Here is a 233382-nt window from a genome sequence, read left to right on the forward strand (position 1 = left end):
TGCACATTTTTTAAGAATTTCTGTAATACATAAATATCATTGGTACTAGGTAAGAATAACCATGTTGTCTCAACACTAGGATTCACTAACAAAGAGAAGCAGGAATTAGGTTTTATTAAGGAAATATTAACTCCTCCACCCCCCATTGCTCACATAAACTTGGCATAATATAAATAATATTAGCCTTCACTGTATGTAAGTCACCTTTTTTTTAATAACTCCTAATCCTACTGTCCTTGACAAAAAAAAAAAAAAAAAAACAAAGCAAAAATCCCAGTAATGCTTGGGGGATGCTTTCCAACCATCAGACTCTAGTCTTCAAAAGCGCACGTGCTTGATCGTGACCTGTAAAGCATGTTGGTTTAGGTAGTTATTTTAAAAGTGATATTGATGAAAATTTGCAGGTTCCCTCTTCTCTAAGCAGCTCCTTAACCATTCATTTTCTAAATGTCTCTACCTCTGCAGCGTATTCGCTCACCTCTCTTCTCCCACAAGGATAAGGTACTGAAATAATCTCCAATGTTACTTTGTCCTGTCCTGACTGAGGGGTGCCCATTATTGGTGCAGACTTTATAGGAACACAAGGTCCTGTAGAAATTCTCTGGCTTGGGAACAATGGGAAGTTGTCTTGAAGGTACTATGATTTTCTTTTCCTCTGGTTTCCAGGACAGGACTTCACTGTGTTACAGATTTACTCGGTGGAAAAGCCAACAACTTCCCATATGTTGATTTTTTTTTTTCAGTGTTGCTTCCTCAAAGCTGAGTTGAATGTGGGAGTCTGATTGCAAAATTGGCTTTCTTCCATGCATTGTAATATGGAGCTGGAAAACTCACTACTTTGTGTTATTCCTTATCACTTCTACTACTAGCCCTGAAAAGTTCTAGAAATGGAGCTACTGGGATGCACCAAGTTTTTCATTTACAGCACTTAATCCACCTTAAACTACACAGCTGAAACTTTAGAAAGCCCAACTCTCAGTAAAATTGGCATGCTAACGATAGAACTATCACAATTCCTCTCAAAGCTGGATGCATCGATTCTATGCAGTTCGACATGTTACATGGGTCTGAGAGATGTGAGCATCACATGGCTAAACAGCTGAAATTATCAGGCAAAAGCTGCTGCTTTTCCTGGTGTTGGCTTTGTGGAATTAAAGCTGTAACACTTTCGGATAATTAAGTTTACAGGCCCTTCTGCAATGAGCTCTGGATAACGGAAACCAGCGTTGTTTTATTAAGGTGTGTGGGAGAGAACGTGGGCTTCCTGGCAGCGTGTGGCTGGCTGAAAGATGCTCTGTGTATGTACGGAGAGAAAATATTTTTTCAATTCCCTCCAAGTTTTTGCACTCTGCCAGGGGCTTGCAATTCCGTGTCCTGGTGTTCCTGAAACCAGTACTGAGCTGGTTTGTTCCTCACTTTTCAGCGGAGCTCCCAACTGGAGGCTGTCTGCACCTCTATCAAACCTGTACTCCATTGTAGTCCTCATAACTGAACTTACTTTTTGTTTTATTTAAAGCTTTTCAATTGAGTATTCTCTATAGAGGTTTTATGGCATCACAATGACTAGGTTTCTGTAAAGGGTAAGAAGGGAAGCCGAGCTGATGGAGCATCCCAATCCATTCTGATGTCAAAGCAGTAAGTTAAAATGAAGTTTTCCTAGCTGTGGAAAAAAAAAAAAAAAATCAAGAAGAAATCTGCAACTATTTAAGGTTCTTATCAGTGAAACTCGGTTATTTTCTCCATTATCATAGATTAACAAAAGGTGGATGCCCACGCCCCAGCAGCCCCGTCCTTCTTTTCCCCGGGCATTTCCCCATCCCCACCAGCCTTTCCTGCAGCTGAACCCTGCTGGGTGGGGCAGGGCCGGGCGCCTGCCTTCCCGATGCTCTTCTCTCCATCCCCCATCACCTCCCTGAAGGTGGTACAGCTCCTTTGGCTTCACCTTTCGCTAATACCCCACGCTGGAAGCTGTCACCCCGTAGCCTTCAACCTGCCCCCACACGCACTGCGGGGGCGCTTCCCCCAGCGGCTCCTGCCCCTGTGCGAGCACCGCTCCGAGCAGCAGCCGCTCTTATCTCTTTATATCTCCTTATCTCCCTCCCTTCCTTCCTCCCCAACCCCTGTGGGGCCCCCCAGTGCTGCGAGGAGCACCCGTGGCGGCGGGGGGGGCTGCCTGGGGACCCCTTTTCCCTTCCCTCCCTTCCCCTCCCTGCCCCGCCGGGCCCGGCCCCGCGGCCGGCCCCGTCCCTCCCTCGCTCCCTCCCGGCGGCTCTGGCGCAGTCTCGCGACACTTCCCGCAGCCCAGCCGAGCCGTGCAGAGCCGTGCCGAGCCGTACCGGGCTGTACCGGGCTGTACCGAGCCCCCCCGGCACCGGCAGCAGCGGGCAGAGCCCCCCCGGGCGAGCCGCCCACCCCCGCGGCTCCCCAGCAGGCGCCCGGGCTCGGCCGCGCTCTGTCCCCGCCTCGCTCCGCCCGGCAGCGGGGGAGCCCAGGTGGCTGAAGGGCTGAGCCCGTTTCGCTCTCTCTCTCCTCGTTTCGTTTTATTTTTATTTTATTTTTATTTATTTTTATTTTATTTTTTTTTGCTTGCCCGCCCTCCCCGCCAACACGCATGCCGAGGGCGGCGGGACGCGGCAGGCAGCCCGGCTGCGGCGGGCGCTGAGCTGCGGGCGAGCAGGGAGGGGGCCGCGCTGTCAGCAGCAGCAGCAGCACCGCCACCACCGCCACCACCACCACCAGCAGCCGCCTCTTCCCCTTTCCGCCGCCCCAAACTTTCGGCCTGCCTCCGGCGCTGCCCGGCTCCACATCAATGGGTGAGTCCGTGTCGGGGACAGGAGCTGCCCCCGCCCGCCTCATGGCTCCCAACTTCTCCCCCTGCCCTCCCCGGGCTGGCTGCTCGGGGTGGGTTGGGGTGTTGGGGTTGGGGTGTTGGGGTTGGGGTTTTGGGGCTGGGCGGGTGCCGGCGGGCGCTGCCCGTGAGGTGGCTCCCGCGGGCTGCGTGAGGCGGCGCCGCCCGGGGCGGGCAGCGGCCGCTACCTGGGCAGCGGCGGGGAAGGGCTGGGTGTGAAGGGTGTGGGCGGACATCTTACAGCCCGACCTGCTGACACGTTTTGGGGACTGATCCCCTCTCCGTGCCTGCCTGGGGGAGGTCAGCCCCACCGCTGCCCCCCCCCCACGCCGCGAGGTGCACCTGCAGGGCGCTGCTTTTTCCTTATCGACCCCCACAGGGTGCTGGGGCCAGGCTGAGGGGCACCCGGGCACACGCAGCCCCATCCAGCCCAGCCACCACCAGGGCTGAGACCGCCACAGTTAGCTGGGTGCACGTCCAAGGCTCTGTCAGGGTTGAGGTAGCGCTGCTCCGAGCTGTGGCAGGGCTTTGGGCACGGCCAGCTGGCTGGTTGCGGCTGAGGGATGGGGAGAAATCTCTCCTCAGTACGGTGTGTCACAGGACATCAAGTTTTGCCGTACCGTTTTTGCTTTCCTGCCCTCCCGGGGCATGTTTTTTGCTTCTTAGCTTCGTATGGTGACGCAGGAAGGCTCTTCAGATTGCTCCTTAATCCATAGTGCAAATATTACCTTTCTGTCTTAATCTTCATGGTACAAAAGATTAGGAAAAGTGATAAAGTAGCAGCATAGTAACTTGCATTGCTAGAGCCCTCGAAAGCTTCTTGAACTTCACAGTGCAGGCCGTCTTTCTTTCCTTATTCCCCTCTTCCTCTCTCCCCCACAGACAGGCCAGGATCCTACACATCTGGCTTCTTCTACACATCTGGCTTCTTTAGAGCTCGTTTCGCTGATGACTTTCCCAACTCAGTGTAATTCAGCCAGAGCTCTCCTCACAGAAACAGAGAGGCGAGAAGGTAGCCTTGCATTGTTCCTATCTGCAGAGCGTGAGTCTCGTAGCTTAAAAAAACGAAGGGAAAAATTGCATGAGGAAGCAAAGATATGAGTAGCAGGAAAGTGAAGGCTTTCTAGGAGCTACCAAGTGAAAACAGAGTTTTATTAAAAACATTTTTAGCATTGTTTGCATTTTTTCAAGGATATTTAGATGTGGAAACGAATAGGTGAATTCTTTATACGTAGGGCACTACTGAGATTCCTAATCTTTTGTTTTTAAATTACTTGCATGCCTCACATTTAAATCATTTATATTTTCTGTGTGGCACTGCATATTGCTGTTACTCCAAGCCTGTGTATGTGTATAGATGTGTACATTACTCATGTATATATTAAAGTTCAGTGTATGGCCCCAAGCTTTTTTGCAGCACGTACCCCGAGCCTTAGAAGAAATATAGATTTACTGATGTTTCATGAGCTCTCTAACGACATTATAGTTGGAATATCTGAATGTAAATGAATTCCCATTTGGAATGGGCTTGTCAGAGGAGAGCTGAGTGAATTAATGGAGGTTGTTCCTGAAACTTAAAAGAGGGTCAGGATAAAGATGTTAAAAGTAATTGTGGCTACAGTGAAGCATGCTCAGTCCCCTTCCTTAAATATCTGAGAATTGAAGAGGTGGTGTTTTGTGGGGATGCACTTGTGGGGTTTTTGTTTGTTTGTTTATAAGAATTACACGTGGTTAGGAAACTCCTCAGTCCCATTTGCAAGAGCTTTGCATGCTTGTGTATCAGACTGCCCTCCTGAAGCTGGAGATCCGGAAAACAAAGTAAGAGCAAGGTATGGTAGTTACACAGGGAAAAAAAGGGTTTGAAACATTCTACTTATTAAATTTAGACAACATAAGGGTACAATATGATTGCAGAAAGCAGTGTTCAGCTGGCGACCTCACCCAACAGCTGATGTGCAGCTCCTGGTGTCAGTCGAGACATACCTTCCAACCCCTGCAGTGAACAAAGATCCTTCTTTCTGCTGTGCTGTCTTTGCTCGTTTTTGAGCCAGCTTCGTGCACTCTGTGGGCTGTGGGTCCTGTGCAATGACACAGCCGTGGGACTGAGCTGAAGCCTTCATCAGAGTGCTTGTGCAAACACCAGGTTACAGATCACTGTCATCATCAAACTTCTGAAGGGTTCACCTTGTAGCTTTTGTGAGTTTTTTTTTCTTTTTGTTAGCATTGCTTCTTTTAATATTTTTCAAGGTATTTTTAAAGTTTTTTTTCTCCAGGAGGAGGTAAGAGAGGATAGGTTGCTTTTGTTTGTGTGAAGTTACCATGGTTAGAGGTTTAGCCCCAGACAGCCTTGCGCCCTTTGAACCAGTTACATTACGAACTGTGCGCGTGGATTGACGCTGTGGTTGAGAAAGATGCTTTGCTGTGAAATACCACAGCTAGTCTGTACACAGCACAGGAATGTTACACCAAAAAATAACGTAATGGGAAAAAAACGGATCTGTTTGAGAGCCTGACTAATCCATACTAGTCACAACACCTGTTCCAGTTGTAAATCTCTTCCTAATTCTGTTTTGCTCCTCTCCAAATTCTCCTCTCTCCCCTGCCCTCAAGTTCTGCCCTGCTTTCCTCATAACCCGCTACCATGGCATATTGTTCCCCTCTGCTTCTTTTCACGCTGTAGACAGGCCACTTCCTCTTTCTCCCTCTCTCTTATCGAAGCATCAATAGAGGGAGCACTCTGAGCACATTTCCTGTGTGGGGGGCCACGCTGACCTCCAGCAAGCAAGAGCTGCTCTTGCAATAAAACTTGCTCCCGGCCCTGTGGTGCGTCCTGGAGAAAGCTCGCTGCGAGGGGAGCACGGGGAGTTCAGCTGGTAACTCCAACAACTCCGCAGTCCTGGGTAGGACGAAGCATTTTTGAGGCTTGAGCTCGGCAGAATTTGTGTTAAGTGGCTCGCAGGAGGTGGGAGGTGTGTCCGTGGTTCTTCACTGCTCCTCAGCAAGTTCTCAGCTTCCTCTTCAAGACGTTGGAGCTTTTGGAGCCTTTCAGCAAAATGGCTATGAGACGTTTCTCACTAGGAGTGGCATGTGTCATTCAGTAGCGTCATCCTGGAGAACAATTGAACAATTCCAGCTGAACAAGGAAAAATCACATGGAAGATGATTAGCATGAGTTTTTTTTTTTCTTTCACTTTGAGGCTTTTATTAATGAGGTTGTAAGCAGCTCTTAAAAGGCTTTCTATGGGAAATGTTGTATGAAAGCCTTATTCAACCTGTAGAAAGTCTCTATTCTTCCCCTGGTATGGGATGTCACTCATTTTAATTCTTTTTTTGGTGGTGGTAGGTTCGTTTCTGACAGTGCTGTTGCTTTGGAGCTGCTCAAGATGGGATTTTCAGTTGTTTGGTTACAACATTTATACTGCCTGTGAATGTCTTCAGGGTCAGAGTTCAAGTGGGGTTTTCATGAACTGATAAAATATTTTTAGTAACCTGCATGAAATTTCGTACAAAAATTGCTGGCATAAAGCTTTTTTTTTTTTTTACCCTAGAAATCAAGAGACTATGGCTTTTAAGTCATAAAAGCTTCTCGGGACTGCCTTCTGAAAGGATCGAGATAGGGCTGTGAAATCAAGGAATATAAAATCCATATACATGTATGTGTATGGGGAGGATTATGGAAATAATTTCGGATTTTACAGGCTTTTATGTACGCTGGTATCTCTTCTGCTTGCCCCTTTCAAGTAGCTTGTCTTTTTGCAGAGTCGCCATCGTAGTTATTCTTAATAAGTGTTGCTTTTAGATCAGAAAGAGCGATAAAGGGGAGCGTACTTCAGATAGTTCCAGTTTCTTAAAAGAGCACAATTCTTGTTCCTCTTGTTGTTAATGAAAGATGCGTATGCAGAGAATTATGGCAAAGCTATTAGAAAACTCATGGTTTTCTGCCCAGGTATAAGGAAATGTATGCTAAAATTAGCACACTTTCTTGATAAGCAGACTTACTTTGCTATTGATGCTGAGCGCGTGCATGTTTCTGTTTAAACAGAATACAATATATAGAATTTAATGTTATTCAGACTTCTTCTTTTGCAGTTGCTGCTCACTGCATGTTATAGGGTATGTTTTTGAGAATGCTGCTGGCTGGTAATCATTCTAGCAGCAGCGTGTCAGAATTCATGTAGCAGATCAGCACTGACCTTGCAGATAATGCGTTGGCTCCTTCCCCACTTGAAGGGAAGGGATGCGTGCGCTGGGAGGAGAGAGGAGAGACCGGGGATGTGAAAGGAGCAGCTGAAATTCCAGCTCTGAAATGTTAGAGGTCACCCAAGTGCTGAAAGCAGGTTAGCCCTGATGGGATCAAAGGAGAGCAAACAGCCACAGAGATGGTGTCTGTTTGGCCTCTGACACCGCTGTTACAGAGCAAACTCTTCAGAAATTATGGTGGATTTTTGTGTGGTTCTTACCCCTTTTTTTTTTTTTTTTAATTATTAAAATCACAGTGTAGAAAATCCTGGACCAAAGAGCGGATGTTTTCCCTGGATGCAAAAGCAGGAGGTAGCTGTAGGGCATATCTACATTCTGCACGCTGAGGAATGATGGAAGAATATATTAGGGGGAGGGGAGTGAGAGGCGAGGTGAGTATCAAGATTCAGTAATTCAGCTAATGTAGAAGTAATTGCTGACAGTCTGCTTCACAGGGAGAGGAAACACGACAAAAGCTGTAAGTCCCTACGTGTGAGAGAATATTCAATGCTGCAGGTCAGCAGCCATGGATTGTATCTGCAAATGGAGTTGGCTTTTCCCCCTTTTTTTATTACTGCTAAGTGAGAAGCATCAGTGGAAACCAAATCTGGAGAGTGCCATGGTAATGCCTACTTAAAAGCTCCAGGGCAAGATGACTGTCGAGGTGTTCAGCCGTGCTTTGTTCCTGGTTTTGCCTTAGAGGAAGGAGTGTCCTGCGTGGTGAGGGGTGGAGGGGGAAAGGGTGGCTTTGTTCTCACTCTGGAAGCAGTTTGTGTTCCGGTGTGGGTGCCACTGAGAATCTGTGCTCTTGTTTTGGGATGAAGACTGGTCTAGAGCCGTGGGTCAGAAATTGCGTCTGTGCTGAAAGAATCCTCTCTAGCACCGAGGATAATGCAATATGGAAAGCTGAGCAGTTACACGTGGAAAATATCCCTAGCCTCTAATTAATCTCCAGGGTCAGCGTAAAGAGGTGCATTTTGAGCTCTGTCATTGAGTTTCATTCAAAGCGTTGCAGAGAAGGAAAAAGTTTCGGCGTGTCTTTATTTCTTCCTTGCTCTTTCATCCCGTGCAGCTTAATCGCTCCTGATGATTGAAACTGGCTCACACCAGACCCAACGTAAGTCTGCTCATTTATAAGGAGACCGAAGGCAGCGCTGGTGTGCAGCTGCCCTGGGGACCAACGCTTTTTCAAAAATGTCCACAGGGATTGGTTGCATGTGTTACAAGTCAAGGCACGACTTGACCTGTCCATATTTAATTGCCTTTCAGTGGCCACCCCACTCTTCTCTAAAAATTAAGCGGTTTGTGTCCCACAAGAAATTTGTAATAAGTGAGTTTGTGACCTGCCTTTTTTAAAAAACAGGAAAATAAAAATCCCTGCAACACATTGTGTCCTCTTCTCGCAGTTTCCAGGAAATTGCGTGTTAATTTACAGAGCAACTTGTTGGCTATTATGGATAATGAGATCTCAAACCAGACGCATACAGAAAGAATATCAGGCTGCTCTGCTGGTTTGGTTTGGTTTGGTGGGAAGGAGGTCTTGGGGGGCAGCACAACTGCTGGTGCTTTTCTGTGCTGTGTCAACGTACCGGTGTCAGCCTGAGCCTCTGCCTTTCCACATAGCTGCATCTATAAAAGCAGAAGTATTAGAATATTACCGCTCACGTCCAGAACTTTGCATTTTGGAGCCAAATGTGAAACCATTCATTGAAAGCCCTCATCTCGGGTTTAAATCGAATATGTCATCTATCTGTGGTTGCTGATTCATCCTCACCGCTGGAGAGAAGCATTTTTAATCCTCTGCTATCTTGGCAGGAGATTTCTTTTTTTTCGGTGATAGGCTTCTGCAGCACTGCAAATTTGCTGTCCTGGTGACGGATATAAAACTGAGTAGCAGTGAAACAGCTTAATTTTTCAGTGTTTTTCTCATTACTGCTGCTCTCTCCGTGAGGTCTCCCGGAGCTGCTGATGCTCATCTGTCTGCTTCCCGGTGTACGAGAGCACACCAGCAATAGTGAAGTGCACTCAGAAAAATATGCCTTTAGTTTAGGATTTTATCATGACAAGATGAAAAAACCTTTCTGGTATCATTGTTTCCAAACGTAAGGATTACTGACTTGTTTCAGAAGAGCGGTGATGATGATTTATAAACAAGGATTTGAAGGCTTTATGGGTGAAGATTGATTTCCTGGATACTTTTATTTTTGTCGGCTATTTCTTGTGAATGTGTCCTGGTGATCATCAACAGTTTTATGGAGGAATACCCCATCAGGACCTCTCACTCTAGGCAGGGCCATGTTAATTTCCTGCTGATCTGGGTGCTCTGTTCCAGCAAGATTGGAGAACCAGTGCTTGTGGAGTAGAAATGTCCAACTTCCCTGCTTAGATAGCAGATTAAAACAATAAACACCCCCCCTCCAAAACAAAACAAAAGCCCTCAGATGCTACCTGCCAAAACAAAACAAACAGCAAAACAAAAGCCCAAACCCCACAAAACTGAAGAAGAACCTAGCTTTGCTCCCATCGGCCTTTAAATGACTGGGCAAAAGGAGGGGAGGGATAAACGTGTACAGAAAGTGATGCCCTCTAGTCAAAGCTCGGCTTGGGAAGCCTCACCTTGAGTGCATGATAAAGCAGTTTGTGTTGACAGATCTCTCTGACCACCTGGGAGTGAGCACCAGCACTTCAGGCAGGAAATGGTCCTACTAACTGGAGAAAAAATTGCACCAGTTCTCTCATCTGAAGTGCAGAGGCTGCCTGCTAGCAAGAAACGTGTGTGACTTCACTGCCGGAGTAATGATATTTTAAATTCCACTTCCAGAAGAGTACAGAAGATGACAGATGAAGTTGTCTGTACGTTTGTGAGCACTCCTGACATTAAATATGCATATATTTTTATTTATAGGCTGGAACACACTGTATTCTTTTCCCCAAGAAAACAAAGCTGCCAACGTTTGTTGAGAGCACCAACTTGGCAGCTTGGAAACTTTGCTTCCTTACACCTGTATATTGAGGTTGATTGTGGGAAAGAAAAGGTTCATCAGTATGGAACCTTGGAATCCAGGGTTGGTTCAGGCTGCAAGCAATTCAGTTTCAATGTCAAAATATTTCACTGGCTCTGACTAGTAGAGTCCAATGGTTTTGACGCATTTCTGTGCTTTTGTTGTGGTTTTGTTTAATGAAACAGGTAACCCGTAATTTTGGTTATGTTTTAAGTTTCTAAGTGATTTGCTATCCCGAGTCGATCAATGAATTAGCTCAGTCACTAATTTTAGTGTGATACTAATTTTTGATTTCACAGCTAGTTGCGCTGTTTTTAATGTTGGAACCCTGCTCTTTGTCATTGCTTTTGTTGATAACAGGTCATTTTTCAAGTGACACTGAACTCAAACTTTCTGAGGACTTTAGCTGCTTAGCTTACACATCACACCAGCTCCTCAGCAGCTTCCTTCTTTTTGCACCCACTGGGGAGTCTTGCTGGTTGCACTGAGCAGTGCTTTCTGTACAGAACTGCTTCAACTTCATAGGGGCAGCATGTATTTAATTCAGGGATTTTGGGGTAAAGTTTACCCAGTTTAGTTAACTGCTGGTTTATTGACAGGAGGTCGTAATGCAGCAGGAAAAAAGTACTTTCTGTGCCTGCTTCCACGCTTGGCTTGGTGCTGCTGAAAGATTGAACTTGATCCTTGTGTGGCAGAGAAAAAGAAGTACTGTTGAAGGGTCTAATTTGGAGGGGTAGGATCAGCTCTTCCAGCTGCAAGAAACAACCTTTGGGCTAGGCAGGACTCTTAGTGCTACTGTTGCTGTCTTCACCAGTTACATTTTTTTATAATATTCATCTGCCCAGACAGCTGCTGTTGGCGGCCACTCTGGCAAATGATCTCTTGCCAAACGGGCAATCCCTGTTTTCTTTGAAACTTTACTACCTCCCTTGTAAGTGCAGATCATTTCATTCATCACATCTTTCCCCATCTACCTGCACTTAAAACCAGCTGAATTGCTTTGTCAGTTCTACTCTAACCACCCGGGTCAACTCCAATGCTCTTTTCTTTTGTCACTCCTGCAGCATTTCAGAACCGCTCGCTTTGATTTGCATTAAGCGTGCTGCTTATTTAGAAGACTCCAATTTTTGTGTGCGAAGCACCTATAAATTAGCTTTTGATTAGCTGACACCTCAACTGACGGTGGTTCATGGCAGATTAAGATAAATGGTTAACAAAGATGCCGTCTAGTTCATGATGAACTACTACCTGCCAATTCAAAGCTGTCTGCACTGATTTTGGCGTTGTGAGAGAGATTTTAATGCCTGCTCCTCCGCAGTGTAATTGAGTTTTCTGCATAAGAAACTTCCTCCCGTGAGTTTGTCGCTCCTTCACCTCATTCTGTCAGAAAGCAGTTTCTCCTCTTCCCATCACTTCCAGAAGTGCATTTATGCTGCTTTGTAAATTTTTAAAATACATTTTTAATAAATCTGCTTCCCTGTTCCCCACCTGTTTCTCAGGAAAGATGCTCTTCATCCATTATCTTCTTTTCAGGTAGCTGATGCTCCCTCATCTTTTCATACCCTCTTCCTTCAAATTCATCTCCCTTTCGAGTGCACTACTTCTCTTTTTAGGAAACTTCCCTAAATACCTGCATAATCTTAAAACTCCCCATATTAAGATGCAAAGATCCTACAGAAGTCTGATGACTATTAGTTGTGAAATGCAGGTAATTGTACTAATCTTATTTCTGAATTAGGAAGACAAGCAACCTTCAGCTGGTTTCCTGTTCATACCTTATCGGGAAGGAGAGGGCCTGGCTATGTGTTGGGACTGTTGCTGCAGTCCACTGAGTTTCTTCAGAGGCAGAAATGGTCCCCTGGAAGGTGAACTCTGTGGTTCCTGTTGCACACTGTGTTTGCCAGCCACCTTTTTGATACTGATTCAGAGGGATTAAGTAAGCTAAGGTAAGCATTGTGCTTTTGTGGTGTGTGGAGAAGAACGTGTCATAGAAATCGGCAAAGCCAAGTGTTGAAGTCCTGAATGTCTGAGTTTGGAGAACTTAAGAGCAGGGTGTTGCTCTTTTAAACAGAATTTCGGTTCCTGTCTGTTTGAGTCTGGCAACGTCTTACTCAAAAAGCAAAAGCAAGGAGTTGAAGTCAGTGCAACCTTACAGGGCAAAGAGATGTGAAACACAAGAAGTGCTCTTTGCTGCTTTAGATCCTCTGAAGTTTAGCGTTGGCTTTAGTGTCCAGTTTCCTTAGCTCCAAGAGCTTGGCTCATTGCAAACCAGGGAAGGTCACGAGCGATTCTTCAAATGGGAGGAACTCGGGAACCTTTTACATAGATGAAGTAGAAGAGAAGTAGACTTTTCTGCTAGCCTTAAAAGAAGTGGTTAAGGTAGGTAATACTCAGTGCTATCTCTGTCTGCTCACGTTCTCTTGGTGGCATGGCTGTAAGCTGCCTGCTGCCTCCTGGGTGCTATGGAAGGATTCGGTGCCAGCATTCAGGGAGGTTTTACTCGTCTTGAGTAGACCTCTTGTTGTAGCTTCCTTGACAGCGTGCTTTGTTTTATTCCAGACAGTACCAGTGCTGGTAACTGGTGGCGGATGGGAGGAGGAGGTTGCCAGCAGAGCAGTTGCTTGTCAGACAATAGGTTTGTTGCCTCTGTTTGTGTTTACTCCAGTTCCACAGAGCTCCATCCTGCGGCTTTCTCCGCTTTGTCCCATCGTCCTGGGCGCGGCGACAGGCTCTTCTGCCTAAATGCTGGCTATTGTTTGTGCTTTCCGTCCATACTCAGCTCCGCTGAGCATTCGTGTTCAACCAGCACGCTGTGGCTTAAATTCCCTGTCGGAGCAATGCTGTCAGCAGGTCACAAGCTGTTCCTGCTCACGATGAAAGTAGATGACAAGCTTTCAGATGTACTTGTTTGGCTTGCATCAATTTTTGCTTTCAGGATTGTTTTTCTAAGGAGGAGCTCTATGTAATATCTGCTCTTTGGGGACTTATGCTAGTCATAAGCTTGCCTTCCTTCACGATACTTCTCAAGCTCAAGGAGATCTCTTAGAATTAATAGCGACTGTTTCTTCAGGTGAAGGAGACTTCTTGAGTGCTTTAACCTGCTTTTATAAGAGACCCGGGGAGTTGTCTTTTACAAGAAGCATAAGATCTGCTTTCTGGAAGAATTTGCCTTGCTCAAAATTCAGAGATTTTTCTCTGTGAGAAAATTAATTTTTAATGGAAGTGCTTACTCACTCAGGCACAATCGATGCATGGGATTTTGCAAAGCACCACTGAAGCAAAACAGAGGAGTTAATGGCTGTGATGTGGGAACATTTTAATTCAGGAGAGAAGAAAAAATAAGCTAGTTTGTGAATTACACTCACTGTGACATTCAGCAGAAATTACCTGCCGGTACTGATTTGAGCTGAGAAAACAGAGGCATTAGCAGTACCATCTAAAACTTACTTCTTCGGATTTGCATCCTGAATTCTAAAATTGAAATTTGAAAGCACAGAGTCAACACATGTTATCTGATATGAAAGTTAGGTTTATTTGCCCAAGAATCATCTGAAACTTGTGAATCCTTATATGCAAGGCATTCGGCTTCATTCAGCCAACTGCATCCTGGGCTGCAAGTGCTCACTGCTGGCTCATGTCAACCTTATTGTCCACCAGAACCCCCAGGTCCTTCTCAGCAGGGCTGCTCTCAGTGAGTTCTTCCCCCAGCCTGTCCTTGTGTCTGGGATTACCCTGACCCAGGTGCAGCACGTTGCGCTTGGCCTTGTTGAACCTCATTAGGCTCACATGGGCCCACTTCTCCAGCCTGTCCAGGTCCCTTTGGATGTCATTCCTTCCTTCTGCTCTATCAGCTGCACCGCTCAGCTGGAGTCATCTGCAAACTTGCTGAGGGTGCCCTCGATCCCATCATCTGTGCCAGTGATGAAGGTATTGAAAAGCACCAATCCCAAGACAAACCACTGAGGTACACCACTCATCACTGGCTCCACCTGGACATGGAGCCATTGGCCACCACTCCATGTGTGCAGCCATCAAGCCAGTTCCTTATCCACTGGATGGTCCACCCATCAAATCCATCTCTCTCCAATGTGGAGACCAGAATGTCATGTGGGACCATGTCAAAGGCCTTGCCTCCATCACAGACGGTCACCAGATTGGTCAGACATGATTTTCCCGTGGTGAAGCCCTGCTGGCTGTCTTGGATCACCTCCTTGTCCTGCATGTGCCTTGACATTGCTTCCAGGAGGATCTATTCTATGATCTTCCCAGGCAGAGAGGTGAGGCTCACAAGTCTGTAGTTCCTCAGGTCTTGTTTTCTACCCTTTTTAAGAATGGGAGTGGTGTTTCCCTTTTTCCTGTCACCAAGGACTTGTTATTTTTTGCATCCCTTGCCAAGCTCAACTCCATTTGTGCCTTGGCTCTCCTGATCCCATCCCTGCACGTCCAGACAACTACGATGCCTTTCATTGTCACTCACATAAGTGAGCAAGTCAGATTTTTTGTTTGATTGGTTATTTTTTAACACCTTAGATTTTTTTTGGTCAGCTGTTTCAGTATAATATAAAGGTTAGTGGAGATGGTTTAGTACTAGCATGTAAACCTTGTATTGGACCATAGTGGTGAGATGCAAATTACCCGTGGTCTGAGAGATCTGTACTTAGAGATATGAGCCCCAGCACACACACACGCACAGCTTTCATAGCTCTTGTAATACCTGACTGTCTTGTATGTGGAGGGACTCGAGTAAGTGTCCTTTCATATGGCTTATAAATTATGAAACTGTTGAGGAGTCACATACACGGCCTGGCCTTTCTCTGAATGCTAAGTTCTGTAGACTGAAGTACTTGGATTTACGTAAAAGAGGGTTAAAAGGGAAAAAAGCTTCTGTTTATTTCTCTTCTACATCAAATCCAGGTCCTCAGTGTTGTGCAATACATCTCTCTGTGACAGTTTATAATGTGTCAGTTAAAACATGTCACTGGTTTGTAATCTTAATATTTTACAGGTCTAATCACAAGAGCTGCTGCTGGGATAAATATTTCGCAACTGCTGCCTTAAAAATAGTAGAATTCCATGAAACTGAGGGAGAACCACATACCTTTGAAAATATTTTGAGACAGTGTTTGCAGCTGGCGTTACATAGTGAAGGGCTGTAACACGGTCCAAGGATTTGGGTTGTATCAAACCGTTGCTGCCAGCAATCTCTTCCTGCAGAAATGTTCACCTCCAACAGCAGAAATACCACAACAGGATGTATTTGTGCACCACTTTACACTCTGGTCACTTAATCTAAACCCATCTTTATCACTACTTCAGGCAAACGTGGATAAGATGCAGAGGAGTACGTTGTATTCTTCCCATCCTCCTCCTGTGCAGAAGGCTTGGCTGCTGTTGGCAAAGATGGGTAACAACAGTAACAGCTTAGGCTTCTGTAGTGAAACGATCCAAGCTCATCTGAGATCATATTCCTCATTGCACACGTGCTTGTAGTCTGGTTTTAATGAGACTGGATAAATATTGCTGTCGCAGAAGTTCTGAAATCTTAACAATTGAAATTTATGCAGTACACAATGTGAAGACTGAACAATCTGTTGACCACAACCTCTTCTCATGTTCCTGAGAGTTAAATGATGCTACATCAAATGACTGAAAAGGTATTTTTTCCTGGCTTTCTAGTAAGTTTTTTTTTTTTTTTTATTTGACCTTCCACCTCAGTGCTTATCCATCGGCATTTACACACATCCAGGCAGCTACGGGCCCAGAATCACAGGACAGTTACACTGGACTAGTATTTTTTAATAATCTTAAACAGCAGTTGTTTTCATGTCATCAACTTTTCTATCCTTCTTATGTTGGCACATTCATTCAGTAGAAATTCTCATGAATTTAGCTAAATGGTAATTTTGTATATAGTTCTAGCTATGTTTATGTAAGTGGAGTAGTCTATCCTCTTTTTGTTCTGAAGAAGTAAATGATGTCTTTCCTAGCGTTTCAATTATCTGAGAAATGTGATTTAGACACCATGAGTAGCATTGCTAACAAGTTTTTATTCATACGTATAATTTCAGTCAAATGGGACTTATTTGTCTCTGTTTGCATGGCTTAACTCACAATTCTCCTCTCGTCTCCTATTGATCCCAACAATGGGTATAAACCGTTGCAGACTTTGAATTATTTTTATTGATATTGGAGGAGCCAGGAACTCATGTTAAGATGATGATGTTAAATGTTTTTCTATGAATTTAATCAGTCTTCATTTCTTCTGGATGGCTCGTTGTATTCATTAGTATCAGAGGTGAAAAAACAAGTTAAAACAAGTGAGCTGACTCTCAAGACAGCTTTACCTCTAAGAAACACCGTTTACTTCAATTACACAAGGTTGATGACAATGTGCATCAAAAGTAAGCTTGTGTGTGGATGCTGTATGTATCCTGGGAGCACCTGCTGCATCTGAGAAATACGCTGGTAGAACCGGTGAGGTAAAGTTAATCACAGAACTGTAGGGGTTGGAAGGGACCTTGAAAGATCATCAGGTCTATCCCCCTGCCAAAGCAGGTTCCTTAGAGCAGGCTGCCCAGGTAGGTGTCCAGATGGGCCTTGAATATCTCCAGAGAAGGAGACTCCACAACCTCCCTGGGCAGCCTGTCCCAGTGCTCCGTTATCCTCACCATGAAGTTCTTTCACGTGTTGGTGTGGAACATCTGGGCTCTGTCTTGTGGCCATTGCCCCTTGTCCTGTCCCCACAAACCACTGAAAAGAGGTTGGCCAAATCCCTCTGTCTCCCACACCTCAGGTATTTATATACATTGATGAGATCCCCTCTCAGTCTTCTCTTCTCCAGGCTGCACAGACCCGGGTCTCTCAGCCTTTCCTCATAGGGAAGATGCTCCAGGCCCCGTATCATCTTTGTGGCCCTCCGCTGGACTCTTTCCAGAAGATCCCTGTCTTCTTTGTATGGGGGATCCCAGAACTGGACACGAGTTAACCTCTTTCAGTGGCAACAGTTGGATGCTAGGAGTTTGTTGTCCAAGGCAGAAGGACCTCTTTCTTTTGTAGGAAAGTATACATTAATTTGTGTGATGTGGGCGCTTCCCAGACTGCCAGGGACCTGAATGTCAGCAATGATCCGTGCAATCTATCTAAAAAAGGTTGAGGAGACTTGGCCCCATTAATCTAACACATATTGGTAGATCTGCTGAGGAAGATAAGGAAGCCTTTCGAAACGTAGATGTGAGAGCTGCCGCTTAGGACAGCCGCATCGATCGTTTCTTTCCTTGCTTACACCTTACTTGCTTGTAGCTCTGATGGTCAGATGTGGTTCGACATGTTGCTGGAAAAGTTTTGTTTCATAGATACGAGTGTGACAGAAATAAGCTCAGTGAGATGCAACTATTGTGATAGGCCTAAATAAGAAAAGCTGAATAAATTCACAACATTTATGACCTGTCTGAAATTGTTTAGCACAGAATTGTGGTGAGATTAATGTGAAAACTCCCCACATATATAGAGAGAAATACCAACATACTGACTTACTGTTGTTCTGTACTTACCTAACTGTAAATGTGCGGCTTTTGGGATGAATTATGGTCATACCAACTGCCTTAACACCACAATACAAGGTATTTCCTGTCCTGCTGAGTGCATTCCATCAGAATAACTTGGTGTTTGTTTTTTCTTAAAAACTGGAACCTAGCATACTCATCCCTCTTTGAAAACAGAGAGCCAGCTCTCCTCTTTTCCTGGAGGAGAGCTAGGGCTGTGTGTAAGCTGGAGAGGCTTTAGCTCAGAGAAGAGACACACCAGGACAGTCCGAACCATGAGTGCACACTCTTCCAAATGAGATTTTGGCTGGGGTTTGCTTTTGCCTTACACCAGCCCTCCATGTAAGGCAAAGGGGTTTTTGGACTGGAAGCCGGTTAATTCCCCATTCTACAAGCTAGTGAAAAGTGCCACTGGTGCCTGTAACATGGAAAGATCCATGTGCAGTGCGACTGGGGTGGCTCCCTTCTGTGATCGCTCTGCCCCTTGCGGCTGAGTGGTTCAGGGAAGATGCCATTCTAGGACTATGACCTTTAGCTCCCCCCCATTGTTCTCAAAGGGTAAATATGAAAATATAATGTGAACTGAAAGCTGTGCCTTAGCGGAGGAGTTGCTGTTTATCAAGTAACATGGTTTTAACCACTGAAAGATTCAATAGTGCAGGTTTTCCTTCTAATCTTGTTTTTTCCTCCTCCTCAAGCTTTTTTTTTCTTTTTTTTTTTTCATGAAGTTGAGTCCTCACAAATAGTTTCAGCACAGATTATTATTGCTATTGCAAAAGGAAATAAAAAAGGACAAAATTTGGAATTGATTTTTCAATAAAATTATGGTTCTTCAATGGCTGCTTGTTGTCAAGCACGTACAAATTTTTTATTGTTTTCTGCCATAAATGCGCTACAAAACATAAGAGCCTAAGCTTAAGATTTTGTAAAACTCCCAGTCGCCATGTACATTTAAACTGTAAAGTTAATGGTATGGTATTACTATTATTTAACTGTTTCTTGTAGAGTGATGCCTCGGAGGAGCTGTTCAGTGTCCCCTTCATCCAGAATTATAGCATGCGTGAGTCTTTGCAAACTACAGATTATTTTGTTCTGCGGTAGGAGAGCCCCATGCAAACCCTGCTTCCATCCCAGATGTTAACAAACATTTAGCAATAATCATCCTCGTCACGGAGAAGTCTGAGCGTGGTGCCTGCAGCAGCTGTGATGGTTTTGCACAGGAAGGACTGTTGGAGCCCAAGATGGGCATTCAGTGGTTATGCCAGCACAGTCCCACTTAATCAGTGCTGTGCCCTCCGTAATAAATCCTGCCAGGCCTTACATAAATCTATCCTCCTCCTCCTCCCTCAGGCACATTTGTACCATAGCATCCTGCATTTGATTGTCCTGCCAACTGCTCGATGTTCCTAGAGCCCAGAAAACAACGGCTTTATAGGTCGCATTTGGTCTTCAGGCCATCTGGCTCTCCGGGCGTGGGTTAGGAGAACAACACTATTGAGTGTAATGTACTTTTAGTCTTTTTTTCCCCACGTGAGTTCTGGATGTCAATTGTACTTTGTCATTTTGTGTAATAAAAGGTACTGATTTTTCCCTTAGTAGTGACTCCTATTATCTTACTAAAGTTTTGTTGCAACCTGTTGTATAGCAAAAAGACCCTTTTTTTTTATTATTATTATTAAAAGTAAGCCTGTAAGCACTAAAAAGCATAATATTTTCACCAGCTCATACTGAGGTTTAGCAAACAGAACAGCACATTTGAAGTAAGACCTTGTCTAGCAAGTTTTGAGGCAGATGGAATCTGATGGCCAGATTGTTAATGGGTTATAAAATGTATTTATAATGAAAATGTTGATAAACTATTAAGTAGTTGCTACCAAATGAGTCTTTGGAACTGGTTTACAAGAGAAATGGCACGTAACAGAAAGAAACCCATTCAAACTTCTCGATTAATAGCTTTTGGTAGTTGATTAATGGTGGGTGGGAGAGAAGTTGAAGCCTTCTGGAGTCCCTGAGACCTTCCTGGAGAGGCTTCTGCTGGAGGGTGGCATAAGAGTGAGAGTGGCATGATTCCTGCTCCTGCCTTTGCTACTTCTGAACAGTTTATGCAAAAGAGGAAGGCTCTGCGGCACCGTCTTCTGAGGAACTGGGCTTTGAATGTTAACTTAAAACTTCAGCGTCGAATGCTTGAAGGTAGTTTGTCTGCTTTCAGTTCTGGCTTTTTTTGGGGTAGGCCAGTGCAACGTGTGTGTTTATCGTTCACTTGAAGCCGAGCGGCTAACGAAAGTTAGTGGAAAGACGTTCAGAGTAGAGGAGCTCTTAACCCTTCAGCTGCTGTGCCTGGCTGCATGCACTAGGCTTAAGGTCGGCAACTGAGTGTGAAGCCACGCTGCTGCGGAAGGTGGTGTTGCCATATGGATGCTGTTACTTGGGTGGAATAGTGCCAGAGACATTAATAACGTTTCCATTGTGCCTACACACTTCAGATGTCACCAGAAGCTGATTTAATAATGTTGGGTTTGTTGTGCGGTAGCAAATCTCTCTTTCTGTTCTTGATTCATTTCTTGCTTGGAAAGACACTGTACCGTAATTGAAAGTAGCATAAACTCAGACATCCCTCTCTTCAAATTTGGTGATATTACTTAAAAAAAATGCTTATTCTGACTAGGTCGGTTTTGAGAGATTAGATTTTCCTTGTTATTTAAAATGTGGCAAGGAAACGAGCCAAGTAAAACTTTTGTCTTTATCAACAAAATCAACAAATCTTTTATTTTAAGCCCAAACCACTAAGCATTAAATTAAATACAAACATACATACATGTATATATTTGTCCCTGACATCGCAGTGATGAATTGGTCTGTGCAGGTCTCCAGCAGAGCTGGTAATAACTAGTTTTGATTCCATTTCATGATTTTTTCCATTCCAATCAGGATTGATGGTAATGTAATGTTAGGAAATAGCTGATTGTGTAGGCATAGGAGTGAGCATTTATTCCCTTTTCAAATCAAAATAACTTTAATAGCTTTTGATATTAGATTGCACATTTGGATTTGGTGAACGAATCCTAACTTGAAAAACGCCTTTTTCCAACAGAAAGGGGTCTTGTAGCTGGAGTTTGCAAGTTGGGGCAGGTTGGACTTGGAGGCATAATGGGGCATGATGTGTTCAAGAAAAATACACCAAAAAGAGAAGCCAGATCTCTCTGCCCCATTTATTATTTTTAATTCTGCTTTTGGCTTAAAAGGGATTGGGTTTTGGCTGTTAACATAACAAGCTGTTTACCTTGGCAGAGCTGGGCCTAAGACCAGCCTTTGTTGGTTCACAAATAAAATTAGTTTGAGCTCTCTGTCCACAGTCTTTGCCTCATAAATCATCGTGCAAAGCGGGATGCTTTGTTAGTCCAGTTCCTGAGGAGCAACCTAGTGCAGCCCTTCAGGAATGAGGTACGATATACTGGCAGATGTGTAGCAAAACTCAGATCAGCTTTTCTCTTATCTTGCCTGGATCAGCATTGCCTCCAGTATCACTCCAGCTTCCACGAAGACCAAATTTCACCTCAAAAGAAACAAAAAAGATTAAATTTGACTGGCAGAATAAATTTTTCAAAAACGCAGTTTGAGAAGCTGGCATGAAGCATGCTTTAGAAAATGAGCTTGATTTAAAAACTGCAACTTTATGGCCCTATAAATTATGAAGCACTTTTAGGCTGTTATATGCTCTGCAAGCTTCAGTAGTGTGATAAATGAGAACTTTGAGTGATCTCCTGAGTACCTTCCCATCAGTTTGTCACAATCTGCACATTTGTTAGGTGTGCTTTCCTTCTCATCTTTCCAAACTATGCTCTTATGCTCTTGGTTTCCTTTGTAGAGTCTATAAACATCGTCATTGTGTGGTCCATTTTGGTGACTCATGTGTCTCTGTCAGCTTACACACACACTTATGTTACAGTAATCAAATCCTCTGAGAGGAGACAGCTTTTACAAATATTTATATGCATTTCTTAAGAAGTGGAAATACTCATAGACATATAAGAGCCTGCATAGTAAAGGGTGGTTTTTTGTTTGTTTGTTTAATTAAACTTCCAGTAAAACAGAAGTGGCCGAACAGCTGTCTGTATGTGAGTTAGTGCAAGGCAGGCAAGCAGATAACTCCAGTGCTTCCAGCCTACCCAAACAGCTGTAGGGTCAAGCCAAGAGCCCTGTTCTACTTTTTGTTCTCTTTTCACAAAAGAGAGAAAATAATTTGTAAAAAAATTAAACCATCAAGAACTGTGTTACTTCTACAGTCTTCTCCAGAAGACGCAGTGCTCAGACCAGGGGAGCACCCAACCTGGCTAGGCCTGAGCCACCAGGAGAAAGCTGCAAGAGATAACAGTGGGGAGATTCCCTGCTGTGGGGAGTGGAGGCTCCCATCTGCTGACCTCAACTGTCATCCATGGAGGTTTGCTGCTTGCCAGCGGCTGGGGTCCAAAATGTTGTGGAAAGACTGCCAAGGCCTGTCTGGCCCTCAGGCTTCTACGCTCTGCTGCTCTTCCACATAGACACCAATGCTGCTGCCAGTCGTGGTCTGCACTGTCGGTTGTGTCTGTGTTGCTCTGGCTGATGGTGAAGGGCTTGGGGGCCTGGGTGGTTTTGTCCTTGATCCTGTTGGTGAGGGGGAAGGATACGGCAAGAAGTGGATGGATCCTGCAGGTAGCAATTGGTTCTGTAGCTGGTGTCAGCAACAGTTTTGGTTTTATGACCATGGGACCTTCTTGGAGGACTGAGGGTGGCTTGAAATAGATGGGATCCACCTAAGTAGGTCAAAACCATCTTTGCTAACAGGCTGGCCAACCAGATGAGGAGAGCTTTAAAATATTAGTGGTGTGGAAGGGGCACGATGACCAACAATCCTGTGAGGAGGTGAAGGACTGCGTTAGCAAGCAAATGTGTGGAGTGATGCAAACAGCAGGGACCTTGTAACCCACAAAACAGGAGTGAAGGGGGGCTACCCCACACACAAAGAGCAGGGAAAGCTCTCATATTCTGTCTGGGAAGTCAGCATGGCTGGGTGCCTCTCTGAAATGTCTGTCTAGATGCACTAATGCATCTAGCATGGGGCACTAATAAGAGGAATGACATGTTTGCATGACGATGCAGAGCTGTGATTTCACTGAGGTCATGGAGATATGGTGGGATAGTTCGCACAACTGGAGCACTGCAATATGTAGGTACAGGCTCTTTGAGAAGGGGAGGCTTGGAAGGTGGGGAAGGAGAGCTGTCCTTTAAGCAACAGAGCAGCCGAAATGTGTGGAGATCTACTGTGAGACGGGTGATGGACTGAGAGCTTGTTGGTTATGGTTAGAGGACAGACCAACACGAGTGATGTTGTTGTGGCTGTCTCTACAGACAGGAAAGAGCGGTAAGTGAGACCTTCTTCAGGCAGCTGGAAGAAGCCTCATGTTAGCAGGCCCCGGCCCTCGTGGGGGATTTCAACCATGCTGGTATGTATTGGAGGGATCCTCCTGAGCAAAGAGCAATGTGAAGTCCCACACCTGAGTGAAATGTCCCCATGCAGCAGTATGGGCTGGGGCTGCCTGGCCAGAAAGCAGCCTTGGTGAGTAGGACCCAGTGGGCACCAAGGATAACCCAAATCAGCAAGGTGTCCTTGTGGCAAAGTAAACTGAGAGCTTCCAGAGCTGCACCAGGCAGATCACTGCCAGCAGGATGAGGGAGGTGACCCTTCTCTGGTACTTCTTTCTGGTGAGAAAACCCAGTGTGCTGTGACTGGTTCTGGGTTCTCCCATACAAGAGAGACATGGACATCCTGGAGCAGAGGGCTATGAAGATGAGTGGTGGACTGGAGCGTCTGGCATAGGAGAGTCTGAGGGAGATGGGACTGGTTAGCCTGGAGAAGAGAAGGCTGAGGGAGATCTTCTCAATGTGTCTGAATACCTGGTGTGGTAGAGTAAAGAAGGGGAGCCCAGCTCCTCTTAGTGGTAGATAGTGAAAGGATAAGAGGCAATGGGTATAAATTGAAATACAGCAACATCCATTTAACCATACAAAAACATTTTTTTACCTTTAAAGGTGACTGAACACTTCAATTTCCATCCTTGGAATTACTCAGAGCCTGACTGCACAAGGCCCTGAGCAATCTGCGCTCCAGTTGTCTCTGCTTTGAGTCAGGAGATTCGAGCTAGATGATCTGCAGAGGTGTCTTCCAACCTCAATCTGAGTGTAAATGTGTTGTACCTGTGTTCTGGTGATAAGTGGAGTAGCAGCAGGAGCTGTACTAGGACCTGCTCTGTTTAATACCTTTATCAGTGACCAGAGCAGGCAGTACAGTGCACTCTCCACAAGACTGCAGGTGATACAACTGGCGCACAAAATAGCGGAGGGATCCGAGGCTTAAGAAACTCCAGTTGTAAAGCCTGACGAAGAGTTAGGAGGTCCTAATAACAACCTTACAACACCTTCAGGGAGGTTATTAAGGAGATGGAGCCAGGACCTTCGCAGCCGTGCATGGCAGGTGGGCTTGTGTCTTTGGAAATTTTCAGGATCCATGTGAACAAATTCCTGGGCAGTCAGGTCTGGCCTCAGAGCTAGCTCTGCTTTGACCAAGAAGTTGAACTAGAGACCCTCAGAGGCACCTCCTAGCCTGAGTCTCTTAAGTTTCAGTGGTAAATTTTTCAAGTCCTATTTGCATGCCGTCTTGTGTTGTGCCACTCTCTTCTCTTTTGCTTTTCATTGTGTAGTTAACAGACCTTTTGTGAACATCACGAGATGCTTGTCTGTGGTTTTAGTATGTTTCTGGGCTTCATAGAAGAAGCAATAGGTAAATATCAGCTGTAGCCTCGTGCCTGGGGTGTAGTTGCGAGTCAGAACACTCTTTTAGCTATGACTTGCAGGCTCTGGGGGAGGAAGGAGGATGTTCACCATTGTCTCTGTGACATTTTGGGGGTGGAAAGGAATAACTCTGCTTTCTTGTCAGCTTAATTCGGTGTACTCCTTGGGGCTTCTGTTATTTAGGCAGAACCTTTTTACTGTCTGTGGTGCAATAGTTAGCTTTGCCTTGTGAGCTGCGTTGCCTCTTTGATGGCCAGGGCTTGCAGGGTTTGCACAGCACAGTCATTCATGTAGAAAGCAGATGCACATTGCTCTCGTTTTACTGTTTCAATGATTGGAGTGTGAAATGTTTGGTGGAACATCCTGGCACATGGTTTTCCACTGAAGGAAACAAGAGGAAGGCATTATGAATATGGCTATCCTTTACCTCACTAGTCAGGCTCCTCCTACTGAATATTTGATGAACCACTAAATATAACCATTGCTACCATCCTTGAATGCTCCTGGTACATTATTTTTGATTCTTCAAAGGATTTTTTTCTGTCTTGATGACTTCCCTAATTTTTTACAGTGACTCTGTGGTATATAATGTGTCGTGTGTATGGTTTCAAGGCTCCTTCCAGGAAAAGACAAGGACACACCATGTAATGGTTGTGAGCTTGTAACGCACCTCTCTTTGTTAGCAGACACTCAGAGCAGCGGGAGTATTTCATCTTCGCATCCTCTGATGCATAATCACAAGTGAAAGTAAATTTTTATCCTATTGGTGAAACCCTGTGAGAACATATTCATGCAGCACAGCTTTGCATTTCTGTATAAATAACAGCGAAACTCAAGAAAAAAAAGTCTTGATAAAATCTCTTTAGGTCAGTAGTGATGTATCTAGCACAGTAGGTGCAGTGGCTTGGAATGCTTCTGGAATCTATTCAGAAAGAAAACGTTTTACAAGTCCCACAAACAAAGGCTAAAACGTTTTCCGAGAAATAAAACTAAACTTGGTAATGCTGCTAGAGTAGATACTGCTGAAGCTGCACAAATTGATTTCTTTTCAACAGTAAAGAAAAAATGTGTGCTGTTCGTGTCCTTTGCTGTGATGGGCATTCCCATGCTTTCTTTTTTTTGGCCTCCCCACGTAGCAGTTATCCACAGAAATGTTAGTGTACATGTTGCCTAGTTAATGTGCTCTCTTGCTTAAAGTGGATATGTTACTTGTGCTGTGAATCTATACTTGGATTTGTTTTCTTATTCCTTCTAAAGGCTTGGAAGCTTAAATGGACAGTCAGTAATTATGCAATATGTGTGTTTCTCTTTTAGTGGAGGCGATCGTGGAATTCGACTACAAAGCTCAGCATGATGATGAGCTGACGATCACTGTAGGTGACATAATCACCAATATCAAGAAGGATGATGGAGGCTGGTGGGAAGGACAGCTCAAAGGCAGAAGAGGTTTGTTCCCTGACAACTTTGTAAGAGTGAGTACAAAGTGGAACTGTTCTCGTGTTGTGTGTATATGTTTTGTGTACTATGCTGTTCAGACTAACTATTGGACTTGATATCCTAACATTTCTTAAATCCCAAACCATATTGTATTGCAATACAATGTACCACTGAGGCTGTGTTAGAAAGAAAAGATTGATTTCTTGTAAAGACAGCATAGTATCGATATCCTGAAAATAAAAGTAGCTACCCCTGCATGTCTGCACTGTTCAGTGGTTGCATTTGGCTGTGTTGTCTGGGAGCAAAGTGATTGTTCTAGAACAACCCACATGTCAAAAGGAATTGAACAGTTAGTCTACAGTCTCTTTCATGGCATTTGCAGTATTTTCTCTTTGTAGCTGTTGATGCTTCTTCTCTAGAGTGCTTTCTTAGGTCTTACAGAAGCTTTATGTGAATACTTACGCATGGCTAAACTAGTTGGGAATAATTAAAGTGGATTTTTTTCTAAATGATTGTCTGAAAAACCTAAAAAATGTACCATTACTTTGTATTTCATGTAATGTGCCAAATAATTTGCAATAATACTGATTTTAGAAAAGCCATTCAAAGTTTTAGAAAAAAATAATATTTTACTGGGCATCTCTGTGTGTTTGTGTCCGTACATGTGAGACTACCTATTAGCACATAAGAGACTAGCTGGTAGTACCTCTGGGGCTCCTTGATCTGTCATTGCAGACCTAGGCTGTTAGGTTCTGCAAACCTCTGTCAACTTAGCTCTGCAGGTACAAAGCAGAGAGGAAGAACTACAATAAATTGCATAAATGTGTTTTATGTTAATCTGTTACTGTAGTTTCAGAGGATCTTTAGGCCTTTTCCCTTTCCAAGGGTATAAATATCATTTTTCTTCTTCTGTGTTTGCCTATTGTGTGTTTGTACACATACATGTAATGAAGTTATTTCATTTTTCTTTAGTAACATTCCCTACATCAAGGTACTTTGTGGAGGTGGTTTGTTGGCAAACTTGTAGACCCTGTAGCAGGGAGGCATGAGAGCCTCAGGGGTTGCAATGGGGACAAACATACTCTCATCCTAACCCCTGTTCTTGTCCTGCCAAGAATAAGGAATGGCTCTGTGTCTGTCAGCCAGCAATGAAAATGAGGAAGTCAGAGGCTCACGGAGATGAAAGGGAGTGGAAGGACAAAACAGATACTCCAGTTCTTGCTAATCTCTGAAAATTCACACTTTGGGACTCACTGTATATTGATAATATTTTTCTGCTTGAACTCTGGTAGACTGTGAAGTTCTCTGGGATAAAACCAGGTTTTCTTTGAGTTTTCTCCTGGCTGATATTTGAAATTTGCTGCTGGTTTTAGGAGGCATTGGATTTAGTGTCCTAAGTAAATGTGGCCTAAGAATTTCTGTTATGAAAATGTCATACTCTTGTGTGTGGTGGTTTGCAAGTTCTCCGCCTAGATACCTAATTTTTAAGGCCAGTTCTTTCCCAAATTACTTCAGGCTGTGGTGTCCAGTCAAATGATTAAAAAATAAATCGATTTTTCTCAGTAGGAAATTCTAAAGCAACAATAAATGTCTTGCATTCTGTGTTCACATACAATATCACTATTTGTTTTCCCAAAGTTTTTTTTTTTTTCTTTCTTAAATTAGCATCTACAGCTCTTTTCTAAGGAAGTAAAAACCACATTAAATTCTTCCTCATTCTGAGATCTTGCTTGAACGCAAAGTTAAATATATTTTTTATAGTTGATCATTCCCTCTCTAAGTTAGGAAATGTGCAGTAGAACATACAGACTTCCTAAAAGTGTAGTTAGTTTGTGACTGTCTTGAGTGGAAAATCGTAATTGTTCTTCAGTTTTTCTCATGGAAATATCCTTATTACGTGGGGAACTATATTTAACCATAACAGTGCTCCCATTAGAAAGTTTGTTGAGTGTAATCATTCCTTTCGTTAAGATTGTGAGTAATTGCAAACTTTCTCTTTTGGTTATTAACATTTTTTAACATGTGCCTGCAGAGTTGGGCTCCCCAGCAGTCAGCTTATGCCCCATTGCAGGGAACCTGGCTGTTCTCTTGGGTCGGGAGGGTAACAGAGAGGCGGACAAAAAAGGGACACTACAGACGAGTGGTGGAGTTGAATGCAACTCCAGCAACTGCAAATTCCCGATACTTATCAGAATTGGTAGCAAGAGTAGTTACTTGAGAAAGTTATTTAGAGGTAAATATCGCTACGGAAATTCTTGAGGTGCTTTGCATTCTTCTTTCAAGTGGAGGGAGTCATTTCTTATGTAATGTAGCTTTTCCTTCCTGTGATTTGATTTTTCTGTTAGAACAAATTCATTGTGACATTCCTCAGGAACTGTTGAGTTTTACAAAAAGTGAATGTTTGGGCTGGATTGAAACCACCGAGTAAAATAGTCATGAGGCCTGAGTGGTCCTGGTTAGCATGTGTTCATTGATTCAAGAAATGCAGTTTGGAAGAAAAGATGTACAAATCAGAAATAACGTTAAAATAAATTAACATGAACTGTTATTTAAGAAAAAAAAAAAACAAACAACTGTTTTTCAAGTGCTACACAACAAGGTGGAAAAGACTTTTGGAGTTGCCTGGAGCAAAAATGGTTTTAAATTCCACAGGAAAAAATGTGAATTAGGAGACCATTGAGGAGGAGACGTCTAAAGACAGATGTGAGAAAGAGGAAAAGGGGAGGTAGCAATGATGTGTATGCAGTACATATGCAGTAATCTTTCTCAGGGGATTTTCACTGTGAAGTTCTGTCAGAGGTGCTTCCTGTTCTTGAATCTGCAAAACAACTGCTCTGAATTTTCAATATTTTTATACACACACACACTCACACATCTACAGCTTTATACTCTTCTTACACTCCGCAATTCAATATGCAAGGTGTAACAGAAAAGGTATTTGGGATTTCTTTTCTCTTTCACTTTTCTCTGCCGATTAGTCTGCAGCTAATCTTTCTCTGTCTTTAAGACTGAATTTCCCACTGTTGGCCTTTGTCGATACCTGTTTTTGTTCGAGATAGTGATGCTGAATTTATCATAAGAAGTGTACGGAATGTGTATCTGGTCATCATCTTTTTCTGTTTCCATTTTTGAGTAGAGAAAGATAAGTATGAATGAGTGGAGAGTTCTGTACTGGTGCTGGTTATCTGCTTTACTTTTTAATTACACAGTCTAAAAGAGGAGGAGGAAGCAGGTGTGATTGCAGGGTTTCATTTATATGGTGTAAAGTTAGCTTTCTGTATCTTTCTGGCTTGAAAACTTCAACAGGAAACCCAAAATCTGTACTTTTGTAACCAGAAAATTAAGCAAATATGAATGACGTTTATTAAATCTTTTTTTTTCTCTTGTATTTGTTTAAGAAATGCCATTAGGAGACAGATGGGGGTCTGTTGTGATTGTTGTTGTTGTTTTTCCTGGTCTTGTTTTAACAAATTCCGTGTGTAAGCTTGCACTGCAGTGTAAAACTGTGTTTGTAGGTACAACAGCAGCTGAGGCAGATTTTGCTGATAGCAGGCGAAGATGTAGAAAGCAGGAAGCTGTGGTGCAGAGCCATCCTTGCCTGTTTTAATTTACAAAGCCCATTGTGTCGGATTAGGCAGTGCTACAGCGGTGAACTGAACAGCTGCATATGACGACCTTCAATCTTGCCCGTACTCCAGGGGACCTGCAAATAGGGCTGGCACAACTGGGGCGGTGGTGAAATTCGTTTTCAAATTAGCCCGAAGTGTAGTTGTTGTTTTTGAACTTGCAGTGCCTGGTTGGTTTTTTAGGATGACTGCACTGTGCTGTTTGTGCAGGGGCTCTGTGCGCCTCTGCGGCTGCTCCAGGTCAGAGCAGCAGCCTGGCTCTGTTGGTTGTACAAGCACAGGATCGTTTTGCACATCAGCTGTAGAATGTCAGGGGCGTTGTTCGTGCTGAATCATAGATACCCAGCGGAGATCCTTATCTGTTGCTTGCTAGCTATTTAATTTTCTTCTCTTCATCTTTTGCTTTTCTTTTTTTCTTTTTAACCTTTTCAACCAGCCAGAGGTTCCAGGGGATCATGAGTGAAGCACAGGGAGACTCCTTGCAGAAATCCGTCTTTTATTTTACCTCCTCTGCCTCCATGCACCCTATTTGTGGAGAAGGTACTGCCAATCCCTGTTAGGCCTTTCCTACAACCTCTCTAAGAGCTTCCTTAAAACTTGTCCTGTGTGCATGCAGGAGCCTGCACATCTGTAGTTTGTCTCTCTGGCTGCTGCTTGGTGCCCATCGGGTCAGAGAATCGTCCTCTTCTCATCATCCTTCCCTCCTGCTTTGCCTCTGGTACCACTGTTCATGCCTTTCCTCTGGGGCTTGCATGTTCTTATCATCTTCGCTGCCCTCCTGAGTACTCTGAATGCTATCAATTCAGCAACATCTTGCTCAGCTTTGCCAGAGCAGCCACTTCTGAAAGTGATGGTAGCTTCTGAGGCACTGGGATGACATACAGACCAGGGAAGACACTATTATTTCTGTCTGTACCTGAAAAGATAGCTGCCTTATGGACCAGTGAATTCCTACAGGTGTTTTTTGTTTGTTTGTTTGTTTTTGTTTATATACTTGGCAGGAATTGGCAATTCAATTACTGTTTGTTTGTTTGTTTGTTTTAAATCTTACCTAGAATGCTGTCTAAGTATTTGTCCATAGGAAACATTTCAGATTATGTTGTCCCAGCTGCTCTGCTCTCTTGTGAGAGCCAGGAGTTTTAGTTTCTTATTCCAAATTCTGGTTATGACCATTAAGCCATCAAGACCATTGTTATCCTCATGGTGAAATAGGGGAGAATAGAACTGGTGAAAGAAACTTTCTGATAGGCTCCACCATGTGAAAATGTTGTACCTTTGAGCCTTTGTTTCTGTCAACAGCAATGAAGACGTCTTGGAGAGAAGCACAGCATCACAGACGCGGTATTTATTATTGCTGCTGTTACTAATTTTGCAGCGGTGAAAGCAAAACTAGTAGAATGAAGCCTTTCTCCCTCTTCCAGCCTCCCCCTTACCCCCACACCTCGAAAGACACAGATCCACCAAGGTGGTCTTGTACCAAGGTGAAACAGTAGAGGACTGACTCGGCAGCGGCAGCGCTCGGTTCTTCAAAGGGAATTCAACAGCAGCGAAAATGCCTCTGGGCCATGCTGGGTGCTGAGGGCATGATACAAATAACGCCACACCTCAACCTGTTCGTCTGGCTTCAGAGGAGGTGGGGATGCTCCCAGAGAGGCAGCTGCCCTAGGTGCTTGGTCTGGACGTGATGTGAGGCTCCCTGGTAGCCACAGAGGCTCCTTCCCATTCCCTGCTGCAGGGAACTGGTGCTGCTCCCAGCTGGGTGGGAAGGCAGCCGTGCTCCTTGCAGAGCTTTTTGACAGTCAGCAGCAGAAGGGGTCCCGTATGTTTCTCCTGGGGGCAGGTGCGGTGTTGGCTGTCCCATGGCGATCAGTTGGTTGGATGTGCTTTGATGCCAGGCTTTGAGGCAGGGAGAAACAGGAGGGGGAGCGGAGAGGAAGGAAGGGTCACTGTTGGAGGCTGTCAGCAGTTGCAGGCTTTGTGGGAAGCAGCTTGAAGATGTTGTGAACGATGCAGAAGGAAGAGCACGTTAAATGTGTGCAGCAGGCATGCAGCGGACACATGGTGACGTGAAGTTTCAGCGCTAATGCTTTTACTAGCTTTTAGTGACCAGTACGTTATTTTGCATTCATTATTAGCAAAAAAATGACCTTCTGAAAAGGCAGTGGCTTAATTTTATTGAATATTGACAGGACGGGTGAAAAATTAAGAATTTGAAAACAAAATGTGTTGCTTTTCATTCTTTTCAGCAGCATTTCTTTAGTCTGTGTTGTAATTGCTAATGTTTAAAAAAAACATAAAAAGAAATGCCCTTATTTAAATACACATCGTAGTGATTCAATGGTAGGATAATTCAGTGTAGGTAGTAGAAATTGATATATTAAGGAAACTCAATTATTCCCTGGTTTTGCTCAGGTTTGTATTTTGTATCCTTAAGAAAACCACAGTAGAGTATTTCTGTTTAAAATGTGCTATTGCTTAAATTGTAAATAAAAACATTATTTCATACTAAAAAGGAAACTAAACACTTCTTTTTTTTAACTCTTGTTCCCCTTCCTGATGCTCCAAGCCATGAGCAGGAGAAAAAGCTAAATCAGAGCTTGAAACAAGGACAAAAACCTGCTTTTTCATGAAGACTTAGAGAATTGGCAGGATTGTAGTGTTGATGGCTTTTCTCCAACTTAGTCCTAAAATGTTGGGAGGCAAAGACGAGGTGTCCTGACCTTCCACTTTCTCTGCAAGCCAGTGCTGTTTATCTGGCAACTTCCCAAGCTCCAGGTGTTTTTATTTTCTCTGTAGCATGTTTATGTGTGGGTGGGTATGTTAGTAATCTATATATTTTGGGCTGATTCATTTTTACATTTGTTTTGGCAATTGCTCTTGCTGATAGAACAGGCTGTTAAAAGAAACTCTTTGTAGGTAAAACCCATGGAGATGCTTAGCAGCATTTGCATACAAGTCTCATTAGACAGCCTTCCACAGTTTTGGGCTTACAGAGAGTACATCTGTCTCTTGGATTTTTCCCAACAGGACCAAAGAACTCTGCTAGAGTTCTCGGAGTAAGAGAAAACACAAGCTCCTAGAAACTGAATTGAAGTTCAGTCCCACTGCTGTTTGAAGCTAGCATGAGAATTCTTGCTGATGCTTCCACATTTTCTTGCAATTTAAACACGTAGCCCTGAGATGGATCGACTCAACTTTAGGAAACGTTATCTGATTTTGACGTTTTTAATGGTTGTTTGCATAAGAGCATAAGAGAAACAATATTCTGGATGCCTGTGGCGTGGCTGCAGCATTTTCTAATCTTAATCAGGAGGCGTTGTGCATGCATTGAAGCTCACCCTGACAAATGTTCCACTTACTCCATGAGAACCATGCCAGCCTGCCTCCTGACTGCATCTTACAATTGTCTTTCATTTTGTATTACTTAAATGTTAAGTAATATTTGCAACAAGTAAGAATGAAGGTGAGAGCAAGAGGGACATGTAGGAAAAAGAAAGTTATCTAGGATTGTAAAACTAACTGTTTTTATAAAGGTTTGGTGATACTTTTTTTCTTCTGAATATGCCTGTCCTGATCAAGAACTGTAATTTCTGAACACTAAGTGTGTGTGATTGGAGGGAGGGCTGATTAGTGCTGTTAGTGGTGCATTTTTTAAAATTATTTTAATTATACATACAGAAGTGCTGTACCTTCCTAGCATCTTTAGGAAGGCACCTGGGAAGCTGATGCTGGAGACCAGGTCCTTAAAGGGTCCCCCATCTCCTGCCATCAGACAGTTATTTAACCTTTATGAAAATTTCACTGCTGCTAGTACTGAAATTATTATGCGAGAGAGTATATTAGAGCTGTTTAGTTTTATGGTCAGCAAATGCTGTTCTCTTCAGAGCTGGAAAGGGTGAGTATATGTGAGTATCTTTATCTTCACTTTTTTGGCTCTGTTACAGCTGTATGAAATGTATCATTGTTTTATATATGGACAGTGTGGTAGTCATTCAGGTAACCTTGGAAAAGACAAAGGTACAAGTAAACTACCATCATGTAACATGATGAGTTATTTACTCTGGCTGCCTGTTCAGTGATGGATACTGAATGTCAGAAAGGTGGCGAGGGAAGGAAGGGCAGAAACAAGTGGAGCACACATTTTGAGACGTGCATACCTTGCACCCAGGGGGGAGGAACAAGGCAAGGCTGCCATTTTTACAGAAGATGGTAATGATGTGTGCCTTTGTTGTTGTTTGGTTGTTGGTGGTGTTGTTTGTTGTGTCGGTGGTATTTGTTTGTTTTGCCTGAGAATATTCAGAGACATAAATGTATCACAAGTCATTCAAGACTGTGCAAGTATCGAGTGTATGCATGGGCTGCTTAGAAGGACTTTGATTTCTGTCTTGTTTGCTGCACTGGGACCTACTGCAGCCTTTGAAAGATTTACTCAATACTCCGGTTCTTCAAGACAGCTTGCATTTGCCTGTCCAGAGGCTATGGGCAATTATTATCAAAAACCCTGATTAGAAACACCCTGCCAGCAGAAAACTTCTCCAGAACAGAGACGTCTTTGATAATTGTCACGATGCCTTACAGTCACAGGTTGTTGCAATTATTTTGGCCGGTCCTTTTGGGACCGGTGTTCATCAGCTTTATGGTTGATTGAAGTTTTTTTTGATTTTGGAAGCTCTCCCTGAGCTTCTTTACCATGCTGGCTCCAGCACCCTGCCAGCATGCGAGCAGGCTACCCATCTTCTCTCATGTTTCTCACATGATCTGCATTTACATGGCCATGGCACTTCAGAGATGTGGCTCTTACAGTGCCAACACCTGTTGCCGAGTCACTGGCCCACTTGAGTGCCTATTACCTACGGTGAGTTAGAAAAAGATAGTATGCAACTCAGTCTTTTCTTTATCCCTCTCTAATGTCCTATGTCTCAATTTTATGTTACTGTCAAGCACAAAGACAAAATTTAACCTATTCCTTATCAAAAAGTCCTTCTAAAAAGAGCTGAGTTATTTGCTTTCCTGGGTTGCATTAAAGAAATATAGGTGAAAAATCATTATCACACAGAACCACCATGTTAACTATCTTGAATTAAAAATAAATAAATCCAAAACCCATCAAAAAACGACATGTACATCGCAATGAAGCTTTCAACAACTTCTTTAATGCTTCACTTTGGTTTTAGAGAGGTTTACTTCTTTAGCTGAAAGTTTTCTGTACAGTTAGTTTCATGGAAAAAAGTACTGACAAGTGCAACCACCTGAAATGTAGTGTTGCACGCATACAGAAGGGCACATGCTTTGTTGTTCTCCTGCGTTCCCACACCACTTCATGTCGCGACCTTGGGTTGATTCTTGTTGCCCTGTGCTGGGTGCACTTTTATGTCTTTGCCTTTCTTTGATTCAGTGGAACCTGCGCTTTCAAATTGAAAGTGACTGAAAGCCTATGGTGGCGTTGATCAGTTCTCATGAACAGATTGTCACAAATAATGATGATAAGTCAAAAACAAGCCTGGTTTGCTGCTGACATTTTCCAAATGTATAAAACGATTAAACTAAAGTCCTGGAAAGAGCAAAGATTTATGCTAGCCTGCTGTGAGGCATCACCTGGATTTTTTCATGAATGAAGACTGTACTTTGAGACCTCCTGAACTGAACGGCTAAGGGCAGATCTTTTAAAAACTCTCGTACAGAAACAGCTTCCCCATACAAGTAGTTTGCTGGAGTTAATGGAATGACTGAGAGGATACAGCCGCTTCCATGCACCAGTTCTGGAGGGACTGAGCGTTGCATTCCACAGCCCTTCATCGCTCTGCTGTGGTGTGTAGAAAACTTCCCAGTTTCTGTACCACCAGGCCATGGGTTTTTTAGTGGGTCACTTGAACTTCCACAGCCTTTCAAACAGTGTGGAAATTTTTAGAGAGTCTAGGTGTACTGCCCAACCCACGTCAGAGGAGAATTTTGAGTAAGGGAGGGGAATGCCTCATTAAACCATTGGACATAACCCTTCTCAAAATGTTTTCAGCAACACATGTGTGCCTATAGTAGACATACACAGTCTGTGTATGCTAGTGGTATGCAGAAACAGACATTAGATCTAAAACATGCAAGTTAAGGTACTGAAATGATTTTTAAACAGGATTTTGTTTTACAAACCAGAAATAAAGAAAGGAAATATATTTTATGATCTCATTCATTAATTCAACCTTTTTTTTCCCCATCCACTGAGCAGTTGAATAATGTTGATCTTTTATATCAGAAACAAACTTTTACAGGGAAGTAGCGTGTATGTTGGTTGCCCACCTGAACCTTGGGGACAGTTGCAGTGACACCCTGTAATACTGATCCCATTTCTTTCTGCTGGGATTTTTATGTTTTCATTGTTTCATTAGTGAGCATTCAGATATTTATAAAAGCATAATTTTTGTTTGGTCTCTTTAAACTGAGTGTACTCTACTCCTGTTGAGTTTCTAACACTGCATGTTTCCATTAGATGCTACCCTTCTCTTCCCACTCCCCCACACAGCAGCTTCTGTGTAGGTTTGATTTGCTCATGAAACTGAGCATTCAAGATACAGGGTTGAAGAACTTTCAGAGCTTCCTTACTTATGCCTTGAGTTATTTGTAATACGTTGGTAACATGCTTCTTCAGTTTCCATACCACTGCTGTCAAATGCTGTCAAATTGCAGCTCCATGATGCTCAGCACAGTAAAGAATTAGAGAAAATATTTATTATAGCTTCATTAGAGAGTGTTGTTTTTTTTTTTTTTTAATTTATTTAAAGACTGGTTATCTCAGTGAAGGATTTCTGGGTCATGCCTTTGAGCCTGTCTTTACTAAAATGAGCTGCTCAGCTACCACTGAAAAATGTATGTGGAGGCACAGACGGGGAGATGGGATTTGAGTTTTAACAACTATCACCTTCAGCTTTTCCTAATGAATGCTAACAAATGTATTTGTTTCCTAGTGATGTTTTCAGACATTCATAAAGTGAAAACAAGATTTGCAGGGAGAGGCTAAATTGCTATCTCCTACTAAATTGTGTTGTTGGCAGAATTGACAAGGTTCTCAGGCTCCCTATCCCTTCATCAGATCTGGCAAAGCAGCAAAATTAAATACTGTTACAAGCACTTATTTTTAGTCAAGGCTAATTAATATTAGCTGGTTAGACTGCTTGAGAGAAGAGGGAAGTTCACATCACTGGAGCATGGTGCGTATTAGCAGGAGGAGGAGATCTGAACCTGAAACAGCATTATCACCACGGTGCTGCCATTAGACTGATACCATCGTGTTACCGAGCTTCACTTCAAAGTGCTAACCTTTTGCATCCCTGATACTCTCTCAGGGAAATGCTTATAGATACATCTTGTAAAAGGCAGCACAAACGATGATTTTGTGAAAATGAGGAATGATTCATAACAAGTGCTTTTCGAGGTGTTCAGAAATACACCAGCGTAATAGTGATTGTCCAGTAAAGACAGGCACACAGGCTTGATTTTCGTGATGTTAGCAGTGGCCGCTGACAATATTTCTTCTTCTGCACTGTGTGTGCCTTTCATGAGAACATGAGTGGTGTAAACATCACCTGCTGCAAAAATACACCGCAGAGGAAAACACAAAAGCATTCTTTGTGAATGTTATGGATGAGGAGATGCAATAGGTTCTTGTGTCTCATTTGCTCTGCATATACTGTTGCTTTCTCATGATAATGAGAGTCTTAGTAAAATGTATTGCCAGGGTGCTGCTGCTCTGAAGCAGCTTTGCTTCACTGTCATTTAGTGAAGCCAGGTACAGCAAGCAAACAGGCTATGCCAGTAAAAGCTCAATCAGTTAAACCAGTTCAGCTCCTTTCATTGTGTCAGGGGTAGGGGCTTCTGCAGCTTCAGTTACAAACCCTGTGTGCCAGTCTCCCAGAGCCAGGCGGAAGTCTGAAAGTAGGTGCAGTTTTAGGAAATCCCCCGTTGTTTGTTTCTAACGTATATGGCCTGTTTTTGCAATACAGTGTCTTTTCTTCCTTTCCCCTTTTGAATCTTCTTTTCCTTTCCCCCAAGGAATCTGTAAAGCCATACCTCTTAGCTAGCTGTAGGTGGGCTTGGATGTAGGTATCAGCCACCTGTCTCCTTACCTGATACATTTTCTCATCTCTTGGAAGAGAAGCTTAAGGTTTGAATCTTGTGAATGGGGAGAAAACAGGATAGTTTGCATCCAGGTTTTATTTTCAAGTGAAAAGGCTAGAAGTACTATGATAATGGCAGGTATGTAAGATACTAGGACGATATCTTTTAGCATCTATTTAACATTCAGTTAACTGTTGCTTTATTATAAAGCACTGTCTTAAACATTCCTTTTGTATTCAAGTGTTCACAGATGAGACACCTGGAAAGCAGTGATTGAACAGTTTCTTAGGGTTTTTAAGTGAAAGAAATACCTACAGTGTATCTGGAAAAGCTTCTTCAAAATTAACCCATAGTAAGTTAGCTCCACTGTACAGACCATTACAGGAAATGTAGCTAGGGCGCCCAACGACACTGCTTAAAATGTTAATGAAGCATTTCCGTGCACTGCAGAACTGTAGCGATGCTAGCACAAAACTGAAATTGTGTTCAGTGGTGTGTTGCTTTGCAGCTCCGCTCTGCTGTGTGTATTGATGTGCAGAGACAAAAGCCGTGCAGCTTGTGTTGCGTTAGGTTGATCTCGTGCGAGATGGGAAGGATGAAGGTGTGACTAAGCAAAGCTGAAGGAGCACAGATTACATCAGGAAAGAAACAGAGCAAATAGAAAAAGACATGGTACAAATTTGGCACAGAACAGACCATGTATATTCAGGTATCTCTGCCCACAATGGGAAAAAACAGCGGTCCAATATTCATTGAATAAATGGTGGATTATATTGGAGTCTTCTCCAAATCGTGATTGAATCCTCAGAGAATCTGGGGAACGCCAGCCTCAAGAGCGACCTCCTGGAAGCCATTTCCAAATGTACAAAGAAGAAGGAAGCAATTGAGAATTGTCATCTTGTAGTTATGAAGTGGAAATCATGTCTGATAGCCTGGATACCTTCTATGATGGGCTCACTGACTTGGTGGCGGAGGGGATAGAAGTGGGCATTGTTTAAGTTGGCTTTAGCGAGGAGTTTGACTGTCTCTCATATTGTGCTCATTGACAAACTAATGAAATGCAGACTAGGTAAATGGTCAGTGAGGTGGATTAAAACCTGACTCAACCCAGGGGCTCAAATGGTTGTGGTCAGCAGCCCGAGGTCCTGCTGAAGGCTGGTCCCTGGCAGTGGTGGTTACTGGTGCCAATACTGGTCACCATCTCGCTAATGACCTGGGTGATAGGACAGAGTGCTCTCAGCAGGTCTGCAGGTGATACAGGCCTGGGAGGAGTGCTTGACAGACAGCTGGCTGTGCTGCCTTTCAGAGAGACCCCAGCAGACTGGACAAAAGCTCTGAGGGGATCCTCCTGAAAAAAGGGCAGTGTGAAGTCCCACACCTGAGAGAAATGTCCCCATGGACCAGTACAGGTGAGAAAACCTGGTGTGCTGTGTCTGGTTCTGGGTTCTCTCGTACAAGAACGACATGGACATCCTGGAGTGAGTCCAGTAGAGGGCCATGAGGATGAGTGGTGGACTGGAGTGTCTGGCATAGGAGAGTCTGAGGGAGATGGGACTGTTTAGCCTGGAGAAGAGAAGGCTGAGGGAGATCTTCTGAATGTGTCTGAATACCTGGTGTGGTGGAGTAAAGAAGAGGAGCCCAGCTTCTCTTAGTGGTACATTGTGAAAGGATGATACGCAATGGGCATAAATTGAAATTCAACAGCATCCATTTAAATGTTAAAAAAAATGTTTTCATGTGAAGCTGATCAAACACTGTAGCAGGTTGCTGGGAGACATTCAGGAGCCTCCCTTCTTGGAGATGATTAAAACCCAACCAGACAGAGCCTTGAGCATCGTGCTGTAATTGACCAAGCCCTGAACCCAGAAGGTTGGACTCGATCGTCTACAGAGGTTCCCTCCTGCCTCAACCAGTCTGTGAATCTGCAAAAACAGTTAGTTCTGTCGCACTGGTTTGGCTCTGCAGAGATAATTTAAGTATGGAGTAGTAGACAGAGCGCTAGCTGAAGTGTGGAGGATAAGACTCTGGGCCCACCTAGAGTCTGTGTCTTGTGAACAAGGGATGCCTTTTCTGTATAATCTAGTGAAGCGCTGGTTTTAGTTTCCACTTCTAATTATAACTATGTATTTTTTTTCTTTCAATGAGCAGCATTTTTCACACTCCAATTAAAAATATGCTGCCTTTCCCACTGCTTACACACACATGCACTTATGCCAAGAATAAAGAAGGAAGGTTTAGCAACATTATGAAATTGTGATTCTAGAAGCATATGAATAGGCTGAATGGACTCCAATGCCTTTGGTTGCTTTTCTTTTATTATTATTACTTTTTCATCCTAGCTTTCTGGGGACTATGCTTTTATGTATATCCCTTGCTCTCTGTCCTTCTTTCTTCCCATATGCTACAACCTTTGAAGTGACCTTTAACTGTGAAAAGGTGGCATGTTAAGTTATTGCAAGTCAAAAGTAACCCATTGTGAAAGCAGGCAGCTACACAGAGAGGAGTTATCTGCGGTGTATGAAAGACAGCAAGATGAATTCTTGAATATAAAGCCTGGTCTGATGTAAAAGAACCAACAGGAGAGTGCTTGGGAAGGACCTGCTAGAAAAGCTTGTATACAGGAACATGTATGTATCAGAACATTAATCAAGTATGAGAGAAGTGCTATTCTAAGTAGCTTCAAATTACAAGAAAAAAATGGTCTGCTAAACATGTTTCTGTGTTTGTATGTATGTGCATGTATTGAATTTCTTATCTTACTTTCTTGCTTTCTCATTCATGAGTTTGGAAAACATCTCTTTGGTCACAGTTCTATTCCTTTTAATCTGGCAGACGCCGTATCATAAATTTATCAAGCTTCATATTTAAAATAGTCATTTTGCTGTTGCTGTGCCCAGCAAATGCTGCTTGAGAATTTCTTTAATCTGTTGGATGGAAATACTCCTTTACACTTTAGCATGAATTTATTAGTGACCACTTATTATCTCTTGCTCTGTGCAAGTGCTCTCCTTGAAATTAGGATGTCTTTTCTTTTTTTCCCATTGGTGTTTCATCAGTCCTGTTTATTCTTAAAAATCCATTTAAGATACTCTCTGCTTTAGATACTGTTGTCAAGTAGGCTCTCATTCCCTTGAGAATACTGGCAACACTTCTCTGCATTTTCTTCACAGCACATGTCCATGTGCTGGGCAGACGTGGCATGGGAAAGAATGATATACAGTATTCCAGGTTAAGCCTCGCTGTTGTATTTATTGTATGTTGACTTTGACTCATCTGGTACCCAACTAACCATTTCCTCTTATTTTCTGTAACCTTTAATTCAATTTATGGTCCAGTATTTATCAAATGGACTCAAAATTACATGAGAAGCAAAATCTGCAAGTTGTTTTGAAACACAGACGGTAATTTTTAATAGCTTTTTCTCCTAACTATTGTGAACGGATATAATGTTCTCTGAAACTTGTCCCATTATAAGATTAATTTCTAAAGCTTTACATTCATGATTCCTTTGGATTTGTCCATGCCATCAAGATTGCTCTTGTCTCATTAGCTACTATATGTATATTTTGGTCTTCTCTCCAATGTAGCTTTTTACTGGCACTGTGTGCGTGTTTGTGGACTGGACCTGTTAGCCAGTGAACCATCTGCATGCTGTATGGTAAGCAGGATGCAGGCTGGAATGAGTTTTGTTGAAGGCATCGTACACAGAAGTAAGCATTAGGTGTTTCATTTACCTGAAATAGCCCCAATTTCGTGGTTCCTGTAGAGCCATCTTTTCTGTACAAACCTCTTTCTTTTTCTGCTAATTATAACCTTTTCTTATGAGACCCTTCATTCCCGCAGTCAGAGAATTCCCCAACTGTAACAAGAGGAAAGAAGGATTTAATAATTTAGAGGAAAATGATTGAGTGAAAGGGGAAAAGAAGAATGATTGTGGAAGACAAAAAGTGCAATGTCTATGGGGCTTTATGTGCTTTTGTGGCGTGATTAGAATAATTCGGCTGCCAAATGAATCACACTCCTCTTTTTGTCATTCATGGAGAGCTCTGCTAAGATAAAAACCTCTGTATGAAGTAGATCTTTTCAGACTGGAACATTTGAGCAGCCTGTTCTGTCTTGAAGTAATGTTTATTTTCAGCAGCCATATTCTGAATGTGTTTTACTTGTGTGGGGGAAGCACAGAAAACAAAAAGTCTTGCAGTAGAATTTTGTCCCTGAGGATGCCTGGCAGAGGCATTGCCAGGATCGACTCTGATCTAGATTACACCTGGAAATGGAATATTTGCCTCTCCAATTTGTAAACCAAGGACAAACTTGCAAGAAATTGGTATTAGATTGTTGTTAGACTTAAGTCTGGATAGAGGAATAGTGAAATTATGGCAGTGCTGTCTAGAAAATACATTGTAATAACTACAACATGCTTGCTGTTCTGAAGAGTCAACAGCAGTGTTAAGGTTTCTGTTGAATTACTAACAAAGGCTGAATTTGAGAAGGGTGATTGAAAGAGATTGGGGAGCAAAGACATGGATTAGGGTTAAAAGACTGGAATAGGGCATCACAGCCCAGGATAATATGATGAAAAATGTCAGTGGTGTTAAAAACAAACAAAAAACCAGCACCAGACCAAACAAATGAACGAACAAACAAAAGACAAACAGCAAGGTGAAAGTAGAGTGGAGGAAGTGTAATGTTCAAACCTGCTGTGCTCCCTTTTAGTTTCTTTCTTTTCTTCTGTGTGTTTTTTCTTGCATCTTCTTCCTCAAATTGTGACCCTTTTTTAATAAGTATGTCCTCATGGCTTTCTCAGCAGATCATAAACATTGCCTGTAAGCCATCTATCTCTACTCCAGCTATTTTACCAAGGGTTAGTAGGAAGGCAGAGTGGCAAGGTGAGTGAGAGTTCGGGGGTGAAGAAGGAAGGAAGTTAAGAAGCAGAGCATGGAGGTTAAGCAGAGCGGCTCTGAGAGGATCCTGTGTCTGTTTGTACAAAGAATGGGAACGGTTGACACAAGCAGTGGAGAGATCTTGAATTAAAAAATTGTATTCTGTGACAACATCTACCGGCAAAGAAAGATACGATTGTAAGGTTTTGTCCTGTAGCCTTTTTGAATGTGCCATGGTGACTTGATATTGATTTCCCCTAGTTAGCCTCCTCTAAAGCTGCAGTTGACGGCCTCATCAAAATCAGTTTGTCTGAGTTTGTTTCTCAGATAGGTTTTCAGGGTTTCACTTGACAAAAATTTCCAACAAATAATTTGTATAGCAGTGTTTTATGGAGTCTTTTATTATTATTGTTTTGTAGGATTAGCTTCATGGACCTGATCCAAAGCTCATGTAGTCAACTGAATGGCTCCCTTTGGGTTGCACTGCATATTGCCATTAATAAGATGTATTTTCTTCAAGTTATGCTTCTGTTTTTGAAATTTTACTGTATAGCTCTGTACATGTGCATGTCTTTTATCCTTCTCCAGGCCATACTCAGAATTTTCTTGGAATCTCTTAGCAGCAGCAGAATTTGCATGCTGCAAACTGCATGGACCGATATTGTCACTTAAAATGGCATATCTGTCGGGTCTGTTCATTTTCATTTTCTTTCTTGAAATCTCCCTCTTTTAAATGATATTAATCACAATCAATTCTTGTTGCCCAAGGACTAAAGTTTTAAGGTTTGATCCGTAAAAATATATTTTATTGTGTTAAGGTGAGATAACAAAATCCTCCTCCAAATTCTCTTTTCCTCTCTGTGGCAACAGTGTTATTTATGTCAGCGTCCTGTAAGGATCAGAGGGGTCCTTACGACTACAGTTTTGGACAGGCGTTTCTACAAATGGTTCCCTGGGAACCTGCTAGACTCAGTTCTTGTTCAAGCTGATGAATCCCTGTATTGGAGCAACACAGCATGCCTTTGTTCCACAGCTAATTATTACGTACTTTGGGCCTTAGGGCTCCAAGCTCTGTGTGCTAAGGACTGAACACCTCTGTTAATGTAACCTCTTTCTCCCAAAATACCTACTTAATAACTAATTAATGAAGGCAGTATTTAAAATTGTTCATGCATTTATGTAACTTTGCCTCTAAAAAGTTTACTGATACATCTGATACTTGCTCGTAGTTAAGTATGTCTAAATGTTCAAGAAGGACAATCACTTAGAGCTTTTGCTGTTTAGTGCCTACCGTAGCGATACGGTTTAGTGCAGGACTCGTTAGTGTTAGGTCAGAGGTTGGACTGGGTGATCTTGGAGGTCTCTTCCAACCTAGACGATTCTGTGATACCATAGTAGCTTCAGCATTTAACCAGTCTGGCATAGTTTGGTTACACTGAGTGTAAAAGATGCTACATAAAGCTTAATGTTCTTCAGTGCAACACTACCAGTGCAGACAGCAAACAGCAACTTCATTCTTTATGAATTGTGTTTGCAAAAATTCAAGCATGATCCAAAGCAAAGAGAAATAAAATCTATTTGTCTTTTTTTTTTTTTTTTTTTTTTTTTTGAGAATAGCATCCCAAAAGCAAAGCCAATTAAAGACAATATGTTTCTGATTGGAGTTTTTTGTTTGTTTGTTTGTTTAAACATGAAAGATTCAAATAACTTGTTTGTGTGAATATAGCGTCCCTAAAATGAGCACGTAAGTAGTGTGATCAGAGGACCTACCCTATTAGCTTTATGAATTTTGTGGGTGAGCTGGAGCTCTTCTGGTAAACAATAATTTGCTACTAGACAGAAGAGACTGTTTTACCAAATTCTGCTGCAATTGAAAAAAAAAAAAAAAAAAAAAAGGTCATCATTCTACTGTTGTCTTTATAACCTTGTAACATGAAGTATTGAAGGAAATCTGACTGCCCTGTTTTTTCGGAAGATGCTGACAAAAGCAACAAGGGTAAGATAAAGGCTGCAGTATTTTATTGCAGAAGCTGTTTGTAGATGAGTTTTATAGGTATTCTGCTGAATGGAAGAGCTTAGTGTCACCACAGTTTACTGTCACAAATGACCTAACCCAGAAGACTTCTACAGCTCAAAGATTACAACATAGTGCAATAAAAGTTGGTAAATCTTGAAGTGATAAAGATTCATCACATAGGTGATGATGATCATTTTGGACAAGTGTCTCATTTTCTGTAGGAAAGCTTAGAAAATATCTTCTGTCAAGAACAAAGTTGGTTTTTTTTTGGTACTCCTTCATTTCTCACACGGGAAAAAGGAGCTTCAGCCTACTCGGGATGACCAGCAGAGTCACAAAGGTGTGTAATTTTAATAATGTTTGTTCAAATATGATAGCGTGTCATCTCAAATACATTTGCTCCACAGTGTGTTTCTTATTTAAAAGATGTTTAGTTAAGTAATCAATTTTATTTTATTTCATTTTTAATAGGAAAGAGTTCACAAAGAAAATGATCTGCTTGCTTTTTTAAAACAGAGTAAAAGTGGAATAGATGAATTGACATCACCAAAGCCTAAGGCACAAATTAAATTAGTTAGCAGTAGTGAAAGCCTTGGTAGTATTATGCAGTACCTACCTCAGGGAATGTTTGTCTCAGTGGATTTATAATGTTTTATGCATCATGAATTTATCTTACCAATGTTAAAGAAATGGGAGGAAGTGTTAGGGGAACTTTTTTCATTAATTTCTAAAATTATGATAAAATTTTTAAACTTGTAATTGTGGCTCATAATCTCTGCACTCTTTTCTTTTTGCAGTTCTGAATCTTTGCAGAGACATTAGGGATTCATTACATTCGTTAAACAAAATCGTTTTCAGATACCAGAGCAGGTGTTGGTCTTCATAGAAAAGATCTGTGTACATATTAGCAGGTACATAGCATGGGTACAGAGCTTAAATATTATTTTTTTTTTGGTTTGGTTTGTTTGTTACTTTTAACAATGAACCTGAATTTTTCACTTCTGAAAAATGTTAGCTTTTATGAAATTTGTCTCCATTGCAGAATGGCAGCAGTTACCCTGTCATTAACTTGCACTTGCTGAGTCTGAATGTCTTTCAGTCTTCTGAGGATGACTGGGAATCTGCTCCAGAAGCAGGTGTAGTGACCTCAACCACAGTAGAGTCCTGAGCACCTGGTAGGTGCAGGCTGTAGTGAGTCTGTCCAGCTGTCTGGGAACTTGTCTGAGACCTTCAGGGGCCTCCTTCTTGCACAGAGTTGCAGGTCACACCTGCATCCTAAGGAAAATAACTTCAAGTTGGGTTGGCATAAAGGAAACTTCTTAACGAGGACTAGGAAGCAGAGAAACTCAGAGAAGCCTGTGGATCTTATTGCACTAGTTAGAAGATGTCAACCAAATAGAGTATTCTCTCTCTTTTGATTTGGTAGAATGAGGAAAAAAAATGCAAATAGTTAGTATGCAGTATTGTGGATATTGTTTTTCCTTGTTTTTAAACTCTTGAAAACCAGCTGTGAAGAAAAGATCTTGAAATACATAGTTTTGGAAACATTATGCTACTTGAGTGGTTTGTGTATTTGCCCTTGACTAATAGTTTAAGAAATGCCTTGAACCCTGGAAGCCACCTGTTTGCCTCTTTCTTTTTTTGGAGGAGGGTTGTCCAAAAGAAGTGGCAAATGTCTGCATGTCCTCTGCTACTCTTAAATCTGCATTTAAAAGAATGTGCCAGAGCACAAAATCTAAGCATAAGGTATGTTATTAACTACATTTACATAGATATAACCATTTCAGGATGTTGAACACCTCAAACAATTTTGTCACGATCTTTTCCCCCAGTCTGGCTGCTTTAATCTGTGATCAAGGAGCTCAAGCAGTTGTTTGTTTCTCTGCCACTCTTTTTCGGGCTCCTGAGTAGCAGCTGAAAAGTTGTCTGTTTCTTGTTTTTAAAATGACTGTTCCCTTGCTCATGTTCAGGCTGAAGCTGATCTTCAGAGATCTGGGAAGAGGCACAGATGAGTCATTCTTCTCCCCCTCTCTGCAGTGCTGCATAAAGTTACTCGGGGCTGATAGCTGAGCTCCTGAGACTTACAGGGAGCAATGGGAGGCAGCTGGAGAGGCTGCGTTTCAGAACTGAGTGGAGCACTTGTGTTTATCGTCAATAAACATGATTCAGGAAAAACTGTATTTTTAATACATTTGATGTTAATACCACATTTTTTGTGTGCTGAGGGGCTAGGAAATAACTGTTGGAGTGTAGGGGTTGGAGAAGAAAGAATCTCTCTTTGGCCTGTGCAATCGTTAAAAAAGCATATTTGACCCTGGAAAACTATTTGATAGGATGGCTGCAATACTGATGCTTTGGGTAGGAGCAAGCCTGTATAGGATGGCTGCAATCCTGATGCTTTGGGTAGGAGCAAGCCTGTATTTCATCAAGCTTTGCAAATGTGCATGATTACATCACTGTGTGAATGGCTGATTGTTTTAAAAATAATTGTCAACAGCCTTGTGACCTCATCCTTTGGTGTGAAAGAAGCAAACAGATATTTTTTTTTATTCAGTGTTTTTCTCCAAATGAAGATTTGATCTTCATTTACATCAAAAACATTTCAATTTAGAGGTGAATAAAGAGATGCTAAAGATTCAGGCAAATGAAGAACACATGGAAGATAAAAGTAGAAATAAACTTGGTCTGGCCTGTTGGGTGGCTTTGAATGCCAATTCTGCCTAATGGCTGCTGTGATGGATGCAAGGGAGAAGAGGAAGGAGAAAGGTAATCTGCAGAAGTGTCAAGAAATCGTCAAAGAATTTGACACCTGTAATTATTATTTAGCCACATTTGTAACAGCTGGTCTTTGGTTACAGTTTACTGTGAGAAATGCCTTTGCGTGGTTTGATTACTTCACATACTAAGAGTAAGCATAACAATTTAAGCTGTGTAAGCATCTTTGTAAAATGGTCACATGGGCTATCTATGACTGGTATGAACGACTCTGCTTGGCTAGCCTTTTATAACCCCTGTAATTTACAGCTAATGAATGCAGTTCCTGCAAGAGGAAGGCATATTCTCCCTTGGATGTAGGGAAATACTACACATTTTAGATTTGTAGGACAGGGATCTGTGGTACGGGCTGATTGGAGGGGCTGGGTCTGAAGTGTTCAGCATACAATCCGAGGTAGGCTTGTGATCAGACTTGAATAAAATTGGTGGTATATTCAGTGAGATAGGAAGGAGAGCATAAACCTGGATTTGTAGGTGAACCTCCAGCTATGAGTGAAGGGTTGCCTTAAGTGAACAGCCCTTTTTCCTCATTTCTGTGTTTTTACTGTAGTATAGAAGCTTACATTTTTGTAGCAAGCTTAGTAATAAAATGTTAAAAGTATTTTTATATCATGACTTAAGTTTTTAATATGATAAATTTACTTCCTCAAGGTACTTTTTTATTGATAGACATGGCCGCTGCTTTCTTTTACCTGGGTAAGATTTTGGCTGACTTAATAAAAAACTGGAAATGAAGGCTGGTGAATGTCTTCATTTATGCAAGCCTGCTTTCCATTAAGCTATGCCTGAAGTGGTTTAGCATGGGTTGTGCACTTTCCGTAATGGTAGGCCTCGGTAAATCTGAAATCGTGTTGGGTGACCTGTGATGTAGACACAGTGAAAGCAGCCATACTCTGTCAAGCCTCATGTTCTGTCTCCAAGACTGGGTGCCTGTACAAAAAATAATAAGTCTTTTTGCTTTCTTTTCTTCCTAATGAACTTTTAAGGTTTCAATTCCCTCCTTTCTGGAAGGGAAACTTCCCAGGAAGCTCTGTCAGCACGTCTGGGTATTGCCACAAGAAATCCAACTTTGACGCTAGTATTTAGATGGACCATGCATGCCTTGGCCCTGGCAGCCTGGCAGCAGTACCCGTGCTGCCACTGTGGCGATGGACAGGCAGGAGGGGTGCCCTGGAGAGACAGGAGGGGTGCCCCAAGCTCTCATCCCTGGTGGCCTCACTTGGAGCAGTAACCCAGGCCTGGGGGCTTCTGGGGCCTACTTCAGGGTGGCCCTCACGGGGCGGTGGTGAGCAGTGACAGTGGCATTTACTTGACCTTTCAGCGTGCTACTTTTGGATATGGCAGTTTCTAAAGCTTCCTCCAAAAGTTTGTAGAAACTCCCTGCGAGCCTTATCGCTGCACTCGCAACCCGTGAGAGTTGCTCGTCTTCGCTTCTTCCTCTTCTCACTTCCTCCTCCTCCCTTTCTGCTTTAGAGAAACCGCTCCGTTGGGCAACTGCCTGCAACCCGCTCGGAGTGGTTACCTGCGGTGAGCTTGTGCTCGGTGCGGGCTGCCTGCCGGGGTAAACGCAGAGCAGCTGGAGACAAACCCATTGCAACAACACGAGAGCAAGGCCCTGCATGTAGCACAGAAGAAATGGAGCCTTTGAACGCTACTTCGTCTTGTTTCAAGCATCCAGGCGAAGACACAACACCTTATTTCCCATAAGAATGCAATATATATATATTTTAACAAGTAATTTACCCAGTTGATATACATTCACTTTTTTTTTCTCAAAATGCATTGCAGCCGTTAAGAGGGCATGGTGATACAGACAGGGATAAATCTACAGTCAGAATTGGAGCATTCAGCAGGTTGTCTTTTAAACTGAACCATGCTTTTAGAAAAGCATGAACGCTTGTTATTTCGTTTTTAAATTTTATTTTTGTCCCATTGCTCATTTCCTTTATGTTGAGAGGTATGTCTTGCTAGTAAGGTTGAGTACATACTTTTCCTGTCATTTACCAGGGAAGGGGCCTTTTGGAATAGAAGAAAGTGTATTAAAACCTGGTTGAGGATACAAAGATGCAGCTGAGAAGTGCTGATTTGTCTGGAGGAAAAAAAAAAAAAAAAATGTTGGGGAAAAAAGCCAACAACCCAGCTGTTGAGGATGGTTTTAGTCAGCCAATTACTTCAGTGTAGGAATGTTTTTACAGCAAGTGAGGAAGGAGAGACAGACAGTAGATGCCAAAGCACTCCTGTTGGGGTATAGGATCATGTGCTGCATTTTAAAGGGTTTTATCTCATTTGGAATGTATGGAGGGCTCAATTTACATAATCTGTTCACTATTCTTATACATTCGCATACTCTGTTATTACAGAGCTCACCTGGCTTCAGCATGCTCATGAAATAGGTAGAAGCAACACAGTCATGGAGGATGTCTTCCGGGTGTACTTCGCCTTGTGTATTCTGCTTCTCCCCTCAGCCTTTGTGGAAGTAATATATTGGAAAGGCTTCTGTATCAGTGAATGTTAATATTAACCTATGACTAAGATGCTTAGGTTCAGAGTAGGCTTGTCAGCATGTCTGTAGAGACAACAGAACAGCAAGAAGTTCTTTGCAGACAGAAGAACTGGTTAGGAGGGTGTGTGTTTTCAAAATCCTCTTTGCAGGAGAAAGAAAGAAATTACCAGGTATAAACAAATACAGATATAGGTGTGAGCAGAGCTGGAGTCCTTTGTTTCAGGGCTGTAGGGCACCTGTAAACAACCTGGCTTTAACTTCAAATATTTTTTCTGTAACACATAAATAGCAATAAAATATTCTGGATGCTAGGGAGTCAAAAATCAGGGCAAAAGGATGATAGGTATGTGGGCATGCTGGAGTCCGCCTGGGTTGGAAAATGGATTAGCTGGAGCTTTCACTCCCATTTAAATATTTATTAGAAGTCTTATAAAGAAGTTTTTGAAAAGAATTATGCAAGCTAGAAGTATTCATTGTGATACTACGCACAAAATGACGTATGTACTTAACAGTGGAGTGGCTTCATGCCCTTTTTCACCAGAAATGAGCCCAATAACTACTGAATGAAACATGCAATCAACCAATTGTTTTGGGTAGGTTCTCTCTTGTGGAGACCTGTGTGCGTTTTCCTCCTAGCAAGCAAATGCTGAATTACTTGTGGTTAATTTCTAAATTATTTTGCATAAGAGAGATGTCTGTTTGTTTTGGAACCACACTGGTGAAATAAAAACGAAATGTTTTCAGTTGTGGTATATTATACCAGCTTTTCTCTTGAATAGAAAAATTGACCAATTGTAAGTACTGCATTCTGTAGTTTTAAGGCAGGTCTTTTGTCTAGAGTAAAATTTTGTCTCCACTCAGAAGATTACAGTCGTTCTTATTGACTTCGCTCTTGAATATGAGTAGATCTTCTCTAAATGTGAGTAGGATGATGATTGAGCAGCAGTTAAAAACAGAACAGATCTTCTTTACAGAGTAGATAATGTACATGCATGTTATTTTTGACTTACATTAGATCCCAGAATAAATCCAGAATTCATATTATTTCAGTTTATAGGTCTTTCAGTAAAGTGTATTTTTGTATTACAAGAATCATTCAGTTAATGCAGCTTTCCGTAGACTGTGGAGCTGTTGTACGCAGAGCTGTCAGAAGAGCAGTATAAATGTTCCCAAGTCAGAGCACAGAGCTTAAGAAAAAGGACAAAGATCACCAAAACAATGTCTTTGTGTGCATGTCTGTTAGTATACTACGGTTTGTTGGTTCCCTGCCTTTGGTTGTAGCCATTGGATATGAAGAGGCCAAAAGCAAAGCTGGCAGAGAGAAGAACCACGTGTGGCTTTTGTCTGGATCATGTTCCTGCCTCCCTGTTATCAGGAATGAGAAATGATGGCAGAGGGCCCCCAGGTTAGGGGCCTGTGGCTCTTCTACACACACCTGAGAGCTCGTCTCATCAGCTCAGCAAGTCCTTTAAAAGATCTGGAGGTGGTGGTTGTGTTTTTTTGTTTTGTTTTTGGTTTTAAGAGGCATTGGCTTATTAGCTTGGTAGGGCTTTGGATATTTTTGTACCTTCAGAAAAAAGTTCTCATTGCTTCTTTTCAGATATTATTTAAGATATTCCTCTCATGATTAAAAAAAAAAAAACCTAAATAAACATCTTGCACTCCTGTTTAGCCTCAAATTACTCCCGGCAAATCTTGGCTTGTTTTGTCTTATTATTTATATTTCTGATTAAACAATCCGTTCCCTTCCTGTTATTTTACCATTTCTTCCCCCCCCCAGTGTATTTATAGAAAGCAATCATATATTTTCAACCTAGCAAACAGGCCAAGCTCTTTTGATTTCCTCTTTCAAATGTCCTCTCCTTTCAACTGATCCTCCTCCTAGCCCCTTGTTTCACCTCCAATAGTGTGATCAGTCCTTTCTTTACAGCAGAACTGCATGCAGTACTACAGGAAAAGTCAGCTTACCCAGGACCTAGTATTTTCTTTAGTCTTTAATTACATGGTAACAGCAGCTATTTCCACAAGGTTCCCTATTTTCACAAGGTTCCTGCCTTACTCTAGGCTTTTTTTTTTTCCCTTTTCTTTTTTTCCTTTTACCCTTTCTATTTCAGACTCCTTATCTTGTCTCAGTTGCTTTCCATCCTTTCCTACTAGCTCTTTCTCCAAGTAACCTTCAGCACGTTTCTGATATTCTCTTCCTTCCAAGTATGACTGACCATTCCCCGCTCCCATTTTGAGGGCTTCTTAAGCTTGTCGTCTTTTTCAGCCTCCTCCTCTTTCCCCCAGGCTCTGTGTTTCCTCCCCCTTTTCCCCTTCTTGCATCCCAGTCATCACCCTGAATTCGCTCTGCTTCACCCTCTGCTCTGCCCCTAGTTTCCTTCCTCAGCAAGTTTGTCAAACAAATCCTTAGTTCAATACATGTGCTTTTCCTCCCTCAGTATTTTAATTTCTCCATATTTATCTGTAATGTCTTCCTCCTGCTGCAGTGCTGGCACTGCAAGGATGAGGCTTAGTCTTGGTGCAAGTTTCTGTGCTGGGCTTCAACCTCGCATGGTACAACAGAGAGCTGTTGTGAAAGGGAAACTCTGCCCTCATTCTTCCAGCCTTGCTGTAAGTGCACTTGAACATCCCAGTGTGTGCAACATGGTTTGCTTTGGGATTGGTTGGAGGCTCCAACTTGCTCAATCTGTAGAAGATTTTAGAAAATCTATAGATTTTAGAAAACCTGAAACCTGTAGAGATTTTAGCAGTTATTCTTAAATCTGCCAGTTGTGAGCATTTTTCTTTTCAAGTGATTATTTTTTTTAAATTATATTGGTAAGATTTTTAGCTCAATACCAAAAAGCATGTTCCTTGTCTAAGTATTACCTACGGTAATAGTTAAAGGCTTGTCATATTAAAACATGCCTTTAAGTGTGAAAACCTTTTCAAAAGTTCAGGATTTTAAGGTAGTTAAAACTACTTTGTCTTAAGCATGTTTTCCAGAAATAGATTCTTATTAGAAATAAGAAAAAATAACGGAAGATTTTTCTCTTTTTAAATCTCAGACATTTTGTTATGTAGAGTTTTCTATAACTTTTTCAAGTTAATAACTAGATCAATAAGGAATTTATAATAGGAAATAATGTGCAGTGTTGTGCAGACCCCATGCAGTTTGTACAAGAATAAGTTACAATTTCAAAGGAGCAAAAGCATTTCAGTTTTGTTGTTGAACTTGTCTTTTGCTTAAAAACAAAGCTTTAGATAAATAAGAACCAAAGAAAATAAGTATTTGTACAAAATAAATGTTTCCCTCTTTTTAATTCTGGCAAGCTTTAGAAAAACATGAAACGTTCACTGCTACATCAGCCAAATTACTTAGCTTTGCTTTAATTCATGATGCATAAACTGAAATACATGCTCTTGGCTGCTGCAAATTAAGTAAAATTTTATTGCTGAAAAATACTATACTACTTGTCCCTGTTCTGGGTGTGATTTTCCCCAGTTTTTACAGCATCACGTATGTGGTAAACTGGTAGTTCTTGAATACTAAGGGGCCACCTTGAAATGCAGATGATTTCAGTACTGGATTATTATTATTATTTTTTTTTTTTCTGGAAGGAGAAGGAATCATGAAACAGCAAAATGTATTTCCTTATATGCCAAAAAAAATAATCTCAAGGTAAGAAATAGCATTGCAGCAGTTAAGAGGTAATGGTGATGCAGACAGGGATAAATCTACAATTAGCTATAGTACTGACAGAAATAGCTAATATCTCCTCACTGCGAGGTGCACACAATGCTGAGCCACCCCTACAAAATTGGTACTGTGCTCCAGAGCCCCCTAAATAGATTTAGAAGCGCGTAGCTATTATGACGGTAGTGATTGCGTTACAAAGCTCCTGCTTCAATGTACTCCTCGGTGCAAGCAGTTTAAAGGTATTACAAACAGCAGAAGTGGTGAAAGGTAAAACAAGGATTGTTTATGTGCTTCAGAGATTCTCTTGCATTACGAAGCCAGACCTTTTTAATTTCATTTAAGTAAATGTGTTAAAGGTAAGCAGGAAAAAAGAGTAAGCATGGTGTCAGGAGCAGACTAAATTCTCCTTTTCACCTGTGGAAGCATTTGAATCCTTTTTTTGTGTCTCATGAGCATAAGGATTCACCCACTTGTGATTTGGGCATCAGGAGTGATGGAGCTACAGAAAGGGGACTTAGGGATCACTCGATTCTTTATGAAGTGCCTTCCCCTTGGGAAAATGAAGGCATTTTCATTTCTGATTTTCTTTCCCGTTCCAGCTGAAGTGCTAAACATTGCAATAGCAAGGTCCTGGACAGCGTCTTCACTCAACCTGTGTTGTTACTGCTGGATCCTTCATTGGACTGAGAGCTAGCTCCCAGTGGGAGCCTGTACACATTTAGTAGAGCAAAATGGTGCAAACTCCAGGGGGAGGGATGGGGAAGAGATGTACTGGCTTTTTGGTGGTGATAATAGGAGGCTTGTTTATCCCTTGAGATGGTGAATGGGTTTGAATCACCATAATAAAGTGCTCCAGGGTTGTTTCACAATCTGTGGTTGCTCTCTCACTGCATATGAAAATAGACATTATTGTTGTTTCCATGTGCTTACAGTTTCTCAGGAGTCTGGGACTGCATTTGTCATCTCCTGTGCTGTTTTCTTCCCATCTTTTTTTTTTTTTTTCTTTTCTTCGAAGCTTGTAAAATACCATGAAAATGTAAGAAGAGCTAAAACAGATTACATTTCTTCAGGCCTTCTGCAGTGGCCTCTGTCAACTTCTTTGCCATTCAACACATGGCACAAAACCCTTCGCAGGGTGCTCAAGATGTGGAATGGAGACTCTGGGTCTGGAGGAGAGAGGAGCTCTCAGCGTAGGCTGGCTGCAGAGCTGAGGGGTTATCTAATGAAATGCCTTCGTAATGAGGGAGCCTGAAATCAGAAGTACTTTGAATCCATACAGAATCTTCACTTACTGGTTTAATTAGCGAGAAAACCAAGGTAGCCGTGTCATCCCTTTCTGTTGTCATCGTTAAAGCAGTATAGGCTGTTGTTACCACCTAGGAGGTTAATTCTGTTAGATGCTACTAGTTACAGGGACGTGCACAGCGTATTTAAAAATAAAACCACCCATAGCCTACTTAAGTTGCAAAATACTAATATAAACTGTTATGTTCCATACACGTAACCAGAAGAATTACTGTGCACTGTGTGCCCAAAAGGCACAATTGTTTCTGTGCACTCGCTAATGGCTCTGGAAGGACAGATAAGGCTGTTCTTTTCCAAATATTTTTAGATGCATGTGCCAAAGTCTAATATGAAGAAAGAAGTGACTAATATTTTAGCTACTCACACATTAGTCACTTGCCTTCGAGTTTCCTCTCCCCTCTTGCTGTAATTTGGGAAGGGGTTGGTGTGTAAAAGGCAGAAGTAGTTCGTCCAGAAACCAGCAGGCTAGTGGGATCACCGGAAGGCCGGTGTCTGCGTGGAGTCAGTGTTACACAAAATTATTTCTGCCCCACACTCACATTCCTGTTCTTGCTGCCACGGCTCGCCCAGATCGCGACATAGGGGCTAAGACGGAGAGACTTTCTCAGAGACCTGGCTGTGTACGTGGGCTGAGGGTGCATGCCAAAATTGCACTGCCACTCATCTAGGCTTATGTGCTAGCCACACCAAGGTGGCTTGGGCACACTAGCGTGTGGTTTTTGTTCTGCTAACCTCTGAGCAAAGGTCCCGTTTGTGGCCAGAGTGCTGTGGGAGCTCTGACACGGCAGGATATGGAGCCAAGGATGAGAGGTGCTATTTAAGCTGCGTAATTGTTCCCTAGATTTTTGTAGTCTAGGACCAGACATGCTACATTCATATCAATTTTTTTTAATTATTAAAAAGGTAATTTGTTTGAAATTTGAATAAAATATAACCCTATTTTCAAATAAAGAAAATGTTATAGTAATCAAATATTCATGTGGGTATCTTACCCAGTCTTAAGAAAACTATTTTCACAATTTTTTCAAACACTTGATCTTTCTAAACATGTGGCCTGTTTACTTAACTAAGATTCATTAGTATGAAGAAAACTAATTTGCCTGTCTTTGAGACAATATAGAAAGAATCCGTGATTCACCTACGAGGCATACCGCTGGCATTTCTGGAAATAATTCAAGAGGAGGAGGAGGCCTACCTGAACAAGCCTACCATTAGCTGCAAAGGTCTCAGAAGTGCTGTAGCTGAGTAGATGTGTCAAAGCTGTGATGAGTTAATAGTGAAGAACATCAGTACTAAAGCAGATTTTCTTTTGGTTGACCTTTTGAATTAGTTGCTATTTCTTTGGCTGTTATTTTTAAATGAGCCTTCCTTCAAAATATGATGCTGGTATCTTATTTCACTCTGTCTCATTCCACCTTCACCTAGACTTAGTTTTAGCTTCCCCTGCCTTTATTTTTTTCTTTTTTTTTCTTCTTTCTTTTTTTTTTTTCCCCTTCAGATGGCTAAATGCTGTCAGGATGGTGAACCAGCAGTAATGAAATGTCTCCTGTCATGCCTCAGAGATTATTCCAAGTACAGCAATAGAGGGGGAAGAAACTGGAGATAATGACCTGAAACACATTTTAAGATCAGCCTTAAAAGGACACCTTGGGCCATAACCTGAGTATCTTCCGTGCTTATATCAGAAGGGTTCGGGGAAGTCCATGTGGCTGAGTTGCCGGTGATTGTGCACGTGAGGTTCCTCTGCCCACGCTACAACTTCTTCCTCTCTCTGTAAATAATGAACTGTGTGGCTGGTTCTATACACCGTGGTGTTTGCAGCCTGCAGAGCTAAAACTCCGTTAGTAACCATGGCAGCTAACAATGATCCCTGGTGTCTGGCAGCCTTTCATGAATTCAGCACATTTTTTAAGCTGTGGGATTGGGTTCCTGGGTCTGTGTTAGCAGTTTGATTGTCCTCGCAGCTCAGTTCCTAGTGCAGTGGGACAGCTTAGCGCGCATTTCCTAGAGGATTGTGGAAATTTCTTTCTGTGGGGAGCCTGAACATTCATCCCTAGTAATGAAAGATTAAAACAAAACAAAGCAACAACAACAAAGAAAACACCACCTCAAAACTGCTGAGTGGACAAGGCGTAAGCCAAAAGTTGTTGCGTGACTTGCTTATGGATACCTTGAAGACCAGCAGAAGAGCATTGGGGTACATTGCTTCCTCCATATTTCTGGTGTGGTACGGAGTATCCTATTGCACAGGCATCGTTATGTTTGAGCCTATTAATCCATCCTGGAAAAGAAAAGGGCAGGGCTTTGCATTTGAAGAGCTTTTCCATGATGGACTCAGAAATTACTCTTCAGCTTTTGAAAAGAAGTTTAAAAATGTACGTGCTGGTTAATGGCTCACATTTAATCTGTTGTGTTGCTTAAGCAGCTGGAGAAAGCAACAGCTATTAAAGCTAAATGCAGAATATGTGGTTAAAAATATGTATTTTTTTTTTCTTTCTCATGCCAATCAAAAATCCTTTCTAAATCCCTTGTATGTTTAATAGAGAGAATCAGATCCCTTCCGTGTAGCACAGAGATCTTAGTTCCAACCTGAGCCATTCTATGATTCTGATTTTCCATTTCCAGTATCCCATTTCAAGTGCTCAGCTTTAAAGGATAGTTGAGTAAGGATGGTCAGTAGGCTTTTCTGGATTAACCTGCCGCTGGGGTGTCTTGGACCTGGTGCTTAGGGACATGGTTTAGTGGGTGACATTGGTGGTAGGGTGATGGTTGGACCAGATGATCTTGAAGATCTTTTCCAACCCTTATGATTCTATGAAATTGGGTAAAAATCCCTTTAAATATTTGTTGTTGTTTAATATATGACAGTGTGTAACCTGCTCCTTCTGGGCTTGATGATTCGAATACTGAAGAAATATTTTGAATATCTCAGTGCCGATCTTGCTATTTGTTAGAAGTTACAATTTTGTTGGATGAATAGATACATGTTGTCTCTTGTTGTTGTGATCTAGTCTCAATGACTCCTTGCTTGGTCTCTTGCAGTCAAGAAAAATCTCTGAATTTTTAAGGAAATAAACTCCAAGTTCCTTTTCTTATTCAGATTATCCATTTTCTTTGTTAAATTTAATTATTAACATTTAATTAAAATAAATTGGATATCACTTATAATTTAAATTGACCAAGAGGAGGAGGATTTGTTGACCACTGGGTTGCATCTGTTTTATTATCTTAAGGGAATATAGGACAGAGCAGCAACCATTCCTATAATATTGATGCAATCCACATGGTTTAGAAGGACAGCATAGCATCACATCTACTTTTTGATTACATCAGGGGAATCACTGAGTTGATGTTGTCCACCACAATATTATGTTAGCAATGTAAGCGTGTGAAGTGCCTCCATTTGGATAATGATTTATTTTCCTGAGCTAGAAGGAAAAAGATAGATATTACAGCTTACAAGTACTATTTTACAAGTCTGTGGAGGAGAGCTACGTTCCTGATATTGAAGGAGAAAAGTGCTATAAAAAGAAACAAATTACATTAGTGATACTGTTTTGAAGGGTGAGAATATGTTACTATTAGTTTTCCTAAGGCAATTTAACTGTTCATAAATAGTTAAAGTCACTCACTTAGTCACAAATAGACCAAGTGTGCAATGAATTAGATGCTATTAGAGAAAAGTACATTAAAAGGAAAAAAAGATTGCCTGTTGAAAACAGTTTTCAAAAAGTGACTCTACAGAGTTGGTAATACTGAGGAGATCTTTGATACCACTTGGCCACCTTAAAAGTAAATTACGCATGCTATACTGCTTAACTCCCTGTACCTTTGTTTTCACAGGTAATCACTTACAGAAATTACCTATACTGTTCGTATTGAGGACAATCTTTATGTTATCCTAGGAAAGAACTGCTGTGAAGATCCCTCTCCTGCAGGGTAAAATACTGTGCTGTAAGGAAGTTGAGTTTTCCTGTGTTTTTACAAATCAGACTCCTCATGTAGAAAGCTACAGAGGCTAATTACTTTTCACAAGAAAATGTTGGTGCTAATTTTGATTTGCTGCTGTCCTTAATGAGTAGGGACTCGGTGTCTCAGCAAAGCAACTGACCAGAGGTAGAGATGGAGCACTTAAAGATTTTGCCCCTAGTAAGATTTTTATCTTTCATTTATTTTATAAAAATCTGCAAATTCACTCCCATCTCTCCCCAGGCTCTTAAGTTTATCAAACTATTGTAGGTGACACAATTAGTCTGCGTCTGCCTGCTGCCTTTGATTGTTGGATTGTGTTGCACTTGGATTGTCTGACTTCTGGCAATGTTAGAACATGTTTTGTGTTCAGCAGCCTGGTCTGTGGACAGACTTGATTTTCAAGGAAGAGAAGGAAGGAGCCTCCCTTTCCTCAGACAGGTCTTTGACTGGAACTGATGCTCAGCTTGCTGGATTAGTAGTCCTCTGCTCAAAGCGTCCAGTTCCCTTTTCATTATTTCTTTTCCCCACTTTCCCTCCTCTGAGGTGTTGGTTATTACAGAAATAGTAAGTTTCGGTGACAAACTCTTCTGCTTTTTCTTCTGAAGCAGCACATGTAATTAAGTGAAACTTGTTAGCAGGACCATTTTCAACACGCCTATTATTGTGAGACTTGTTTTTCTTTCCCTTTCATCAGCACAGCCTCTTATTCTTAAAATGCATGCTTAGTGGCTGGAAAGGGGCTGTTTTAAGGGTGTTTATAGGACTCTCCAGCAATCTAAGGAAATTCCACAAGGCTGCTTTGCAACCTGTCCCAGTCAGCAGCCTTTCTGGAAGCTTCCCTCCGTAGCTACTCCAGCTATGACTTTACAAAATTGTTCCTCAACTCACTAGGGAAAAAAGTGAGCAGGACGCATTGGGTACAAGGTGGATACTGCCTTGCTCAGTTCTTACACTGCTGGAGGGCTTTTTCCTAGTCTGCTAGGCTTGGCTCTCGGCCATTTCCATTAGGTGTTGGATCTAATTAAGTATATGCATTCACTTCCTTTTATAAATGAGCAGGATTGTTGCTGATATTTCTACCAGGTAGGCTCTATAGTTTCAAATGGTGGAAAGCAGAGAGGGCTATTATTGATGGCAGAATACGTTTATATCTAAGGGTTCTTCACCTGCATTGTACATTGCTAAGTTTTTTGTTTTTCTTTTTCTGCTTATGTATTTCTATTTCTCCACCCTGTCCCACCCCCGTTTTGAAGATTCCTCTACTTTTTTTTGTGTCTTAGCCAAAACCTTGCAAACTTTGGTGGCTGTCCATTTAGCCTAGGAGAGCTGATCTGACTCTTCTAGCACTAAAAGAAGAGTTGCTGTTGAAGAGCACAGTGGGCCTTTCTTCTGTCACAAAACAAACCAAACAAACAAACAAAAACATGGGATGGATAGAAAATGAAGTTTGATTGCTTACATGCTTTGGAGCTGGATTGGATCTATCTGACCTCTTAATTTCAAGCTGTTCATAATAAAAATTCTCATTAGAAGTGATCATCAGCTTGATGTGGGTATATTGTGAATAAAAATTTTATCTTCAAAACTGCATCTCAATGTTTGAGGCTTTTTGTTGACAGCCTGTACAAAATAACATAAATAAATAAGTTTTAGTGCTTGCCTTACTGAGATTCAACATCTCAACAGAGTATACATCCAGCATAAAAGGTTATAAAGATAAGGACTTGATGGTCTTGTGCAGATAAAGGTGACATCACTGCAACAGGCAACATTCACATCTGGCTGTGGCCAGACAGATGTGCTCTTGTTTTTTGTTTGTAGTTTTCTCTAACGTTTCTCTAATGTAGTGCAAGTCTGGGCTTACTTCCTTCAAATAATAATAATAATTCATTAATAATAAAAAACAAAAAAAAACAAACAAAAAAACACAGGTCTAATATACTCTTCTGCTGAAAGTTCTTACAAATACATGTTTTTTTTTTTTTTCATATTTAGAATTACAGAATGAGAATAACTGGGTAGTTTTTCTCACTACTGTTAAACCCTGCTTGTACCTTTGTGGCCTGCCCGGTGCATAGAAGACTTCTTGTTGTGGTTTAACCCTGGTCGGCAGCTCAGCCCCACACAGCTCACCCCCTTCAGAGGGACAGGGGAGAGAATGAGAAAGGTAAAAGTGCAAGGACTTATGTCATAGGTTGAGGTAAAGATGGTTTAATAGGTGAAGAAAAAGCTGCATGTGCAAGCAAAGCAATGCAAACCATTCATTCATTCACTGCTCCCCACCAGCAGGCCACTTCCAGGACAGCAGGGCTCATCAAGTGAAAGCCTCCCTCCCTCCCTTTTCTCTCTTTTCCCCCAGTTTTATTGCTGAGCACAGTGCCGTGTGGTATGGGATATCCCTTTGGCAAGCCTGAGCCAGCTGTCCAGGCTGTGTCCTGGCTGGAGTTGAGGTGATGATGCTCTTGATGTCAGCGTTGCTACTTCTTCTGGCTGTATCACACAACCGTGAAGCTGAGTTCAACGTGTTAAAACTTAAACAACCACTTCCATATTTCATAGCACTGAAACAGGATAGCTTTTTCAAGAAGAAAATCTGGGCAACTTCCATGAGTTTCCAGAGTTTCATGACTCGGCTGCACGTCCCAGCTATGTCTTAAAATCCATTTGGAGAGATTTTTTACAGGTCACTTTTAGATTATGGTCATTTTCAATGTATCCAGCAGACATCCATCCAGGCAGTGAATGATGAGTAGGAATGAAAGAATCAAACAGTTCTTTGTTTGAAAAATTCAATTAAAGCATTTACTTAATTTGGAAACATTAGGTTTATGAAATAAGGCTTCCAAAATGAAATGGAGTGTAAATTAGTGATAATTGACTACTGTCTTACATTCTCAAAAAGATTTTGCATATAGTATTGCGATTTATATATTTTTACTATTAATAATGGTTATATTTTACAACAGTTCTGTTTTTCACTTATGCAAAATCATTTTTGAAGAGACTGTTCACTGTAGAACAGTAGAGGCTGGAAAATATTTTGGATCAAAGCAGCCTCCTGGGCATCTTTTCTTTTGGAGATTATCTCATGTTGTTGAAACAGGGAAAGAAGTTTTTATTTTAAAATTGAAACATTTAAAAGTCTTATTTTTTATTATTTTAAAAGTTAAATGGTTAAAGAAACTATTTAGAAGTTGAATGAGGGATAATACGTCTTAGGAAAGATTGGATGTAGAATTTAGCTGTACTCTCCAGGGGGTACTTTAAAAATTGCTGATGTTTAGAAAAGTGCTGTGGAGATTGATTCTAACCAGTTAACCAGGTAACAAAGAAACTCTGTTCTCAGTTAATTCACTTAACATTAATGCTTATGAGATGTGTATGTATAAAAATACACACATATTTAGAAGTGTGTGTCAATTAAGAAGGTAAGGCAAATATAGTTATGATCATCCTTGTGATTTAACGTTATTTCCTCTCTTATTTTGAGTTAGATATTTTGAAGAGCCGGTAAAGTATTTGTCCAAAGATTCCTACTGAAACCAGGTTTAGCAATCTTCTCAAATAAGTATCCTAAAAACTGTAATTTGTGGCCAACTGCCACAAATTTTCAGTGAATGAAAGTAAATGTCCAAAGACAAGGATAGACCTAGGATTTTGTGAAAAAAGGCGTGGTATGCTTTTCTGCTTTTTCTTGTATGCTTCAAAAGCCTGGGTAAATATTTTGAGGTGCCACCGATCTACCAGGAAACCTGAGTACCTATATCAAGACAGTCATATTTTCTGGCCTTAGTGACATCTTTGTATAGAAAATGACTTTTAAATTCTGAAGAGGTAGAACTTCAGGGGTAAACTAAGACAAATAAGTAGATACATAAGAGTTTCCTGAGAGCCGAGTGTGTCTATCTTGTAAATTGATTTAAATAAAAAGTGGAAGTGTGAGAGGGTTATTCACATTGTTGAAAACTGAACTGCCTTATTTTTCATCACTGATTGTACTGAAGACAGTGCTATGAGGTACACGAGGTCCTAGGAGAACAAAATACCACGCCATATGAAAGAGAAAATAGAAAAGCTGAAATACAGTTTTTGCTTGCCTGTGTCTTCACCCTTCATTATCCAAACAGCAAATTATTGAGACTTCCAATTAAATCATCAACGTTGCTCATGTTAAGGTGTGCTAGGTTCTGTTTAGGGATTTGTGTAACCGTGTAAGTAAATGGAGAAGAATCAATTCCTTTCCATATGTATGTGTATTTAATAAATATTTAAAAATTCAGGGAACGTGGAATTTACTTGAATCGGTCTGGCCACAGTGAATGCAAGATAAAGTTTATCTAGCTGGAGAAGTGTGTACTTTTTATATATATATATATATATGTATATGTATGTATTATGTATATATATATATAAAGTACTCATATATATATATATAATATAAAAGTATTAATGATAAACATGATTTTTAAGGATTTACTATGCTCTAAAATTATAACTTAAGAAGCAAAACAAATTGCTTCCTACAAATTACTTCCCTTTCCCAGCTACGGGTGGAGGCCCCTTCCCGCACTTCAGCTCTTCACAGAGCTCACGTGCAGGGACTCTTGTCACTGCTCACAGCCTGTGCAGTACTCCAAGGGAAAAAAAAGAATTGCAGAGCACACAAACTCTTTCCTCACACTTCGTAATCTGTGCCAAATTCAATTTTGTGATAACGTAGGTGGTAGATACTAAAATCTGTGTTGAAACTGCCTGGGTCTGAAAATACTGTCAGTGTTTACCAACTCAGTGAGGTGGTCACTGGCTGTGCAGAACTTGTATGGCAGGGGGACAGAAGACATGAATAGTGACCAGCAGCAAAACGTAGGGTCAGCCAACTCTCTTTAAAGGAGTGAAGGCTGAAGTACTGCCATAGCTGTGTATGAACTTCATCTCGTTAATGCTTACTGGCTACAGCAGTTTGACATTAATGGGTACTGGGTACTGGCTACTGGCATTCACACTCTCTGCTAGAATATCCACAACAGGGATGTTCTGGGCTTCTTCCCAGTCTTATGTTGGGATTAAAAGGGATCACTTCTGCTTTCATGCTTTTCAGGATTGCATGACATATTCATACATGTTTCATTTTCTGATCTCTGTCTCTCTGTACCACAACTCCCATCAGTTCCGAAAGTATCCATCACAGGACTTATCCGGAGTGGTTAATGGCCTTTCTGAAGTAGCCTGTGTTAGCTGGTTTGAGATTAAAAGCATACTGCTAATAAAGCAGAGCATGCATTTTTTTTTTCTTTCTTTCATCTTTTTTTCTTTCTTTACCTTTATCCCACTGATGTTTTTCAGGGCCCTCTTCAACTAATGAGATACTTTTCTCTGTAGTTTCCCGTATAAAAGCAATCGGAATCATACAACTCAAAGTTATGAGTGATATACTTCATAGGAATTGTAATTTGAAGTGGCTATTAAAGCATGTGTATCACAAGTATTTCTCCTTCCTGCCTTCACTTTATCACCTTTGATATCCATTTTGAATTTTGGTTCTGATCAACTTGCTTAATTTTTTTTCTAATTAGACAAGTTTTTAATAGACCATCAAAATTAAGTTGAATATGTATGTACATCTCAAATGCTTGGATGTTCATTAAATTTTAATACAGCTTATGGAGGGCATTTATATCCAAATATGTGATATGTGCCAGTTATCTCCAGATACTGCTGGCAGAGGGGGAAAGTGAGGGAGTTGCTTTCATGTGACGCAATAGCTACATCTTTAAGTGCCAGGGATTCAGTATTTTCATTAGTCTTTACTGGGTGCAGTTAGGTGAATTTTGCTATTTCTTGTCAACAGCCAAACACTTCTTCCTCATAAATTATTACTCAACATGACTAGGTTCTTTCCTAGGTTGTTTCCTCATGTAAAATGCTTAAAAACTTTTACTGCATTAAAGGGCCTGCTGAAATCAGTAGGACTACCTAGGCTCAATGTATACTTCTGAACTGGAGTAAACATTTAAAGATGGGCACCCAATGAAACCAAAGGGAAAAAAAAAAAAAGGAATTTCTGCTCTGAAATGTGAAGTTAATATTGTAAAGAAACAAAACAAAAAACAGACACCTGAACTTGGAGCTGTTTGCAATGAAGGAATTTAAATCCAAGTACTTATGGGATATCCTTTATTTTCTAGAGAGGCTGTCAAAGTAGCCAGGAGATGGAGTCCCATGTGTTTTGCCTTTTTAATAAGAGGTACAGTTTGGGGTCTTATCCCTGCAAAGATGTGCTAGAGAATCATCTTGCGGATTGCCTGGAAGAAAACTGCTCAGCTTTGCCTGAAAGTTCTTTGTCACAAATGGAAGGATACTCTCTTCTGCTAAATGAGATTCCTTCCTATTTTTTTCACGAGATGTTTGGTATTGTATTTATTATTCAATATTTTTTTCCGAAGGCTTAATTTTCTCTGGTTTGTGCTTTCCATACACAAACATTTGTCTTTTACAGCAGGGAACTACTTTCAACATAGGTTGCTGTAGGGGAACAAAGCTAAGTCATGCCTCATCATTTCTCCTGTCTTGAGAATCTTACAAGTTGACATTTAGCAGAATTTCAATTCTGCGTATATGCAGTTGAATACTGTTATGGAATAAGGAACAAGTACATAGCAATTTTGTAGTTCAGGTTACCCTAAAATCTTTAGTCGAAATGTAAGTGAACCCTCTTAAGTGCTCAGCGTCTTCCCTCAGCCCTACAGCACTCACAGACCAAGACTGTATCAGCTGTTCCACAATGAAATCTTATTTTCTCGATAAGTTGGGCAGCAAAAAACACACTTAAAAATAATTGCTAATGCTTAGATGAACAGATGAACAGATAGGTATTCCTTTAATATATATATTATATATATATATATATAGTATCTCCAACTTTCTCTCCTGATTCTTGGTTTAAAAGTAAAGAAGAAAATTTATGTGTGAAGTTCATACAAGAAAAAGTACTTAAAGCCAGCATCCGTATCAGATGGTGGTTGCTGAAATCTTCATGTTTCTGCTTGCTGACTTGTTTTGTGCCTTGTTCAGCTGTGCTCAGCTGGGTGAGCAGATTAAGAAGCATCATTCCTAGGCAGTCCTTATTGAAGGATTGCTATTACGTTTGGCCAAGCTGCACTGTTTCTTCATCCTAGAGGACTTCCATGCAGCTGCAGTCTGCTTGCTGTCTTTGACTCTCATCTTCAAGCTTTCCTTTCAGCAGAACTACATAGTTAGTGCTTTTCTCTCACCTGTCTTGTTTGTAGGGCTAGATTTTTAAGGGTGGTGAGCCTCATGCTGGCATCACATGTCACATTGCAAAGCTCCGTAAAATGGCTGTCACTGCTTGGAAGGAGACTTATCTGAACCAAGATCATACTTTCTCATGCTTCTTGTCTGTAAGCAGGAATCCTGCTGAGTGTGCTAGGCAGATACACGTCAGTTTTTCTCATGTGGACTTGACCATAATATGTCCTCTACTCTTCTTTTTTCTTTAATTACAAGCCGCTGAGTTTGTGTGGCTCTGGTACCCATGACAATTTGTTAAAGTTTCCTGCTGGCTGAGTAAACATAGGTTGAGAAACTGCAAAGGTGAGTTTCAGTGTGATGCCTTACTTCAAAGGTAACATTCCAATCTCGTTTGCAAACATGGAGTAATTAAGGGATTGTGTAATTTAAAGTGAGGATCATGATCACCAGGTCTTCTCCTCCCATCTGAGATTCTAAGCTGCACTTCTCCTACAAGTATTTGTATATCAAATGACGTATCAAACTTTATTTTCAGGCAGTTCTAGCACCGATCACACCTTTCCTAGTCTTGAGCAACACTGCTGTTCTGGATCAGTGTTGAGCGTGGGTATTTCTACTGTTTGCATTCTTTCATACCTCTTTTCTCTTGCATAAGACCCAAATGTAGAAGGTTGTTCTGCTTGAATGGATGGACCCATCCGTGTCCTTTTTGCCTGCTTGTTCCTTTTTCACAGCTGCAGAAGACCACAGAACAAGCAGAGGCCCTAGAGGGCCTACCATGAGTAGCTTCGTCCGGAGCCCTCACATCTACAAAGAGATAGCAGTCTGAGGTATAGAGGACTTGACAGCCACTGTATTTTTCCACAACAGCCAGAAAACTTTTGAGACCTGAAGTTTAAGATTTGGGTCAGTTTTCTCAGCTCTTAGGGCTCTGTGAATAGGATCATTTCCTAAATACTGAGTCTTCAGGGTTAAGTCTACTACCTCTAAAGAGAAGCACGTGACCTACTTCTTGTAGAGGGATTTCTTTGGTTCTGGGGTATCTTTTAATGGGGATAATTAAAAATGTTACTCTTCTCAGTTTATTATTATTTTTTTTAAAGAACAGACCTCTTCAGTCTTTGCAGTAAATTCTTGCATACCAGACATACTGGAAAGAGAAGAGCCACTGGAGATCTGCGCCATGCCGGAACTCAGGAGGCTGTACTAGACAAAAAGGAATTCACAAGATGTATGGCCCCATTCCAAACCCGCATGAATTAACCTGTACCTGCTGTAATGTTTGCAGGAAGCGAGGCCAGATTAAGGAGGAAAATAATTAAATAACAACTTTGGCATGACAGCTACAAGGGTGGTAAGATTTGAGGAACGTGGCTGTCAGAAGTGCTGAGGAACTGCCTCTGCCCTCAATTCCCTCTTGAAATTGTTGGTGCTTAGCACTTGGAGAAACTGGAACCATAATACATTTTCTTGTGAAGCTCTGGCAGGTGTATGCCAGCAATATTTATGAAGAGACCTCTAGCCCTAAGCTGTCAGACTGCAGAAAGAAGAGTGTTAAATTCTAATCTCTGATTTACAAGTCTGGCAGCGCCTACTACTCACATGGTACGTGATTTGAATAATGATGTGTCTACTCCTGATCTCATTAACCCTGATTTAATCCAGGATCTTATTTCATTAATGCTTGCTAGCTTTCATACAACTGGTTACGCAAACAAACAAAACCCTAAAAATCCTGTAGCACTGTAACTATCTTTTCAGCTGATTATTACTGTGAGCCCCATGTTTTTCCCTTGAAAAAAGTTTCAACTTGTCTGAGGAGACTCTTCTAAAATACTGATACATCTTTAGGAATCTAAATTTTAAGTTTTTATGTAGTGGGATTATACAGAGCTTGCCCAGGCTGCGTGGGCTCAGTGGACTTCTCTGCAGAGCCTTTATAACTGTGCTGTAGAGGGCTGAGGAATCGTGTTGACCAAATAGAACAGGCTGTATTTGAAGACAGATCTGTCAAAGGACAATAGCAATCAGCGTGATTTGCCCAAACTGTTTTATGGCACAGTTCTTTATTCTGTAGCATAGAATTGTGTGATTAGAGACTGCTGCAGGAATTTGTGTGATTTGTCCTGGCTAGTTAGTTGGAGAGAAAAATGGCTATTTGGACCATCACCAGGCTGCCTTTTTATTTTTTATTTTTTTGATTTAAATGAAAAATTTGAAATTTTGTGCAGCTGTATTCTGGTTTTGTGTAGCACAATGACTCTTGTTCATTTTTTTTTCATCTGAAGCATATCATTTGGAGAAGATAAATCTTTTGATATTAAAAAAAAATAATAATCTTCCACATGGTTTTAAACAGAGAATGCAAGGCACTGAATGAGTCAGTTAATGTTCTCATTAGAAAATCCTGCTGTTAGGGATCATCTGGTGTGTGATAGGGTTCTGCACAGAGGATTTGTGCTACTTTGCCTCTCCCTCTGAATCTGTCTGTGTCACAGAGATAGTTTATCTGGTTATCACATTACACGTTACAATTCGTGATAATGTCTACTATTGTGTGTTTCTAAGCGTGCATGTTGTCTCTTTTTCTGCACTGGTTTATCTGCTTCAGATTGTATGGGGGGCGAGAAGGGGGAGAAGGAACAGAGATACAACCCTGGAAATCCGTGGATTTGAGTAGTTTCTTGTGTACGTTTATCAGCTTTGCTTTACAAGGTGGCACGCACAGGGCTTTTTATGCTAGCAGCAGAAATATTGATACTCCAAGAAATATCCGTTTATTGCCCTCTACACTGCAGTCTCTTAAAACAAACCTTTTGGATATGACCAGATAAGCACCTATAGTGCCTCCGCGGAGCGCTCAGATACAGCAAGTGTGCGTGTGTTTCGAAGCGTGAGCACGGATGTGTTTGTGTTGAGGCCGCTGGGCAGCTGAAACACAGGCAGAATGGGCTGTGTTGTTGCCAAACACAGCTGAAAGGCAGAAGATCCAAGCTGATGAAGGCCTGGCAGGCCTTCCACTGCCATGAAGGTTATGGAAGCGAGAGAGGAAGAGGAGGCTGCCAGTGGGAGAGGCTGGTTGCCAAGCATCTTCCCCGTGGCAATTATTGCTGCAGCAGTGCTTTGTGCTCCGAACCCCACTGCTCTCATTGATTGCTAAGTATGTAAAGCAGAACAAATTATCTGCTCTGGATTAAAAGCTGGGGAGGAGCGTGTGCTGCAGAGTTCACTGGTAGGTGCTAGCAGATAGCTTAATAGCACAAAACAAGGAGGGCACTTCCAGTTCACCTGCAGGTTACAAAGCCTGATGCAGCCATACAGTTTTTTCTGTGCCTAGTGATTCTCTGCGAGGTCTCAGAAATGCAAACCCCATGTAAGCTCTGCAATTTGTCTACTTTAATTTTTAGAGCCTTTTGATCACCATCTCCCCAGTGCCTCACACGCGCGTGGCTGGATTCGGTGCCCCTTGCGTGGTGGCAGTTTCTGTTTTCCTCACCTCATTAATAAATTTACAACAACCTTCTGCTTTTGTACTTCCCACCTGCCTGGGGGACCTGCACGTAAAGAACCACAAACTTACTTGCTCTCTTACAAAGTCTTCATTAAGGGTATTTTTTCACAGTGCTTACAAAATGCTGCTAAGCATTTATGCACCTGGCCCGTGCAGATCAGTTCTGCTTCTCTACACTTCCTGCCATCTGCTGGTTCTCTTAACCAGCTGTACTTTTTCTTTCACCTGGATTGTAGCATCTCAGAGATGGGCACTGTTGGTTTTCCTGTCACCATGGTGTAGGATCCAGAGGTACCATTAGACCGTGTGATAGAGAAGAGTGGCTTGGAGCATCCAACACCCAGCATAGCATCCTTTTACTATTTACTTTTTTTTTTATTGTTCTAATTATCATTTTCAGCCTTGGTCTGCTAAGTGCATTAAGATGTAATGAATTGCGTGTCCTGGTGGTAGTGCAGCTAATTACTGCTGTAGCCAGGTGCTTCTACACAACGCAAACAGCAGTGAGCAGAGTGGAGTCTTTTTCACTCCTGACTTTCCGTGAGACAATTGGTGTTGTGTATTTGATACGCATTTTTTAAAAAACGTGCATTCCCACTTTATTCCTTGCTGTTTTTCATAATCTTATTTATTTATTTATTTATTTATTTATTTTGGTAACTTCTGGAAAAAAAAAAGTGGTATATGAGCATATGAGCTGTTTCTTGTGAAATGAAGAATGAAGACTGAGGCTAATAGCACGGAACAAGGAGATTTTCCTGACATGAGTGAACACAGGAAAAGACCTCCTGTTCATATAAAAACAGAGCCGAAGGATTGCATAAGGCTTAACAAGTCTGAGCGTTTTGTTTGTTTTATGATAAAATAATAAAACGCAGCTTTCTACAAGCACGAGGCTTCCTGCGTGTATAAGAGAGCGTATCCTATCCAGAAGACCTTTTATTATCAGAAGGATGTACAGAAGATGTAAGAAAGCCGTTTCAGAAGAGGAGGAACGTGCCTTCTGTGGTGCAGTAGGCGTGCAGTTAGCGCAGGGTGCGCTGGGTGTAAGGGTTAAATCTGTTGTGTTGATGTTCCCTAGTTGATTTGTTTGCTGGCACTTGTTTGCACTAACCCCAAATGACTAATTTTTTACACGGATGTCTTCGTGTAACCCAAAATATTGTCCCAAATGTTTGAGGTACTGCCTCTACATTAAGTTTATAAATAAAGTTAGTGTTAAAAGTAATAATTTATTGCTGCAGAAACGATGCACGTGACAGATGGACTGTTGAAGCTTTTGCTTATGGCTCTGTAATGAATCACAATGAATTTATGATTACGCAGACCAGATTTGAGATGCGTATGATAAATAATTGAGCAGCGTAGCAATGGGAAGCTTTGGGAAGCCCTCAACAGGGCCATCCTTCCAGCTGAGAAACCCAGCGGGCACCGCGGGCCCACCTGAGCAGCCACGCAAGCAGCTTGGCTTCAGGAGTGTGTTTGCACCAGAAGAGAGCAAACTAAAAGGCTGGATATTTTTTTCTGTCACACAACAAGATAAAAAGGAGGGTAAGGCACTTCAGAGCCTTCATGCTTCACGTGCTTCATTCTACATACTGCTACTGCTGGAGTGGAGAGGCTGCTCGGCATGTAAAACTCAGCAAACAAACACCACTTTACTCTATCAAGCCTTAAATCAGATAGAAGTCATGTGAGTCTCAGAAATAGACTTGATTTTGAAGGCTAGATACAGAAACCAAAGAACTCATTGAGAGAGGCTTAGGAGGCTGTGGTTTAGAAATAACCCCAGAACTAGGCGGTACTAGCGCAAACCGGGAGGCCCAGGAACTGTAACCCTATTTTTTTTTTTCAAAGGTTGTCACATGCCTCTCAGGCAGCTGGGAGAGTGTTTCCTATAAACTGGGGGAAAGCTGACAGCGAAAGAGGAGAGAGGATGTGGAATCCTGCTGTAGTGAGACATTGTTTATTATACAAGAGCATCGCTTTGGTCATAAGCTCAGGTGATATGTGCAATAGCAATGCCACATCTGTGCAGCTAGTGGAAGCTCGGGGCCGCTGCTGAGGAAGCGTGCTCTGCAGGCTGTCCTTCCCTCTCTGCTTGCTGACATAGCTGGTGGTTAGTGTCTCCTATCACGACCAGCTGATGGAGGGATCCCAGGCTGCATCTGGGTGTTTCACAGTCCCACGCTCTGTCTGGATGTCTTGGAGTTGGTAATTGCCCTAGAAAGGAGAAGGAAGGACCTATGAATCTCAAGTGATACAGAAGCCGGGAAAATTAAATCTATTGTCTCTGATAATAAAAAAACTGACCTTGTCATTTTGCTATGTATAAAGTTTAAGGCTAGTCCTACAAAGACATACTGGATTTTGGTGCCGCCACCATGTTTCTGACTGAAAATAGTTTTCACACTGATGTTAGTTCAGTTGCTGAGAAGGCTCGTACCAGCTACGCTGCTTATTTCATTGTAGAACTACAAGTCTTGTAAAATAACGGAGTTGCATTACTATCTAGGCACATTTATAATTATTCAGTAATTACTAGTTTTTTTAACTAGTTTTAGTGAAAATATCAAAAGGAAATGACTCAGGAGGACTGAACATTGCAACAGAATTCTGTTCTGAGGTTTCAGTATGCATGGGTAATTGAATTCATATACTGTTTGAAGCTGCAGACATTGTTTGCAGGAAATCACGGTGGCAGTTGTCTCTTGAAGTGTAAAGTATGGTTTCTGAGAGAAGAGATTAAAGGAATAGCATGCTAAAAATCTGGCACTGCACACTGTATCTCCAAGGGGTCAAAGCACTCCTGACATTTCCATTGTCATCGTTTGATAATTTGAATGTGTTGCGTGGTTTTCCCCTGGGCTGCACATGATTCTGGGTTCTTAATCCTGCTCCCATATTTGGCTTCAAGCAATGTACAGGCTGTAAATTTTTGAATTGTGAAAGCCTCATTATTTCTCAGCTTTTAACTCTTTCAGTGAGTGTGTTTTGTTTTCAACAAATCCTGAATGATTTTGATTAAACTTCTCGTTTCCAGGATGCAAAAACTTTTTAATTTTTTTCTCCTTTGCACATGGAAGCCATAGGTAAATCACCTTGTATCCAGGTGGTGATTTTCTCGTAATTTTTCATGGCTCCCAAAAGCTATGAGGACTGAATGGCTGGATGAAACATTTCCTATCTGCTTCAGAACAGAACAGCATTTTTCTGCACTGGTAGTCATGGAAAGGGCTGCAGTAATTTCCTCAAATGTTTTCAGTTGAGTTTCCTGTAAAGGTCAGGAGTGTTAGAGTAACAAAAACTTGAAACTTTCATGTAGTGAAAATGGCAGAAGTACTGGGTAGCAAATATTAACTGTAACTTTTGTGGCTGACCCAATTCAAGCATTTTCTATAAACTAGGGGAAACTTTTTGATAGATGAGCAGGAACGTCACCATGCAGGCACACCAGTAAATTAGATTTTTTCCTTGAGAGGTAACGAATGATGAAATCCTGAACCCAAAGCTAAATCTTACAAACAAGTCTAAAAATGGCAAATGGGTCAAGGACTTTTCTCTTTGTAAACCCTTAGACCTTTTTTTTTTTTTTTTCTCTCCCCAGCTTGACAAGGCATGAAGACTGTCATGTCAACAGTTTTTGAAAAGACTTAGAAAAAGATGAAAGTTCTTAGTGACTAGCTTTTCTAGGTTGAAATAGCCATTAAACAGAATACAGCTACCTTTCAATATGTCGTATTTTGCTATATGGTGGAGGTGAGGGGGAACGGGCTAAAGTTACACCAGGGGTATTTTAGGTTGGATATTAGGAAGAACTTCTTTACTGAGAGGGTTGTGAGGCATTGGAATGGGCTGCCCAGGGAAGTGGTGGAGTCACCATCCCTGGAGGTCTTTAAAAGACGTTTAGATGTAGAGCTTAGGGATATGGTTTAGTGGGGACTGTTAGCGTTAGGTCAGAGGTTGGACTCGATGATCTTGAGGTCTCTTCCAACCTCTAGGTCTCTATTCTGTGATTCTGTGCTTCTGTTTTGTAGAATCATAGAATATCCTGAGTTGGAAGGGACCCATAAGGATCATCGAGTCCAACTCCTATCACACTATATAATTTGTTGTTTAATAGTTGATGTAATGTAGCATCCTAAAGCTTGCAAGCTTACTGAGAAAAAAAATAGTTAAAGGATTTCCATGCCTTACAATGATGTGGGATAGGACTAGGGAAGATCCAACACCGGTTTGCTTAAAAAATAAATAAATAGAGTTTGCATCTTTTCACTTTTTGGCCATTGGCATCTATGCAGTATGGTTGAAGTAATGACAATTTCGAGATATTAAAAGGGTGTACAAAGTGTGAGGGCCTTCAGAGTGCTCCAGAATATGTTTCTATTCTTAGAATAACTTTGAAATTTCATCAATGAACTATCAAAGAATCAACTGTCATCAATGAATATCCTTGAAATTTTGTCAGTGAACTTTGAAAGTTCATCAAGTCCGGTTTAATGTTTATTTTTAAAGTTCACGGTGACTTTATTTTCAGAGCTTCTCAGGTCAAGGACGCCCTCCTCCCCGAAAGAACTGCTTATCATCTTGGAATCATTCTGAAACCCACACACACAGGAGGAGGAGACTGAGTTAAAGTTTGTGGCATCGGAGGATCTGGTTTAGATTTAGTGGTTGAAATGTGAGGTCACTGACTTCAGGGGTTCCCAAGGCATAGTCCCTTGAAGACGATCTGCTAATAACCTACAATTATCTTTGCACGGGCTAGGAAAAAACGTAGCATTTTGTCCTATGAAGGTTATACCGGGCACTGCCCCAAAATCAAGTATAAAAAGGTACCAAAGATGAGTTTAGAGATACTTTTGAAGCCGTTAGCCCTGTTTACAGGCAGGCTGTGTGTGAGCTGCTTACCTTGCAGAAACATCTCAGTAGCTGAGAAGTGGGTGAGATGTTTGCAGTGGGGTGAAGAGCACTCAGGATCCCTCTAAGCCCCCTCCTCCTGAGGCTCTGTCCTCTGTGTGGGGCTCTGCGTGGACATTTGCCTTGTGAACTTAGTTCTGGACGGGGCTGTCTCTGTCTCTGAGTCTGGTCCAACTGGTGTCACCACAGGGATTCCTAGCGAGGGTGCTCATGCTCTGTGGCTTGGAGGAGATGCTGTGGATGTCCTGCAAGATCTGTCCGGTCTCCCTTGCCCTACTCAAGAACAGACTGGCCCATAGCGAGTGGCGGTTGTAGCTAATCAGGGTGTGACTCTGTTTGCTGTAGTCAAAACACCACCAGAAACCAGCCCAAGAATCCTAGTCAGAACAGAACAGAGCTAGGACTAGAGCTGAGAAGAGGAGACGAAGAGAAGAGGAAGAGAAGAAAAGGGGAAGAGAAGCTGTTTCCCAGCCACTCTGGTCCCGGTCTGTGCCTGTGAGGTATTGAGGTACACTGAAGTTCCTTGCTGGCAGGCAGCTAAGTCTAGGTTGATTTTTTTCCAGTATGTTAGTGCAGTATACAACATAGTAAAGTTTCTTTCCTATCCTGCTTCTCTCTTTGCATACACAAGCTCTTTCAAGAAACAGCAATCCCTGAACTCACAACTGGGTTATCAGTTTCTGTACATCTTGTGTTGGCATTGTAAATTCGGCTGTTCCTGAACCACCCATGGCAGACAGGGAGGTTCCTAACTCCCACCTGTCCTAGGTGGAAGATTGGTTTCTACTTCTTCTTGCACATGGGATTTCTTCTTTAAAATACGTAATATGTGCAAACTCTAATGTGAAACCAGAATCAGAAATGTCATATACTGGGGAAAGTTCCCATAAGCCACCTTTGATGCTTGTGTTTTTGGAAGCTCATTTGTCCATGCTTTCCTCCATGGTAGACTTCTGTTCCACGCATTTTAATCTACAATGAGTGGCTAACGTAAAGAGACCTCAATAATTATTACAATTATTACTGATGGAACATCAAGCTTTTGGGGCTTTTATACTTGCATCATTTATCAAATATGCAAAGTAATCATGTTTCTTTTTGCTCCATTTGTCAAGCAGAAATACAGGTTTTGTTAAGACTTTATAACATTTTAGGGTAATAACCTCGTTTTTACAGCTTTTTTTACGGCAAGTAAGAGTGGGGATAGGTATCAATGGCTGTGATAACTTCTGAATGTAACAGCACTAGGGCCTTTTTCTTTGTCCTGAGGATAAGAGGCATAGCTCAGCTTGTATGGCAAAATCCTCTGTCCTGCCCTTCCCTGCAGTCTCACCTCATGCGTGGGGCTGCCTGATTTGCTTATTTGCCGCTTATTTGCTGTCTTGTTTGCTGAGCCGTGCCCAGGCACTGCGTGGGAGAGGGCTGAGCCATGTGGACAAGGAGGCACACGAACAAAGAAATGGGATGGACCGTCATGGGCAGGGCCAGTGTCCTGGCTCTGTTTGGGCCTCAGCTGAAAAAAAAAGTCCCCAAATCCTAAGTTCTTCAAGGATGAGCAGTGTAGATGAGAAGATAGCACTGAGGCAGAAAGAACATAGCAGAGACAGGGTTAAGGGGAGGATGCAATGCTGGCAGTAATGTTTGCTGTGGGTTACAGCAGCACGGCTGCTTAAGGTGTGTGGACTTTATTTGGCTTTGTTTGAGTGTTTTTAGGTCTTGTGCCGTAGACTAAACCCAAGAACTGAAAAAGTGGACAAGTGGCTTAAAGCTGGCATAAATTTTGTGTTGCAGCATGTGGGCTGAGCTTCTTTGATAAGGGTTTAGATAAGGGCTCCTTAGATAAAGGCTTTCCGTATTTCTAAATATGAGTGTGTTTCTGGTAAGGTTTTAGCTTAGTAAAGCTTCCCTGTTTTTTGCTTGATTTCTGTTTCATTATTTAGAGAATTTTCCACTTGTCCTTTACATTCCCTCCTGGATCTGTAATTTCATGCTGCTGGGGTTGATCACATGTAATGTTATTGTGGGCACTAGCTATGAAAAATAAAAACCCTTCTCATGAGCACCAAAGGAAACACTGATGAAAGCTAGCTTAAACTAGTACCAGAAAGGTAGAAAAAGATGTAATCCTTAGAGGATTTGGGTGGCTGCAAGATTGCTGTGTCTTCTGTATGAGTTTTGACTTAGTGTACACTCTGCATCTTATCTTTTTTCCATAAATACCAGATGAGAAAGGAAGTGTAGGCCTTCCCACCAAATACCAGTGTTTGGGAGTTGTCTTGTTGTATTCCTGTTTAGTATTTTTTTTCAGGAGCAAAATATTGCTTCCTCAAAACCTGTCAGCAGCAATGAAGGCACTGGGGTCATTCATCCGCAGATTTCAGCACGCAGCACTGCCTTCTCTTACAGCAGTTTTCTCAGTCACTTTTGAAGTGGCAGATAGGATTTCCAAAATAAAAAAAGATCATACTGTTATTTCAAAATCTGTGAGTTGAGGCTTTAACATCATGCGGACAGAGAACGGAAAATATCACACTAATATCACACTAATGACACACAGGAAACAAATTCTGGCAACATGGGGTCTTCTGTAGGCTATGTTCTTGTGGTCCTGTTCACAAGAAAGAGTGCTTTTGGACTCTCAAATTCTATTTAAACTGTAGATTATGTTTTAATACAGTGTGACTTTGTCACCTTGCTGCAAAATAGATTTAATGCTTCAATATGACAAGATTGGGGTTGACTTATATTACATTTTAATTTTTAAGGTTGCAGAAAAACCCTCTTGGAATAACGTATCTGTTAGTCTAGACCACTGTTCAGAAAGTGATTTAGTTTTCTACTAAATGTTCCTGCACTGTGATGTAGAAGAGGGCAGCAAATGTGTGAGAGCTGAGTGATCTCTCGAGGTAGAAGCTTCTTTTTTACTGGGGGAAGAGTCTTCCAAAGCCCGCACCTGTCCCCAGTGCCTGCTCAGTGTAGAGGATCTCATCAGGATCGCAGGTGACACCAACCGGGGAGGGCCCAGCAGACATGCTTGGAGGCAGTCATAAAACACATCAAAAACAGCGTCCTGAGCTGCATAACAGGCGCACAACCTTGTCTTTACTTGGCACTTGTTAGTCTACATCCAAAATCCAGCAGCCATTTTTGAGTCTGTCGGTACCAGAAAGGTATTGACAAACTGGAGCAGGTTCTGCGGCTGTGGGAGCTGGAGTGCATGGCCTGTGTGTGGGGAGATGCTGAGGGAGATGGGCTTGTTCAGCCTGGAGAAGAAGTGGCTTTAGGGGGACCTCTCAATACATAATGCAGGTTATCCAGAAGACAGAGCCAGGTGTGTCTGGAGGTCCCTCCCTGCCCAGGTGGTTCAGACCTAGGGCAAAGCTTGGAGCCAAATTTTACCTTTTTTTTCCCCTTAATCCTTGTTAGATGGTTATAGGCAAATGGCTTTGCCTCTTCAGTGCGTCAGTTCCCTGCCTGTTGGTTCACTTTCATGAAACTTCACCCCACCATGTATTTTCTCTGTGTGCTGCTGAAGGAGGTGATCACCTTAAAAGGTATTCAGTTGCAAAATGTGTTAGTGTTAGCAACGGCTCTGACAGCAGCTCTATACGTTTCTGCCAATTATGGTAACATTTGTCATGTTTTCCTATTTAATATTTTTCTTCCTGCTATGGTGGTTGTTTCTGTGAGCTTCTTGACAGAGGGGAGGCAGACTTAGCAGCAAGAACACTGAACCAGGCAGGTGCTGCCCTGTGTGTCAAATGTACAGCTAACGGATGGATAACCCGATTTTCTTTTCAGTAGTTAGCTTTGGTAATCTTTACCAAAGAGGTTTGCAAAGCTGTCCTACAATTCTCATGCAGAAATAAGAGATTAACCCCTGTTAAAAAGAAAAAAAAAAAGTATTGGTTGGAAGAGTCACTGAAAATGGCTTTCATTTTGTGGCATTTCACCTTGTATACAAGTTTGGGGTAGCACTAGAATAATCAGGGGGTTATATATAGAAGTTTTAAGAAATCATGGAACCTTGAGATTTAGAATATTCTGTAACACTTTTTTTTTTTCTATTGTTTCTTCTTTTTCTTCTTCCTCTCCACTTGCCTTTTCTAATGCAGGAAATAAAGAAGGATATGAAGAAAGAAAATATTGCCAACAAACCACCAGAGAAGCCTATAAATGAAGTTTCCAATGGAAGCCCTTTACTGTTGTCTGAGACAATTATTAGAACCAACAAAAAAGGTAAAGTATATGGAAGCTTAAATGCAGCTTACATTCAGACCTTTAAAAGAACGAAATATAAACCTTCCTTGTTTCTAGAACTAAAGCTATAGTTTATTTAACTCTAAAGGCATGGCAAGAATATTAAAAATTTCTCATTCTTCTCTTAGACTGACATACAGATGCATATATCATGCCTGGTATTTCCACATTAATTTGCACAGACATCCCTTTCTTCTTACAGAAATCCTTCCTAGATATGTTTAATTAAGGAAAGCTGTATGACCAGATTACTAAAAGTAATGAACTGACAGCTTGCATATATGGAGCTTTTTTCACGGTGATGTCAGTCCATGTTCATGTATTCACATTGTATCTGGGATAGAAGCTGGTTACTGATGGAGAAAAATTTAAAAAAAAAAAAAAAGTGGAAAATGTAAAGCTTAATGCATTATTTTCCTGGGAAGTGCCTATCACTGTCTTCCATTTCAGATTGCAATGTGTGCTCGCTATGTCTGGCTTGACTCCCAAGGTGATCCCTATGTAAGGAATCTCTCTGAGCATATGCCTATGTAAGGTTTTGAGTTGCTTAAAGGAAAGGCTCCAGATCTTCTCTTTCCCTAGCTTCCAATCCCACTCTCAGGAATGTCAGAACAAAACAAAAGGTTAGCAATAGCTGGATTTTTCTTTAGGTTATGTTTATGCTGCAGTTTGTTTGTGGGAGAAGGACTGTCTGTGGGCAGTAGATGGCCTTTATTTTTCCCAGAGAATGCACCAGACAGTTTCTTACTTGCTGTCTTATACAGAATAATCTGCTGTCATTAATCACTGCTGTAATGTAATTTCCATTTCAGCGTGTCTTCTGGACTGTTAGGGCTATGCACATGGAAATTTTTCCTTGTGTATTATGATTGAGTATTGTATTTGGGATGGCAGTTTGGCTTGAGGTCTTAGACCTATGGTTTGCAACTGCAACTAAGGAAGATTTAATAATTTCTGTAAAATGTATGACTTCCTTTAAAATGTGAGGGGGAGTAAACTCCACCTCTTTTGCAAGGAGTAATGTCCTCTTAAAAAATAAAAATTAAAAAAAAAAGGAAATAAATCTCAGAAAGCCTTGTCTTTTGTGTTTGTAGTGTCATCCTTGAATCTGGAGACACGTCCAACATTTCTGCTTTGGGTCATAGGTTTTTCAAGCAACAGCAGAATTAAATTACCAATATTTTTTTTTTTTTTTTTTTCATGGCTGCTATACAGAACCATATGAGTAGTTGTGAAATTATCTGGGGACTAAGTCTGTTCCATATTGCTTCAGCTGCTATTTGGAGAAGGCTAATAGCTGTGGCAGATGCAGAGATTCGGTTCAGTCACAAGGGGATAACACTCCAAATACAATACAAAGAGCTGAGGCTTTCTCCTCCTCTTTCTTCCCTCTAACTCAGAAACTGTGAAAGATCCAGAAGATAAATAAAGTTCTCTTTTTGTCCTTGTAGCTGGAGGAGACGAACTTCATATTTATTGAAAGGAGAATCAGCAAAGACTGGTATCAAGATCTGTACCTTGAGGAAGGGGTTTGGTGTGGAAATCACGAGATCTCATATTAGGATGTTACTGTTTTGAATTTCATTAATGGGGATTGTGCTTTTCATGGCTACCTCTACATAGTGTCAGGGTTGGTAAATTTATTTTGTCTGCTTCTCCGTGGCTATTTCCATTGCTACAGAGCAAGCAGTTGCAGTGTGCCATACTCTCCTCTAGCATTACAGCTATGGATGTACAGAGCTAAGGATGCACAGAGCATAACGAGGCCAAGAGAGGTTTCTCGCAGTTTTCCATGGTCAGTTTGAGCGTGGTGCCAAAGTCTCTTTGTTCAGGTGAGGGCAGCTAAGCAAGTAGCTACTGTTGCATTCAGTAATAAAGAGTCTTCTAAGAGCTGTGTGGCAAATAACTCCCTCCATGTAGAAGGAGTTGCAATATTTAGCTGAAGAGGGAATCTTAAATGCCACAGGGATTCTTTTCTTCAAGTGTCCTTGTGCTGCGATTTTTAAAGAACCCTATCTCAATCTGTTTACTGATCACAGAATGTGACCTGACCTGAAAGAGAGTACTATTTTTCCTTGTTCTTGTTAAGAAGGGAAGAGGAGAGGGATGTATCTAAAGATCTGTAGCCACTATTCGGCAGTGAAAATAGTCAATCTGATTTATTTGCTTGGGCAATGTAATTTTGCTGTTTGGAACCTCAGAGCAGATCTAGTGATGTAGGCATGAAGTTTTGATGTTTCTACTACCAAGATGATGGGAAGTGCTTTTTTTGTTACTTTGCGTAGTTTTGCTGCTTAACTTGGCTGGCCTCAAATAAGTGGCAGCACTTTAGCAGGCAGTGACATTTTGAGCAGAAGAATCTTGGCCTCTTGGGCTGTTGGCTTGTAGAGAGTTTTTCCTTGAGGAATACTGACAAGTGTCCAGCAGTGGTATTCAAGGAAAATAGATAAATTATTTGTAAGAAACATCAAAGTGGGTAAGAAGAAGAGAATGAATTTCAGAATAAAAAAGTTGTTATGAATCCAACTTTGTATCTTGTTTCAAGTTAATTATTTCTAAGCACTATGTTGGAATTAGGGATTCCTATAATAAATTCAGTGAAAAATTGGAATGCTTCTTGTAAAGGCTTGTGTCATCAAACAGGTAATGGCGATTGCTTTTGTGGGTCACAGATGTAATCTAGGAATAATTTAAAGTCGGCTTAATGCCACCAGTAGTAGCCTACCCACGTTAGTACTTCCACTACATCCTGAGGGCATCGATTGATTGTGGTATTTTTAGTTGTAGGTTACTGTCCATCAGTTACCCAGTTTTTTGTTATAAAAACCAGGAGAAGATTGACCAGGATTTGTTTTTGCCTGCTTTTCACTGAGAAAAGTAATAACAGAACATTTCTAATCCTTTATCGTTTCTTGCTGACCATATGTACTAGTGACCTAACAGAAATGTACAATAAAAATGACTGCTGTGGTGAACATAATTTAGGAAATGGTGCTATGCTTGGCCTTCATGTATTTGTGAGAGTTAATATTTTTTAGGGATTTCTTCTTTTTTACAGGTTTGTATGGTCTAGAAGTTAGGGCTACACCTAAGAAATAATGATTTTATTTTCTAGATCTGCCTAAGAGTTCCACTGTAACATGAATTTTTCAGTTATTAATGTGTATTAATTTTTTTTCTTCAGATAGGCAGAGTTTTTTTCTGATTAAATGCAGTGGCATATCTAGAATTACCCAAAACTTCCAGGTATTTCAGCTATTTCTTCCTCAAGCTACCTATTGGCAAAACCTGGGTTATACCTGCATGGGTAATGCAGAGTCTGTTGGGATCATGCATGGGGGTGATGGTAATTAAAATCTGGAAAACAGAGCATTTTAATATAGTGTTCCAGTGTTTTCGTGCTCTGCTGCTGAAAGGTTCAGAAAAGAACTATTTGCTCAAGTGTAGAGATGGGGTTAGGGAAACATTAAGTCATCCTTGTGTGTTCCTTGACAATTCCCAGGGCTGCACCAGCTCTAGGCAGTTTTGATGGGTGCTTCAGGTGCTGTTCCATCAATCCCTGCAAAGGAAAAAGGCCGAGGCACTGAATGACTTGTCTGAAATTGCATGAATGTGAGCTGTGGTTGTCTTGCTTATGCTATGCCAGAACCTGGAAGAGACCATTCTTACGCCTCTTCCTATAGTTCATATGCCAAGAAGACCCTAGGTGTGGGTCTTTTGGTGTATCTTTTCGCAACCCCAGAATTTTTGCTTGGCATATAGAACGATTGTTCTTAATCTTCTGTAAAACTGAATTTAATATATGTATATATATCCTTGGCTTTAGTTAGAATTGGCATTGTTGTACCCTGTTAATAACAGGTTAGGAAAGCCTTTTATTTTCCCTTAGAGCATTTTCAGATTGGTTTAAAGAAAAAAAAGCAAAATTATTGCTATTGTTACTGTTACTAAATATCATAAGAAAATTAGTCAGGTCTTGGAACAGAAAAACACTGGAAGACGTCTCTTCTTTTTTTTTTTTTAATGCTTTTTCCAACATGGTGGAATTCCATCTTTTCCAACTTCCAAAATCTAAAAACAGATCCAAAGTTGTGCAACCATTTCAGATCTGCATAAATTCAGTATGATCTTCAATCAGCTATAAAGGTACACCATGGAAACTTGCATGTAAGGAGCTTAAGTGTTAAACGGCTACGGCTTACTTTGTGGGAGTTTTGTTCCGATTTTGAAGTATTCCTTATTCATTCTCTGCCTTATTTTCTGTATCTTGGTATAATGTATTTGGCCTATACATAGTTCAGATTGCAGTACTGGAGTTGATAGGCTGTATTTTGCAAGTAAACTAACAACAATCGTTATACAAGTAAAAATATTTAAGGAAAAGATACTTTGCCGTGCCAGATGTATTTGTTTTATATAAACTGTAAATGCAGTCAGCACTGAGGTTATTCAAGCCAGAAAATCTGGAACAGCTCATCATGTGTTACATATTCTTAATCGGAGCCAAGCACTGAAAGCAAGGAAATGTTTTTTCTAGTTCTCTTGAGAATTATTTATTTTACCTTCCACCCTACATTTAAATAATAAAGAGAACTTCCATCCTATCCTTAAAGGGGGAATTTGGTGAAAGTATCTCTGTCAATATAGTAGGTTTATGTTACGAATAAATAACTGCCTGTTGTATGCAAAACTGCATTTAAGTCTGTTTTTGCGAATTTGAGATACGGGAAGAGCATTTTACAAGAAAAATGCTTCATCATTTGGTTCAACAGGGACACAAAGGGATAATTCATTTCTGAAAAAGACAAGCTGACAGAGACACAGCATCAGCGTGTTGCTTCTTGAGTTTTCTATTTCTTTAACTGATGTATGCAAGCTATGATTACCTTTTTCAACAGAAAGGCAAACCTCAAAATTTCTTTCAGAAAATCGTTTATCACTTAACCTAGTGCAAACAACTGCCTTTTTCATGTGCCAGTCATGTGCTTGATGAAGGGTCTGACCCTTAGTGTGCTCAGCTTTGGTTTCCCTTTCAAACACAGGAAGCTAGAAGGCATTAATCTGTCTTTTGGTTGGATTATCTTTCTGCTGTTTATATGTGTAGGCCTTCTTCACAGACAGGCTTTGGTGTTCCCTTGAAAACACTGCCAACTTCAGAGAAATAACAAGCATGGAAAAAAAAAATCCTTTTAGTTTTTAAGATCAGCTAATTGGAGTATAATCAGTATATAGTTTACACAGCTATGCACAAGAACATACTTCTCAGCCTATTAAGGTTAAAATATGCATACAACATATGATGCAAACCCAAAATGAGGCATAAAAATTAATCGTACAAGAAACTCGAATGCAGCAAAATATTTATTCTTTGCTTTTAAATACCATATCTATATATCTGTAAGTTATCTGTAAGTATTATCCCAGATAATACGCATGACTTTTTAAAGTACTGCTTCTTGAAAATAAATGCTTAGATGTTCTTTAGTCTCAGGTAAGCAGCACTTCATAGAAAGGCCAGGCTTTCAGTTCAGAGAGGAAGGAAAAGACACGAGTCTGTGTTGGGGTGTGGGTGGTGACCAGAAAGAGACTTTGTTCACGTGTAAGGTGAGGTGTGTGTAAGATCTGTAGCAGATTAATGCATTTGTTGTGGAGGTCTGTGATAATAGCTCCATCCCATGCCAGAGGAAGGATCTTTACTTCTTCTCTTTCAACTCTCCAAAATGGAGAGCAACCTGTAGATGTTCAATGGAAAAGTGATGAAGCTCTTTAGCGTTTTAGTTTAATCTTTTTTTTCTTCTAATGTAAATAATCCCCAATAATGAAGGTGAGGGGAATATATCTAATTTTGTAGCTGATGAATAAGATGTATTCTGTTGAGGGCAGTTGTCTAACGTGTGAGCATCGTTCCTTGCACTATGGGGCCATGCCTTTGGATTCAATATCCTTTTATATAAATATGTTTATATAGCATGGGAAATCATAAAACAGTGCAATTTAAAATGAGTGCATTGTCTGTCCTAAACCGCAAAATTAGTTTAGTTCTTTCGGGATTTCTTTTGTAATTGTAACTATACTGAAAATCTGCCTAAAATAGGCTTATTCTGCAGTACAGGGATAGGCGTTACACTTTATAAACTGGAGATTAGTCTGTTGACCGTTGACATGGGTATGGGTTTTTTTGTTTGCTTTGTTTTGTTTTGTCTGGAAGAAAGATCTCAATGCTGTCTTCTTGGCAACAGTGGAACGGGTGCTGGCTTGTGCTTTTCAAGCAGATCTTGTTTCCAACTCCTATTTAAGTACTGACTTAATATATTTAAAATGTAAACTTTTCTTTTTATTTGTTATGGTCAATTGCCACCCTGGTTTCACTTAAAGTCTCATTATCTATCCAGATTCCAATCGCTTATTCCAGTGAGATCATATCCTTTCTTGTCGTATAAAGTGGAGTGCCCCCCGTCTTATTTTTTCCTAAGTGCTTACCCTTTCTTTACAATTGCTCCTTCCTGGTATTCTGCACAATGCACAAATGCTAAACCCTGACGTAGGCTCTGCAATTTTGCATAGTCGTATCCAAGCACTGCTGTGGGACCTTACCGAGTATCATGAGGCTCTGTGCAGGAGTAGCCTGTGAAAGTCAGTTGTAGAAATCCCTCTTGGATTGAATTGTAATTCCAAGATAACACTTCTCTCTGGGTGGTTTTCTTTGCCTAGATGGCAGTCTTCTTGTGCGTCATCTGGTTAGCTCTGGGAATCTCATTTATGGACTCTGCTGTAAAAACACCAAACTAAAATACAGCCACAAAGAGTTTACAATATATATGTGTGTGTGTGTGTGTGTATGTGTTATATATACGCGTGTATAAAAAACAATAAAACACACACATATGTATATGAAACAAGGTAACACGACTAGAAAAAAGGGAAAATGCATTAATTGAGTGATTGGTGGCAGTCTAAATTTTTAGGTTTTTTTTTTTTTTTTTTTTTTTGCAGAAAGAGTACACTTGTTTTAGTGACAGATTTAAATGTGGGTCTGTATTTGGCAATTAGGAGAGTGGTATGGAGAAAACCACTGGTTTGGAGATGGATATGGAGAAGTGGTATGGAAAAAGTGGTATGATGATGTTGATTTTAAAATTCAGCAGGCAGTGATGAGTGCTGACATCAATGACAAAGAAGCAGCAGAAGAAAACCTTTTCATACAGTCTGAAGAGATTTGGGAGATGGAGTTGTAGGAAAGGAATCGGTGATCTGCATTCTGAGCAGCTTACATATGACAGCTTACTGAAACAGGGAGGCGGTTCTGCAGGCAAATGAGGACATAAGTTAGGTTTGTTGTATTTTTGTTAAAGGTAGACTTCAGGTACATTTCGTATCAGTGGGAAAGCAGAGATAAGTGAATTCTTGAGGAAGACATTGAAAGGGAACAGGTGAAGTCACCACAAGGACAGCTGAAAGAATTAAGGAAGAGAAAGCAACTACTAAAGGGGTAGGGATGCCTCTGGGAACTATATACAGGAACAACGTAGACGTCTGTCTGAGCTCCTCCCATTAGGCTCACTATGTATTGCCAACAGAGAAAAATAGGCTCTGATCTCATCCAAAATTGAGTCAAAGGAGTCATATCCTGAAAGTAATTGTCCTTTGACTCTGAGGAGAACATGGTATAGCTTGCCTGTATGTAAGCTGTATAACCCACCCTTTAAGTTTGTGCCTTTGACAAGAGCTATGAGAAGGAACTGTGAACTATGAGCATGAGAGAAGTCTTTGAGTAGGTCTGCAGCTTTCCTTTGAAAGGAGTTGAATGGAGAGAGAGAGAGAGAAGTAGGGAAAGTGAGCTCTGGGGAATGAGCTTGGATTGCAGGAGAGAGATTGGGGTAGTTGGGGATGAAGAAATTTATTTAAAAGTGTGGTAGATCTGAAGGAGGATAAGGAAATCTATAGCGTAGGAGTTCAGACTAATAACAGGATTTTTCTGAGGTGTCCTTCAAAATATACATGAGTAGAAGCTGAGAAGACAGCGAGCTGGCCAAGTGTATCCTAGGACAGTAAAAACCTGACTTTTCTGTATACACGAGCGTAGTCAGGAAGACTCCATTTTACTGTCTCTGGAAGATTGCTGGAAAAGTGATTTCTGGAGTATGGGTAAAATATGTTTTAGTATACACAGTGCTATATTTGATGTATGATACAATCTTCGCCACAATGTTAAACAATCAGCAGGGAGTTACCTGTCCTGGAAAAAATGTCTCCTCTTGCATTGTCTCCTGGACCTACCAGGTTTCTGTAGTTATTTATCATAATACATATAACTGAGGATCTGAACAGCCAGTCTGGAAGCATTCGTTTTTCTGGGTTGATGGCAGAGGAAGTGACTTGACCATTGAATTAAGATGCCTGAAATTTAATGAGATGAGTCTGGGACAGAGAAACTAAATGACTTCTAGAGAATTAAACCTCCTTTCAAGGCTGTTTCTATCTATACTGACTTCCTCTCAGACTCCTCTCAGATCACAGGTCCAGTGATTGTACGTTTTTAGGAAACATAAAGGGCAGATATCTTTTTTGGCCAGGCAAACTATTTGGGACCTTTATCCCCAAATAAACTTCTGATTCACAGACTGAAAAACAGAGGATCCCCAAACCTTTTGATATTCTTTTTACAAGTAGTTTATGCAAGTATCTCAAAAATACTCCACTAGAAGAAAGACTTAACAATTTCATACATTTGCTATTCTTCTCTTTAGTAAATATGAATTTTTATTTAATCAGTTAGAGATTTTTTTCCCTACCTAAAAGCTTTGTAGTATGTTTTACATCTCTGAAAGATGGAAATCCCGTACATTTTCTAACAGTTGTGCTAGACTTTGGTAGCTCACTTTCATCACAGAATGTGATAGTTGTCCAAAAGGTCCTAGTCAAGAGCAAATGTGTTATCAAATTCAGGTGCAGAATGTTTTGCTGTTAGCAGTTATCACAAAATCTCCTTTAACACAAGCCAAAATCAATAAACTAGTACTAAATAGCAGAGCCTTTCTTGTTACAGTGACACCAGAAGCAAGAAGTCTGAAGCTTCCTGTTGTCGTAAAACTAGGCTTTCCCATCACAAAAGAGGCTGTTTATTTTTTCACAAGTTTCTGGAGAGAAGCGTCTCCCTGCTGCCAGCAGTTCCCTCCGTATCAGTGCTGTGGGAGAAGTTCCTCGGCCTAGCAGGGCCCAGCCGCCTTTGAGCTCTGTCCATGACCTGCTGCCCCCAGACTCCAGCAGGCCGTGTCCATCTCCTTTTATCTTTCATCTAGGTGTGGTGGGATTTGCAAGACCAGCACGACTAACTTGATTTGGAAAAGTACAGGCTGACCTTTCTCCCCCATCTCCTTGCATGACTTTCTGTGATTGAGAAATGGCAGAAGACAGGCAGGGTGGCTCACATGAAACCGAGCCTTGGAGTGAGTCACTGGGGGTCACTGCACGTTCCCCAGCGACCAGCCAGGAGTATCTGCGCCTCGTGCGCCTCGTGGCTGGCTGCTGTGATAGAAAAGACTCAGACTTCCTATTCTGTGCTAGAGAAGACAAAAAAAATGTAGCAACGCAGGGATGCTGTCAAGGAATATAAAACACAACGCGATCTGGAATGGCAATTTGGGGCAAGAGAGTGTACTTTTACTGTACAAGCTAATAACTTTTCCATGAGCCTTGAACTTTGCTTGGGTGCTTTAAGCTGAGTCCAGAACGCTTGTCTTTCCTGGAGGTAGTCTTGATGAATGTGTAACTGCTGAGTTAAATATGCCCATCTTTGTCTGCTCTCATGCTGACAGTCAGGTCTGCAGCTCAGTACAGTTTTACCTTTGCCTGCTTGGATCACAGCTGGGGTGGTGCTGTGTTGCTTTTGTGGGGACAGAGGATGCTGTGCTGGAACCAGGGGTTTGTGGCCGGTGGCATCTTCCTTCCCCATCCGTAGGTGCCTGTAGGTACTGAGAAGAGCCAGTCATGTCAAGGTAAGATACAACACTAATGAGCTTAATGAGGAAGCTGAAGGTCTCTGGCTCCTGTGACAAACATGAAAACCTTCGAATGATTGCTGGGGTTCTAGGCGAAAGGCAGTGCCTGTCAACAGCTCCCTTGGCTCTCCTTCACATTGTTCTTAACCCAGGAAGCATCCCTCGTTGCAGATGATTTGTGGATGTATGTGAAAGCTTAATGCAAATATATTTCTTTGTACTTTTTTTTCTCTGACTGTATATTTTAAAAATAGCTCCATACCTTTTGTCTCTGCACTGGGACAGTGTGACTTGCGTTGCTGCTGTTGCATCACTTTGGTGCAGGAAACTTTTTGACTTCTGTGTACTTAGACCAGAAGAAAACTATAGTCATGATTCAAGAGCTTCCCCTGCAGATGGAATGACATTTATAAGCCCAAATAGGGATAAACTTCTGAAGACAATGATGAGAATGTGCCCAGCAAAAAGGCCCCGTGGCTGCTGTTAGGAAGGGTTGGTACTGTCTCGATGCTTTAAATGAGCTGAACGCTGTTCTGCTTAGAATTGCCCTGCGGGACCTCTGTGAACCAACTGCGGGTCTGGGTTTTGGTTGGGAGTGTGTTTGTGTATCTGTGCGGGGATTTAACTCTGAAGGCGTCTGGTGATTTAACAACCCATGGGCAGCTTGGCCCTACCATGCTGTTCTCTCACTCCCCCTTCTCAGAAGGACTGGTGGAGAAAATAGAGAAAAAAAATAAAAAGCTCATGGCTTGAGAGATAGGGAGCAGTTTAATTAGAGGAAAAGAAAACAAACAAACAAACAAAAAACAAAGGCCACACAGAAGCAAAAGGAGAAAACAAACATTCTTTACTTCCCATCAGCAAGCGATGTTCAGTCACATCTTGGGAAGCAGGGCCTCAATACACGTAGTGATTGCTTGGGAAGACCTGGGGCCTGGATGATCCTTGAGGCACATTGTTTGTGCTGATTTATGATCTGTCATAGATTCTGTGAAACATTTTATTTCCAGGAATTGATACAGGTTTTAAAAACATCCTTCTGATAAAGTGATGTGCCTGGAATGAACTTTTCACTCCACTAATGTTAATTATTTTTCATACACAGTGTAAAGTACTTTGATTCATCTGCTTAAAAGCCCCCGAAGTTAGGGAAATTTGCTCTGCCATAACTAGATATGAAAAACGGATATCAGGCAGTGCTGATAATGCATGGCTTGGATTATTCTGAGTAGGATGGCGTTATTAGCTATGTAGGCTTTCAGTTTTCAGATTCCTATGTAATGTAGGTGCAGTGACTTAAGTAACAAGATAGGATGCATACAAAGGTATATTTCCTGTTTCTACTGGCATGATACTTCCTAAATTTTATTCGTTGAATATTTCATGAATCTTTCATCTTATTTCAGAATTTCTTCCCATACTGTCTACTCCAGCACTATCAAGATGCTCACGGCATGGGAAGTTGTGCTGCTGTTTGTGGTGCACTGTGATGTATCCTACTGTTTACCATATATTTTTTTACAGTTGTCTCACTGCTTTCTAATGCTATGTCACAGTTAAGATGCACCAGTAATTTGCAGTAGTTCCTATTCGACATTTTTCTGCATTTCCTTTTCAATTCTATCTGCTTGAGCCTGCTTCTTGCTTGGTGTTACCTGCAGAATCATCCTCTTTACAAATTCAGTGCATGTTGCTGACGATGGTTATTTCTAAGCTCCTTCGTAGGGTGGCTGTGCTCAACAAAGGGGTGAAACGTGGAGGTGTTGGCAAGTGGCTGACTGTTGCTTCTTGGCCCCAAGCACAAGATTGCGATATGGGAGATTATTATTAGCTGTCATACAGCAAGAACTGTTCTTTCCTAACTTCGGCACCTACTTTATTTAGAAACTGAAACAGAGGCTAGCAGAGGTCCTCCTGGTGAGAAGCGGTCACTGCAGTACCTGCATTCGCTTGGAACAATACTGAAGTCAGCATCAGCACAGTGCCATTACCGTGGTCCTCTGCGTGGGCTGCATAGCCCAGCGAAGCACTTCATGCTTGTTGCTGTTTACTACAGCGTCTGCTGTGGAATGCATCTTCATAAATTAGCCACTGAGGTCCACAGGCCACTCCAGAGAGTATGGGCACTGCAAGGCTCCTGGCCACCTGTGGCAGCTTGGGCTACATCTGCTCTCCCCAGCAGTCCTTGACTGCTCCAGAATCTGTTTCTGACACTCTTTTCCCTAGGGACAAGATTTCCTCAGCTTTGCCCAGCTCCAGCGCTCAGCCTGGCGCCGTATTCATTGCTTGGATTTCTTGAGTAGCATGCCACGAGAGAAGACAAGGGTAATGCTGCGTTGGGTGATCCATCAGGGTGTGGTAGGGCCCCAGCTGTCCAGCAGCTTGAATCTAAGCCATCACATACATTTAAGCATTTTTTTTAATTTTATTTTTACTCTGAGTCATGCATTTTCCTGTTGGCTGTCATCTTCTCTCCCTGGGGATCTTTCAGTGGTAAAAATAACAAATAAAAATACCCTCAGACAAGCTTCAGTCATTAGCACCATTTGTTTCAAATACACTTAAATGCTGTATTTTTTTTATTTCCCTGCTTCATTTAGTATTATAGATACCTTGTGCAGACTTGTGACAGATTACAGATGTCCCTGATCTGTAGGCTGGTATCCAGCTCTGGATGAGCTGTAAAATGCAGCGTCAGCCATTATTACTTCGTTTGTGTAACTACTTGATATTTTGTCAGGCCTAGGAATACTTTGCTAGACTACTGACTCAGCATAGCGTTACGTGGGTCGTTGTTACTTCTGGGAATTCAGGAGAGGTCAGGAAGTGTCCGGGAAATGATTTAAATGAAAAAGCTCCAGTGACCTAAGGAAAACCAGTTTTGCTCACATGCCTGGCAGCTATAGGGGAAAACAAAAATATTAAACATTGAAAAGGGAGCCTGAGGCTGTGCATTCAGAACCATGTTCAGCCAGCACTGCCACCAAAAAAAAAAAAAAAAAAAAAAAAAAAAGAAGAAAAAAAGAAAAAAAAAGAAAAAAAGAAGCTATCTTTCCTCTATTTTTCTTCTTTCCATGCTCTGGTGCAGACATTTGGCTGCTTATGATGGGCTGGATTAGGAGAATGACCAGTGTTAACATTAAACTAGAAAAGTTTAAAAGGAAAAGTGCAGAGGTTGTTTTTAATAGCGAGGTCAGTTCTCTGCCCAGCTCTCCACACTGCTGCCCAAATCCTTCAGGAGGGAGAGGAGCATTGCAGGGGCTGGAAGAAGCAGTGAGCAGCAGCGCTGCCTTTTCTTTGCTTGCAAATGAAGTCGTCCTAAAAGTGCTGTGAGATGGTGATGGTCTGTCAGGCTATTTCAGACATGGTTTGTGGTTCTTTGGTTAAAACAGCTCCTAAAGAAAACAGACGCTGTCTTTTCAGTTTGAGTGGTTTGTTGCTTTCCCTTTGTCTTTCACTGGGGAGGTACAGGGCTTGGTCAGTGCCCCAAAAACCCAGCATCCAGTTGTATATAGACCCCTTCTTCTCCTCTGCCCCGCTTCTTCTTGTGGCTGCAGAACATTTTTGGAAATGGATTTCATTACAGATGCAGCTGATATGAGACAGAGACCTACTTATTCACAACCTTTAACTTTGAGGAAGTAACTTGTAATTCATGTAGTGAGTGTAATAGAAAAGAGGAACTTGACAGCTATTTTTAGGAAAAGATAGTGCTTATCCCAGCAAAACTAGAAAAGATGTAGAGACATTGCAGATTTTAACCTAGACAGACTTTTTTTTTCCTCGGTTTTAAGGTGAAGGAGTTTCTATTCATGTGTTCCTCATTGACTGGTTCTCCAGTTATGTTTTTGTTTCTATTCAAAATGATATTCTTCTATGCCATTTTATGAAAATCACACTAAAAAACGAAACTGGTAGTGTCAGAGAGATAGTAAAGCTAATAGAGTGCTTTCAAATGCACAACATAAACTGAATAGCAGGAAAAACAGACTTTTTTTTCGTAATTTCTGTAATTTACAGTAATTGTAACAAGTAGATAAACAGTCTTATTGCAAAGTTTAATTAAATAATTCTGTTTCCACTTATACAACAAAACTCAAACTAAAGGGTCTGTTAAATCTAGAGGAAGATATTTACCTGCATGTTAATGCATCATCCGAACAGCTGACACAAGAGCTGTCCTGGAAGACTAAGTACAACTCAGAAGGAGAGGGTGAGCAGCCAGGTAGTGCCAGGTGTACAGATGCCATCAAAAGAGCTGCCAAGAAGGCAAGGTGTGAAACCAACCTGTCTGCCTTGCCTGGGATAAGAAATCTGGTCAAGCAGAGAGCTTGGAAAACATTTGTTTCTGAAACAGAAAATATTGTGTACCTGTGAAGGAAGAGTGCCAGTCAGGTGAAATTCCCTGGTGTATTGAGGTGGCTTAGTTTCAGGGACTGATATATAACATTGTCAAGAGGAAGAAACAGTTTATGGAAAACAGAACACAAACAAAGAGAAGGCCAGTAAGCTAAAAGAAATTGTTTATTTCCACACGGACAGCTCCAGCATGTTGATTGACGTGACAGTAAGGAGCCTTAGGCAGTGCCCAGGTGAAAGTTTGTGGAAGTAGCCCTGTGCTGAGATGCTGGAACAGGAGTAGTTTGTGTGAATGCTGCAGTGGGGGAAAAAAGGTAAGGGTTTGATGGCAGCTTCAACAGGGTGTCTTGGATGCCAGTGCATTCTTGGATAGATTTAGAGCTGTGCAACTGGATTTCAGGAATTAGTTAAATTGACAAGGAGTTTTCTTCTCGCACAGATCAGAACTGACACAAAGCTGTCTCCACTCACAGCACATCGTCAGGAGCAGAACTGGTTGTGGCCTTAGAGGCAGAGGGTGGTAGGGTGAAGAGTCACACAACTCTTCATGGCATGCCCAGATGTATAGAGGAGGGCAATCTGTGTCAGCTGCTGGATGAGGGAGACTTGCAACAAGCAAGGTGACAGGCTTTGATGGGGAGTTCTGCACAGAGAGCTCGCCACAGCTGGTGGCTGTGCAGCTTAGAAGATGGGATTTGGTATGGCCAAGTACGACTGTGTTATTTCTCTACAGAAATGCTTCAGTGTATAATTAAAAACCCACTGAAAGCTAGTAAAAAACCTGAAAATACAAGGTAAGTTAAAATCATTAAAAATATGGTTGCCAGTAGATGTCTTGAGTAAGAAACAGACTGCTTATTTTCTTAATCAGTTGCTATTCTGAATTTTATATGGGAAGTTACTGTGCCACACAGAGGAAAATGATTTATGGAAATCAAAAGGCAGACAGCCTTTTAATTAATATAAAGACAAAATAACAATCACAGGTTCTGCAATCAGCTTTCAGGAAGTTTTGTGCCATGTCACTGGGGATACAAGTGTGAACTGACCACGTCTGGAAGGAGGCAAAATGATTAAAAAGTAGCTCCTCAGTTTGTTTGAAGTATCTCCCTTTGCTCTGTCCTGGGTGAGCCTCGCCATTTGTGTTTTAAAATTCATTGCTTGATTTGCAAGAGTGGCAAAGAATGGTGCTCAAGTGGTCATTTAAAGTGTATTTGGAAAATTTACAGCATCTTTGGGACCGAAGGATATTTAATGTGGGAGTGGATGCTTTTTGTGTCCTTTGCAGTCCCCCCTGTAGAGGAGGCAGCTCATTAGTGGCTGTCTCATTATGTAAGGTATTAGAGATTACATTAGATTCCCACCTAAGCATTTCGGTTTAAGTATTGGACCCAATTTAGGGAACCTACTACTGCTCTGAAGAAATTTTTTAAAATAAATTCAGGGAAAACAGGCGGTTCATTTGCACACAGTGCAGAATGCTATGAGGATTTTGTTTTCTTCAGTTCTCTTCTTGCCTAGTTCTTACAGCACAAAACATGGCGTGGTAGTTGGAACTGGAACTTAATTTTCCAGGTCCTATAGGAAACTTACCGTAAAGCTGGGCCTTTTCTAGAAGCTTTTGCTACTATGAGTTTTAGTCCAATTTCCTAATGGAAAAAATCTTGCTTGAAAGCATTGCCCTCCTTCCCTTGGCTGTTGAGAGCCTGCTGGAGATTACTGGCTAGATTTGACAGAAGAGCAGAGGTCTCAAGGGCATCTTTAGCAATGCAATGGTTCTTTTAAGGTGACAGCTGAATAGAGGAGTATAACAACTAATTATCTTGAGTGAAAACCTCCATATGTAGAGGCAGCAGACAGTGGCCAAGTGGCATGGGTGTGCTGGGCAGGCAGGCGGTAGCTGTGTAGCTCTGCAGCAGTCCCAATGTGTGCTCCCAGGTGTAGGATGTGCAAGGGTGGTGCTGGAGGCTGAGGTGCCTCTAAGGTATTACATCCGAATCCATGGGTCTCTAAGCGTTGTTAATTCTGCTGCTTATGAAACAACTTCTCAAGGTTTTTGGCTGCCCTGTTCCTCATACAAAGCTTAAATGTTTTAGTGATACGCAGATATACAGACACATTTCACGTATTTCTACGCACACGAAGCCATTCCTCTGTGACTCATCTTATGCCAACTTTGTCAAAATACAAAGAGGAGCAAAAATGCTGAAGTTTATCTTCTTGATTTCTCTTTGAGGTTAAGAATGTAAATAAACAGCAGCTCTGGAGGATTTGGGTATAACAATGACAAATCCGTTTCCCCATGTGTTTCAGTTACCTAAACAGAAGAAGTCTTGCCAGTTAGCAAGCAAGATAGGGATGAAGAGTGCTGAAGAGGGGCTGTCTCCAGCTCCCTGGTGAAATGCCAGTCCTTGTAGTCTGCAGCTCTCATATTTGCTGTCTGATCCCAAGTGGCATTTACTGCAAGTAAGATCCTAAGGGAGTTCATTTCAGCCTGGTGAGGTGGAGGACGGGTTATACTAACATGAGGTTTGTAAACAAGGGAAGGCATCAAATACGTGAAATCCAGTTTCTGTGGGTTTGCTGACAGCTCCCACCTAGTTGCAATAATATACTTTGCTCTCAGCATCTTCTCCTGTCAGAGGCTGACTCACGGGAAGGAGAGTGCCTCAGAGCAGCTTGGTTGGATTTTAGCAATCTAGCTGTAGACAAGAAAGATTAATAACAGAGAAATAGTACGGAATCATGTGGGATGAGGGGATTAAAGAGTGACATTCCAATATAGTCATAGCATAGCTGGAGTTGGAAGGCAGCCCCAGAGATGGTCTAGTCCCACGACTCAAGCAGGGTCAACTAGACCAAGCTGCCCAGGACCACGTCCAGTTGGATGGAGGCTCTGGGCAACCTGCTCCAGTGCTTGACCACCCTTCCAGTGGAAGGGAAAGGGAAAATAAATGAAATAAATGATAAGAAAAACAGTATATATATTCTGTTAACAAATAGAGGTTCTGATCCAGTGAGATCCCTGCTTTTCTGCTTTTCTAGGTTTTGGACAAATAGCAACATGCTGCGCAGACAGGAACTTGTAGTTTTGAATGCTCAAGGCACAAGTTCTGAGTTATTGCAGAAGTGAAGCCACACCATGCTTCAGTCTAGTTTCTTAAAATGCAGACTTATTGTTTTGTATTTGCGAAGACTTTATGGAGGAGAGCACTCTAGAAAGTGTCACTGTACATGTGAGAAAAAAGATAAATATGAGAAGGATGGAAAGGTATCAGGAAAGGCTGAGGGGAATGCATTGTGGATGGAGTGAGAGCACAGCAAAAAAAGCAGACATTAGTAAATGTTGGCTATAGCAGGTGCTGAAAGACTGGAAAGGTCGGGGGTGTTGTTATAATGCGGGGCAAAGACTTGCTGAGGTGTGCCTGCCTTTCCTACAAACGCTCCCCTATTAGAACAGGAACTCTAGCATAGGTAGCTCAGGTAACCATCGTGTGGTCAGCGGGGCCCAGTAATGCATTGCATCCTTAAACTGGCAGCTTTAAACACAGAAGCTTTTAGGACCTTGCTCATTTTTCTTTTAACACACACAGCTCCCACACTGGATAGCAATGGAGCAGTTTCATTTTCAATTGCCTGTCTTGACAAATTTCTTCAGAAGATTGTGGCATCAGTGAGCTCTGTGTTAACACACACTGTGTTACTTCCAACTTTCCTCATACAGTACTCTTTTAAAACGAAGGATATACTTATGTAGACCAAACCTAAGCCAATGAGAAATCTGAATATGCACAAAGTAACTAAGAAGAGATGAATACAGTCCTGGAATTTGGGGCAGGTGGTATGAGTAGAAGAAAACAATTAGTTAATACGTTCAAAATTAGAAGATATTAATGGTACCTGTTATAAATAAACTGTTCTTGTATCTTCTGAAATCAGCAGAGAAGCAGTCAGGAAGAGAGGGGCAGATGATAAATGATTCATTTGCTTGCTTTCTTCTTGAGATTCTTTTCTTTGCCAGCATGAGATAGCAGATGTCTTGGAGATTATGAATTCACGAGAAAATAAAGCAGGACAATGGACAGGCAGAGTGATATTCTGATATTCTAAATATTTTGTTTCATTTCTTCATTTTTTTATCAGTTGCTGGATCTCAAAATCTAGAAAAGCTTTTACTATCAACGAACAACTTTGTAAGCAAACTTTCTGTTTGCTTGCTTTTAATAAGGAGAAGCAGTTCTGTATTTGGATTGTAATCTGCTTTTGTGCAATGGCCTTTGGCTACAGGCAGGTCAGTTGGGCATGGGGAAATGCAAAGATGTTGTCTGTTGTGCTATACATCCAACATGGTGCTATCTCAGATCTTTTTATCATCAATGAGAACAAAAATTCAAAGACCGCTTGTCTTTTTTAACCATATGAATTTATTCCAAGTTATTTCAGAACAGCTGGTATCTTCAGTTTGGTGAGAAAATATTGCCCTAATATGCTCATCTCTCCAAGGACCTCTTGCTCAAACCACCCAGGTCTGTACTGAAGGTGCCAAAGGACCCTGGAATCTGAGACTTGTTACAGCAAAACTTTGCAACCCAGTCCCAACACTGCAGTATATTCTTTCTAGGTTTCTACATGCTGCACTTAAAATATTGGGAACAAAATCAGATATGAAGTAATTATTCTGACTCAGAAAGGGAGTATTTTTCAACTCCCACTTTAAGAAAAAAGGCTAGGTACTTCGGTGAATATTTTATCATTCATGTGGATCTCTGTGCTGAGTGGAAGCACTGAAGTGAAAAATGAAGGACTGACAGTTGTGCAGCAGCTGCCAGTACTTTGTACTGTAAAAGAAGGGACCATATTTACAAAGTCCCTGTGGATTTGTCTGGACGCAAGCATGAGTGATGTGGTCTGTGCTGCAAAAGGTGGTCTTCCTTTAGAGAGGTTCTTTAATTCTGTTTTCCTCTATTTCTACATACAAATTTGACTTTGTTCACTGAGCTATATGGAGAGTAGGAGTCTTTTACATGCATTCGTATCCCTTGCAGATTATTTTGTATGACCATGCATTAGTTCCATTATGAAGGCCAAATGATCATCAGATTTGTCATCATCCCAGCTTTGGGGTAAACCTGATCTGTTGGAAAAGGAGATGAAGTGTCTTGTGTTTGCTTCTGCCTTTTGCTATCAGTTCAGCATCCCACCTTACTGCACTCTTCCCATGTAGAAATACTCTCTTATTCTTTGTCTTAACAAAGTGCAGGGTTCTGCTCTCTTAGCGGGTTTTGAGGTATCGAACACCTGTGAATAGTGCAAAATAGGAACATAAAATAAATGATCTAAGAGCAGAGAAGGAAATGAATTTAATAAAAAAGGACTGATTTAAGTCATAGGTTACTTACAAAGATATTTCTGTAAATAGCATAACTTATTTGCCTTGGAAGTAATTTATCAGCTGCATACTTCAGCATCTACCTTCAAAGGCAAAGGATAGATAATTACACAAAGCTTTACATATATTTATATTAATCTTTCCTTGCAGCAGATAGATATGAAGTACCTATTGTGTGGTGCTTGGTTTAAAATCCAGTCTGAGATATGGAGTCATAGATTTGCCTTTTTTATTATTATTTTTTCAGCTTAGATTTTGATATTGTATGCTTACGTAAAGCTTCCTGTATTACTGCACGTTCTTACTGTCTGGCTTTCAATAACATAAGCAGCACATGCTTTGTAATACAGACAGGGCTCTTATTAGTTCCCAGGTGCTGCATTTTGCGAGGGCATTTGGACTGCTATTCTTAGGTGATTTAATATTTGCAGAGAACTGTATCAGGATATGCTGTAGCTCTGTAAGCAAACATGCTGCTGCTGTTCATAACATCCAAAATAATTTGAGCCCTGAAGACAAATCCAGGCATTAGCCTGGAAGAGGAAGTTCAGTGAAGCTGCAGCTGTGCTGCGGGGACAGGTGTCCATGCAGGGCAGGATGGAGGGGCTGAGCTCAGGGGCAGCCTGCTGGGCAGCCAAGTCGTGATTCCTCAGTCTTGTGGCAGCTGTGTGTGCCTTCTGTTCCTCTTCCCCAGCAGCAGCAAAGAGTAACCCAAAATGGTGATTTTTTTTTTTTTTTTTTAAAGAGAGATTTTAATGGTTATTCGTACATAAAGTAGTCAGGTTCTGCACATCATACAAGAGTGTTCAAAAATGTTGTATTTTGAGTACTGAGGGAGTTGTGAACAGCTCTCTTCCTGTGAGCATGCGTTATTTTAATTGCTGTTGTGGTTGTGTGTTTCTGTGTGACCCTTTCTACTCCGTTTAAAGAAGCCCTCTGAAGTAAGACCAATTACCAAAATTGTAGCTTCAGCACTTAAAGAGGTGTGCGATGGCTTTGGAGTATGTATTTGTGACTCTCTCACAAATACAAATACCATACTGACACATAGCAGTGGTTCCAGTGACAGATGCAGCAATTAAAATGTTAGACTATCCCATTTTGTGTAATGCATATGAAAGTAAAGGTGAAGTCACTAATGATCAGTGGGCTGAGATGGCAGCAAGATTTTCAGCAGCTCGTGTGGATGAGCTGAAATGAGCCACTGGAACAAGAAGCAGCTCTGTACACGTTCTTCTGAGCTGTTGGAAGAGGCGTGTGGATGATTATGCAAGCCTGTCACTGTACACAGGTAGAATATAAGGTTATAAACTGATGACTATGTCATCCTTTTGTCTTTATCTGTATGCTGAGTGGTATTAATGAGTACAGAGCAGGGAATATATTGGAGAAGTATTTAGTATTTGTAAATATTGCAGGTAATGAAGTGCCAGGAATACACTATGAAAAGTTGTGTGCATTTATGTCTTCATGCTTCAATAGTGGTTGCCGTTAATTATGGGGAAGAAGTGGTAGCAAAGTGTTTTATTGTATCGGCATTTTGATCAGCATGATTGGTATATTAATTACACAGCCTCGCTCCCATCATTTTGCTGCCCTTATAAATGTAGAGGGTGTCCACAGAAAACATCCAAGTGTCCTTGATTTTGTTGCTTTTTTATTTCGTTCTTGTTAAGGTGAAAACGCATCCCTCTGGGATTTTGTTTTTTATTGGTCATGCAAGGAAACAGAATAATGGGGGAATAGAGAGAAAAAGCTGGGGAAGTAGGGTATTGTATAGCTGTGGGCAACAGTGTTCAGGTTTAGTGTGTTGGTGCCAACTTTGTGTCACTTTAATATTGGTATCTTTTCTTGAGGTTATAAGACACTCCAAGTTTTCCATTTCCCATTAATGCTGGAGCAGCTCCCGTTCCCTGCTGGATCTGTTTTAACTTCCAGAGTGAGTTTCCATTTTGGCCTCTTAGAAGGCAAATACTTGGAGGCCTTTCTTATCCATTCCTTGATGTGGAGTTATTCCACTTCTTTCTGTCTTCTATTTATTCAGCTCAGGATCGTAACGTATTCCATCATGCAGTTGGTGTCTGTGCCTTGGATACTTACTGTATAGCAACTACCAGGGCTGTGTTAAAAACTTAACTGTGGCAGAAATTTTGCAAAGTGTTTGAAAGATGTAAAAGCAGGGACCTTTTAGAGTGAACTTAACCTTTTATGTGCCTAAATAGCTAAGTATACTTGCAGATCTCTCTTGTGTTACTAACATTTAATTATGTTGGCCATTATGGCCAAATTAGGCCTCTAGGGATAGACAAATGGGAATTTCTGTAATGGAAGCAGGGGGTAATCATTTATGAGAAACGCAGCAAGGGAGATGAAGTGGTGGCTAACAAGCTGTTGGAAGATGATTATAACTGTTACTTGAGAATACTGAATGATAGAAATGATAGACTGGTTTAGGTTGGAAGAGACTTTAAAGATCACCTGGTTCCAGCTCCCCCCTGCCATGGGCAGGGACACCTCCCACCAGACCGGGCTGCCCAAAGCCCCATCCAGCCTGGCCTTGAGCACCTCCAGGGATGGGGCATCCACAGCTTCTCTGGGCAGCCTGTGCCAGGGCCTCACCACCCTCTGAGGGAAGAATTTCTTCTGAATATCCAATGTAAATCTACCCTTTTTTAGTTTAAAACCATTATTCCTTGTCCTATCACTGCACTCCCTGACAAAGAGTCCCCTCCCCAGCTTTCCTGTAGGCCCCTTTCAGGCCCCCAGAGCTGAAGGCAGGGCTCCAGGTGGGGTCTCAAGAGAGCAGAGGAGAGGAGGAGAATCACCTCCCTCGTCCTGCCAGCCACGCTGCTTTTGATGTGGTCCAGGGTATGGTTGGCTTTCTGGGCTGCAAGCACTCATTGCCAGCTCATGTCAAGCCTCTCATCAACCAACATCCCCAGGTCCCTCTCCTCAGGGCTGCTCTCAATCCATTCTCTGCCCAGCCCATATGTGTGCTTGGGATTGTCTCAGCCCAGATGCAGGGCCTTGCCCTTGGCCTTCTTGAACCTCATGAGGATTGCACAGGCCCACCTCTCCAGCCTGTCCAGACCCCTCTGGATGGCAACCCTTTCCTCCAGTGTGTCAACTGCACCACCCAGCTTGGTGTCATCAGCAAACTTGCTGAGATTGCACTTGATCCCACTGTCCATGCTAATGACAATGATGTTAAACGGCGACGATCCCAGTACTAACCCCTGAGGACCACCGCTCGTTACTGCAACTCAATGTGCAGGTGGAGTGCTCTGGGTGTATTGTATATCAAAAATACATTCAGTTTTTGGCAACAAACCTTTTGATCATCTTAACTCTCCTCCAAACAATCCTGAAAAACTTGGAAAGGAAGTAATATGCAAATGCTTGTGAAAGGTGTATGAAATAAAATGAAGGTGTAGGCATAAGGGAGAAAAATGCAGACTGCGTACTAGCATCAAGAACATGAGTCAGTGGACAAGGCATAATTTAAAAGTTTTCCCTGTAGTGCATGGTGAGTCTTTTTTGTAATAAAACTCATGCTTTAAAGAAAATGCATGGCTGGCTTCTGTTTTTCTAGACTGTGTAGTGAAGTACAGATGTCTGAGATTGCCTGAGAGGTGAATGGTGCAACCAGATATGCTAGCAAGCAATTTTTGGAGTTTTTACATCACTTGCTTCCAGCCTTATTTGCAATGCATTGCTAATTAATTTTGATACCAGTCTTACCTGGAGAGTTTTACAAACCTCTGGGAACGCGTTTGTGTTGGGATAAATGCTCCTAAGCAAGGCAAAACAGTGTTTAGGAGATGGACTTGCATTAGGATAGACAATACTTTGAGCGGTTGAGATGCAGTAGGCCTTCTCCAGTTTGCTTTTCAGTTTCTCCCTGGAAGCTGCCCATGGGCCTGTGTAGGAACTTTCATCAGAGTCACTGCAAGGCGGCAGATCTATGGAAGTGCGATTCAGGAGCTGGGCTGTCCGGAGGAACTTCTTTGTGTGTGAAGAGACGTAACCAAAAATAAGCTCAGAAAGCCAGGGTGGGAGAATTGAGTGTGCCTAGAAACAAGAAAGAACTTCTTAAGGGAGTTTGACATGAAATAGCTGGGATGCAGCATAACAACAGTGCTCAGCATTTAAATTAACTTTTGGAAGTAGTGTTACATCCTGTGGTTTCCCCAGTAAAGTGTCACGCTTCTCTTTCCTCCAGCGCTTGAAGGAAATGTGCCGCTCACCGCTGGCAATTGGATTTGTTACTACTGACACATGTTGTTGCTTTGGCATTAATGATGGCAGTCAAGCAAATCCCTTATGCTTGGGGCTTTAAACCTCTGGATTCTTGCTCAGCAATAGATTTTGCAGTGTAAGGCCTGCTTTCTGGGAGAACTTACGGTAAAAGGCAGAAAGGAAGGAACCAAACATTGTGTACCTTTTGTCTCTTTTGATTAAACACCTTCTTGATAAATTACAGCTCTTTGAAATGAATGTGTTAGAATCTTGTTGAAAAGGTAAAAGGAAAGAGATCAAAAGAACATGGTCTGTCTGGCATTGTTTGAAAATGACACTATTAAAGAGCCAAATTGCTAGCTGCCTTCTTGTCATGAACCATTGCTTGTAATAGCTCATTTGTCAGTTTAACTTGGTAAAAATGAATGCTTATCAATACCACCGAGCTTTGTTTGAACGATGGGAACAACCAAGAAAATATGGGGAAATGCCTGTGGCATTCAGAGTTTCTGCCCACCAAAAGCAGAAGATGTTGCAGGACTGGCTAGATGCAGCTCTCACGAAACACTTGCCTCCTCTTCTCCAACACTGCTTGGAGCAACTTGTGCTGCCCCTGCACTGCGTACGTAGGCTGGTGACTTGCCAAAACAGACAGCCTTTTGATTCATTTCTGTTTTCACATTTCTGTTGCTCAGTTGTGGAGGGTGGCGATACACATCTGACGTGGCAAATATTTGTCCTGTGCTTGTGAAGAGAAGTATCTGGTGGGGATGCTGTAGCACTGTTCATTTTCAAGGATGTTGTGGAACAGTGAATGTTACTTTTCAATTTCATGCCTTTTGGGAAACCGACTTCTGCTCAGCTCTCATAGGGCAGATTCTGGGCTTCAGTTGGCTAGCAACAGCAAGAGTGATTGATTCATTTTGATTTATCGTATTTATTTATTGGTCTTATGAATTCCTACTCCCAAGCACCTGGGCAATCCTCAAATAGCAAAGCACAGCATAACGTGCCTTTTAAAACAGCGGGTTATTTTGGATTATAGAGTTTTCACACTTTTAGCTGAGAAATAATAACAAATCATAACATGAGGAGTGCAATTTAGGGCTCCTCCTGGTGTGTTCTTCTTTTAGCCAAGCTGAAGGACAGAGAGTTGTGTAACCTCGCCTGCTGAGCTGGTCCGTGTCCCCTGCTCAGGGAGCAGCACTGTTCTCCACTAGGTGTTGAGAATGTCATGGCCGAATTGCCCTGGCAGACACACATGGGAGTGCTTCTGCCCAAGTGAGGACTTGTCCCCATGTAAGAGTTGCAGAATCAGACCCATTTCATTGGACCAGGCAAGTCATTTTCCCAGTTTACCAAGACATGTCCTAGTTTCACATGTAAGCTTCCTAGAATTTAGGATTTGTGTGGTCTTGTGTACCAAGGCAAATTAAATATAATTTCCTAGACTTCAGGAGTACCACTGGACAGGAAGGTGAAGTATTCCTCTCTGTCTGTGGATTTATGATTTTTTTGAAATTTAACTTTATTGCTCTAATGGCTTCAAAACAAATATGTAAATTGTATAAATATTCTAGAGGAAAATGAGATTCTAGATTAAAAATCTGACTGATGTTCTAAGCGCCCAGTATGAAAGAGATGTTTGGGTTTCGTTAAGTGGTGTTTTATTGCAGATGCTCATTTTGTAATAGCTCTCATGAGTGCAGCAACCAGAAAATCAGTTGCTGTATTTGTTGAATCATTCCATCATTTTTGAGTCACTTGTTTAGTGTGCGCTGTTACTTGTTGGAGTGCACATTAAATCCTGATGATGGTTTTTAGCCCTTGATAAAAGAGGATTACCTGAAACCAGTGTAGCAGAGGTCAGAGTAAGGCTTGTTCTGTAATGTCATTACAGAAGTTGAGGACCTGTCAAAAAGCACTGATAGTCTGGTAGCTAAAAATGAACATGCACTGTTCTTGGTGTTCTTTAAGAAAAATCAACTGGATCTCAAAATGTGGCTGAGGAGATAATATTGTGGGATTATCCAATGACAACATAAGATCCATGCAATGAGAATAGAAAAAGAAAATGGCTCTTATGGGCCAATTGCAAATCTCGTGCTGTTCCTCTTCTGGCATTTTAAAATGTTATTTGCCATCCAAGAAAGAATATTTCAAGTCTGTGTGTCTCTTCTTGCTCTTTAGAAAAGCTAAGTTATTGATACAGATATCTGTTGTCTACAGTATTTTTGAAGCTCCTTATACAGCTGTTTCATGTGAATTATATGCTAACCAGTATAACAATCTCTTTCTGTAATTTATCCTTGCAAATTTTCTGAGTATGAGAGAAGAAACCAAATATAGAGACAAGTGTAAGACCCTGTGTTAGGCCTTCTCATGTCTGATGGTTGCTAATTGCGTAAGAGATGATGGGGAGTCCTCGTGCCATGACTGGCACCTACTGCTTGTGGCTGTGGACTAAGTCCCAGAGAGATGGATGACTGGGGCAAGTCACCCAGTTGAAATATGCCTTGGACTGAGGACAGGAATACTTGGTGCTCCTTGGACTGCACTGCTCATGAAAGACACTAACCGAGAGGGACACATTTTTACTGTTGAGAATGGGCAAGAGAATAGCTTGTTCAACAAAAGCTGTAAAGTTACAACAAAAGTTGTAAAGGCAGCACTTGCCGCTGATGGTTTTTCTGCATCTCTTCCAGCTTTTGGAATAGTTGGTTTTGGAAGTGGTGAGAAGCTGAGCGAGCTTGTCCAGTCTTTATCAGGACTGCATAACTGCTTTTAAACTGCAGTTTTAAAATCCCTTTCAAAACCCTGTCACCAACTTCCAATTTTCATCTTGTGATGGAGTGTTTCACCTGTAATGCTGATCCAAAATGGTTATTTAGAATATGAAGCTTAAAAGATGCAAGTCCTGGAACTAGTAGCTTGAATGAATGCGCGCATTTTCACTTCTGCATGTGGTTAAGTTAATGTGTAGTTTAATACAGTGTTTACACTTTCCCCCTAAAAGAGATAATATAAAAAATGTAGGCTGTGTGGCAAGACCAAGTGTTCCTGTTGGAACTTGGACTTGCTTTGTTTCATTTTCTGGTATGGGTGTTACGATGGTTTGACTTCATTCTTGATATTACACTTACAGAAATTTCTATGCCTTTTGTATACATTTAGTGTGTTTCAGACTCAGAAAAAAAATTTTTTTTGGTGGTATAGATTTTTTATGGTTAAATTGTGCAGCTGTCTTTTGAGTTTGTTTACAGTTAATTTTATAGCATTTGCTTTTGCTTCAGGTTAGACTTAAATAATGATCTTGGCTTTGCTGATAGTTCAGTTCTGCCTGGCAGATGCACAAGCCTGGCTCCTACTGTGGCATACTGGAGTGCTCCACTTCTCAGCTAATTAATGGCTTTCTCCTAATAGCGTATGACCACTGGTGCTACACTGCTGCTCTAAGTCACTTCCAGTAATTACTGCTGTTATGGGAAAGTCTCATACGTGATGTAAAATCTGAGCATTGCTGCATGTTCTTAACAGAAGAATGAATTTATTGAACGATACCATGTTCACTGTTCTTCCGACTGTGGATTAAAACATAATGGCATAACAAAAATGTGTCTTCCAGACTTTCAGGTTCCTTACAAACAAATTCTGGTCATAAAATTCAAAGAAGCATCAGATGGCTGGAACCTGGACATACTGCTGCGGAGTCCAGCAAGAGGAAACCTACTGCTCAACAGCAGTAAAATATTAACACACTCATAGTCATATATTACTAACAGTGACGGCACATTGTGTTGTAGCTCAAATGTGTTTAATGGAGTCCTGCAATCTCCACGATTCAGCTGCACACATCAAAGCAGGGCACTTTCCAGTTCATCTGCTTGTACAAAAACACAGCAGTTTTACATAACATGTTTGGTAGAGGACCAGGAGCATCTAAGATACTCCTTCTCCTCTCACCCCTCCTTGCAGTTTTCTCCAGCATAATGGTTTCACAAATTGAAACAAACCAAATAAACAAACAAACAAAAAATCCCTCTTAAAATATTCACACACAGCTTACTTCTGCTTTCGGCTAGACAGGGAACAGTCCTCAATCAGGATTTTTTGTCGCCCAGCCAAAAGCACTCACCCTTCTAACAGCATGTGGGTGATGAGAGAATTGGAATTGACATGTCACATCCCAGGTCAGAAAAACACTGCCAAAATCCTCCAGGAAATAATTGAAGTTGGAACTTGGCAATTCTGGTAGTGCCTTTTCAAATCAGACTTGTAGTTCTACTGGTGGGTATAAGTAAAGTCCTTGTGTTGTGGAAGATAGTGACAAAATCCACGTTTGCATTGAGTGTGAGCAGGACTTTGAAGTCTCTTAACACTGTCTTTTGTATACTTAAAAATATTTGTATATTATATACATTTTCTATACTAGCTGTTTGCTCTTAATTGCATTTAAATGCTTCTGTTTCTCAAAACAACTATGGAAGGTACTGCTTTGAAGAAGAGTTTTCTTGTAGCTCAGCCTTTTCTTAACATTTGCATTGTAATATACACAATTCAGTGATTTTACAATAGCAACAACAACAACAAAAAAAGATCATGCAGCAACCATCTAGTCTGGCAGTCCAAAATAGCTATACCAAAACTCCGTCAGTACTGTCAAAATTGGTAACAGGCAGCCTAAAAGTGTATACGTCTCCTCGTAGTTGTCCTATAGTAGCCTTTTGTCTTCTTGCACATTAAATTTAGAACTGGTCTCTGGCTGAGTCAGATCACAGCCCAGCGTGTCTAACCAGAAGTCGCTGTGCTCTGAACAAGTTCCCCCCAGCTTCGGATTTAGCTTTGAAAGCTGGAAGGGGATGGGAAGTGCAACTGATGGGCAGATTCTGCTGCGTGCAGGGAAATCTGAAGGCAGGAAACGTCCTCCAATTTGTCACTTTCCTCACAATAGACCTGCCAGAAAGGAACTTCTTTCTCAAGCAGTTTTGCAGAGTTCAGTCACTTTGCACCTACTTTACCGATGGCCCAGTGGGTCTCAGTCTCCTCCTGTGGGTCCCCCAGGCCTGCCCAGCAAGCCCAGGGCAGAGAGGAGTGTGTTGGTCTGCAGGGGCTGTGATGTGCTCTGGCTGTGATGTTTGAAATAGCTTCTCTCTTTAGGTGTGGGGGAAATGTCTTCAGGCTCCTCACGCTGCAATGCTCAACTCAGGCCTCTCCGTCCCCGACCTAACCCATGCATTTCCATAGCAACACTCCTTTAAAATAAAAGGAGATACAGGAACAATTGGGTTGGCTTGTTTGTCTGAGCCACAATTATGTCAATTTGTGTCTTTTCTCAGATCCTATCACCAAATGATGTGGCCTGGTTTTGAAGGCACTGCAAACCATGTAGGTGTATGTTCTGTCAGCAGGGAGAGGTATAGGCCTTCACTTCAGGGGGCTGTTGGGGGAAGCTTCTTTGGGGAGCGTAGTTTTTAGCTTTTTTTATAGAATAGTCGTGCCTAAGTCGAACAGGTTGCTGAACTTGTTCTCTTGTGATGGAGGAAAAGGGGTTTGTGCAGTTGATGGACCTTCTGTTAGTGACATTCACCACATGGTGACACTGACACTAAGAGCACAGAGTACAAAGACATTGGCATCACTGAACAGCAGGCTCTGCAGAAACCACTGTATAAGCTATTCACACATGTATAAATATGTTCCATAACAAAGGTTTTAGAACTAAAAAGGTAGTTTGGATTGGAATTTCCCAGTTTACTTGTAAGTAGTTTGCTTCCAGTCTACCCTCCTGCTGTTGCACATGTCATCAAATCCCACACTGTCAGTCAGTGACGATTCCTGTGTCTGATGGCAGGGTCTAAGTCCCAGCTTGACTTCTTGTGTAGCATTGGCTCGGCTTTTGGTGAGCCTCAGGAAGGTAGGTATTGAATGACAGTGCTTTGCCATTGTCTCTTTTGTCTTCATTGCTGATGCTGGGGTGTTCCTTCCGTGTCTATAAATCCCTGTCTCTTGCATTTGCACGACTGGAGGAAACCGCTTTGGATCAAGGCCTAGTCTCCTGCTATCACAGGCAACCACACCATTTCTATAACCTGATCAAACACCACTTTGAAGCAAATTAGGTTTGTTCCTTCAAAGGTGCTTTTTTTCTCCTAGTCTTTAAATGTACATTCGTTCCTTTTGACCTAGATTTAGACATTTTAAAGTTCAAGCTGAAGTCTCGTCTAGTCACAGCAATAGAAAAATGTACCTCCAGAGAGTCATTCATCTGATGTATTTTAGTTGTCTATTTTACAATGACACCGAATACCCTCTGGAGATATTAGGCTCTCTCTGCTCCTCGGGGATGGGCTCAGATTCAGCCATCCATCTCAGGGACAGCTCTGCTGAGAGGGGTGAACCTTCAAATAGAGACAAAAAGGAGCTGGTTTAACTAAGTCTGTTGTTTACCGTGCTAAACTACCAAGTTTTGCTCTGTGTGAAACTCTGGGGAGCAATTACTGAAGCCGATCACCGCTCAGGGCTGAGGGAACCTCAGCCACAGGTGGGGTGAGCGGGAGCTGGCAATCGGCAGCTGCTAACAAGGCAGGCAGCCAGCACTGCTCTTGAAATGCATCGTGACATTGTACCTTTCGCAGTGCACACAAGGTCCATCTGTGCTCCCTTGGTAGACCTGCCCATGCTTTTTAAGGGTTCAGTGGCTTTAACGCTGCCTTTACAAGGAGCAGGGCAAAGTCCCGCATGCTTTGCAGGAGTTGTCAAGCTCTTGGTGCCATTGCTTCAGATGCAATATGCTTTGCCGTGGCTGGTACGTGCACAGCAAATTCTTCTGTAGCTGCATGATTTATTTTAAGAAAAGACCGCACAAACTAGGCATGCGAATGTTTTTCCTTCAAGGTTTATTATCACTGTATAAGTGGGAGCTGATGTTTTTCACAAGGGTGAGTGATGTTATTTCTGCATGGTAGCCTGGTCCAAATACAGTTTAGCTCGCTAAGTTCCCATCCTGCAGTTCATAGGCATTTTACCTTCAAAACACTTTTGATGTTGGGCCACAGCTACAGGAAATTAAAAAGTCTAGAACTGCAACCAGCAGGAAGAGCACTGTATGCTGTTGCCTGCAGCAGGTTACTTGCCACAAATTGCGATGTGTGGGCCAGTAAAAGTTCACTGCTCTTTGTTTGTTTGTTTGTTTGTTTTCTTCTTCTTCTTTCCAGCCTTTCAAAACCTGTTGATGACTTTGCAGCACACCTTTTCCAATTTTTAAAGTCCTGGGTTTATTTCCTGCCTTCTCACTACTCAACAACCTTTCACTGCCAAGGAACTCAACTTACATGTATGCTTAAGTATGTAGAAAAATGAAAAATCTTTGTGATTTTACAAGTCAGAAAAAAAAACTGTATAAGATTAGAGAGTATCTGCAATCTTCATTGCAGAATTACTTCTCTATATGGTTTCAAATTAAATTGATGTTGATTAGCCAAATTCCTTACATTTTAAGGTCACAGTGCATCATTTAGATCTCAGATGATCAACAGTTAGGCTTCAACTGTAATAATACTCTGCAGTAAATGGCAATATCAGCAGAAGAGAAAATACCAAAAGAAGACCAAGACTTCATTTTTTCTGTCTAAACTTGCTGTCAGTTGTCTCGTTTTTTTGTTGTTGTTTTGCTTTGTGATTCCTCAGCGTGCTGCCTTTGGAGACTTTGTGCTAGTTAAGAAACAAACAAAAAATCTGTGATGCTGGGGTGGGAATACAGTAAACCTTGAAGGGAAAACATTCGCATTTGAAAAAAAGGATTTTTCCTTTACTAACAGTTTTGTATCTGCACTGCTTATTCACTCTGACCTCTTTTCCTATCAGCTCTGTTTTCTTAGAAACTCATATTGCTGTGTTACCCGTGTTGCTTTAATATAAGAAAAAACAGATACCTCTTTGCTGGAGTGCTCCTCACCCATTTCCTGCACTGCTCAAGTGCTCCAAACAGGCACATGGGGCCCTGCAGCATCTTCTGCTTAAACCCAAGAGGGTTTGCTGCTGGGTCTCTTGTGTCTTGCATTAGACCAAAGGAACTGGTTGTTACTTCTGCCTCTTGCTATGCTCCACTTAGGTATTTCTTTAAAGAAAGATTCAGGAAGAGAGGGTGAGAAATGAGACAACCAGGAGGCTAACAGATAAATGTTGATTTTCTCGAGATTTACTGTAGCAGTAATAAAATAAATAAATAAATAAAAATGGGATGGATTTGTGCAATTCTGTTGTTAACCTCCAAAACTGTGTTAATTTTTCACTCGTAGTGAACTCAAAAATATTCTCGAAGAGTCACACAGTATTGATTATTAAATAGCGTGGCGACTGACATCTGTCACATCAGGCAACAATCCCTACTTGATGTTAGAAATCATAGGGGGAATGTTGTCTTTAGGAGAAATAGCCGCCCTCTTACTTCTGCACTATCAAAGAAGCTCTCGGTATGGAAGGTATTTATTATATTTAAGTTATTTTGAACGTGGCTCTGTAAAATTGTCATTTTAGGACCACTTTAGTTTAGATGGTGAAGAATGATCAGTCATCTGTAGGTGGAGAAAAAAAAAGCCAATTTGAGTGAGTTTGGTTACATTGCATTAAGCTATTAATTTTATCATTCAAAAAGCTGCCACTCAGGAAAAATTGCAGTGGCTGTGAAAAATACTGTCATAATGCACTAGAAAGCCAAATTCAGTGGCTTCCCTTCTCCCTTCTTTCTCTGTTTTTTATTAATAGACTAAAAAAAAAAAAAAAAAAAGTTCTGTAACTTGTTATTACCCATTTTCCCTGGAGTAGTATTATCAAGAAATGTTGTTCCAAGGGAAATAACAGACTAACCATGAGATCCATTTGTAATTTAATGTCAGTCTTAAGGCCATTCTAGGACAGTGTGTGTTCAGTTACATTGGGGTGTATTGGGCATGTTCAACTGTTAAGAGAAGTAGCGTGTGTGTACATGTGCATAAATCACAGAACCACTGCCAGGCTGTGAATTCAAGCCTCTCTGCAGTCATGCATCCAAAGATGCACCCTCATACCAGCTTCCCAGGGGAGTCTGGACGTCAGAGCTGGAGAGAAAGGTGGCTGATAACGATTGATAACAGCGTTTCCAGTGACTGGTTGATTGTCAGCATTAGCCCATCTTTACCATACTAACCCAGTCACACACCGAGCTTCATTTGGGAAGAGGGGAGTTTGGGATGAGTTTTCCTTGTGTTTTCTTAATCTAATATTAGTGCATAAATACGCAATTTACAATTTCAAAATGTGTGTATATAAATACAAATGCATACATACACACGTATGTATAAATGTATATTGTTTAAGTTTTCACTGTTAAATAATATCACAGATAGGAAAAAAATCGCCACAACTTGTTTTCACCCAGATGATGCATGATATTAAGTGCATCAGATTATAAAAACAGTTGAAATAAATCTTTATCTTTAATCATTTTGCATGGCTTATGTTTGGTATGGGATTTTGTTTTCATTTTACAATTTCCTCATTTCCTTCATTTTCACCAGGAGAGAGAAACAGACGAAGAAGATGTCAGGTGGCTTTCAGTTATTTGCCTCAAAATGAAGACGAACTGGAATTAAAAGTTGGTGACATCATTGAAGTTGTGGGAGAGGTAAGCAGATTTTTAATGGAATATACATGCACGCAGTTCTGGCATATCTTATGCATGCTAAGCTCTTAGATATGATGTGTTTTAAAGACACGATGTAAAACAGATGTTTTTCTTCTCTGGCACACTTACATATCTGTTTTGGGTTACTGTTTGAGGGTGAGGGGATGTGGTTGTTTGCTTATGGGTTTTGAAAGTTTTTTTTTTTTTCTCTCTGTAGCAGTTCTGCTGCTTTTACTCAATCAGCTGTTGCTTCTGAGTTCAGCGCAGTGAAAATGCTCAGAGTTTGTGCTATTGAGTTTGTATCTTTAACATCAAATATGATAGCAGAAAAGGCTCTTCTTAATTTTAGTGAGCCAGCCACAGAGAAGAATTACCTTTACTGAGTTTAACGCATTTAAGAGATTTACTTGAAGTCCTCTGGAGTTCAGCCATGGCATTCACCTTTTGTCATCTTTGCCTGCAAATTTTAACAATTTCAGTTCAGTGTAACCAGTTAAAAAACAAAAACAACAAAACAAATTATTTAGAGACTCGAGATGTACTTATTCTGAGTGGAAGTGGATGTGGAAAAGGAGTGTATGTCCCTAAGAGGGACTAGGAACAAATTATGAAAGTTAAGACAGAGATCCAGAAAGATGCTTTACGTGGGTGAATCTTGTTGCAGGATCAAGGAATGTTGTTAATTCTTCATTTGTGTTCCATTAGAGACTTTAGAACTTTGTTGTTGACCTGAATAGCATGAGAACCAAAACTGGAAATGCTAACGTGAAGCCTTTAAGTAGATTGCATTTAAAATAATGTAGTCGTTACTTACTTAGCCTTAAAAAGATATAAGAGCTCAGTCTGCTCAAGCATCCAGTGAAGGGTGTGTTTCGACTGGTATAACATATATGTAGGATTTTTCTTCCTGTGACTCAGCAGCTGATAAGCCAATACTTGTTTTCTTGTCAAGGATACATGATTAGTTTTATTTTTCCTCCATTTATCACTTAGGAAATAAGTTCTGAAAGAATGTAGGTTCTGCTGCATTCTTGATGACATCCAGTATTTTATTACGAGTGACTAAGTTATCAAATCTGACTGTAAGAAGTTGGGTGACTGTTTTTTTTCCCCTTTAACCTAGCTACACACACCAGCTCTATACACTGTTCTCCTGGAACAAGACAGGATGTGTCACTTTAACCTTATTCTGTCTGTGAGGAGGGATTGCAATGTAGGATCTCAAGACAGTAAGATACCTAAGAGCACATTTTGAAGACAATGTAAACTCCATGTTATAATGCACTTCTTGGCAGCACGTGAAACGTTTTTGTTATGCAATTTGAAGCACATTTGACCTCACATGGCCACGCAAGTATCTTCCGTCAGTTGCCCTACTTAAAAGACACTCTCATGTCTTTCAAGAGTAAAGTAACGGAATAAAAACCACTTCCTCATCTCCAACCTAAGAATTATTTCTACCTAATGAATCAAATGGTTAAATAATTTAGATGAGACACTAGATTTCTTGCATGAAATGCATCTCTTGTATTCTTATAAATTTGACCAACTTGGCTAGAAATAATGGATTTGCTTAAATCCAAACGAAACTGAAAGTGTTTGCATTAAAACCAAAAGGTGTGGAACTGTGAAAGTGAAACCTTTCCCTACTTGCATGTGTGCACTCATAACTAAGGGCATGTTATATGAAACCCACTTGGATTGCTTTTTACAGTTTTGGCAGTCTTAAACTTCTAGTCGTGCCTTGAATCGCTACTGTTGAAGAAAGCATTGACAACTTGCTGATTCTGAGGTTTCAGAAAATATATTGTTTAGGGCTGCTTCTTTGTTAGACAGTTCTACAGAAAACCATACTGGAAATATTTTTTCTGTAGTGCTGAGGAGGGTTTGTGACTAGTTTGAAGTGCTGGCCATAAGTGAATTCTGAAGAATAGCTGACATAGGTGAGGCTGTGCCCACTCTGACCTTAGGAAATACCCTGCTCTGTCAGCTTCTGAAACATAATCGTTGCCTTAGGCATCATCTACTGTGTTTGTACAATCCAGGACATTGTCTGCCTCTTCTGGGTAAAACTAGATCAGCCAGTGGAAGAGGGAAAAGAAAGGAATTTGGAGAAAAAGTTCTTACCACCTGAAGATGTATTATGTGATTTTTCTATTGTGGTTGATATTGAGCAGCTGATGTTGAGCACTTGCTGTTATTACTTCTTCTTTTGCCCTTGCCATAGTAGTGTTAATTCCTTGAGAAAGTACAGCAGAAATTTTCTCTTGAAAAAGGAACTGTATTTGATGTAGAAAGTGCAGACGTTGTGCTTAGCAATGTGATTTAGTGGTAGAGTTGGCAGTGCTAGGTTAATGGTCGGACTTGATGATCTGAGAGGTCTTTCCAGCCTAAATGCTTCTGTGATTCTGAGTTGCACAAACCAGTGTACTTATCTCGTTGTTTAGCCTTCTGCTTGTAGATAATGCTGCATAAAAAGATCATTGTGTTGAAATATGATTCACAGTGTTTGTCACAATTCAAAGCTACTTATTTCAAATGACAAATGTATGATACGAAGGCCTTTTTTTTTTAAAAAAAAAAAAAAGCTTCTTGAGTTGTGAAAATGACTGAAGGTGTTTTCCAAGGGCACAAACCATGCTGTGTTCTCATAAGAAAGTAGTATCAGTTGAATTAATTGTTTTTTAATTGACTTAGATTAGTCTTTTCAAATCTCTGTGGATTTCTGTTTATTTGGAAATAAATAAATAAATTCCTGACTTATGGCAAACAAAAACAAATATTGTTTAAATCAAACTAGTGTCTGTGTATCTTCATGCAGTCATTTAGCAAAAGATCTGTTTAAAGTGTCACTTCTGGTTGACAACCCATTAGAGTTTCCCCGAAAAGCTGGTTCCTGTACTGAGTGCTGTGCTAATTTGGCTTCATCTTTAAAGAGAAGGATTGTTCTCAGACATTTGTTACAAATGGGATGATGAAAGAAACTTTAGCAGTTAGTGTGTGTGTGGTTTTTGGAACGGAGATCCCTTAGCAAAGTCAGGTCTTCAGACCCAGCAGTGGGAGTTTATTCCTATTTCCTTTCTCCCCTTTGTCTCTTTTTCCCCTTGAAAGTTACTGCTTCCAGAAGAGGGTTGGCAGAAAGGAATGCAAGTCTGCTTCTCAGCTGCCTCCCTTAGTGCCAAGTGTGTTTCCCCAGACCCCCAGTGAAGATGGGTTACAGTCATACCCCATGGTGACATGCTGAGCATGAGGATGCCTTTCTTTCTTCCAACGTGGCTTCAGGGTGCTATGAAACACCTTATGTGTAGTGGCATCTTAAGCTCCTGATGGTCATTCGTCCTGGTGCCAACAGATAAGATACTTTTAGAAAGGGCTTTCATGTCTGTGGTAGTCGTAGATACTATTGGAAATTCCTGTTGTATTAGAAGTGGGTTGGGTTTGCACAGTGGATTAGAACAACAACAAGTGTGGTGGTGTTCTAATTTTCTAAGCAAAGAATTTAATAATTCTTTGAGGGTATTTGAATTGCTGAAAAAAGTGTGAATTTTGCTTTCAGGGTTTATAATGTCATCAGATAGATATTCTTGGAGGCTCTGTGTTCACAGTTCCTTCCTATTTTCTAAATAGAAATTAATTATAATAAGATCAAATAGTCATAACAATAGATAAAAATGGTTGTTGTTAAACTAGAGGTTTCCATTAGTGCAGACTGCTACCCATGAGACATTAATTAGAGATTTAAATTAAAAATGCGTTTGAAACTAACAAGAGAAGCATTTTCATTATTGTTTATATTCACATTTAATGTGTGATTGATAGCTTTTTGCTTGTTATTCATTTTCCTAGTTCATTAGTTATAACTCTAATTACAGTTGTCCCAAAATACAACTGGAACTAATTGTCTTATTAAATGCAGATATCTGAATCCCAGTCATCTTTTACCCTTAGACTTCCACAGCATACCAGACAATTAACCTGTAGCATCAGAGTAAGGACATTTGGCATGTCATTCAACAGTGCTGAGCCTGCTGGCATTTGGGATTATTCTGTCATTGTACTCCTATATACCTTGTGGCCTCATCCTGCTTTTTGGCAATGTGTAGTGCATGCAGTTAAACTCACAAATAAGCCTGTGGCTGAGATGGGCTGTAATACCACCGAGCTTATTCTTTGACTTTTAATTAACAGCACCATATATGACATGATAAAATCCTATTAAAAACTCATTTGAAAATATAAAAATTCAGACTCAACTTTTTACAAATCTAGCACTCCTTTTGGGCAAGGTTGTGGATGGGCTTTTTTTTTGTTGAAATGATATAAAGTGGTTCATCCCGTTTCCAAGAACAAGATGAACACTGGGAATTAAGCTGGACTCTCCCTACAGTTAATATATTTTGACAACTGGAGAGTTGAAAGGGGGACATTTTTTAATAGTGACAGGAGACAGTCTGCGCCACAATTTCAGAACTGTACATGTACAATACTGCAAGAAAGCAGCTGGGAGTGGATGCTGGGGTTCCAGGTCTCCTGGTTACTGTTTTGTGAAATCTTGTTGTAAGGTGTTTTTCCTCAACCTCTGCCAACAGCTTGTTTGAAAGGACTGCCATGACTACTGCTTCTCTGGGCAGTTCATGTGGTAGGCAGGTCTTCTATGGGCCTAAGAGTGCAAATACCTGTAACTCTGTATTGGGGTCACTCCAGTTCTCTGTGACTGCTTTCTCTGTCCCTCGGTTTCTTAGTTAGAAAATGATGATAATCAATCAATCAAATAAACAAAAAACAAAACAGAACCCCCCCCCCAAAAAAAACAAACAAAACACAAAGCATTTTAACATTGAGAAGTATCTCAGAGGCAGAGTGGAATCCATTACACAACGTACTTGTGTAGTTGTTAATTCTTTCAATCTTCACCAGGGTTGTCAAACAGCTCCTAGCTGTGCTGCAGCAGAACCCCAGGGGCTGGTCAGCATCTCATGGCTATGACTGGTGCTGATGCAGTCTCAGAAAAAGCCATCAAGTGGCACTGTAGGCACCACATTCAACTGAGGTCTTGTTTCCGAAGTATCTTTTCCCATTGGCTTTGAGTATGATATGTTTTTTCACCTCTTGATTTTTTTTTCATTATTTATTTTTAATTTCCTTTCAGCACACGTATGCTTGTGTCCTTCAACCTCAATATCTTCCCTTTAGGACTTATGAAATAAGGAAAGATTTTTTCTTTGCTTTTTGTGCTCTACTTTTCTCTAAGCAAAGGAAATTTTGTTGACCTTTGGCCTCTCTCCTTCCTGTTGCCTGTGTCTGGCACTGCTTTTATTCCTGGGACTATATTTTAGTTTTAACAGCACAGAAAGACTGTTCTTATCCAGGGAGACTTTCTCCCCCCCCCTGAAAGTTTTCCTGACTCAAGGTCTCCTTCCTTGCTTGTATTAGCTGAGCCACAAGTCATCTATTAGCAGCGCTAAACCCTAATGGGCAAAGTTGAAGGTTGTAGAAAAGCTTGTGGAACAAGCAAATACAGAAGTTTATTGGAAACATGCTTGAAGAGCTGAACATTTTAATCATTTAACAACTTACCCTATTAACTATATAGCCAGGTGTAAGCAAGCCACTGTACCATTCCTAGATATGCCAGCAAGCAAATGCTGATAGTTGGCCTCAACATGTCTGGTTGGCCTCAACATTTCCAGCTCCTCTTGGTTATCCCATTGTGGACGGGTACCGAGTTCCCTGAAAGGGTAATGAAGGCTTGTAACAAAAAACAAAATAAAACAAAACCTTGCACTACAGGTCAGGCTGATGCACCCTCTGATGTTTCTTTCTTTAGAGGGGGGTGTTTGAGATGGTTGTATTGGCCATGAGGAGAAAACCTCAAGTAGTAACATTTCCTCACTTTTGGAATAACTTAATCTTGGAGTCCCAGTGACCTACTGAAACACTTCTGTTTTCTTTGGTTGCATTACAGCTGTAGAATAAAACTGCTTTCACGGTTTGAAATAGAACTATTATGTTTGCCTGAAGGCTTGAACTGCTGTCATATTATATTCTTTTTTTTGTACTTTAAATGTGGAAATAGGCTGATTTCAAGATATTTTTGTTGATTTCTAAGAAGCTAAATGTCCTAACATATGTGTACCCTTTGAGTACTTCTTATTGCATGTCTGAATGTCTCACGCATATAATTCTGTGTTATTTTCCTATCTGTCCACTTCCACGGTATTTCTCTTGAACATTTAATTATTTGTTCTTTATGTGATTATTATTATTCATAAGTAGCAGTAGCTATAACAAACACAATTTGATTAAGCACTCATTTTCTAATGAAGTAAAACAGTTTATTTTGAATGATTTTTATGTGTATTTTTCTTTTATAGTTTCCAAAAAAAAAAAGTGCTTACATCAAACACGGCCTACTGAATGAGCAACTCAATTAAAAAGATAGTACAAATGTTCTTTCTTCATTGAAAATGTAAAAAAGAAATAATCCAAATGATACTGGAAGAACATTTGAGAGTTGCTTCAATATTTTGTAGATTAAATTTCCCGTTCAGTCCCAAATGGGAGGCTTCCTAATGGAAAGTGTTTCTCAAGAAGTGATGCCCCACTCTCTGGTTATGTTGTCATATGTGTCTCATTCAATCTCATTCAGTCATTGGATTGCCTATAGCTGTCTGCTGCTGGATCTGTCCCTGCCCCATGTCTGACACCCAGTGTGCTGCAGTCAGATGCATGTGTTACCTCCTAAATATGTGAATTGGAGTAACGAAGTATCTGCAGTCAGGTTCCTGTACGTTGTTGCTCTTCAGATGTGGTGTGACAGCCCTACTGGCAGCCTAGGGGCTTGGCAAGACAAGGACATGCCATGCCTTCCCAAAAGACATTAAGCAGATATAACACATTGAAAACATTTATTGAAATGTTTTCTTCATCTCTGGCTATGGCCACTTACATGAGCATGTGGGAAAGATTGTTCTAACTTTAAAACAAAATTTCACATTCAGACTGAGCTTATCGTGGTGCGTGTGATGTTATGAATAGCAAAACTTCAGGTTTAGGGCCACTGAGTACTGAATGACTCCTCCTCTTTGGTTTGGTTCAATACGTGAATGCTGAGCATAAATTAGGAGCTAAATGCATAAATCCTGAAAGCACTTTGTTATAATAGTATAGTAACAAATTTTATTGAGTGCTTGTACCTCCAGATGGATTACCCCCATGAATAATGGATTTTCATTTGTAGGTTTTATTGGCTAGGAATTATTGCAGCATTTCAAACCGTATGGCAATGGATTGCCCCTATTTGGGATAACTAAATCCTGGGGGTATTTTACTGTCGTTTTTATTATATGGATTAATCTCTAGCTGGTGTGTTTTGAGGCTGATAAAAGCATCTAGCAAGTAGCTATAGTGCTTAAAAATACTTGGAGTTTTTGATTCTTTTGATGAAAAATTAAATCTTTTGCATGCATTGTTTGACCTGTGCCTGTGATGTCTTGCTAACCTTCTGTGTTTTCTTTCGGAAAGAATCTGGTTATGGCTTCAGATTTCTCTGAATTTGTAAAATTATCAAACACAGCATGGTATTTTCCCATAACTCATTCTTGTATCAGCTGGAAAAGTTAGCAGCTAATGAATGCTGTGAGTGTATTTGCATCCAATGTAGATATCTATAGATTTATGTGCATGTGTATTTCTGTACATGTACATATGGATCCCCACATAAAGAGTGCTAATGTTAACTTACAAGAAAACTGTGAAGTGTTACCCTGGAAGAAGGAAGCAGGAGAAATACTTGAGGGAGAGATGGAGCTGAGTGGTATAGGTCACCTTATTTCTTTTAAGTAATCACAACAGCTTGCAAAGCAGAGGTCTCGGGAACTGTGTAATTCCACTGTGCTTAATCTTCTGGTCAATCAGCTAATGCAGTTACAGCTTAATGTTTAGCTGTAATCAATAGAGCCATCTGGGTATAGTGCATCAGAAAAATAGAAATACGTTATAGTCAAAGAATCTTGGCCATTTTGTGTATTTTCTGTATAAATATATAGATACTTAAAGATATTATTTGTAGAGACTGCAAAGTGTTGTGGATCATACAGTTTCAGTTTCATTTTTCTGTGTGTTTTTTTTTAGTTTGGGGAGAACAAAACCAAGCATTAGCATTCAGAGACTTTGAGACTATCGTGTAAAACGCTTCACTGAAGTCACTGAGTGATTTGTATGCATCGTCTTCTCAGAAGTATCAGCAAGATAATAGCCATTATTGCCAAAGTTCTGCCTGACCTCACGGATGTTACTGATGCATTAGGGTGGGAAAAAAAGAGAGAAAATTTGTCATGGACAGATACTGAGATTAAGTGCAAATAGCTCTGGTAGCCTGAACTGCTTTCAAATTTAAACAAAAAATAACCAAGGAGGACAGGAAATGTGCTAAAAAGGATGGAGACAGAGAAAAAACACAGGAAATACTCTGACCCTGAAGTAATAACAATTTGCTTTATAATAGAATTGTACTTGTAGCTAAAATGAAAAAAAAATGCAACCATTCTTCTGTAGTTTGACAAAATTTTTGCTTGTGTTGTATAAAGGTAAATAATGTCTATTTTCTAAGAACTCAACATTTTCACAGACAAGTGATACAAAACTTTTTTTTTTTTTTTTCCCCCACTATTAGTTAGCTGGTACCATTTAAGTTAAGGGGTTGGTTTGTTTTTTGACAGTAAATGTCAAGACCCTCAACTTGTAACATAACTTTTTCATAAGGTTTTCATAACTTGTTTGGAGGGGGGACAGGGAAGAGGTGGGTCAAACAGTATTGGAGGCTGATGTATCACAGACTGGTGCTGTCCTCCCCTGTCATTTTTCTGGTGAATGAACAGTGTCTGACAGATGAAAAATGTTTATCTGTCAAGGGTGTGTTTCAGCTGATTCATTAGTAAGTCATTTCTTGCTGCCCCATTATAACCTAAAGGCATCTGGTTTCTAAGGGCTGTCATTTCATTGTATGACACTGCCACTCTATCCTGAATGGGGTTATCTAGGAGGGAGTTAGTCATTTTTAAATGGTATTTTCTCTTGGGATTCAGCTAGGAAGTGTCTGTGCTTTCTGACCATATTATCATTATTTATTTCAGCAGCTCTTTGTAACTCTTCTAGAGGCAAATATGCGTCAATACTGTTTATTCTGTGGAAGTACTGTAGATTTCTTACATTTACATCTTAATGATGTGACAACATTCTTAATTTTTAAAATGGAGAATTTCTGGTTTTGCTGGAGAAGGCAGCAATATTCATATGATTTATATTAAGATTGAAATTGAAAGTCTTATGTTGTGTAAATCATGGATATTAAGACAGTTATGAGTAGGAGAACAGTGTGCACTGAAAATTTAGGGATTGAACAGATATCCATAAAAATTGCAATGTGGAGACACCTTGCGCTCTCAAAGTTGTCCTTTTTTCCTTTTATTTAATGTTTGTCCATGATTCTGACTGGACCAGCACTGCTAACATTTACAGATGGGCATCTTTTAATTTAGAAAGAAAAAAAAAAAAGAGGAAAAAAGAGAGAAATGCTTCAGCTTGGAGCCTTAGCCGTATGCATATACCTGAAATTAATAAGAACTGCTCAAAATCATTGCTGGTGTTACTGAAAATCGTGTATGTAATGTAACTCTGTAAAGTGTTGCTTATGTTAAACCCTTTTATTTATTAATTTATTTCTGTTTTGGTGCAGGTAGAAGAGGGCTGGTGGGAAGGAATACTTAATGGAAAGACGGGCATGTTTCCTTCCAACTTCATAAAGGAACTGTCTGATTCTGACGATGTTGGAACAGCACAGGAAGAACAAGTAAAGCCAAGTAAGAACAATTATTGTTGGTGTTCTGGATGTATGTCTGTGTGCTTAGCCAACACACTGAGAGGGTAGTGCATTCTTATCTCTTTCTTGGAAGTGTTTTTGAATGCCTTGTTTTTAATTTACTTTGTGAAAGGGTCAGATGATGGTGCTAAGTGAGTACTGGCAATACGAGTTGGCGATGCTACCTGAGTTAAGACTTGCCCAGCTGCAACCAAGACCAAGAACACAGCAGGCAATGATGATTACTGGCTTTGTATTTCCAAATGAATTAAGTTTTTTTTTTTGTCTTTAGATGTGGAAACTGAGCAAAGTAACCAAACATTTCCAAAGTGGCTGTGCTTATTTAAATGAGGGATTAAAGTGCCATGCCTTCTTTAATGCCTCCAGTAGATTTAAGGATTCATAATTATTGGTGTGGGACATGCGGCACTTTTTCCCTCCAGGTGCTGAGCATGTTACTATCACCTCCGTCACCCACTGCCCCAGCAGCCAAAGGGAAAAAGGCCAGAACTGGGACATGGACTTTGTTCTCTCACTTACAGTGGGCCAGTACTGCTGCAGGTGAAAAGCATGTTTGGTAACTAAGTATGCAATAGTATAAGCATGGTAGTGGGTTATCCTATTTATAGCTTCCCTTGAAGAATAACCTGAACCAAAAGTATGCTGTTATATCAAATGGATACTTGTCGGTCTTTTTTTTTTTTTATTTTCTGTTTTTCAAATAGATATTCTTGTTACCTCCTAATTCAGTGGTCGATTTGGAATCCTCAGTGAAAAGAAAAAAAATCGATTGTATTGACATATTTCAGGATAATTCCACATTTACCCGCCAAATTCTTCCTTTACAGTCTGTTTTCTATCTTCAACAGTGCAGATGCTCATTGCTATATAGTATGCTTCTGAGATCTCTGCAACAGATAAAAGTGAAAGGGCTCCCAAGATCTTTGCAAGCTTATTTCAGCTGAAGTTTACCAAAGGCTCTATAGCTCACCCTGCCAGCGAAAGGCAGAAAATTATGCTTCTTTCTTGTAGCTTTTTCTTTTTTTTTTTTTCCCTCGCATTTTTCCACTTAAGGTAACTTTATCTTTATTCCATCCCACAGAAATAAGATTCTGAGAAACCTTGCTTATGCAATGATGAAATATTTTCCTATTGTTTTTGTAATGGAGTTCTTATTCATGTGTGGTATGTGTAGTGGCACCGGAGACCTAGTCATGTGGTCAGTGCTGCTAATGGTGATAACAGGTAACGTTCCTTCAAACCTGAATGAAAATATTTGTAAAGAAGTTAACAATTTTAGTGTGATGGAAAGGGAAGAAGGGCATTAAGTGCAGTTGGGCATTTCAGTGAGACTGCAAACTGCTGCCTATAACTTGAACCATGAATTTCTTTTGTTATAAGCACAGTGAGTTTTGGAAGAACTAATTGTATAGACGTAGTTTCAGCTCTGGATTTTATAATGCTTGGTAGTCTATAAATGAAAAAGGTAAGTGATACCGTTAGGGATGGAATGCCCCAATTCTGTCCATATGAATGAGTATTTCTTCCCCAGGTAATTTGGTAATAGTTTATTTGTAATGAGCATCCTAGAAATGTCTTTTAATAAAAATATACATTGGAGAGCATAACTATAGCCACAAATCATTAGACTGACTGTTCCATCGACACCCCTAATGGCATATAGTCTGTTCATGCTATCAGTTTTGTGTGCTGGTTTTGACTGCCAGTGGAATCTGTCATTTGTGAGACTTGTATTGAGAAGATACCAGCAACATAGATGCTGGTTTTGTCTCTTAAACTAAATTGAAGATAGCTATAGCTGAGAGATGAGTATTATTTCTCTTTTATTTGAAAGTTAACTACTTGGAGGTGCTTTGCGGCTAGCTAAGATGATGTGTTATTAGGAGCTATTTTCTAAACTTATAAAACAGAGTTTTGTAAGCCTCCTGAGAGAGAAAAAGAGACTCAAGGAATGTTGAAATTCTTAGGGGGGCTTTCCTGCTTTTTTTATCTTTCTTTCTTTTTTTCTGAAAGTAACACCACCAATTTCAGAACTGCATTTTCCTAGCAGAAGCATGGGAAGTATGCATTGGCACAGTTCTTTCTCTATGATTTCTGTAATTTTTATGGGTGTTACACTCTAACACATGGTGCTTTAGGAGGCTATATTCAGGTACCCTATCTGTATTTGAAAATCTCTATAATGAGATAGAAAATTTTTCTGCAAGTTTATGCAAATAACTAGGAGTGATAATCTCATTTCAAGCATCTGCGCTTTTTCTTTAAACACAGCAATATAAAACACAAGAAACCTTTGGATGATTTGGCCTACATAATGTTCTAGGTAATATCTCGTAAGGGTGTACATTCATGCATGCCTCTAGATCAGCTCCTTCCTCTGTGGATGACAAGACATGAGAGAGCATCAAATCCGCAATAACTCCTTTTTATTTCACTGGAAACATTGTTTGAATATGTCTGTGTCGCAGGACTTTGTAAGGCAAAAATCTGGAATACGAATTCTAGATTTTTAAGTTATTTTCTGAGTGAACTCTCAGATCCAAGAGGCTGTACATATGCATTGAAACAGAAACTTGGATGGTCAGCGAGGTTCCACACAATTCCTAGAGGGTCCTAAAATGGATTGGGGTATGGCTCTGCAATCTTGAGCAGCCTTATACTCAGCAACCTAGCCTATAACATGGTTAAGGTAATACTTGGCAAGTTCAATGCAAGACTTGGAATAGTAGCACAGGATCTTTGGAGAAAGAGCACTGTGCAAACATGAGTGTTTTATTTTATTAATACTTAAAAATAATTTGTTAGTTAAACTTAATGTTTTAATTACATTTTAATGACCCTCTCCAGAAAGAACCATTTGGAAGTGCAAACATATTTTTGTTGAGCTCAGCAGAAGCAATACAGAAGAGAGAAATAATATAGCTTGGCATTTTAGGAATAAAGATAACGAAAACGCATATTCTTCTGTCATTGTGTTATGACCTACAGAGATCTAATGAGGACAAAGATGCTGTCTGTTTTTATTATTTTTTAATGTGCCCACGTACATTTTACAGCAGATCAGAGTAAATGGCCAGAAGGAACTGGCTTGATTTCTTTTCATACTCTGCCATAGAGTAACCTCAGAATTTTTTTCTGAATTAGAAGTCCCTTTTTTTTTTTTTTTTTTTAAGTGTCTAAACATTTCTCAAGACAAATAGCAGGACGTAATAGCCCCTTAACTGAAAGGGCTGGGAAACTATGATTTCCCTTAGGTTGGTAGATGCTCAGCAGATTAGAAAGTGAGACTGTTACAAGATCAAAAGATCTATCTATCTGTCTATCTACACATACTTATTTTAAATATTTGTCCCAGCTGTAAGGTGATTTCCACCTTTCTTTTGTCTTCAAAGACACGTTTCAAAATACGAGTAGGGACAGGCTCAAGTACCCTTAGAGTGAACAACAGTTCTTTGTTCTTTAAAGCATCCTCTTAAATTAGAACATTGTTTTTCTCTGAGGGAAGGTTACACGGCAAGAATGGGAAGTATACATTATAATTTTTCCACTGTATTAAATGGATACATTAATTATAAGGCTAATTATTTTTGAGATTTCTCAGCTATCTAGTATTGATTTTAAGAATATTTTGTATACTGCATCTTGCCATTACAGTCTGTGGAGAAGCAGGAAAGCTGTCCCATAATCAAACAAATTGCATCTGAGAATCACAACTTATTATTGAGATGATTTCAAAGGCATTTTAGTATGTTCATGGCAATGTCATGGCAATATTTAAAGGTAGCCTGTTGCATGTTTGTCTGTTCAGAAGTTGCTAGGCCTCATGTTAGGTATCAATTACTTTTAGAAACCTGTTAGTGATGGCTGCTGAGGAGTCATGACTGCAGGAACTAGGACCAGTGATGGACTCAGCAGCTGATGCTTCAGTCAGGCAACTTGGTGTATTTTGTGTTCTTAAAGCTTTCTGATGTTCATTCCTGTCTCTCTGGTTCTTTTCACTGTCATGAAGCTTAACATGCCTTTCTCTTAGCAATTTCTTAACTGTACCTTGAAAGTTTTAATGGCATTATTTGAATGGTATCTTGTAAAAGCCAGGTAGAAAAGTAGATTTGCAGCATTTTTGCTTCCTCGTTGTGTAAAAATAAGACAGTGAAAACCTTGTGCTGTTAATTAAACTACAGGTACAAAACAAAGAAACTGCATTTTACGATATTTAAATAGGTATAGCTTTTTGTTTCCTGAAAGTCCAACAGAATGACATGCAGGAAAAAATATAATCTACGTTTTTGGTACCAGAATGGGTGGATGCTATATTGAAATAACTCACATGTATTGGCTATTTTGCTATAAAATTATACTGAATAGGTTCATTTTTGTGATGGTATACCTAGGTAATCTTGATAGCAAGCTGACATTGGTATATTTTTGGGCATGCCTGGATACCTTGGCTTAAAAAAACTAAAAGTGACACCTCAAATGCCCATGCTCTTTGGCTTAACTTGAATTCCATACCATGACTGCCAGAGCATGAGTTGTCTTGCTATCAAAGAAAAAAAAAACAAAAAACAAACAAAAAAAAAAAAAAAAAAAACAAACAAAAAACAAGAAATTTCATGGTTTTGATAGTGGAAAATTTTATCTTAAATATCTAGGATGGGAAGTGTTTTTTCTTTTTTCTTGTTTTTTAAGTTTTTCTTGTCTTTTTTAAAGTTTTTGTGTTTTGTTTTTGTTAATGTGTGCAGAGTTAAAACACCTGATTAAGCCATTGGCTGAAAAACTGCTTTATTTAGCTTTTTTGTATCCTATTCCTTCAGCAAAGCATTGTTTAATACTAGGTCCCATGTCCAAAATATTTCTAATAAATCCTCTTGGAAAGATGCAGCATTTTTGATGCTCACAGGATCCTGGTATATTAAAGAAACCCGAATATTTCAGTGCCCTCTTTGGAAGTCAGCTGTGGTTGTTCACTACATCTGCAACAGGAGTGTTGAGCCACTGTGAGTACGTCATTGCAGTACTGATTTTTTTTCAGGCTTCCCGTGAGCTCCATGAGGGGGCTGAATAAGACAGACAAATCATTTAATTTGCAAGTTATGAATCCTGATGGACAACAGACAAAACCTAAGCAAAAATGCATTCTGTTGGACATTGTAAAGAACAGCTTTAGCAAAATCATGAGATTCTCTTATCTGACATACATGCAGTAAGAACATTTTAACTTCATGTAAAATCAGATACTTTTATTAATATTCTCGTTGTTTTGCTAATGAGTCTTTAAAAATGTTAGTGACTGAAAATACAGATTAAAACCTCTTCCTCTCCCTTCTTTTTACCATCATTCGATCTCTTCACCCCCACCCCACCCCTTCTCTTTTTTTTCCCTCTTTCCTTCTCTTCCCTGCTGTCAGGAAAATCTGCCTTTGAAGGGACAATTCTGTACAGAGTGGCACCGGCAAAGATTGACAGCTACAGACGCTATAACAGTGAGTGTGTTTCAAAATCAACAAGCAATAGCTTCAGTCCTCAGTACTTGTTTGATTTATCTACACTTGTAAAGTGTGCCACTGCTACTCACTTACAGCTACTCTACATGCATATCTGTCTGTAAGCTCAAGTCGGTTTGCTGCTGATGAACTGCCTAGCCTTAATGCAGTGAGAATGCACTCAGTCCTTCTGTGCATGTGTATGTTATGTCCGTATAATGTATGCGTGTAAGCCCACAATAAACTGTAAATTACACGGGATGTTTGGGTTTGCTATGGATTGAAACGAAGACCATTTAGTCCCATCTATTTTGCCACCTGAAATATGAAGATGATAGATAATAACCACAAATCTTTGAATTAAATCTCCATCTGCTCTAAAACTGAAGTTCCCATTAGAATTGCTGAATTCATTAAATACGCTGTGCTTTTCTTGAGAACAACGTGGCTTTTGTTTTGTTTTGTATCAATTTTACTGCATGCTCTTCTTTTGGCATTCTGTCTTTGACAGCTATTACTCACAGCATTTTGGTTGATAGGTTTTTCTGCCAAGGAAGCAGGTAAAAGATACAAAGCTACTTTCATTTCATGTTCAGGTTTTTGCCTTCTGCGTTTTGGAAGCATGGAACATATGCTGCTTTTCATATGCTTTTACTACCCTGTTAATACAGAAGAAGAGAGGATAGTGGTATCAGATGCAAGATTGAGGAAGCAAGGAAGACGGGAATCTGTCCTTCCACCTGCTTCTCATCCAGAAATCTAGCAGAAAGAGATCCTACTGAGTCACATTTAGTGTGACTAAGTACAAAGCGTTCAGTCCTGTCCTCCGGTGAACAGGATGTTGTGCTAACTTTGGCATCTGATTTTATCTCATCCAGCTTTCTCTCCAGAATACCAAGCTGTGCTGCCCTTCCTTCTACTCTCTGGGTGGGGGAGTTTGCTTTCCTACCTCTGTTGAATTATGTCTTCAGCATATTCACAGCAAAGGATGAAGCAGTAGAAGTGATAGCCTTCTATGCTGGTAACTTGCACTTGCACTTCTGTTGTTGTCTGAGCAAAAACTGAAGTTCCATCTATGTGTGCAGCCCTTGGAAAATGATCTCCCTGTCTACCAGAAGTCACCTCTTCTCTGAGCTCTTCTCGAGCTTCAGACCAAGCTCTTGCTCTGGCTGGAGCAGACCAACGTGGCTTCATGTTTTTCTGCTGCATCTCACCTTAGAGCCTTCTTAACTGCCTTAATCAGAGTGTGTGCTTCTTGCAGATTTCTTAGACCATCGTGGTTTCAATCCCCTCTGTTTTTGATGATGATCCACTCACCTGATGAGGGTAACACAGATTTACAAAGTGACTCTGGTGTGTGTGACTTCTGATTTCAAAACCTAACTTCAAATCACATATGAGATCTGCCTTTGGAGCCTTAATTTCACAACAGTAAACTCTCTGGGCAGTGTTGCCCTAATGTTACCAGAAAACTTGCTTTTCATGCCCTGCCCATTCTTTATTAACTGTCAAATGGCCTTCTCCAGTTATATAGGCAGAGCCTAAGTAAAACCAGAAAGAATTCAACATCCAGTCGTGCTAGAGCTCTGCATTTAGTTCTCCTTGATAACAATAATCACCCGTGATCATGCCATGTTATGCAAGATAAATTTCAACAAACATTTCAAAGCCCATATGGTTGGATAGGTATCTACAGGCATTCTTAGTCACTAGCTGCAAGAAGACAACCCACAGTAGATGTCTCCCATTGCCCAGGACAAACACCCCTATGGACTTTGTTTTCCAAGCTGCCCAAAGATGTTGTGTTTGATACTACGCCCCTTGGCATTTGGTTGAGACTTGCACGTTGTTTTCATGCTACCGAGGTGTCTTGCTCTCCCTGTAAAGCTGCATTTTAGAAGGCCAGATGTCCAGCTACCTTTGCAGCCTGTTTGTCACTTACTGGGTTAAATCTGGGACTGAAACGGGTGGTAGACAAAATCAGATCATCTGGGAAAGTGTTAAGCAAAGTGAGAGTTGGCATCGCTACTGTCAGAGATGTTATCTCCTGACTAACATGCAGAGAGGAGGTTTCACTATTCTTCCTGTTGCATCTGTTGGCAGCTCTCTTCCTGCATACTAATTCAGCAGGCCTACGGAAGGTGTGGCCAGCCTGTTCCATTTCGTACCTTATCTGTGGCTCTTATTTTTAGGCAGATACCTGTGTGCTTGTGTTTCCAGTGAAAACTGCTTGGAGACACTCCACAGGATTGTTTTCATTTAGGACCGTGGGTTTCAAGCAACCCACAGCTCCTCTGCTGTCAGGTTTCTGATTGCTCCATAAGCTAAGCACAAGTCAGTTCACAGCTTCAGATTCCTTATGCCCAAAGGGTGCTTCGATTCGCCTGTACTGCATTGCATGAAGTGTTGCTCAACTTCTGAAGCAAGCTTCAGAAGAAAAATGCTTTTACTTTACCAACATGTGCGTAGCGCTAAAATAATTTCATTTTGAAAGCCATTTTGCAACTGCTATGTTTAAAAGAAATTTTCTTTCTTAACCAAGGCCTGGAGTAGCTAAATGCTGTCAAATTAGTTTGTAGCTGCTTCTAGAGATACTTTTCCTTGAAATATGCAAGACTGTCTCCTGCATAAGCAGCCAGCGTTGCCTTCACATGCTGACATGGCTTTTCCAGTCATTAGGATGCCAAACTCCACTCGGCAATAGCTCTAACCCCTTTGGTATTCTGCTCATTAACCTGCTGTCAGAGAATTTTTGCTGCTGTGTATGCTGGGTGAACACACAACAACAGCAAATTACTTACTTGTCATTTTGTTGATCACAGCCCTCTTTCCTCTCATCCTAGAACTTTCCTGCATCTTGGATTTCTAAGGTTTTTTATTTCTTTATTTTTACTGGTCTAATTTCTCTTTCTTCCTTCGCTTTCTTTTCCTTTGAAAATGCTACAACCGAGGAACAGGGCAGATTCAGTGCCTGACTTGACAAATATTTGCCTCTCTTTCCTTATACACGGACCCACAATGCTGTCAGTAATAGATACTAGATATAATGGAAGAAGATGAGACAGGATCGTTGAAACAGAAGTATTCGTGAGTAACCTTAATTGTGTTTTCTATTGCTCCAACACATTAATTTTTTTTCCTAATCCTTGAGGAACAGTGTCTGGTCAGAGTTCAAAGAAATCAATATGGTTGACGTATTTGTGGTGTTATTAACTCCATTTAAGAATGTCTGAATGTGAGCACAGTTAAACGAGAAACCAGGACGTGGGTTTGAACAGTTCTGAAGAGGACGGTTACAAATTTTATTTCAGCTTCTAACTTGCTCACAAAGAATACCGTGTAATAAATTCACAGCTGCTACAATGAAAAATAACATCTGACAAAGAACAATGTTAAAAAATGGGCAAGAGAAAAATTTTTTATTAAGAATAAGCATCCTGTTTTCTGGAGAATAAATGTACAGATGGCAAGCGATTGCGGGTGGTGAGTAGAAGAATTACGTTGCATTAAATCCTTCCAAAGATTTGGGCTCCCATCAGCAAGTGGCTTTCCACAAGTCTCATTACAGATCAGTTTTTGGTGAGTGGCAGGGAAAGAATCCTTTTGGCTGTGGTTGCTTATCTGTTATTTCACATACAATAACACATTCCTGTACTTGGAGAGAACATGGGTGATGACAAAACAGTTCCAAAATGACGAAGGCGAGAGTACAGCTGTGAAACTCCTGAATGAGTGGTTGTTTCTGTTTGCTCTTGTGGTACTCAGGGAAATGGCTGGGGATGAGGTGAAGCCACCAGTTTCCTCCTTGATGGCTCCGTGTTCATGCTGCAGAAGATGCTTGTACTGCATTGCCCATAATGCATGCTGCTACGTGGTGCAGGACACTGCTCCCCTTTTCCCTGCATGATATTTTGTGAAAGCATAAAATCTTGGGGCTGTGTGTTACGTGGCAAGAAGCGTTGTGTTAAGGAAAATGAACGTTGTGAAAGGAAATGACAAAATGTTTAGAATACAAGGTTACATTTCTTCAAGGAGCATAACCAAGAAGAACAAATAATGACTAATATTGAGATAGTCTGCATCAACCATTTGTACATGTATAATCACTCGGTTAAGAAGCATAAATGTGGTGTGTTTTTTTTTTTAAGTGTGAATTTATTAACCTTTAATTATGAAGGAGCAGTGCAGCTTTGTTTTACAGTCATTTTAAAAATCAAGCTTCCTCTTCTGTTTTTGCCTTCCTTAATTGACACTACAGAACATTGTTAAGGATGTCTTCAGCAAAATACAGGACTTTCACAGAAAACAAGCTCAAGCTAAGTACCTGATAGGCTGTATCTATGCATTCTGCCTTTGCCTCTGTGTGAGGAAAAGGAAGAAAGACGCTTCCTGTTTCATCTGCTGCAGTTGCTATCTATGGCTTCACCTTCATTATCGTTCACATCAGTCGCTCAGGAGCTCCACACCACCCTTCTCTAAATAGAAGGAAGGACCACGTTTCCCCTTGCCTTTCCTCCCTCCCATAAAAGGCAGAAATCCCAATAAGCTTCATTTACACAATTCTTTATTCCATTAAACACAGCTGACAGCGTTTCTCTCTGGCTGCCAAACCAAATCAGGAGATTGTTTGCATTGTCTCAGGTGTGTGCCTCTGAACAGCTGACCTTTACATGGCTTAACAGAGCTAGTCCAAGAAGAGCTCAGAGAGCCTGAGCATCCCTGGCTCACACATCGGCAGTGTTCTTGTCTTTTCCTCAATGCCAGAAAAAGTCTGTAGAGAGAACAATCCAGAATAAAAGTTAAATTTGTAAATAATACCTTAAAATAGAAAGCTCTGTAAGGCTTACCATGTATTGCATTTTTCCTGCCATTTTAAGCTATTTAGAAACAATTCTTTTCCTGCTTTGAATGGAGTTAATTTTATCACAGCTGTTTATTTTTATTTTAACAGCTTTAGTTTACACAGCCCTTTATCATCCCTAAAAATCTTTCTGGTTTAGAATCTTGGTTTAATGCCAGCACAGCTCTGGGGATGTTGGTGAATTAAGTCTGATGTTGCGGTCTCTTCTTAATCCCTGTTTGAGCTAATCTGTTTTGGTACATTTCAGAATGTTGCTCTCTGTAACTGGCACAACAGAAGTGTGGTATGTTTGAAATGTCTTGAGAAAACTAATACCTCATATATAGCCATAGAGGAAAAATATGTGTGAAGTGTGAAATTCCTCCAGACAGTGTTGTGAGAATTTAATCTTCATGAATACTAAATTATCTTGCACTTGTAAGGAGCATGAAGCAACCGAGAATCTTAGATCTCGGGATCTTTTTAAATAATGTTATGCCAGGAGTCCCATATCTAGTTCCAGCCAAAAGCTGGGATTCCTGGGAATTTTATCTCCTTGCTGCTGATGCTGCCCTTGGTCAGGTTTTAGGAAGCACATTATTAAAGTGCACCTAACACTCAGGTTTGAGCTCTGCCTTGTGGTGCTACAGATAATTTGGCAACAATAAATAAAAGCATCTTTGCTTATAGAGCCAGAAATGGGAAGTGATATCCAAAAAAGTCCTAAAAGCGTTATAAGGGTCTGAAAAAGTTTCATATTACTGGAACTGGTGGGACAGTAGGCATGTTAGTAAGCACTAAGTGCTGTTATGTTCTTAGCCTGTCAGCTATCCAAATGCTGGCACAAGAGATGATGTTTCTAGAAAATCTGCTGTTTTAAAAAAATAATAATAGCAAGAGACCTGTCTAGTGTAGCTTTTATCCTGTCCTGGATATATCTGAAGTATTTAATGACTAGAATTAAAACCAAAAACATGTTCAGTGTTCCTGAGGATAGTTTGATGAGCTGCTGGCCTTACCTTTGTGCTACATTCACAGCTCTGCTGCAGCTGCTCCGGTGTGGTCGTACTGCTCGTCAGTGGCAGATGACTGTGCCTGCTGAGACACACTCCAGGTTTTAATGCCCATTTAGCAACGTGACCTCCCTGCTAACCGTAGCTCTTCTTGCAGAAAATTCCATATTTAAAATTCATAATCTGTCAGTCTGTGTCACTCAGGTTCCTGCCTAGTTCCCAGCCTTATCTGTGGGCTGTGTTTGGCTTTCAGGGAAACGGTCCAGCTCTGTTCTACTAAGCTTTTTTTTTCCTTTGCAGTAATGGTGAAAAAGGCCATGCAAAGCTGAAGGAAAAAAGGAGGGTATTTGAGTCAGTACGAAGAGGGGCAATTTTCTGGTTTTGGGAGGAGGGACAAGCTCAGGGTCCCAGATTTTTATTTTTATTTAAGAGACTGGAAGGGGTCTGTATTGTGGAATAAAATCAAATAGCATCCCCTTCAAAAGGCAAGAAAGGCTCTTGGATCACTCTCTGACTTCAGTTTTGCTCATCTCTCGATCTTGGATGAAGAAATTGTTAGAGGAAAATGCTTAATAAAATAGAATCACAGAGGCTTACATGTCTCAAGTTGAACTTGGGAAATGATTGCAAAAATAGTATTCCTTGGTTTCAGTCAAAATGTGGAATAGCACCTTATTTTAGTTTCTACCACTGCAACTTTGTAGGAGAAACTTCTTTGTCAGGAAAGAGTAGAAATTCAAATACGTGTTAAATAGATATAGGCACATAAATGTATTTATTTCAGTAAACAACCCAACTAAAAATTAAGTGAGAGGAGAGTATTTGTCAAGCAAGAGTGGGCAGAGTATTGCAAATTCTTGCTTGCAAGTTTTGTATCTGTACAGATACAGATATACATCAAAAATACAGATACACATCAAAGATGTACATCTCAGGTACCTCGGGAAAAAATTAAGATAAAGAGAAGGGCCCCTCAGCTTGTCTTTAAGAGCAAGACCATGTTAGATTAATTTCTGCATTATTTTTTCTTAATGTTGCTGTGTACACGTTCATTTTATCTAAGATATTCTGAATTTCTGCTGCATATTGCCTTTCTTTGCTGCCACTTCTGCCTCTTTCCCACAGCCATCAAGTGATAAGAGCAAGAGCAGATACTTCTTGGAAAAGCTAGGGCTTTTATTCTCATTTATTTAAGTCCAAGGGGATCCTCAGTTTGTGTCAGTCAAAAAATAATGAATTCTGTCATTTTCCTAGTTCATCAGAAAGAATTACTTTAACTTTGAAGAAGCTTTGTCAGGTTGGCCACTGTATCTGACCATTCAAATGCAATTTACTTTGGACAGGCATCACTTCAGTCCATTCTGTCCTCAATAATATTTAATATGTATATATATATATATATATATATATATGATATTTCCTATTTAACTTTGTCACAGTATACAGTCCTGATAATAAAAGCTCCGTGGCAGCATTGAGAATGAAATGACTCTTGGATAACATCAAGCACAGATGGGCGATGCTAGGGAAGTCTGTTGGAAGCCTGAGGTGAGGCTTCTGATGTAAGGTGTGTTGTCTCATCATAGAAGAATGGTAATAGAAGATGAAGATGCCATAATGAAAAACAAGTGATTACCCAGAAATAAAAGCCTAATTGTCTTTGAGCCCTTGAGGTTTCTGATCTCTCTTTCATGCAGGCTTCAAAGAACTGTAAGTCCATATGACACCTGCTGAGTAATTCCCTTAATTACTTCCATATTTTATTTCCATCTACTGGCCAAGGTCCAGGTCTAGGTGTATGTCCTCTTCTCCCACAATCAGTGATGTGGAAAACCTATCTTACTAATTTATTTTAAAGACATGTTTTCCATTCAGGGAGTGGCTAAGAGAGGTCATGCATCCTATCAATTAAACGCAGTTACTTGTGGAGGGACATCTCTGCACTGCTGCTTTTGTCTGTCAAAGAGTAGTTTTAGGAGATCCTGGCAAGGATGAAACAGGGAACTTTTGCCAGAGGCTAATTTCCCTATCCCACATCAGGATAAGGAATAGGAGCCTTTGTTCAGCAAAGACAAAATGACTGTGCTTTGTACAGAATTTTGAGTTTTGGAGGTTTTACTCTCAGAAATATTATTCTTTTTTCTTCTATTGTTACTGCCCAAGTCACAACAAGGTTTAGTAATAAGAAAAAGGCAGTGACTTTGCCATGCTTCTGATTTATACCTATCAGGCTTAATTAGTCTTGCCCTGCATCTCTGAGTGCCCCTGCGCTGTGGAATGGCTCCACTACAGACAGGGCCCCCATCATCATCACCACCACCACAGCCCAGACAGAACAGGATTGCAGTGAAGGCTTGAATTCACTTGCTATTGCTTTTATGAGCCCTGGAAGAAGTTCCTTAATGATGGCATGAATGCCACCGTTTAACTACGATAAGCCCGTGAAACCAGCTTTTGAGGTGTTAACCAAGGCCTGCCATGGGAAGACAAAAAGGTCAAAGTAAAACGATCAAGGCGCCACCATATGTGAGAAAAGTCATACTGTGATTATTATTACTGTTTATAATTCTTCTTAATTCAAATCCTGGGCAATTTATGGAAGAAATAACTTGTACGGTGATATTTAACTCATACCCTTGCAGAATCAGAAATGTTATATATAAATTCAACATGCAGATGTAGCAGCCATGCAGGAGGCCACAGAGCCAAAGAAAGTATTTTGCTTAGTCTTTAGCCTTTTTGTTTGTTTCTGAGCAGGAGCTTTCTCTAATTTGTCTCCTAAAACCATTCTCACTAAAAATCCCATCCCAATACACAATTCCTGAATTCCTCTCCTCACAGCACCCTGCTGCTAAAACCAATTTTAGCAGGTGAGCCCCTCACTTCCTTGCTTGTGAATTTGTTCCTGTAGGCCTCAGGACTTGTAGTGCTTTCTGTGCTTCATCGGAGAAGTTTAAAGTAGCTCTTGAGAAAGATCTTGTGTTTTACCAGCCTTGTTCCTTAATAGTGAATTGCCAGGAAGACAAGAAGACTCCCTGAAAGCGAGTTACTGCTTATCAGAATGACAGAAAGTTGTTGTGTGGAGACCTTAAAAAGAAACATCAAAACCAAAAACTGTGCCCCAAGCCCCAGATTGTTTTCTGCCTTTGTTCTTAAAGACAGAATGAACCTGAAAGAAATTGTAGGTGGAGCTATACCTTGAATTTCCTCTTTCATTTTCCGCTCTCCTTAAAATGTTTCTCATTCTGTGGATTTTTGGTCTTTTAAACCTAGAGCTGTCACTTGAGTCAGGAAGGCAGAAGAAAAGGATTCAGTTGTTAATATTAACAAGTTTAGTCATAAAGATTGACCATCAAAATATTCTCTCTAGGTAATTGATCTATTTGGCTTTAAAAGATTGTTCTAGATTAGTTTAGAGACAGCATTCAGGTGCTTTCAGCTTAGATGGCTGTTTCATCCTATTCTTGCTACTTAAACATGTCAGAGAATTGTAGGATCTGAGGCATTATTAGGGTACTGTAAAGCTTCCCACATGCTCCACAACTTGCAAGCCATTTATAGGAATCCAGTAGACTGCTCTTATCTTAGTGTCATTTCTCTCCTCTTTGTGGAAATACAGATGATTTTTAGATAAGACTATATGCTTACCTAAGGGAAGAGGGAAAGAGATTTGTATGTAATATCTACTTGATTTGGGGTGTCTAGAATTTAAGGATGATTTTCTTCTCTCCTGGCAGCCTTACAATGAAAATCCATTGCGATCAATTTGTTCACACTGGTATACGAAAAAATAAGCTGAGAAGCTTATTTGATTTTTTAATTTCTTTGATTCATATGATCTATGTCTGTGGCACCATAAACGCTTCTAAGGGGAATATGAGAATTTGGGTTTGCTATTTCTAGGTAGAATTAGAGACGTAGTAGCTAGCATAAAGTGCTGTGTTTTTCCTGGAAACATAGTCAAGTCAATCTGCAACGTAGGAAGGAAGGAAGGTGTAAATGATTCTGGGGACTGTTTCAATTGGAGGAAACTTCAGTGGGTCACTTCTGCTGCCAGCGACTGCTTGGCTTGATTCTGCATCATCCTGTAAAGGACCGAGACGTCACCATATTGGATCTGTGGCCTCTGCTATTCAAACAGCGGAAATTTTCAGATAAGCACTGATAAATTTTCCTATTCACTGAGAGAAGTAATGCAAATCAGAGTGTCAGTTTTGATTTATTATATTCCTAGAGGATTGTGTGCATGGGTGCTTTTCTTATGAGGCTGTCTATGCTGCAGAGAGATTTAATGTTCAGCAGGGAACACATTATGCAGCTTATTTGATTGCAGATTTGTTTAAACAGCTTTCAGCTTTATATTTCCCAGTTAGGTAATGTAACTTTAGATACTAATTGCATAATTGGCTTGATATGAGTCATACAGATTTAAGGTACAGTATGCCTGGTCTGACTGACTGTTAGCTTTAAGTGACTTTATACAATAGCTGCCCTAGAACTGATTTTAACTCTTTCATTTAATGAACTCTCTGGCAAATCATATGTGTCTAAGAAGGATTTTCTTGGTACTCAAGGAATGGCTGTCTTCATGAATGAAGTTTTGATCCCGGAGCATGCATGTTTTGTGGATTGGTGTAAGCTCTAATGAGTACACCAATGCAATGAAGTGATGTGATTTTTAAAACTCCGAAATGAGCGCATGGCACAGAGAACCTCTTCTCTACCAGTATCTCAAGCCTTTGTTTTCCTATAGAGCTTGGTGGGAGGGATCATGTTCCGGTCACAATCTCTTTTGGAAACAGGGATCTTCACACCTAAGATTCCTTCTTTTATCCCTCCATTTCCTAGGCCTAAAAGATACTACAGGCTCTGAGAGTGATGGTGGTGACTCTTGCAGCACAAAATCAGAAGGAGCCAATGGAGGCACGACAATCCAACCCAAAAAGGTCAAGGGTGTTGGCTTTGGAGATATCTTCAAAGACAAACCTATAAAACTACGGCCAAGGTCAATAGAAGTTGACAATGATTTTGTCACAGTAGATAAGGTACGTATCATTTCTTAATTCTTCCTTTGTTGTTGATTTAAAGAAGCTTTCATCCTGAAGTTCTAAATTCTATCACTGACAAGGACTTAAAATTTTGTGGTCATTATTTCCTAATCTTTCCATGGATGACACTCTTGCTTTTTTCTTTTGCCACACACGGGAAAGTGAATTCTAGTGACATCAACTGCCTACCAGAACGGTTACTTTGCTTAAAGATTTACTCCTCTAACAATTAATTGTCCTTTTTTTCTAAGAAAATGATGGTTTAGAGAAGAAGACTGGAGAGGCTTTTTCAGATTTGTAGTTACCACATTATAATAAAAAATAATTGCTAGTTCATATATAAAGTAAGAGATACAGTCATTGTGTAAAGCAAGAGATATAGTCATTGTATCATCAGCTTTCCGAAAAGGAAGATTTGGAAAATAGCTAAATACCTCCACTTAGTATGGGTTTGTTAATTTAAAAAATTGCTTTCAAAAATCTCCTTTGTTTGATAGGGCTTGTAAAAGGGAAAGCTTATTTTTTGTGGTTTTATTTTTTTTTTTTTTTTTTTTTTTCTATATGACATAAAAAAGAAAGTCCTGAGATTAACACTTGGGGAAAATTTTAACTTTCACAGATTGAAACAGACCATCTTTGTAGAGAGCATTCTTTGGTCTCTAGCCTCCAAAACTGTCATTAAGTAAACTACAAAGGGAGACCAGAAATCAAACTGAGATGTTTCAAATAACTGGAAATAACTTTTTTTTCTTTAACCCCTTTTTGGAGGATGTTTGTTTTCATGGCTGCCTGAAATCTTATTCATACAAGTCCCACGTAAGGAAAATTCCTTTGTATATAGGATGTACCTGACAGAAGATAGACTTAAGCTTATACATCATTGTGCTTAAGCATTTTTTCTGTATTCAGGACAAAAAGGCCTTTAGCATCAAGAAGTGCGTATTTTATTAATGCAGTTCTACAATAAATGAGTCATTATAAATCACTAATTTTCCACATGTGTGTATATAAAGGAAATATGCAGACAATTTCCTAAGATAAACACACAATAGAATTTACTTGCTAATAGTATTTATAATTTGTGTGTAACAGCAACATTCACTTGTAAGATAAATGTAGGCACAGACCAGAATTCATGTGTTTCACAAAATGTAGTTCTCCTGAACTGGATACAGGCAGAGCAGAATTTTCAATTGATAAGGCTCCGTTAAGGCTACAGAAATGATTTCTTTTGTCTGCGGACTTACTATAATTGTAGTCATCTATAAAATAGTCATTGTAAATGGGAACTGATTAAAATAAATTACAGACTTCTTGAACTCTGGAGTTCATCGCTTTAATATGAAGTACTCACAAAGTGCTTATGAAATAGCCTTTGTTCACAGAAGGGAAGTCTTCACTTTATAGTAATGAGAAATCATACATTTGTTTCTCCGTTACAGAGACAGATATTGGTGCAGTGTGAGTGTATTTCTTGCCAGCCAAAAACTGAAACTAGAATCTTCAGAAATTTTCTAACATTCCTCATCCTACCCATGTCCTTCTTTCCCATGTCCTCAAATTTCTCCTAAAGTTGGTATGGCTAGTGGAAAATAATGTCTTCATCTTTGTAAGCACAGTCCCTTATTTGTGCTTCAAGTGTGTAGATAAGCAAAAGCAACACTCTGCTGTCATTGTTTTTTTCCCGGGTAGGGTCAGGTTGGTTAACCTTTGAACACTGCCACTCAGAAGCTTCAGGACTGTTGTCTTTACCTACGCATAGCACCAACACATGATTCACTGACAAAACATCAGGTTACAACTGCAAAAGATTAACCTCCCCAAATACTTCTCTCCTGGCTGCAGGAGATTCCTCCCTTGGCATTGCAGTGTTTCTTGCCATTTAATGTTGGCTGGGAGAGAGAAAATCCTGCAGTGTTTGTAGTTCCACAAAAGTTCATATTTGTCTCAAGAACTCTGCATATAGGGTCAAAAGTGTCACAATTTATGATGCAGAGTGTCAAATCAGTACAAGTTCTCTCAGTTAATGTAGTTTTTAAAGGGATCTTTATCAGTGGATCTTGCTCACTTACAAGAAGTAGCTTCAGTTTTTCCATAAGTTGTAATCTTTTGAAGAGGCAGAAACAATGCTGTCCTCAATTTCATCATGTTTTAAAATTATTTCCGAAGTCTGGAGACCCTCAAACTCTTTCTATTGGTTCTTCTTGATATTATTACTGATGTAACATTCTATAAATGTCAGTAATGATACTCTTACCTTTTTCATTTACAACATTACCTAACAACTATTGATTTTTTAAAAGTATCAGTAAATTATTGAGAGGATTGTATAATGTAGGATTATTTATAACAAGATAATGCCTATGGGAGATGCTGTTCCTTTTTACAGAAGAATCAACTTGGTCTCATTTTGTTGGCGTTATTACTTTCTGTTTTACTGTGTTCTTCTATGTTATGATTCATAAGTTTAGATCATATTTCACGCAAAGGTGTTATGAATTATCGTTGTGTTAAGTTAGGAAAGCTTTTACACAAATATTGGCAGGAGTATGAGGGCAGAAAGGATTGCTGCCAGTAGAGCAGGAACAGATTCCAGTACACCCTGCTGTAAATCACCGGTCAGGTTGATGTGCTCCAAGTGTTTGCCCAGTGCTAACAATGTAGAATATAGTGGCCCTTGTCTTTTAGGGTGATCAATAAGCTCTCTAACTAGAGGCAAAACTGAGGAGTTGCGTGGAAACCCATTGATTTTATCGGTGTGCAGAATTCATTGCTTTGCTGTTCTTTGTTCTAAAAATCACAAAAGCAGATTATCCTAGGGAAATCAATGATGCAGTTGTGATAGTTTAATATGAGCAGTGCCATCAGAGCTTTCTTTTGTGTTTTAAAATAAAAGAATCAAATACTGTTCCTTTGTTATTATTTTCTTTGCCTGTTTGCATCGATGAATCGACTGCTGGCCATATTTGCTTTCTAGTCAGAATAGAATCAGATTCCTGAGGTTTGGCTCTGTCAAATTCCCATTAATGATAGCTGTAAGTGAGCTAATTGGCTATGCTACGTGTGACAGGAACTGTAACTTGCTCACATGAATTTTTAGAAGAAATGCAGTATGCGTACAGAAATGTTGTATCTCCTTAGAAAAATTAGTGTAGCACTATTAAAGTTGCATGGTCAAATAGAAATGTCCATTTCACATTTTTTCCTTCTGCTTGTGCATTTTCAAGACATTTATACAGGCGTTTATTTTTTTTCCTTCTTCATTTTGTAGTGGCTTGTCTAAAACTTGTGTTTCTAGATTGCTCTTCCTTCCAATATGATCTATAAGTGCTGTGCTTCCATTGTTCCAATGAGCTATCACATTTTCCTCTCCCGTATCTAAAAATAAACCTCTAAAAGTAGAAGAAAATTAATTTAACCAACATGCTCCCCAGTCTGAGTTAACTGTATCGGGTTGTTTGTATTGAGTTGCAATTTCAGCTGAAAATGCTGGAGGCTGTGATAGGTGAATGCAAAAGAGAAGTCCTGAAAAGTCATTTTTATTTCTCTGCAAGCTGTCCTTACTTATGAAGAAACCATTGAGAATATCTTTTGCATTTTGCATTTGAGATGTGTTCATAGTTTTCTTCAGGCAAGATTTTCGTAGTTAGCTAGCTCTGGTGAATTCGAGCAGAGCTAGATTTCATTAGCAGCCTTTGGTGAGGTCACATTAGTGTTTGCCAGAACTTAATGGAAATTACATCCAGCCATCAAACTGGGCAATACTGCAGCCACCATAACGACTTAATATAAAGTCTGTAATGGCTCTAGACCCAGCAACTAGTTAACTGCTGTTTAGGGATCCTTCTCACTGCAAGACATGACATAGCAATCTTTATTTCTGCATGTATTAAGTATATTGTGGAGAGGGGAAATGGAGAAGAAATAATGAAAGTAGACAGAACAGCTAGAAGGGCTGGAAGCTGATGCCAATTATTAAATCTACCTGTCCAAAGTAGTAAGATGGGAAGTCATAAATTCAGGGTGCCTGTAAGATCTGGGTTTCTATTTTGAGGCCATGACCCAGGGATCCAGAAACTGTGATGATGAGGTTTTGTTGCCAGTCAGGTCTTTGCCACAGCTGTTATGTCAATTCCTGCCTTGTTGCTTGCACAGATCATTTTTCTCCTTAATTTTGAATTGTCATTTAAAAAGAAATCTTTGAGAGATGCAAGGTCTTCGGCATTTCCAAGCTGGCTTATGTTGGGTTTGAGCTCAGGTGTGCGTGGCCAGCACTCACTGTGTACGCTGGATCCTGGGAGATGCTTGCTCCCCTAACACAGGGATGTGAGAGACAGTGGTCAAAATCCTGAGATAATTAAAAAATGGATGTGAGCAAAACTACCTGGCACTGAATACAAACACTAGTAAAAATGCCTGCTGAGGCAGAGAGCCTGCAGTGTGAATATCAAGTGGTTGTAGCAGTTTGCTCTTGAAAGCACAGGTTTCTGGCATTCGTTTATTCAGGAACAGCCATCAGAGATGGCAGCAGTCGTGGCAAGCAGCAGCAGCGTGTCAAACCCTATGTGGGATCGGGGGAAGCACTCGGCTGTTCCAGCAGCATTTTGTGTTTTGCTTTGAAGTCTGTCTGTGCAGTTTGGCATCCCTGCCCTCACCACTTTTTAATGTTGACTTATGAGTAAAGCTACGAGGGGAGAAGGTCCCTGCTCCCTCCTGAAGCTGTGCTGAGAGCAAGGCTGCCTCTGCAGATGGGGTTTGTTCCTTCACTGGTGTAACCCTTCATTTCAAGGGCTCGGTGTGGAAGCAGGATTTGTGTTTCTTCCATTACGCAGAAATAGCACACGATTGCAAACAGCAAATAATGTTCGTGGAGCACTGTGGAAGTTCTAATGTCTCTTCAATTAATTAGCCTTTCTGGAGTAAATAATTCACAGCAATAAGGAGGAAAAGTAGGTGAAACATGGCCAGCTCTTGAAATGAGTGGCAGTCCAAAAGCAGCATGCCTCTTTGAGTCAGGGGAGGCTGACTCAAAACAGGACTTGGTATCGAGGGAATAGAACAGGAAATGGAAAATTGGGTTTAAAGAGAGGAACAAATTTGATAACTCTGGCTGGCAGTGAGTCTCTACTGAGTCACTGAACTGTGATACTTAAATGAATAGTGTCTCCTGACCTCCTGTATACGTCCTGCATTTCCATGCTATCCCATTAGTGAGCTTTGCTTTCACGCTTTCTCACACAGGTTTGTAAAATGTTCAGGCTGCCCGGACAGAGCTGTTCAGGTATTGGTGACATAGTTCAGATTACCATCAGTTTGCAACAGCAGTTTCTGGCAGAGGAAGTTCGCCACACAATGTTTTGTGCTGCTTGTGACTTTTTTAGGCTTTTGTTTTCAATAAAGCAGCTCTTAGGCTCTAAATAAATGCAGGATAGCTGTTGCCCGTGCCACAAAACCTCATTGGCCTTTATTCAGAAAAGATTTGTTCGTGTGAAATAAGTACATCCAGCATATGCATGAAAACGTTTTTCAACTTATGTTCTGGACTTGAGCTCCTTCAATAGCATCTAAAAATAGAAGCAGAGTAATGTAAAAGTATTGCTAGTACTAGAAGTCGCTCCTAAAAGTGATGTGGAGAATCTGGTCTGTTCTCCTGGGGGAGAGCACTGGGCTTCTGCCAAAGTGAGCTCCCTTGAAAGAGAGCAGGCAGGGAGCGCTCCTGATTTTTCAGGAGTGGTTTTCATTAGGAAGTCTTAGGATGCTGCAGTCTGAGAAACAGGATGTATAGATTTAAGCTAATGCAATTTTATTTCATAATAGGGACAGAGCAAAAGTATACACGTCCTACATTGCCGTCATACATGATGCTGTTGCGTTGTACTTTGAAGACCAGTAGTTTGCTAAATCACATGAAAGCCCTCGTTTTCAGTTAAGTCTGTACCATTCCCAAGACTTAGACCCCACACGCATTTAAAAAGGAGTCATTTAAAGATGAAACAAAACAAAACAAACCCACTGTGCTTTAATAGTTCAAAATAAAGTCCATTTCCTGAGTTACAGTGATATTTGCTGGAGACATAAACTGAGTTTCAATGAAAGATTGGTTTCTTGTTTCAACTTCAGTACAGAGAAAACGCTTTAGAAAGTAGCAGTACTGACATGTAGGCTGGCTATATTTGCTGTCTGTTGGGCTTCAGGAGAACAAGCTCACAAATGAAACTGTCTAATACTAGTAGTAAAATTTACCTAAGTAAAATCGAACTGATACAAATTGATACAAAATATTTAAATTAGTGTAATCAAGGTATTAGGAATAAACACTTTTATAAACAGTGTCTTAGTGTTTCTAGGTCAAATGAGATTCTTTTTCTTGCTTCACTTGCATTTTGTCAGATAATAAAACTTTGATTTTTAATTGCTATGTCTGAGTGGTTAGGCTTTTTAAACTTTGGAAAGATTATACAAATTTAATGAGATGACATTTAATCTTCTTGGCATGCATGAACTTCGAAAGTTAAAGAACAAATACTGTTGTGCAAAAAAAATAAAATAACCTATCTGACTTTGGAAATTACCTAAATAACTTTCATGGCTGCTGAGGTATTAAAAAGATTTACGAATGTGAGCTGGACTGTCTATAACCCGGAAATTGCCAAGAGTAAAATATATACAACTATCTTTTGCTATCTATTCAGCTTCATTAGTTTGTGGAATTTTTCTTAAGTGGTTTCCTTTTTAAAATTTTCCATAATCAAGGATTATCTTTAAAAAGACATACATGATTGTATTATTTATATTTATACATGTTCATAAAATGTACGTATTATAAATGTGGTATGGCTTATTCTTCTCTCTACAAATAGATAATAATTTCATGCTTTCTGGAACTGATAACAATGTGTTGTAATACAGCTTTAAAATAATTTGTGATTGGAGAACAGAAATCCTCAGGAGGTGGGTTGGCTGGCTCAGGAGGCGTTCAGACTTTGCTCTGAGTCATTACTGAACCTGTTCCGCAGCACGGAGCTGGCACAGGGAGTGTGCTGCAAGAGAGGTTACCTTGCCTGTGACCCATCCTCTTGGTCTTTTCCAATCTTTAAAATATCCTGGCCTTTTTTCCAGAGATGTATACCTGCAGTAGCAGTAGTCCCACTCAGATCATTTTAACTTTGGTATAAGAGCAAAGGGGATCTCAGAGCTCATTTAATCCAAGCCTCTCAACCAGATTAGGACCAAATATACATAAATAATTCCCAGGGGACGTCTGTTGTGTTTTGTTTTTTTTTTTTCCCCTTAAAATGGCATCCTGTAAAGAAAACTTAGGGAGGATACACAATTTATTTCACGATCATAACAGAAAATATATTTTAATATCTTGGCTCTGCAAATTAAATTTTTTTCTTGTACTTTTTGTAGGAAGCAGAGTGAGCAATTTAATGGCCTCCCCTTTAAAATCTGCGTAATGTCCAAGTTTATCACGTCCTTCCTTATGCTGTTTCTTAAAACCAGGGAACCTTTTTGTTTGTTTCGATGTATGAGTTCAGTTCTTCTTGTCTCAGAGTTGCGTTGGCACTCCCATGAGAATATCTTTTTAGAGAATGGGTGTGTGTGTCTAGGGAACGCGTTGAGTATTCGTGTGTATGTACATTGTAGACGTGTTTGTGTGTGAACGTGTCAACATTTTTCTGAGGTATTTAAGGTCAGATGGAAGTGAGAGTGTGTACTATGTTGTGGTTTGCTTAAATATAAATATTTAATTTCTTCCAAATTATTTGAGAAGCGCATGATGTGTTGTCCTCCCCTGCCCTTTTGCATTCATTTTATATTTGAAGGTTTGCGAAGAGGAAGTATTAAGAATTTATAAGACTTTCATGGAAGAGAGCATCATCTTAATGGTGTTGCTGTTTCTTGATCGTCTTCCTTTAAAAGACAAAAACCCCAAACAAAAACTTTTATATGACGTGAAATATCTTCTCCCCACACCCCAAAATAGAGAGACCAGTACATTCAGAATTGGTCAAAAATTCATTTTCCTGTAGAATTATTTGCATTACTTCTTATCTGTACAGCCTAGGCAAGAAGCCTATATACATCCTCCCTTACGTTGCCTTTCCCAGCTCTCAGTCTCATGAAGCCAGGAGGGCCGACTGGCCTGGGAAAGGAGAGGAAACTTCTAACTTAAGAGTGAGCAGAGGTAGGAAAAGCTCCAGATTTCCTGTGAAATAAACAAGTGGAACCTTTGTTTCCCTGGGATGGCCCGAAGTGTGAGTCAGTGCTAGGGCTGGGCTCCCACCCTTGCTGGGCTGAGCTCATGCAAGGAAGGGGCAGGACTCCAGTGCTCGTCTTGGACACTTTGAGCTGCTGAAGGGCAGCTGGGCTTCACAATGGGAGAGGAGGTATTTCTTTTACAATTAGTTGCTGTATTTTTTTTTCTGTCCATATTCAAAACTCTTTTGCAATATATATCTTGGGCAAAGCACAGGATTCGACTGCAGGGTTCCTTGGTAGTTCTGCACGGTTTGTAGATGCTGGCTAGGTAAAAAGAAAAGAAAGAAAGAGAGCACTGGGGATCCTGAAGTCCATTTCTGCTATAAAGGAAGGTATTAAAAGAGGGGGTTACTTTTGTGTGAAAACACATTCTGTCCTGGCTCCATTTAGCTTAAGTTTTTTTCCTTTCGGACTGTTTGGCCATTAAGCTTGCACAGATGTTTTTTATTTCTATATGATTTGGTTTCAATTTTCTTACTCTAAAGAATAATGTAACCTCGTAGTTAGGCAAGAATAGTTGCACAGTCTTTAGGATGTGTTGCTCTTTCAAATGTTTGCTTCTTAAACAAAAATTATCCCCCCCCCCCCCTCCTTTTTTTCCTTCCCAAGTGATCTAATAAAACGGCACTTCTTTTTGGCAGAAAAAAGAGGAGGAGCTTTACTAATCCCTCTTCTGTGTGAGGTGACATTTGGAGTCTCTTGTATGAATGAGGAAAACTGATACGAATGATTTGGAGAAAATTGTATTGGGATAATAAAATCTAACTGGAAATTATCCTTTCCTTCAAGGAAAACTGGAGTCAACTGATGCTTGTAAAAATTTATAGAAAGCTGAATGGAGAGGCACCAAGTAAACTGTTTAATTATTTGCAGATTCTTTGGGGACTCTGAGTAGAAATGTGAAAAATTTCTTTCAACTTCTGCATTTAACAACTGAAGTCAGTAAACAGGGTGAAGGAATGAAGCTACAGGTTTCCTGAATTGTTTCTCTTACAATGTGCCATGGGTCTTTCTCTTTTCTGCCTTAAAAAAAGAAAAGAGGAAGGAGGAAAAGAGGAATACAGAAGGATCCTAGAGCAGCCAGATGCTCTGTGGGCTTAAGAGTCTGAAAGCCAATTTCTAAGTTGCCTTTTAGACTCCTATTTTTTTTTTGCATGTGTTTCTGTAGTAAGGCAGTGACATTTGATCTTAATAAAATAGTTCTTAAATGCCACGAATATAAGCTTACATTATTAAACTGAGTTGACTAAGCGCTTCATAAAAATGTCCCAGTAAAAATCAAGGAGGGGGAGAGAGGACTCAGCTCCTGGGGAGGAAGTCCTGATGCAACAGGGCCTTGTAGCCAAGTACAGCCTGCTGCTGCCTGGGTTTTGCTGGGTGCCGGGCTATTTGCCATGCACTGGCCACCCAAATAGCAGTAGACCTCCGTGTGTCCAGCTGACAGTTTCTTCTGAAGCAGTCTCTGTACCTAAAGCACTTGCTGAAAAGAAAAGCTAAACCACATGATATTAGTCATTTTTTCATTTGTGTTTCAAGTTTCTGAGCTTCATTCAAAGGAAAATAGATGAAATTCCTGTCAGCTGAAAGAGAGCTGGATGGAGATGTTCATGCATTTTGCTTTGTCACTTGGTGCACTGAATTTTTCCCTGCAAGAATTAAATAATAGTATATCACTCCTTAGCCTCAGTAACTTATGTTAAGAAAAGAAGAAATCTAAGGTCAAAATCGGAAAAATATTTGCTGACAGCATAAAGTCTGCATGACAGTATGGGTTTAGTCTTTTTTTTTTCTTTCTTTTTTTTTTTTTTAATCATTGGATTTGAAAAATATAATTGAATAGCTGCTTGGCAGTTTGTCAGCATTGTAACTTTCACACAAGAGCAAAGTAGCATTGTTACTACTTTAAAATGAGGACACTAAAGAAGAGCCATTCCGCGGCTTTTCTTTTCTTAGATTATTTTTTTTGAGAGATTAAAGTATCTGAACTGCTTTCCTTACTTCTGCAAGAGGGAGCATAGATCTGTGTAACTGTTGTAAGGTTCATTAGTTTTTGTAAAAGAGAAGGTTTCATAACAGCAGTTTCTGTACTGGATGGTACAATCTGGATCATGCTGGTTATCACTGCAATCTAGATGGATTGTTCTCCTGGGAGAGTAGAAAGGGATTTAATTCACAATGTGCAGCCTGATTAAAGGATCCTTCCCAGAGGAGACAGAAATTAATTGTGAGTTGCAACCTGCAAATGGTAAAATTTCTGACAAGGAGTGGAGGGGGACAGGATCCTTTACATTTGTGTAAACCACACTCAGTAAAAGGGGAAAATGAAAAATACATAAAGCACAGAAGAAGGAAGACTAATCTGCTGGAAAAAAAAATAATAAAAAGAACTTTCTTTGCAAAAGCACCTTCTACCATTGCAAATCTGTGGCTTGAGGAAGAAGCTAAATGAGCCTGTTCATGCTCCTCATTTCCATGTGCATGCTTTCAGTACTTTGAGATGAGGCAGTTGGGAGCATACTGTGTAGCTTTCATCCCATTTTTGCTTTTTTTTTAATTTCATTTGCTAAAGTGTTTTTATTCCTCAGTGATTCTAATATGTCTTGCTCCATTAGTTTCAGCAGCATCTACCTAATGTAAGCTCTTGCATTTGCTTTCTCACCATTAGCCTTTTAGGAAGGCAGATTTGGTGTTCATTAACCATTTAAAACTGACAGCCTAACAGCATCAAGTGTCAGAAGTCCAAATTTCACAGAAATAGGAATCTTACAAAGCGTATGAGTTGAGATACATAGGTTTCTCTCCTGGCCAGCATGTCAAGCACATGAGGAGAAAAAAGCCTCTCCATTCCCCTCCCTGTCCGTAATTTAAATTTTTAATTTGTCAAGATACCAAGTTACAGCAGCTTTGGAGTCTGAACTCATCTGCCCGTAGAGCAGGTACGCGGTGGAGGATGATGATGGAAAAAGCAAAATGAGCACTGTTCTGCTCTCCAAGCTACCCAAAGTTCTAATGAAAATAACATTTCATCGTTCATATTCATTGAAGCCTTTGTTCCTACACATTTCTCTGTCCAAAATGTTAAAACAAAAATTTTGCATCTCATGTTTTACCTACCTTATTTCTTTGAAAGTTACTTGAAATAGCACATATTTCTGTGGTGACTTGCATAAAGCTAATGAAGATATTCTTCATCTGTGTTTTGTAGACTGCTGGTGGTCTGCTAAACACCTGCTAGTTTTAGTGCATGGATAGCTGGATTGGACATTTGGTGCTGGCTCAGGTCATTTCTTAATGGAGCTCAACAGCTGGAAACAAGAACTACAGTAATTTTCCATTTAAGCAGTTCTGAATTCACTGAAGAGATGTTTTGTAGTTGAAAATGGGAAGTTTAGAATCTGTGAAACAGTCTCTCTAATTAGATGTCTTTCACATTATGAAGGTTTGAGACTCTCCTTTTAATGCAGAAATATAAATTACGTAGAGGATTTAAACAGCTCCAGCTTGGCATGAACATCAGTATCACCACTGAGGGAGCAGCGTGTATTCGTACAGTGAAATACTGAAATATTGTGCATCTGAAGACACCTTAAGTCTATAACACTTTCTCAGAGAAAACCAGAGGCAGTTAAAACCTTTTCAGACTACGTGACAGGGCCTGATTTGTTCAGCAGGTAGGTAACTTGTTAGGCACACTTGACTGACAGTGTTGTGGTGCACATAATTCATCTTACAGGTCACGAAAAGTTTGAGATGTCTGAAGAGGAAATGCAGTTGTGTATTGCTGTCCTGTGGGTTTGTCTTTTTCATTACAGTATCTGTTGCAAGTCTTTGCTTTTTATAATCTTTTAGATTTATAGTAGGTTTCTGGACTGTTGGAACTACAAAAGAGGGACCAAGGAAACAGACTGATGTATGCCATAAATCTCTCAATTGATTTTAGTTTTTGTAGTGGCCTACAAATGAGAGGATTTAAATTAGCCTCAAAGAGTTGTTGCCTTAAATTTTTTAATTGTTTTCTATTTATTCTCTCTATATATTTTGCTTCTCCTTATGAATTTATTTTGTTTTTAACTGAAAAAAGTAAGTTAGTTTGATAAAGTTTGGGAGTAAGAGGAGTTCGAGTAAGCCTTTGAAGTTTCTCTTATGAAATTGTGGAACCATTGAATATCCCAAATTGGAAGGGACCCTCAAGGATCATCAAGTCCAACTCCTGGCTCTGCACAGGGCCACCCTAAAGTCAAACCCTATGTCTGAGAGCGTTGTCCAAATGATTCTCAAAGTCCAGCAGGCTCAGTGCCGTGACCATGTCCCTGGGTGCAGACCCTTTCCCTAACCCCCAGCCTGACCCTCCCCTGTCCCAGCTCCATGCCGTTCCCTCGGGTCCTGTCGCTGTCCCCAGGGAGCAGAGCTCAGCGCCTGCCCCTCCGCTCCCCTCGTGAGGGAGCTGCAGGCCGCCATGAGGCCTCCCCTCAGCCTGCTCTGCTCGGGGCTCAACAAACTAAGCGTCTCATGTGTTATCATTTTGTTTTTATGTCACCTTGCTTTATTTAGATGTACTTTCTGAAGTGTACTGCATTCAATATTCCATTTTCATATGTTCAAAGAATGAGGTTTCCAGGAAATTAGAAGGTCTTGTGACATCTGTAGTTCAGATGAGAGTTGTGCCTAGGCTGGTATCGTACCTTCAAACAGAGTTCAATACCAGAAAGCCTGAAGTGTATGAGAACAGGGTAATCTTACAGAGAAACTCCTGTGGTGAGTGTTCACAGCCTGCAGTGGTGTTTAATTCTGTTTTTAATAGCCTTAATGGATTTTTTTTTCCTCATCAGATGAAGTAGTCACATATTCATCACACATAAAATTTCAGTCTCTGTAACTTCCTGTGGAAGAGTGCCAACCAGCTTACGTACATGTTGTGGGAAGTAGTACCTCCCTTTGTTTTGAATGAGGTACCTGCTAATTTCATTTGATAATCCCTAATTTGTATTACTGGAAGAGATAATAACCAAGTCCTCCCTAACCACCTTCTCAATACCCCTCCTGATTTTTATAGACCTCTGTTAAAGCACCTATGTTTATCCTTTTTCCTGGATAAGGGATCTGTTCCATAGGTTGGATCGTTCTTGCTGGCTTTCTGTGTTTTCCAGTTCCTTTGGGGACTGCATGTGAGAGAAAGGAGATGGGAACTGCACATGATGATGTTGGATGGATTTATACAGTGTTTTGCTAGCACTTTACAATGCATTTTTTTCCCTTTCCAAAGTATTATCAACTATGTGTTCAAAGCCCATCATGTCTAGCTCAAGATAGCAGTTTTTCTCCAAATGTATAATTTTACTTTTGTCTGAATTGAATTTCTGTTTTCCCCCTTTTCTGGCTGATCTGTGAACATGTGGAAAACAAGGGCCTTGATCCAGATCCCTGAGGGATTTCACTGGTCTCTGGGATGAAATCCTGCCTTTTGTTTCCTGGCTTTTAATTGGTTACTTATCCGAGTTAATCCTTTAAGAAACAAAGAAAAGAAGACAAACAGTAAACTCTTTTTAATCTACATTAGTTTTTTCAGTCTTCTTCAGGAGACAAAAACCTTTTCATTTGTATGTTTTAATGACAGTTGCTGTGAATTGGTCATGCAAAATAGAAACAAGCATATTGGACTTGCATGCAGACAGCATTGTATTGCTAAAACACCAGTATTTATTGGTTAGATCCAGAGCTGGATGCTGTCCTGAGAGTTAATATGCATGGGCTACACAACTAACACATGTAAAAATTGCAACTGCTGCGGGATTCTGTTGACTGAATTTATGTGTTTGTGATGGTGCTAGTACTCAAGGTTTCTTCCCAGTCTGCAGTCTGACAGGCATTACTGGGACGTGACCTTTCATGTCCCAAAGGAGAAGCCCAGATGAGTTACACCCTAAAAGTGCTATTTACCTGCAGTGACTGGCCCATGTGTACACATCTGTTTCACAGGTGATGTTTAAGTGAAATGAACTCCATTTTGAATAATTGAGAGCTACAGCACATTGTCATTTTACATCTCAATGACAACACCAGATGAATACCATTGTACTGAGAAGTATAACTAGATTGATAAATTGCATGTAGTTCTAACAGCAGAACTGGGTTCTACATGAAACCATAGATTTGGAGATTTCCAAGCTTCTGAATGGCTAAGATAAATTATCATTACAATTGTAAGTAATTTCATATAATGTATTTAGTAGATTAAATTTAGTTAAAACAAGATAAAAGCAATAACAATAAATAAATTTAATTGTAGCACCTAAAAAAACAAACAAACAAACAAACAAAAAAAACAACACAAACACACACAACCCCAGAAAATCTGCCAAGGAATTTATTGCCCTGATCTTTGCTTATTTTTCTTTTAAAGGAGGTTTTCTGGAAAAAAAAAAAAAAAGACAAAAAAATAAGACAATTATTACTGTCTGCCTCAATAGTGATTTTATAGGCCTTCTTTGTACATCATTTCCAAATACGTTTCAACCTAATTACCTAAAGCACCAGTAAATTCTTTCATTAAATATTTTAGAAGTTACGGTTATTTTGAAAAATATAATGGTTTTTAATCAAAGTAAATGTGAACTAATCCTGAAATATTTAAATATTTTCATTCCTGTTTTGTTCTTAAGCCTTGGTATAGTTTAAGTAGTTTAACTGATAAGAAGAGGCAGTTTTGCTTTTTTTTTTTTTTTTTTTTTTTAAGCTGTAAAAAGTATGCCAGAGGAATAGGAATCCGAGAGAGATCAGAAAACAAGGACCCAACAAAATCATGTTTTGTTCTGAAATTTCCCTTATTTGGGCACCTGTGTGCTGTTTCCCTTGGTTTGTTTACTTTTCTGCTTGCTTGTCTGCTTGGATTCCAGTGTCATGAGTCTCAGTGCATCACGGATACAGCAACTGTAAGATGCTCTGACACTTGGTACTCTATTTCTAGGGCACCAAGTGAATCAAGTGTATTGTAATGTAATCATAGCCTGTTTAACTCTCTCTGGAAAGAGAATTACAGCATAGTAGCAAGATTTAGACTAAAATGATATTTTTGTCTCCACTTTTGTTCTTTTGTACTCAAGAAATTTGGGAAAAATGTATCAGTTTCTAGGTGAACATTAGAATACATTTTTTTCTCCAGATACTTTGAGTTTTTTTTTGCATATGCAATCTAATTCCAAAAGCCTTTAATGTTCAAGCAAGGTGTAGTTGCTGACTACTTCAGTGTTGCTTTCTCTAAAACTGTGCTGCTGTAGTAGCCAGTTCCCAGAGGGGACCAACATTCGTGAACAGTTAGGGGCCTCCTCCTCTTCACTGTTGATTGTTGACTTCAGACAACTTGCTTGCTTTGTCCAGACTTGTTAACTGCGGCAAGAGTCATGCTGCCGGCTGAAATTACACAGGTTTTCAAGGAGATTCAGTGGAATGAAGGCTTTGCTTTTGTTGCTTTGGAGGGACATCTTTTATGTAGAGGATTGCAGATGTTCTCCAGGTAGAGAAGAATTAAGGTGCCAACTGTTCATATGCCTCTCACAGCACCTAAATACAGGGTTTTACAACCTTGCCATGGAAGGGTAAAATCTTTCATACATACAATCTCCTTAAAAATAAAATAAATAAATAAAAAGGGTTCATATGTTAGACATGCTTGAGCTGTAATTCAGGAGACGTGTTCATCCAAGTCCAAAAGTGATTTAGTATAGACACTGGTTGGAAAAAATGCACTTATGTCTTCTGGAATATGGGCTAAATGTGAAAATCAGTTATTTTCAGATTGTCCAATATGTGGTACTACGCCTAACTATTTGTGAAGAAAATAAAACCATAGAATCATAGAATCATTAAGGTTGGAAAAGACCTTCAAGGTCATCTGGTCCAACCATCACCCTACCACCAATGTCACCCATTAAACCATGTCCCTAAGTGCCAGGTCCAACCTTTCCTTAAACACCCGCAGGGATGGTGACTCCACCACCTCCCTGGGCAACCCGTTCAATAATAGGGCAATAATATGAAATTTAAAAATACTTTTAATTGCTTTGTCATCTATGTGCTGTTTAATCTTTGTCAAACATCCTGCTGATAAACTGCTGTGGATGTATGCCACACCTGATCCTGTGGTCACGGTGCCCATTCTTGATGGAAGTATCATCTGGTATGTAGAGCAGTGTACTTGTACATCTTTCAGATTTCACCTTCTGAGTGATTGTAGAAGCCAGCATTATTGCAGCACCTCCTTGGACTGTCCAAAATGTGATTCACTGGCCCCATGGACTTAGTGAAACACACTCCGAGATGCTTGCCGTGCCCTCCTGATGAGCTCGGGCTGGTGTAAGTGAGCTCTGCATCTGAGTTGCACCTTAGGCCTGTGACCGTAAATTTCCATGCCTCAGTTCTGCCCCAAAAGTTTGTGCAGCTGTTCAGTGAAGCAGATAACATTCAAACTCTCTCTTCTTTCTTCCCCTCTGCAGTACTTTTTAACACGGTTCAGTCCCCTCTTCTCTGCAGACAGGCTAATGCCGTGGCAGTGGCAGCAGCCGAGTCATTAGTCAGCAGCCGAGGGTGGCTCCAGTGGACTTGGCCACCTTGTGTGGGTGGCCTCGGGCAGCGCCAGGGCTGTTCCCTCTCCCTTGCTCCCAGCAAGTGAGTTATGAGACGTGCTGCATCCTGCCTGTCTGCTCATACTCAGAGTAAACCTGCAGCAGGAGAATAAAAACATTTTTACTTGCCTGTGCTTGTGACAGTCTGGTCGTAATTGAGGGCTTGATGAACACTAATTTCCTGATCCATTCATTCACCTAACCTAGTTTCAAGGAAATTACCCCGTGTTGTGGCTGGAATTTCCTCATAGATGATGTCAATAGACATGCGTGCAGCTTGGGCAACTGCTGCTCTCTGTATTAGCTGTGCATCCATCGGGCAGACTGTACCTATCCAGCTGACACTAAAAATACTACTTGTAATAGTTCAGGAGCGTGTGGATTGTCTTTCTACCGAAGTGTAGATGGGTAGAAAGTAAGTACAGAGGAAGAAACTCTTTAGACAGCCGAGGCAATCAAATGAGCAGGCTGGTGCATAATCACACGTTCCCTTAAGAAATTTGATTTTCTCTATAAAACCTTCTTAAAATTTCCATTCCCCTTTCTGAAGTGCCATGGGGTGACCTTTTAGGAAAACAGTTAACACTGTCCTTTTGGGAAACCCCAGGATACTAGCTCTTGATCATACTGTCACTGAAACCATTTCATGTGAAGCTGAGTGCTGGTATCATGGGAAAAACTGAAATTCTGGACATTTCTCTTATTTTATAACTCTCTGACAAAGTAAGGGCATTTTGACATCTGAAAGCCTCAGTACTTTTTATGTTTGGGCTCATTCAATTCTCTGGTAGTCCAGGTAGGAAATTGATTATGTAAATTAAACACTTGAAACGTGTTGGAAGAAGAATGATTTGGCTTCTCCCTCAGAACGCCAACTTTATATGTATTCAGCAGGAGGCTTGTTTATGCTTCTGCTCATCCACAGCTGGAAGAATCCAGTGACCATTTCTGCTTCTTTGCAAAAAAAAGACACTTCCAGACTGGAGTATCAGAAATACCCTAAAGAATAACGCTTTTATAGTGTTACTAATATTGGCCTTGAATTTGCACATGAACCTATATAGATATGCGTGTGTGTGTATATATATATACATATATATATAACTCTGATGTATATAAACAACATTCAGAAATAGTAGCTGAATGTTAAAAGGAAGTATTGTGGTCAAAGAAACAAGGCACAGTTCTTCCCCTGACCTAATCACCGAGGTTTTCTGAAAGGTCTCAAGATCGGTAACTCTCTTCCTCCCATGTATAAAAGCTCCAGAGTGTTTATTTATATTTTCCCTATTCAAACTGACAAATTATGTTAAGCTTAAAAACATCAGTGTTTCCAGCTCATACAGCCTTTTCTTAAAATTTTATTTTTTAAGAATTCATTAATGTCTGATGTCATCCTTAAGAATATCTTCATGGAGCAGTATTTTCAAATAGCAGTCCCAAAGGATGAAGACTTCAGTACACTTTCCTTAACAAATCCCAGTGTTGAGTAAATCTTTTTTTTTCCTTATTGCTGAGTAAATGAGCTGTTGCTCGGAGAAGCCCATATTTGTTAAGGGAGGGTGAAGATAAGTATATTCCTGCAGAACCAAGAAGTCTTGACCTAGCTGGTGCACAGGTGACAGTTCAATAAGAATTTTCAGATGAAATGTTCTAGAGACACAAGACCTGAATAACAAAGGTAAACAGACAAGCCAGTTTCCAACAACAACCATAGAAAACCCTGAAATACAATTTTAAAATATCCTGAAGGAGGAAGCTTGAACACAGATCTACTTTTTTTCTTCTGGCCAGGGTTGAATAGTTGTAGGGAAGGGCCGTAGTGCCCTCAAGTGAGAAAAGTGACTTGCATCCAGCCCATTACGTGCTCTGCTTTTCTTGTTTTGCTTCCTTCTGTCACAAGGTTTGCCAACAAGCCAAAATACATAAATGAAGGGAAATGAGACTGTTTAGATTACACTGTGACCTCATCCAAGAGACTTTGTATGCCACCTCAACCATTTCTGTAATCACTGTTAATTCAGTGTTGGAGGAAACTGCTCCGCAGTGATAGGGGTTTGCAGTGCACCACGCAGTCCTCAAGGCCACTTCTGTTTGCAGAACCTGTGATTTAATGTCCTTCAAATTGGCTTCATAAAACCCTGCAGGTTTTTGACTGGCAGGTTGCTGCTTAAATCTGTCTCCTCCCTCTGAATATCTGCACGCCAAATCATGGTCGTTATTCTTGCTTTTATCAGCTGCTTCTGCACCGAGAGGACACCTTGTCCCCTTTCATCTTTAGGTTTCACTTTGCAGGCGATTAGAGGGATTTGTGCCTGACAGCTACATGATCTAATTACACTCGCCTTGCAGAAATAGTGGGATTAAGATTCTGTCCGTTTTGTTGATGCATTCTGGTGCTTGTTGAGAGGCAGCCTGGCCTTGGAGGCCGGCACATCTGAACTCAGTTTCCACCACGTGCTTCTTGTGTGACAGAACACAAGAGTGATTAACGGAGGCTGAACAGGGCTGACTGCCACCACTTAGAAAAGAGATTTACGGGAGTCAGCATACCGGAGGAGGAGAGAGGGAAACTGCAACCAGAGTGTCCCTGAAGCACTAGGCTGGAGATACTAAGGTAGAGGAGAATATGCTGCTCTCTGTGCTGGTGCTGAAACCACTGTGAGGCCAAAAATTCAAGATACACAAGCACAGAGAGAAAATGCTGAACTTGACTTGGTTTTGCAGCCTGGTGATTAGGACACTGATGGGAAGGGGTTGTTATGGGTGGACTGGTTCATGCCGCTCATGACTTTTTATTGCAAACATTATCGACAAAATGATAGCTTTCAAAGGAGTTAGATAAATGGGGAGGGAGAGTTCAGGCCAGGGGATGCCAGCAGGTCTGAGGATCCTGCTGTTAGATTTTGGGTGTCTAAATTCCAAAAAGTCCTTTGCCTTCTAAATCTCCTTTTGTGTCTGTGGCCCAACTGCTTGCTTCTTGGGAGTGTTGAGATTTTGTTAATGCTGGCTTTATTCTTTGAAACTTTTCCTCTACCAGCCAGATAGGTAGGGATGCATATAGGGAAAAGACTAAGTAATGTAAAAGCCAACACTTTATATCACTATTTTGCAGCATAAATTAATGTATCTAGAAGGGCTTAGAGGACATCGTGTTCTGAAATAGAATTGACCTCCTTGTTCTGGAAAGGAAGAACAGAGGAAAAGGAGAAGGAAAAACTATATTAAAATCTTCAACTCAACTTGCCTAGCACGTTCTTTGCTTTCACATTGCCCTGCATACCTTCTTTAGAAGTGAAGATCTTGATAAATTACGCTGGCCTTCAACTGGAGCAGAGACCAAAATACTCTAGTGAACTAGTCCCTGCAAAGAAGTCTCTGTTGCAGGAACATGTGTTGGTTCAGCAAGAATTTAAGTTGAGCTTGCTTGTTTCTCCTAGCCACTGGTAAATTTAGTAGATATTTGACCTGTATGGGAGTATGAGTGATGTAGAGCAATTGGACAGGCAGAAGGAAACTCTCTGGCTCGTGTGGGAGGAGATGTGTCTTTGTCTTCCAAACACATTCTGTGCTTTATCTGTGCAAATGTCTAGTTGTATCAGATTCTTCTCACAACTCTTCCAGTGGAGTTTTCATTGTTTTCCAGCTAGATCTGAGAGTCAGCTCTTCATCCTCATCCTTCTTGACTTGAAGTTTCTTCAGCACATCCAGCCCGTGCTCTTTTCTTGAGTTTTGTTGTCTGCTGATTTGCAGGAGTCTGGCAGCGCCGGTTGTCCTATTACCTCCCTCATGGCCGTGCTTCTCACTTACAATTCCCACCTCAGCAAAAAAGCTGACCTCTTTCCTAAGATTTCCCAAACTCAGGATTGTAAGTAGGGTTACAAGCTCATCAGAAGTTCAGTTGTTTCTGCAGCCACCTGCAAGTTAAGCAGCAGCAGGACACTTACGGGTATTGCAGTTCATAGTTAATTTCTTACTTGTCAACACAAATTTGATGACTTTGCCTTGTGCACAGCTCTCACAACTACCCCTCTTCCAGATGTGCTTCCTTTTGCCAGCCTAAAATTCCTGTGTTTGTATTTGGCGTCTTCTAGATGAATTTTGGCACCGTTAGCGTACAAAATGACTAAGATGGAGCTCTTCAGAGTCTTCACGAATGTTGAAACTTTTCAGCTCCTTAAACTGCTGTACTCCCGTTGCTTCTCATACAGCCAGTGTTTTCTTTATAGTCCTCCAAGAGGTCCTAAGTGCTTTTGGGGCTAAATCTTAGCTCTCTTAGCTTTTACTCAGGAGGTCACTGGAGTATGGAGCACTTCTTGTGGTGTTTATAAGTAGCTTACCAGAAAAGGATGTTGAACTATTGCTCGGGCTTTTAAGTACTCTTATCTGTATAAACAAGTAATAATTTTACTCATTTTGTCAACTATACGTGGTTGGGATTTTCAAGCTAGACAGCCTTCTTGACAGGGAGAAAAGCAGAGTGAGAGGCGATAGCATGGATATAGTTATTGGTGAAGATACATAAAGAAGAAAATCAGCAATTTTATTTTGTTGCGGACAAATAATATTCTTTCAGCTTAGCCGTCTGAGCTTATTGTAATAATCTGTAAAATAGTTATTTTTTTCAAAACAAACAAAAATGGGGAATATTTAAAGAGAAGTTGTCAACTCAAAAATCACAGTTAGTCTAGAATGACTGAAATGAAAACTCCTGGTATGGAAATAAATCAAGAGTTTTTTCCACCCTTCTTTTAATTTTACTTGGGGCACTGAATGGCACCTTTTTGTATGTAGTTTCATCACATATTCAGTCCACCAATGAAACTGACTTTGCCCTAAAATTGTGGTAAGGTGTTAATGTTTAAAATATTAGTCAAAAAAATTTAAAGGAAAATTAGTGGATCACTAACATTATTATGAATCCTTTATCATTTAAACAAAAAAAAACTAACAAAAGCCCTACAGACAAACCTGAGTATAGTTTAATTTGCCACTGTTTCTTTGCTGTCTTTGTCTACTTCTGTATATTGTATTTCCATTGCATTTTTTGTTGTCCAACTTCAAACTGAACTTGCAAATTTTAAAGGGGAATAATAATAATTAATATTATTTTTTTCAGAGTGCTGGGAAGAAATTACCTCCAGCTACAGCAACTCAGGAGCCAACAAAAATAGAAGTGGACAGCAGAACAAAAAGTAGGTTTCATAGCTTTTGTGTTCTTTGTGCTTTTTGCTATTAAGCCTCTTTGAAGAAAGCGGAGCATTTTTCTTTGGTTTTGGCTAAAAGAGCGTCCTGGTTATAAGAAAAGCAAGGCTGCAGATGGATATATTTAGGACAAACTTTGAGTAGGTGGTACACAGACAGAATGCTTTGTTTCACAGAATCCTCTAAATTGTTTTTGCTCTGATAATTCTACCTCGAGTTTTTCTGCCACTAAAAATCAAATTAAATTACATGATCAGCTTTCATCCTTGAGGGCACTTTGGAATTAATCAGAGTTGAGTAAGATCCAACTTCATCCGCTGTAACTTGTAGGTGGGTCAGAGAAAAATATCTCTGGTTTCAAGTGCCCTTGCTTTCTTCCTTTTCTTTTTCTTTGTTTATATAGCAGAAATAATTTCTGTGGGTGGTATAGTTTCTATGGGAAATGAACAGTGTCCAAGAACTTCAGTTTTGTTTTGGTTATTTAGACACTTAGCAGAACAAAAATGAATAATTAAATCTTCTAGGAAGAAGTCCTAGCAACTCTCGCTGGTGTTCTAGGGAGGTGTTTGTGACTAGCTTATCAAATTGTTTGATTTTACTTATATGCATTTACAACTAAATGTTACCGATTCTGGTAGGAAGCAATACAAAGGAATAGAACATAGCCATGTATTACAAAATAAATTGTTTATAATATAAATTGTGGATTTTTTAGTCCTTCTCCTTCCCCAGTGTGTTTATCCTGTTAGATAGTTAACAGACAGTGTTTTGTCTCAAAGCTGAAATACCTACAGACAGAGGAAGGCAAGGATCTGGAGCTGCAGAAGAGAGGCTGACAGAAGCGTATGGTAAAGACCATGTTTACCACATGCTTTCAGCTCAGAGTTGCAGAAGTAGCTTAAATCAGCCCAGCGAGTTGCTATCCATTAGCTGCACCACAGTAAGTGACCTGCTGTGTCCCCTTAATGTTCACTTGTGACACAAGACTATTTATGTGAGTTACTGCAAGAGCTTAATTGCCCAAAGGAAGCAAGAACTTGGAATACTGAAAATCATGCAAACTTGCACCTAGAGCAAAGCTCCAGAGTGAATATGCTTTGGAGTCATCTTTCCCAACCTGCAGCTTGAGCAGGTTAAGCTGGCCTACGTGCAGGTGCCATCAGAAGGGGTGATCCCATGGGCTTTCCCACCTGCAGCACTAACGCTTGTGTGCTGAGCCAGGCTGGGAAACAGCTGCTTCTTCCCACATCAGCTCATTCTTCTGGCAGCTGAAACCGCTCACTAAGTCACATCCCAGGATACTGGGGCTTTATACTTTTACCAAGTATAAACAAATGTGGAAAGTCTTCCGAGGAAGGGTTGGAGAGCTGTACCTTCCGTGGTGACATAGTTTGTCCCTCCCTCTTGGACTTCAGCTGCTTCCATTTTTGCCTGAGATGGTGGGGCTCCAGGCTTGCTTGGAGCCTTTAATTGCTGTGCTAAACAGATGAGGTCGTGTTCTCCAAAGGAGGGGCATGAAATACAAGATCCACAGATTGAGCTCAGTATGGAGAGGGGGCTCTTGGATATGTGATTTGTATTCCCTTGGGATTACTGCCAGAGATGTATGCTGGAAGCAAGAGAAATTGCACTGATGGATGAGTAATGCAGTTTTTCATTTCCCACCTGTTTCTTTCCATGACTGGTGCTGTTATTCCTTATTCTTTACCAGATTTAAAACAAAGCAAAGCAAACAAACAAAATAATTAAAAACAACAAACAAACAAACAAACAAAACAACAACTACAACAAAAAAACACATATGCTGTGGAATCGCTTGTGGTATCCAGGAAATGGGGAGCAGCACCACCTTCCTTCTCTGCTCAGGAGGGCTTCAGCATGGGGTGATAATGGTTGCTGACTCTTCCAGCATCTCAATAGATGAGTCTGTTTTTGTTTTTGTTTGTTGTTTTGTGTTCTGTACATTTCCTGATATGGCGGGAGAGTGTCTGGCAGCAGGGTGCTTGATGTCCTTGCTGTTTGCTCCCGTGGTACATGCGAGATGGCCTAAGTTCTGCAATGGGATGAGCTGGTCAGAGCAAAGGTGGAACAGTATGTTCTATAGGTACATCTCCCAACACTATGCTATGTATATTTCCCTAAGAAAAGGCCTCAAGATTTCAGGGAATAAACAGATGACTCTTCAAGGCCAAAGAGAAGACAGAAGAACTTTTTCTCAAAGAGAAAATGCAGTGAAAGCCCAAAGGCTTAGAGCTTGAGTGGTCCTTTGGAAAACAAGAAAGGAAAGGGAATATCACTAACCTTTTTGGAATGAAAGAATGCATTTTTGAATAGAAGAGGGAATATCTGATTGCTTTAGGCTCGTGGTTACACAGACTTCTAGGGGACTTATTCTGCTGTTGTATTTTCAGCTGTCTTATATATCTGAGATGACACAGGCATGCTTACATGTATTTTTAAATATATATATGTACATATAAGTATAAATACAAAAATCTGTGGAATTAGATTTTTTTTTCTTTTTCCTATGAAGTAGCTTGCTTTCAGATTAAGTGTCTTTCGGTGGAAAGGCTGTATTACCCAAAATATTTATCAATTTTCAAGTAGCTCTGCTGGATTCTGAAATTCAGCAAAGCGAAAACATTCACGGTGACTGACAGAGCTATTGCGGATTACAGAGGTTGCAAAAATGGAGTTCTAGTAAGCATATGGCAAAAAAAGCAAAGACAGTAAGTCATGAAGTACAGTGACCATGGAACTTAATTTGATTACTCATTCACTGATTATTTACAGTTCCTGTTAACCTATTACATAATAGGAATACCCAAATCCTTGCAAGCCACTAATCTTTTTTTGCATGATGGTAGAAAGAGTATAAAGAGTATCCAAATCTGGATTAATGAGGCCCTAATTAATTCTTTGTTGTTGTATTTTATGAGGTGGTGTTTGATAGTTTGAGTCTGATGAAGTTCTATGAAAACATTTTTTTGGTACAATCCATTTATGAGTCTTGAGGTCAATGATTAATAATAAAACCAAATTCTGCTGAGTGCATGGGTTTTTTGTTTGTTAACTTGGTTCTTTTTCTTTCCATCTCTTTTGTGGTTTCGGTAGCTATGTTGTAATTTTTCACTAGACTTTGTAGGTTTTATTCAATTTCAGAAAGCTTTTATAAGAGCAGTAGTTAAAAAGAGGAAGCTTAAGCTCAAGAAGCACTAATTTAATGCTGCTTGTTTCCTTAAAGCATTACTGTGTGTGTCCATATTGATTGTTGTATCATTTAGACTTCAATGATTAAACCTCAAAAATCAGGTATATGGGGTTGTTGTTTGTTTTACTAAAAAAAAAGTATCTGTGAATTTCTGAAAAGTTAGGTGCATCTGTAGGAAGGCTCTCTCTTGCTGCCTTTTTCCCTCTTTGAGGCTTTTTTTTTTCTTTTTTTCTTTTTCTTTTTTTGTTTTCTCCTGGGGACTTGAGGCTGTATCAGACAGGCCACATTTTGAACACAGGACAGACTGTGAGACATGAGGTGTTGCATGTTAACCATCCCCCTAAATCATCCAGTTCTTTTTAGAAGATAGTTTGTGATAGATCGTTTAATGTTTGGGGTCCTAAAGGACCCCAAATGTAAAAGGGTCCTAAGCCTTTTCCCTCAATGAAGCATGGGCAGTGAAAGGCAACTCATAGTAAGTACCTGGTTCCTTGTTGCTGTCGTCTCTTGCAGCTCCTGAGCTATGAGGATGATGCTTGGAAGGGTAGTTGTGTTTCACCGTGGGCCCTTAGGGGACTCTCAGAGAAGCTAGCAATGGCTTTGCTCTTCCTTCCAAAGGACAGGATTACAAGGGATGTGGGCAGAGAAAATGCTTGCTGATGTGTCATCGTTGTACCTAGCCTCGATCAAAAATCCCAGGAGGCACTCAAGGATGCATATCTTCAAATGGGATTGTACCTAACCCAAGCCCTCTCAGTTCAGAATGTGCCAGGCCAGAAGTGAAACATCTTGTATTAGATCCAGCGTGTTTGAGGTTTAAGACATATGGCAAAGTTCATCTGCTCACTCGTTCCCTGGGAAATGTCCATTGTACAAGGCAGGTTGCCTGGGAGGAGCTGTGAGGATGCAGGGAGAGACTCTGGGGGCTGAAAGAGTAAATTGTTGATGGATTAATAACTAGGACTGGAAAGCTCATGAATATCATCTTTTCTCCTCCCTTAGTGATTCCAAGATGTCTGCTGCTGGGGGCTTATAGGGAGGTATATTTTAAAAATACGTCTTTAGGTCAGGGGAAAGAAAGAGAGTCTTCTGGAAGAACCATCTGTGATTTATAAACCCAGCCTTGGATGTCAAATGTAAAAATGGGATTTATCATCCACAGTTAAGGGATGCATAATATTGGCATTTTAGTCTACAGCTTCAATTTGGCTGAAGCCTATTTACCAGGCTTGTAAGAGGATATATTATTTTGACCTTTAGGGTTTTGGTTTTTTCACTTAGAAAACCCCCCAAATTCAGAAAGTTCCAGTGTGGTCTCTGCTGTGTTTGAACTCAGTATTGCCTTTTGTCTTTTTTTCCTTCCTATCTAGACATAACTGCTGAAATTAGGTACTTTTATATCCTCTTGCTATATTGAGCTCTGCTGAGTAAGGGCAATTTTAGTACATTATTGACATAGCCTATTAGATTTTTCTCCACTTTTATTAATCTGATTTGAAACGCTCATATTATTCTGGGTCCTGTTTGGTTTCGGTTTTACTTACTTAAATCATGTTTACTTACTTAAATCATGTTGGCCTGCCATTCCCATAAGAGAAGTCTGAAAGCTGACTTTGTCCAGTCACTATCAGCATTGCAAATCCGTCAGTGCTCTTGAGACCTGGCTCTGTCACAGTGTGATCCAGGGGGTCCTCACTGGGCAGGGGAACATACTGATTTAGTGTATGTCAGTGTGAAGCACACTGCAGGAATCCAGTCTCCTACTGCACATAAACCATCTTTGTTTGGTTTTTTGTTTGTTTTTTCCATGGCTGTGCCTTTAGCCCTTCGTTCTTGTACCAGCCTTCAGAGCATGGGGCAGCTGTGAGCTTTCCCCTGCTCCCTCTCAAAAGAGTTGTCTCCTGGCTTTTTATGAACTGCATCAGCATTTGCCTGGGCTTAAGATCTGTTTTTTGATGAGTTGTTTTTCTGTAGTTTAAATCCTTGTTTTTCTGCTATCCGGATATTTCAAAAAAAATAAAAATAAAAAAGGCAAGGAAAATAAAGAAAAATCTCAAGGGCTTGGCATTGAGAGCAGGGAAGTCATGGGAGAACAGAGTTCTTGGTACCGTAACTACTAGGTAAAGTTTAATAGCCATATCCTATATAGAATTATGGAATCATTAAGGTTGGAAAAGACCTCCTAGATCGTCTGGTCCAACCATAACCCCACCACCAACCATGGGTTCTTCAGTCTGGTCTGTATCACAAAAAGGAGATGCTAAGCCTGTACCCAGTAACCAGAGGCTTCACAAAGTGTGTGCAGCACTCAGCGTCTGTAGTACAGCATTATGGCTCCATCATCTTTGCACTAATTCACTGAATCCATTATTTAGCAAAGCATGTTTTTTAGGATGGGAATACTCTCCAAGTAGGAGGGCAGAAAAGGGCAAAACAAAACCCCAAACCATGATTACTTAAGGTAGCATACTCAGTGAAGTGTAAAAATGTTCTGAATCTCATCGGTTTCCCTTACATGCTGCTCTACATCTACCTGACTTAAGTTGGTGTGTGTCAACCTCCCTCCAGCTTGCACATAAGATGTTATGCTGGCCCGAAGGCAGAATAGGGAGCAGGTCTGTGAAGAATGATCCAAACCCTTCCTTCCAGACTGCAGCGAACTAGCAATTAGACATCCCTTTTACTTGCTGAAACGAGTTGTGATGTGGTGGTCAGAGGTCATCAAAACCGAGACATTTAAGTGAGGTGAAGACTTGTACAAAGTCTCGTGTGCTTCCACAAAGGGTCCGGTAATTTCTGTGAGCATTTCTTTGGTCTTTTTAAACCTGCTGTCTTAGAATATCACACACTTTTATACATTATTTAACAGCTGGAATGCACATTCCCTTTTATCTGTAAGACACATTGACATACTTGTCTGTTGCACAGCAACGTGTTGTAACTTCTTTTCATGACAACTGCTTTTTAAGATTTCTGAGTAGGAGTGCTGGCTGCTGTATTTTCCAGATGAAAGTTGAGATGATGCCCGTATTTATAGACAGTAAATGGAAAAGGGAAGAGGAAACTTTAGACTAATATTCAGAAATCTTGTATGCTGAGTGCACAGAAGGCTTAGTTATGAGTGCCTTTGCAGTTATCAATGTATTATTTATTATTTTGTCATCTGTGTAGATTCGGAAACGCTTGCTTTCTTGCACACCAGGGGATAGATAAGCTCTGTCAACTACTAGCTCCTTTATACTTCCAATTTGTGTGATCTGTTTGAAGGCTATACCAGTGGAAGTATTGAAGTAAGTGTCAAACACAGGCTTACTCTAAGGAAAATGGTTTGTGGCAGGCTGTGGTCTGGAGCCATTCTATTTGGGATAATCACAGACTCACAGCATGGCTGGGGGTGGCAGGGACCTCTGGAGGTCACCTGCTCCAACCCCTACTCAGGCAGGGACACTCAGAGCAGGCTGCCCAGGTCCATGCCCAGGTGGCTTTTGGAGATCTCCAGAGGGGGACACATTGGGAGACAGTGCTTCTGGGGGTTACGGAACTGACTCCTTGAGGGACAAGCTTGGGAATTCTCATCAGCGTGGAGTTTTTTAAATATGAGAGCATGCAAAAACAGCTGTGGAACATTTTAGGAAGATTTTCACCCTTGGATAAGCAGTTTTTATAACTTGATAATTTATCGCATTAAATGTTCTTCCTTTCAGCCAAGGAGTATTGCAAAGTGATATTTCCATACGAAGCACAGAATGATGATGAACTCACAATCCGAGAAGGTGACGTCGTCACACTTATCAGTAAGGTAAAAACAATATTGTTTTCCTCTAAGCAGCGATGCAGTTTTCAAAATTCAGTTACCATAAAATTCCTATGTGTGCTTTTGACAGCATCCTTCTTAAAATAATGCTATTTTACCAATGAAGCATTAAACAGATTTCATAAAGTCCTACAGATCTCTCTTCCTCCCATGCTTTGGAGCCTTACCTTGATAAGATTGTGTGAAGAACAGTAGACATACTCTTGAGTTTATGAATTTATACAATTAAGTTTTGTTTGAATGCATTGACCGAGCTAAAATTGATTGACAGAGCTAAATTGATTCCTGTAACAAACATAAAATTCTAGAGAACATAATGGAAGATTCAAGAAAGTAGCAGCCTTGAACATCTCTGTTAGGTGTGCAAATGGTCTTTATTGTAGAAATTGTAATTAGAACTTCTGGTTTGATGGAGATGATGTGCCAAAATTAGTTGAAAGAACACCTATTTAAAATGTTGCTGTCCTTAATGCTACCATAAAGCAGAAAATTTGCACAGATTTTACACAGAAATTAAATTAAATCATTTAAGACCCCAGTGTTCTTTTCTTAAAAATTACTAGAAATTGTTGAAGTTTAGAAATGAAAAAACAGTGTCAAGATTTACACTAAATCTCTAAAAATTGTGTGTGGTGTCTAGTTAAATAAAAAACTTACTGCAATAAGATGTTAAGCAAACTTTTTTTTTGGTGGAAAACTTATACAACATTATAGTTTAGCAGAACTTAATTTCCTAATTTTTCTTTTGCTTAAAGACCACAGTTTGCTTAAACACTTTTGACTTCTAGACATACAAGTATTTGGGAAAAAAGTAGAAAGCGGAAGAGGCTGTGGATTTCGTGCGCTTTAATGAAAGTGAAAGCACAAATTCTATAACTGACAAGTTTCATAAGAAATTGTTACTTAACTTAGTAATTAAAAATAACCTGGGTGGGGGGTGGGGGGAGCGGGAAGGGAAATGCATCTATGGCAGTGTTCATTCTGGTTTAAGCTGTTTACAAATTCAGAGGATATCTTCTTTGTCCTGAAGAATATACATGGAAAAATAATCAGACATTTGTAGGAAAATAAAGTGTGAATTTAATAAACAGTTTGTCACAGTAAATATCCTTTAATGGGTACTGAAGCCATTGTAAGAAAGATCAACACCTTTCTTACAAGCTTCATTGCAGTGACCTTAATTTGGATGGAAGGGATAGGTCTTCACACTAATAAACTGATACATGTCTACAGCATGGGTGTATATGAATGTATTTCTCATCTGTGTTTTTTTCATATCTCCATTTTTCCCCCTCCAGTATTTATTAGAATTACAAAAAATAAACAAAACACTACAGTTGCCAAATGAGTCCAGCCTAGCTGTCCTTCTTAAATTCCACTACTCTACAAGAATTTTCTTCTTTTGCGATACAGCTACTAGATTTGCTGTGCTCAATCTGAATCTTGCATACCAGGATTCATACCTTGGGCGATGTTTTGCTATTTTTAGTTATTGAAAATGTCACTTCTCTTGTTTCACTGAATTACAGGTAATTAAAATGAGTTAAAGCTGTTGTTTCTGGTGTTTAGTAAAATATTTTTAATTTTACTTTTTGTGGCTTTTACAGTCAATCTAGCGCTTGCCCCCAGTGAATTTTTGTTTAGCCTGTCTTGAAAGCTGTTCGGCTTTGCTTGATTTAAAATGTTCTCATGTAATTATTTAACAGTGTCTCTGAGCACGGAAGTGGCTTTTAAAAAGTTGTTCCTGTCCACTTCACGCTTTATTGACCATGCGGATTTAACTCCCTGAGATGGCTGCTCTCCAAGCGGGGATGTGTTCTTCACTACAGTATAGAGATAAAGAGACAACTGCTTTGCTGAGTTTTCAGCGTGAGACTGCATTTGCTTACTTTTTTTTTCCCATTCTCTTCTTACTGCTTCTGTGCCAACAACGGAAGAGTTTTTTTTGTCTTTTCTAGTACCTGAGCCGATGATTTGACTGAATCAATCGGTTTTCCCAAATACACAGTCAGAAGTTGGTCAGTATGCTTTTTAGTATGTCCCATTGCCCTTCTGCTCTATACTCTGATGGTATCAAGCCACCACAGACTTTTTTTTTCTCCATTTTCTGTGGTGTATCACATGTCCATGAACAATTACATAAAACCATTCCTCTAGAGCATGTCGCATCTCAGTGCAAAAAGGCTTGGCGTTTCCCTTGGATGCTTTTTTTGCTTCAACTAATCTGAGGTGCTGAGGAAGCAGTGTTTAACACGTGCTCGCTTTGCAGATCCTTTTGTGGTTTGCAGAACTCATTGCTGCCAGGCTTGTGGGTATTTTTCATCTATTTTTAATATATAGTTTAAAATACAAAATTTGGAGTCAAGATCTTTCCCACAGAGTTCTGAAAAAATATGGGGTCTCCTCTATACTCTTACCATGGCAAAGAACAATATTATTTTAGTCCATGTCTTCTCAAGCAGGTGTCTTACCACTTTTCTTTAGCCAGCAACAACAAAGGCAGCCTCACCCTTCTGCCCAGTAGTGGCCTCTGCTGGAGAGCTGCCTCTCACCCAGAATTCACATCCCCGTGCTTACAGCCTCTTCTCCATAACCAGATCCATACTGACTAAGGGGAATTAAATAGAGATGTACTTCTGCATTTCAGCTCAAGCACTTCAGAAACTATTACCATGGTTTCGCATTGCCATCAGATGAGAGACTTCCTTTTAATCTATTTGCGAGAAAGTGATTTGCAGGGTTTGTTTTCTATGCGAGACAGCATTAGACAAAATTTATTCTTCCCAATTACCTAGATGCAAAGAGAGAAGATTGCTACTTTTAAAGAAATAGATGGGAGTAGCACTTCCTAAAACCCCAGATGCAGTCATTTTCTTGAGCTCACTAAAACCAGAACGTAGTAAGACTTCTCAGCATGAGAAGTACCTCCTGAGGCTAGTCTGTTTCCACACAGATTGATAGGAATATTGAAGACTCACAATTTTAAATTGTATTGAATTTGTATTTATTCAAAAAAGAAAACATTTGGTGAGAACATGTGGAAGTGGCTGAAGTAAGATGAAGTGAGTCACAACAGAATGGGAGAGAAAGCTTATGGGACACAAAATGCATTGCAAGAACCTCAGATGCAGGAAGATGTGATAGCACATGGTATATAGGAAGAGGAAAGTGGATGAGTTAATTGAGCTAAATGGTAAGCTACAAGGAGAGCCTGGGTGTTCATGTGCATGTGAGAATCTGTGTCTGAAGAAGCTGTTATTCTAGTGTTCATCTTAAAAATTTTGCAGACAGAATTACAGAGGAGTGGTATGAGTAAACTCAAAATTAAAAATCACCATTGTAAGAGTGCCCATGCAATTGAAAGGGATAAAATTACATCAGATTTCACTCTTTTTAAAAATATTTTTTTTCTAAATCAGTTATTAAAATCCCTTTTCAAGACCTCCAAGTATCCACTTAAATAAAGAAGAAATTGATACAGGTTTTTGGTTTGTTTATTTGCTTGCTTGCTTGTTTTTGTCCAGGCCTTTGCAGAATCTATTTCAAGTTCTCACTCTGTTTTGACGGATGGTTAGATGTTGAATCCAAAGCTGATCAGGTCTTCCATGCAGTCCTCTAAGATGGGAGAATTTGCATGTCCCATTTTGAATATTTCATATTTGAATATTAGGTGAAATAGCCAACGAATATTTTGAACAGATTTGCTGAATTACAAGTGACTTCCGTAGACACTTGAAAAGCATGCTGGTTGGTTTTATTAAAAAAATTAAGGGAGTCAGAAGAGGCTGATCATTTTCCTGTCACCAGGTTGCATATTTTGGGAGATGTAAGGACAAGAATGCCATTGTTCCTGATTGATAGCCAGAAACAATTGCCAATTAAATAACATATTGAGTCATTTTTCAATGAATTGCATAGGCCTAAATCACCAAAAAAATACCCGATGAGATAGAGTACAAATATATGGTAGTAACAGTTTTTTCTTCATAGGCAAAATTTACCTGGAATTAAGAAGAACAAAAGGAGAAATCGATGACTTCACATAAATGTATTCTAAAAAATTCTGGAAAGGTTTTTCTCTCTGCCTTCTCCTCAGTGAAGTGAATGCCTTTGTACAGGCATCGAAAAAGTTTTATTTATTACATACTGGTAGTGAAAGTGGTCAAATTATAGTCCTTTAATTTCTTCATGCACAATATTTAAATATTGTTCAGAATATTACCTTCTAGAGGAAGGTAAAAACTTCATCCTGAAGGCAGTGGAACAGCAGACTTGGGAGCTTTTCTTTACAGCCAAGGGGTCTAAGAAAAATGCACTTTTTGAAGAAAGAGAGCTAAAAAAGCAAAACACGGTAATTTTACAGTAAAAGTGATTGTTACACAATTTGTGGTTACGATACATTCGTAAGCTGAAAAGAGGTGAATGGCAAGAGGCCAGGAGATTGATACTGGAGGTTATTCTTTATCATATCAAATATTTGTGTTCTTTAGGTAATTTTTTTTAGCAGCTTCAAAATGTTCCTGATGGTATTTGGATAAGTACGAGAGCACAGGTAGTGACTGCACAGTGCAACCAAAAGAGAGTGGCAAACGGGTGTTTCATCATGCTCAAATATTGATTTAGGAGACTGTATTTGTAATAAATAGAGTCACTTTTAAGCAACAGAAGATTCACGTGACATTTTCAACTGTCATCTTGGAAGTCTTTTGGGATTTTTCATTCCAGCAATTTTAGGCACAGCTAGTGTAGGCTACTTTCCAGTCTTAATAGAGACTCCTAATGTAAACAGTACAGATTTCTTAGCAGCTCTAATAAATTCTGAAAAAAATGAGCAAGATTGGAGTGGCATATAGAAAATGACCTATGTGAGAAATCGATAGCAATAGCTAACTGATTTCAAAGCAAATACATCAAGAGCTCACTGGCAGCTCTGCACTCATTTGCAAGCAGTTTTACTTGCAAGACTGTGAAAGATTTCATTTTGCTGCATCAATCCACCTGAGCTCTAGGCAGTAAAGACCACTTTGTTCCCAGGAATGAAAATAGTCTGGATAAATAAAAGAATAAAATACTTCAAAAATCATCACAAGGTTGAAAGCTGACAATAATAGCAGTATATCCTCACCTGAACTCTTCCCATCGGAGTAGGAGTAGTGGAGGGCAATATCAGTGGCACTTCAGTTAATTCTGAGTTGCCATGGTGTTGACCCTGATAGGTATCAACACATCAGCTGGAGCATCAAAACTGCCTGAAGCAAGAGTGACTTACAGCCTCCCCAGATCTTCGTAACATTTTTCAGATAGTACTCGGAAAGTTGGGGTAATGGTATCATGAAAGACACTGTAGAGTAATGCCTATCACTAACGAGAGACTTACACGGCAACTTTTTCTGCTCTAGGTATTTATTGGCAATCCAATTTGTAGTGCTTAATGTTGTGTTGGGGAGAAGAGAGCCACAAATCAGTTTTTGCAAACATATTATTTGCATGTGGTGATGGTGGTGGTGATAATTTGCCTTGACGTGAGATTTGCAAGTTTGGTGGTTCAAAATGCTGCACATTTAGTGAGGCAGATACAATCAAGTGTTAAACAAACAAGTACAGGCAAGTAGAAGGGTCTAAGGAAACAATGACACGCAATTCAGCCCTACCAGCTTCTTTCACAATGTCCCGTTTTCACTGTTACAGTGGCTACTCTGTGTTCCTGTCAGAGCACGGAGTCTATTCTTGTGCAGGGAGCATTTTCCAATTCTTCGTGTAGGCTTCAGGCATTTAATTTCACCCTTGCGGTATTCATAGTCAGCTTCCCAAGCACGAACCTTTTGCCAAAACAATTCTCCTGCTTTTGTCCCTCACGACATCTTTAAATGCTCATCCTGGTCCAGAAGGTAATTGTCCAGAGCACTTTCTTTAGCTGAGAGATTGCCAAGGATAACTTGACTGGGTAGGGCTGTGAAGGAAAACAGCTGCTCTGACGGATGCAGGAGGCTCCTAAAGGGATGAAATTAGTAAGTGCTATTTACGAAAGTCTTGCCAGTTCGTTGAGGCCACGAGCAGGGGAAGGAGCAGGAACCGGCCAGTGTGCTAGAGGAGGGTGATAGCTGATACCTAATTGAGCATTTTGCTAGATTATTGTGTCTCTAGGGGGAAACCTGTCTGTTTCCTGGGTTTGTGTGTGTATTTTTTTTTCTCCTTGCTTTTAATTGCAAACAGCACACACATACTTGACAACCCTTGGTTATAGAAATATATGTACAAATGAGTTTTTCTTGCAGTATGTGTAAATAGGTAGACAGCAACACCGATTTTTCCATAGTAAAATGAAATTTTCATTATTTTCTACTGGATGGATTAAAAGAAAAAAGTGATAAGATTTGAAGTAATTAAAAATAAAGCTACGTGTCTAAGAAGACATAAATTTTCACTGCTGAAAACATATGGTAGCTTCAGGCTGTGTCTTCCGAAAGAGGAGAAGGAGGCAGTCCTATTTCAGGGTAGACACTTGGGTAATTTTTCCTTGACTGACAGACGAAAACTTCTATCTCATTTTTAGAAATGAGTTTGCTAATAGAGCAATACCTAAATAAATAAATAAATAAATAAATAAGGTTATGCAGGGGAAAATGCACGATCTGATTTAATGAAAGTAATGAAAACGGCTTTCTGTCAAAGCAGCACAGTGGACTTTTGTTGTCACTAAATATTTTGGTCACACAGATGCCCTCGGTTGGAGCTTTAGTACAAGATATTTTGAGGATTTGTAACTTTTGCAACAGTCCTGAATACAGAAACCGAAAAGAGTGAGGTGGATGAACATCAAATAACGTCCAGCTTTAAGAAAGCTTTTATGATCTTGTGTCTTTAAAGAATGGCATGTAAGCAATAAAGGCGCTTACTCCTTCCCTTTAGAAACAGGTGTTTGTCTCAGAGAGAACAACACCTGAAGAGATCTCGGTGCATGCCCTTCATGGTTCCTGAGACAACCATGAATTATTCAACACATTTTCGGTCAGGCCTAACAGCCATACCACATCTGCTTTCTGTTCCTTGCCCTCGACACTGTGCTCAGCACCAGTTTCTCCCCCAGGACATCCCTCACCCTCAGCTGATTAAGGAATCTGCTTGTACCAAAGCTGCTGATTTCCTACAGGAAATAATTTTGCGACTAGTGCATGGTGAGGGTGCCATCTGACATGATTAATGGTAGGCTGCTGCTGAAGGGCACGGGTCTGCTCCTTCCCTTTGCCCTTGCATCTGGCTGCCTTGGTCACTGGACACGCAGGCGCAGATGAGTTGGCATGGGTCATAAGATTTGAATCTAAAGGGAATAAGAAGGTTGGGAACTTTTGCTGGGTTTCAGGTCATGGTGCCATGTGGGATGGTAGCTGGACTAGGTCCTGCACAATGAGGCCCTTTTGACATGCTGCTAACATGTGTGGCAAGTGTTTGGGGTCATTGTGTGGAAGTACGAACGTTTCCGCGTGTGTGTTATATAAAATTTGTAGGGATGCTAATGGTTGACTAAATACATTCATTATCTAAAATGATTTGATATACTCAGTGAGTTATAGGGAAAACACTGTGAGTAATTGTTCTCTCATTTTAATTCTTGCCTGAACCTTGTCCTTGGCCAAGATTTTTAAATGCTTAAAATAAACTCTTAACACTTATTCATATCTTGCAGCATTTCTTCAATACTGTATTTAAAAATGGAGCATTAAGTAAGGTCAGTGTAGAGACCTTACTTGAGGGTTGTCAGTATATTCAATAAGGTACCAGATGCAGCTTACAGTTCACTGGTATCTTTAGAAATATTATCGAAACACTGATTTTTGTGCTGAACATGTAAATAAACTACAAAGTTAGAGATTATTGCTGGGGAGGGCAGCAACCAGCACTTAAATGTTCTTGTTAGGTTATATATATTTTTTTCTATAAGTATGCACTGATGTTCTTTCTTCCTATTCTTGTTATCATTGATTGCAGTGCTACAGCAGTGTTTTCAAAGGAAGGGCTTGTATTGTTCCTCAAAAGCACCACATTTGAATTTTGACAAATGGAAGTTCATGCCAAGCTATGTAGGTGAAGTGACAGGATCCCCCATGCATGTAACGCTTCGAGATTTGCATCATCTAAAAAGAGTTAGCTTTATTTGTTAGCATTTTTTAATACAGCCAAGCTAATCTGAAAAGGTGACATATTTTAAGATAAAAAGGGAGAGAATTTTTTTTTCTGCCTTGTGCTTATGAAAGATATCACTGACATACCAAGGCGTCTGCAAAACTCTGATTATTGCTCACAATGCAGGCGTTAAGACTCACTGCTTAGATTCATCCTTTCTTTCATGCTGTGTGTTGGGTTCACCTGCTGACTTGATGGTTTTATCTCAAGTCCAACCTTGTCAGAATAAGGAGAATCATTTAAAGGGAAAGTAAATATGCACATACAGTGCCAAGTAATTAATGATGATAATTAGGACCCTGTTTCTAAGATGTCTTTGTCGTAAGCAAGTAATGGCAATAAATTAATCCTTCAAATGATTTGTTCAATAGTTTTCTAACCTTTCTAAATGCAAAAATATAATTATGTAAATATTTATAATTATATAAATATCTAGGCTTATCAGAGTATCAGAGGTATGTATTTTGTCTGTTACTAGTACCTCCTTTCATGTTTGTGGTAGCTAATTCAGTGTTATTTTGAGTACTGGAGGGCCAGAGTTTTATGATCTGGCTCATATTTATTTCTCCATGATATTCTGCTGACTGAACATTGCAAGTGAAGTGAATCCCCAGAAGAGATTGTTTTGTTCAATGAGCGGTGTAATTTTTTTCTGTTTGCACAAGTATTTCATCAAAGCAATTCAGCTTTGTTACTGATTAAACTATTTACTCACAGAGTTTAAAGTCAAAAGGTTAGATCTAGCCTAAAATGGATTTAACAGCCAAAATATGGTCTGTCGGATGCTCTGCTCTGAGGTCCTGTACATTGCAGGTCATTCTTTATTCTCAGCCAATTTCTCCTTTGCAGAGTCCAACAACTCAGGCCAATTCTTGGACAGAATATGTCTCCTAGAGAGGTATCTTCTTGTTGGGCTTTCCAGTAAAAACCACTGTCTGGGAAGACAGTATAACCACTGCTGAAATAATGTCTAATTTTTGACAGTCTCTCCTATTTCCTTCCGTATGATGTTGACACGGTAAATTCTTAGTAGAGCCATAGTGCTTATGAATACAGAAAAATTCTCCTGTTTGAAGCTTTAAAAGGTGCCCTTACTGCATGTCCAGTTCCCTGCTGCTTGGGCAGGAGAGCTGGTAGGAGCTGGGAAGGATTTGGATCTTCTGGAGTGCAGGCTGAGGACCTGAGCAGAATAAATTGCTTTGGGTTATGGGCCAAACAGAGTCAGGCTGGGAGATTTCTCCTTGTACTTTTCTCCCATTATTTCATAATCTATGAATATTTGGGAGAAAGTGCATATAAGGGGAAAATGGGTGCTCTCCAGGACTGCCTCAGAAGATTAATTTATTGTCTGTTGGACTGTCTCTGTCATCTAAATGATTTTGGATTAGGTAGGTGTTGAGCGATTCATTCTGCCATATCGCCAAATTTTAAAATAATATTTCTGTTTAGGAGTACTTAGTTACTAACCAGATGCTTTAAATCATAGCCAGGTTCAAAAATATTTAACAAACTGTTGCATGATACTGTAAGGTCTCATTCCTGGTAACTGGGTTTAGTAAATAACAAAGCTTGATCATATTCCCATACAGTCTTAGGTAGCAGCACAAGATGGGTGTCATGTTAAGACTCAGGAGAGATGCTTTCCTTCACTCACAGGTGTTTTAGCAAGTTTTATGAGAATTTATAAAGACTAAAATAAATTATTTTCTGACTTTCCAGAATAAAAGTGGATTTCAAGAGTGATATGCCTTCATTTCAGCATTAGAATTGTACAATAAAATGTAAGAAATTTTAAAGAACAATTCCTAAATGTTACTAAACTGCTTTTTTTTTTCACTCCGTTTCAACATGATTTTATTGTTTTCCCCAAATTAAAATTGCATTAATGAATATCTGATGCAATGTGAGGTCAGGTTTTGATTAGCTCATTTCAAAGTTACCAAAATAAGGCTGATCTTTGACGCTTGTTTTCACTGAAAATTTTCCGTCTACTTAAATCTAGGCAGTTGCTCATTAACGGGTTAAAAATAAAAACTAGAAATTTCCCTGCACATAACTGTTTTTGCCCAGTGATGTCAGACACCAGCTTTCAAAATTACAGAGCTCTTTCTGTAGCCTTCTCCCGTGCCTGTGAGAGCTGGGACCTTTTGGTCCCCGGAGGCAGGCAGCAGCGCTGTGCCACTGCTGCTCTGCGTGGGCGCAGGGAATGGCAGCCAGCTTGGCTCTTAGATTTGGTTTGCTACGAGGTCTTTAATCCTCAAATTCAGAAGTCTTTGCACATTATATATATATATATATACACACACATATATATATTTGAGTATACGGAGTGTCTTGAAAGGTGCTATAGACACATCTGTTCACCTTAAACTCAAAGGTGTTTTGTTTTTTCTTTAAATTACGAGGTTGGCTATCAATTGTGGGAAATGCTGCTGAAAAGACACTTACAATGAGGGTGGTAATAATGTAATGTGCGGCTGCCAGCACAGCAGAGCTGACACATGAAAGCTCTCAGTACAAGCGTAAGAGATATTCATGGCTTTCTGAATAATGGGATTTTATAAGCTCAACATTCTTCTTGATGAGAACCAACTATGCAAGGGCAGAAGGAAAACAGACATTTGACAAATGACAATTGCCAACTGCTGGGATTTTTTTCTTGTTTTCATGCAAGGAACTGTGTATTCTGGTGAGATTTCTGTGAAACTCTGGTATCCTACCATGAGGATTTTGCTTTTTCAAACCCTGCACTGTTGTGTTGCCTCTCTCTCAGTACTCTGAATAGTCTGTAATTTTTAGTTTGTAATCTTAGCTTGCCAATTGTATATTTTAAGCATAGTAACATATAAATCTTAAGTAAAAAAGGTAATTCTTGTAGGCCAATTTTTTAGATGTCTGTAGATGATGACTATACATGCAAGTACATCTGTTTGCTTGGGCAGAAGACTTTCTGGTTTAAGCACTGCCAGAGTACCCATACCACAGGACATGCTTTGCAGCTACCTTTTCAGAGGAGCTGCTGTTCTTGTTCTTGGCACTGCTTTCTGTCCTAGCTAGACCGATGAAATCAAAGGTTTATTTATCAAAAGCTTTTAATCAGAAAGGCTGAAATATTGAGCAGTTATGGATTGATGTTTACAGGATGGCTTCATGTTTTAGTTTTGCACTACAAAGCAGCAGCGTGTTCAGCAGGCCAGCCTGTGAAATGGTCTGCTCCCTCAGAAAAAAAAAAAAAGAGTCCTGTTTACCAATGAAGAGATCAGCCTTTTTCAGATTTATTTCCTTGTGGGTTTACACAGCTGCAGCTATAGGCATGCATAGGGGAGAAAATAAATACATAGCTTGTTACTTTGCTTTGGGACCTTGGGGAACAGGGAAGACCTCATTTGCTTTTACAAATAAAAGCCTTTTCCTTAGCTAGGGGCAGCCCAGGAGATAAGCTGGGGAGGGAAGAGATGAAGTCGGGGATGTGGCGCTCCCTGAAACGTTTGGTAATTCAAAGGTGGTGAGAGATGAGGGAGTTGGTGCCTGCCTGAAGAGCTGCTTGCTTTGGAGGAAAAGGCAGGAAACATCTTCGCACCCTCAAATAAATGAAAAAATGTGGCTGGAGCAGTGGATGCCTGCCTGGCAGTGAAGTTGTTTCTCCATCTCCCACAAACCTTTCGTGCTCCCCAGTGCACTGCCAAATGTGCTGGTGCTGTACTCTGTGGAGGGGCTGAATAGGTTGTGTAGGCAGCCCCTTGCTCAGGCCCTGATTTTAGAACAGCTGCAGAGGCTGCTCAGCTGTCGGTAGGCTCCCCGCTAGTACGAGGCAGCCGATGACATTGGAAAGAGCAATCTCCAGGCATTTACAGCCAGCTTCGGCAGAGACCTAGCAGCAAGTCCAGTGGGCTTCTGTGCCTAGGCAAGAGAAAAACTATAATTACAACTGAGCACACAGCCAAGTAGCTACTGCTTTTTATTTAAGAGATTAAGAACGGTCTCATAGCACACAGTAACTCTCCTTTGAGTGGCTATAAGTGGAGAAAAAATAAGTAAAATAAAGCACGGTACTTGGAAGAAAAGATAGTTCCGTGTGCCTGACATTTAAAGTACAGTGCATTATTGACTCCTAGCAAAACAAATTTGAAAATCCATATTGTGAATTTATATTACAAGAGCGTTCACAAGCAGGAGCGCTGCTTTCTGTTTGCAGGGAAAGGGTTGGTTGTCCTTGTCGTCTTTTCACTGGCTGTGGCCTATAGCACAGCACTGGGGACTGGGAACCAGCCCATCTGTGGCAACTAATTTTGAAGGGGTGGCTTTATATGAAGTGAAATAACCTCGGTCTTTGCAATATCTGAATGTCCTGCCCACTTGGAGCAGGGGGAAGGGACTGTGAAGATGTGAGAGTCTCAGAGAGGGCAATTTCAGTCACGTCTGGGTGGCACCACATCTGCCCATGTCAGGCTGGAGAACAGGTCTGCCTGAGAGGGGCTTGCAGCCTGCTGGGCATGAATCTCCTGCTTCTGATTTCATAGCTTTGAACGTGGTCTCAGCTACTAAACTGAATATCGAGCAAGCAGGGGACTGACAGCTCTGTCTCACCAACCCCTGCTGTCAACTTGGAACACCAAGGAAAAATGGTGATGGTAACTGACTGAGGGAAAGTTTGCATTCTTGCCCTACACTTGCCTGTACTCCTTAGTCAGGCAGATGGAGGGGGACAGCCTCTTGTCAGTGGTGTGGATCTAGATACAGCTGCATCTGTGCAGAGTATTTGTAAGGTTATATGGTATTATGGAGCCTTCTGCTGCGGCTTTGTGTTCAATCTCCACCAGCTTCTGCTTTTTTCCAGTTCAACTGAGACCACCGGGGGAAGAAATAGCACAGGGTTTTTTCTGGTACAGTAGCAGCCGTTGTGCTGCCAAACAAACCTGTTGGTGTGAGATACACACACGTACCGTATGTGTAAGAGACCAAGCAGTGTCAGGATCCGTCCACATATAAGAGGAAAAAGTGTGACTTTTCTAGGTTATATTAGCCAGCATGAGACTTTCTACAGGATTGTCACAGTTCCTGAAGGCATACTAAGCCATGATCTTATGCTGTTGACTCTACTTACATATTTCACTGTATTTCACTTATATTCATGAATAGTGTGAAAAAATTGGTACTCCAAATAGCAGACCAAAAGGTCTTTGCTTTCATATTAAAATATATGTTCACTGCTTTGTCTGATCTCTCTAGTCATGCCTCTCCTCTCCTCTCTCCCATTGCACTTTTAGTCACCACAGACTTAAACTTCAGACTGGGGCTGTGTTCTTGTCTTATTGTTGGTTTGAGGATTGTGGTTTTTTATTTTCTGTTAGTTTAATATTCTCTTCTGGAAAAATAAATAAATAAATAAATCCCTCTTGCAATTTTCTTCATAGCTTGCCTGACTAGCTTCTAATTATTTGAAGGCTATTTTCTCCTCTTATTCTTCATGTCAAGAAAAGGACTGTTTTTTCTTTTTTTAAGTTCATCTGTGTATGCCCTTAAAATTGTTGGCAACATGTTGACAAAAGCCAGTTGTATTCTGCTTTTCTGGTAGTTGCCATTTCTCCTATGATTACCCTTTTTTCTTACATTTTTTTCTGACTTCCTTAAGAATTCCAGGTCAGTTTGACATTTTTATTACCTTACATTTTGTGTAACATTTGTTTCTTATGAAATTTAGAAATTCCTCCTCAAAAAATCCTCAACACTTCTTTTTTTATGACTATGTTTTTCCAATTCTTCACCCTAATACTTATCACAAGATGAATTTTGCTAATAAATCCCAAATCCAATGTATTTAATTTACTAGCACTAATTAGTGATCTAAGGGGTTTGGAATTAGAATGGATTTTGATTCTTCAGTAGAAGAACTTTCCATCCTTCTTTCATTTTTGCCTCCACTCCCTCCTTTTATTTCATTCTTCAAAGTCAGTTGAATTACATTTGTCAGAGACAATATTTTTGAACTAGAAATGAAGGTACAATGAAGATTTGTGTTCCAATGAGAAAATGCTAAAATTTCCCACTAAATTTTTTGTTTTCCTTATGTCATGCATCTGCCTCAGCCTGAACAATGAAAACAGACCTGTCAGCTGTAATTGTCAGTGGATTTCTGTAAGGTATTTGATTGCACTGTCGCTGCCTTGGACATGAATATAGTCTCCGACTCAGGCTTTTGGTAGAAGCCAATTTTTAGTGTAGATAAATGCTGGCCTGGCTACCACCTACCTTGCATGAACTATAGTATCTACCAGATACAATTTCATCTTTTTTGTAATTTCTTACTTTTCAGTTTTGTAATTTTCTTAATCTCTTTTTTTTTTTTTTTTTCTTAAACTAAGATGCATTTTAAGTAATTGGAATGCATTTTTTCATAGAACTTCTGGGACATTTCAGCATCTGATTTTTATCTGTCTATGCTGTTATGAGTCTGGTAGAATAACATGGAGATAAAGGAGGGATCCACTTCGTTAATAAATTTTGGAATGTGTTACTGGGTTGTAATAGCTTGGTGGCTTTTGTGTAAAATCTAAATTTTGAGATGACAGCCGTTTTGCCAACATTGAACACACGAAGCTATATTTAAAAAAAGACAGCGTGATTAGGACTGCGTGGCTGACAAGGACCTAGAACTGTTGGAGTTGCTTTTGCTCGATGTTGACAGCCAGCCATGTGGTTCTGATCACAGCTCCTTCACGGTGCTTCAGGGCTCTGATGTCATTTGTTAGTGCATGAGGCAGCTTGTTGCAGCTCCAGCTCAGGTGTCCTCATACGGTAGGCTCTCATGATGAAGATGTACCTGCTGTCAGCATTGGATGTAGGATTCCAGAGCTTGCTTAATTAAAGAGAAACTGCCTAACAATTTACTGATGTAGGAAAATCATGTGTGGTGATTGGCTGCACAAGCCCAAGTGACAAGATGGAAAAAAGAAAAAAGCAAACGTGCAGCTGTTCTGGATTAATGAGCATGAAACACAAGCAGTTTTTCATGAAAACAAATAAACTCTAAGAAAAGTACGGAGTACAAAATGCATGTGTGCTACTAAAATGAAGAAACAGGAGTAAAATTTGTGTTTCCTAAGAGGAAAAAAAATCCAATCTAAAAAAAAAAAGACATGATGTCGTACATTGTTTAGCCAGGGTTACTAGCTGGCTCTAGGCTATATTGTGAGTAGAAGCACAAACTTTTCATGTCCAGAAGCTTGGTTTATTATTAACATTTTTAAAAATCTAAACTGGGTATCATTTGGTGATTTCAGGATGGTATGGTAGGGTGCAGAGGGCATCACAAGACATGCCACGTAACAGAGCAGTTGAGTGCCCTACTTGCTGGGCTGCACAAGTGGGACAGCCAAGTGGGAGGGCTCCTGCACATCAGGAATGAGGGGTGCTGGCTGAGGTAAGGGTAAAAGCCTGCACACAGCCTGCCTGTGCCATGCATGACTGGCTGATTAGCTCAGTCCTTCGTGGAGCGCTGTGTTCACTCAGCAGATATTTGGAAACATCAGCAAGTTGAGGATCAGTTCACTAACAAAGCTTTGACAGTCTAACCAAACTGATAAATATCTCCTAAATAACTGTGATGGTCTGGAAGGGATAAGTGTCCTTGGGGAAGGCCACCCTGCTAAAGAACAGGGAGAATGCAGGAGACAAACAGGGATTAAACACGAGACAAAAACAACCAGAAAGAGAATGAAAGTTCAGTGCCTGCTTTTGTAGATCAGGAACACATTACATCAGAGTAAAATACGGAGATATGAAGGAAAAAAAAGTACATACCTTAAACAGATGTGATACGAGAAAACATGATATTTATCTCTCTTGTTTAGTCAGCACATATTGCCAGGTGGTGAAGTGATCTAATTAAGCTAAATAAAAAGCCTTGAAGAGAAGAAAATTAAAAAAAAATAAATAAATAAACATAAAAGCTGTGCTCTTCCTTAATGCTAGTCTGTTTTCTTTCAAATATCATCAAATGTGTTATGCATTTTATGTGTGATCCTTTTGGGTCCTTTCCAGCGCTAGATATTCTATGATTATAACTTACAGAAAGATACCAACACGCACAGTCACTGTGAGCAATATTTTAAAGAATTCTCCTGGCATTAAGTATACCTCATTAAGTCAACTTGTGTTGTTGTGTATCCCTGTAGCAGCTGAACCAAACGATACCATGGAAATATAACGATGATAAGATCATCTTGCATGCATGTATTATCATGCAATATTTTACTGACTGTTCATATTTTGATTTTTGTAGTGGATCCTCTCCCCTATTTAAATACTGCTTGCTTTCTCTACACAAAGTATTACTGTTTCCTCATAGCTTTTCCTTCTGTGCTTCTGCAGTGTGTACAAGCTTTGTAAGTATTTTTCTTCAAAGCTTTTTTAAGTTGTGAAAGAGTGCTATGATTTTTTTCCTAGGAAGATGATGAAATGAAGATCAGAGTAGCCATTTTCTGAAGTATTTGCTCACATAGCATATTCACCTTGAAAAATAAGTTCAGATCTGTCTTTCAATGAATATTTAACGTGCAGTTACCTTTTATATATGGCTACAACAATGATCTGAGCAAGTGGCATTTAAACTCTAGAGTGTTCACAGGTACTGCACAACAGATACAGCTTCACAAATTGTGTAGATAAAGTGTCAAGACATGACTTCATTTGTGTTTCTACAGCTGTTTTTATACCACAAGCATGTGAATATTCTGGACCCCTTCATCCAGTGCTGTTTCTGAAGGGATATTGCCTCATAGCATATGTGAGGCTTGTAGAATTTGGCCTATTTCTTTTGCTTCTGTCCAATTTTTCTAGCTTTGTTCTCTGTAAAAACCTGTATAATTACTTACTGCATGTTGTTGCCTCTCCCTTCTGCCTAAACTACCTGCCCACCTGCCTCCTTTCCTTGTATCTGCACCACTCTGTTTCTGCCTGCCCCTCTGTTCCAGATGCACGGAGTTTTCTTTCTTTCTCACTTTATGGAAAAGCAAGAAGGCAATTGTCTTGTAATGAGCCAGCTTTTGCACATCACCATGCTTTTTTCCACAGCCCACATAAGGTCTTTGCAGGGAAAGACCTGCTCCATTTCTGCAGCAGGGAGTGATGGAAAATCCTCACCACGGTGAATGTGTGGAACAGTGACCATGCCCCAAGCCAGGACTGTTAGACCTATGTCAGTACCACTGAGTACTCAGAGAACAGAGCTGCTAAATTGCAACTGATCTCTTCTGAACAGTGCTGAAATGTGATTTCTGAAAAGCAAAACCACTTCATTAAATCTCGGAGAATTTCCATAGGGCTGGATGAGAAATGTTAGCATAGTAGCATCCAGCATGTTGTACTCTGAGCCACTCAGTGTGGCTCTGCCTCCAGGACAGCTGGATGTACCTGGCTGGTGCATACGGTTTGGTCAGACCAGATCTGTAGCTGTGGAAGGGATTACAGCAATTGCTTGAGGCTGATGTAGCCTGATCGTGTGGGATCCAGCTGCAAATCCAACTCTGGTTAGTGCTCCCTGTCGTAGAATGGGGAGATTCCTACTGAGTTGTTGTCATGACCAGCCCGTGTACTGTCTGTGGGTTTTCCCTTCCCCTCACGTTTCAGATGTGCAATATTTACTGCATGGTTCTGAGCCATATGAAGATTTAGGTTCACTTTTTTTATTGCGAGTACTTAGCTGTGCATGGTTTTGCCATGCCCGCGACATTGTGTTGCTGAAAAATGCCACAGAAAAAAATGGTGCTTCGCAGTGTTCAGGCGTGTAATGCCTTCTTAATTGGACGGTGATCAAATTTAATAACTTCAGGAGTAATTCCAATGTGTCAAGGTTTTCTTGAAAGTGTGGCAAATGAATGAGCTTTATTACCTCTTGGGATGTGTGATGTTTAATTAAGTTATTGTCTTTCTCTGAAACGAAGTCACAGAGAAGTAGTGCCATACATGCTCAAAATGCTTACTGGCTTAACAGATCAAATGCTGAAATAGTGTTTTGCTTTAGACACAGACAAGCTCTTGAGCTCTTACAGCATGTTTATTGTTCTTCCCTAGCTGCTCCGTATGATAATGTAATGCAGGGTGATTACTGAAGTTTTTATCTGGTAGATTACCCTGTTAACCTGGCACTCCACTAAATTGTCATGTTCTAGCAAAAAGGCAGGACATTATGCAAAAGAGCACTTCAGCACACAAATCTGTTCAGCATCCAAGCACATTGTGTTTTGCATTTTATTTTCCTGTTTTGTAGGATTGCATTGATGTAGGTTGGTGGGAAGGAGAACTGAATGGCAGACGAGGAGTGTTTCCAGATAACTTTGTCAAGCTTCTTCCTTCTGATTTTGAAAAAGAGGTAAGCAATGTATTCTTTCGGTTTCACTGTAGAATGAAGAAGGGAACTGGAATTGAAATTCTGTTTCAGGTATGTGATTTAGACAAGTTTTATTTGCAAGCTAATAACAAAAAAAAATGTTAAAGGAAACGAATTTCTGAGTTACTCAGCATCTGTGAAGAGCATGTATGTGGTTGGCCTATCCAGTCAGCCTTCACTACGTTGTCCTGAAAACCCTCTGTCCCATGTCTTAAGTTTGAGAGAGAGAAACTGGTGATCCCAGTGTAATTTGCCAAGTCAGGTGATGCAGGGATGATCAGAATTACCAGCTTCTCTCCTTTGTTACTGCAGTAGAATATCCTGTTTTGCCAGCAGCAAAGCACTCCTGCAGAAAGAAGAGGGTGAAACTTTAGCTGTGAGATTTGAAAGACAACAGTGAGCTTTTGGTATCTCAGAGACATGGTCCTTTACCTCTCTCAGAATTATTAAAAAGGAAGATACAAAATCTCCAGAAAAGCCTTTTCAGCCTCTGGTTATTTGAAAGCAACAGAGTTGTTATTTGCCAAACAATATTTAGAAATCTTGCAGCTTCCTGAAGGAAAGGAATGGATTTCTTCCCCAAAAAGTCCATTCCATTTTTAGGAACCTTTTCAGTCATCAGTGTGATATTATGAGCTTTCAATCAGGCTTTTGATGAGTATTTCACAGTGACAATGTAAGCCTTCTGTGATAAAACCAAGACTTACTGACACTCAGCTTCGGTCTTTGGCAATAAAATTGGATGCCAGAGGCAAAAATTAAATAACTTGGAAAGCTTAATGAAAGAACTATTAAACAACTCACAGAAGCTAACACGATAATTATTAAAAATGACGGTAGAAAAGCAGCAAAAACTGTTGGAGATTAGCATGCAATTTCATATCAGAATGTATATTCTAGCTTTAGGCCTAGTAATAAAAGAAAGTGATATCCAAAAGAGGCAGAAATCATAAACCTTAAGACATAGTGAGACCTCGAATTGTAATATGGAAAACAGAAACTTCACTCTTACCCATTTTCTTTGGTGGTGAAATTTATTCTAAAATAAAAAGAAGAAAAAGGATGTCTTTAAGTATTTTTACTCTTTAGATTATGATGAATTTAATTTCTAGAATAAATTAAATATTCAGGCACGTAGAAATTTCAGCGAGGTTTGCTGTAAAAATTGATAATAAAATTTTATTGATTTTAGGAATGACATAGATCTGGCCATGCGAGTAAGTAACTGGTAGAACTATAGACTGTCTTTCTTTGCTTGAAACAGCACTAAAAGGGAAGGAAATGGATATTTTTTCCAGAGGTTTTGCCAGGTATTTTCTGATATGATCCAGAAACCTTGGATTCCATCCCATAGTCTGAAAGAATATGCGTTGCAGTAGTTCTGCTTGTTGAACAAAAGCTCGGGATCTTTCCCTGTCTCTTTATTCAGTCCTCAGTTTTCCCATCCTGTTTCTTTCCCTCACATGGTTGACCCCAGGTCTCTTCTGTTCACTGCTTAGTCCCAGGCTACACCAGCTGGGGGTTTGGCTCACAATGGTGGTGGATTGAAAGAGTTGATGCTGAAGATCCAACACTTTTTTGGTATTTTTTTCTGGAATAGTTCAAGCCCAGCCCCATTGACAGTCCCAAGGTGACGGAAACAGTCTAGAAGTGAAGTCCACAGAAAGGAAATGGACTGGTTGGACAAGAAGGAATCAAAACTACAAAGCAGGGACATAGAGTGAGAGGGAAAAAAAAACCTAGCTGGATAAAGAAATGAGGTATAGGGAGGGAGTAAATGTAGATGACAATTCAGGTAGTGAACTCAGGAATAGGTTTATTCAGTAAATCAAAGAGCACACTATGTGCTCTGATCTTCAGGCACATAAGCTGAACTCTTTTCTCCTCCAGCAGGATGTTTCAATTGCAAGAATAGAAAGATTAATTTGTTAATGCTATTTTCTCTCTTAAAATGCATTGTATGGAGTTATTTTGGGTACCTCTGTGACAGGTCTGTATTCTCAAGTCTTGTAATTCTTAATGTTAAGCAGTCTGTGATTACATCCAACCTTTGTGTGAATGAGATTCACAGGCATTTTGAAGTGATCTCTTTTCTTCTGTTATTAAATTTTAGAGACCGAAGAAACCACCACCTCCATCAGCTCCTGTCATCAAACAAGGATCAGGTAAGTTACAGCCAATTCTGTGCAGCACATACCAGTGAGCACATCTCAGTCTAAGCAAATGTATTCAAATTTAGATAGAATCCATGTATGTCAAAATTCATGTACAGCAGGTGTATAGATAACAAGTAATAATCAGAATCAAATTGCAAATAGATGAGATAGCCCCAAAAGACTGCTGAGTGCTCTTTAAATGTTCTGCAGGCAACCATCTGCACATTTTAACATGTATTTTATAATGTATTTTATCTCTTGTTAGTTGGTAGCAAGCCTGATACTTTAGTTATTAGAAATTCTTCAGTTCCATTTATTCACTCAAGTTGATGGTGTGAATGTCTGCCATATAGACCCAAAAATGCTGGAGCCTAATCATACCTGCAGTATGAAACCACATTCATTTTACACCTGTAGATCTGATCTATTCTCAAGAGATTTTTTTCCATACCTAAGACAGTGTTAGAGAACTTGGCTATAATTCAGTGGCTCCATCTGAGTTTCAATCTAAGTCGTGCAAACCTGCAGGAATGCTGGAGCCAGCTGTCTGTCTCCAGGGTCTATGCTATAGTTAGATTCCTGTTTTTTCAGTACTTTACAAACATAAATATAGAAGGTATTATCTGAATCTGGTTACGTAGGTAATTGTGTTGCAGATGTATTAAGGGGCTGGTTAGGTTTTCCAAATGTCTGAGTGTTAGTAAAGCTGTTTTTGGAGTAGGTTAAACTGAGTTGTGTCTCAATATTTAGAGCTGAAACCACTTTTATTTGTAGTTTTAAAATGACCTCTCAATACAAAAATCTACATGATTTCTTCTTAAATGTGCATGATTTATATTTTCCATGGAACTCAGAAACAGTTGAAGTATCTACACCCTTGACAGGTCTGACCTCAGAAACTGAATTCCTATTCCGTTCATGTAAAATCACGAGGCATGGGATGCACTCAAAGTTTTCATTGGTGTTGCAGTTGTAGTGGAAACATAACTATGTCTAGAATTCTTTAATCCCTTAACCCCCATTAATTTGTTAAAATTCTGCAGCAGCACTAGCATTTCCCCCACTGCTGGCATGCATTAGGAAAAAAGAAATACACACAAAAAAAAACAAGCACAGCCAATCTAGTCAGATTTTTTTTTTCTGTCTACGTGGTCAGTTCCATCTCTGACTGGCTTAAAAAGTAAATTTCCCTCTCCTACAGTCTTGACCCAGTCATTAACAGAGTAAACAAGTTACACCACAGTACAATTTGCTGAGAATCAATAGGTTATAATTTAAATGGTTTGATTTTGTCAAGCAGTTCTTTGACTACACAATCACGACTATAAATATTTGGTTTCCTTATTGGCACCCATGGTTTGTTCCTCTCACTGTCCTGAAATTCCAAAAGCATAGATTTGATTTCAAGGCCATTGATCTGACAGTGTGTCAAAAGAGAGCAGAGTAACCTTGCCATCTAGTGGTGGCTGCATATTAAAGATGTGTGAGAGAACTGAAGTTACTGCCTGGTGCACGTTTTGGAAACACTCTATAAAAAGTTATATTTCTTTCAATCCATACTCCTCTCATATTTCTCTGATGTAAAATTAGATAATTATGCTTTCAGCTTTTTTTTTTTTTTTCCTATTTATATCCAAGGCATTAGCTGTGCCACCACAGCAGGGTAATGTGCCCCTTTTCAGAAGTAAAAATGGATACAGCAGCCAAGACTACCTCTGTTCTTTGTTTTCATACTCAGTCTTTGACTAGTCCTGACAGTTTATGCACAGGAGTTTCTTCTGATATGTATTTAGAGGTGAAAATCATCCTGTGTTTGTTACCATCCTGATATCCTCTGTGTCAAACTGTCACTTTACCAAGGTGACACTGTATTTTACCACATCCCCATTGCGGGCTTTACTGTTGATGGTACATAATAATTTCCAGTAAGGTTTCTGCATATTTAACTAGTAATAGTATGCTGAATAAAGTGAGAACTGTCAATTGCAGTCTAAATAATTAAATATCAATATATTCTAATGCAGAGCATAAGTCATGGCAGAGAATTAGAACTGGTCTTTGCAGTACAAGTCCTGCACATATAAGGGACATGTCTAGTTTGTATTATAGTATAGTGGAAAGTTTAGCTGTATTTCCAAATTATACACAGCAGTAGACTTGCCAGGGCCATCTTTGTTGGGACACTTTGTAAAGTAAGGTGTGAAAGCTGGGCAACCAAAGTTAAGGGCATGAGTTTCTTACGTAGTCATGGAAAAACAGCAGGCACTTCACTGGGTATCTGGGGTAAGCAGCATCACTGCATCTAGACTGAAGGGTAGGAATTCTCCTCCAGTGCCTCTGGGGGCTTGTGTGGAGTTTCCTTGCAGGTGACCTTCTCCAAGCAGCTAAGCCAGGTTCATGGTGCCTGCCTGGGAACTGATTAATATGGGGTGACAACCCAGGTGGGGAGCACACCTGTGCCTAGAAGCCTATAGGTGCCTGTAGGTCCATTGTTTTAGATGCGACCTCTGTGTGTTAACGATGACCACTAATCTTACTGTAATTAGGTATATAGCTTTGCGTCATTTTTTCCTTGAACCCACTAGTATGTGTAAGGTTATGAAGAAGTTGACTCGTGCTTTGCCTAACTCGTCTTTAGAAAGGCTTAAATTGGTTTCTATCAAGAGTTCCTCTCAGGAGTTAAACAGTTTTATGGCAATTCAGAATTTTATTTTTTTTTGACATGATAGGTTGTTGCCTGTCCAACAGTGCAGTTATATAAAGAAACAATGGTCGATAATCACCACTGATGAGCAATTTGTGCTGTTGAGTACTGATTTCTAGGAACCAGCTGCAGAAGAGAGTTATGACTGCACATCCAGAAAATGTAAATGTATTTGAGAACTGCATAGCATAGACTGAGGCAAAAAATGCCTTGCGTTCCCTGCCTCCTTTGCTTTTCTTGGATGTCACCTACTGCAATTTTTATTGAAATGCTAATAGTGTTACCTAAAGCGGTTTTCTACACTGCTAAGCTGAAATGGCATTAGCACCTAGTGGTTAGCCAACACGGTGAAGCCAATATCCAGTAAAGCATTTCTTATAATATGGGGACTAGGAGATTACATCTTGCGTGTGCCAGGAAAGTTTTGCAAAATCTTCTCTCTAGTTCTCATACTCTTCAGAGCAACAGAAGTCAGTATGTCAGGGTATCTAGTACAGAGGCAGAAAAAGGCAGAAGTTTATACCTCTAGGCCAAAAGCTGTCACATAAAATAGTAACAGAGTACTGCTGGTACTGGTGTTCCCATCCCTCTAATGTGTGGAATTGAATGACTAGTATTAGAGGTATAATGGAGTATTTTTATTTTTTTTAACTTAAAGTAAAGTAAAACTTTGTATCCATCTATATTAAGCATTCTTTTGGCAGAAATGCCCAACTAATTGGGTTAATCCTAATGATTTTCCTCACTGTTGAATTGCTCTTCAGTCAAGTATGTCTACAAAGTTAAAGGGCTACAAATTTTAAATATCTGTCCACATTTAAAAATCTGTAGTGATTTTTTTTTCCACAGAACGGTCTGAAATTTCCTACTTCGTTGATTTCTAGTCTTTGGAAAGTGTGAACTTGAATGTGAAAACATTAATTGGTTTTCTGTCCTTTATGGTATAATCAAATATTTGAAACTAGATTTATGTTCAGTTTTAGCAAGAATTTCTTAAAGTAGGAGACTAAAAAAAAAAAGCCTAAGAAGCTGCAAAATTAAATCTTGTGTGGCCTTATATGGTAGCTTGTTGGCTTGCTCAGAATTGCAAATTCTCCATTCTTTGACAGGTACCACAGATCGAAAGCATGAAGTCAAAAAGGTGCCACCCGAAAGGCCAGAATGTCTTCCTAATCGAACAGAAGAAAAAGGTATGAAATTTGCTCTCTGCAGAGAGACAGGGTACATGTGATGACACATCCTCACAGCCTAGTCCCTCAGCAGTTAGTTTTCATTACATACATTGTTAGGTTGTTTATTACCCAGTCTAGCACCTCTCTGATTATATGCATTTTGGAAAGGATCACACTGTTGTTTCTAGGCTAGATTCAGGGTATTGAGTTGTACCAATCCAGAGGTGGTGAGTGATTACAGCCTCAACTGACGTCAAGGGGAGATACGCTCTCAGTACAAAAAATGCTTTCTAAAGCTCTGAGCTCATTAAAACCCAGGTCCTCAATCAAGCACGAGACCCCAGATTAGTGCATATTTTTTTTCTTAACTTCTGTAAGCCTTGGTTTTCTAGTCAAAAACCATCAACCCTGCTTTTCTGCATCACAGTGGGGTTTTGTAAAGATATAGTCATTAGAGCCTATGAATCACCCCATTATCATTGCCAAAAATGTCATAGGCAAGGCTGTGAAGAAATAAAATAATAAAATAAAGTCTTCAAAGCCAGGTTTTTTAACATTGCAAGAAGTGAGGCATAGTACCACACAGAGCAAAGCTTTATTGTTTCATTGTACCACATCAAGCAGTGACAAGCTGTAGTTGTTTCACTGTGTTCATGGTGCATTCTGAGTAGTTTGGGGAAAATAGTTACATTGATGCCTAACTGAAGATGGTGTCAAGTTTCATACATTTAAGTGGACTATTAGATTGCACAGACAAGTTTAATTATGGGATTTCTTAACTTTGAAGTATTTGAACTTGCAGTCTTTTAAAAGGCATGTGTATGCACATGACTAAATGTATAATATGCACTTATAATTTAGTGCCAGAACATTCAGGCTGCACCGAAAGCTCTTTCTGGATAAATAGTGATCTGACAGGTGTTTTAGCATTTCTGTCTACATATGTTTATTTTTGGTAATGTACATTACTTCTTGTGGTTATCTTATCAATAAAACCCTTTGCTTTCCATTTTGGATTTACAAAACCAACTGTAAAAATTGTGGACATTTAAATATATCACTGTCCCCCAGTATAAATAGCTGTAATTTTTCTAAATGTTGAGGCAAAAGGAGTCATGTCTACATTTCTGAAGTACTGGGGAGTGATGGGAATTGTTCAAGGTGTTGTGGCAGTACGATTGAGCATGGGAACTTCCTTTAAGCTGTGTGCTGGTGCACTGCCTAGCCCAGCCCTAATACATAGTATAGATTCTTAGGCACTGACACGCTATATATGCTCATGGGAATAAGTGTGTAAAAATTACACAATGCACTGGAAAGCTTCAGTGTTGCAGAGGACCCAATGATTGTGTGTTGACACGTGTAAGTGTACTAAAAAAGGGTGTGTGCCTGTGAGCAACAATCACTTCCTGGACTATTCCAAATCTAATGTGGATTGTGCTTTGGGCTCAACTCTGATTCTTAAATACGTGCTGTAGATACCACATACTTTTACATCTTGACAAGATTACCTAGCAATTGACTTATACGTTCCTGCACTGTTATATCACCACGTATGTGTGCATATGGTGTATAGTGTTTGGATGACTTAAGAAGCAGAGCAATAAGTTAATCCCTAGGTGTCTGAATGCTGTTTCTTTCTTAAAGGCAGACAACAAATAGCATTATGCTACCATTTTATTTCAGTATTTCTGCTAGTATTCTCAGGAAAGACAAGTTTCTGTTGATTTATTCCATAATCCCTTCAGAAGGAAACCTAAGCCCATTAAGTAATACCCAGTACCTTCCCAATTAAGTAATACCCAGTACCTTCCCAATTAAGTACATTCCCAGTACCTGTTAGGTGTATCCAAAGGTGTAATATTCACAACGTGTCATGGACAGTATTATCAAGGGAAGTGGGGTGTTGACACATTATGACACAGGGGGTGAGACTTTGGTCCCTTTGAGATTTTTGTCCTTTCCTTAAGAAGAAGCAGGTTTCCTATGGCGTGACAAATGTGTTTAGTTTCTTCTATGTTTGTTTTGTATTGCAAATTCAGAGCATATTAATCACAGTTATTAAAGCATAATGTACTTGACATACAGATGTTGCACATTTGGCACTGCATCTAAGTGTTGTGGCACCTAACTATGCATAATCTGTTCTGCACATGATCCACTTTTGAATTGGGAAACTGAAAAATTCAGCACTTAAGTTTGTTTAAAAGACTAAATAGAAAGTCTGATTTTTCAGAGGAGTTTACATTTTTCCAAATATTTCTAGATTTTAATGATTGTATTTTCATTTACCTGTAGTTCACATGAAACACGCTTCCTCCCCTCCCTCCTCTCCCCCCCCCAAAATCATATTTCTTTTGGTTATTCAATAGATATTAAGAAAATCCAGCATTATTATCTTTGTTCTTGACCTTCTAACTTAATATTGGTCTCATAACAGAATTTGATATAAGTTCTACTCATGGGAACTTGTTCCACATGGTATGTAATTTCTTGATATTCTTTTCACATACACTGCAAAACCAGTGGGTTACTAAAATCAAAACTGCTATTCACATTCAGATGCTGCACAAACATTTCAGACACGAGGAATTACACGCAGAACATGCAGTCTGTGCAAACTGATTTGTGGTACACATTTTATTTTAAATAAAGAACGATTTAGAGCAGAAGAGGAAAGGAGATAAGCTTGTTCTTTGTATATGGTACATCTACAGTTGAAGAGTTCTTGTTTAATTATAGACTTCTGAGTGCAAATTAATTCCACTTAATAATGTCTGTGTTCTTTTTTTTCTGGAAATAATTGATTTAAAGAAAGACCAGAGAGAGAGCAAAAACAGTTAGACTTGCAGAAGCCTTCAGTTCCTGCTATACCTCCGAAGAAACCTCGGCCACCCAAAGCAAACTCTGTGAATAGACCTGGTACCTTGCCCCCAAGACGGCCAGAAAGACCAGTTGTGCCTGTGACTCATACAAGGTATTGTTTCTCATCTGTCCAGTGCTTTTGGGATTAATGGGAAAAAAAAAACAAAGACGTTTATAGAATTTTAATTTTGCAGTTAATGTCACTGTTTGTTTCACAGTAAACTGTATTTAATAATAATAATTAAAAAGAAAAAAGCCTTCTAGTCATCTGGCTGCATCATGACCATCTCCTCAACAATTACAATTTTAGCATGGTTACTGCTAGTTCATTTCTACTGCTGAACACACTCTTACTGAAATGTCACAGTTTCCAATGAAGAATATGTGAGAAACATCTACATAAGTCTCTTGTGCTGATTTTGATTTATTTAATCTACCCAATTGTTCCATCTTAGCCAGAGCACAAAGTCAGTGCAGAAGCTTGGTTTGTACTGACGAACAGGGTTAAACAATGCACATTTCAAGTACTGTCAGCTTGGTTTCAGTCTGTTTTCCTAGATCACTGTAGATCAGTTTTTAGTACAATACGTGTGTCTTCATAGAAAGTCCTACAAGCTGATGCTGCTGCAGAAAACTGTTATCAAGTGATTTATTTTCTAATGTCGGTTGTTATTCAGTAGTTACACAATGCTCTTAATCAGAGGTGGTTGCAGCCTTTGAGGAGCACTGAGAAACTGGGCTTGCAGACACAGCTGTTGGATACATTTAATCTCTGCCAGAGCCGGGAAAAGCAGAGGCTGTAGAAGTTAGAAGCCTCACCTGTAATCCTAATTAAGTCTAGATGGCTACATGATGGTCATCAGCTTCTGGGCTGTGCACTGTGGACTACCTCTATGCATAGTGGGTAGAAATGGGTGAAAAACAGAAAAGGAAAAAAAAAAAAAAAAGAAAGAAAGAAAAAAGAAAAATAGGCAAGCTGCGTATCTTGCAGAAATAGTACAATGTAGACATAGAAATAATTTTACTACTGAACTGTTAGAACAATTAGCTGCCGTGGAACTAGTGGAGTTCAAATATACTGATAGTGGATTAAGTACCAGATTGGAGTATAGGGTAGAGTGGAATAAAACAGAAATCGTAGGCATCAATTCCCCTCATTCCTCTACATATGGCTCATTAAACAAATGCTCTCGGCATGAAATCTGAGACACATAAAATAAAGAACCCGTGCCTGCCTTGTGCTGCCAGTTTCATTATATTGAAGTGCTTTGGCTGTGCATCTCTGAGAGCTTACGCTTCTATCCATGTGCTCCTGCCACAGCTTCTCTGGACTCCTTGGCTTTGAGCATGCTTGCCCAGATTTTCCACAACGTAGTCCACACCTGCTGATTGCTTGGGCATGCCTGAAAAAACAAGTGTTTACTCTGGCCTTTACATTTAGCTAAGTGATGTCTTCTTGGCAGCACCCATACATATCCTAGTGTTCAGTTCGCTGGCTGGGCATGTGACAGGGCAGTTACTCTTTTGTTCTACCTTTTGCCTGGAATATTTTAAGCATTATTTTACCTAGAGTTGTGGGTGAGTGTTTTACTGCTCTGTTTTCTAACTCCAAACTTTATAAGGAAATAAACCATGCATACTTTTTCATGCATATTTCAGTTTTCATGTTAACTAAGTGAAAAGGCAGATCTGAACAGTAACAATTTCATTGTTATTTGTCCAAATACTGTTATATCTAGCACAGAAAAAATACTTCCTTCTTTTTACTTAATATCATATTTGAAATAGTTTTATTTGTAACAGTAATTAGATTAAAACTTTAGAAGACAAGGTGGTTTTTAAAGTGAGAGCTAACATTTTCACTCTGAGCTGCTGTATCAGCTAATTCAAATTAACAGATTTATCTCATATAGCTGTTCTGCCTGGTAAGCTTTAACTTGCAGGAATGTCTTGTAGGAAGAGGGCAGAAAGTTCACATAATGAAATAATCCATGGAATAGACTTTGAGTTACTTGAATAATTAAGAAATGTGAAGCTCAGATGAAAGGCACTTTAATGAAGCTTTTTTTTAAAAAAAAAAAAAAAATCGTTTCAATTTAATAAGATAGCAAATATTTTTAAGACCTCCTGGTATCCATTTCCAGAAGCCGATAGACCTCAGGCAATTAGAATAAAAATAGAACCAGCAGAATTTTTGCTGACCCTAGGGGGAAAAACTGCTGTAGATTTATAAAGTGAGTCCCCTGAGATTTCCATTGCTGCTGGTTAGCAAAGGAGGGCTCTTTTTTTTTTTTTTTTTCTGTTCTGTGTAAGTGCCTTACATCTCATGCATCTCACTGACTTTTTGTGGTAATGATTGTTTTTCCATTTAAATATAATCCTTCTTCCTTCGAGGCAGGTTAGGACTTCAAGGGCAATAGGAGAGGTGAAGAACATGTGAGGCAGAGAATAGCTGTCAATTTTCTCCAAAGGCTGCACAGCTTATTTAGATGTACATGTGATTACACAGTTTACTGAGGAGTCAATTACCTGGAGCAGACAAGCCCTAAAAGACCTACAGCAAGTGCATTTTCACCATCCCTCTAAACCAAGCTGAGTCTGTCCTGCTGCTGCTGGAAGGGGCAGGTTTCCTCTCCTGGCAGCCCATTCTTGCAGCCTCCCTTCTGTTAGCACCAGCATTTGTGCAGACCTTCATCCATATGGGTCAGAGAGTTGCTCCAGATGGCAATTAATCACTTTGCAAGGGGGCTTCTATTTTCTGTCAGGCTGATCAGCTGGCCGATTGAGCTGACAGCCTATCTGCATGGGCACGAGCAGAGGGAGGGAGATGCTGTGACCAGGAAGGGGTGGCTCCACTCATTCCCTAGCAGAAGGAGAGTGGATTGACATAAGGAGCCTGTTGATTCTTTTGACAATAGAGTTAGGTTTGGGTTTTTTTGGTGATGTCATATATCTTGGTATCTTCTGTAGTCAAATGGTAAATGTTGTGATTTTCAGTCTTAAATCACACCATCCTAAGAATCTCCTCCAAAACAACACTCACATAATTGCTTAAAGCAGTTCCAACTCACATGTTGCTCTCAGTTAGCTGGGAAATGCATGTACATGTGTGCAAAACAGAGTAGCAGTCAGATGCTCATTGCCGTGTCAGCCAAGAAAGTATGTTGCTTCTTATATATTTGCAAATAAATATGCATATATATATGTGTGTGTATACATTTTTGTGTAAGTGAGAGGCCAAAGATAGAAAAATTAATTGATGAGACAGATCACTTGGAATAACCTTATTTATCATCTCAGTAATGAAGCCATGGTTCCAGCAGTGTGTTGCTTCCACCTTCCCACTGCAGACTGCCTGCCAAATTGATGATTGCATTGAACATTGGTTTTCAGGTCATAAACTGGCTGTCCATCTTTTTTGTTCTTAGAAGTCTTGTCACCCTACCACCGTGTTTAATTAGATTCATTTAATCTGTGACCTCCTCTGGTTTTTACACACATTTTTGGACTCTTTACCTTCCTGGAGTCTGAAATAGGGTTTCCAGGTACTTTGTGTTTTGCTCATGAGCTATCACAAGATTCAGGCATGAGATTATGGCACCAAAGCAGAGATAAATTAAAAATCAATGAGACTTAGGAGTTCACACTGTATTTTACTGTCAATGGATAATTGCTGCTCATAGAAATGCACATCTGCCTGGGTTGGTCTGGATTTTACCCACAATTCTGGTACCTTACGTACATTGTAATTGTTGCTGTACTGGGGATAGTTAATGTGGAAAAAAACTAAGATATTTGTTAGGTGGCCTGATAATGACGGTAAATAGAATTTATTGCATTTATTGAACTGTTGTTATCATGGCAAATGTCACAGGGATTTGTCTGTGTGACCTGTGCAATACCCACTACTGGCCCTTTTTTCTTAATTATTTCAATAGTCAGGCTATTTTAGTAGACATAAGTAGTTGTGGGATAGAAAGCTGTACGAAGAAAGAATAGTCTTGTTGCTTGTGTTTGATCTCTTGTCTGATTTTAAAATAGTTCCTCTCTCTAAAGTATCACAGCTCTTGACACCTGCCTGTTCATTTTCAGACAGAGTGGGTGATCTTGTTTCTTTGGACCTGTGGAAGCCATTTTCAGAGCCTAGTCTCATAAAAAAATATGCAAAAATAAATAGAAATCTCCTTTAGGTGGAGGAGTTGCATTAGTGAGTAAGCATTCGGGACTGCTGGAACACACGACTCTCCCGTGAAGGTCCTCCCTGTCTGCAGTGCCCTGGATCACCCATCGCTGTTGTTTCTGCGAGCCAAGTAATGAGAAGCAGTTACAAATCAGATCCTGAAGGCTGTCCCTTTGCCTGTAGATTTCCTTCGTATTGAGATGCTGTGGACATTTGAAGAATTATTCGGGACACTACGGTGTCTAAAATAAGCTTTTTTTGACAGGTGTTAAGGAGAAATGAGATAAGGTTAATCCGTACAGCATGTCTGCGTACTGGAGATTGCTCTCTGACATATTGCTACTACTTTGGTGCTACAAAGGAAGAGTATTTCCCTCTCTCACTACTAATTGCAGGTTAGCTATCAATTTACTGTAACCCACACACAAACTGCAATAAAATATCTCCTCTTCTTGATCCAAATGTAGGAGCGATAGTCCAAAAGTGGAATTAGTGGGCAGTACAGTATCCGGCACTCTAGAGAAAGACTCCTCTGAAAGAAGCAATGACATTGGTAAGTCACACTGCTTTTTATAGTTTGCCTGAGAAATGTACGGTGTAAATCTCTGCTTTTTAGTGACTTTGTTGTGATCCAAAATGCAGCTTGAGGATTTGGCAATGGATGTATGGATGTGAGTGAACTGATATCAATTTTTAATTGCAGAATTATAGGATCACTTCTGATGTATTAAAAAAGTTTTGTTTGTTTCTTTGTTTTCTGTTAAAAAAACAACACAGAAATATGAAACGGTGAGCTATTTTGGCTAGGAGGGCTTTTGTTATTTTTGTTTAAAAGCAAAACATGAGAAGGCCAACAATAATAAGTCATGCTTGTTTAACAGATGTAATATTAGTGCTGCCATATTTTTAATGCTGCAGAAGATTGTATTTTTGATGTAGTTAGTAATCTTTGCATTTTCTAATACAAAGCAGTAGAGACCAAATTCAGGCTGATTTGAATCACTTTTACTGAAAACACTGGTTAAAAAAAGTCTAAATTTCTGTTTAAAATAGTCAGTCTTCCTACACCACAAACATTTCCATCGAGAAATCACCTGGAAAGGAGTAAAGATAGGTTATTTTTCTGTCTTCTCTCGTGCTCCTCCCTTCTCATGTTTGCAGTGCAGGACAGCTGTTTGCAGGGTCGGGTGCTGCGGTAAGTGGCACTCTGAAAGCAAGGTGCTCTGACTCCTGTCCCGGGGCTGGAAGCAAAGCCCCCGACAGCCATTTTCCACCTCCACGCAGAAATCCGCTGGTGACAGCTGCTGCCGTCGCTCTCCGCAGTCGCAGCTGTGCAGCAACAGACCCGTTCATGTAAAAAAGGCAGAACCGGGGTACCCTGAATGCGTAAGCATTGCTACCTTTCACTGGCGGCACTAAATGCTGTTTTCGTGTTGTGGTTTCTACCCAGACTGCTTTCTTAAAGCCATTTCTGTAAAATAGTAAGTTTTCAGCAGCCAAATCTGTCTTTTCTTTGGACTTGGAAGCAGAGCTTTAACTTATAGATGGATTTTAATTGAAAACTATAAATAAAATGCTAAATTAATTTAATTTCACTTAGGTTAATGAGCTTTCCAGCATCCATATGTCTGCTTTTTCTTAACCTTCTGCTGTTGCTGTTTTATGATAGTAACATTTTTCTGGAGAACCAAGTGATTTTTATTTGGGATGAACATGGAAAGCTAGGTGTTTGAGTTAAATTGCATGAACATTTTTATTGTGTATATTAATATGAAGGAATTTTATGGAAGTGCAGACAAATTCTACCATTCAATGCTTATTACCCATGTTCATAAATTTGCTTCAAAGCCAGTAAGCTTTGCATACTAGAATGAAAAAGTTGTCTGCAAATAGCATATAACTGTGTGAAGGAAGTAAACTCTTAATCCTCATGCTAGTTTCTTCATAATTGCTATAAAGATAAAAGCACAGTGTGTTTTTTATTTTTTCTGGGTTTGGACAACCTATTAAATTTGGAAATTTGTTTTATCATATTTTCTGTTCATTTCCAGAACTTAGCTGTTGTTTGTTTCCCTTTTAATGAAGAACAGGAGCCAGAAGAGTCCATAAACCAAACCAACATACACAACATACTGCAAAGGGCTTAGCTGGTGACCTCCTGTTACCACTAACAAGGGAAACCTATTGAGCCCAAGGATAGAATAGTGTGAATATTTAGATAGGTATAACTTGATAGGGGTCAGACCAGAGTGGCATTTACAAGGGCAAAGCATGTCGTTCTAGCCTGTTAGACAACTTGTTAAAAGAGAAAAAGAAAAAATGTGATGATTTTGGAATGAAAGTTGACCCAAAGGTCATAACTAATACGAATTTTCAGGAGGCTTTTGATGGCTCCTGTAAAATATTGTTAAAGAAATAACCTTTTGAGGGAGGGTAGAGAAATAAATTAAAACTTCGTAAGCCAAAACAATTCACAGTGGGTTCATGTCTTTGACTGTGAGGAGAGGCTTGGAGTTTAGGACAGTCTGTAAGACACTGTAAGAGCAAAGATTTATGATAAATGTGCTAGATTTTTTATTTATTTACAAAGAAAACTGTGTGCTGGTGAAATCTCTTGGATAAATGAGTAATCAGTAAAAAAAGATGGGTGACTGTGTGGAGTGTCCGGTGTATCCCCAAACAGCAATGGATTAGGCAGTGTGAGTCCAGGTAACACTTAACTGTGATACGCATTACTGGGGTTGTCCTGCCACCACGTACTCTGTGGGAAGGGCAGCCTCAGCTTCTCCTATGTTCATCCTTCCAGTCAAAATGGATCTGCTTAAATCTAGTCATTTATGTCTTACGTCTTATGTCTTTTCATTAATCCAAAATCTTTGTGTTTGAGTAGAGGAGACCTATGTGACAGACATGGTGGGGATTAGCCATAGCCTTTGAAGAAAGTGGAAGTTCAGCATCCTTCATGGCAGCTCAGGTGTTTGCCCATTCTGGTGACAGGGTTGCTGTTTATTCCTTTATGAACCCCAGTACAGTTTCAGCACAACTACAGCTCTCATAGAGGAAACTGGCCAAAGCAGTGCTCTGCTGCAAGTTGCCTCACCTTGTTTCGTGCTTACATGTATGCTAAGTACTAAAGGTGAAGCACAACAGCACTGTCCTGGTTTTTGTGCCGTAAAGAGGTTATCTGGGCAATAGCTGTCACTTTCTCAATGTTTACACCCTATAGCTGGTTAAAAGCCCTCCTAAAGGAGGAGGAAAGAGAACATACGGAGTCCTTTCATATGCCATCTCCTAAAAGTCAAACAAGTGAACAACGAAATTAGTAATTCACACAGCAGTTGAGAAATAATATGTAAAGGAATTGAGGAATCCAGGTGCAAAACTTGTATTCTGTCTAGGGTCCCCGATTACAGATCAGCGTGTTAAACACTGCTTGTTTTGGAAAAGGTATCTTGCTGTTTATTTTCTAAGTAATATTCCATCCCAAAAAGATTTGGTGTCAGTGAACCAGCGTTGCCTAAACAGAAAACCCCACGGTTTTAAAAACTCCTTTAGAAACATTCTCACTCAACTTAAGAAAGTTGCAATTGCTTGAGCAAGGCTGAGGTGATGTAAATACTGTGCCTAACATTCCCTCAGATGCATACATGAGAAGTGATTTTTGTGTAGATGTTAGCGCATGGCTTGATTTTACTAGCATGTTATGCTGAGTTGTAACTTGACATTTAAATTTCTTGATGATAATACAGCGCTGATTACAATTTCGCAATCTGTACTGACAAGGGCAAGTCCTGTTCAGCAACATCGCTGCTGATTGTAGATACGATAGCAGCTATTACTACTGTTGTTCATGCCTCTGCTTCTTTCCACAGTCCTTACAAAAAACTTTGGAAAACTAGCCCTCAGAATATATTATTTAAGAAAAAAACATTCCCCATTCCTCCTCACTTTTTCTTTTGTTTTCTTTTTCCCTGTTTTCAGTGATGCCTTTCCTTTCCCTTCCACACATATTTCATCCAGCTTTTCCTATTCACATCTCTTTGCCATGGGTAACTCTTCTTCATTTCATGAGGGTAAGGCTTTTTATTTTCCATTTCCTTTCTGTCCTGTCTTTGCTTTAGTTGACAATGTATAACAAACTTAAATACTTGGTAGAATACCTAATGTGTACTTGGCTGTTGCAGATTTTTTTTTAATTACAAGTTGAAATGGAGCGTACTGTGACAGAAAATCTTGCACCATAACATTGCAATGAGAAATCGTTACAGTTTCTTTCATTTTCCCATAAGAAATCTGAGCAACATAAGTGAAGTGTAGAGTACGTGTACACTGTTTGTCAATGCTGTGGTTTCGTTAATGTGTTCTTACAGACAGATGGTGTCATCACAAAGTTTAATGCATTTATTCCACTGTGATGTCATTCTGTGTTACAAAACATACAAAACAAGAGTCATTTAGCAAGAAGAAGAAGAAGAAGAAGGAAAAAAAAAAAGGAAAAGCACCTATTGGCTTTCAGTGGTTTGCATGGTCATGTCACCCAAGACTTGCCTCCAAGTATTGCTGTGGTTAAATCACAGCAATTAGATCTGTTGTGAATTCTCACATACGGGCTACTGCTCTAGAATGACATTTGAATGAATGGCTTTTAGAGCTTAATTTAAAATTATTGCAAAGCAACATAGCCCACGCTGAAAGTAAGCCCACTTCAACCACCACAAGAGCAGTCTAGTCCGTAGACGTAGAATGTTACTGATTTAAACAGCTTCAATTCATGCCCTTTTGCAAAACACAATTTTTAGGTTATGTATTTCTTTTTATTTTCACAAATAGTTATTTCTGAGGGCTAGTGCAATGACAAGTGGGGAAAAAAAAAAGAACAAAAAACAAGCTCCCATAATAATTTACTGGATCAAACACTAACGATTCCAGAAGATTACTGAATTATTCCAGTTAACTCTTGGTATTGAGTTCTTTCTATATGTCCAGATTAATCTCAACTCTTTTAACTATATGCACACACACTGGAATGCAGCAACCCTGAAACAATTGTATGCCCGTCTTGTACATGTATATCCAAAATAGGATTGCTTTGAAATCATCTAATATTTATAATCCTATGGATTTAAGCTAAGTGATTTAAAGAATAAGCCACAAATAGATGAAAGTGATGTGTCTACTGTGGAAACGCTCAGCTCATGCACACAAGCAGCAGTTTCTGCACTTTGCAGAAAGACTGAGCTGCACAGGCGTTTGGCACACAGAGCCAAGTGGACACATCTTTCCAATGTTTTTCCTGGCTCCTTACGCATTTGCATAGTATTTATGAAAGCAGTTAATAATCTTCAGCAGTGCTAACAGAAGGCACATACGTATTCATTGATTCCTGCTGAAATGTATAGTTTTGGAATGATTTTTCGAAGAGATTGCCTTAAAGCTGTTAAACACGAGCACATTTTTCAGTGTTTGCTCAGACTTTAATCTGCAGGGCACTGGCGGTGGATCACGGAGCTCCGGCTGAACCCTTTTCATCAGCTGTGCTCTTTTTCTGTCCCTCCCCCAAGCCTGGTGCTGAGCTGCCTGGAACGGTACTTAAAAATACCCTACTTGAAAATATCTAGCAAACACCAATTCTTCAGCATATTGTGTTTCCTCGAGCTGTATTTGCAGATGCTCCAGAGTTGCTATGCCACTCCTCTGTGCTCGTATTTATTAGGAGAGGTGATCGCTGTGCCTCTGCTGGAAGAAAGTGATTTAATAAGGTTTGGCCCACACTAGGGAAAAAGGTGGAGAATCTTTCCAGTAAAATGTTGTAGAGTGGAGCATTTTTGTGTTTAAGTCACAGGCCATTATACTGCAAGACATTATAATTATGTTGCCTGAAGACACAGAGTAGTAGTTGGAAGAAGGAAAATATTGCTGAATATGAGAGTTGGAGGACAAAATGTGGCTTTTCCAGTGAAGACAAAAATCTGCCTAAACCAGTTGTTTCTTCCTATGCAACTGTTCACGTTCATTTATTTTAATATAGCAAAGCAAAGGAACAGAACTACACAAGTGGGTTAAGTTGTAATATTTATGTCACTGAATCCAAATTACCCACAAACATAGATGTGAATTGTAAATATTGTAATCGGGGATATGGTAATGGTCCATTAAGAAAATTAATTAGGTCTCTTGCCCCAGAGGGTGCAGAAAAAGGCAATCAAACAGAAATTTAAATCATTCTCCATGTGTGTCAAATGGAGGTGCCTGAAAACAGCATATCCATTTCTTCTAGCTCAGTTTTCTTGACCTTTCAGCTCTTTCTTGGCATCTTCCAAATTGTTAAAAATAAAATCCTTATGAGGGCACTGGCAAGTGGTTTGCTAAGCTCATTATGGCAGCTTTTACATTCTGCTATTAAGCCAGTAAAACTCCAGGCTGAAATGTGAAAAGCTAATTGTATACTTTAGGATGGTGGCTGCTCAGTGGCTGTCCTCGAAGCCAGGCAAGCAGAGCTGTTTCCAGCAAAGAGGTGTGACTGCAGGCCTTCCAGGCACATCACCGTTACGCTCTTACAGTAACCGTGTGGCCAGGGAACCCTCCTGCTAACAGTAAATTACCTGAATGTTAGAAAAGAGCCTGCAGTTAACCATGAACGAGATCCTGCATGATGCTCTCCATTCAGCACGGAGCAAAGAGCAGAATCCAGGCACCTGAAGCAGTTAAAATAGTTCTGGGCTTGTGAAAATTCCCAGAAATGTTTATATTCTCTATTGAGTTGCTTTTAATTAGTGCTGTGTGCTGAATGGACAGTAATGCAGGAGATCTGACCTGCAGATCTCTGTCTCCTTTGATGCAGGATAGCTTTCAGGATTAATGTATTTAAAGACAGCGTACCATTTCACTAGCCCATTGTCAATCTTCTGAATGTATTGAATATGATAATGAAATGAAATCTACCTCTGTGACTTTTGTGACACTATCTTCTTCAAATGAATTGAACGCCACCTTGGCCTCATTTATTCCAGCTCTGCTGTGTTTCTCCTCTCTGAAATCTCGTCATTAGCATTCTGAATATGTTGATTCTGATACTATCCATCACTTCCCATTTCAGTTTTCTCAAGGTGAAATCTCTCTGCTAATTCAAAAAGCTTTCCATCTTCATTATGTAGAAATGACTTTGCCCAAAGACAAAAAAAAAAAAACAATACCAAAATAAAACCCCACAAAAACTCGATAAAATTGAGGCCTAGCCATATTTTCTGCTAGAATAGTAAATGCACAGGAGGACATAGGCGAGAAAGAAAGCATAATCATTTAATTTCTTCGTTCTGGGATATTTTTTTGAAATATTGAAAGTTGTTTTCCAAGAAGCTACAAATCTATTTAGCTCAAAACGTATTACTCAACTACTTTGTTTTCTCGAACCTGGGTATTGTTTGAAACCACCAGCATCACGCTTTGAATGACCGTGTCTTCAAACAAACAAGAATGGGCTAAAATCCTGTTCTTAAGTGGCATGGAAAGATACCAGGGGATAGCTGTTGCACAGCTGGTATTTCTCCTATTCCTTAAATATGCTTGCTCGCTAACTGGGCATTTTGTTGTGTGTATTACACCAGTATGCTAGAGTTACTTGGGCGTCTTTCTCCCCATCTCGTGAATTACCTCATGAATTACTGGCTTGATCAGAGAGGCAGTAATAATAATGAATGCATCTATTTATTTGTAGAACAAGTATCACCATATATATATATTTTTTTTTTTTTTTAATTAGAGATTCCCACTGTTAATTGAAGGGTGTCTTATGTTTTCTGTGTGTTCAAGAGAGCCCTTTCTACTGATTATTACTAGCAGACACAGAGAAAGCCGGACCAGTGCAGAGTTCACTTCTACTACACGCTGATGCTACTGTACTAGTGTTCAACATGCCTGTGAATATGGTAGACTGGACTTTATTTTTAATGGCCTCCCATTTGGTTCAGCTCAGAAAGGTTTTACATTTTGCTTAGCACAGATATTTAAGCTTGCAATGTCTGATGGCTCCAAAAATACACAACAAAATTAAATTGCTGTGTTTAATGACCTCAGTGAGTATAGTGTAGTCACACCATTAGCAAAAAAAAGTAATCACATAACCTCTATAATTGAATTAATTACTGTATCTGCAGTATAGATTATAGTAAGGCGTCATGTTCCTGATTTTCTCCACCAGTGGATGGGAATTTCCCTGAATGGTGATGATCACGGAAGGTGGTGATAATCTTAGAAGTAGAGGGGATTTGGGAGCGACAGCCACATCTAAATAAGGAGAAAAAAAAGGTGGGGGATAAAGGGCATGCAGAAGTACTAGAAAAGGATTTACTATTTTAGCATTGTACCAAGTGTTGTCCCTTACACTTAAATAGAGTCTCATTTATAGCATCAGCTGAATGGCTGTGATTTCACTGCTGGCAGCAGATCTTACCTGTGGAACCTTTCCAACCTCTGCTCTGCTCTGTTGTTTTTGAAAATCCAGTGCAGGTAGAGGCTGCTTTAGTTTATTTTTCTAGCCATCAGAAATGCATTCAGAAGCCGATGAAATGAAGGATTGTCATATGTCTTCACATTATTTCCTGATAATAGAAGCTTTGCAAAGAAATGTTCATGTTTCATAGTATTCATAAAATGTATGGAGAACATTTCATCTGCAAGTGCTCATGGGTATCCTGAATAAAAAATTGTATCCTCTTGTGCTGTTTATCCATACATTTTACAATGGAAACACGAATATTTGGTTATTCAAATCAAACATAGAAGTTTAGGTAATGGTTAGTTTATGTAAGGCAAAGAAACACACTTTATTAATACCTTCACTATTTTTTTCATTGATTGTTTTTCATTTTAGTGTATTTATCCTATGTAAGAACAAAGGGAGGTACAGTGGTGCTTACCATGGAAGTGGCAACAGAGAGGGAGAAATGATGCATTGGAGCATTCTCATACTTCATAAGTTTAGTCAGTCTATTTCCCTCCCAGAGCTGTAGCCTGCTCTTCTTCTCAGCTTTAACAGCTTGTATCAGTCCTCTGCTACTGATCCTTTCTTCCAAACAGGTATTTGTGTGGCTGGGCACATGTTTTTGGAAGATGAGCTGGATTAAAACTAGCTTGGGAAAAAAAAAAAAAGAAAAAGTTAGGTGGGGAAGAATGGCTGGGGTAAGCAGAGGGTTGCTTCAGTCACCATTTTGTATATTTAAGCATCACATTTGTAGAAAAAGTGTGTATTTTATATATTTGTATATTTCAGAAAGTAACAGTGGTGAAAACAAAGACAATGTATAAAAATACATCACTGATTTCCTGTGTGGTCTTAAGCAGGTCAGCTATCTCATACATCAGCTTCAAACTGGCTGTTGCTGGAAACCAGCTTCTATATTTAGGCTTTTTTTTTTTTTCCTCAGAAAATAATTCTTATACTTGTATTTCTTCTTTCCTGTAGCCCTGAAGTTCTGTATGCCTCCAGATAGGTTTTGTGTAAGCTGTTTGTGTTAGCTCAGTTTTATTTTAAAAGTACTGCAACCACACCTGATATGTAGATACATTTGAAGCTTTGGATTCCCAAATTGCCATTGACTGACTTTGTGAGACACTTCAGGGCACGGGGTTGCAGTAGTCAATAAAAAAAAACAGTGAGAGAAATACCTGGTAGAGGACAGTGGGGTCACAGGCTATATATAGGAAGAGTTGCTCCAAAAATAGAATAATGTTTAGAGGTGAATAACATTAGACTATTTCAGGGATATTGAAAGACGTCTCTTTTTTTTTTTTTTCACCTTCTTTTTTTAAAATCTCTTGGGAATGGAAAAATATTGCTCAGTAAAGAATGTCTGAACCTATTTGCTTCCTAGCTGCCAAGTCATGTACTTGGAATCAATGTACGCGTCCTTCAGTGTGCTTAGTTTATTGCACAGCCCCATCAATAGGTTTGTTTTTCCATCATATAATTCTGTACAATGATTGTAATACAGCAGCAAAGCTTCATCTTTAGAGATTTATTGTTCTGAAACAGTTCTGAAAATTAGGTGCCTGGTATGTATACCTGCTAACTTAGAAGCTGTTTTTTTCCTGCATGTGTGCAATGAAAAATGGTCTCTGAATAACAAATATCATTCCAGCGTTTGATTTATGCCTGAAAGTAACTTCACTGAATTTTGATTTATTATGTCTAGAGGATCTCCTGTATATTTTCTGAATCATTTCTGTTTAACATATGCAATAGGGCATTTTGAAATTGATGTGACTGAAACTGATACAGCCCATAAAAATAGATGAATGGTGTTAAGCCATTTGATTCAGGCATGTAATCACGAGCCACAGTACTCTTTCAGCCATCGTTCTTCCACGTAAACATGCTACCACGTGGCTGGATTCAGCAAACACTTCCCTCCTATTTCACTAACCATACAGACAGTCAAGACTCCTGAGCTTTGTACAGCTTTGGGAATCTGTTGGTTTTCTCTTACCATAACCTCTGGATTGCTGAAGATAACTGAACGTATCCCCCTCATCTGCAGCTTCTGGAAGCTACACCACCTCCAGCTGCTGGCGTCTGGGAACCTGCAGGTGTCTTCCAGCTCCAGCACTCTCCTTCTCTCATCCCCTGAGCAATTGTGTGGGATGCAGCAGGTGCAGCACAGTACAGTTCTTGAGACAACGCGTGCACTGTCTTCTGTCTACAGTTATTCAGAGAAAAACTACTAACCCCTTTAATAGCAAGATGGAAACTTTGAAACTGTTTATTCTATCCACAGGACCCGTGTTGTCATTTAGCTTTCACTACGCTGAATGTAAACAAAACCATAGGCTCCTCTGAGCATTTCCTCTCAGCTTTATTCTGTTTGACATGCAAGGGCCATTGTGCTTGGCAAGGGCGACTGGGTTGCAGCTGCCTTTGACTTCCAGGATTTTTTTAGTGACTTCATGGTGTCTGGATGTGCACAGAATACTGTGACACAATGGGGAAAGTGGGATTTGATTTATTTGAAATTAAAAGAAAAAAAAAAAGTGATTCTTAGAAAACAATTGTCAGAAAACCAAATCAATTCTGTTTTATTTTTAAGACTTGGAAGGTTTTGACTCTGTAGTACCAATTGCTGAGAAGCTTAATCATCCAACTACAACCAGACCAAAAGCTACTGGCAGGCGACCGCCCTCTCAGTCTCTCACATCTGTAAGTAAATTTTCCTTCTCTTTTAAGAAAATTTTTCCTGACTTTTTTTTTTCCCTCCTAGTTCTCTTCCCTGGTGCTTTTAATACATGTACACTGCCATTCCTTCACACGTACAGTGAGGCAGAGAGATGCAGCTCAGGAAAATTTGTGTCAGAAGGCTGCCAGTGTTTTGAATGCTAATGCTTAAAACATTCCCTCCCTTGTAAGATTTGTATCCCCTTATTTGGGTGCTGCCAGGTTTTCCTTGCCAACAATGGGTGAGGCCAGAAAAATCCTTCCTAAAAATCTTTGGAATAAACTAGCTTGTGCTAAGTATCGAGGATTTTATAAGCATTTCCAAAGAGGAGGCTTTTTGGAAATCATTTCCCTTGATTTCTCTAGGCCTCTTACTTACCAGATTTTGAGGACGGCAGACTGCTCTTGGCCTTCAGTAGGTCTCCTTGAGCCATCATACATTTCCTCTCACAAGCTCATATTTGTAAATATATGGGGGACTTAAATTTCTACTAAGTACCTTGAGACACTTGGTTTCATAAACCCTGCTTTGGAAACCATTGCTCTGTCTATGGGAGAAGGAACAAGGGGTGAAATGAACCCTCCATCCCTGTTTGCACCTTTGCAAAGAGACCGTGCCTGTGGCAGCCCTGCAATGCCAGCAGTGTGCACAGGCAGCAGCATGACTCCTCTGAACAGCAGCAAAGAAAGACCTGCACCGAGCAAAGTGGTGGCAGAACTGACACCCACCACATGGTGCTCGGCGTCCTAGCCAAGTAAGGTACAGCTTTGCTTATGGACAGGAAAGTGCTTTAATCTTATATAATGCAATATGAATATGTAAATCATTGTTGAGCCCAACTCCCTAAATATTTCTCATTTCATCTAGCCTGGAAAAACAAGACTTAAAAAACTGGGGAGAGAGAGTGCTGATTTTAAGGGTTGTTACTTTGAAAATAGTTTTTAAAAATCATATAAATTTTCTTCTTTTTCTGTTGAGTTCTTATACAATGAAAATATCTGCATTTTTTTCCTCTCATGATACGCGTGTGTTTAACTACGTAGTCGTCCCTTTCAAGCCCGGATTTCTTTGACTCACCGAGTCCTGAAGACGACAGGGAGGAACATGTTTCTGTTACACACAAAACTGTTGAAGTGTCAAGGAAATCAAGAACTGTTACAATATCACAAGTAAGCTATTTGGAATGCCTCTATTTAACCTTGTTGCATGCATTTTAATTTTTGAAAACGTTATTAAATTGTTATTGTTAACATTTAATTCAACAATCACTTTGGTAACCAGTCCTTTAAAGAAGCTTAAAAATGGTAAGCGGTACTAAAGATTATTCTGGGTTTGAAATGCAAGTCTAAAGTGAATTGCACAGTTGAACTGCCTCTATAAACATAGCATGAAAAAAAGAATCCTTCTAGAGTAAATGTATTTCACAGAATCAGAGAAGTTGGGAATTGCATTTTAGAAACAAAGGCCCCTTTTGCTGTTGGAAATTGAGTTTACATGAGATGAGTCTGTGAGCAGAGAAAATACAACTCTTTGAGCCCCTCCAATAGTATGTGAATTTGCAAGTATAATCACCTTTTATACTGTATAATCATATAGGCTTGTGCCATTCTTACTGTATATTGGTAGAAAGCTGTAAGGTAATCAAATACTACAGAAGGAGTATATAGATCAGGCTTTAGAGGTTGGACCTGTATTTTAGTACATAAGAATATCTTGAACAATATAAAATTACATTTTAATAGTATAACTAAAGTATTTGAAAGATGCTGTCATGCACTTCTGTGATCAGGTTCTGAAGATTATGTTTTGCTATATGGCTCCCTCTTCTGGGTGCACTTGGATTAATGCATACTCCTGGGCCAACATCCGTAAATGATCTGCTGGCATGACAACCATGTAGATGTTGTTCCTGTACAACACAAAGACTGCTATCAGAAAGTAGCTGCTTGAGACTCTAATACAGATGGCCAGTTAAGCTCTGGAATAATGTGTTCAGTGTGGGTGACTCCAGTTGTGCCTTGCTCACTTGCTGCAGGTTTGGACGTAGCCTCTCTTTTCAGTCCAAAGGGAACTTGCATCTGCTCATTTAAGGGTTATTATCCATGAAGGGTCTGATTACAGCTACACACTGCTCAGAGATGTATGCACATACATAAAATGTTAAAAGAAACAATATATACACAATACATGAAACATTATTAAGGTCATGGAGTCCATGTTATTCATCTCTCTTGTGATTTGTAATGTCATTATTCTTTATCTAGTCCCACTGTCTGTTCCACAGAACACATTTATTTAAGCAGTGCCTGCCTGGGACAGGTTTGATACTCAGTCACACTCATGCAGTGGGGAAGACTGTTTTCTGCAGAATGTGGTGGATCCTGCTCTTCCCTCCACACCCTATTTTCTCCTAATTCTCATCCAACTGCTAACTTTTCTCTCAGTTACTTTGTCCAGTTAAAGCCCATGGCCTCAGTCCTCAAGTCTTCACTCACCATGTATCTCCCATCTGTTTCCATAACATTTTTTTCTCAGTATATTACTCTATTCGCCATTCAATTTCAGTATCTCTTTTCTAATAATAGATGGCTATGGTGGTTTCACCCAGCAGGGCAGCTGAGCTCCACCACAACTGCTTTCTCACTCCCCCTCCTCAAAGAAAAAGGGGGAGAAAATGTGACAAAAAGGGCTCAGAGGTTGAGATAAGGACAGGGAGATCACTCAACAATTATCGTCACAGGCAAAACAGGCTCAGCATAGGCAGATTAATGTAATTTATTGCCTATTTCCAGCAGACTAGACAATGAGAATCTGAAAGCAAACTACAAACACCTTCCCCTCCATCCATGGGGCTCTCCATGGGCCGCAGCCTCCTCCAGGCCACATCCACCTGCTGCACCAGGGGCTCCTCCACCCATGGGGGGGCTGCAGCGTGGAGATCTGCTCCATGTGGGACCCATGGGCTGCAGGGGGACAGCCTGCTCCACCAGGGGCCTCTCCCTGCACAGGACTCAGGGGAACTGCTGCTGCCTGCCTGGAGCACCTCCTGCCCTCCTGCTGCACTCACCTGGGGGCTGCAGGGCTGGTCCGTATCAATCATGAGTCAGCTGCTGGGATCTTCTCACAGAGGCCACCCTGCGTTAATGCTGCATTATTTTCTTAAGTTCCTGTAAGAATAAAGAGCCATTGGTAGTTATGAGGATTCATAGATGCTTCAGGTACCAGAGGACAGTACAGTGAAGTTATACAATTATTTTATTTCATATTAATATATTGTCATTCTGAAGTCATGGGATTTTGTGTTAGTTTTTATATCATTTCACCAAGCAACTTTATGGAATAGTTAGCTATTTTTGTAATACTGAGGGCAACATTTAACACAATCTTCTAATTTTAAAACAATGCCATATATTGAAGAATCCTTCAATGGTTAGTTGAAAATCATCAGTGTAATCCACAAAAAATACAACTTGGATTCTTGGCCACACAATTTTGTGCTCTGCAGGAGACTTCCATGGATGTAGGCATGTTCTTACAAACTGAGAGAAATTCTTACATTTCTGAGAGAAACGGTGAATGTCTTCCTTGGTTCATTGCAGTGCTCAGACTGAGGTCTTGAAAGTGCTTATTGCTGATCAGTTGTAGCTACTGGAAACTTCTGCTGAAACTGTCTGGAATTACAGGTCCCAGCTAAACCCCCTCTGATGTATAAGTACAAAGATAATTTGACTGATTGTTTTAGCTGTCATATATAAAACTTTCTATGTCTGACTATGCACTTTCAACATTACTATTTAGCAGCAAAATATTTAATGTTTATTAGAGGTTTTGATTTTCATAAAGCATTCTCCAGGCATTAAATGTTGTTCTTTTTCTTACAGGTGTCTGATAATAAAACTTCCTTGCCTCCGAAACCAGGAGGTTTGGCTAGTGGCAGTAACGTACAACCATCTCTATCCCCTTCACCAACACCTGGATTTCATTCAATTGCAATGGGAACAACAGGCCACAGGTCAAATTCCCCATCCCTGTTTGGTACTGAAGGAAAGCCAAAGACTGAACACTTGAGCCAAGGTCAGACTGCCCTGGAGGAGCTGAGAACACAAATTAAGGAGCTAAAAATCATCGTTGAAACGATGAAAGACCAGCAAAAGTAAGTACTGCAAATCACAGCTGTAATTGGGATACATCCATTAAGTGGGGCATCAGTTTCTTCTGGAGTTTGTCTTCGTATACATTACTGATTGCTTTTGTGTTTGTGAGTGGTTTCTGTCGATTTTCCTGACAGAGCACATTCAGAGGTGAGGTCAGGAAAAAAAAGACTGGCACTATCAATCCGTGTACTTTGTGACATAAGCAGAAGCTTATGGGCTGTTGGAAAAGTTAAGCTATACAAGCTATAAGTGATGAATAATGTTACATTGTTTAATTTGCCAATAGCTACTTGGGAGCTCACTCTAATCTTAATAAGGGGGGCATTTTTTCTAGTTGCAATATGAATTTAGTACAAGTGCCTAAAACTAGTAAATTGATTTAGAATCATGGAATGTTAGAATGGTTTAGGTTGGAAGGGACCTTAAATATCACCTGGTTCCAACCCCCCTGGCCTTGAGCACCTCCAGGGATGGGGCATCCACAGATTCTCTGGGCAGCCTGTGCCAGTGCCTCACCACCTTCTGAGTAAAGAATTTCTTCTGAATATCTAATCGAAACCTAGCCTTTTTTAACTTAAAATCATTACTCCTTGTCCTATCACTCCACTTCCTGACAAAGAGTCCCTCCCCCAGGTTTTCTGTAGGTCCCTTTTAGGTACTGGCAGGCCACTGTAAGGTCTTCCTGGAGACTTCTCTTATCCAGGCTGAACAACCCCAACTCCCCCAGCCTGTCCCCACAGGAGAGGTGCTCCAGCCCCTTGATCATCCTCGTGGCCTCCTCTGGACTCGTTCTAATACATCCATGTCCTTCTTGTGCTGGAGGCCCCAGAGCTGAAGGCAGGGCTCCAGGTGGGGTCTCAGGAGAGCAGAGCAGAGGGGGAGAATCACCTCCCTCGCCCTGTTGGCCACGCTGCTTTTGATGCAGCCCAGGATACAGTTGGCTTTCTGGGCTGCAAGCACACATTACCAGCTCATGTTAAGTTTCTCATCAACCAACACCCCCAGTTCCTTCTCCTCAGGGCTGCTCTCTATCTTTTCTCCACCAAGCCTGTATTTGTGCTTGGGATTGCCCTGGCCCAGGTGCAGGACTTTGCCCTTGGCCTTGTTGAACCTCATGAGGATTGCCCAGGCCCACCTCTCAGACTGTCCAGGTCCCTCTGGCTGGCATCCCTTCCCTCCTGTGTGTTGATTGTACCACACATCTTGGTATCATCAGCAAACTTGCTGAGGGTGCACTCGATCCCGCTGTCCATGCTACTGACAAAGATGTTAAACAGCGGCGGTCCCAGTACTGAGCCCTGAGGAACACCACACTCATTACTGATCTCCACCTGGACACTGAGCCGTTGACAGCAGCTCTCTGTGTGCGACCATCCACCCGATTCCCTACCCACCGAGTGGTCCATCTGTCACATCCATGTCTTTCTAATTCTGAGGCAAGGATATCACGGGAGACAGCATCAAATGCTTTGCCAGTGTGTTGCTGCTAGCACGTTTTCACAGGACGCTTGTATTTCAGAAGCAGCAATGCATTTGTCATTAGGACATTTGAAGTTGGGTCTATGACCCTGCATCTTATTTCAGAGGTGGCCATCCTTGTTTTTCTTTAAGCTGCTCGTTTTGTAGGGCTTTCACATAGTTTCTGTTAGTCCTGAGAGTATTTGATGTTTTGGAAGCAAATCCTTCACTGTCATTGTCTGTTGCCTGGAGCCCAGTCAGGAAAAGGAAAAGGCAAAGCAGATTGCAGAGACTGGGACAGAACAGGGGTGCGGGGGTAGTTTGGGAGAAGACCTTGCAGGAGGGCATGGTTCAAGCTATAAGTAGCCACTGAGCCCCACAGCTTCATCTCTTAGGCTGACTGCTGCTCCTCTGGCCTCCCCAGCCCATCTTGCATGGGCTGCCCCCACCTGCTGGTCTCTGTCTCAAGGTGAGGGCACTTTGGGAATGTGGGAGGGTGTCTGCTCCTCATAGCGGCGTTCTCCTTCCCTGCCAGGAAGGGAGACAGCAAATCCATACCTGGGAGTCACTGAGGTTCATAAATTAAGCTGAAGTTTACTTTGTGTTGTTGGCACAAGCGGCTTCTAACTGGCTTAAGCATACAATACAATGGGCAGAATTTGTGTTACAGCTCTTACAACCCACCAACAGCCAATCCATCTACATTTTGTGCAGAAAAAGGCAACTGGGTACAGTGTTTGTACAGCTAGCCAAGAGCAAAGCCTGTGGATGCAGCGCTGTTGGGAGGAAATGTATTATTTGTATTAATTTGGGGCAGGGGGAGGGCAGGGGATGCCCTGTTATAGATAGTCTTACTTCTCTATAGTATGTAGTACACAAGAATATACTTACTTTAATTAGTTATTTGAGGGGAAAAAACAAACATAACTAGTGAAATATGGAAAATACACTTCCAAGAGGTGATCTTGTGTATTTTATTAATTTCAATATTTGCATTCTAAGTTTTTTATTGCATTCTTTTAACAGAAAAGAGATTAAGCAGTTGCTGTCTGAGTTGGATGAAGAAAAAAAGATCCGTCTACGATTGCAGGTACTTAAATTACTTACAATGAAATATCATCAGGTTTGATTTAGCCTCAAATACAGAACATAAAACTCTGATAAGATACTTAGATACCAGTGAATCAAAAACCCCTTAACATTTTTACTAGAACATTTCTAATACGGGGTGTACCTACTCCCTTCCAATTTGTGTCAAACGTACTGCAGTGCTGGATTCTTACTGAAATGCCTGATAATTATCTAAAAATCTATCAGCACAAGTGCATAAGTACCAAATGGAAGAACACCATATAGGATTCCAAGTGGGATATTTCTTCAGTCTCAGTTTTAATGGTCTGATTTTGTCACAGGAAAAAATGTATGTTTTTGGTTTTGGTTTTAATGACTTGCTCTCTTCCATAGCTTTATATTTTGTATTAGGCTGGTCTTAGTGTTGCCATGCCTGGAATATTATTTCACACAGCAAGGTTTTTATGTTTGTTTTACAGACTGTGCTCAGGTTGCCCTCACCAAAGCATCCTAAACAATATGAAAGATGGTGTTAGGATTAGGAGCCAGTTACTGCTATCACAGTTTGTGCGGTACCTTAGCTCTAGAAGTTGCCATGTTGATTTAGTCTTTGCCAGGCAGCGTGCTGCCCTACCTGCGTGTAAGGAGCAGAGCTGCACCTTTGACTTTGATCATTGACTCTGCAGCCTCAGTAACTGCTTTTCTGGATTTGGGAGAGTGATGTACTTGATCACTGCTTTTGTGTTGATTAAGTTTTATATTTTGATGGTATAGGTCAGCTGTACTTTCTCTTTGTACTAGGGATAGAAAATCGAACTGCAATTTCTCTGGGCTGCTCCTGCTCGGTGAAGGGTTTGGGAACATGACAGAGGGTGGCAGAGCTGTGTAAAGGACTTTATGCACACAACCACATAGGCTATGGCTTCTTGCAGTTTGCAATTCAGCTAAAATTGGAATATATGCAGATAAAACTGATGAACATTTTAATAGCAGTCATTGATTTAGTCTAACAGGGCAAACTATTCAGAGGTCTGTATTCCACCTCCAAGGACGGCTTTAAATCTTTACACAGAGCCCTACATTGATGGTTTTAAAAATATGATCTTACAGCTGAATGCTTTTACTACTGCTCAGATGTTCAGATGCTGATCGAGATGGAGTAATTAGCTTTAAATGAAGATCAACAACCACAACACCACCAAAGAAGTTCAGCAAACAAAAGTTGCATTAGTTGATCAGTGCTCTGACAGGCATAAAGCAGCACAGCTCCCGGAGCTGCTTTGTGTATTAAATAAAGAAAAATGCAGTGATGATATGGCCCAGTTGAGCACTGAGGGTGATGGGGAATGTATCTCACATCCTTGCCTCAGGGTGTGTGGTGGATGCTGGAAGGGCTGAGTGTGCAGCTGGGGGTGTTGGTAGCTGCAGCCACCTGCTTCTGCCACACCACTGTACATCCATCAGAGACCTTGGGTGCTTGGGCATGGGCTCGATGGGTGTATAGGGCCACCATCCCCACAGCAAGAGCCATCCCTGCAGGAGGGAGAGGACAGGTTTTGCTCCTCCACTCAAAGTGGCTCTATTTACTTGTGCCAGGGGTAGGTGCAGCTGCTGGTGCATGGGCAAAGCGCTCGTTTGGCGAGTAATTCCTGGCAGCGAGCTGCACAGGCTGTGAAAGATGTAACTGAGAGTTTGAAAGGTCTTACAGCACATTCATATATATATATATATGAATATATTCCTCTGAGGGGAGGGAGCCATCACTGGTCACCCTGTGCAACATAGAAGGTCACCTCAATTTGCAAAATCTTTGGAAATAAGAGTGGTATAAAACCTGTACTCAACGCCTGTGGAAAAGATGGAATATGTGCTTTTCTAGCAGCATCACCTGTGTGTCCTAAGGCATCTAATTTCATCAGAAATATTTTTTTTTCCTTTCAGATGGAGGTTAATGACATAAAGAAAGCTCTTCAATCAAAGTGAATACTTGATGGATGGAATGTTGCATTATTCTACATGACTGAGACTCAAATGTATGCCCCAGCCAAAATAACTTTGTGCCAAATGATTTAAGAATTGCCTCAACATCCCTTTATTGAAGGATTAGCACAACCGTTTTTGATAGCACAACAAAAATACCAACAGTGAGGAAAAAATCTCCACACGAAGTGGTGCTGTGTGGCACTAGTTGTGACTGAAATTGATCTTCTTGTGCTAAAGGCTCTCTACTTCAAGATCATAGGTGAAATGAAAACTCAGGCAGTTTAGTCCATAGTGGTACTATTTTGATGATATTTTTCCATAAATAAAGTGTATTTCAGATTATCTGTTTACAAGCTTTATGATTTTGATTTTTGGTTTTTAATTGTCTTTTGTCACAGATTTTAAAATGTTTGTACTGCATATAGCCAGGAATGAATGTTAACGTTGGGGCTGGAGGGATTATTTTTGCTTCGAGATAGAACAGCCTACTTCTTGTTACGGTCTTAAGTTCTGTTAAATATGCAATTTCATGTCCCCCGACCCCCCCCTACAATCAACCCGACGTTGTGTACAGTAACGTGTTTAGGAGAAGAACACCAACGAAACGAAAATCTGGTCTTTGCAATGATTTGTGCCTTTCTTTGCCACACTCCGACTGGAGCTGGTTGCAAGCCGGGTCTCCGTCACGTAGCTCCCCCGACTCCTGTCACCGGTGTCCGGCAGAGGTCCCGCTCGCCGTCTGCAGCCGCTCCCTACGGCCAGGCTCGTGCGGGGCGGCGGGACAGAGCGGCGCGGTTGAGAGCAGCTTTGTCATTATCAGCTGTGGCTTTTTAGCTTTCCCGTTTTTGATAGGCATCTCCTTCGGTTTTGAATGTTCATCTCGCTTGGTTTTCCGTAGACTGATTTCAGCGCCCGCCTCCGTCCCCGATTTTGCACAGAGTGAACAGAATATGCATTATTAAAGCAAAAATAAATAAAAGTAAACTATAAAACATGAATAAAAAGTTGTATTATTTACTGCACAAGGTTTCCTATCGTGTGACATTGTTTCATTTGCTGTTTATGTGCCATTGTCTGCTACGTTATGTTGTATAAGCCTTCTGCCATTGAGTTATATACAGCGAGACACTTTATAGCCCTGTTTTGCAGCAGGGCTTTCTCTTCCTCGTTTTATTGAACCTGGTGCTTGCTTTGTTTCCTCCAGTTTCTATTTTCATCCTTTCAGAACAACTTCTTCGTTTTCCTGTTAGTGGTTTCGCGTGTTCCTCACTGGCGGCGGAGTATCTCATGCCTTGTCAACAATCTCTGCTGAGTTTTTGCAAAGCATTTAAATAATGGATATTTTTGCACAGCATAGAGCGAGCGGGTGAGTGATATTGTTGATACTTCAGAGTGTCAAAAACTACAGCAAAACACACAAAGGATTTGTTTGTCATCTCAGCGAATACTGGAATTGGCTCCACCCGGGATGTCCTGTATCGCCGCTCACCATCCTGCCTGCCAGGAACTGGATGAGACACAGCCTCGGCTGGCCGGTCACGTTCACACGTGGCCAGCAGAGTTCCCGTAACCTTCTTGACATGCACAGATGTGTGAAATACACACTCCACTGTACCCCAGGTCTTGCTTTATGGATCTCAAACGGCAATACTGAACCTCACCATTGGGATAATTTCCTCAACAATCGCATGCGATTCTCTTGTAACTGCAGTGTCTGAGACTGAAAGATCTGATGATGAAACTTGAGGATGTTTCAAGCAGTCCCAATATATTGCTCCGTGTTCTTAACCAGAAACACTAATAAAATATTTTATCACTGAAATGCTCTTATTTAACAATCCCAACTAACTACATGAAGATATTTTTTTATACAAAGAATGATAGTCCCATCACAGCTTTCCAGCAATAAAGATTTCTAGATTAGTTCCATATCTTTTGTGAGGTTGGTGGCAGAGAGAAGAGGAGGAAATAAGGATAACAAATAAAAATTCTCTTTGGGTTTGTAGTGTTATATTTGCAATGTGTATCCATAAATAAATACTTCTGGCTTCCTAGCTGCATCCCTGGAAGAAAGTCAACTATTGTATCTGTGGTAAATAAAGTGTTAATTCCTGAGCTGTACTTCAGAAATAGAAGGGACATCTCAGAAATGCTCTTTTTTTTTTTTTTTTTTTCCAAATGAAAGTCTGAATTTGGCATGGAGTTTCTTGATAGCAGAACACATAAAATTTTTTTCCCTCCTGTTGATGATAACTTGTCATTTTATAAATGCAAATTAAAAGTCCAACCTATCAAGCTCTGTAAATGAAGATTAAATAAGATTTTGTGAAAATGCTTTGTTTTGAAAGTTTATTATTGTGGGAGAAGAGAGTTCATAGAAACACAAGTTTTTCCTCTTGCTACATTTCATTATAATAATAGAAGGTATTTTACATAGCATGTGGATTATTCCCTTTTTAAAGAGGCTCAATTATGCATTGAACCTGTGGTTAAGAACTGCTGCTTTTAAAAATGTTTGGTTTTATATTTAAAGAAAAACAGAAAATGCTGGTGAGCTAACAAGTGCTTTTGATGTGAAAATGATTAAACATTACTGTTTGAAGAGTTGTGTAAAATGATTTTTTGTTAATAGCACACAGTGGTCTTGCAGTAGACTTCGGTTTACATGTAGAAATCCATGTAGCTCTGAAACATCAGGGCCATGCATTTGCATGATGATATTTCAATTCTTGATTTGGAAATTTGTAAGATTATTAAGAAAAGAGTTTCATATTCTTCTTGTAATGTTTTTTCAACCCTAAAAGGAATCAACATTGCTTAATGTGGGATCATAGCACTTAGTGCTTGGTTTTCCACAGGAATGTGATGGTAAACATTCAAGATGTTCTTTAACTTTTATTAATTATATTTCATCTTCTGTTTGTGTTTTGCTTATTAACAATCCATTCATAAATGAGCAAAAGGGTTAGGCAAACAGGTCAAAGGATTAAATATAATTACAGGCAACGTGCTCTTGGTTTTATGCATATGATAGCCAGCTGCCCAGTACAATTCCTGAGCCTCTTTATGTCTGGTACAGCCTGGGACAACCAGGACTGATATTTTCACATGTGCCCTCACCGTCCTGTGGTGCTGGCCCCAGGCAGGTGCAGGCCCCTTTCTCCTCCTGCTCACCCTCGGCTGCAGGCCTGACACAAAAATAAATTTGTCTGCTGCAGGGCTCGCGTGGTGCGAAAATGTCTCGTATTCCTGCGAAATCCTCGGCTGTGTTGCATTGCAGTCACTGCTGTGCTGACAGCTCTCGCCATGTTAGCCTCGGTTAGGGGTGCAAGAGGCAGCGGGGAGGATGGTTTCAATTGCTCTGCCACTTCTGGGCCATGCAGGGGTGGCTGCGGTGCTCGGCTCTCCTTCAGCAAGCAGAGGGAGCATCCTCCCAGCGCTGGCTTCAGCCCGGAGGGGTTCTGACATGAAAAAGAGCAAGCAGGGGTGGATCTGAACCCCTTATACCACACACCGGGTGCTTGTCTCCATGGTTATTAATACCCTTGAGCCAGAAATTAGATTTCGCTTGGCACCTTTGGCCTCAGCTGATTTTTTGCGCTGGCCTAGGAATTAGCAGCTAATTGCATATGCCCCGGCCCATTCATCCCGCTTCCTGCAGCTGCTTCCCTCTCTCTGCCCTCCGTTTTGGAGACCAGCCAGCTTCCTTAGGTAGCGAGCCCTGATGGTATGCCGGGATGCCAGCGCTTCCCAGCCTGCAGCAGAGCAGCTGAGGAAACAAAAGGCACTCTGCTAACTTTCCCCAGGCGCTGTGTGTGTGTGGCTGGGGGCTGAGCAGGCCCTTGGGGGGCAGGCCCCAGATCCTGGCCTACCTCCCCTCCACGGCCTGCAAGATAAAAAGTCCGACTGAGGTAACGAAGGTTATTGGACCCATGCAACACACCGCTGGTTGGTTTTAGCTCCCTGTGTTAAAGGGATTTCCAGCCCCATGCATGCACAAACTTTAGCATGTAGCTGGCATAAGCTGCTGGGAGCCGGAGGAACAGATGCCTGAGGGACTTGCTTGGTGCCATGGAAATAGCTAAACTAACAAAATGTCTTAGTGATGTTGAGCATGTAAAAGAAAACATTAGAAATGTAATCCTATTTCTAAATGTGTTATTACTGTAGGATGCAAATTTTAAGATGCAAATTAATTTGTTGAAACTGCTACCTCACAGACTGAGGTGCTATCTCAGTGTCTTTTAGGAAGTTAACTCTAGTTGCAGACAAATCCCCAGAACCAAATCCTCTACCATGAGAAGAACTGCTGCGACACATTGTAAAAACCTGGAGAGGAAGGACTTTGCCACTCTGTCAGACCCTCAGATAAGGTAAGTGTGTTCAGAGCTCTCTTATCTTCCTTTATTTGTAGGAGAGCAGCTGGGGAAGGTAGCTGATAGTCACAGGAAAACATAATTGGCTTTTATCAATGTGATCTTAGACGTTGTACAGAGGGGAAAACTTGAAAATTACTGCAGCGACAAAGCAAATGAGATAACAACGACCAAATTTCACAACCATTTTTGAATATCAGAACATTAAAGAAGTGTCTGCCTTTAAAACTTTCCCTGGTAATTCCTCCTCATTCACTGCGCGCAGACCCTGCATTTCCATTTGCCTCAGTACAAGCCGGTCTCTGCCTGCTTCATCCCAGAGAGGGAAAGGCGAATGTGCCCACATGGAAGGACCCATCAGACTGCTCTTCATCTCCTCGGCTCACACAGCATAGGAACAAAGTTTGGGATTTCGGCAGAGCACTCCTTGGGCTCTTCTTAGAGGAAGTACAAATGAGCCTGGGCAGCCATCCCTGCTGCAGGACGATCCATCGCTTGGGTTTACCCCTTCTGGGGATGCTTCTCTGTGTGAAGGGCACAGTGACAGCAGCGAAGTGCAGGAGAGAGCACCATTCACACAGTCTCTACCATGCTCTTCCTCCCACCACAAAGCACCCAAAAGCAGAGCAACAGGTAAGAAAGGATAAGCAGAAAAGTACGTGCACCTGCATGGAAATTGCTGCTGCTGGATAATATGGCTACTCGGGATTGAAAGAGCCAAATTTACCGAGCCCTGCTGGAAGCACAGATGCAGCCATTTAGCAAATAAAAGCACAAGGCACAGGAAACATGACATACATTTTGAGACCCCAGCAAAAACAGCGTTGGCTGGAGACAGCCAGCTCATTAATGGATGGCAAATCTCTCACCGGGGGTTCAGGATGCTTGTGCTGTGATTATGCAGCCGGGCTTGGTGCATGTCACTGAGCTCAGGGGAATGGGAAATTTCTCATGCTCTGACACGAAGCACCTGTTTACCTCAGAAAAGCAGCTCAGTAACCTGTGGTCGGGGAGCTCCGGCAAGACGATGTCACACTACCACAGTGGCTAAAAGCTTTGATATTGGACTTCAATATTAAGCTTCAATATTAATCTGGATTTGTTAAAGTCAACATTGTTGATTCAGACTAAGTGCTGACCTATGGCTCCCAAACGTCACCGGCGCAGCAGGTACCTGTCACCAATGCCCCAGCTGGAGCAGAGCCTTTTCCAGCTGGGTGCAAGTCTGGGGCAAGCCCATATTCTCCCACTGACATTATTGATCTGCTCCCAGACCCCTTGCTTCCTCAGCCTATTTCCACCTAAATATAAAGGGCAGCAATCTCAGCCTAAAAAAACTGTTGGCTTGAACCTGACGCCTTCCTTGTTCAGCAACACGTGTCCCAGCACTCCTGAGATGCACAGGAGGGGAGCTGCCCACTGGAGGCTGAGTCCTACCACCTGAGCCCACCTGAAGGTGCTGTGCTGGTGCAGCAGCTCTGGTAAGATGGTTGCCTTCTGCAGGCTCCGGCTGGTGTCTCCTTGCAGGCAGGACTGGCTGTTGCTGTGCCTCTGTTGAACAGAAAACAAATGGGGTGCTCCACAAGTTGATTTTGTGCTGCAGTGGTGTGTGCGTGCTGTATGGAAACCTGTGGCTTGTTGATCAGCTCATGCGGTAGGGCTAAGAAAGGGTATCTGAAGTTTGTCCTACACACATGTTCATGCCAGGGTGAAAACCTTATATTTTGCTTTGTTGCTGTGTGAATAACTAGGAACACTATAGAGCAATACTGAAATCATTCAATTTTCCAACTGGACTTAAACTTTGAGAGAAAACAATGCAGTCAGGCAACAAAAAATATTACTTTGTACCCCTGCTTCTGGAAATCTTAGTGCTGTCACAAGCAGTAAGAACGCTCATTTCTTCAAAATATCAGCCATTATTTTGCATTTCCCAAATGGGGAAAGAGGTAGATCATTCTATCACAGAAGTATTAGCAAAACATGGATCTGTCCCTGTGAAAAGGTCAGGAATGTTCTGTGCTTCTTGGGTGTCTTGAATCTGAACAGGAAACGAGTTATTATTTAACTCAGTGTTGTGACCCTTTCCATTGCGGAGTGCAGGAAGAAACTCTGCTGCTTTGATAGAAATGTGCTTCGACGCAGTGATGGGCTGAAGGTCTCGCTCTTAACAGCTTGATAAAACTTTCCCGGGATGATTCCTATCACGCTGGCAGATAGAGGTCTGAAAAAGGAGTGCATTTGAGTGGCAGTGGGTCTGGCCATGAAGTTTTCTAACTGTACAGGATTGACGTGCTGCTTAGCAGTGGCTTTAACAGCCTCGAGCATGTGACACTCTTCTGGCAAAGAATAAGTGTAATGCAAGTTGACAACGCAGAGAGGACAAAGTGTTTGGCATCACAAATTGTTTTGCTGTGTAACCAGGAGCAGTTGTAGACCGGTGCCCAGTAAGTCATGTACACGTTCAGGTCTCATCATTAAAAGCACGGAGCACTGCACACAGCCAAGCCCCAGTACTAAAACCAGACCCAATGCTAATAAGCTCACACTTACCAAGCAAAGTCATCGTGTAAGCAGAGAAAATAGTTGCCAGAGCTTTTGAGAAAGGCTAAGGTTGCTTTCTCTCTCAGTAGGTGTCTTAGCTTTGCTCCCAGCTGTTACTGCCTGCTGCTCCCAAGACTTTTCACACTGCAAGTTCCTGAATATGTTACTTATTGACTAAAAAATACCTCATTTTAAACATTGCTAGACTCCTTTTTTCATATATCATCTAATAAATGTTGCAAATGTGGATGCAATTTAAAGATTTTTATTGCGTCTGTACTAAATTTACTCATCTGCCTAAACATAAGAAGTTTTCATTAGTACCTATTGCAAAAGTGAGTATCAACATAACGAATAATGGTTTTTTTATTTGTCACTTCAAAGCAATTCTTGCCTCTGGGATTCCTTTACATTTTGCAGTCCCACCTGGTAATACCAGAATGATTGTGATTATTGATCTTTAAAATGTTTTCAGGTAGCACTGACAGCTTTTCTTTGGCTAAGCTTGCAAGTCTTACTTGTCCTCATATATATGGCATCCAGAGAAACATCAAAATAGCTTAAACATGAATCAAAATGAGATACATATTCTAGATGTCTTCATCGTGTGCATAAATGCATTTCCTGCCACGGTCACAATTGTGCTGGGCTTTTGTTAATTAGTAGACAGATCAGGGCTCTTTAGCTGGAATAAGAGTGCTCTGGTGGCTTTTGTCGAGGATATTCCTTCAGTGAGAAATAACTGTAGAGAAGCTAAAAGTGAGAATCTCATCTTAAACCTGTCCATAAGAATAACTGTGAATAAAACACTGAGCCACCACAATACATGACAAAGTCAAGAATAATTTGATCAAGCTGAAGACAGGAAAAGTAATCAGACCAAATAAGAAAACGCAATCATCTGTGAGTGCAAACATTTTAATCCAGGCCTCTTGAAGGTGGTTACATTTCCCTGAGGAATAAGAAGTACATGTATACTTCTCACCCCTAGGATCTGCTGGGTTGGAGAGACCTAACACAAGGAGCATCCTGTTAGGTTTAGGATTGCGAAAGAGAAAATATTTGTTATGTCAAAAGGCTGCCTGAGTGAAGAAATCTAGGGCTGATGTTGTATTAATATTTATTACCAGAACCGTGGACATGGGGCTGGTTTGTTTTTCTCCCATCTGAAGCACAAAAAGAAGTTATGTGGAACTTGTTGAAAACTGCTGATAAGTGGCTTTCTCTCTGACTAACTGATCGCAGACTGTGGTTTGGAGAAGCTCGGTTAACCTCTGGCTCTCAGCTGGCCATTTGCTCCTCGCTTTCTGAGCTGACTGGGGAAGGTTGGGGAGCTGGTACTTCAACCAAAACAAAGCTTTTACCAGACTTTATAAGTGCCCATGTCTGGCTCTTGTGGAATTGATCTGCTCTAGCTGTGTGCCAGAGAGAAATAATGTAAATAATGTTAACCATTAGCCATATAGAAAGCGCGAGCTTTCTGCTCTGATGGAGATTGAGGAAAGGCATCTTTTACATTTGCTATTGTATTTACTGGATTTTTATTTTATTTCAAATGCACACAGTCATCTATAAGCAAAATCCTGGCTTCATGGCTGCTGTTGAGAAGACCTGCACCATTTCAAAAGTGGCAAGTGTCCGCTGCTAGTCTGCACTCCTTAATCATTCAAGCTCTCAAAGACTTGCCCTAACACTAGTTAAGTTAGAAGTAAATCAAGTTAGTTAAGTTAAACAATAACTTCTTATTAGAGTGCCTGATGTGCCGAAAACAATACGAAATGAAGAACACAGAATCAAAGTGAATTTTGAAATGGATTACATTTTGCTCTGCTTTGTATGCACAAAGCGTATGTATACGTTTAATATTTTTTAATATTAAAATATTAGGACAGGAAAGAAGAGAAGGCCACCCTTTGTCTGACTTTGCATTGCATACAAGATGTCGCTGTCCTTTGTTTGCAAGGGGTAGTGATGAGCAGATGCTGGGTGCCATATGCTACCCCATGCAAAAGTGCAGATCTGAGGAGAAAGCCGTGCTTCTGAACCAGCGCTTGTTTTCTTTGCCCTCTTCCTCTGTCAGCAGGCCAAATGAGCACGTGCTGTCTCATGCCCTCCAGTGAAAGAAAACCAAAAGGAATCCCCGGGATCTCCGGATCTGGTTCCAACACTGATTCAGTGGCTGTGAGGGGGTTTGACTTCATGCCATCCTTGGAAAGCAGATGTGCCTGCAAGTTGGTATTTAAAGTTTGTAGCATTTGTAGGCCTTTTTATTAAGTTTCCCCTCAAGGCTCATCCAAGTGGTTTAGCTCTCATTGTACAGACACAGTATTTTGAATTTGACTTTTGGAACAAAACCACATTTTGCTAGGCCTCTTAGAGAGAATTTGCAGCATTTTATTTAAACTCTGGCAAAGCTTCTACATAAAGACCTTAAAAAAGAAACCCCCTCTTATCTGAATCCATACTTAAAAATAAAATCTTATGTTCCTGTTCAGTAAAAACATATTGACTTTTTTCCTCCTTATCCACATAAAAGCAGCATCCGTATGGTTACTTGCATACCTGCTCACTGGATTTGATAGATACAAAGCTCTGCTTGAGAAAATTCTGGCATTGTCATTACATTACATTATCAGAGCAGGTGTTGACTTGAGGTTTGCTGGATTTTGTTAGGATGGGTTCTGTGCAAAGACAAAATGTCATGGAAAGGTGTGTGAAAGCTGAATGTTTGCATCCGGCCCTCAGCTTTGAATAGGCAACCCTGAAGGCAGAGGCTCTTTTCAAAACCTCTTTGCTGGACCACATTTCCAAAAGAGGAAAAAGTGTAGCATGAGTTACCTTCTTTCCTCTATAAATTCTTACTTGCACAGAAATGTTACAGCCCCCCCAAAAATCTGAGTCTCCTATTTGTTCTCTCTCAGATGACTTGCAAGACCTGAAGATACTGTTATTTGGTGGAAATGTCAGGCCCATCTGACAGACTCAGCTGCAGTATACAAAATGAATCTTCTTCCTTTAAAATACTCTTTGCTTCTAGCTTTAAATGAACTCAACAAATGACACCAGGTTAAACCACTGAAAATGGATTTTCAGAGTGTGGCAGCTTGTTAGGAAAAAATGCCAGAGGGATAGTGAGGATCATGTTTGGAAGAAGAGTGAATATAATCAAGAAAGGAGAAAAATGCTTGTTTTAAAATCACACAAAGTATGCATGAAGGGAGACTGTCTCTGTTCCAAGACAATGAGACAGACCTCTCAGCAACCGATTTAAAATGGTACCAAGTGTTAAACTGTGAAATGAAACCCAAAGACACATCTTACCTCTACAACATACAAGGGTTTGGTAATCTCTAGAAGGCAGAAAAGGCTTATTTATTATGTCTCAGGGGCATCCCGCTAAGCAATTCCAGCCCCCATATTTGTTCTACATTAACACTTCAACAATTTTCAAGATGAGAGAAAGCACCACGCCATGCCTCCCTTGTTCTGAACCCATTAAGCTGCAATTTGGTTTTGCATGTTAGCTGTTGAAAGCCTAAGAACATTCTTGAGTAAGATAAATGCTTTCCTTTGTAAATAATCCCTTAACTTTCACAATATTACATTTTTCATTTCAGTACCGGCTCTTCAGCCAGACTTTCTTATAGTGCAAAAAAAACACAAAGTAGGATTTGTACCGGGGAGGATCCTTTGTGTGTGTGCTCCTGCTATTTGTCAGTTGAAGGCTTCCATGTGCACATTGAGTTTCTTCTAAATGTAGATTTAGATTTTTCTCCTAATTGTTTCCTTGCTGGAACAAGGCTAATAGAATTAGAGCTGTCATATAAAAAGGCTTATTCAGCCCTGAAGAGGAAAACTACCAGCAAAGAGAGGGATCTCTAGGGGTCAAAGTATGTAATTCCCCCAGAATTTCATGTATTAGTGTGTTTGTTAAAAAAAACAACATGGGCACCCCCAATCTGTGGACTAAATTCAACAGTTTACTTGCTCCAAACTCTCCAAAATCAGAAACAAGTTTGCCTCTTAAATGGTTTCTCCACATTCTCCCTAAAACCCTTATGAGCCCCTATGTGCAGCGCTATGTTATCCTCGTGTCGCAGAGTCTACACCTACCTGAAAGGAAGGTGTGGGGAGTTGGGGGTCGGCCTCTTCCCACAGGTAATTAGTGATAGGACTAGAGGGAATGGCCTCAAGCTGTGCTAGGGGAGGTTCAGCTTGGAAATGAGGAGACATTTCTTCTCAGAAAGAGCAGTCAGGCATCGGGTAGGCTGCACCACAGTGTTCAATCATAATGCCATAGATTTCCTATGTGAACTAAGAAGTCATTTAGTCACCTTGGGAGAACTCAGTCCAAGGCCTACCTAAAGTTAAGCCATCAGAAGAATAGCTGAATTCTAGCCAGTGATGCAGACAAACTACTTTTCAACACTACCTTAGTATGTGGGTGTCTAAAGTGAAGAGGCATGTTTGTCCTTGATGTATATTATTTCTGTTTAGAGAGAAGGGAAGTAATTAAAGCAAAGCTTATGGAACAGAGGACAGGAGAAATGAAAAAGTCTGCTCTGTGGGCTTCTGTGGCTGCATTTACATTAATGTTTCAGGTTGGATTAAGAGAGGTCTTTTAAAAAGTGATTCTCCCTGCTGTCCTCGCAGACTCCACTTTGGTTCGTATCACAGAGCAGTTGCAGCTGCAGTCCACAAGCTCTGTTCCTTACAGATGAATGAAAGATGTGTTTTAAGATTACATCAGTTTTTCTCCAGCCACTAGTGGGCATGGGATCTGTGGGACTTGACCTCATCCTCCAAAATGCAAGTTGTGTGAACAATGGATCATCTGCATGAACTTTTTCACTCTGTAGATACATTCCTATCATGTCACAGGTTGTCAGAATGTACAAAGCCTGTGTGACCCCGAGTCACAAAGTTGGCCCTAGCCTTATTTAGCAAGGAATGTGCTATCCTTGTTACCATTTTTGGAGGCAAGAATATTTTGTACTTCCGGAGATCAAATTCTTGGAGACTTCTTGAACTAATTCTTCAAAATACGTCTTTAAGACTGGCAATACCTGCCTTCATGTTCACGTATCTTATAAAATAACAGTAAAACGTTAGAAGACATCCTCCTGTACTTAAGAGAGAGCTTTAAAGCATGTTAAGCAATGCATGTGTTTTGCAGTGACTCTTCAGCAATAATAATTTTTGATCATGATGGAAATAAAATAATGTCAGCATGGCAGGCTGGAGAAATGAGCTGACAGGTACATTGTGCAGTTCCACAAAAGCAAGTGCACCTGCACCTGGAGAGGAGAAACTCGTGTGCTAGTAGATGCTGGAAGCCAGATGGCTGGAAGTGATGTTTGCAGAAACTGTAATGGGAATCCTGGTAGACACCATCCCTGGGGTTGTTCAAGGAAAGGTTGGACATGGTGCTTAGGGACATGGTTCAGTGGGTGACATTGGTGGTAGGGGGATGGTTAGACCAGATGATCCTGGAGGTATTTTCCAACCTGAATGATTCTGTGATTCTGTGTTACACTGGTGAGAGGCTACAGCCTGAGCTGGAAAATGTCACGTGGAGCATGTGGAACAAGGTAGATAAGGCTGAAGATTGCACGGTCCTGCAGTTTTGCCACCTAACCTAACCCATAACAGTGGCCTAAATGCAAGCTGGAGAGGGACTCTGTCAGGGAGTGTAGTGGTGGAACAAGGAGTAATGGCTTTGAACAAATGGAGGGGAGATTTTGATTAGATGTGATGTGAGGAAGAAATTCTTCACTCAGAGCACAAAGTGCACATGGGAATTAGGACTGAAGATGCACCTTGCTTCTGTTCTTTTCCATAAAGTAATTTTAAATACCTAAAAACCAGTGTTAACAATAAACCCAGGGCACAGGATGGGAGGTGGAGGGCAGTCCCTGTGACCGAGGAGCAGCCTTTCTCTCTGGCAAGCCAAATGGCCTGGGGAAATCAGCCCCAGAAATGGGGCCCTCAGCCCCCCAACCCTCCTCCTTCTTCCACATGAGGCCTTCTTCCAGGCTGCCCCCAACACAGCTGCCTTTGGCCACACACATCAGAGTGGCCACCACTGCTGCGCCTTTGCAGCAGGCCCTAAAAAACAGGACCCCTGGAGCTGGCCCACCACTCGCTGAGCTTCCAGGCCCTCTGACAGCCACCTTGCGTGGCAGGAAGGAGAGCCGAAGCAGCGAGGCAAGCGGCAGGCCTCCTCAGTGTGAGGACAGCGATGCACTCCGAGGAAGCACCGAGAAGGAGTGCACCCAACAAGGAGACGTGTCGAGGGCAGAGGGATAGCACCCATGGCACAAAAGACACCAGTGCCTGAGGGACCTCTGGCGTGCAGCCCACAGACACTTACAGGCGGTACCAGTGGCACCGCAGCGACGCAGGGAACAGGCTGCCCCCTCAGCCATACAGTGACAGGGGGCCAGGGCCTTCCCAATGGTGCAACAGTGGCGTGGGGCAAAGGCAGGAGCACCAGCCAGAGAGCCGCGTGGAGGAGAGGCATGGCTATCATCCAGAATGCAGTGTGGGATCCAGCCGTGGCTGTAACCCAGGCAGCAGTGTCGAACCCATGCATGGAAATCAACTGGAGAGTGGCATGGGACCTTGGCGTGGGACTGGACGACCCCCTGGTTCGGCACCCTGGCCCGAAAACATTCCAGATGGAAGGCATCCCCTGTGGGCAGTCCCGGGCAAGGACGGGGTTGTCCTGCCAAACACTGTGGAGCCCATGGAGATGGATACACCAAAAGACGTGGAGGAACCAATGGGGTTGGATCCACCTCGGCCAGGTCAGACCCACAACTGCCCCGGCCTGCCTCTGCTCCCTGCCATCCGAGCGCACCAGCAGGAGCAGCAGTGCCCGGCAAGCTCCCTGCTCATCGCGCAGGCTCCATCTCCAGCATTAGCTTGGAGCCGCCAAACACCACGGACATCCCGCAGGATCCCCTGCAGGATGTCCCGGCAGTAAAGAGCTGTGTTGCCAATTCTCAGGGCTGTGTGAGTGCTTCTTTCCCATCCCTAGCCCTTGTGCGAGAGGCAGCAGCCCTTCTGCACGGAGCCTGGAGGAAGAGCACAAGAGACCCAGCTCCCTTCGGGCTGCTGCGCTGGGCTGACAGGAGGAGTCCCTGAGGGCCACCATTCACCTTTAACATGCGTGAAAATAGACGAGGGGTGAAAACA

General features: G+C 40.5%; 1 protein-coding gene and 1 long non-coding RNA gene across 7 annotated transcripts; one reads left to right on the plus strand and one right to left on the minus strand.

Annotated features, from left to right (window-relative positions):
• Nucleotides 1-2282: 2282 nt before the first annotated feature.
• On the plus strand, nucleotides 2283-220289 carry SH3KBP1 (SH3 domain containing kinase binding protein 1). Of its 6 annotated transcripts, none has more exons than XM_072028785.1 (19): nucleotides 2283-2813; nucleotides 25770-25927; nucleotides 78577-78700; nucleotides 112261-112367; nucleotides 122104-122227; nucleotides 127656-127730; nucleotides 138432-138628; nucleotides 160634-160709; nucleotides 167635-167729; nucleotides 186193-186294; nucleotides 188426-188477; nucleotides 192282-192362; nucleotides 195159-195321; nucleotides 199857-199942; nucleotides 210471-210580; nucleotides 211640-211765; nucleotides 214478-214749; nucleotides 217235-217298; nucleotides 219221-220289. In XM_072028785.1, exons 1-19 carry the CDS (start codon nucleotides 2810-2812, stop codon nucleotides 219260-219262), a joined length of 2058 nt encoding a protein of 685 aa, XP_071884886.1. In that variant the 5' UTR covers nucleotides 2283-2809; the 3' UTR covers nucleotides 219263-220289. The 6 variants fall into 6 exon arrangements, with proteins under 6 accessions (XP_071884886.1, XP_071884894.1, XP_038028836.1 ...); XM_072028793.1 differs by having other exon boundaries at nucleotides 25770-25901; XM_038172908.2 differs by lacking the exon at nucleotides 127656-127730 and having other exon boundaries at nucleotides 2284-2813.
• Nucleotides 154927-172941, minus strand: LOC139999665 (uncharacterized). The gene is made up of 2 exons (XR_011805155.1): nucleotides 172870-172941; nucleotides 154927-155610 (listed from the first exon to the last, which is right to left on the minus strand). It is a non-coding gene; the product is annotated as an uncharacterized lncRNA (long non-coding RNA).
• Nucleotides 220290-233382: the final 13093 nt, after the last annotated feature.

The sequence above is a fragment of the Anas platyrhynchos genome, chromosome 1, assembly GCF_047663525.1.
Source record: "Anas platyrhynchos isolate ZD024472 breed Pekin duck chromosome 1, IASCAAS_PekinDuck_T2T, whole genome shotgun sequence".
Lineage (NCBI taxonomy): Eukaryota > Metazoa > Chordata > Aves > Anseriformes > Anatidae > Anas > Anas platyrhynchos.

Excerpts from the sequence above, each read along its gene's own strand:
- SH3KBP1 (XM_072028785.1), top strand. Across the intron at positions 127,731-138,431 it reads CAGCTACAGACGCTATAACA|GCCTAAAAGATACTACAGGC; the intron begins GTGAGTGTGTTT and ends TCCATTTCCTAG. Across the intron at positions 195,322-199,856 it reads GTGCCTGTGACTCATACAAG|GAGCGATAGTCCAAAAGTGG; the intron begins GTATTGTTTCTC and ends ATCCAAATGTAG.